Source organism: Lactuca sativa, chromosome 1, assembly GCF_002870075.4.
Source record: "Lactuca sativa cultivar Salinas chromosome 1, Lsat_Salinas_v11, whole genome shotgun sequence".
Lineage (NCBI taxonomy): Eukaryota > Viridiplantae > Streptophyta > Magnoliopsida > Asterales > Asteraceae > Lactuca > Lactuca sativa.
The window spans coordinates 204,945,469-205,233,826 of record NC_056623.2 but is presented as its reverse complement, the minus strand read 5'-3'; the positions used below and the strand labels follow the sequence as shown (position 1 = coordinate 205,233,826).

General features: G+C 37.9%; 1 non-coding gene across 1 annotated transcript; it reads left to right on the top strand.

Annotated features, from left to right (window-relative positions):
- The first annotated feature begins 277,138 nt into the window (after nt 1–277,138).
- On the top strand, nt 277,139–277,246 carry LOC111879944 (small nucleolar RNA R71). Its single transcript, XR_002846275.1, has one exon. It is a non-coding gene; the product is annotated as a small nucleolar RNA R71 (small nucleolar RNA).
- Nucleotides 277,247–288,358: the final 11,112 nt, after the last annotated feature.

The following is a 288,358-nucleotide window of genomic DNA, read 5'->3' as shown; positions in this document are numbered from 1 at the left end:
AACCTACCATCCACAAACCGACGGACAGAGTGAGAGAACCATTCAAACATTGGAAGACATGTTGCGAGCCTGTGTGATTGATTTTGGGAAGGCATGGGATACTCATTTACCCCTTGTCGAATTTTCCTATAATAACAGTTATCACACCAGCATCAAGGCTGCTCCATTCGAAGCTCTCTACGGCCGCAAGTGCAGATCCCCTCCGTGCTGGGCTGAGGTTGGTGATACCCAATTAGCGAGAGGGCAAGCTTCCGACAATACTCTCACTGGTCCAGAAATCATTCGGGAAACGACAGAGAAAATCATTCAAATCCGTGAACGATTGAAAGCCTCTAGAGACCGACAGAAGAGCTACGCCGATAAACGAAGAAAACCTTTGGAATTTCAGGTGGGAGACCGAGTCCTTCTCAAAGTCTCACCCTGGAAAGGCTTGATACGCTTCGGCAAGCGTGGGAAGCTTAATCCGAGGTACATAGGGCCTTTCGAGATTCTTGCCAGAGTCGGCCCCGTAGCTTACAAACTTGATCTACCCGACACACTGCGTAACGTACATTCTACATTCCACGTATCTAACTTGAAAAAGTGTCTATCCGACGAGACTCTCGTAGTCCCACTCGACGAGATCGAGATCAACGAGAGCCTCAACTTCGTGGAAGAACCTGTAGAAATCATGGACCGTGAGGTCAAGCAGACGAAACAAAGCCATATCCCTATCGTGAAGGTTCGCTGGAACGCCAAGCGAGTACCGGAATTCACTTGGGAACGCGAGGATCAGATGAAGTTGAAATACCCTCATCTTTTCGCTTAATTTTTTGTAACTTTTATTTACTTAAATTCTAATTTCGGGACGAAATTCCCTCTAACAAGGGGATGATGTGACAACCTGAAATTTCCAATTCTATAAACCTCATCTATTCAATAGAAGCTAGTTCAGTTTCAGTGATTTTCAAGCTTTTCCGAACAAATTTGTGTACATTAGGGTTTATGTTTTAGATGATATCAGGAGAGTGGATACTCCTGGTTTTGTGAAACTTGGGCATTTCAAGTTTCATAATGTTACAGTCCAACATCAGGAATAAAAATATTTTCTGCCAAAATATTCCAGGAATATAAATAGTTTTCTGAATTAAATTAATTCATTATTCACAATTCCAAATAGAGAAAAGCCATATTCTCTCTGACGGATCTTTGGGTTTTCATCCCATATTGTGAGTTTACTTTTCTAAGCGTGTTTCAATACTTGTTAGATGCTCATTAACACAAATTACATGTCTAGATATCAAGATCCGGGAGTTTACCGCCCAAGAACGTTCTTGGGGAGTAAACTCCAAAATGGAACATAAATGCTTCCTAGTCCCGATTCCATGTTAGAAGACTTGTTTAGGAGATAGGGTATGATCTTTATAGGCCAAGAAACATCCAAGAAACATAAGTTCTAGGAGTTTACGGCCAAGGAACTCCCTTGGGCCGTAAACCCCTTTTCAAGGGCTTAAATGCCCTAAAACTTTCCCCAAATGCTTAAGGACTTTAACTACTAGTACTTGTGCTTGTTTAGAACACCAAAAGCTCATCAAAATCACAAGTTAGTAGGAGTTTACGGCCAAGAACTCCTCTTGGGCCGTAAACCCCTTTTTGTGGGACAAAAATCATTCCAAGCAACCCTTAAGCCTTTAGACAATTTACCTTGAAACCTTGGGACTAGAATGGAGAGTATAACACATAAAAACCACTCCTTGAAAGGAGTTTACGGCCAAGGAACATGTCTTGGGCCGTAAACTCCAAGTGAAGGCACCAAAGTGTGCCTCTTGTCCCCATAAGCCTTAGATAAATTCATGAAAGCAATCCTTGTTGTTTAAGTGCTTCAAATCAATTAAAATCCAAGAGTTTACGGCCGTAAACTCTAGGATGAAGGACTTTAGGCCGTAAACTCCCTTATGGAGTGTTCTAGAGCCTTAAAACTACTTCATGTATTATTCGAACAAAGCTAGGAGTGTTCTAGATGCAAGATAGCACCACAAAACACCCAAAACTACACTTTGAGGAGTTCACGGCCATAAAACTATGAGTTTACGGCCGTAAACTCCAAGGTGTGGGGTTTGTTGGGTGGTGAACTCCTATACAAGGCCCTTTGATGTTTCAAACCCTTTTGCCTTGTCCCGTAGCAACTTACATGCAACCATTTGGACCATAAACACTCATAAAAGTGTTTAAATGTTTCCTATGTGTATTAACTTATTTACTAAGTTATTATTTGTCTAATTAGTTATATATATGCTTATTATATGATAACTAGGCTCGTGCGTGTAAACCAGTCTTCGTTTGTCACCTAGCACGGTAGCCGACACTGCAATTCAAACGACTCACCACAAGTGAGTTCATACCCCTTGAATCAACCTTTGAAATGATTTTAAGTGTTTTAAATACTTTATGGGGGGGGGATACAAGTCAAATACTTATAGTTATTGCTTCAATCACATGTGATTGCATTTAATCACATGTGATTAATAACTAGGAAAACAACGATTTTTACCACTGTTCAAACTGTTTTTCAAACTGCTTTACTATTGAAATGTTTTACAAACTGTTTTACTATCCAAACTTATTTATAGACTGTGATTCAACAAATGCTTCTTATACTTAAACTGTTTTATCAACTTATGCCTTCAAAATGTTTTATAGATCGACATCAAGTCGATCTTCTCTTGAAATTATATTACTGCTTCAAATGTTTTATGAAAACTTATTTATGCTTTTATATATCCAATTGCATGCCCATATATGTATAGATATATAAATAATGTTTAAAGGGCTTAGGAAGGCCATCCGCCCTATTTCCTTTTCCTCGATTTGGATGTGGTCTGGTGGGATTTCGGGTGACCATCCGAAGGTCGTTTCCATATTACTTATATATCATATATACATGTATAGACATAAAAGTACTTCCATATTCATACTCATCGGTACATCATTAGCTGGTTACCATCGGAGTAACACAGGATCATACATATACGGAAATACTAGAAACAATACATATACAGAAATACTAGAAACAATACATATACATATATACTAGAAACAATACATATACAGATATACGAGAAACAATACATATACAGATATACGAGAAACAATACATATACAGATATACGAGAAACAATACATATACAGATATACGAGAAACAATACATATATAGATATACGAGAAACAATACATATACAGATATACTAGAAACAATACATATACAGATATACGAGAAACAATACATATACAGATATACGAGAAACAATACATATACATGAATACTTAACAATTGTGATCCACTATATCGGGCATGCCTTAAATGTCATGGCCCGAGTTGTAGCCAGAATTCTCTTGGAGGGAGAGCGTGAGTTTGCATATAGATCTATACTGGATTGACTATCCTACACCTTGCTGCTAGCTACAGCCGGACCTGCAGGTCTGCGGGTGCCAAACGTCATTTCTTTATTACGACCATTCATTATGTCGTTGATTATCAGTCGATAGCATGGTGCAATTAATCACAATATACCTTAATATAAATCCGGTTTAAGGTAGTAGTATTTAGTACAGCAGTAGTCTTATTATACAAAGCTACAGTACTACAATGATTTACCCATTACATATTTTAGTGATAACCTCACTTAAGCATTATTGTACAAACTATATTTTTAACAAATGATAGTTATATTTGGGTAATCACACACTTTACAACAGACAAGTTTACAAAACCGCCTAGCCTTGGTAGAAGGTTACTTTTATAGAAAATATAGGATTTTCTGGGAGATTCAAACTTTTACATATACTTTCAAACATTTACTTACATTTTTACAACTTATACATTGAGACAGGTTCAAACGTTTTTACAAGAAACATTGACACTAAAATACTTATGAACTCACCAGCTTAATGCTGATAAACTCTTTCAAAATAACTTGTATTCTCAGGTCATCAGTAGACAGGTACCGAGGCCAGCTTTTTAGAAGATGGAGTGCATTCAAGACTCATCTCATATTATTTTGTGTTTCATTATTTTTGGTGTCTATAACTGTACAGAACACTTGTATTAAAATTATATATTTAATTCAATGGATGATGTTGTTTGCTTATTTACATTTGCTGTGTTGTGATACTGTACATGACGTCCTCCGCCCCGGAACGTTTCCGCCGTTCTTGGTTTTGGGGTGTGACAGGCCCCGACGACCTCATACCACTTACCATTTATGCTTAGATTACATAAAATCACGCTGCTAAGGTTAGCTTCACGGCCCCACTTTCTAATATTTTATGGGTAAAGTGAATGCTAAATATTATATATACGTTATTATTATGTCTATATGATAGTATATCATTATCAACGTAGATAGTTATAATAACCGGGATATAGTTATTTCGTATCTGTAAGTATACAACTATTATAAAGTTGTTAGCATGTTATTGTTATTGTAGTATACTAATGTAGATCTTGAGTTATACTTAGGATTCTATATATATGTTGTGTATGATATAGTTCCAGAGTTATACTCAGAAGTTCAATATGTTTATTGATAACTATGTTGTTATTATTGGTTTTATGTCAAGATAAAACCAGGTATGTTATATGTTGTTGTTATTGGTTTTATGTCAAGATAAAACCTAGTTTTAATTCTAATTATAGTTGTTGTACTACCGCAAGGTGTGATCCTTGTACTACCGCAAGGTGTGATCCTTCTAATAATAATTAGAGGTATAAAACTAAGTCATACAGTCGCAACTACAGACTCATGGTAGCATAACTTTAGAAGCATTGTACTTATTCGATATACAAGTATAAATGTTAAGCATAAGTTTTGTAGAGTGTATGTATTGTAAAAGTCGAAGTGGTTGTTTCTTTTGGGTTTCGCATATTAGTTATTTTACTAAGTCACAATTTTATGCGAAGCGTATTGAAATAGATTTAGTATATTTTTTGTACACTCAGGTTTCCTATAAATAGGGACTGAGGTTAGAAGTAGAAAGAACTTTTGAACTCAAGTATTCTTTCTGCTTAATGCATTGTAATCAGTCTTCATCAATATAAGATCTGATTAATATTTACTCGTTGTGTTCTTACTTTTCTATCATTCAATCATAATTGCTTTCATAATCTCGATAACAATTCTCTTCAATTGGTATCAGAGCATGATTCAAACTGCATCGATCTAATTTTTGTGTTAGAATCATTTGCTTTTTGAGTAGTAACTTTACTCAAAATTTTCCGGCATTTTGGTTTTGAAAATCACTTTTGATCTTCAGATTTGAATCGATTCTGCCTTTGAATTGTTCAGTCGAGTGATCGATTAGCAATTTGTGATCATTTCAATTGATCAATTCTCAAATTTATCAAGTTTTTCAAGCTTTCTGAAATTTTCGTGTTCATCAATGGCGAACTTCAACATGAATACAATGACTTATTTCTCTCATTTGCTTGGTTCTTCAACCAAAATTCCGATGTTAATCCCTGAATACTATGATCAATGGGCTGATAGAATGGAAGATTACCTGAATGGAATAGATGAAGAACTTTGGAAATGTATCAATGGAACAGTTCATGTTCCTGCTAATGTTCAATCAATTGGATCATCTACTACTTCTGTTGAAGTTAATGAACAACAAAACCGTCTGAAGAAGAATGAAAAGAGATGCATGAGGGAACTCAGAGGTGCTCTACCTCCTGTGGTTTACAATTTCATCGTAGTTTTAAAACAGCTAAGGAAATCTGGATCACTCTAAAAGAGAAGTATCAAGGTAGCGAAAAGACGAAGATCAACTCTGTGAAGCAATGTCTTGTTGAACAGAAGGAATTCAGACAAAAGGATGTTGAAACTCTTGAAAGTTACTATGATCGTCTAAATGAGCTTGTCTATCGTTGCAATAGGTATGGAGTCACTAGGTCTCTCATGGAGTTCAATTTAACATTCATCATGGGCCTTCGCAAGGAATGGCGAAGTGTGAGTATGATGATTAAGAATCAACAGAGTTTTGATACAACCAGCTTGAATGATCTCTACAATCAGCTGAAAAAACACGAAAGTGAAGTTTCAGAAATGTATGAAGAATCAAAACAAGGTATTGGAGGTCCTTTGGCTCTTGTTTCAATAGTATCAGAAGTTGAAATTAATGAAACATATGATTCATACAATGAAGGTTTCTTAATGAACTCTGATGATGAAGCTGTGGCATTTTACTCAAACAACAGAGTTAAGAAATTTTTCAAAAAGCCTTTTAATCTAAAAGGAAAGGCAAATGATGCGAAGAGTGGAGTCGCAAAAGCTGGAGGAGAGGAGAAGAAGAAAGGGGAAAGGGATTGTGTATGAAAAGTCGAAGGATGAGAAGAAAGCTGAAGCAGAGGCTGAAATGGAAATGCGGAGGCAAGTTCAGAGCATAATGAGGCAAAGGGCAAGTGATCCTCTCACAATGAATAAAGGAGATCCTGCGAAGCTTTATTCTTATGAAACTATAGAATCGAAAGTGGTGGGGAGTGAGATGCACGAGTTTGAGAAAAAGCCAAAAAGAAGTTATGACATAGCCAATTCGGACAAATGCCAGTTGGATTTTTCGATTAATGAAATGCTTTTCATAACGGCTCAGTACAAGATAAGCGAGAAGTTTGATAATGCTGATGACTACATACACATGAAAATCAGATTTCATGTTGTATTGGGAAACAATCCAGATGAAGTATGGTCCTTGATGAAGATTAAAAAGGTGTTGACGATTAACAAAGATTCGATGTTTGAAGACATGCTTCAGAACTTTCGATATTTTGTCATTCGAGCTTATGACAAACAATATGACTTCACAATAGCTGACTTTCCTATGATGAACTGTAATGATCTTATCCAAGTGGCTCTTATTTTGAAACATATGAAGGACCACAAGCTCAAAAGATCTGAAAGTGAAGTGTTTAGAATCGGTTTCGCACATGTTAAGACTTTTATTGATAACTACTATGACTGTTTGGCATTAACCGATGAAGAACTCGCAACGACCTTGAGAAGGGAAGTGAATGTCCCCTGGGAAGATACCTTGACCCAGTCAGCATTATCTAGGTATGCTGATGGTGAAATATGCCTGAAACCTTTTGGCATGGTATTTTCAGGGAGAGATATGAAGGGGAAGCCCAAGATATTTTTGTTCAAGGTCTCGGAAATTGAAAGATATACTTCTTCTCAATATACGAATTTTATTGTTCGTATGAATAACTGCAAGAAGAATAACGAAGGAGACAAGAGGGAGCTTAAGAAGGTGATTACTTGGTATGCTGAAGTGCGAAAGACAATTCACTCAGCTGTTCAGAGACTTATGGACTGAATAGCTTCGACAGTTTACAAAGAGAGAGATTGTAGAGTCTATGTATTGTAAAAGTCGAAGTGGTTGTTTCTTTTGGGTTTCGCATATTAGTTATTTTACTAAGTCACCATTTTATGCGAAGCGTATTGTAATAGACTTATTATATTTTTTTTACACTCAGTTTCCTATAAATAGGGACTGAGGTTAGAAGTAGAAAGAACTTTTGAACTCGAGTATTCTTTCTGCTTAAAGCATTGTAATCATTCTTCATCAATATAAGATCTCATTAATATTTACTCGTTGTGTTCTTACTTTTCTATCATTCAATCATAATTGCTTTCATAATCTCGATAACAATTCTCTTCAAGTTTCCCAAAAACTTATACTCTAAGTATAAGAATCTAGTAGGTATATTACTTGTATATTAATTAGACCACTATACCTATCCTACTTACTCGTATAGAATTGAAATATATTTATATGTAGAGGTTTTACTCATATAGAATTAAAGTAGATTTATACGTAGCAGTTTTACTTATATAGAATTGAAATAAGATTTGTACGTAGAAACTTAGTTTGTATGAAATTACAAACATTTATATTTATAATATATGAGACTTATAGGTATATACTTATTTGGTAAGTAAACCATTATACCTAGGATATATATATATATATATATATATATATATATATATATATATATATATATATATATATATATACACTAAACGTTCGAAAGTGAAAATAATACTTTCAAAACTATATTTTGAACTTGGAAAATGTATTATTTTTATATGGAGTCAAAACCTGTGAACTCACCAACTTTATGTTGACGTATTTTAAAATGCATGTGCTTTCAGGATGTTGATAACTATGATACGAGAAATGACGTTACACCGCCCCGTGTTTCCGCCGACGACCGGGGTGTGACATGTAGTCACCGTTGTATTGCACATAGGCAATGTATGATTTATAGGAAACTCTATTTAACTTGGCAGGTGTAAAAGCTTGGCTTGGTATGAGAACTATTTCGCTATGATATACATGGGAGATACAAGACATGTGCATAATAAGGATCTATGGAGATAGATCAAAGTGATTCATTGGATTAAGCCAAAGTATATGTAATGTTGAGGAAACTCGATATGCAGAACTCAAAAAGGAGTTTAGGCTGGCATGACATTGAGCAATGCTAATGTTCAAGTTCTACTATTGAGCTAAAGGAAATGATTCGTGTCCCACATGCTTTTGCTATGGGATCAATCATACATGTCATGACATGTACCACATCTAATGACTTATATGCTTTGTGAATCACAAGTTGGATTAGTTTAATTTGGCAAGAATCAATGAATCAAGTGTTGGGTTTTGAGCAATCTAACACTTCCTAAGTGTGCATGCAACCCTAATAAACCTTGGATCTATGTTTGTCTAAATACATGCAAAATAATAATTTTCCAAGGTTTATAACCTATCTAACATGGCATGGGGAACATTTCAACATAAAAGAGTTAGAAGAGATTACATACCTTTTGTTGTGTTGGGTTCTTAGGAGTTTGAGGGCCAAGCACCAATAGTGTGAATGCCTCAAATGGAATCACAAACACCACAAACTCTTGGAAAACTTTGAGAGAGTATACACACTCTTGTATTTTCGGCCACACACATGCACACACACACTAGAACACTAGCTTTCTCTTAGGCTATCTTAGGCTCTCTTTCATGCTCCATAAGCATGCTTATATAGTATGCATGGTTAGGGTGAAACCCTAATAACCCATGTCTTTTCCTATTCCAAGGGTCCATGGGTTAAAAGCTCCATGGATCATCCATGGACTTCCACATAAGCCTAGCCCATTAACAAATGAGTATTAGCCCACACTATATAAAACATATAGCCCATAATTTAATTAGTATTCCTTTTAATCTCTAAATTAATCCATAATTAATTTAAGACTAAAACTAATTAAATAACGTAACTTCATATTAATATATTATAACTCATAATATATTAATAAACATATGTGTATAACTCTCATAAAATTATCCATAATAGTTTGGATGAGATGCAACCCAAATGGACCATGCCGGTCGGGTCAAGTATATACCAAATAAGTTATGGACTTAGACACCTTATCCAACAGACTCCCACTTGGATAAGTCTAATAACTATATTTGCCTATAACTTCAGGAACCAACCAACAATCGTAGCTCTCGAAAACTCCCTCGAACAATGAAGACTCTGTCGAACTATGAAGCGCCATTTTTAGATAAGTGATCACATAATCCTCTGTTCTCATGATATCAGCCGGACAAACACATGGAACTATGTCTTGCTTATTGTCTAGCAGTTGTTTCTCGATTATCCGATTTGTTTGACGAAGAACTTCACTGAACACATCGGTTTAGTTCTGACCAGGCCTGGTATATGGGTCAACACAAAATCATCGAGGGGCCCGGATATCGCTTCTATTTCTAGAAGGAACAGATAAACTTCGACTGATATGCTTGTTCTACTATTTATTGAATTGTACACAAAGGCACGTTTTATAACATCAAGTTACTGATGCGTTTACGTGCAATCAATGCACAACCAACTCATAGGTAACAACTCATATCTCTAGGTTTAAAGATTTATATGATGTTATCGACTCACGATCACTCGAGATAAATTCCATGAAGTGATACAAGTGAGCGTGGGTTTATACCAATACTCATAACTTATGAGTACTCATGAATGTTGCAGCAACCATTGCCATGCCTAAACACCTTTAAGGCATCTACAAACCCAATTCATGACAATCTTGATTCATACCTACTTCCGACGTATGATCTATTGTGGAGGTTTGAACAAATTAATTATTCTGGAAGTCAAAACATGCAAAACTGAAACAATAGTAAATAATTGACAATGATAGTAACACTTTACTCATAAATAAATCACAAATTTTATTCATCATCAAACGTCGATTACATTTTACAAGTTTCAGGAAAACTGTCTAATCTGTAAAACTAATATCGTCCCTTAGCCCGATGCATCTCGCATGCTGAAAATGCTTAACCCTCGTCAGTCCCTTAGTAAGGGGATCTGCAGGATTCTCATCTGACGATATCCTCCTTGTCACAAGGAGTCCTTCTTCAATCTTGTGCCTTATGAAGTGATATTTTCTGTCAATGTGTCGGGATCTGCCATGATCTCTTGGTTCCTTGGCTAAGATAACCGCAGCATTGTTGTCACAGAAAATCTCTATAGGTTCCTTAATAGCTGGTACAACTCCAAGGTCTCCGATGAAGTTCTCTAGCCATATCGCCTCCTTCGCTGCTTCACTCGCTGCTATATACTCTGACTCACAAGTCGAATCAGCCACCGTCTCCTGCTTGGAACTCTTCCAAGAAATTGCCCCTCCATTTAAGGTAAAGATCCAGCCCGACTGAGAGCGGAAATTATCCCTATCAGTCTGAAAACCAGCATCACTATACCCTAATATTCTCAAGTCATCACTGCCACCAAGGGTAAGGACCCAATCCTTAGTCCTCCGCAGGTACTTGAGAATGTTCTTTACCGCGGTCCAATGAGCCTTGCCAGGGTTCCCCTGATACCTGCTGACCATGCTCAAAGCAAATGCCACATCGGGACGGGTACAAGTCATAGCATACATGATCGAGCCAACTGCGGAAGCATATGGTAATTGACTCATCTCAGCTATCTCAGCCTCTGTACTCGGACTCTGAGTCTTACTCAGTTTGGTATTGCTTTGGATCGGTAAATCTCCTTTCTTGGAATTCTCCATGTTGAACCTTTTCAACACCTTATCCAAGTAGATACTCTGACTAAGTCCAATTAGTCTTCTACTCCTTTCTCTTAATATCCTTATCCCTAGGATATAGGTAGCCTCCCCTAGATCCTTCATAGCAAAGCACTTCCCAAGCCAGGACTTAACCTCCTGCAAGGTTGGGATGTCATTTCCTATGAGTAGTATGTCATCCACATACAGTACCAAGAAGCTAACTATTCTCCCACTAGCTCTGACATACACGCAAGACTCATCTTCGCTTCTCAAGAAGCCAAACTCTTTTACCTTCTCATCAAAACAAAGATTCCAGCTACGAGATGCTTGTTTTAATCCATAAATGGATTTCTTAAGCTTGCATACTCTATTAGGGTACTCTGCATTGACAAAACCCTCTGGCTGATTCATGTACACATCCTCAGCCAACTTTCCATTAAGGAAAGCGGTTTTGACATCCATTTGCCATATTTCATAATCATGAAATGCTGCAATGGCTAACATAACCCTAATAGACTTAATCTTGGCCACCGGCGAGAAGGTTTCATCATAATCAATACCTTGAGTTTGAGTAAAACCCTTCGCAACCAGTCGAGCCTTATAAGTATGCACTTTTCCTTCCATGTCGGTCTTCTTTTTGAAGATCCATTTGCACCCGACTGTTTTACGGCCTGGTACATTGTCAACCAAGTTCCAAACTTGATTGTCATACATGGACTGTATCTCGCTGTCCATAGCCTCCTTCCATTTAGCAGACTTCGGGCCTGCCATGGCTTCCTTAACACTGCTAGGTTCATCCAAATTTACTAGTGTACTATCACTAATAAACGTATCACCTTCCGTAGTAATATGAAAACCATAATAAAACGAAGGTGTGTTCCTAACCCGTGTGGAACGTCTCGGAGGTACAGACTCGTCAGCTGGATCAACAGGAGTTTCTTCCTCAGGTTGATTGCTAGTGTCTGAGGTTCCTTCACCAATTGATTCTTGAATTTCTTCAAGATCAATCTGCCTCCCACTGTCTCCTTGGCTTATAAATTCTTTCTCGCGAAAGATCCCTCTTCGTGCTACAAAAACCACATTCTCACTGGGTCTGTAGAAAAGGTAACCGAAGGATTTCTGTGGGTAGCCGATGAAAATACACCTTTCACTTCGGGGTTCAAGCTTATCATGAGTTTCACGCCTCACGAAGGCTTCGCAACCCCAAATTTTTATGTGGTCCAAATTGGGAACCTTCCCAGTCCACATCTCATGAGGTGTTTTGGTAACCTTCTTTGTAGGGACTAGATTAAGGATATGGGCGGCAGTCTCTAAGGCATACCCCAAAAGGAGATTGGTAACGAAACTCGACTCATCATAGAGCGAACCATGTCCAACAAGGTACGATTACGCCTCTCAGCTACACCATTCAGCTGTGGTGTCCTGGGAGGAGTCAATTGTGAGACAATCCCACACTCCTTAAGATAGTCAAGGAACTCGGTACTAAGATACTCACCACCTCGATCGGATCGAAGCATCTTAATGTTCCTGCCCAATTGATTTTCTACTTCCTGTTTGAATTCCTTAAACCTTTCAAAGGTTTCGGACTTGTGTTTGATCAAGTAGACATACCCATATCTACTATAATCATCAATAAAAGTCACATAATACCGATTAGCGTCCCTTGTGGCGGTTTTGAATGGCCCACATACATCAGTATGTATTAGGTCCAACAAACCTTCACTCCTCTCACAAGTTCCAGTGAAGGGTGATTTTGTCATTTTTCCAAGTAGACAAGATTCACAACTATCATCTGATTTGAGGTCAAATGATTCCAAGACTCCACTCTTTTGGAGTTGGTCTATGCGTTCCTTGTTTACATGTCCAAGACGACAATGCCACAATGATGCTTTATCTAGGCTAGTAGAAGAATCAATATACAACACATTATTTCCTAAGTTGTCTACAATCGACACAGTTTCATACACGCCATCACAAGGTAATGCTTTAAAATAAAACACATTATTAAAGAAAGCATTAATACCACCACATTCATTATCAAACGAAAAGGTAAAACCTTGTTTGTACAAAGCATGAAAAGAAATAATATTCCTCGCCATTTCAGACGAGTATACACATTTATTCAAATCTAATTTTAACCCATTATTAAGCAACAAAGTATAAACTCCAATCTTGGAAACAGGTGAAGCCTTCCTATTCCCCATGATTAAGTTTATCTTCCCGTGCTCCACATCCTCACTTCTTCTTAGGCCCTGCAAATCAGAACATATGTGAATACCACATCCTGTATCAAGCACCCAAGAGTTAGAATATGTTGAGTAATTAGACAATATAGTGTAAATACCTGCATAGGTGGGTTTCACTTTCCCATCCTTTAGATCCTGCAAGTGCTTAGGGCAGTTTTGCTTCCAGTGTGCCTTTTCATGGCAATAAAAGCATTCAGCATCCTTTGGAATGGCAGAAGGAGTGACAGAACCATTCTTAGTCTTGGATGAGGAGCCTTCAAGAGACTTTCCCTTGGTACCCTTCGAAGGGTGCTTCCTCTTTTTCCCTTTGCCTTGCCCAATAGCTAAAACAGGGGTAGAAGTTGGAGTAGGAGTAGTAGAGGTAACAACCGCTTTGCCCTTAAGACCGGTTTCAGCGGTCTTCAAGAGTCCTTGAAGCTTGCTGAGGGTAACTTCCTCCTTGTTCATATGATATGTCATTCGAAAATGATCATAACAAGAAGGCAAGGAGTGCAAAATGATGTCAATTGCTAACTCCTCGGGGATGTTAACATTCAGCTTCAGCAAACGGTCCACATACCTTTGCATCTTTTGCATGTGGCCCATGACGGATTCACCGTCCTTCATGCGGGTAGTTATTATGGAGGAGATTATTTCATACCGCTCCTGACGAGCACTCTGATGGTACCTTTCCATCAAGTCTTGGTGCATCTCAAAAGGGTAGAAATCTTCATATGACTTTTGGAGCTCGGCTGTCATCGTGGCCATCATGATACATGCCACCTTAGTAGCATCCCTCTCATGAGTCCTGAATTCAGCGATCTCCTCAGGAGTAGCAGTAGACTCATCAAGTTCTTTTAACTCCTTATCGAGGACATATTCCTTGTCCTCGTAACGAGTAACCATCTTGATGTTCCTAATCCAATCCATGAAGTTGGAACCATCAAAGATGACCCTCCCACAAAGATTCATGAGAGAGAAAGAACCAGTTGGGTTAGAGCCTGAAGCATTAGTGTTGGAAGACATCTGAAAGAAGAAAGTAAGTTTAGATTAGATATTTAGGATCCTTAATAAGACACCCAAATGTAATATTAAGGCTAGGATCCAATCACAATATATTACACTTAGAAGAGGGATGCCGTAATCTAAGTAATAATATATTTGAAAGGTAGGCGAATGACGATTCACCAATTTCCACCATGAAAACGAAATGATTAATTAGGTTTAATTGGATTTGAAATTCCTAGATTCTTTTGAGATTCATTGAACTTTTCAATGGCATGTTTCAATCTCGATTGTGCCCTTCAAGTTTTGTGACTGGGATGCCGAGGATCACAAAACAAGGTGTGAATAACCATGCTAACTCACTTGGTACTCCTAATATTATCACCTAATCAATGTGCCGGTTAACCACACACGCTCCATTGATCTATGACAACATTAAGTTACCCTTCGTGATCCTTACTAGTCTAATTAGTGTGCCGGTTAACCACACACGCTCCACTAACGACTTGGTAAGGTACAAAGTGTGAATTCCATGGATTAGCACCATGTTCACATTTTCCTAAAATAACTAAGATTGGGAATTAAAAGAGTTTAGTTATTTTATAATATTCATTATACTTTTAATGAGGATTTAAAGTCGTTGTTCTACCCGTTCGGCTAACGACCCTCCACCGATCAAGCAAGCGGTGGGTGAGAGTATACACCCATTAAGTCGCCATTTTATAGGCAACAACCTTATACCCACCTTATAGACCGGCTTCGTGAATGAGGCCTACTAACGGTAAAACGACTTATTCTTATACATATATATAATAATTAACCATTAATGTTATAAATAGTATAAGGGTTGAATTTTAACTATTAAAACTCTAAGGTTTGGAATCAAAGTTTATTAAAGTGTGTGAAACTTTACAAATTCCAAAACTTGAGGACAAGTTTTGTAACTTTGCAAAACTCTTCATTTCATAACTTATGAATTAAAGGTTCATAAAAATGAAGACTCTTCATTTTCATGTAACTTATGTGTTTTAAGTGTGTGTTAAATGAAAGTGACCTTTGGTAATCCATAACTTGAGGACAAAATTATGGACTCCATTAAAACACATAAATGATTAAGAATTAATTCTAAACAATTCAGCAAATAATTCCTATCATTTTCTAAATTCATAAGAACATGAACATGATCATCAAAAATTCAAGAATTATATGAACACATAAAATCATGGATTTTTGATATATGCTATTGTAAATGGATTAGAACAACCATTACACCAACTAAAATAAGTTTTACAACACCAAAACAATTTAGGGTAATGTTTCCAGTCCATTTCCAGCAGCAAAAGTCGAGATTCTGCATTCTTTCGATCCTACTCGCCGAGTGCACGAACGGACTCGTCGAGTAGGTTGAAGTTTGCCTTGGACTCGGCGAGTCCCCCCAATGGACTCGACGAGTCTAGCATGCAGACAGCAACGATTTCGACTTTTTTCACTATTTTGCATCAAGTATCAAACAAGCAAGCCTAGGCTCTGATACCACTGTTGGGTTTTGAGCAATCTAACACTTCCTAAGTGTGCATGCAACCCTAATAAACCTTGGATCTATGTTTGTCTGAATACATGCAAAATAATAATTTTCCAAGGTTTATAACCTATCTAACATGGCATGGGGAACATTTCAACATAAAAGAGTTAGAAGAGATTACATACCTTTTGTTGTGTTGGGTTCTTAGGAGTTTGAGGGCCAAGCACCAATAGTGTGAATGCCTCAAATGGAATCACAAACACCACAAACTCTTGGAAAACTTTGAGAGAGTATACACACTCTTGTATTTTCGGCCACACACATGCACACACACACTAGAACACTAGCTTTCTCTTAGGCTATCTTAGGCTATCTTTCATGCTCCATAAGCATGCTTATATAGTATGCATGGTTAGGGTGAAACCCTAATAACCCATGTCTTTTCCTATTCCAAGGATCCATGGGTTAAAAGCTCCATGGATCATCCATGGACTTCCACATAAGCCTAGCCCATTAACAAATGAGTATTAGCCCACACTATATAAAACAAATAGCCCATAATTTAATTAGTATTCCTTTTAATCTCTAAATTAATCCATAATTAATTTAAGACTAAAACTAATTAAATAACGTAACTTCATATTAATATATTATAACTCATAATATATTAATAAACATATGTGTATAACTCTCATAAAATTATCCATAATAGTTTGGATGAGATGCAACCCAAATGGACCATGCCGGTCGGGTCAAGTATATACCAAATAAGTTATGGACTTAGACACCTTATCCAACATCAAGATCAAGAACATTCTTAAGTATCCTTGGAGAAAAAAAGAGATGATCTTGATAGTACGGAAGAGATCATTGCAAGAGTTACATTGATGTTAAGTTCCATACTAATAATGACGTTTCCATTTGCATTCGGATTTCGTGCTTCTCTGAATGGTAAAGTTTTATCTTGGAAGAGTACCAAGTATTACACCATAGAGGATTTTGCAAACTTAGAATATGTTGTTGTTGGTTAAATTGCAAAAAAGACAATGTGGCTGAAAGAGATTCGTTAGTGACATCTTTGTTGAAATTCAATCATTGATGGTCCTTATGAATTCTCTTTGTGACTTTAAGGCTCAACTTACCTCGAGTATGGATCCCAGGTCACACAAGCTCACATGACATATACTCAGTATGTACCATCACATATAAGTTTTAATTTGATTTGGCGATTATTAAGTGGTGATCTTAATATATGATGGATTAGTGATTCAAGACAATCATGAGTATTAGTGGATTGTCCATATTGATTGGACATAGCAAAGAGATTGCGCTAACACTCATGAGTGCTTAATAGAGATTTAAGTATTGGACCAACCCACGCTTAGAGATTACTTCATGGATTCAGTCACGAGTAATTCTAAGACGATAATATCTTCTATTCTTCAAACCTAGATACATGTGGGGTTTTGCTATATGATTCTGTTATGCATTGGACTACTCCAACGCTAATCGTAACTGGTAGTCATAAAGGGTATGTCCATGTGTGACATGATGAAATAAACAAAAACTATGTAGTCAAAGTTTATTCGTTCCTTCTGCCTTAATAGGAGAAGCGATATCTATGGGCCCCTCGATGACTTGGTGTTGACATCTAAAGAGCTTGGTCGAGCCCTGACTGGAATTGATGTGTTCAATTTAGTAGTCAGATGCAGTCATCACAAATCTATATCGGAAACATAATCTTGAATTCTTGAGATTGACCTTTATACATGTCTTGAATTCATATAGATATCATAGAATGAAGGGATAGTTGATCACTTATCTAAGGGTTGAATCTTGATTAGATCAAGAGTTCGGTAGTTGCATTGGATGGCTAACCCTCTGTTGATTATTGGAGAAATATTAGTCCTCATATAGTTGATGACTTGTCCAAGTGGGAGACTATTGGAATAGTGTCCAAAGTCATTAACTATTGGTAATATTTCTAATAATAGCAGGGTCCTTTTGGGTTCCACTTAAGACCCAAATTGAGTAGAATAAATAAAGGAGAAATTAGTTTATTAATTATTATGGTTAATAATTAATTAGAAACTAATTGGAAATATATTTTGGGAATTAATTAAGAGTTTAATTAATTAAAGGGTTGAATGTTCATTAATCGATAGTTGGTTAATCAGGAATGTTGCAGAACCTTATGAAATTAGGGTTGGATGAAAATCACTCGATCCCACATGGGAAAGGAGTGAAATTTCGTGGTTATGCTCCCATCCCACATGGGAAGTAGTACTAAACCTAAGGAGGCATCCAAGACTATAAATAGGGCTTTAGGGATTTCATTCCTCCTTGCACCTTGGTTTGAAGTATTTGTCAACCCTTCTTCCTCTCCCTCTTAGGGACGATTTCTATCCCCTTTGGGTTTGTGAAATTGACCATTCTCCTAGTTATTTTTATTCCACTCTTTGATGTCATTAGGTGTGATACCATTAGATGGATTCTGGTTTGGGTCCTTTCATCCAAGCAACTTCATGGAGGTTCAAGATCTCAAGCATGGAGATCAAGGGCATCATAAGAGGTATGTTTTCTTACTTATGTTTTAGTTTTCTAGGGTTGATGTAATTGGCATGAAGCCATAGATCCATAGGATGCATGTATACTTAGGTATATCGTTGTTTTGATTTCTATGCTGCCTAGTTTTAGAGTGTATTTGATGCATAGAAAACTCAACAATTTATTGACAATCTCTTGGTTTATTCCAAGACTCAAGAGCAGCACGAGGAGCACTTGAGGGAGACTGGAGACATTGAGGAGGGAGAGACTTTTCGCAAAGTTCTCTAAGTGCGAGTGCTGGTAGCGTGAGGTGTAGTTTCTGGGGCACCTTGTCAGCCAGAAGGATATTCTAGTCGATCCAGCCAAGGCCGAGGTCATGTTGTTGTAGGAGGTTCTAAGGTCTCCATCTGAGATTCGGAGCTTTCTTCGTTTGGCTGGTTATTATCGAATATTCATTCGGGGTTTCTCCAAGACCATTGTTCTCTTGAACCGATTGACCAATAAGTCGATGACATTTCACTGGGGACCTGATCAGCATGCAACATTTGAGACTCTACGGTAGCGGTTGTGTGAGGCGCTGATTTTGATGATTCCTGAGGGTGTTGATGACTTTGTGGTTTATTGTGATTCTTCGATCTCCGGTATGGAGGCAATATTGATGCAGTGGGGTGATGTGATAGCTTATGCTTCGAGGCATTTGAAGCCTCATGAAGCGAATTATCTGACGCGTGCTTTGGAGTTGGGGGATGTGGTTTTCACCCTCAAGATTTGTCGGCATTACCTCTATGGGGTTCGTTGTACTATTTACATGGATAACAAGAGCTTGAGGTATTTGATGGATCAATTAAATTTGAACATGAGACAGCATCGATGGTTAGATGTGGTGAGGGATTATGATTGTGAGATCCTTTATCACCCGGGGAAGGCTAATGTGGTGGCCGATGCTCTCAGCCGCAAGGCGGTTGCAGCTCCGATCAAAGACATATGTTGGAGCGGATTCTTGAGGCTCAGGCAGAAGCTATGAAAAAAGAGCACCAAAAGAGTGAGCGCATTGTGGGTCAAGTGGCTTCCTTCGGTTCTGATACACGTGGATTGTTGACTCTGCATCGATGGGTGTGGCTTCCTTATTGGGCGGTGTGCACCAATTTCTTATGGAGGAGGTCCACAAGTCAAGGTTCTCCACTCATCCCAGAGCGACGAAGATGTATAGGTATCTTCGTCCTGATTATTGGTGGCCCTGCATGAAGGGGGATGTGGCATGGTATGTTGAGTAACGCCTAACTTGCAGAAAAGTCAAGGCCGAGCATCAACCTCCTCATGACAAGATGCAACCGTTGGAGATTCACATATGGAAATGGGAAGACATCACTATGGATTTTATCATGAAGCTTCCTAGGACAACACACATAGTGGATTCTATATGGGTCATCATGGATCGTTTGACCAAGAGCACGTATTTCATTTCAATCAAAGAGAGTATTTCTACAGAGAAGTTGGTCGAGATTTATGTCAAGGAGGTGGTGACACGTCATAGGGTGCCGGTATCAGTGTTTTCAGACAGGGATGCTCGTTTTACTCCAAATTTTGGAAGCGGTTTCATGATGAGATGGGCACTTGTCTACATTTCAATATAGCATTTCATCCGCCGACTAATGATCAGAGTAAGCGAACTATTCAGACTCTTGAGGATATGTTGCGTGCATGCGTGTTGGATTTTGGTGGGAGTTGGGATACGTAGCTTCCATTAGCGCAATTTACACAACAGTTATCATGCTAGCATTGATCGACCTCCTTTCGAGATGTTCTATAGGAGGAAATGCAGGATCCCGGTTTGTTAGGGTGAGGTCGGTCAGCGAGTCATGGGGAGTACCGAGGAAATACTCAAGACCGCTAAGCTGATTTAGTAGGTTTGGAGCAAGCTCCAGATAGCTCAGATTCGACACTAGAATTATATTGACAGGCACTTATCGGAATTGGAATTTTAGGTGGGGGATATGGTTCTCCTGAAGGTGTCACCTCGGAAAGGTGTCATCTGATTCAGTTGTGGAAGTGTTTAGTGGATCATTCCACAGTTGTACCTTTGGAAGATATTTAGGTAGATGACCTCCTGAATTATATTGAGAGACCAGTGGCAATTTTAGGTCGGAAGACTAGAACCTTAAGGATCGAGGTTAAAGAGCTGGTGAAGGTGTAGTTGCTGCACCCCAAGGGGTCAAAGTGGGCTTAGGAGCCTGGGGAGGACATGAGGGAGCACTATCTAGAGTTTTTCGGGGCAGCGGACTTCGAGGAAGAAATATGATCCAAGTGGGGGAGAATTGTAACACCCGATGGTTCTAAGGTATTACTTATTTAATTGTCTAAATGATGTAAATTGTGTTGGGCTTAGAGTATTGGACCTTTATGAGCGGGCTTAGTCGAGGTTGTACGCTAGGCATAAGCCTGGTGTACGTGGGGTGTTAAGTCATCGTATGGAACGCGGAGGCATGCATGTATGTGCAACGTACAAAGTGGGATTTACAAGTTCTTGAGGCGGTATTTTTATGCCACTATATCAAACTAGTAAAATAAATATTGTTTTAATGTTTTAGTTACATTTTTTACACAAAATATTATATTGATAATGTGACACTCATGGCTTGAGGTAATGATAATTTTCAATTTTTTTTCTAATTAATTGTTGGACTATGAGGTTAAAGTTGGATTATTCAGTTGGGCCTTTAGTGAGTGGCTCGTTATATATTTGGGCTATCTGAAGACGTACATTGGGCATAAGCTTGACATACGCGGGGCGTAGTGGCAGCATTAGATGCGGGGGATGATACCCTAATTTTTAGGGTTTAATCCATATAAATGTTGGGTTTTGAGCATTCTAACACTCCTAAGTGTACATGCAACCCTAAATACCTTGGATCTATGTTTTCTCTATTATACATGAAAATATAAATATTCCAACGTATTACCCTAACTAGCATATAATCTTTGTTTACTTGGGTAATAAAATAGATAAAATACATACCTTATTGATGTAGCTTGACTCCATGAAGCTCGAGAGCCTATGACACCTCAAATGGTTCACACAACATCATAAACACTTGGAATAACCATGAAAAGAATAAACTTCATGCTCAAATCGGCTAGCCCTCATATATGTGTCACTAGTGCCGATTTTTAGAGCTAAAGGGGTCTTTATATAGTGTGGCTATTAGGGTTACACCATCTAGCTCATGACTTTACCCATTCCTTATGCTCCATGGGTTTTAACCTCCATGGAGTATCCATGGGTCACCACATGGGTTAAACCCAACATAAGGAATCTTGGATCATAATCCCACATATATAAGAATGAATGATTTACACAATCAATCCCTATATATTTAATTAGTTTCTTTTGATCATTAAATTAAGTCCAAATTAATTCTTGATCAATACAAATTAAAAAACATGATTTTGTATTAATATATTAGAACTTATAATATATTAATATGTCACAAATGTCCTCTTCTCACAAACGGTCTATCCAAATTTTTCGATGCCATGCAACCCAAATGGACCATGCCGAGTCGGGTCAAGTACATACCAATTATAGTTATCGACTTAGACACTAATCTAACAATCTCCCACTTGGATAAGTCTAAAACTATTATTGTGTATGACTTCAAAAACAAACTGGCAATCGTAGCTCTCAAAAGCCGTTGTCGAACTCTGACCTTGTCGATGAACTCTGACCTTTGTCAATGACTTGTCCATTAGATAAGGGATCATATATTCCTCCATTCTAGATATCATATGGACTAAGACATGGATTATAAATCATTCTCTCTATCCATTTGTTGTTTCCCGATATACGATTTATGACGACTGACTGATTGAACATATCAAATCAGTCCTGGCTTGGCCAAGCACTCACATGTGTCATCATTAAATCATCGAGGGGCCTACAGATATCGATTTTATCCTGAAGGTAAAAGGAATGGATAAACTTCAAGTCATATGGCTTGTTCTACTACTTGTTGAATCATACACAAAGCCACATTTTATAACATCGTGTTATCAATGCGTTTTCGTGCAATTAATGTACAACCAACTCATAGTAACAACTCATATCTCGAGGTTTGAAGAATATAAGGCATTATTGTCTCATGATCAATCGTGATAAAATCCATGAAGTGATTCCAATGAGCGTGCGTTGAATCCAATACTCAGAACTTATGAGCACTCATGAGTGTTGTAGCACCACTTTGTCTAACAACTTACACCTCTAAAAGCCAACCCATGACAGTCTTGATTCATATGTGCTTCAAACATATGACTGACTGTGGACGCTTTGAATAACTTAGTCATTTAGGAAGAACGACGTAGTTATTCTGGAAGTCAAAACATGCAGAGTGAAACACAAGAATAATCGAATCCAATATGGTCTCAGAACTTATGAATATAACTAAAACACCCTTTATTTACCACCATATTGATTACACATTATTCATTGCATAATGTTTCAAATTATTAACTTAATACTTGAATTAAAAAAATAGTTGTCCCATGCTCCAAGCATGTAAACTATATTTTTTTTAAAACACTAGTCATGCCATACACCAAGTATGCACACTATGTTTTTCTAAACATTAGTAAAGCCATACTCCAAGTATGCATATTAAGTTTGTATATGATCTTTACTTTGTGAAATAGACCGATTTCACATAACTCCAATGATTCTCATTTCACAGTCCTGAATCCTTACCGCAAATGCAGGAATTCCAAATTCATGCCATTTATCGAAATATGTTAGATTCTAAACTTATATGCATTGATCCTCTTGTAATGATTATGCACAAAGTCACAAAGACTTGATAACAAACATCACAGAACATTCCAAAGGAGATCAACTCCTTGGAAACATCCTTCTTGCATTAAGATTCCTAATCTTACACAAATTTATTGAACAACTTCCACCTTCCTATATTCCCATTTTGACTATCACTTATGAACAAGAGTTGCCTCTTTTCAGAATATGTCAAAATGCGCCTTCGAAAAATTAACATTCTACTTCCAACTATCCCTGAAAAACCAGTCTTTGGTAAACCTTAGATTGTCCTCGACAATTGCTTAATCATTTTAGTCATATCCAATTCTAGACCTTTTCCCTTCTTAATGCCCCAGGCATTTGGAAAATTTTAGAAAGGATGAATATTATACCACATGCAATCGATCCTATATCAAAAGCATATGGGACACAATTCATGATGTCTCATATAAAGACATGATACTACACCAGTCCTTTGGCTACAATATTTCCATTTACCATGTTCTCATAATTCAAATTATGAAAAGAGATGTCGTAATAATAATCGAATTTTAGAATGCAAATAATAGACGCACTAATAGAATTTCCTTATGTTGAGCCATTCGAACACACAAAATTCATATATATATATATATATATATATATATATATATATATATATATATATATATCCTTGACTAACGATGATTAAAACCTCAATCTAAGCTTTTACAATTGAAATGAAGTATAATTTCCTCTCCCTTAATTATAGCAAAACAACTTTTCAACCCCTGCAACTCAACGAATTGAAACTTTTGTTTTCTATAATTAACATTGCTAACTTGCAATCTTTATCATAATTATCATAATCCCACTAACATGATGATTATTTGCATAACACTTATGCTCCTACTAGCTTTGACATGTACTCATAAATCAGTTGGACTTCTAGAAGTCGATACTTTACTGACTTTGTTACAAAAGTTCAGATTTCTGAGACGAGATTTACTTGATAATACTTTATCAAAATCATACACCTTATCTTAGATAGCTCACATGTGTGTCTAAACAATTTTAGAACTATGAAAACGGATGTCGTATTCATAGTCTCAATTGTTTAGATCTTTGCTATCTGCTTCAAATCTACTTGGTGGAAGTGTTTCCTCACCATCATTTTCATGAATCGGAGAGAAACTTTATGACCCTTAGACTTTATGGTGTATGTGTTCTTACCCATGTAAATTGTAAAAACCATACTCACAAGACAAGGATAATGACAAATCCAAAGTCATATGGACTAAACTCAATCTTAATTTCTTGCCACCTGGCAGCTCAAGGGCCTGCCATTACTTCCAAGTTGATATGCAACCAATTGAGAACTCTCAGAATCATATGAAAAGCCAACTTTAGCTGGAATGGCTATAAAAATAGTAATATGTCAACACAATAGGTTATAAACCTCAAGTCGTGTGCTAGCGATAAACTTACAGGTTTTTATTCTTGATTATCCTATCAGGATCTTTAAGACTCCCACTCTCCTCTTGAGACATAAGACTCACTTGCCAAATGTGACAACCCAGAAATCTTCATTCGTAAAAACTCTAAAGTCAAGAACTTCAATTAAAAGTCAATTACATTTCTACTAATTTTTAGCCGGTTTAAAGACTGTTTGAGTAGTTTTAATAATTATTCATGAATCGAACGGATAAAAGAAAGTGATTTCTAGAATATCGGGATAGCAATGGAACAACCAACACCTTAGGTGTTCACGGCCAAACAAAGGGAGTTTGGGCCGTGAACTCCGGCTTGGCCGTGAACTCATGGCTTAGACATGAGTTTACTCCCCAATTGGTTCATTTCTCACTTTCACCCTCAAGAACACTCCCCATTCACTCTCAACTATCATCCCGTTCTTCACCCGATCTTCCGAAAACGTAAGTATTTGTCGGCTTGATTTGTTGTTATAACCTATCACCTAGTGTTTATACATAATGTTATCCATTCATTATTGTTTTTAACTTAGATCTTGAAAATACCAAGAACACCAAGAACACACACTAGTGTTCTTGGACCTTAATCACCCAATCGAGCTTCTATCTCGTATGTAATTTTGCCCTAGCTTATTGTGTGTTTAATATGAACTTGATAACACTTGAAAATCATCAAGAATCATAAGAACAAAGGAGTTCATGGCCAAGGATGTTCTTGGGCCGTGAACCCCTCTTAAGGTGGTTAAATGGACCTTAGTTCCTTCGTAAGCCTTGGATGCCAACCTTCATCCTTCCTAGATGTGTTTAAGACCTTAAACAACAATCAAAACAAGTCCCCTTGAGAGTTTACGGACATAATCAAATAAGGATATGGCCCTTAGGCCGTGAACTGTACAAGGTAGTGTTAGTGTGCCCCTAATGCTTTCCTAAGGCTTGGAATTGATCATCGGATGCTCAATCACGACTTGTAAGACCTCAAAACAAAATTTGGCATTTTGTACCATGAGTTTACGGCCATAAACTCATGGGGAAATGGCCATGGGCCGTAAACTCCATAATGAGTGGTTCTTGGGCCATAAACTCCAAAGCCATGCCATACAACCCTTAGATGCAACCCGTTGGTACCATTAACACTTGAATCTGAGTGTTTCCATGTCCTAGGGTGTCTTAACATGATTAATTAGTTTTTAATTGACTAATTAGATATATATATATATATATATATATATATATATATATATATATATGTTTATTATATGTTAACTAGGCTCATTGTGTGTACAAGTATTCACTTGTCACCTAGCACCTTGTCCAACACTTCAGTACAATCCACTCACTATAGGTGAGTTTATACCCCTTAATTAACCTTTGAAATGTTATTAAATGTTTTTAAATTCTTTTATGGGGGGAATACAAGTTGAATCATGTTAGTTATTAGATCAATCACATGTGATTAATAACTAGCATACTAATGAATTTTCCATACTTTAAACTGTTTTACCAAACAAATGAATTCAAACTGTTTATCAAACTATTTTGCATCTCAAACTCTTTATCAAATTCACTTTTTTATACTAAACCTTTCTTTTACAGTTTTCAAACTTATATATTGTTAAAACTGTTGGATTAGTGTCTAAATCCATAACTATTTTGGTATGTACTTGACCCGATGGTGCATGGTCCTTTTGGGTTGCCTTCACCAAAGAAACTTGATAGGATGAATAATGGAGAGAAAGGATTAAATATGATTTATTAATATATTTTGAAAATTATATATTAAAGGAGAAATCATATTGTTTAATTAATATTAGTCAAGAATTAGTAAGAATTAAGTTTGTGGCTAAAAGAGATTAATTAAACTTAAGGGACTTGAACTGTCAATTGTATGATAGTTGAATATTGAGCTAATGGACTCCATGTTAAAGGGGTGGACGAATTCTATGGGGAAACCCATTAGAAATCGTCCAAAGGCCTTTAAGGAAGGAGCCCATGGGTTGCTTAGGGCTTAAGCATCCAAATTAGGGTTTCCTTGTTAGATAACCCTAATAGCCTCACAATTTAAGGAACCCTTATGCCCCAAAAACGTGGACAAGACTTCATCTAGGGTTTCCACACGTTTTGGGCAGCCTCCTTCTCTTCTCTTCTTCATCCTCTTGCTCTTGGTGTTTGTGAACCATTAGAGGAGTGACATTTGTGACTCTAAGCTTTCTAAAGTCAATACAAGGAGGATTTAAGATTGTTATTGCTATATAACAATCAAGGTATGATCTAAACCCTAATTTATATGTTATATTGTTTATCATATGCTAGATCTAGGGTTTATAGTCATGGATGAAATTGCATGTACAATAGAGAAACCTAGATCCAAGCATTAGGGTTTCTATGAGCACATAGGATGTTCTTATTGTCACACCCCCGAACCAGACGGCGGAAACGTCCGAGGGCTATTGTGACTCAATTGAATACCATCACAATGAATATACCTGAAACATAACATCATAAATTACCAAGCATTGAAATATTACAGCTGGTAGCGTTTACATTCTACATTGATCCATAATATTACATGCCCAAAAGTAAATTGTTCGATACTAATTAAAACAACAGCAAGACGTTACTGAGTACATTTATCCTTTTTCGATTTACCTGTTACCTGAGAATACAAGTATTTTGAAAAACGTCAACATATGAAATGTTAGTGAGTTCATAAGTAATGTTTGAAATAAAGTGGTTTGTATTTTTTTGAAGATCACCAGAAAATCCGATATTTTCTGAAACGAGCATAGTATAAAAAAAAGGTGAAGATCCGTAAGTATGCTTGTTTGTTTCTATAGATGTAAAAGTACAATTTGTAAAACTCGGTATGTATCTCGTAGGTGTATTAATTGAAAACCCTAGGAAAACCCGATGTTTTCCTAATACTTTGAATCAAATGTTTTATATTTTGTTATTTCGTTGCGACGTGTGTATTCGTTGAGTCCCAATGACATTGGATTAATTATGGATTGCGAATTGTTATAAACACACATTAATGAAAATGACTAGTTTACAACTATACAAACAATCCCTTAGGCATCGTTCGCACTATTCACTTAATCCAATCACCTGGACTCCTCATAGCCCCACAACCGAGGAGGAAAAGAGGGTGCGAAGCCCCCGATATATCCATAAGTCGTTCAAGGCTATCGTGAATGCGAAGGGCCCTTAGCCCGACTCGCATTTGGTGAATTATCGACTTTACTAGCAGTACCAGAGGACCCTTGGGGTCCAACAGCACAAAGCCTGTAAAAGTCCTTTTACACGGAATTAGGTCATATAAGACCCAACTACATGTAAGCGAGTTTCCTTCGGGCCTAAAAATCATGTCATTGGGCTAGCTAGGCCCAACAAGCACGATTTGAAACTTTCGGTCCCAAAGACGGTGTATCGACGTCTGGTGTATTCCCACGTGTGTATTGACTTCCCGAAATTTCCGCGTGTGTATTGAATTCCAGAGATTTTCGCGTGTGTATTGAAGTATCGTCGTGTTATTAATTTCGGATTCGTTATTGATTCGAGACCGAATCAATTCGTTTGATAACGATTTTGGTGTTGGAGGTGTATTACATTTCGCCGATAGTCGAGGTACTAGTATTTCATCATGTCGGATTTATTGTTTAAAACATTAGAATTTTGCTTTTTGCAGCCCCTTTCTTTTGGATAAATTTACACTTTTGACCCTTTGTATAAAAGAATTTCTATTTTAGTCCTTAAACCATTTTTCTTGACACTTTAGTATCAAAACTTGTAGAAAATGTATTTTTCAGCTCAAAGTTATTTGAAAAACAGTTTTAGTCCCTCAAAATGAAATTTTCTTGGCTGAAACCTTTATTTTCGCAATTTTTACACTTTTGGCCCAAAATAGAAAATTTTTGCATCTTTGGTCCCTTTTAAATATGAAAAGCATTTTTAGCCCTTGAAATGGACTTGGAGTACTAGTAGTCCCCTGTTTTACAGAAAAATACAGTTTCCGCCCCTCTAATTTGAAAACCTCGCAATTTGGGATTTATTGGGCCGAAAAGTTCATTTTTGTCCCATTATGCTTAAAATTTCACATTTAATCCTTCAAAAGAGAATATTTTCAGAAAATACATTGTTGAAACTATTTTGACTCATTTTATCCATCAGAATTTGTATTTAGTCATTTTAGGCCCTTTAACCTTATATTTTTAACATTTTGATTCCAAAAATGGAGTTTTTAGCCGAAGGAGTTCATATTAACCAACTTGGTTATTTTTATAGAGTTGATTTGTATGAAATAATATGATTTACAATTATTTCATTCAACATAAGGTAGATCTCGATTTTGAGTTCTTTTGGACTAGATTCAACACCATAATCACATAAGAACATGTAAATAAACATAGAAATCATACAAAGCATACATATACTCATAGATCTACACATTTGGTTGTATTCCCCCCCCCCCACAAAACTTATAAAAACCGAAAAATAGGGGGTATGAAGCTCACCTTGAGTTGTGGTTTCGATTTGAAGAAGAAAAGAGAAGAGTTTGTTGCTATTACGGCCCTAGCAACCTTTTCTTGGAAGATCTCGAATTTAGGGGGTTCTAAGATACAAGATCATGATTTCATATAAGTTAAGAAGAGATTTTTGGATAGAAAAAGGAGTCTAAAGTGTGGATCCAAGCATCAATTTACCTAGATGATGATTTTTGTGAAGAATCCTCCTTACAAGGCCCTTGAATCTCGAAATTTTTGAAAGGAAAGTGAAGGGATTTGTGGTGTGTTCTTGAGAGTGTTTAGGTGAATGATTATGTGTGTGTGTGATACTCTCGGCCGAGAGTAATAGAAGAAGAAGAGAGAGAGAGAAGTGAGAGGACATGCATGGAAACATGTGAGATAAGCTTGGATATCCCATAGGTATTAAGGAGGTGGCTAATCCTCCTTAATTCTCAATTTCTTCTTTTCTTTCCCTTTTTGTTTTTTACTTGGGTCGAGAGATAGAGGGGAGAGATGGAGACTTGGGCCTTTGGTGCTTAAATCAAATTCATGGGCCCATATTGATTGTTTTTCAGCCCATTGGAATCCTAGGGTGCCTCATGGTCCAATTTGGTTGATTATATTTGTTATGGTCTAATAAGGGTATTTTGTTTAATTCTAGGCCCATTATGGCCCAAAATGTTGAAATAAATGAAAGTGGGTCCAATTAGAGCCCATTTAAAGGTTCTAAGCCCATGATAGTCAAATTGGATGCTTATTGGTCCATTGAGTCCAATAAGGAAGTCCTAGTCCAAAATGGACCTAAACAAGAACTTCTAGGGTTTCCAATTGCTTATTGACTATTTGTAGTACTTGTATGGTGTATTGGATTGAAATTTTGTTGTCATAGAGTAAGCATCATACATGCTCTTAAGTTTTTGATTCTACATTTTACTTGAATGTAGTGATTACAAGACACAAAATTTCTAGTTATGACATCATCCCCCCGTTAGAGGGAATTTCGTCCCGAAATTCTGTTTGAAAGCTAGATTTGAGAATGCTAGAATAGGTGAGGCTACTTTTGCTTCATTTGGGCTTCGCGTTCCCACGTGAATTCTGGCCCACGCTTCGCGTTCCACCGTACTTTCACGATCGGGATGCGACTTTGCTTAGTACGCTTCACCTCCCTGTCCATGAATTCAACCGGTTCTTCAACAAGCAGGAGATTCTCGTTGATTTCGATCTCGTCAAGGGGAATGACGAGTGTTTCATCCGATAGACACTTCTTTAGATTAGAGACATGGAACACTGGGTGTACACTGTTTAGCTCTGCGGGTAGTTGCAGTTTATACGTCACTGGACCTATTCGGGCGACGATTTCGAAAGGTCCAATGTATCATGGGTTCAGTTTTCCCCATTTTCTGAAACGAATAACTCATTTCCAGGTTGAGACTTTTAACAGTACTCGATCCCTGACCTGAAATTCTAACGGCTTTCGCCGTTTATCGGCGTAGCTCTATTGTCGGTCGCGCAATGCTTTTAATCGAGCTCTGATTTGAGCGATCTTTTCTGTGGTTTCACGAATGATCTCCGGTCCCGTTAGCGCCTTGTCCGACATATGTGCTTTTGCTAGTTGGGTATCACCCACCTCAGCCCAACATAACGGTGATCTACACTTACGCCCGTATAGTGCTTCGAAAGGAGCGACCTTGATGCTCGAATGGTAACTGTTGTTATACGAGAATTCGACTAAGGGTAAGTGGGTATCCCAAGACTTCCCAAAGTCTATCACACATGCGCGGAGCATGTCTTCGAGCGTTTGAATGGTTCGTTCACTTTGACCATCCGTTTGTGGATGATAAGCGGTGCTCATGTCAAGATGAGTTCCCAGTGCTTTCTGGAGTGATTGCCAAAAACGTGAAGTGAACCTACTGTCCCTATCTGAGATAATAGACACTCGTACTCCGTGGAGTCTCATGATTTCTCGAATGTATAAACGTGTCAATCTCTCCATCTTGTAGGATTCTTTTATTGGCAGGAAATGGGCAGATTTCGTCAGTCGGTCGACTATTACCCATATGGTGTCTAGTCCATCCGACGTCTTGGGTAGTTTGTGATGGGTTTTAGCCATAAGAACTTTCCTATGTGCGCATGCAAAACCCTAATGCTCGGATCTAGGCTTTCTAATTAAACATGCTTTGAATCCAAGACTTCTAATAGCTAATTAGGTTAAATAACAACATTGAAACAGATCTAGAATCATACCTTTGAATTCCTTGTTGACCTTGTTGTCTTGGAGCTTCTAGAGTCACAATTGTCACTCCTCTAATGGCTTACAAACACCAATAGCAAGGAAGATGATTTAGGAGAGAGGAGAGGGGAGGAAATCAGCCAGAGTTCTCTTACTTTAGGTGAGATGTCGATTTCCCTTAGCCATGGGGTCTATTTATACTTCTAGACTCCTTAAGAGTTAAAGTCTAAACCCTAATTGGATAATCTTCTCTTAAGGCTATCCAAATCCTTTCCTTAGATAAGTCATGGACGATTTTGAAGCTATCTTGCTTCTAGAATCTGTCCCTTGCATATCTATAAGGATTTATAGTCTAAAGCTTAACTATCAAACAATTGACAGTTTATTAATCTCTTTAAGTCACCAAATTAATTCCAATTAATTCTATGACTTATATTAATCAAATAATCATATATATTATTCTTTATAATATTTACTATCTCTTAATAAATCATCCTATGAAGTTGCTATGGTGAAGGCAACCCAAAAGGACCATGCAAACCCGGGTCAAATACTTGCCTAATATAGTTGCAGCCTTAGACACTATTCCAACAGTCTCCCACTTGGATAAGTCTAGTAACTATATGCACAAGTACAATTCGGTTTGCAATCGTAGCTCTCAAAGACGCTGTCAAACTCTGATCTAATCAATCTTGTCCATTAGATAAGGGATCGTACAGTCCTCTGTTAGATATCATGCTGGCAATCCTATGGAATGGTTAGTCAAGCATTTAGGTTTCTCGATCTCTGATTTATTCGACATAGAACTTAATCGAACACATCAATTTAGTTCTGACCGGGCCCGGCACATAAGTCAAATCAAATCATCGAGCGGCCGAGATATCGCTTTTACCTTCTTAGATAAAAGTTACAGATAAACTTCGACTTATATGCATTTACTTATTCATTAACCAACTATACACAACAATGCGTTTTATAACACCGAGTTACTGATGCGTTCTCGCATTTTCAATGTACAATCAATTAATAAATAACAAACCATATATCTAGGTTTTAAGACTATATGATATTATCGTCTTGCGATCACTTTTTATATCGTATTCCATAAAGTGATTCCAGCAAGCGCAGGTTTGTTCCAATGCTCAAAACTAGTTCATAAGCACTCATGAACGTTGCAGCAACCCTTTGCTATGTCCAACACTATTTATACAATCTACACACCAATTCATGACAATCTTCATTCATATGCACTTCCAACATATGAAAGATTGTGGACAATTTGAACAATTCGATTATTCCTAATAAACTCAATTATTCTGGAAGTCAAAACATGCAAAGTGAAACAATAGCTAAACAATTAACATACGATAGTAACATTACTCATAAATAAAACTCCTTTATTTAATCATCAAATGTTAATTACATTTATCTATTACACGTTTCTAATACTATCTAATCTATGCTAATATCATCCTGTAGCCCAATACTCCTAGCATGCTGCAAGTGCTTAACCCTACTCAGTCCCTTCGTAAGCGGATCTGTTGGGTTATCTTCTGATGATATCCTCTTAACTACGAGTTGTCCTTCTTCTACACGATGTCTAATGAAATGATATTTTCTATCGATATGTCTTGATCTACCATGATCCCTCGGTTCCATGGTCAAGGCAACCGCTCCTTCGTTATCACAGAAAATCTCCATGGGCTCCTTTATGGCAGGTACAACTCCAAGATCACCGATGAAGTTCTTCAGCCATATTGCCTCCTTCGACGCTTCGCTCGCTGCAATGTACTCAGATTCGCACGTTGAATCAGCTACAGTCTCCTGCTTGGAACTCTTCCATGTCACTGCTCCTCCATTTAGGGTAAAGACCCAGCCCGACTGCGAACGGTAGTTGTCCCTGTCGGTCTGAAAACTGGCGTCACTATACCCTCGCACCTTCAAGTCATCACTCCCTCCGAGGACTAAGAACCATTCCTTCATCCTCCGAAGGTACTTAAGGATGTTCTTCACCGCAATCCAATGTGCTCTGCCAGGGTTCCCTTGATATCTGCTAACCATGCTCAAAGCGAAGGCTACATCAGGGCGAGTACAAGTCATAGCGTACATGATTGAGCCAATTGCGGAAGCGTATGGTACTCAGCTCATTTATGCTATTTCAGCTTCGGTACTCAGACTTTGAGTCTTACTCAACTTGGCATTACTTTGTATCGGTAGTTCTCCCTTCTTTGAGTTTTCCATACTAAAACGTTTTAGAACCTTCTCTAAGTAAGTATTCTGACTAAGTCCAATTAGTCTCTTACTTCTTTCTCTTACTATCCTTATTCCCAAAATGTAAGAAGCCTCTCCGAGGTCCTTCATAGCGAAGCACTTCCCGAGCCAGGACTTAACCTCCTGCAGAGTCAGGATGTCGTTTCCTATGAGTAATATGTCATCGACATATAGAACGAGAAAGCTTACTATACTCCCACTGGCTTTGACATATACACAAGATTCGTCTTCGCTTCGTACAAATCCAAACTCTTTGACTTTCTCATCGAAGCAAAGATTCCATCTGCGAGACGCTTGCTTAAGTCCATAAATGGACTTCTCAAGCTTACACACTCTATTTGGATGCTTCGGATCCACAAAACCCTCTGGCTAAGCCATGTAAACATCCTCAGCCAACTTTTCGTTAAGGAAAGCGGTCTTGACATCCATTTGCCAAATTTCATAATCATGAAATGCAACAATTGCTAGCATCACTTTAATAGATTTAATCTTCGCAACTGGTGAGAAGGTCTCATCATAGTCAACTCCGGGAGTTTGAGTAAAGCCCTTCGCAACCAATCGTGCTTTATATGTGTGTACGTTTCTATCCACGTCGGTCTTCTTCTTGAAGATCCATTTGCACCCAACGGTCTTACGTCCGGGCACATAATCAACCAAATTCCAAACTTGGTTATCATACATGGATTGGATCTCGCTATCCATTGCCTCTTTCCATTTCGCAGACTCCGGGCCTGCCATTGCTTCCTTATATCTATTAGGTTCATCAAGATTTATTAGTGTACCATCACTAATATACGTGTCCCCTTCGGTAGTAATATGAAAACCATAAAACTGGGGATGAACCCTAACTCTCTCGGAATGTCTAAGAGGTAAGGACTCGTCAATCGGTTCAACCGGAGTTTCCTCCTCGGGTTGAGTGCCAGCGGTAGAGGTTCCTTCATCTATCGACTCTTGAATCTCTTCAAGTTCGATTTGCCTCCCACTGTCTCCTTGGCTTATGAGTTCTCGCTCTCGGAAAACTCCTCTCCTCGCAACGAAGACAACATTGTCCTTCGGTCTATAGAAGAGATATCCAAAGGATGTCTACGGGTAGCCGATGAAAATACATCGCTCACTTCGAGGTTCAAGCTTGTCGTGAGTATCTCGTCTTACGAAAGCCTCGCAACCCCAAACCTTGATGTGTGCCAACGAGGGAGCTTTCCCTATCCACATCTCGTGAGGTGTTTTGGCAACCTTCTTAGTAGGGACTCGGTTAGGATATGGGCGGCAGTCTCTAAGGCATACCCCCAAAAAGAGATAGGTAGTGAAGCATGACTCATCATAGAGCGAACCATATCCAATAAGGTTCGATTATGCCTTTTTGCTACACGATTCAACTGCGGTGTCCTAGGAGGCGTCAATTGCGAAACTATTCCACACTCCTTGAGATAATCGTGGAATTCAAGACTTAGGTACTCTCCTCCTCGATGGGATCGAAGGATCTTGATTTTCCTGCCCAATTGATTCTCCACTTCATTCTTGAACTCTTTGAACTTTTCAAAGGTTTCTGACTTTTGCTTGATTAAATAGATATACCCATATCTACTATAATCATCGGTAAAAGTCACATAGAAGCGGTTCCCATCCTTCGTGGTTGATCTAAAGGGTCCACATACATCGGTATGTATTAGGTCCAATAGACCCTCACCCCTTTCACAAGTACTCGTGAAGGGTGACTTAGTCATCTTTCCAAGTAAACAAGACTCACATGTGTCATCTTCCCTAAGGTCGAATGACTCCAACACTTCATCCTTTTAGATTTGGGCTATGCGTTTCTTGTTGACATATCCATGACGACAATGCCACAAGGATGCTTTATCCATACTAGTGGAAGAATCAATATTCAAAACATCATTTCCTAAGTTATCAACAATCATAACAGTTTCATATATTCCATTACATGGTATAGCTTCAAAGTAAAAGACACCATTTAGATAAGCCAAAATAGAACCATTCTCATTATTAAAAGAAAATCTAAATCCTTGTCTATATAAACCATGAAATGAAATGATGTTTCTAGCCATTTCTGGCGAATAGCAACAATTGTTCAAATCTAAAACTAAATTATTCCTAAGCACTAAAGAATACACTCTAATCTTGGTCACAGGCGACGATCTTCTATTCCCCATGGTTAGATTGATCCTTCCTTGCTCCACATCCCTACTTCTTCTTAGTCCCTGCACATTAGAACAAATGTGATAACCACAACCGGTGTCAAGAACCCAACAAATAGCATGATTAGAATCGTTAGATTTAATTGTGTATATGCCTGCGAAAGATGGCTTGATCTTTCCTTCTTTGATTGCTTGTAGGTAATTTGGGCAGCTTCTCTTCCAATGTCCTATCTTGTGGTAGTGGTGGCACTCTGCCTCCTTTGGGTTAGGACAGGGCTTAGCGGGATCAACTTTGGTCCCACTAGAAGAGGCACCATCTCGGGCTTTAACCTTGTGATGGTTGTTGGACGAGGCCTTCCTCTTCTTTCCCTTTCCTTGACCAATTGCCAAGACAGGAGCAGCAGGCGGATTGGGAGTAGGTGCAACAGACTTGACTTGAAGTTGCTCTTAGCGACCCTCAAGAGACCTTGGAGTTTGCTTAGGGTGACCTCCTCTTTGTTCATGTGGTAGGTCATCCTAAATTGGTTGTACATCGGAGGCAAAGAGTGAAGCACCATGTCGATCGCCAAGTCTTCTCCAAAGTCAACATTTAACTTGCGAAGGCGGTCGACATACCTTTGCATCTTTTGCAAGTGCACGGTAAGAGATTCTCCATGACCCATCTTAGCGGAAATCATGTTAGTGAAAATCTCATAACGCTCTTGTCTCGCGTTTTGGTGGTATCTCTCCAATAAGTCTTGGTGCATTTCATACGGATACATGTCCTCGTAGGACTTTTGGAATTCGGAATTCATTGTCGCGATCATGATGCAATGCACTTTCGTTGCATCACGCTCGTGAGTTTCAAAAGCGGTGATTTCGGCGGGAGTAGCGATTTCGGAGTTTGATTTTCTCGAGCTTCTCATCGAGGACATACTTCTTATCCTCATAGCGAGCAATGGTGCGAATGTATCTTATCCATTCGCTAAAGTTCGTTCCATCGAATGTGACCTTTTGGCAAAGGCTCATCAACGTAAAAGAACTAGCAGCAGCGTTGTTAGCGTTTGACATCTACAAATAGAAAGGACAAAGATAGATTAGAATAAGAATCCCTAATTATCACCCAATAAGAAAAATTAGGGCTAGGATCCAACAATAACATTTACATACTAGAAAAGGGATGCCGTAATCTAACATGTAAATAAATTGAAGGTAAGTGAATGACGATTCACTAATTCTCCATCACAAAATGTGACAACCCGATATTTCAACTCTTTGTAACGACCAAAATCGGTCAAGTATTGTAACCACTTCTGAATAATAAAAAGTTACTTTCATAATAAAATGTACAAATAAGTTCTACTTAATTTCCTTCTATGATTAAATGTCTTTGAACCATGATCGTACGTGAAAAGAACGCCCAAATCCGACTTCATATAGCGAAGTTATGATTTTTCCAAGTTCGGCTTAGCAACAGACAGCTAAAAACTCGAATCGGAGATCTAGCGACTTTTGGCCGGAATGACCTAAACGAGAATCGAAGGTCTCGACAATGGTATTCCAACGGTAAAAAGTCTGGCAAAAACCGACATCAGATAAAGAAGTTATGAATTTTCTAAGAAATTCCTTAAACACATTTTTAATAAATAATAATAAAATAATTATTGAATTTGGCGACAGAGTCTAAACGAAAGTTGTAGAGCGTAGTCTCACCTACGCGAGGATATAAAGACCATCGAAAACGGAGTTCGTATGAAGAAGATATGAATTTTTGAAGTTTATTAAATAAATTAATTATTTATTTAAATCAAAATTCGGATATTATCCGAAGGGGACTCAGCGTTCTCGGCCGATGTACGCGCTGCGTACCCCTATACGCCCCGCGTAACCGAGAGGATTGGCCTCTGATCGTCCACGTCGCGCTATCCGAAGAAACCGACCCGTCCGAAGCCCCGACCCGTCCGACCCGACGTCCCATCCGACCCGGCGTCCCATCCGACCCGCGTACCCAGCAACCCGTCCCATCCGACCCGCGTACCCAGCAACCCATCCCATCCGAGCTGAGGCAGTCGAGGCTTCGGTCATGCATGACGTACGCGTACGCGCTGCGTATGGGCGTACGCCCCGCGTACCGAGGCAGACCAGCCTTACTATAAATAGGATGCGAGGGTTTCCAAAGAAAGGGTTCAATTCTCTTCTCTCTCTCTCAACATTTCCTCGTTTTCCGTGTCCGTTCAAACCCGAAGCTCTGGTCTTTTTGGCTCAAGTCCCGAAGGTCGATTTTGCTCCCGAGATTCCCGAGAATCCCGAGGAAAATCCGTTTCCCGAGACGAAACTCTGCCCGGTTTTCCATCTCGCTATCTCCAAAACTTTCAAGTGAGTTTCATACCCCTTAATCAACCTTTTTAATTATTCTAAATACTTTTATATGCTTTCAAGGGGGGGATTGCAAGTAAAACACACGAGTATTATCGTGTGTTACATAAAGAAACTCTTTTATATACTGTTATATATTCACATCACATGCGATTTATAAATATTTAAAGGAACTTTTATATATATATAACATATGTCACAATAGCATTTTACCTTTTAAAATATAATGTTGTTGTAATGCATGTATAAACTAAACTGTTCTTAGATTTTCTTGTCTATCCTAGACTCTACACCAAAAAATCTATACTTTCATAAACAAGTGATTCCTTTTCTCAATATTTCTAAACAAACAAGACACGCTTTTTGGAAACTATAATAGGTATAGTTTTACGAACAGATTTCTAACTCTTATGTACTAGAAAACGCATATTTCAAGAAGTTTACTTTCGTATACAAGAACAAACGTAACATTTTATCAAGTAGATCAGTTTTTATACCACGAATACGTGAGGCACTAACTTCATGTACATTCGAGTACACATTTCAAGTCCTGTATTATATACCAGAATCCCTTGGAGGGGGAGCGTGGTGTTTGTGTATAGATCTATACGGGCTTGACAAACCCGCGCCCTGACTGTTAGCTGCAGTCCACCGTTTGGGGTGACAAACGTCATAACATTTCAACGCCTGGAGAACGTTGTGTATAGGCATTCAGAGTCAATAGTATGGTTATAAAACTCACAAGGGGTATTAAAAATGCATTTATTTACAAGATTTTCAAACTCATTGGTTATTTTACATTTACATACATTTTGGAAACAAACATTGGTCTTGAGTGAAGGCTACTTTTATACTAGTAGAAAATATAGGATTTTCTAAACACAAACGAACAAAGATAAAACATTTCATCTCAGTTAAACATTGTCACTTAAATACTTATGAAATTCACCAGCTTAAATGCTGATCTACTCTTTCAAAATTACTTGTATGTCCCAGGAAATCAGTAATTTCAGGTATTCATTTCGCTTTTGATGAAGAGATGCTGTGGCGCCAGTTTAATCTCGTATTTTGACATCATATTGTAATTGAGTTTTGAACATGTAACTTTTGACAAATGTAAACTTTCAATTATATATATGATGGTTGTATTGCTTTCTTTACTATGTATTCATTTGTTACGCTACCACATGAAGTCATCCGCCCCCGAACGTTTCCGCCGTTCAGGTTTGGGGGTGTGACAGATTGGTATCAGAGCAATGTTTATAGTGAACTAAGTATATCGAACCACATAAGATATACAAACTATAAATGCTTAAGGGACTAATACTCTCTGACAAAACAAATTTTCTTTTTACACTTAAGCAGCATTTCATTCAACTTAAATTGATAATTCATTTAAGTACACTTACATGCATACCACAAATTATTTTCATGTTATATAACTATACAAGTATTTAGACAAGTTGACACTACGATTGAGACTCGATATATGTAATCAGATTTTGGACAAATATAGCGTGATCAACTATATTTGCCCAAGATTGGACCAACGTATATCGAGGAATGATCGTAGTAAGCAACAAGTCAAAACTTACCAAACCAGTACGGGAATCAAACACAAGAACTTAAATACTATAGGAGTATTTGCTATCTAAACTAGTTAAACTTACATGTTTTACATGTTCCGACTTTACTCAATTCTTATAACCTTATTTCTCGTACAGTCAAATGGCTGGATTTCACCACCCTGGCGACCCCTACTTTCCCAACCAAGGCAACGGAGGATGGATCGAAGATGATCCCGAAGAGGACGAGGAACCCATAGAAGTGGGTGATGACTCCGGTACCGACTCAGAGCCGGAAGTTATCGATCCACCACCCATTCAGCCTCCCGTCTTCGTAAGGAACTTTCAAGGACCGACTCCCGTCTGGGGAAGTCACCTCCACCATTGGAGCCAACAGCAAAACCTACGCCCTCCCTACGGCATGTGCCGGGACTTCTATGATGTCCGCGGCGGAGGTTCGGCTGATCGAGCACTCCCGGTAATGGTGGGTAAGTTAGCCAATCAGTCCTATCACTCTGGAGTACAAGCTAGTCGACTCCGGGATATCAACGTGGAAGTGCAGGTTCACACTTCTGACATCCGTAGGCTGGACAAGATGCAAGACAACGCCCAATTCCAAGCCGAAGCGTTCCAAGCGCAAATGATTGCAGTCCTCGCCGAACTAAGGGAACAACAAGCCGCTTTCGATAGGCGTCTAATGGAGTCAAAGCAATCTGATACGGAGTCAAGCTCCAAGCGCAACCTTCGACGCAAGTAGTACTTGTCTAGGACTCAAATTTTGTTATAGCTTAGGACCTCGGCTAAAAGTCTTTAAATTTCTCGAACTTTGTAATCGGAGACCTTTATAGGGGTCAAATTTTCATGATCGTTGTAACAACTTTTATATTAATATAAGTGGGACTATTACTACTATGTTGAGTATTTCGTTCGAACCTTGAATGGTCGTTGTGAACCCAAATACTTGTTTCATACCTTCAGTCTTACAAATAACTTTCATTCTTCTATTTTAAAGACTCATACTATGATCTGTTGTTGAACTATAGCGATTTAGTTCATGAGACACATACATTTTCCATTCTATGAAATTCTTATCCTTGTCTTTTCAATCTATAGTTGAAGGATGCCTCCACGTAGGAATCCAAGGCGAAACAACGGTGAGGAAGCACCTATACCACCTCCACCACCCCAATTTGATGCTGTAATGTTTCAAGCAGCAGTCACCGCAGCGGTGGCAGCTGCCATGTCACAGATCAATAACTCAAGTGCTAATGGCTCGGGATCTGGCACACACCCATCCAACCATGGCGAGAGTCATGGACCACCTCGAGAATGCACCTATAAGGACTTCACTAATGCCAAGCCCCGGATGTTTTATGGTACTGGTGGTGTGATGGCCCTGAGGCAGTGGATTGAAAGGACGGAGGCAGTCTTTGAAATTTGCTCCTGCCCCGAGCACAACAAGGTCAAATTTGCAACTTTCACCCTTCTCGATAAAGCTTTAACTTGGTGGAATGGCCACGTTAAAGTACTTACCCTAATCGTGGCAAACTCCATAAGCTGGGAGAGCTTGAGGGCCATGATGATGAGAGAATACTGCCCACGGGGAGAAATTCAAAAGCTTGAACACGAGCTATGGACTCTCGGAATGGTGGGTACCGACATCGCTACTTATACCAACAGATTCTGCGAACTGGCAATCCTTTGTCCAGATATGATTTCTCCCGAGAGCAAGAAGATAGAAAGGTACATCTGGGGACTGATGCCCCAAATGCGATCAAGCGTGTTAGCTTCTAAACCTGACACCTTTGAAAGTGCTAAGGAACTGGCACAATCTCTGATCGACTACGGAGGTCATCAGAACTCAACCACTTCTGCACCGGCACCACAGAAAGCAAACAACAACTACAACAACAACAACAACAATGGCAGGAAGAGAGCATGGATTAAAGGGAAGGGTGGGTCTTCCCAAGAATCCGCAAAGAAACAACTGGTGTCAGTAAATGCTGCCATTGTACCTACTACAGCCCCTATAAATACCTACCCAACAAAGCCTTATATAGGCAACCTCCTAAAATGCACCAAATGCAATTACCACCACCATGGACCTTGTCGAAATATGCAGTGCGCCAACTGCAGCGCGAAAGGGCACACAGCCCGTTTCTGCAAGGAACCCGCAAAGCCGATCACTCAAGTTCCCGGTGCAGGTGTAGGGCAGGCTTGCTACGGTTGTGGCGAGGTGGGCCACTACCAGAGAAACTGTCCTAAGGCAGCAGGCACTGGAGGTGTGAGACGAGTTTTGACAATAGGCCACGACGAAGCTGTAGCTGACCCAACTATAGTTGCTGGTACGTTTCTTCTCGATAATTCATACGCATGCATATTATTCGATAGTGGAGCGGAGAGAAGCTTCGTGAGTCAAAACTTTATTCATTTACTTAAACCTAAACCTAGCAAGTTAGAAAATTCATTCACTGTAGAGATGGCCAATGGAAAAACCGAGAACACAAATTGCATATACATGGGCTGTACGTTAACATTAGACGGCCATTCTTTCCAAATCAATCTCATGCCGGTTCAAATTAAAAGTTTCGACGTCATAGTCGGCATGGATTGGTTGAGTCTTCTTCGCGCCGACATCATGTGCTTTGAGAAAGCAGTCCGTCTTAACCTCCCAAACAACGAAACATTAGTTATCTACGGCGACAAATCTAGTGCAAACCTTCGCATCATTTCGTGCATCCAAGCCCGAAAGTGCTTGCGGAAGGATTGTCGAGCATTCCTAGCGCACATCGTCGATACAAGTCAAGAACTGAAGGACATCAAGAGCATCTCGGTAGTACGCGACTTTCCCGATATCTTTCCAGAAGAACTGCCAGGATTACCACCGCAACGCCAAGTCGAGTTCAGAATCGACTTAATTCCAGGAGCTACCCCAGTAGCGAAGTCGCCTTATCGTCTTGCACCAGCAGAGATGCAGGAACTTTCCAGTCAACTTAATGAACTCCTTCACAAAGGATTCATAAGACCAAGTTTCTCACCTTGGGGAGCACCGGTCTTGTTTGTAAAGAAGAAAGACGGATCGTTCTGTATGTGCATCGACTACAAAGAGCTGAACAAACTTACTGTCAAGAACCACTATCCTCTACCCCGTATCGACGACCTATTCGATCAACTTCAAGGGGCGAACTACTTCTCCAAAATAGACCTGCGATCCGGATATCACCAATTACGAGTTCTAGAGGGGGACAGTCCAATGACAGCCTTCCGAACTCGTTATGGACACTATGAATTCGTGGTGATGCCGTTCGGATTAACCAATGCACCAGCAGTATTTATGGACCTAATGAATAGGGTATGCCGCCCTTACTTGGATCAGTTCGTCATCGTCTTTATCGATGATATACTTATCTACTCTTGAAGTAAGGAAGAGCATAGTCAACACCTACGAAAAGTCCTAGAAACACTGCGAACGGAGAAACTCTATGCGAAGTTCTCTAAATGCGAATTTTGGATTCGAAGAGTCGAATTTTTAGGTCACGTTGTTAGCGAGGAAGGTATACACGTAGACCCCTCCAAAATTAAGGCTATTGAGAACTGGTCGGCACCAAAGACACCTACAGAAATTCGTCAATTTCTAGGTCTAGCTGGCTACTATCGCAGATTCATAAAGAACTTTTCGAGCATTGCGAAACCTCTTACTTCATTAACCCAGAAAGGTGTGGCCTTTGACTGGGAAGCGAAACAAGAGGAGGCATTCCAGACACTAAAGCAGGCCTTGTGCACCGCACCGATACTATCCCTCCCCGAAGGGATAGAAGACTTCGTAGTGTATTGCGATGCTTCAAACCAAGGACTTGGATGTGTTCTTATGCAGAGAGGGAAGGTTATCGCTTATGCCTCCCGACAACTTAAGACACACGAAGTGAACTATACAATACACGATCTCGAATTAGGAGCAGTGGTATTTGCTCTGAAGATCTGGAGGCACTACTTATACGGAACAAAGAGTACTATTTTCACCGATCACAAGAGCCTTCAACACATTTTCGATCAGAAGGAACTCAACATGCGACAACGACGATGGGTCGAGTTACTGAATGACTACGAATGCGAAATTCGTTATCACCCTGGCAAGGCCAACGTAGTAGCCGACGCCCTCAGTCGAAAGGAATACACTGGTCGGAGGGTCAAATCTCTGACCATGACTATCCATTCCCACTTATCCACACAAATTAAGGAAGCACAAATGGAAGCTTTGCAACCTGAAAATGTGGCGGGTGAATCCCTGCGAGGAATGGAGAAGAATTTAGAAGTCAAGGGTGGCGGAGCCTACTATCTCATGGACCGAATCTGGACCCCAAATCATGGTGGTTTCAGAAACGTAGTCATGACCGAGGCTCACAACTCAAGATATTCCGTTCACCCGGGTTCAGATAAAATGTATCTGGATCTTAAGAAACTGTACTGGTGGCCTAACATGAAAGCAGAAATTGCTACCTTCGTGAGTAAATGCCTTACTTGCGCTAAGGTTAAGGTCGAGTATCAGAAACCGTCAGGACTACTACAACAACCAGAGATACTGGAATGGAAATGGGAGCGGATTACTATGGGTTTCATAACCAAGTTACCCAAGACGACAAGTGGACTCGATACCATATGGGTCATTGTCGACAGACTGACCAAATCCGCGCATTTCCTACCCATCAAGGAGACTGACAAAATGGAGAAGCTTACAAGAACTTACTTAAGGGAAGTAGTGCGACTGCATGGTGTTCCGATATCCATTATCTCTGATCGAGATAGTAGATTCACTTCAAGATTCTGGCAGTCACTACAAAGTTCCCTGGGAACTAGGCTAGACATGAGTACAACCTACCACCCACAGACAGACGGACAAAGTGAGAGAACAATACAAACTTTAGAAGACATGCTGAGAGCCTGCGTGATTGACTTTGGAAAGGCATGGGATATTCACTTACCCCTTGTCGAATTTTCATACAACAATAGTTATCATACAAGCATAAAGGCTGCTCCGTTTGAAGCCCTCTATGGTCGGAAGTGCAGATCCCCTCTGTGCTGGACTGAAGTTGGCGATACCCAGTTAGCTAGAGGAAGAGTTCCCGAAAGCACTCTCACCGGTCCGGAGATCATACGTGAAACAACAGAGAAGATCGTTCAGATTCGTGAACGATTGAAAGCCTCAAGAGACCGACAGAAAAGCTACGCTGACCAAAGGAGGAAACCTTTGGAATTCCAGGTAGGAGACCACGTCTTATTAAAGGTCTCACCGTGGAAGGGTTTAATACGATTTGGAAAGCGTGGGAAACTAAATCCAAGATATATAGGGCCTTTCGAGATTCTTGCCAGAATCGGCCCTGTGGCTTACAAGCTTAACCTACCGCGCGAACTTAGTAACATCCATCCAACCTTCCACGTCTCAAACTTGAAAAAGTGCCTGTCCGACGAGACTCTTGTTATTCCACTCGACGAGATCTAGATCAACGAGAGCCTCAACTTTGTGGAAGAACCAATAGAAATCATGGACCGAGAGGTCAAACAAACAAAACAAAGTCGCATACCCATCGTGAAGGTTCGCTGGAACGCCAAGCGGGGACCCGAATTCACATGGGAACGCGAAGATCAGATGAAACAAAAGTACCCTCATCTCTTTCATATTCACTAGTATCTTTACTACTTTAAATTTCGGGACGAAATTCTCTCTAACGGGGGGATGATGTGACAACCCGATATTTCAACTCTTTGTAACGACCAAAATGGGTCAAGTATTGTAACCACTTCTGAATAATAAAAAGTTACTTTCATAATAAAATGTACAAATAAGTTCTACTTAATTTGCTTCTATGATTAAATGTCTTTGAACCATGATCGTACGTGAAAAGAACGCCCAAATCCGACTTCATATAGCGAAGTTATGATTTTTCCAAGTTCGGCTTAGCAACAGACAGCTAAAAACTCGAATCGGAGATCGAGCGACTTTTGGCCGGAATGACCTAAACGAGAATCGAAGGTCTCGACAATGGTATTCCAACGGTAAAAAGTCTGGCAAAAACCGACATCAGATAAAGAAGTTATGAATTTTCTAAGAAATTCCTTAAACACGATGGATTTTTAATAAATAATAATAAAATAATTATTGAATTTGCCGACGGAGTCTAAACGAAAGTTGTAGAGCGTAGTCTCACCTACGCGAGGATATAAAGACCATCGAAAACGGAGTTCGTATGAAGAAGATATGAATTTTTTAAGTTTATTAAATAAATTAATTATTTATTTAAATCAAAATTCGGATATTATCCGAAGGGGACTCAGCGTTCTCGGCCGATGTACGCGTTGCGTACCCCTATACGCCCCGCGTAACCGAGAGGATTGGCCTCTGATCGTCCACGTCGTGCTATCCGAAGAAACCGACCCGTCCGAAGCCCCGACCCGTCCGACCCGACGTCCCATCCGACCTGGCGTCCCATCCGACCCGCGTACCCAGCAACCCGTCCCATCTGACCCGCGTACCCAGCAACCCGTACCATCCGAGCCGAGGCAGTCGAGGCTTCGGTCATGCATGACGTACGCGTACGCGCTGCATACGGGCGTACGCCCCGCGTACCGAGGCAGACCAGCCTTACTATAAATAGGATGCGAGGGTTTCCAAAGAAAGGGTTCAATTCTCTTCTCTCTCTCTCAACATTTCCTCGTTTTCCGTGTCCGTTCAAACCCGAAGCTCTGGTCTTTTTGGCTCAAGTCCCGAAGGTCGATTTTGCTCCCGAGATTCCCGAGAATCCCGAGGAAAATCCGTTTCCCGAGACGAAACTCTGCCCGGTTTTCCATCTCGCTATCTCCAAAACTTTCACGTGAGTTTCATACCCCTTAATCAACCTTTTTAATTATTCTAAATACTTTTATATGCTTTCAAGGGGGGGATTGCAAGTAAAACACACGAGTATTATCGTGTGTTACATAAAGAAACTCTTTTATATACTGTTATATATTCACATCACATGCGATTTATAAACATTTAAAGGAACTTTTATATATATATAACATATGTCACAATAGCATTTTACCTTTTAAAATATAATGTTGTTGTAATGCATGTATAAACTAAACTGTTCTTAGATTTTCTTGTCTATCCTAGACTCTACACCAAAAAATCTATACTTTCATAAACAAGTGATTCCTTTTCTCAATATTTCTAAACAAACAAGACACGCTTTTTGGAAACTATAATAGGTATAGTTTTATGAACAGATTTCTAACTCTTATGTACTAGAAAACGCATATTTCAAGAAGTTTACTTTCGTATACAAGAACAAACGTAACATTTTATCAAGTAGATCTGTTTTTATACCACGAATATGTGAGGCACTAACTTCATGTACGTTCGAGTACACATTTCAAGTCCTGTATTATATACCAGAATCCCTTGGAGGGGGAGCGTGGTGTTTGTGTATAGATCTATACGGGCTTGACAAACCCGCGCCCTGACTATTAGCTGCAGTCCACCGTTTGGGGTTACAAACGTCATAACATTTCAACGCCTGAAGAACGTTGTGTATAGGCATTCAGAGTAAATAGTATGGTTATAAAACTCACAGGGGGTATTAAAAATGCATTGATTTACAAGATTTTCAAACTCATTGGTTATTTTACATTTACATACATTTTGGAAACAAACATTGGTCTTGAGTGAAGGCTACTTTTATACTAGTAGAAAATATAGGATTTTCTAAACACAAACGAACAAAGATAAAACATTTCATCTCAGTTAAACATTGTCACTTAAATACTTATGAAATTCACCAGCTTAAATGTTGTTCTACTCTTTCAAAATTACTTGTATGTCCCAGGAAATCAGTAATTTCAGGTATTCATTTCGCTTTTGATGAAGAGATGCTGCGGCGCCAGTTTAATCTCGTATTTTGACATCATATTGTAATTGAGTTTTGAACATGTAACTTTTGACAAATGTAAACTTTCAATTATATATATGATGGTTGTATTGCTTTCTTTACTATGTATTCATTTGTTACGCTACCACATGAAGTCATCCGCCCCCGAACGTTTCCGCCGTTCAGGTTTGGGGGTGTGACAGATTGGTATCAGAGCAATGTTTATAGTGAACTAAGTATATCGAACCACATAAGATATACAAACTATAAATGCTTAAGGGACTAATACTCTCTGACAAAACAAATTTTCTTTTTACACTTAAGCAGCATTTCGTTCAACTTAAATTGATAATTCATTTAAGTACACTTACATGCATACCACAAATTATTTTCATGTTATATAACTATACAAGTATTTAGACAAGTTGACACTACAATTGAGACTCGATATATGTAATCAGATTTTGGAAAAATATAGCGTGATCAACTATATTTGCCCAAGATTGGACCAACGTATATCGAGGAATGATCGTAGTAAGCAACAAGTCAAAACTTACCAAACCAGTACGGGAATCAAACACAAGAACTTAAATACTATAGGAGTATTTGCTATCTAAACTAGTTAAACTTACATGTTTTACATGTTCCGACTTTACTCAATTCTTATAACCTTATTTCTCGTACAGTCAAATGGCTGGATTTCACCACCCTGGCGACCCCTACTTTCCCAACCAAGGCAACGGAGGATGGATCGAAGATGATCCCGAAGAGGACGAGGAACCCATAGAAGTGGGTGATGACTCCGGTACCGACTCAGAGCCGGAAGTTATCGATCCACCACCCATTCAGCCTCCCGTCTTCGTAAGGAACTTTCAAGGACCGACTCCCGTCTGGGGAAGTCACCTCCACCATTGGAGCCAACAGCAAAACCTACGCCCTCCCTACGGCATGTGCCGGGACTTCTATGATGTCCGCGGCGGAGGTTCGGCTGATCGAGCACTCCCGGTAATGGTGGGTAAGTTAGCCAATCAGTCCTATCAGTCTGGAGTACAAGCTAGTCGACTCCGGGATATCAACATGGAAGTGCAGGTTCACACTTCTGACATCCGTAGGCTGGACAAGATGCAAGACAACGCCCAATTCCAAGCCGAAGCGTTCCAAGCGCAAATGATTGCAGCCCTCGCCGATCTAAGGGAACAACAAGCCGCTTTCGATAGGCGTCTAATGGAGTCAAAGCAATCTGATACGGAGTCAAGCTCCAAGCGCAACCTTCGACGCAAGTAGTACTTGTCTAGGACTCAAATTTTGTTATAGCTTAGGACCTCGGCTAAAAGTCTTTAAATTTCTCGAACTTTGTAATCGGAGACCTTTATAGGGGTCAAATTTTCATGATCGTTGTAACAACTTTTATATTAATATAAGTGGGACTATTACTACTATGTTGAGTATTTCGTTCGAACCTTGAATGGTCGTTGTGAACCCAAATACTTGTTTCATACCTTCAGTCTTACAAATAACTTTCATTCTTCTATTTTAAAGACTCATACTATGATCTATTGTTGAACTATAGCGATTTAGTTCATGAGACACATACATTTTCCATTCTATGAAATTCTTATCCTTGTCTTTTCAATCTATAGTTGAAGGATGCCTCCGCGTAGGAATCCAAGGCGAAACAACGGTGAGGAAGCACCTATACCACCTCCACCACCCCAATTTGATGTTGTAATGTTTCAAGCAGCAGTCACCGCAGCGGTGGCAGCTGCCATGTCACAGATCAATAACTCAAGTGCTAATGGCTCGGGATCTGGCACACACCCATCCAACCATGGCGAGAGTCATGGACCACCTCGAGAATGCACCTATAAGGACTTCACTAATGCCAAGCCCCGGATGTTTTATGGTACTGGTGGTGTGATGGCCCTGAGGCAGTGGATTGAAAGGACGGTTGCTGTAATAACCCTGAGGGCTTCTGGTACTCCTGTTGGGTTTTGAGCATTCTAACACTCCTATGGTGTACATGCAACCCTATAAACCTTGGATCTATGTTTTCTCTATTATACATGCAAATAAGAACTTTCCAAGGCTTTAATCCTAACTAGCATATTATGAAGCACTTATACTATAAAGTACTAGTTAGATGACATACCTTTTGATGTAGCTTGATGTCTTCAAGCTTTAAGAGCTTAGCCCCAATAGTGTGGAAGCCTCAAATGGAATCAAAAATCACCAAAACACCTTGGAAGACTTTAGAGAATATGGATACTTGGTTCTCTCTAGTGAAATTGGCTAGCCCTTCTTAGTGTACCACACTAGTGCCCATTTCACCAACCAAGGACATCTTTATATAGTGTGGAGGATTAGGGTTAAACCCTAATACCCATGACCTTTCATTTCCTAGGATCCATGGGTTAAACACTCCATGGACTATCCATGAAAGCTTAGCCCAACCTAAATGAACTTGGCCCATTCCATATATATAAGAGTCCATATTTAATTAGTTCCTTTTGATCACTTAAATAATATATTAGAACTTATAATATATTAATATTAATCATAAACATACTATTCTCAAAAGATTATCCATATAAATTGTGTCGGTGAAGTGCAACCCAAATGGACCATGCCGGGTCGAGTCAAGTACATACCAAATATAGTTATGGACTTAGAAATTAATCCAACAGTCTCCCACTTGGATAAGTCTAAAACTATTATTGCGTATGACTTCAAACCTAACTGGCAATCGTAGCTCTTAAAGCTGCTGTCGAACTCTGATCTTGTCAACGAACTTGTCCATTAGATAAGGGATCATATATTCCTCCATTCTAGATATCATATGGACTGAGACATGGATTATAATCATTCTCTCTGTCCATTTGTTGTTTCCCGATTTCCGATTTATGACGAATGACTAATTGAACAAATCAAATCAGTCCTGGCCTGGCCGAGAACTTCCATTTGTCATCATCAAATCATCCAGGGGCCCACAGATATCGCTTTTATCCCGAAGGTAAAAGGAATGGATAAACTTCGACTCATATGGCTTGTTCTACTACTTGTTGAATCATACACAAAGGCACGTTTTATAGCACCGAGTTACCAAATGCGTTTTCGTGCAATCAATGTACAACCAACTCATACTAACAACTCATATCTCTAGGTTTGAAGAATATAAGATATTATCGTCTCATGATCACTCGTGATAAAATCCATGAAGTGATTCCAATGAGCGCGGGTTGAATCCAATACTCAGAACTTATGAGCACTCATGAGTGTTGTAGCCCTTTGTCCAACACCTTAGACCTCTACAAGCCAACCCATGACAATCTTAATTCATATCTACTTCCAACATATGACCGACTGTCGATGGTTTGAATAACTTAGTCATTCCGGAAGAATAACCTAGTTTATTCGGGAAGTCAAAACATGCAAAGTGAAACACAATAATAATTGAATCCAATATGGTCTCAGAACTTATGAATATAAATAAAACACCTTTTATTTATCACCATATGATTACACATTATTCATTGTATATTGTTTCAGCTATCAACTTTATTCTTGAATTTAAAACAATAGTTGTCCCATGCTCCAAGCATGTACACTATGTTTTCTAAACACTAGTCATGCCATACACCAAGTATGCATACTATGTTTGTCTATGATCTTTACTTTGTGAACTAGATCAATTGAACATAACTCCAATGATCCACTTTTCACAGTCCCAAATCCTTACTGCAAATGCAAGAATTCCAAATTCATGCCATTTACGAAAATCTGTTAGATTCTAAACTTATATGCATTGATCTTCTTGTAATGATTATGCACAAATTCACAAAGACTTGGCACTAATCATTACGGAGAATTCCAAAGGAAATCAACTCCTTGGAAACATCCTTCTTGCATTAAGTTTCCTAATCTTACACAGATTAAATAATTTCTAACTTTGAAACATTTCCAGACTCCATTTTGACTATCACTTCTGAACAAGAGTTGCCTCCTTCCAGATTATGTCAATATGGTCCTACCAGAATTATCACTATACTTCCAACTATCCTTGAGCAACCAATCTTTGGTAAACCTTAGATTGTCCTCGACAATTGTTTAATCCTTTTAGTCATATCCAGTTCTAAACCTTTTCCCTTCTTAATGCCCTAGGCATTTGGAAAATTTTAGAAAGGATGAATATAGCACATGTAATCGATCCTATATCCGAAGCATATGGGACACGATTCATGATGTCTCACATAAAGACTAAACCAGCCTTTTGCTATAACATTTCCATTTCAATTTGCCAAGTTCTCATAATTCAGATTATGAAAAGGGATGCCGTAATCATAATCAAATTTTAGAACGCAAATAATGGACCAATATACAAAATTTCCTTATGTTGAGCCATTCCAACATGAAATTCATATATATATATATATATATATATATATATATATATATATATATCCTTGACTAAATGATTAAAGCCTCATGATCTAAGCTTATAGATTTGAGATGAAATATAGTTTCCTCTCCCTTAATTATAGCAAAACAACTTTTCCTAATTGAAACCTTTTGTTTTCTATAATTACCATTTCTAACTTGCAATACTTCTCATAATTATCATGCTCCCACTAACATGATGATTATTAGCATAACACTTATGCTCCCACTAGCTTTGACATGTACTAAGAAATCAGCTGGACTTCTAGAAATCAATACTTCATTGACTTTCTTACCAAAGTTCAGATTTCTGATGCTAGATTGTTTTGATAAAACTTTATCAAAATCATACACCTTCCCTTAGATAGCACACTTGTGTATCTAAAAAATTATGAAGAGGTATGCCGTAATCATAATAGTTAGACCTTTTTGTCAATTCGCACAAGTCCAGGTTAGTGTGCCGGTAAACCACACACGCTCCACTAACGACTTTGAGAATGCAAATATCACAATTGCTATCTAGCTAAAATCTACTTAGTGAAAGTGTTTCCTCACCATCATTTTCATGAATCGGAGAGAAACCTTATGACACTTAGATTTTTATGGTGTATGCGTTCTTATCCATGTGAATTGTCAAAACCATAGTCCCAAGACAAGGATAATGACGAATCCAAACTCATATAGATTGAACTCAATCTTAACTTCTTGCCACCTGACAGCTCAAGGGCCTGTCATTGCTTCCAAGTTGTTGTGCAACAAATTGAGAACTCTAAGAACTCATATGCAAAACCAACTTTAACTGGAATGGGCACAGAATATGTCAACATGATAGGTTATAAACCACAAGTCATGTGCTAGTGAAGAACTTCAGGTTCTATTCTTGATTAGTTCTTGAGACTTTCAAGACCTTTAAGACTCCCACTGTCCTCTTGACCTATAAGACTCCCTTGTCAAACATTCAAGAGATAGAGAAGATTCTAATCAAGACAAACACTTCACATAATTGGCCTAAGTTGGTCTTTGTTTTATCCAAAACATCACAACTTACCAATTTCAGATGTACAAGAGTAGGAAACTTTTACTCTTACATTTAACAAGTGTTTTAAACCTTCTTTAAGACATGTCACTCAAATAACAATCTTGGAGTATGACTCTAAGACTTGTAGTAGAACGAAATATGACTCATCTTCTTGATTTAACCATTTCAACAATTCAAGATCCCTCTTCTTAGTCATAAGAATGCACTAAGATTTCCTTAGAGAACTAATTGTGCTATGGTTTCTAAATCATTAAGATGATCACAAAAAACTGATACTAAAGTACTCTCCCATCTTTTCAGATTTGAGAAACTTTTATCCTTCTGCCTAATTTGATTCTTCTTATTTGCTCTATCATACATTGGAACCTTTTTCCAATGTCTCAGAGTTACACTTAAGCATGTAAGTATAATCATATTTACTGAGCTTTAGTAAACTATGACGAATAGTCTTATCGAACTTTTGTGGTGGACTTAATCAGTGCACAAGAATGTGTACTCAATCCCTCAGTCCTTTACTTGACTCACACATCCATGTGAACAAGTAATTAGTCTTAATTTTCCAAAACTTGAAAGTTCTCATTCATCATGCTATACAACTTGCATGATTCCAAGTTCTGGTCCAATTGAAACTTGGGTGATGAGAATCTTTCCTTATTTGGTAAATTTAGACATTACCACAAATGAAAGAATCAAATTCATACTTCCACTCTTGCTATTAATGGAATCATATAAGTTACAATTTTTTTTCTCAAATGCCATTGTAAGGATATTTTAAAATAAATAAAATCAAAAATTTTTCTTTTATTCTAAAACTATGCGGAAAAACTTATCCTTACAATCCATATGAAAACTTGTTGTTATCTATTCCTAAGCAATATCTCATAACTCCTAAGAAGTAGCTCAAGAATCTGATTTTCAAACTATGCGATATAAATCCATCTACGCCATCAGATTCAGCATATTCTTTCTTTAAGTTTCTTCACTTTTCTTTGATTCTTAAAACATCACCACGTTACCCAGTCACATCATGTATCAAGAATCTCATAATAGAAACTTAGCAGAGTTAGATAGTGGACTTTACCTGAAGTAGAGTCAAACTTATTGACTTTAACATCCTTAGGTAAATTTGGCAGCTTCGCAACCAATGCCCCTTCCTTTGGCAATATAAACATCTGAACCCTTTGATAATGGTACACGGTACTATCATAGACTTAGCTTTTCTCTTTACAATTTGGTCAACCGAGTTGACTATGGCCGATCCCTTTCCACCGGGAAGAGAGAGCTTTACTAGATATCCAATGTCATCATTGTCAATGTCCATAAAGTTTTAGGAAGTTGATCTTAACAAATAGATAAGATCATTAAGGGTCTTGTCATAGTCTGTTTCATAGGTGTTCCAAAAGAACTCACTATGTGACTTAGAAAGTAGTTGAACCACCAACTTTCTCAAGACTTTGACACCCAACTCTCCTAGCCTTTCAATATGTGACTACATCTCCAAGATGTGACCACACCTACACCTTGCCTTGCCAATAGGGCTTGAGTGACCTTGAACTTGTGGGTTAGAGAGAATAATTGGAGGAGGTGAAAGAAGTATGATTTCCATGGGACATCATCTTCATTTAGGAAAGCTTGTTTCAAGAGATTTGGAAAGATCATAAATGTCTAAACCAGACATCTTTTTGGAGATATTCAAGATAGTGGATCTTAAGTCCTTAATATGACACCCAATATGAAATATTAAGGCTAGGAACCAACAAACTATTTTATAACTTAGAAGAGGGATGCCGTAATCCAAGCTATAAAATATTTGAAGGTAGGTGAATGACGATTCACCAATTTCCACCAAGATAAACGAAATGTATTATTAGGTTTTAATTGGATTTGAAACTTCTAGATCTTTTGAGATTCATTGAACTGTTCAATGGCATGTTTCAATCTCGAGTGTGCCCTTCAGGTTTTGTGACTGGGATGCCGAGGATCACAAAACAAGGTGTGAAGTAACCATGCAAATTACTTGGTACCCTTAAGTGTTTACCCCTCAATCGATGTGTCGGTTAACCACACACGCTCCATCGATACTATGATAAACAATAAGTTACCCTTTGCATACCTAGTTAAATACGAGTTAGTGTGCCGGTTAACCACACACGCTCCACTAACCGACTTAAACAAAGTGCAAAGTGTAATTTCATGGATTAGCACCTTATTTACATTTTCCTAAGTAACTAAGATTGGGTATTATTAAGAGTTTAGTTACTTAGTATTTATCATTAATACTTTTAATCAAGGGAGAATTATAGTCCTGTCAAACCCGTTCGGCTAACAACCCTCCACCAGTCAAGCAAGCGGTGGGTGAGAGTGGACACCCATTAAGTTGCCATTTTATAGGCAACAACTTTATACCCACCTTATAGACCGGCTTCGTGAATGAGGCCTACTAACGGTAAGACTGACTTTACTCTTATACATATATATATATATATATATATATATATATATATATATATATATATATATATATATATATATATATATATATATATTACTAACTTATAATATTATAAAGTATAAGGGTTGAATTTTAACTCTTTAAAATTCTAAGGGCTAACTTGGAATTAAAGTATTCCTAAGTGAAAACTTTTCAAATTACAAAACTTGAGGGCAAGTTTTGAAACTATTCAAAATTAATTAGTTCCATAACTTATGTGTTTAAAGTAGTTTTAATTAAAGTATTAAAACTTTTAATGAAGAGACTCTTGGCATCCATAACTTGAGGACAAGTTATGAAGCCATAAAAACTATTTATAAGAAAAGACTCTTCATTTTTTTTTATAACCTAAGGCATTTTTATGAGTTTTTAAGATTCATAAATGTGACTTTTCATATAACTTGAGGACAAGTTACAAAAACACATTTTATGAACAACTTTTAGATTAATTTGGATTGAAAACATCTAACACATATTTTTCATTAATCTAAAAAATAACTCATAAAACAAGGAAACATAAAACTTTTGGTAATCCATAACTTATGGAGTTAAATGTTTGTTTTATGATGAAACTTTTCATGTTCCATAACTTAAGAATAAGATATGGAATTCTTTAAAACATTAACACCAAATTTTGTAACTCCATAAAAACTTTGAATCAATTTTTTTTTTAAAACCTTTTCATATCCATAACTTATGGAGGTTTCAAAAAACTCTTTAGATCAAACTTTTAAAACTAATAAAATAATCATATCATTTTATTCTTTACTAAATTTGACCTAATTCAACTCATATAGCAAATGATTCAAATTTTACAAATAATTAGTTTTTCACAAAAAAAAAAAAAATTTATCTTAAAATATGACAAACGTCATGTTTTTTTTTCCTTTTTTTTCAATTTTGAAAATAAAACATTTGCATCAATATAACAGAAAACAAACCAGGCTCTGATACCACTGTTGGGTTTTGAGCATTCTGACACTCCTATGGTGTACATGCAACCCTATAAACCTTGGATCTATGTTTTCTCTATTATACATGCAAATAAGAACTTTCCAAGGCTTTAATCCTAACTAGCATATTATGAAGCACTTATACTCTAATGTACTAGTTAGATGACATACCTTTTGATGTAGCTTGATGTCTTCAAGCTTTAAGAGCTTAGCCCCAATAGTGTGGAAGCCTCAAATGGAATCACAAATCACCAAAACACCTTGGAAGACTTTAGAGAATATGGATACTTGGTTCTCTCTAGTGAAATTGGATAGCCCTTCTTAGTGTACCACACTAGTGCCCATTTCACCAACCAAGGACATCTTTATATAGTGTGGAGGATTAGGGTTAAACCCTAATACCCATGACCTTTCATTTCCTAGGATCCATGGGTTAAACACTCCATGGACTATCCATGAAAGCTTAGCCCAACCTAAATGAACTTGGCCCATTCCATATATATAAGAGTCCATATTTAATTAGTTCCTTTTGATCACTTAATTAATTAAAAATTAATTCTTGATCAATACTAATTAAATAATATGATTCCATAATAATATATTAGAACTTATAATATATTAATATTAATCATAAACATACTATTCTCAAAAGATTATCCATATAAATTGTGTCGGTGAAGTGCAACCCAAATGGACCATGCCGGGTCGGGTCAAGTACATACCAAATATAGTTATGGACTTAGACATTAATCCAACAGTCTCCCACTTGGATAAGTCTAAAACTATTATTGCGTATGACTTCAAACCTAACTGGCAATCGTAGCTCTTAAAGCTGCTGTCGAACTCTGATCTTGTCAACGAACTTGTCCATTAGATAAGGGATCATATATTCCTCCATTCTAGATATCATATGGACTGAGACATGGATTATAATCATTCTCTCTGTCCATTTGTTGTTTCCCAATTTCCGATTTATGATGACTGACTAATTGGACAAATAGAATCAGTCCTGGCCCGGCCGAGCACTTCCATTTGTCATCATCAAATCATCGAGGGGCCCACATGTATCACTTTTATCCCGAAGGTAAAAGGAATGGATAAACTTCGACTCATATGGCTTGTTCTACTACTTGTTGAATCATACACAAAGGCACGTTTTATAGCACCGAGTTACCAAATGCGTTTTCGTGCAATCAATGTACAACCAACTCATAGTAACAACTCATATCTCTAGGTTTGAAGAATATAAGATATTATCGTCTCATGATCACTCGTGATAAAATCCATGAAGTGATTCCAATGAGCGCGGGTTGAATCCAATACTCAGAACTTATGAGCACTCATGAGTGTTGTAGCCCTTTGTCCAACACCTTAGACCTCTACAAGCCAACCCATGACAGTCTTAATTCATATCTACTTCCAACATATGACCGACTGTCGATGGTTTGAATAACTTAGTCATTCCGGAAGAATAACCTAGTTTATTCGGGAAGTCAAAACATGCAAAGTGAAACACAATAATAATTGAATCCAATATGGTCTCAGAACTTATGAATATAAATAAAACACCTTTTATTTATCACCATATGATTACACATTATTCATTGTATACTGTTTCAGCTATCAACTTTATTCTTGAATTTAAAACAATAGTTGTCCCATGCTCCAAGCATGTACACTATGTTTTCTAAACACTAGTCATGCCATACACCAAGTATGCATACTATGTTTGTCTATGATCTTTACTTTGTGAACTAGATCAATTGAACATAACTCCAATGATCCTCTTTTCACAGTCCCAAATCCTTACTGCAAATGCAAGAATTCCAAGTTCATGCCATTTACTGAAATGTGTTAGATTCTAAACTTATATGCATTGATCTTCTTGTAATGATTATGCACAAATTCACAAAGACTTGGCACTAATCATTACGGAGTATTCCAAAGGAATTCAACTCCTTGGAAACATCCTTCTTGCATTAAGTTTCCTAATCTTACACAGATTAAATAATTTCTAACTTTGAAACATTTCCAGACTCCATTTTGACTATCACTTCTGAACAAGAGTTGCCTCCTTCCAGATTATGTCAATATGGTCCTACCAGAATTATCACTATACTTCCAACTATCCTTGAGCAACCAATCTTTGGTAAACCTTAGATTGTCCTCGACAATTGTTTAATCCTTTTAGTCATATCCAGTTCTAAACCTTTTCCCTTCTTAATGCCCTGGGCATTTGGAAAATTTTAGAAAGGATGAATATAGCACATGTAATCGATCCTATATCTGAAGCATATGGGACACGATTCATGATGTCTCACATAAAGACTAAACCAGTCTTTTGCTATAACATTTCCATTTCAATTTGCCAAGTTCTCATAATTCAGATTATGAAAAGGGATGCCGTAATCATAATCGAATTTTAGAACGCAAATAATGGACCAATATACAGAATTTCCTTATGTTGAGCCATTGTAACATGAAATTCATATATATATCCTTGACTAAATGATTAAAGCCTCATGATCTAAGCTTATAGATTTGAGATGAAGTATAGTTTCCTCTCCCTTAATTATAGCAAAACAACTTTTCCCAATTGAAACCTTTTGTTTTCTATAATTAACATTGCTAACTTGCAATACTTATCATAATTATCATGCTCCCACTAACATGATGATTATTAGCATAACACTTATGCTCCCACTAGCTTTGACATGTACTAAGAAATCAGCTGGACTTCTAGAAATCAATACTTCATTGACTTTCTTACCAATGTTCAGATTTCTGATGCTAGATTGTTTTGATAAAACTTTATCAAAATCATACACCTTCCCTTAGATAGCACACTTGTGTATCTAAACAATTATGAAGAGGTATGCCGTAATCATAATAGTTAGACCTTTTTGTCAATTCTCACAAGTCCAGGTTAGTGTGCCGGTAAACCACACACGCTCCACTAACGACTTTGAGAATGCAAATATCACAATTGCTATCTAGCTAAAATCTACTTAGTGAAAGTGTTTCCTCACCATCATTTTCATGAATCGGAGAGAAACCTTATGACACTTAGATTTTTATGGTGTATGTGTTCTTATCCATGTGAATTGTCAAAACCATAGTCCCAAGACAAGGATAATGACGAATCCAAACTCATATGGATTGAACTCAATCTTAACTTCTTGCCACCTGGCCGCTCAAGGGCCTGTCATTGCTTCCAAGTTGTTGTGCAACAAATTGAGAACTCTAAGAACTCATATGCAAAACCAACTTTAACTAGAATGGGCACAGAATATGTCAACATGATAGGTTATAAACCGGAAGTCGTGAGCTAGTGAAGAACTTTAGGTTCTATTCTTGATTAGTTCTTGAGACTTTCAAGACCTTTAAGACTCCTACTGTCCTCTTGACCTATAAGACTCCCTTGTCAAACATTCAAGAGATAGTGAAGAATCTAATCAAGACAAACACTTCACATAATTGGCCTAAGTTGGTCTTTGTTTTATCCAAAACATCACAACTTACCAATTTCAGATGTACAAGAGTAGGAAACTTTTACTCTTACATTTGACAAGTGTTTTAAACCTTCTTTAAGACATGTCACTCAAATAACAATCTTGGAGTATGACTCTAAGACTTGTATTAGAACGAAATATGACTCATCTTCTTGATTTAACCATTTCAACAATTCAAGATCCCTCTTCTTAGTCATAAGAATGCACTAAGATTTCCTTAGAGAACTAATTGTACTATGGTTTCTAAATCATTAAGATGATCACAAAAATCTGATACTAAAGTACTCTCCCATCTTTTCAGATTTAAGAAACTTTTATCCTTCTGCCTAATTTGATTCTTCTTATTTGCTCTGTCATACATTGGAACCTTTTTCCAATGTCTCAGAGTTACACTTAAGCATGTAAGTATAATCATATTTACTGAGCTTTAGTAAACTATGACGAATAGTCTTATCAAACTTTTGTGGTGGACTTAATCAGTGCACAAGAATGTGTAGTCGATCCCTTAGTCCTTTACTTGACTCACACATCCATGTGAACAAGTAATTAGTCTTAATTTTCCAAAACTTGAAAGTTCTCATTCATCATGCTATACAACTTGCATGATTCCAAGTTCTGGTCCAGTTGAAACTTAGGTGATGAGAATCTTTCCTTATTTGGTAAATTTAGACATTACCACAAATGAAAGAATCAATTTCATACTTCCACTCATGCTATTAATGGAATCATATAAGCAACAATTTTTTTTCTCAGATGCCATTGTAAGGATATTTTAAAATAAATTAAATCAAAAATTTTTCTTTTATTTTAAAACTATGCGGAAAAACTTATCCTTACAATCCATATGAAAACTTGTTGTTATCTATTCCTAAGCAATATCTCATAACTCCTGAGAAGTAGCTCAAGAATCCGATTTTCAAACTATGCGATAGAAATCCATCTATGCCATCAGATTCAGCATATTCTTTCTTTAAGTTTCTTCACTTTTCTTTGATTCTTAAAACATCACCACGTGACACAGTCACATCATGTCTCAAGAATCTCAGAATAGAAATTTAGCTGAGTTAGATAGTGGACTTTACCTGAAGTAGAGTCAAACTTATTGACTTTAACATCCTTAGGTAAATTTGGCAGCTTCGCAACCAATGCCCCTTCCTTTGGCAATATAAACATATGAACCCTTTGATAATGGTACACGGTACTATCATAGACTTAGTTTTTCTCTTTACCATTTGGTCAACCGATTTGACTATGGCCGATCCCTTTCCACCGGGAAGAGAGAGCTTTACTAGATATCCAATGTCATCATTGTCAATGTCCATAAAGTTTTAGGAAGTTGATCTTAACAAATAGATAAGATCATTAAGGGTCTTGTCATAGTCTGTTTCATAGGTGTTCCAAAAGAACTCACTATGTGACTTAGAAAGTAGTTGAACCACCAACTTTCTCAAGACTTTGACACCTAACTCTCCTGGCCTTTCAATATGTGACTACATCTCCAAGATGTGACCACACCTAGACCTTGCCTTGCCAATAGGGCTTGAGTGACCTTGAACTTGTGGGTTAGAGAGAATAATTGGAGGAGGTGAAAGAAGTATGATTTCCATGGGACATCATATTCATTTAGGAAAGCTTGTTTCAAGAGATTTGGAAAGATCATAAATGTCTAAACCAGACATCTTTTGGGAGATATTCAAGATAGTTGATCTTAAGTCCTTAATATGACACCCAATATGAAATATTAAGGCTAGGACCCAACAAACTATTTTATAACTTAGAAGAGGGATGCCGTAATCCAAGCTATAAAATATTTGAAGGTAGGTGAATGACGATTCACCAATTTCCACCAAGATAAACGAAATGTATTATTAGGTTTTAATTTGATTTGAAACTCCTAGATCTTTTGAGATTCATTGAACTGTTCAATGGCATGTTTCAATCTCGAGTGTGCCCTTCAGGTTTTGTGACTGGGATGCCGAGGATCACAAAACAAGGTGTGAAGTAACCATGCAAATTACTTGGTACCCTTAAGTGTTTACCCCTCAATCGATGTGTCGGTTAACCACACACGCTCCATCGATACTATGATAAACAATAAGTTACCCTTTGCATACCTAGTTAAATACGAGTTAGTGTGCCGGTTAACCACACACGCTCCACTAACCGACTTAAACAAAGTGCAAAGTGTAATTTCATGGATTAGCACCTTATTTACATTTTCCTAAGTAACTAAGATTGGGTATTATTAAGAGTTTAGTTACTTAGTATTTATCATTAATACTTTTAATCAAGGGAGAATTATAGTCCTGTCAAACCCGTTCGGCTAACAACCCTCCACCAGTCAAGCAAGCGGTGGGTGAGAGTGAACACCCATTAAGTTGCCATTTTATAGGCAACAACCTTATACCCACCTTATAGACCGGCTTCGTGAATGAGGCCTACTAACGGTAAGACTGACTTTACTCTTATATATATATATATATATATATATATATATATATATATATATATATATATATATATGTATATATATATATATATATATATTATTAACTTATAATATTATAAAGTATAAGGGTTGAATTTTAACTCTTTAAAATTCTAAGGGCTAACTTGGAATTAAAGTATTCATAAGTGAAAACTTTTCAAATTCCAAAACTTGAGGGCAAGTTTTGAAACTATTCAAAACTAATTAGTTCCATAACTTATTTGTTTAAAGTAGTTTTAATTAAAGTATTAAAACTTTTAATGAAGAGACTCTTGACATCCATAACTTAAGGACAAGTTATGAAGCCATAAAAACTATTTATAAGAAAAGACTCTTCATTTTTTTTTTATAACCTAAGGCATTTTTATGAGTTTTTAAGATTCATAAATGTGACTTTTCATATAACTTGAGGACATGTTATAAAAACACATTTTATGAACAACTTTTAGATTAATTTGGATTGAAAACATCTAACACATATTTTTCATTAATCTAAAAAATAACTCATAAAACAAGGAAACATAAAACTTTTGGTAATCCATAACTTATGGAGTTAAATGTTTGTTTTATGATGAAACTTTTCATGTTCCATAACTTAAGAATAAGTTACGGAATTCTTTAAAACATTAACACCAAATTTTGTAACTCTATAAAAACTTTGAATCAATTTTTTTTTTAAAACCTTTTCATATCCATAACTTATGGAGGTTTCAAAAAACTCTTTAGATCAAACTTTTAAAACTAATAAAATAATCATATCATTTTATTCTTTACTAAATTCGACCTAATTCAACTCCTATAGCAAATGATTCAAATTTTACAAATAATTAGTTTTTCACAAAAAAAAAATATCTTAAAATTTGACAAACGTCATGTTTTTTTTTCCTTTTTTTTCAATTTTGAAAATAAAACATTTGCATCAATATAACAGAAAACAAACCAGGCTCTGATACCACTGTTGGGTTTTGAGCATTCTGACACTCCTATGGTGTACATGCAACCCTATAAACCTTGGATCTATGTTTTCTCTATTATACATGCAAATAAGAACTTTCCAAGGCTTTAATCCTAACTAGCATATTATGAAGCACTTATACTCTAAAGTACTAGTTAGATGACATACCTTTTGATGTAGCTTGATGTCTTCAAGCTTTAAGAGCTTAGCCCCAATAGTGTGGAAGCCTCAAATCGAATCACAAATCACCAAAACACCTTGGAAGACTTTAGAGAATATGGATACTTGGTTCTCTCTAGTGAAATTGGCTAGCCCTTCTTAGTGTACTACACTAGTGCCCATTTCACTAACCAAGGACATCTTTATATAGTGTGGAGGATTAGGGTTAAACCCTAATACCCATGACCTTTCATTTCCTAGGATCCATGGGTTAAACACTCCATGGACTATCCATGAAAGCTTAGCCCAACCTAAATGAACTTGGCCCATTCCGTATATATAAGAGTCCATATTTAATTAGTTCCTTTTGATCACTTAATTAATTATAAATTAATTCTTGATCAATACTAATTAAATAATATGATTCCATAATAATATATTAGAACTTATAATATATTAATATTAATCATAAACATACTATTCTCAAAAGATTATCCATATAAATTGTGTCGGTGAAGTGCAACCCAAATGGACCATGCCGGGTCGGGTCAATTACATACCAAATATAGTTATGGACTTAGACATTAATCTAACAACTCCACCTTTACCTTGGCACACGTAAGGCACTTACTATCATAGGTGGCAATTTCCGCCTTCATGTTAGGCCACCAACAGTGTTGTTTAATATCCAAATACATCTTGTCTGAGCCGGGATGAATGGAGTATTGCGTCTTGTGGGCCTCCTTCATAACTACCTCCCTAAATCATCCGAGTTTAGGGACCCAAATACGGTTCATGAAATAGTATACTCCATTCTCCTTTGCCTCTAGGTTCTTCTCCATTCCGCGCAATGCTTCGCTTGCTCTATTTTCCGTCTTCATGGCCTCTGACTGGGCTACTGCAATTTGAGTGGCTAGGTGAGATTGAATGGTTATGGAGAGAGTTTTCGTACGACGATTAGAGTACTCCTTCCGACTTAATGCGTCAGCTACCATGTTGGCCTTGCCTGGGTGGTACTTGATCTCACACTCGTAATCGTTTAATAATTCAACCCATCTTTGTTGCCTCATGTTCAACTCTTTCTGGTTCAAGATGTGCTAGAGGCTCTTGTGGTCCGTGAAGATGGTACACTTCGTACCGTAAAGGTAATGCCTCCAAATTTTCAGGGCAAAGACCACAGCTCCCAAATCTAGGTCATGGGTCGTATAATTCACTTCGTGCGTCTTTAGTTGGCGGGATGCATAAGCTATTACCCTTCCACGCTGCATGAGAACGCAACCTAAGCCATGATTTGACGCGTCATAGTAGACCATGAAATCTTCCGTTCCCTCCAGTAGTGATAGTACCGGGGCACTACAGAGAGCTTGTTTCAGGGTTCGGAATGCGACTTCTTGTTTGTCCGTCCATTTGAATGGTACGCCCTTTTGTGTAAGCGAGGTAAGTGGCTTGGCGATCTTAGAGAAGTTTTGAATGAATCTCCTATAGTAGCCTGCTAGACCCAAGAATTGACGAATTCCGTAGGTGTTGTCGGGACTGCCCATCCTTCAACAGCTTTGACCTTAGAGGGATCCACATGAATTCCATCTTGGCTAACTACATGACCTAGGAAGTTCACACTCCAGAGCTAGAACTCACACTTGGAGAGTTTTGCGTATAGCTTTTCCGATCGCAGAGTTTCTAGGATTTGTCGGAGATGTTGGCCATGCTCTTTTTCGCTTCGGGAATAGATGAGAATGTCGTTGATGAAGACAATGACAAAGTTGTCGTGGAGTGGTCGACAGATCCGGTTCATCAGATCCATAAATGTGGCAGGGGCATTTGTTAGACCGAAGGGCATTACGACAAATTCATAATGTCCATAAATGATGGTATCCGGACCATAGATCTATCTTAGAAAAGTAACTAGCTCCTTGGAGCTGGTCAAATAGATCGTCGATTCGTGGGAGTGGGTAGCGATTTTTGACAGTGAGTTTATTTAACTCTCTGTAATCGATGCACATTCTAAAAGATCTGTCCTTCTTTTTGACAAAGAGGACTGGAGCTCCCCATGGCGAGTAACTAGGGCGGATGAATCCCTTGTCCAAGAGTTCACTGAGTTGGCTGGACAATTCCTGCATTTCAGCAGGAGCTAGCCGATAGGGTGATTTAGCGATAGGAGTTCCTCTTGGAACGAGGTCAATTCGGAACTCCACTTGTCTCTCTGGGGGTACTCCAGGAAGATCTTCAGGAAACACGTCTGGGAACTCACATGCTATGGGAATGTCTCGAACGTTAACCTCTTCCTTGGTTTTATCCACTATGTGAGCCAGGAACGCCAAATTGTTCTTTCGTAGATGTTTTCGTGCCTGCATGCACGAGATGAGGCGAAGATTCATGCTAGGTTTGTCTCCGTAAATTACTAGGGTTTCGTGATTGGGAAGGTGAAGGGGAACGGCCTTCTCGTGACACATAATTTCAGCATGGTGGGGGCTTAACCAGTCCATTCCAATAATCACGTCGAAACTCCTAATAGACACAGGCATTAAGTCTATTCGAAAGACGTGTTGGTTTAGGGTTAGGGTACATTCGATGTAGATTTCCCCGGTGGATTCAGTTTTCCAGTTGGCCATTTCCACCGTAAAGGTTTCATTGAGCTTCTGGGGTTGTTGTTTTAATAAATGCTTAAATCTATTGCTCACGAAACTTCTCTCTGCTCCGATGTCAAATAGGATGCATGCATAAGTGTAGTTTAGGAGAAACGTACCGGTAACAACAACGGGGTCCTGAATCGCCTCTCCCTGACCCATGGTCAGCATCCTTCCTGTTCCTCCATTTTCGGGATTGTTGTTGTTAGGGCAATCTCGGCGGAAATGCCCAGTCCTCCCACACCCATAGCAGGTGTGGCTTGGCCATGCATTGTTGCCGCCGGTGGTGATGTTGTTGTTGCTGTTTCCTTGTTGTTGGTTCTGGGGAGGGTAGGTCCTTCAGTACCTCGCCGTGTGTCCCCTTCGATTACGACTGGTGCACTTCAACTCCTTGCATTCTCCATTGTGATGGAAACCGCACTTGTTGCACTTGGGAAGATTACCGGAATAAGGTCTGGGAGCATTTGAAGTAGCTGAGGCTGGAGCATGTGGTGTGGCTGGAACCGGTGCGGTGGCAGCATTCACTGCCAGTGTCTGCTGCTTCTTAGAGGTCTCGGGGCCCTGACACCCCTTCCACTTGTTGTTCCTCCCTTTCTTGCCATCACCTTCCTTCTTGCCCTCGGTCTCCGCTGGCTTCTCACCCTCTTTGTTGTTATGGTCATACAACTTCTTCGCCAATCTTTTTGCACTGTCAAATGTTTCGGGGTTTGCAGCTATCACATTTCCTTGGATTGGTGATGTTAGTCCCCAGATGAATCGCTCAATCTTCTTTCCTTCCGATGTGATCATACCCGGGCATAACAGAGATAGCTCACTAAATCTCGATATGTAGGCATCGATATTCGCATTCTGCACAGTGAGGTTCCACAGCTCTTGCTCCATTTTCTGAATCTCACCTCGTGGGCAGTATTCAGCCATCAACATTTCTTTCATTTCCGACCACGGCATGGAGTTGGCTACAGGGAGTGTCATGGATTCCACGTGTCCGTTCCACCAAGTGAGCGCTTGATCAACAAAAGTGCAGGCTGTGAACTTCACTTTCATCTCCTCAGGACAATCGCATATCTCTAATACCGATTCCACCTTCTCGATCCATCGCTTTAGAGTGATCACTCCTCCAGTGCCGTTAAAAGTTCATGGTTTGGTGTTTGTGAAGTCCTTGTAGGTACATGTTTTGGTGGGTCCTTGATTCATCCTGTTGTTCGAACTCCCAGCCCCTTACCCGTTGCCTCCTTCGTTGTTCCCTTGGTGAATTTGTGCCATAGCTGCGGTGACCGCAGCAGACACGGCCGCCTGGAATGCAGTGGAGTCAACTTCGGGTGGGGTTGGTCCAGGGTTTCCGCGAGTAGGTCGGCGAGGCATCTTTCTGTCATGAAACGGAAATATGTTGAGTGTTTGGGATTTCTGGGAGGTTGTGATCCTACTGACTAGGTGCTTGGTGCGAACTTAAACACTCCTACCATTTAGCATACAATCATAGGTTCGCAACACATAGCAATTTGTAATATCATAACAAAGCATGTAAAAGTTTACTAATATTATCCGCATTTGATACATGAAAATTTTTCTCGTAAGAGCATATATGAGTGACACTAGTTCGACAGCATAACGGCTCTATGAGTAGTGTAGTCACTTAAACATAGAGTCGGGGTACATAACATAGTTCCTAATGACCTACTAGGATAAGTCTATCCCTAACCGCGATGAGTTGCGTCCGGAGGTGGTGCCGAGGATGTGGATGCTCCCTGAAGATGAGCCACCAGTCATTCTGCGTCCTGGAGTCGAGACTCCCACCTTACCTACCTCATGTGGAACTCCCGAAGGACGTCACGTGTCTCCTGTTCCGCACGCTCGACCCTAGTCCACAACTGGCGTACCTAATCAGCAGTGCCCTGAGCAAGATCGCGAGTGTTCCGTAATCGTCTCACCATGACCGGTAGGGCTCGGTCGGCCAGTCCTCCATCCCTCAGGTCAAAGAACTCGCGCGACATGCCGAACGGGGGTCGCTGTCCCTGCTGTCTGCTCCATCTCCAAAGATCAATACCCCAGGGAGGGGTAGGACCAGTGGGGCCCACACGGTAAGCAGGCACCCTGATCGGGTAAGGGGGGTTGATGACTTCGGACTCCGCGTCCGAATCACCCCCTTCACTGTCATCGGGTTCCTCCTCGAAGCTCCCTTCGTCTTCTTTTGGTTCGGCAGGCTCGCCTTCGACTCCTGCCTCCGGTTCCCCGTCAAATTCCTCTTCGGGGTCTTCCTCAGGCTCTTCCTCTAACCATCCGTTATTCCCCTGATTAGGGAAATAAGGATCTCCGGGGTGATGAAAACCAGCCATGCTGTCTGCGTGAGTATGTAAATATGCTAACATTATTCCTAGGATGCTACAACTATTGTACAGACTAAGCAGGCGTTCTCTTTTTGGTGATAAAGGGGTATAGTTTTAGGTTCCTTAGCTATCACGATCTCATCAGAACGTGTGTTAGTTATACTTTGGAGAGAATGTAGTTGATCAGGCTACATCCACTCCTTGGTACCACTTTGGAGAGAATGTAGTTGATCGGGCCCTTAGCCCGACTCGCATTTGATGAATTCTCGACTTTACTAGCAGTACCAAAGGACCCTTGGGGTCCAACAGCACAAAGCCTGTAAAAGTCCTTTTACACGGAATTAGGTCATATAAGACCCAACTACATGTAAGCGAGTTTCCTTTGGGCCTAAAGATCATGTCATTGGGCTAGCTAGGCCCAACAAGCACGATTTGAAACTTTCGGTCCCAAAGACGGTGTATCGACGTCTGGTGCATTCCCACGTGTGTATTGACTTCCCAAAATTTCCGCGTGTGTATTGAATTCCCGAGATTTCCGTGTGTGTATTGAAGAATTGTCGTGTTATTAATTTCGGATTCGTTATTGATTCGAGACCGAATCAATTCGTTTGATAACGATTTTGGTGTTGGAGGTGTATTACATTTCGTCGATAGTCAAGGTACTAGTATTTCATCATGTCGGATTTATTGTTTAAAACATTAGAATTTTACTTTTTGCAGCCCCTTTCTTTTGGATAAATTTACACTTTTGACCCTTTGTATAAAAGAATTTCTATTTTAGTCCTTAAACCATTTTTCTTGACACTTTAGCATCAAAACTTGTAGAAAAGGTTTTTTTCAGCTCAAAGTTATTTGAAAAACAGTTTTAGTCCCTCAAAATGAAATTTTCTCGGCTGAAACCTTTATTTTCGCAGTTTTAACACTTTTGGCCCAAAATAGAAAATTTTTGCATCTTTGGTCCCTTTTAAATATGAAAAGCATTTTTAACCCTTGAAATGGACTTGGAGTACTAGTAGTCCCCTTTTTTACTGAAAAATACAGTTTCAGCCCCTCTAATTTGAAAACCTCGCAATTTGGGATTTATTGGGCCGAAAAGTTCATTTTTGGCCCATTATGCTTAAAATTTCACATTTAATCCTTCAAAAGAGAATATTTTCAGAAAATACATTGTTGAAACTGTTTTGACTCATTTCATCCATCAGAATTTGTATTTTGTCATTTTAGGCCCTTTAACCTTATATTTTTAACATTTTGAGTCCAAAAATGGAGTTTTTAGCCCAAGGAGTTCATATTAACCAACTTGGTTATTTTTCTAGAGTTGATTTGTATGAAATAATATGATTTACACTTATTTCATTCAACATAAGGTAGATCTCGGTTTTGAGTTCTTTTGGACTAGATTCAACACCATAATCACATAAGAACATGTAAATAAACATAGAAATCATACAAAGCATACATATACTCATAGATCTACACATTTGCTTGTATTCCCCCCCCCCCCCACAAAACTTATAAAAACCGAAAAATAGGGGGTATGAAGCTCACCTTGAGTTGTGGTTTCGATTTGAAGAAGAAAAGAGAACAGTTTGTTGCTATTACGACCCTAGCAACCTTTTCTTGGAAGATCTCGAATTTAGGGGGTTCTAAGATACAAGATCATGATTTCATATAAGTTAAGAAGAGATTTTTGGATAGAAGAAGGAGTCTAAAGTGTGGATCCAAGCATCAACTTACCTAGATCATGATTTTTGTGAAGAATCCTCCTTGCAAGGACCTTGAATCTCGAAATTTTTGAAAGGAAAGTGGAGGGATTTGTGGTGTGTTCTTGAGAGTGTTTAGGTGAATGATTATGTGTGTGTGTGTGATACTCTTGGCCGAGAGTAATAGAAGAAGCAGAAGAGAGAGAAGTGAGAGGACATGCATGGAAACATGTGAGATAAGCTTGGATATCCCATAGGTACTAAGGAGGTGGCTAATCCTCCTTAATTCTCGATTTCTTCTTTTCTTTCCCTTTTTTTTTACTTGGGCCGAGAGATAGAGGGGAGAGATGGAGACTTGGTCCTTTGGTGCTTAAATCCAATTCATGGGCCCATATTGATTGTTTTTCGGCCCATTGTAATCCTAGGGTGCCTCATGGACCAATTTGGTTGATTATATTTGTTATGGTCCAATAAGGGTATTTTGTTTAATTCTAGGCCCATTATGGCCCAAAATGTTGAAATAAGTCCAATTAAAGCCCATTTAAAGGTTCTAAGCCCATGATAGTCAAATTGGAAGCCTATTGGTCCATTAAGTCCAATAAGGAAGTCCTAGTCCAAAATGGACCTAAACAAGAACTTCTAGGGTTTCCAATTGCTTGTTGACTATTTGTAGTACTTGTATGGTGTATTGGATTGAAATTTTGTTGTCATATGGTAAGCATCATACATGCTCTTAAGTTTTTGATTCTACATTTTACTTGAGTGTAGTGATTACAAGATATAAAATTTCTAGTTGTGACACTTATTACCAAAACCCATCAGTGGTATCAGAGCCTTGGTTGGTTTCTATTGTATTGATGCATATTCGATCGAAATCAGCAATGAAAATCGAAGTTTTTGGCTTCTGAGTGTTTGACTCGCCGAGTCACTTGGTGACCTCACCGAGTCAGCTGTACTCGACGACTCCAGGTCCAGACTCGACGAGTCAAAGGGTCTGCCAGCTCAGATTCGCGATTTTCTTCCTATTTTGGCTTTGGATAATTACCATAAACATGTTTTTGTTATAAAATCCGAATTTTATCAATATTTGGTTATTATCCTTACCTAAATAGAAGATAATTGTCAAAATTTAGATAATCACTTGTTTTATTAGATAAAATTTGATTATTTGTAATTTAGATTTGAATTATCTTATGAAGAGTTTCAATTTTTCCCTTTAGGTTTTATAGTTTAAATTTGAACTCAAAAGTTTTTGTTTTGAAATTTAAATAGTTGAAACCCTAATGTTTTGAAAAGGTTTCAAAACTTGCCCTCATTTTTGGAATTTAAATTTTGATTAAAAGTTTAATTTTGATGTATATTTAAATTCTAAACCCTAATGTTTTGAAATGTTTCAAAACTTGCCCTCAAGTTTTGGAATTTAAAAGTTGATTAAAAGGTTTAATTTAGGAATGTTAAATTCTAAAACCCTAGTGATGTTTTGAAAAGTTCATATCACACCCTTATGGTTTTATTAATTAATTAAGGTGTATATTTAAAAGTGGTTTAATAAATCCATAAAACTTTTGGTTTATGAATTAATTGAATTAGAAGTATAATTGTTAAATTTGACCACTTAGTATTTTAAAAGTGTAAAATACACCCTATACTATATATAACATTAAAAGTCTAACATTATATATATATATATATATATATATATATATATATATATATATATATATGTATGAGTAAAAGCCAGTCCTACCGTTTAAGGAAATTGCCTATAAAATGGCCTATAAAATGGCGATTGAATGGGTATCCACTCTTACCCACCGCACTCTTGACAAGTGCATGGTCGTTAGCCGAACGGGTAGGATAGGACAGAATTTTCCATTATAAGTATAATGAAGTACAAAAGGTAACTAAATGTTTTACAAATTCCCAATCTTAGTTACTTTAGGCCAAAGTGAATTGATGCAATTCCATGAAATTACACTTTGTGCCCTTGCGAAGACGTTAGCGGAGCATGTGTGGTTTACCGGCACACTAAATGGTTCTAAGCAAAGGTAGCAAAGGGTGACACAATGTTTGTCATAGTTCGGTGGAGCGTGTTGTGTTTACCGGCACATCGAATGGGTGACTGTAACATGTGGGGGCACCATGTAAGTTTATGGTTATTCACACCCGCTTTGTGATCCTCGGCATCCCAGTCACAAACTAGAGGGGCATATCGAGATTTAAACATGCCGTTGAAATGTTCAATGAATCTCAAAGGATCTAGGAGTTTTCAGAGATTTAAAACTTAAATTTCTTTTTCGTTTTTCATGGTGGAAATTAGTGAATCGTCAGTCACTTACCTTCAAATATTCTGCAACTAGATTATGGCATCCCTTTTCTAGGTTGTAGCGTATTGTGTTGGGTCCTAGCCTTAATATCTCATTGGGTGATTTATTAAGGACTCAATCAATCAACTAACTTGAATTTATTTTTCTCCCGTTTTGTAAATGTCAAAGTTCGACAACTATGGTCTTCCTAAATCCCGTGGAACAAGCATTCCACACGAAGATGATATTCCATGATTCGATTGAGGAACAAGAGATCATGCTTCACTTCCTCCTCTTCCTCCATTTATTCTCCCTAACCCACAAGATCGAAGAATTGAAAGGTTCAATGTCACTAAAGCCCTATTGGAAATGAAACATGAAGATGGTAAACCTGTGTGTGCCCACGTTCTAGGAATGAAATCACACATCGATAGGTTGATTATGTTGGGTGCATCATTCCCTGATGAGTTGGCTATAGGCTGGGTTCTGCAGTCACTCCCTGAATCATATAATGAGTTCAAAAGAAAGTATTATATGATGGATCATGATGCAAATCTCATTGACCTAACTTACATGCTCATTGCTGCTGAATTAGAAATGATTTGGCAAAGCAATGGAGCATATTTGTTGGGAAAGTCAACCAACCATGATTCCGAGGACGTTCTAGGAGAACCGACCTACGTTTGTTGCCAAGAGAAAGAGCGTTGGATACAAGTCTGCCCTAAGAGCCTGAAGAGTCCAGAAGATGGGAGAGTCAAAAAGTATGGTTGTGCTTCACGTAAAATCCACTATCTAACTCCATTAAGTTCCTATTCGTTGATTCTTAATACATGATGTGATAAGATTGCACTTGAATGTTTTGCAGGATCAGTGAAAAGAGAGGAAGCTTGATGGAAAAGCAAGATGAATCTAATCACGAAGAAATGGATCTCGATCGCATGGATTTGAAGATTAGATTTTGAGCTTAGAAAGTTATGATAGAGTTGTTAGGAATTTTTCTACATAGTTTTTCAGTTGATTTTGCATTGTAAGGACAAATGTTTTCCGCTGCTTTTATGAATAAAATAAATTTTGGTTTAACTCATTTATGAAGTTGTTATGAAAAATTGATGTTTGCATATTTCTACAACGAATGGATAAGATTCTTAATTATGTTAATAGTGGAAATGTCAAGAATTTACCAAATAGGGAGAGTTTCTCATCGCCCAAGTTTTAATTGGACAGAAACTTGGAATCATGCAACTTGGTTGCACGATGAATGATAAATTTCATATTTGGAAATTAGACTAATTCGTTGACAAAGTGTCAAGTGAAGGACTAGGAGATCGAGTACACAAAGTTGTGTGTTGATCAAGTCCACCACAAGGGTAACAAAGATATTCGTCATGAATTACTAAAGGATTAGTAAATATGATTATACTTATAAGATTAAGTGTAATTCTGAATTGATTGAAAAAGATTTAAATCAATAGCAGAACGAATAAAAGAATCAATTAGGCAGAAAGATAAAAGTTTCTCTATTCTAAGAAGAAGGGAGAGTACCTTTTATACTTTATGATATGTCTTAATGATTAAGAACCATATTTCAATTGATCCTCTGAAAAGTCATAGTACAAGTGTATGTATAAGAAGAGGAATCAAGAATTGAAGAAATGGTTAAATCAAGAAGTCAATCATACTTCATTCCAAATCAAGTCTTAGAGTTAAGATTGTAATATTGAGTGACAAGTCTTAAGAAGGTTTATAACATTCATCAAATGTATAATTTGGAAAAGGGCTTTCCTATTCTTGCACATTTGAAATTGGTAAGTTGTGATGACTTGAATAAGACAAAGACCAACTAGGACCAATTTATAAAATGTTTTGATAAAGGCTACACTAACTCTTGAATAGATGATTGTTGAGAAATGTTTATTGACACGAGAATCTTATATGTCAAGGAGTCAGTGGGAGTCTTAATGGTCTTGAAAAGTTTCAAGAACTAATCAAGAATAAACCTTATCAATCATCACTAGCACACAAGTTGAGGTCTACTACCTATCGTGTTGACATTACCTTGTTTCTGTGTCGTTCCAATTGAGTTAATTATGCATGTGAGCCCTATGAGTTCTCATTTGAATGCATAAAAGGCAAGGACCTTGATCAATAAAAAGTACATTGATAGGAAGGGGTGAACTGCTTAACTACTTGGAAGACATGGTGGGCAGCCGTGTTACCATAAGGCAAGAAATCAAGACTAAGAAAGTTCGGTCCATATGAGTTTGAATTTATCATAAACATTGGTTTTGACAAATTCACATTGATAGGAACACATACACCATTAAAATCTAAGTGTCATAAGATTCCCTCCTTCATGAAAATGACTATGAGGAAATGCTTTCACTAAGAAAGATTTTTAAGAAGATAGTAATTGTGAAAATTGTATTCTCGAATTCAATTATGGGTACGTATCCCTTTCCATGATTCGAAATATGAGATTTGGCAATTAGTCTGAATTGTTTAAGACACACATATGAGCTATCTAAGGCAAAGGTGTATAAGTTTAAGAAGCATTGATAAAAGATTATCAAAGCATTGGGTATTAGAAATATGAACTTAAAGAAATTCAATAGGCATTGTTTTTCTGAAAGTTAAGTTGTTTCTGAATACATGTCAAAGCTAGTAGGAGCATAAGTGTTATGTTTATAGTAATCATCGTGATAGTGGGAGCATAAATGTTATGATTGTATGATTATTAAGACAAGTATTGCAAGTTATCAATATTAATTATAGAAAACAAGAGTCATACTTTCCAAAGTTGTAGGGGTTGAATAGTTGTTTTGCTATACTTAAGGGAGAGAATATTATGCTTCATTTGAAATCTAAAGGCTTAGGATATGGAATGTTAATAAATTTTGTCAATGAAACATAGTGCGTTCTTAAATTTCGATTATGATTACAGAATTCCTCTTCATATTTCGAACTCAGAGAACGTAGCACATAAAATATTATGGCAAAAGATTGATAAAGTATCGAATCTTTATGTAAGATATTTTGCATCGTTTCACATACGCTTCAGGTATAGGATCGATGGAAAATGCTATAATATTTGACCATTCTAAAATTTTCCAAATGTCTAGCGGATTTAGAGGGAAAAGGACTAGAATCGGTTTTGACTAAGATAATTAGACAACTATCAAAGGACAATCCAAAGCTCGCCGAGGATTGGTCGCTTGTGAGTAGTTGGATGCATGATATTGGATGGACCATATCGACATTATTATGAATAGATAAGATTCTATTGAGAATGAGTTGTCATATGACAAGTATGGAAAGGTTTCCATATTGGGAGTTGGATATTAAGAATCAATGTCTAAATTAGAAACTTTTATGCAAAAGGATGTTCAAAGGAATGTACTTTGAGTGAGAGACATCATATCTAAGGAATTGTCTTGTAACAATCTCCGATAGAGGAATTTGTAATTTCATTGGAAATAGTCATTGTGACTTTAGTGTAGTGACATTACAAAAGGATCATTGCATAAAATGTTAGAATCTAACATATTCCATAAGTGGCAAGAATTTGATATTCTTTCACTTATGAAAATAGATTAGGAGTTGTGAAATGAGTATGATTGGGAATGTGTTCATTTGATCTATTTCACAAAGTAAGAACCGTAGGTAAACATTGTGTGCATGCTAAGAGCATGGGACAAGTGTTGTAATTCAAGTAAGAAGTTGATTACCCGAAACAACAAATAATGAGTAATCGATATGGTGATAAATAAAAGGTGTTTTATTTATACTCAAAGGTTTGAGGCCATATGGGATTAGTATTATTCTTGTGTTTCACTTTGCATGTTTTGACTTCCTGAATAATTTAATTGGTTGAGAACAGTCAGATTATTCAAACGGGCCACAGTCGTTCATATGTTGGAAGTAGATATGAATGAAGACTGTCGTGAATTGGTGTGTGGGTTGTCTAAATAGCATTAGACATAAGCAAATGTTTGCTACAACTTTCATGAGTGCTTATGAATATGATTTGAGCATTGGATTAAACCCACGCTCACTTGGATCACTTCATGGATAGTATCATGAGTGATTAGTGAGACGATAACATCTTATATTCTTGAAACCGAGATGTGTGAGTTGTATCTTCCGAATCGGTTGCACATTGATAATATGTAAACGCACCAGTAACTTGGTGTTATAAAACATATTGTTGTGTGTGATTTGGTGAGTGAGTGCAAGCGAGCATTGATTCAAAGTTTATCCATTCCTTTTATCCAAAGTAGGATAAAAGCGATATGTATGGGCCCCTCGATGATTTAGTGACGGCACCTAAGTGCTTGGCCAAGCCGGGACTAATTTGATGTGTTTAATTTGTAGTCTGTTTTCAATCGTCATAATCTGAATTCGGGAAACAACACATAGACAGAGAGTATGATTTAGATCCATGTGTCAGTCTATACGATATCTACAATGGAGGAATATATGATCCCTTATCTAAAGGACATGCGTATCTAATAAGATCATAGTTGATAGCGGCTTTGGAAAGCTACAATTGCAGATCAGGATCTGAAGTCATACACAAAATAGTTATTAGACTTATCCAAGTGGGAGACTATTGGATTAGTGTCTAAGTCCATAACTACTTTGGTATCTACTTGACCCGATGGTGCATGGTCCTTTTGGGTTGCCTTCACCAAAGCAAGTTGATAGGATGAATAATGGAGAGAAAGGATTAAATAGGATTTATTTATATATTATGAGAATTATATATTAAAGGAGAAATCATATTGTTTAATTAATATTAGTCAAGAATTAATAAAAATTAAGTTTGTGGCTAAAAGAGATTAATTAAACTTAAGGGACTTGAACTGTCAATTGTATGATAGTTGAATATTGAGCTAATGGACTCCATATTAAAGGGGTGGACGAATTCTATGGGGAAACCCATTAGAAATCGTCCAAAGCCTTTAAGGAAGGAGCCCATGGGTTGCTTAGGGCTTAAGCATCCAAATTAGGGTTTCCTTGTTAGATAACCCTAATAGCCTCACTATTTAAGGAGTCCTTATGCCCCAAAAACGTGGACAAGACTTCTTCTAGGGTTTCCACACGTTTTGGGCAGTCTCCTTCTCTTCTCTTCTTCATCCTCTTGTTCTTGGTGTTTGTGAACAATTAGAGGAGTGACATTTGTGACTCTAAGCTTTCTAAAGTCAATACAAGGAGGATTTAAGATTGTTATTGCTATATAACAATCAAGGTATGATCTAAACCCTAATTTATATGTTATATTGTTTATCATATGCTATATATAGGGTTTGTATGAGCACATAGGATGTTCTTATTGCCAAAACCCATCAAAAACCATGTCTACTACATATATAGTTATATAAATAAGGTTTGAAGGACTTAGAACTGATAACCCACTTTACTTCCTGTCCTTGTTTGGTTGCGGTCTTAAAGTAACCGGTTGTTTGTCCGAGTGTCGTTGAATCCTTAGTTATATATTATGTATATATGTATAAATATAAAGATTTTTATCTCATTCAATACATTTAGTCATACAAACAAGTCTACTAATAAACTATAATAGATATAGTTTAGGGTTAAACTACTTACTACTTCTAGTTCAATGAAGCATACAAGAGTCAGCTCATTCATGAGTCATTACTTAATACTACGAGAACTTATACAACCATACTATGATAAGAACATATACAATTATACTATGACAAGAACTTATACACCTATACTAGGATGAGAACATATACAATGCTACTATGATGAGAAACAATACATTCATTACACAAGTACATACATTACATATACAAGTATACATTAACATAAATGTGATCCACTGTATCGGAGCATGCCTTCATCGTCATGGCCCGAGTTGTAACCAGAATCTCTTGGAGGGAGAGCGTGAGTTTGCGTATAGATCTATACTCTATCCTACACCTTACTGCTAGCTACAGTTGGACCGGTAGGTCTTCGGGTGACAAATGTCATACCTTTTGACGACTTACATTGTCGTCTTTCATAGTCGATAGTATGGTACAATTTATCACATAATACCTTGATATAAATCCGGTTTAAGGTAGTTAGTACAACAGTAGTTCCTATATTACAACACTACATCACTACATTAATTTACCCTTTACATTTATTTGGTGATTAATTCACTTAAACATTAATGTACAAACTATATTTTGATAATGATAGTTACACTTGGGAAAATTACACACTTTTACAAAAAAAAAAAAAAAAAAAAACATACAAAATAGTCGTTCCTTGGTAGAAGGCTACTTTTAGTAGAGAATATAGGATTTTTTAGGAGTTACAAACTTTTACAAACACTTACAAACATTCACATAGTTTTACTACAAACGTAAACAAAACTCGTACTTCAAACACTGCTTCAATCATTTTGATACAAACACAGACACTAAATACTTATGAACTCACCAACTTTAATGCTGATAAACTCTTTCAAAATAACTTGTATTCTCAGGTCATCAGTAGACAGGTACCGATGCTAGCTTTTGAGAAGATGGAGCGCATACAAGACTCATCTTATATTTTGATTCATATTTTGGTGTCTTATATACTACAGAACACACTTGTATTAAAATTATATATTTAATGCAATGGATGATGTTGTTTACTTGCTTACTATTATACTCTGTTGTGATACTGTACATGACGTCCTCCGCCCCAGAAAGTTTCCGTCGTTCTTGGTGTTAGGGTGTGACAGATTGGTATTAGAGCATTGTTTATAGTGAATTGAGTATATCAACCCATAAAAGATATACTAACTATAAACACAATAGGATTTAAAACTCTGACCAAGAGGCTATACTTTTAAATAATAAAATATTTAACTAAGTATACAAGCCTGCATTCATACTAAAATCAGTGTCACAATGACAAATACAAAAGTATTACAATTGTTGAATATCACAAGTAAGCTCGGGGATGTATGGTTAGTCTTGGTAATGGCATAGCCTGATCAACTATGCTGGTCCGAGGAGTGATTAGCATATGCCCTAGAATGATTCTGATATGGCAACAAGTCTATAAACTTACCAACTCTAGTACAATGAAAACACTAGAAAGAACATAAGTCTAAAATACTATGGGAGTATTTTGTGTTACTATAATTACATATCTGAGAACTAAAAAGGTCTCTATCAAGTAGGTAAACAGTTGTTAAGTGGATACTCCAAGGTTATATGAAATTTAGGTGTTATAGACTCAGTATATGTGACCTTTGCTTTACTTCTTGTCCTTGTTTCGTTGTGGATTTGGAGTTAGGGCCACTTATTCGAAGGTCTATCCTGCTTTGACTTCATATAACTGGTATACACTACACAAGTATTGACATGACTGATAAAGATCATTTTATAATTACACTTAAACTTGTAAGTGTAACCATATTTATTAAACTTTAGTAAATCATGACGAATAGTCTTATAGATCTTTTGTGGTGGACTTGATCAGTGCACAAGAATGTATACTCGATCCCTTAGCCCTTCGCTTGAGTCACATATACATGTGAACAAGGAATTAGTCTTAATTTTCCAAAGTTGAAAGTTCTCATTCATCATACTGTACAACTCGTATGATTCCAAGTTTCTATCCAACTGAAAACTTGGATGATGACAAGCTTTCCTTATTTGGTAAATTTAGACACTACAACAAATGAAAGAGTCAAATTCATATTTTCAATATTGCTAGAAACATACAAACATCAACTTTTCATAAATTCCATTGCAAAGAGATATAAAATAAAGTAAAACAAACTTTTATTTATTTATAAAATGTGGAAAACACTTTTCCTTACAATGCAATTTTAAATGAAAACTATGCTATTACATGTTTCCTAACAATCTATCATAACTCCTAAGAGTAGCTCAAGAATCTGATCTTCAATCAAGCGATAGAAATCCATCTTCGTGATCAGGTTCAACATACTCTTTCTTTAAGTTTCCTTCACTTTTCCTTTGATTCTTAAAACATCAACATGTGACCTAGTCACATCATGTAATAAGAAGCTCAGAATAGAAACTTAATCGACTTAGATAGTGGACTTTACTTGAAGTAGAGTTAAACTTATTAACTTTACTAGCCTTATGATCTATCAGGTAAATTTGGCAGCTTCCCAACCAATGCCCTTTCCTTTTCGAAATAGAACCATAAGGACCCTTTGGGAATGGTACATGGGACAATCGTAGACTTGCCTTTCTCTTTACCATTTGGTCAACCAAGTTGACTATGGTCAATCCCTTTCCTTGGGAAGAGAAGGCTTTTCCAGATATCCAATGTTTCCATTGTTAATGCCCATTGAAGTCTGGGAAGTTGATCTTATTAATCAAATTTGCTCTACCAGTGCTTCAAATCATTGCTGATTCAGCAGCACCAAGCAAATAGATAAGATCATTAAGGGTCATTTCATAGTCTTCTACATAGTAGTGTTGGATTAGGTGTCTAAGCCCATAACTATAATTGGTATGTACTTGAATTGATAGCAGCACAGTCCTTTTGGGTTGCCCTCAAACCTAGCAACCGGACAAGGAAATTATGAAAGGAGAGATATTAATTTATTATACGATTAATAAATTAATATAAATGAATTTATTAATATGTTAAAAGATTAATATATTAATAAGAAATCATTTTATTTAATTAATTGTTAGCCAGAAATTAATTAGAATTAATTTTGGGGTTAAAAGAATTAATTATAAAGTGTAGGGACTAGTTTGAAATTATCTAATAGTTCAGTGGAAGGCTCCAGAACCTCCTTGGAAGGAGGTGGACGAAATCTATAGGGGAAACCCTAAGGATTTCGTCCAAGGGGGCTTGGATAAGGCCTTTGGCTTTGCTTAGGCCCTAAGCAAGGAGCATTAGGGTTTTTCCTAAACCCTAGACCCCTCAACTATATAAGGAGCCTCCTGGTTCACATTTTGGTCAGTCTTTCTTTGGAATAAACCATTAGGGCCGAAAATTGCATACTCCCTCTCTCTCCTTCTACTTTCCTTCTTGCTAGTTTGGGTGTGGTTCCATTAGAGGCATTACACTTGTGGTGCTAAGCTTCCAAGAAGATCAAGATCAAGATCAAGGGAATTATCAATTGTTTACTATAACAATTGAAAGGTATGTAATTACTAAACCCTAGTTTGTTAATTTTGAAATTAGACTCTTTCCTCTAGGGTTCTTATTTTGCAATTCAAAGTTGTATGTTCAATAGCTAAAACATAGATCCAAAGTAGGTTGCATGTGAACTTAGGAATTGTATTCTAGGTTATTTGTTTTACCTAAAACCCATCAGTGGTATCAGAGCCATTGTTATTTTAAACTGAATTGCTATAATAGTTGAATTGCAAATGAGGGTTTATATCCATTAAACCCTAAAGGCCAAAATTTTCGATTTTAGGGTTTTGGTGCAAAGGGTTTTCGAAAACCCTAGCCTCCATGAACCCTAGTCGAAATTAGGGTTAGGGTTTCCAAAACCCTAGCCTCCTCCCCTTGTAATTTCGAAATATGCTCCCCCTTTTAAGGTTTCTTTGTTTTGGATAATAGTTGCCTTATTGGATTATTGAGATAAATAAGGAAATTATCCTATCCCCATATTTTCGAAATCTAGAAGGGATATGGATTAGGATTAAATTAAGTGTTTAATTTAATTAGATAATCCTTACTAGATTTAATTAATTAATTAAAAGTTAATTAATAGACAAATATTAAATCTAGTTATTTGGTTGAGAAAATTAAGGAAATTATCCTATCCCCATATTTTTGAAATCTATAAGGGATATGCATTAGGATTAAGTTAATTGTTTAATTTAATTAGATAATCCTTAAAAGGTTTAATAAATTAATTAAAAGTTAATTAATAGATAAATATTAAATCTAATTAATTGGTTAACTTAAATTTAAAATTTAATAGTTTAAATTTCGAAAAATTTATATAAACCCTTGGAGTTTTAAAATGTTTTAAAACACACCTTATATATATTATAATTAAAAGTTAAATATTATATATGTATAAGAATATGGTCAGTCAAATCGCTAGTATGCCTCATTCACGAAGCTAATCTATAAGGGGGGTATAAGGAAAATGCCTATAAAACGGTAGTTGAATGGGTGTCCACTCTCACCCACTGCTTCCTTGATTAGTGGAGGGTCGTTAGCAGAACGGATTTGATAGGACAACTACATCTCATTAAAAGTATAATGTTATTAAAGAAAGTACTAGAACATTATTTTACAAAATCCCAACTCTAGTTACTTTAGGAAAAATGTGAAAAGTATGCTAATCCATGAAATTGCACATAATGCTTTATTGGTCGTTAGTGGAGCGTGTGTGGTTAACCGGCACACTAAAAGGCACTAATAAAGAGTAGTAATGGGTATCTCATAATTGTCATTTTGATGGAGCGTGTGTGGTTTACCGGCACATCAATAGTTAATGATAAAGACAATGAGGTTACCAAGCACATTTGCATGGTTATTCACATCTTGTTTGTGATCCTCGGCATCCCAGTCACAAATAGAAGAGCATAATCCGAGATTAAAACATGCCATTGAATAGTTTCAATGTATCTCAAAGAATCTAGGAGTTTCCAATACATTTAAAACTTAACCTTCTTTTTCGTTTTTCATGGTGGAAATTGGTAAATCGTCATTTACCTACCTTCAAATATTTTGTAAATTGGATTACGGCATCCCTCTTCCAAATTGTGGAATGTTGTGTTGGATCCTAGCCTTGATGTTTCTTTTGGGTGTTACATCAAGGATTCTTATTAACTAACTTGAATTTTCTCCCATTTTTGTCGATGTCTGAATCTAACCATGGTCTTCCCGAATCTAAAGGAAAAACTATTCCTGCTCAAAGTCTGTTCCACTATGATGGTGAAAGATAAATCCCTACCATGTGGACTAACTTGATTCCACTTCCTCCACCTCCTCCCGTTGTTCTCCCAAACCCACAAGTTCGAAGGCTTGAAAAGTTCAAGCTCACTCAAGCCCTTTTGGCAAGTAAACACGAAGATGGGAAACCTGTGTGTGCACACGTCTTAGAGATGAAGTCACACATTGATAGGTTAAGCATGTTTGGTATCGAGATTTCAAGTGAGCTGGCTGTTGACTGGGTTCTTCAGTCACTTCCTGAATCATATAGTGAGTTCGTTAGAGAGTACTATATGATGGATCACGACGTGACCCTCATTGATCTCACCTATTTGCTTATAGCTGTTGAATCAGCAATGATTTGGTGTGCTGATCAAGCAAATTTGTCTGATGAATCAAACTCCCAAACTTCAAGGGACATTGAAAATGATGACATTGGAGATCTAGAAAAGGTAAACTTTGAGATTGTTCCTTGTGTCATTCCAAAAGAGTTCATTTGCTTTTATTACCAAGAGAAGGGGCATTGGAGACGAAGCTGCCCTATCTACCTGAGAGATTTAAGAGATGGGAGAGTCTAGTGTTATGACTCATCCTTGGGTATAAAATCCACTATCTAACTCCATCAAGTTCCTATTCATTGATTCTTAATACATAATGTGATAAGATTACATTTGAATGTTTTGCAGGATCAGAGAAAAGAGAGGAAGCTTGATGGAAAAGCAAGATGAGTCTGATCACGAAAAAATGGATCACCGTCACATGGATTCGAAGATCAGATTTTGAGCTTAGAAAGTTATGATAGAATTGTTAGGAATAAATACATAGTTTTCAGTTGATTTTGCATTGTAAGGACAAGTTTTCTGCTGCTTTTATGAATAAAATAAAATTTTTTGGTTTGAATAATTTTATATATCCTTGCAATGAAGTCGTTATGAAAAATTGATGTTTGTGTATTGTTATCAATAATGGATTTGATTCTTATTTATGTTATTTGTGGAAATGTCGAGAATTTGCCAAATGAGGAAAGATTCTCATCGCCCAAGCTTCAATTGGAGAGAAACTTGGAGTCATGCAACTTGATTGCGTGATGAATGAGAAACTTCATATTTGGAAATTAGACTAATTCTTTGACAAAGTGTCAAGAGAAGGACTAGGAGATCAAGTACACTAGGTTGTACATTGATCAAGTCCACCACGAGAGTGATAAAGATATTCGTCATGATTTACTAAAGTTTAGTGAATATGGTTATGCTCATAAGATTAAATATAATTCTGAGTTGATTGAAAGAGTTTCAATCAATGGCAGAACGAATAAGAAGAATCAAGTAGGCAGAAAGATAACTTTTATTGTGTTTTATGATAAGTCTTAATGATTAGGAACCATATCTCAATTGATCCTCTAAGTAAGTCTTAGTACATGTGCATGTCTAAGAAGAGGAATCGAGAATTGTGGAAATGGTTAAAATCAAGAAGTCAATCATACTTCGTTCCAACATCAAGTCTTAGAGTTATACTCCAAGATTGTGAATTGAGTGACAAGTCTCAAGAAGGTTTATAACACTCATCAAATGTGGAATTTGAAAAAGTTTTCTTATTCTTGCACATTTAAAATTTGTAAGTTGTGATGTATTGGATAAGACAAATACCAACTAGGACAAATTTTGTGAAGTGTTTTGTCTTGATAAGAACCACACTAACTCTTGAATATTTGTTTTGTCGAGGAAAGTTCCTGACAAGAGAATCATATATGTCAAGAGGTCAGTGGGAGTTTTAATGATCTTGAAAAAGGTTTCAAGAACAAATCAAGAATAAACCTTATCGATAATCACTAGCACACGACTTGAGGTTTATAGCCTATCGTGGATGACATACTCCTTTTCTATGCCATTCCAATTGAATTAATTATGCAAGTGAGTTCTATGAGTTCTCATGTGAATGCATAAAGACATAGCACCTTGATCAATGGAAAGTACATTGATAAGTAAGGATGAGTTGATAAACCACTTGGAAGACATGGTGGGCACTCGTGTTACCATGAGGCAAGAAATCGAGATTGAGAAAGTTCAGCCCATATGAGTTTGGCTTTCTCACAAACTTTGGTTTTTACAAATTCACATGGATAGGAACTTATACACCACAAAATCTAAGTGTCATAAGATTACCTCCTTCATGAAAATGACTGTGAGGAAATGCTTTCACTAGAGAGATTTTAAGAAGATAGCAATTGTGGAAATTGTATTCTCAAATTCGATTATGGTTACGGCATCCCTTTCCATAGTTCGAATTGTGAGATTTGGCAATTAGTCTGAACATTTGGGACTTAGTGACATAAGTTCTGAATTTGTCTAGACACACATATGAGCTTTCTAAGGCAAAAGGTGTATGATTTTTAGAAGCTTTGATAAAGGCTTATCAAAGCATTAGGTATTAGAAATATGAACTTAAGGAATTCAATAAGCATTGTTCTCTAGAAGTTTAATTGTTTTCTGAATACATGTCAAAGCTAGTGGGAGCATAAGTGTTATGCTGGTAATAAAATAATCATCATGTTAGTGGGAGCATGATCATTATGGTAAAGTATTGCGAGTTAACAATATTAATTATAGAAAACAAAGATTCACTTTGCAAAGTTGCAATGGTTGAAACGTTTTTTGGCTATAACTAAGGGAGAGAATATTATACTTTATTTCAAAATTCTAAAGCTTAGATCGAGAAATGTTAATAAATTTAGTCAAGGATATATATAGTACATTCTCAAATTCGATTATGATCACGGCATCCCTCTTCATAGATCGAATTGTGGGAACAGGACACATAAAATATTATGGTAGAAGGATGATAAAGTATCACGTCTTTATGTGAGACATTATGCATTGTGTCCAATAAGCTTCGGGTATAGGATCGATTGCATATGCTGTAATATTTGACCATTTTCCAAATGCCTAGGGTATTAAGAGGGAAAAAGGATCTAGAATCGGTTCTGACTAAAATAATTAAACAACTATCAAAGGAAAATCTGGGGTTCACTGAGGATTTGTCACAAAGTATGGACCATAGGAAACCAAAGTGTGCATGCTTGGAGCATGGGACAATTGTGGTTATAATTCAAGTAATAAGTTGATTTTCTGAAACTGTAAGCAATGAATAATGAGTAATCAATATGGTGTTTAAATAAAAGTGTTTTTATTTACGCTCAAAAGCTTTGGGGCCATATAGGATTAATAATATTATTGCGTTTCACTTTGCATGTTTTGACTTCCCGAATAATAAGATTATTCAAACTCCACAGTCGCTCGTACTTTTGGAAGTAAGTAGTGAATCGAGATTGTCATGAACTGGATTGTAGATTGTCTAAGGATAGACATGGCAATAGATTTGCTGCAACGTTCATGAGTACTCAGAAAATTGAGATTTGAGTATTGGATAAACCCACGCTCAGAGTATTACTTCATGGAATTCATCACGAGTAATACTGAGATGATAATATCTATGATATTGAAACAGAGATATATGAGTTGTAATTTGCAAGTCGGCTATACATTGGTGATACGAAAACGCATCAGTAACTTGGTGTTATAAAACGTATTGTCATGTATGGTTTGATGAGTAAAAGATACAAGCATATGATTTAATTTTTATTCGTTCCTTTTGCCCTAACGGGAAAAGCGATATCTGTGGGCCCCTCGATGATTTGGTGTTGACTTATGTACCCAGCCAGGACTAATTGATGTTTTCGATTAGAAGTCCTATATCATCACAAATCAGAAATCGGGAAACATAGATTCTGGACAAAGAGATTGATTGTATTCCATGTCTTGTGTCTAGAGATATCTAGTAGAACGAAGGGTCATGTGATCTCTTATCTTAGGACTCGTAACTGACTGGGTCAGAGTTCGGCAGCAGCTTTTTGGAAGCTACAATTTGCTGGTCAAATTTAGAAGGCATACTAGCAATTATAGTTACAGACTTATCCAAGTGGGAGACTGTTGGATTAGGTGTCTAAGCCCATAACTATAATTGGTATGTACTTGATTTGATAGCAGCACAGTCCTTTTGGGTTGCCCTCAAACCTAGCAACCGGACAAGGAAATTATGAAAGGAGAGATATTAATTTATTATAAGATTAATAAATTAATATAAATGAATTTATTAATATGTTAAAAGATTAATATATTAATAAGAAATCATTTTGTTTAATTAATTGTTAGCCAAAAATTAATTAGAATTAATTTTGGGGTTAAAAGAATTAATTATAAAGTGCTGGGACTAGTTTGCAATTATCTAATAGTTGAGTGGAAGGCTCCAGAACCTCCTTGGAAGGAGGTGGACGAAATCTATAGGGGAAACCCTAAGGATTTCGTCCAAGGGGGCTTGGATAAGGCCTTTGGCTTTGCTTAGGCCCTAAGCAAGGAGCATTAGGGTTTTTCCTAAACCCTAGAACCCTCAACTATATAAGGAGCCTCCTGGTTCACATTTTGGTCACTCTTTCTTTGGAATAAACCATTAGGGCCGAAAATTGCATACTCCCTCTCTCTCCTTCTACTTTCCTTCTTGCTAGTTTGGGTGTGGTTCCATTAGAGGCATTACACTTGTGGTGCTAAGCTTACAAGAATATCAAGATCAAGATCAAGGGAATTATCAATTGTTTACTATAACAATTGAAAGGTATGTAATTACTAAACCCTAGTTTGTTAATTTTGAAATTAGCCTCTCTCCTCTAGGGTTCTTATTTTGCAATTCAAAGTTGTATGTTCAATAGCTAAAACATAGATCCAAAGTAGGTTGCATGTGAACTTAGGAATTGTATTCTAGGTTATTTGTTTTACCTAAAACCCATCAAGTAGTCCCAGAGGTAACACACTATGTGACATAGAAAGTGATTGAACAACCAACTTTCTTAAGACTTTGACACCCAACTCTCCCGGCTTGTCAATAACTGACTTCATCTCCAAGATGTGATCACACATAGACCTTGCTTGCCAATAGGGCATGAGTGACCTTGAACTTGTATGTTAAGGAGGATAATTGGAGGAGGTGGAGGAAGTGAAGTTCCAAGAGATTTGGGAAGATCATAGATATCCTGAACTAGACATCTTTTGGGAGATATTAAAGATAGTTGATTTAAAGTCCTTAATATTACACCCAATATGAAATATTAAGGCTAGGACCCAACGCAATACTTTATAACTTTGAAGGTAGGTGAATGACTATTCACCAATTTCCACCATGAAAAACGAAATAATTTATTAGGTTTTAATTGGATTTGAAACTCCTAGATCTTTTGAGATTCATTGAACTATTTAATGGCATGTTTCAATTTCGAGTGTGCCCTTCAGGTTTTGTGACTGGGATGCCGAGGATCACAAAACAAGGTGTGAAGTAACCATGCAAATTAGTTGGTACCCTTAATATTGACTCCTTAATCGATGTGTCGGTTAACCATACGCGTTCCACTAATACTATGATAAATATTAAGTTACCCTTTGCCTACCTTGTTAAATAAAGCTAGTGTGCCGGTTAACCACACACGCTCCACTAATCGACATAAGCAAAGTGCATAGTGTAATTTCATGTACTAGCACCTTATTCACATTTTCCTAAAGTAACTATGATTTGGAATTATAAAAAAAACATTTTGTTACTTTATATTTATCATTAATACTTTTAATGAATGGAGAATTATAGTCCTTGTCCTACCTGTTTGGCTAATGACCCTCCACCAGTCAAGGAAGCGGTGGGTGAGAGTGGACACCCATTAAACTGCCATTTTATAGGCAACAACCTTATACCCCCTTATAGACCAGCTTCGTGATGAGTCCTACTAATGGTAAGATGACTTGCTCTTATACATATATAAATATTATTAAATTATAATATTATAAAGTGTAAGTGTTGAATTTGAACTTTTAAAATTCTAAGGGCTTAACTTGGAATTAAAGTATTCATAAGGGAAAACTTTTCAAATTCCAAAACTCGAGGGAAAGTTTTGAAACTATTCAACACTATTCAATTTCTATAACTTATGTGTGTGAAGTAGTTTTCATCCAAAAACTCTTCAAGTTCCATAACTTGAGGACAAGTTATGGAAGACTTTAAACTATTAAAAGAATGTGACTCTTCCTTATTCGTAACTTATGGAAATATTTATGTGTTTTATGAATCTTAAATGTGACTTTTCGTATAAGTTGAGGACAAGTTACAAAAACACATTTTAGAATCAACTCTTAGATTAATTTGGATTGAAAACAACAATTTCACATAACTTTTGTATTAATCTAAGCAACTCATAAGAACAAGATAAGTCAAATCAAAATTTTTCATGTAATTAGCCAAAACCTTAAACTAATATAAAAAACGAATCTATTGACAATTATCTTTGACATTGGATTAGCGTGAACATCACCACATCAAAAACAGGTTTATAAGTTGAAAAACAACTTAGGGTAATGTTCCTAGTGCATTTCCAGCCAAAACAGTCGAAGATAAGCTATCTGGGGGTCCAACTCCTCGAGTGCATGAACCAACTCGGCGAGTTGGATTGTTTTGAAGACTTTTAAGGCATGGACTCGTCAAGTCACCTGATGGACTCGCCGATTCCGTTGTACAGACAGCAAAAAAAACTACGATTTTTAAGCAGATTTCGCAAGTATAACAAAAAAACAAGCCTAGGCTCTGATACCATTGTTGGGTATTGAGCATTATAACACTCCTAAGTGTACATGCAACCCTAATTACCTTGGATCTATGTTTTCTCTATTAACCATGCAAATATGAGTATTCCAAGGTATTACCCTAAATAGCATACAATCTTTGTTTTCTTGTAGCTTGACTCCATGAAGCTCGAGAGCCTAGTGCCCGAAGTGTGACACCTCAAATTGTTCACACAACATCATCAACACTTGGAATAACCATGAAAAGAAGATTCTTCATGCTCAAATCAGCTAGCCCTCATATATGTATCACTAGTGCCGATTTCTTGAGCTAAAGGGGTCTTGATATAGTGTGGTTATTAGGGTTACACCATCTAGCTCATGACTTTACCCATTCCTTATGCTCCATGGGTTTTAATCTCCATGGAGTATCCATGGGTCACCACATGGGTTAAACCCAACATAAGGAATCTTGGATCATAATCTCACATATATAAGAATGAATGATTTACACAATCAATCCCCATATATTTAATTAGTCTCTTTTGATCACTAAATTAAGGCCAAATTAATTCTTGATCAATACTAATTAAATAACATGATTTCATATTAATATATTAGAACTTATAATATACTAATATGTCACAGATGTCCTCTTCTCACAAACGGTCTATTTAAATGTTCCGATGCCATGCAACCCAAATAGACCATGCCGAGTCGGGTCAAGTACATACCAATTATAGTTATGGAGTTAGACACTAATCAAAAAATAAATACCTCATTATGTCCCAAACCCTAGCCTCCTTACCAGTCAGCTTGACTCAGAAACCTTGGAAACCTAACCTTCTTCATCTTTGTGTAATTTTGCTCTTGTAAAGTCCATTTTGGTGGCTTGAAGCTTGGAAGGAGAAAGAGGAAGTCGGTGAAGAAGAACTTGTGTAACTTGAGCTTAAAGATCTGAGACATCATCATCATTTAGCACTCATTTAAGCTAAAAAGCTCAAAACTTGCCTCATATATGCTTAGATCACTTGTAATGGGGTTTTGGACCTTTTTGGTCCCAAGTATGGATTTTTATGGTTCCAAATTCGTTTTCAGACTTAGGGTTGCCACCCTTAGTGATATTTAAGTCCCAAAGACATAAACGTTACCATCATGAAGGTCTTAATGTGGCCTTGCATGAGTATTAGTCATTTCTTGCATGTGTCTGTGTTATATGTTTCCGGATTACGGTCCGATGTCGGGCAATGACTGATGAATGTTTGTATGCTTCCGGATTTCGGTTCGATGTCGGGAGGGGCCCGAGCAATGTTTATATTCTTATGTTATGTTATTATTCTTTGTGTATATGTTAATATATTTATACGTATATCGTGCTTTTCTCGATTCCAAGCAGAGTCTGATGTTGGACATTGTCCGATGCTTGGCGGGGCCGATGTCGAACACTGTCTGATGTTGGGTGGGGCCTACGATATGTTTATATGTAATTATGTGATTATGTGTATGGTATATGGTAGTTTGGAGAGACTCACTAAGCTTCGTGTATACAGTTTTCAGTTTTGGTTTCTGGTACTTTCGGTAGCAAAGGGAAGAGCCCGGGATGACCGCATTGCACACACCATGATGTTTTAGCCTGGGATGTTACTATGATATTTTTGACAGATGTTTTAATATGGAATATTACTATTTATGTTTTGATGATATGATTTTTGATAACTATGGTTTTATTTAATAATTAAAAATCAAATTTTTGGTTGTGGTTTTTTGGATGTTATAGATAAGTTAGCTTCGTGGAGTTTTCAGTTTGGGTTTCAAGTACTTCTAGTAGCAAAAAGGAAGAGCTCAGCATGACTGCATTGCACACACCATGATGTTTTAGCCTAGGATGTTACTCTGATATTTTTGCTAGATGTTTTGATATGGAATATTACTATTCATGTTTTGATGAGATTATTTTGATAACTGTGGTTTTATTTAATAATTTAAAATGAAATTTTTGGTCGTGGTTTTTGGGATGTTACAGATAAATTAGTTCTGATTTTTTTAAATTTTTTAAAGGGAATATCAAATAATAATAAAAACAAGATAATAAATGGAAACACAGTATCATTGCATCAATTCAAACTTGTGTAATAACAATATTCTCAATACATTTAAAATACAAATTTATGAAAAAAAAATACAAACTTTGCCCTAAATTAACCCATTTGTGTTTCATTTATAAGTCGTACTCAAGATTCTTACTGGCTTTTCAACTGATGTTCCCAACTTGATGCTGTAAAAAAAATTAACAAAATTTTAACATGTGATATTAATAATCAAATTTTTTAACAACAAAGCATATATATATATATATATATATATATATATATATATATATATATATATTAATAAAAGAATAAGTCTTACTGGTGTTGATCAAAAATAGAATACAATAACAGACAATAACAAAGTCTAAAGAAGAGATGTCCTAACAATAAAAATGCATAATCTGAAAGCAACGAGCAAAGTCAAACTACTGGAAGGGCTCCACGGGGAAAACATAAACCAAAAAATGGGTAAAATGGTCCAGAACACACCAAATCCCAACAAAATTTTGAATCACTTTCAACTACTAGCAATTAACAATCAAATATGAAACATCAAAGGCACCTCACTTTTAACCGACGAAATACTTTTAGGATATCCTTGTATACTGCTAAATTATTTAAAGTTCTATTTTCTATCAGTTATAACAATATGTTTTATATATTACATATGGGAAAATAATATATAAAAAAATTTAACATTTGTTTTGCTGCATTTTTCCTAATTTAAAACTCGATATCTTCCTTCTTTATTTCATGTATGCTATTGACATAGAAGAATTAATATTACCTCATGTATTGTCCACGCAGTTTCATCAAAATTATCCACCCAGATAAAAGAAATGCACAAAAATCCTAATTAGTTCCTCCACATATCTTCCACCAACACAAAGTTGAGAAATTGAATGCAAATCTCTTTAGATAGTAAACCGGTAGATCTTTCCAAAGTCAGACACCATACCCATCTGATTAACCTCATTCTCAATTTCATCAAACCCCTCATTCACAGTTACATCTAGTCGAATTAATCAACTAATCAATAATATGACTAAATCTAATCATACCTTCGAATTGGTAGTTGAGGAAGAATTCACAACAAATGTTAAGCTAACCCCATATGAGATAACAAAACCAATAACTTTGTAACAGGTGGTCACTGGCGTATCCTAGATCTTGTTGTGGCTTCATCCAAGGTGGTCACTGACATTTGAAATGAAAGCCAAGAATAGGGCTCGACAGTGAGTGGATGACGATAATGAGGGAGACGGCCATGGGTGAGCGACTTGGTAGAAACGAGGGTAAGGGACGAAGTAAGAGCGATTATGTATTAGGTTTGCCTAATAAAATTATGCCCTAATTATTTTGTTTTATTTAAAAAACTTCACTGAGAGATTATCAAATTTTCGAGAGGCGCATGATTTTGTCTTTTAAAAAATTTAGTCGTAAAAGCGGGGAAAAGTAGAGGGAAACAAAAATTTTGTAGTGCCTCAAAAACTATGTGCCACTAAAGCACATACTATAGCGGCACAAAATCATTTTGCCACTAAAAACTTATGCCACCAAATGTAATTTTATTTATAGTGTATAAGAATGGCAACACAATTAGGTAGAGATTGTTAGTTTCAATTTCGTCGTAAGGAATATGAACCAAGTAGATAGAAGTTTTCATTTAGGTTTAGGGTAAAGAAAGAAGGAAGTCTCCTGCTAAGATTATCCATAGGCTATGAGCGACTTCCTTCTCAAAAAAATGTTTTTTCTTTCCTCCCAAACATCATATAAGATTTAGGAAATTACTAAATTCCCGGATACGAATAAGACAACCAAGAGGACCACAAAGGTTCATAGGATGTAGGATTTATCCTCGCAGAAAAGGATCGGTACATAAGAAACTTAGTAGGTCGCATAGATCACTGTGAACAATGTTAAGTACTTAAGACATAGACAAGACTTAGAAATTAATTCAAACCATAGTACGGATTTAATAAACCTGTTAGTGAAATTTGAGGTTGCTATGATGCCTGAACTAGGGAGATAAGTTGCCTACAATATAGGATCATAATTGTTTTAAAGGTACGTCATAGAAATATGTCATAAGACACAAAGTCAAAACAGTACAGTGTATGTATTTTCTTGAAAAAGAATTTTGTTAAGTTGTCATAGAAAAAATTCTCTACTTACTCGCGTTAAAACAAGCCAACATCCTTCCTAATCAAAAGAAGAAATGAACGTTTCATGTCTGAAGGTCACCGTTCATCATAAAATATTTATTCAGAGTGTCCCAACCGACAAGTTCCCGGTTTTGGAAGGCTTCACGAGGAGCCCAGAAGTACGTCTAAGGTAGAAAATGAAGTTCTACTAGATGTGTAGATACAACAACACCCCATTTTTTACCGTTCGTAGGATTCAATATAAACCACTATTTATAAAATTCAAAGTAGAAGTATGTTACTCATTAGCCCAAGTAATTAATTTAAACATATAGAAAATGTCAATACGAATTTCTTAGATATATGGAACGTTTAGATACAACTTCACATGAAGAAGTTATGCATCTTCGAAGTTTCGTGATTAAACCGCCGTGACTCTACGTATCGTATAAAGTGAATTTTTGATAAATAAATTTTTAAGCTAAGTGATCTAAACGAAACTCATAGTATTCGTTAAACCGAGAGCGTACATATAAATAATGCCCAAATCTGACTCCGTAAGGAATAAATATAATTTCTCGAAGTTTCTGTGGAACCCATTATAGCAATGCTTGACACATAAATCTAATTTCAAAACGTTAGATTATTAGGAAAAACATTCTAAACGAGATTTGAGGATCTCATCAATAGGAGTCCTTTGATATAAAGAACATCGATACTGGAGTTTGTATATAGGAGTTATGCTTTCTGAAATGATATCTAACAGTCTAGGCATATCAAAAAAAATTATAGATTGAGAATTAGTTATCGGGATCTAACGGAAAGTTTTACATCTCGTCGAGATATTTCAAAAAATAAAAATAATGTTTAAAATGCAACTCGTATGAAGAAGTTACACCATTTTGAAAATTTGGAAAAATACACGCGTGATGGCATGGCGTCGTACAGAGACGACACGTAGCGTGGTTGGGCATCTAAATCTCTTGGGACACAAGGCCACATAGCCTCACAAGATCTTGACATGTTTCAATAAAAATTGGACATGTTGAAAGCTTCTATAAGCTATGACATGGAAGAACCAGGAAGCGACACGTGGCAGAAGGAGGCTACAACCACCATGAACCATATACGCGGCGTGCCTAATACCATGCGCGACGTGCATTTCAAAAGTAATCTTTGAGTAGGAGTTCCCGAGTAAACATTTTGCTCACTTTGTTCCAGTTTATCATCTAGGATACTTTGTAAGTAAACTACACTTACTCTGCTTCCCTGTAATTTATGATTATAATTGTAGTCATTATTAGGAACCTTTAAATATTATATCTGTCATTAATTCCAAGTTCTAATACTAAGTGATACACTTACGGGATATGTGTCTTGAATGGTCATGTTGGCTTGGTTGTTAAATTTTACAAAGGCTATATGTCGAAATGGTTCTGCCTCCCAACTACCCGGCCTGGCTGATTCTTATTTAATAGAACTCTTGGTATTCATTGGGATTAGTGATAGATGTAGCCTACCATACAAGATTCCCTTAGGATATAATAAGTAATAGTATTAGATGTTAATACTCGTTAGGCTTGTTGCTCGTCAGTGGAATCATAAGAATAGTTGTTAAACTTCGAAGTAACTGTCTAGGTGAGTTCATATCATTGTATTATACACTCTAGTATATATCATGTATATTAGGATATAGGAGCCAATAGAGTAGAACCCATAATGTAGTTTCTATGTGCCCGTAAAGATGAATGTGTAGTATCTATGTGCATAGTTGTTAGTATGCTTAAAAGTAACTGAGGATTGATAGTGAAACAAAAAGAATATGGGAGCCTATAGACCCATGTATGTGTAGTTATGGTTGATGGCAGAGTGAAATAAGTATGGGAGCCGATAGAACCAAATAGATTTTATTGCTGAATTATTAAAGTATGGGAGCCATTATTAGTATGCATGTATAAGTATTATTGTATATGTTGTACTAAGGGAACTCACTAAGCCCAACTCTTAACCAATTGTTTATAAAAGTTTTCCTGGAGCTTCATTGGTTCATAAGAAGGGCAAGGTTCGACTGTAGATACGCACATTTGCAATCAAGTTTTATCTTAATGTAATAAATACTAAGTCTTGAACCGTAGCAATTGGTTTCGCAGCTAACGATGAAGGTCCCCCTAGAAAGTTGATGGTTCCCCTCTATTAATGGTTCCCCTTGGACTGATGTGAGGGTGATCCTAGGAACATCAACCCATGTTTTTATTTCCTTAATGTTTTCTTCATTATAATCTTTATAGTCTTCAGAGACATGCGATTGATTGTTAACATTTGTAACAACTTCTTCTAGGACCGAAACATTGATGGTTGTCTCAATTGTTAGATTAGAAGGCATGCTACCAACCAAAGAGCCTTTATCCTAGCGGTAAGGAGTGACACTCTCAAATGAGAGGTCATCGGTTCCAGTCTCGTTAGGAAACATAGGTGGTTTTAGGAGTAGGTTAGTTTGCCGGTTCAACAAAAATAAGGCATGCTATCCCCCTCAACCAGTGAGGTGGAAGTCACATGTGAGGAGTCGTTTGTAATGTAGGAGGTTCCAGATTCTTCGGTGTATTGAAGTTGAGCAGTAGGTGCAACTAAAATTTATGATAGTCTCGTAGTCTCTAGAGGATTAAAGAGAGTCATGTACTTAACCTCAACAATATTGAGGGGTCTAGATTGAATTGGAATATCGTTCTCCATGACGAACTTCATTTCTTTGACTGGAGCTACTTTCTAGGCATAGATATCATCAAAGTTCATATTAATGCTTTCTTTTATTGTTCTTGTTCATTGAATGAGAACTTTGTAGGCAACTTTGTTTGTAGAATATCCCAAAAAGATTCCTTCATCTAACTTGGGTTCGAACTTTTTGAGCTGATCTTTGTTGTTTATAAAAAAACACATGCAATCAAAGATATAAAAGAAACTAATATTTGGTTTAAAATTATTCAAACCTTCATGTGGAGTTTTGTTGAGGCGTTTGGTGATGGTACTTTTGTTTTGAACACTTTTTCAACTGCTTCAACCCAAAAATAAAGCAACAAGTCTGTGAAGTTGAACATTGATCTAGCATCCACTACTAGAATTATGTATTGTCTTTCTAACACACCATTCAGTTGCATTGTGTAAGGTGCTGAGAAGTTGTGATTGGTTCTCTTGGACACTAGGAAGTCATTTAGAAGTCAATTTGTGAATTTCGTTTTGTTGTCTCTTTGTATTTTTCTGATGGGAAGCTTAATATGTTGTTCAGTTTCCTTGAAGAAGTTTATCAAAGTCGGTGGTGTCACTTATTTCAATCTCAAAAATAAAACCCAGGTGAAATGGATTTAGCCATCAACTATGACTAGGATGTACTTTTTTAATGATGACCTTCTATAGTTGATGAACTGTAGAGATCAATATGAAGTCATTCTAATGGTTAAGCAATTAAAGAATCTACAATTAACATATGACTTCCTTTTGTTTCTATCTACACTTACAAGTTGGGCATAATGTATCATTGTTAAATTTAATAAGAGGCAATCCTCGCACAATTTCTCTAGTTACCAAGTTATTGATATAACGAAAGTTGAGGAAAGATAGTTTTTGGTGCCATATATACCCAACTGAGCTCAAAGATTTCTTTTGATAGAAAACATAGTTGTAGTTTACTAATGACGAGTGAAATATCGAATAGGAACATTTTTCCAGCAACCTTGAATTTGATCATACATTTTGTTCTATCATCCGTCATGATGTAGCTATATTCATCATCAAATTCAACACGATGACTAGCTTTGCAGATTTCCCAACACATATCAAATTGTGTTTTAAACCTTCAACATAGGCAACCTTCTGAATTGAAAAATTATCATTTGTCAAAATATTGTATCCTCTTATGGTTCCATTTGAGTCATTACCAAAAGTTATCTGACCACCATTTGTAACTACCGTAAAGTCACAACGCTATTCCAAAGTTATTGTCATATGTATGGAACATGTGGTATCAATTAACCATTCTATTTCATGATCTTACTCACACATTTCCTACTTAATCATTCAGTTAATTTGGGCACCCAAATATACTTGGGGCCCACAACAACATAATATGACTTCTTAACAAATTTATGAAAAGATGATGTAGTTTTGGGTATTTTGTATCCTGTGTTTTCCTAACTTTTCATGATTAGCTATTATTGACAATTTTCTATATCAAAATCCTTTTTGAAACGAGATCTACATTGGTATACTGAGACCTAGATTCATTTCTCTTAATGGGTGGACACGAACTGAAAGTTTGTTTCTTTTCATTTATCCAAATGGTCTGCCTAGGTTTGGATTTTGGAACATAATCAACATGTTTCACAATATTTTTCTTCATTCGGGAGTTTTCAATAGTCTTGTTCTTTTGACTGACAATTACGGTGTTGTCAAGATAGTCTTGAATTTTTTATGGCATTTCTGCTAAGTTTTGTCTTGATGAATAACAACTATGATATTGCTTTTAACTATTTTGGGACTTTTAGGTATTGAAGGATTTTGTTATCTATTTGGACTTTTGAACCATTTTCCTTTTTCAAGATTTTTTCGAGAATTGATTTATACAGGTTTATTTCGAAAAGAGTTATTGTACTCGGACTTGTTTTGAAAATATTTTTCTTGCACATACTTGTTTTGAAAATATTTTCCTTGTATAGGGTTGTTTTGAAAAGATTTTCCTTCCATAGACTTTTGAAAAGGCTTTTCTTTGAAAATTTTGATCTTTTAGTTTTTGTAACCCTCAGAATTGACTCGACATTCCTTTTCTCGATGCGCCTATTTTGCATCATCCTTCAGTGACAAAACATTAGATTTGTTTAATTTTGATATGTTGCTTTCGTAAAGTTTGGACTTTGGTATTGATCTAGGAGACGAGTCATCATAACTATAACATTCATGACGTTTCGAACTGTTGGGTTTTGAGCAATCTAACACTTCCTAAGTGTGCATGCAACCCTAATAAACCTTGGATCTATGTTTGTCTAAATACATGCAAAATAATAATTTTCCAAGGTTTATAACCTATCTAACATGGCATGGGGAACATTTCAACATAAAAGAGTTAGAAGAGATTACATACCTTTTGTTGTGTTGGGTTCTTAGGAGTTTGAGGGCCAAGCACCAATAGTGTGAATGCCTCAAATGGAATCACAAACACCACAAACTCTTGGAAAACTTTGAGAGAGTATACACACTCTTGTATTTTCGGCCACACACATGCACACACACACTAGAACACTAGCTTTCTCTTAGGCTATCTTAGGCTATCTTTTATGCTCCATAAGCATGCTTATATAGTATGCATGGTTAGGGTGAAACCCTAATAACCCATGTCTTTTCCTATTCCAAGGATCCATGGGTTAAAAGCTCCATGGACCATCCATGGACTTCCACATAAGCCTAGCCCATTAACAAATGAGTATTAGCCCACACTATATAAAGCAAATAGCCCATAATTTAATTAGTATTCCTTTTAATCTCTAAATTAATCCATAATTAATTTAAGACTAAAACTAATTAAATAACGTAACTTCATATTAATATATTATAACTCATAATATATCAATAAACATATGTGTATAACTCTCATAAAATTATCCATAATAGTTTGGATGAGATGCAACCCAAATGGACCATGCCGGTCGGGTCAAGTATATACCAAATAAGTTATGGACTTAGACACCTTATCCAACAGACTCCCACTTGGATAAGTCTAATAACTATATTTGCCTATAACTTCAGGAACCAACCAACAATCGTAGCTCTCGAAAACTCCCTCGAACAATGAAGACTCTGTCGAACTATGAAGCGCCATTTTAGATAAGTGATCACATAATCCTCTGTTCTCATGATATCAGCCGGACAAACACATGGAACTATGTCTTGCTTATTGTCTAGCAGTTGTTTCTCGATTATCCGATTTGTTTGACGAAGAACTTCACTGAACACATCGGTTTAGTTCTGACCAGGCCTGGTATATGGGTCAACACAAAATCATCGAGGGGCCCGGATATCGCTTCTATTTCTAGAAGGAACAGATAAACTTCGACTGATATGCTTGTTCTACTACTTATTGAATTGTACACAAAGGCACGTTTTATAACATCAAGTTACTGATGCGTTTACGTGCAATCAATGCACAACCAACTCATAGGTAACAACTCATATCTCTAGGTTTAAAGATTTATATGATGTTATCGTCTCACGATCACTCGAGATAAATTCCATGAAGTGATACAAGTGAGCGTGGGTTTATACCAATACTCATAACTTATGAGTACTCATGAATGTTGCAGCAACCATTTCCATGCCTAAACACCTTTAAGGCATCTACAAACCCAATTCATGACAATCTTGATTCATACCTACTTCCGACGTATGATCGATTGTGGAGGTTTGAACAAATTAATTATTCTGGAAGTCAAAACATGCAAAACTGAAACAATAGTAAATAATTGACAATGATAGTAACACTTTACTCATAAATAAATCACAAATTTTATTCATCATCAAACGTCGATTACATTTTACAAGTTTCAGGAAAACTATCTAATCTGTAAAACTAATATCGTCCCTCAGCCCGATGCGTCTCGCATGCTGAAAATGCTTAACCCTCGTCAGTCCCTTCGTAAGGGGATCTGCAGGATTCTCATCTGACGATATCCTCCTTGTCACAAGGAGTCCTTCTTCAATCTTGTGCCTTATGAAGTGATATTTTCTGTCAATGTGCCGGGATCTGCCATGATCTCTTGGTTCCTTGGCTAAGATAACCGCAGCATTGTTGTCACAGAAAATCTCTATAGGTTCCTTAATAGCTGTTACAACTCCAAGGTCTCCGATGAAGTTCTTTAGCCATATCGCCTCCTTCGCTGCTTCACTCGCTGCTATATACTCTGATTCACAAGTCGAATCAGCCACCGTCTCCTGCTTGGAACTCTTCCAAGAAATTGCCCCTCCATTTAAGGTAAAGATCCAGCCCGACTGAGAGCGGAAATTATCCCTATCAGTCTGAAAACCAGCATCACTATACCCTAATATTCTCAAGTCATCACTGCCACCAAGGGTAAGGACCCAATCCTTAGTCCTCCGCAGGTACTTGAGAATGTTCTTTACCGCGGTCCAATGAGCCTTGCCAGGGTTCCCCTGATACCTGCTAACCATGCTCAAAGCAAATGCCACATCAGGACGGGTACAAGTCATAGCATACATGATCGAGCCAACTGCGGAAGCATATGGTAATTGGCTCATCTCAGCTATCTCAGCCTCTGTACTCGGACTCTGAGTCTTACTCAGTTTGGTATTGCTTTGGATCGGTAAATCTCCTTTCTTGGAATTCTCCATGTTGAACCTTTTCAACACCTTATCCAAGTAGATACTCTGACTAAGTCCAATTAGTCTTCTACTCCTTTCTCTTAATATCCTTATCCCTAGGATATAGGCAGCCTCCCCTAGGTCCTTCATAGCAAAGCACTTCCCAAGCCAGGACTTAACTTCCTGCAAGGTTGGGATGTCATTTCCTATGAGTAGTATGTCATCCACATACAGTACCAAGAAGCTAACTATGCTCCCACTAGCTCTGACATACACGCAAGACTCATCTTCGCTTCTCAAGAAGCCAAACTCTTTTACCTTCTCATCAAAACAAAGATTCCAGCTACGAGATGCTTGTTTTAATCCATAAATGGATTTCTTAAGCTTGCATACTCTATTAGGGTATTCTGCACTGACAAAACCCTCTGGCTGATTCATGTACACATCCTCAGCCAACTTTCCATTAAGAAAAGCGGTTTTGACATCCATTTGCCATATTTCATAATCATGAAATGCTGCAATGGCTAACATAATCCTAATAGACTTAATCTTGGCCACCGGCGAGAAGGTTTCATCATAATCAATACCTTGAGTTTGAGTAAAACCCTTCGCAACCAGTCGAGCCTTATAAGTATGCACTTTTCCTTCCATGTCAGTCTTCTTTTTGAAGATCCATTTGCACCCGACTGTTTTACGGCCTGGTACATTGTCAACCAAGTTCCAAACTTGATTGTCATACATGGACTGTATCTCGCTGTCCATAGCCTCCTTCCATTTAGCAGACTCCGGGCCTGCCATGGCTTCCTTAACACTGCTAGGTTCATCCAAATTTACTAGTGTACTATCACTAATAAACGTATCACCTTCCGTAGTAATATGAAAACCATAATAAAACGAAGGTGTGTTCCTAACCCGTGTGGAACGTCTCGGAGGTACAGACTCGTCAGCTGGATCAACAGGAGTTTCTTCCTCAGGTTGATTGCTAGTGTCTGAGGTTCCTTCACCAATTGATTCTTGAATTTCTTCAAGATCAATCTGCCTCCCACTGTCTCCTTGGCTTATGAATTCTTTCTCGCGAAAGATCCCTCTTCGTGCTACAAAGACCACATTCTCACTGGGTCTGTAGAAAAGGTAACCGAAGGATTTCTGTGGGTAGCCGATGAAAATACACCTTTCACTTCGGGGTTCAAGCTTATCATGAGTTTCACGCCTCACGAAAGCTTCGCAACCCCAAATTTTGATGTGGTCCAAATTGGGAACCTTCCCAGTCCACATCTCATGAGGTGTTTTGGTAACCTTCTTTGTAGGGACTAGATTAAGGATATGGGCGGCAGTCTCTAAGGCATACCCCCAAAAAGAGATTGGTAACGAAAATCGACTCATCATAGAGCGAACCATGTCCAACAAGGTACGATTACGCCTCTCAGCTACACCATTCAGCTGTGGTGTCCTGAGAGGAGTCAATTGTGAGACAATCCCACACTCCTTAAGATAGTCAAGGAACTCGGTACTAAGATACTCACCACCTCGATCGGATCGAAGCATCTTAATGTTCCTGCCTAATTGATTTTCTACTTCCTGTTTGAATTCCTTAAACCTTTCAAAGGTTTCGGACTTGTGTTTGATCAAGTAGACATACCCATATCTACTATAATCGTCAATAAAAGTCACATAATACCGATTAGCGTCCCTTGTGGCGGTTTTGAATGGCCCACATACATCAGTATGTATTAGGTCCAACAAACCTTCACCCCTCTCACAAGTTCCAGTGAAGGGTGATTTTGTCATTTTTCCAAGTAGACAAGATTCACAACTATCATCTGATTTGAGGTCAAATGATTCCAAGACTCCACTCTTTTGGAGTTGGTCTATGCGTTTCTTGTTTACATGTCCAAGACGACAATGCCACAATGATGCTTTATCTAGGCTAGTAGAAGAATCAATATACAACACATTATTTCCTAAGTTGTCTACAATCGACACAGTTTCATACACGCCATCACAAGGTAATGCTTTAAAATAAAACACATTATTAAAGAAAGCATTAATACCACCACATTCATTATCAAACGAAAAGGTAAAACCTTGTTTGTACAAAGCATGAAAAGAAATAATATTCCTCGCCATTTCAGACGAGTATACACATTTATTCAAATCTAATTTTAACCCATTATTAAGCAACAAAGTATAAACTCCAATCTTGGAAACAGGTGAAGCCTTCCTATTCCCCATGATTAAGTTTATCTTCCCGTGCTCCACATCCTCACTTCTTCTTAGGCCCTGCAAATCAGAACATATGTGAATACCACATCCTGTATCAAGCACCCAAGAGTTAGAATATGTTGAGTAATTAGACAATATAGTGTAAATACCTGCATAGGTGGGTTTCACTTTCCCATCCTTTAGATCCTGCAAGTACTTAGGGCAGTTTCGCTTCCAGTGTGCCTTTTCATGGCAATAAAAGCATTCAGCATCCTTTGGAATGGCAGAAGGAGTGACAGAACCGTTCTTAGTCTTGGATGAGGAGCCTTCAAGAGACTTTCCCTTGGTACCCTTCGAAGGGTGCTTCCTCTTTTTCCCTTTGCCTTGCCCAATAGCTAAAACAGGGGTAGAAGTTGGAGTAGGAGTAGTAGAGGTAACAACCGCTTTACCCTTAAGACCGGTTTCAGCGGTCTTCAAGAGTCCTTGAAGCTTGCTGAGGGTAACTTCCTCCTTGTTCATATGATATGTCATTCGAAAATGATCATAACAAGAAGGCAAGGAGTGCAAAATGATGTCAATTGCTAACTCCTCGGGGATGTTAACATTCAGCTTCAGCAAACGGTCCACATACCTTTGCATCTTTTGCATGTGGCCCGTGACGGATTCACCGTCCTTCATGCGGGTAGTTATTATGGAGGAGATTATTTCATACCGCTCCTGACGAGCACTCTGATGGTACCTTTCCATCAAGTCTTGGTGCATCTCAAAAGGGTAGAAATCTTCATATGACTTTTGGAGCTCGGCTGTCATCGTGGCCATCATGATACATGCCACCTTAGTAGCATCTCTCTCATGAGTCCTGAATTCAGCGATCTCCTCAGGAGTAGCAGTAGACTCATCAAGTTCTTTTAACTCCTTATCGAGGACATATTCCTTGTCCTCGTAACGAGTAACCATCCTGATGTTCCTAATCCAATCCATGAAGTTGGAACCATCAAAGATGACCCTCCCACAAAGATTCATGAGAGAGAAAGAACCAGTTGGGTTAGAGCCTGAAGCATTAGTGTTGGAAGACATCTGAAAGAAGAAAGTAAGTTTAGATTAGATATTTAGGATCCTTAATAAGACACCCAAATGTAATATTAAGGCTAGGATCCAATCACAATATATTACACTTAGAAGAGGGATGCCGTAATCTAAGTAATAATATATTTGAAAGGTAGGCGAATGACGATTCACCAATTTCCACCATGAAAACGAAATGATTAATTAGGTTTAATTGGATTTGAAATTCCTAGATTCTTTTGAGATTCATTCAACTTTTCAATGGCATGTTTCAATCTCGATTGTGCCCTTCAAGTTTTGTGACTGGGATGCCGAGGATCACAAAACAAGGTGTGAATAACCATGCTAACTCACTTGGTACTCCTAATATTATCACCTAATCAATGTGCCGGTTAACCACACACGCTCCATTGATCTATGACAACATTAAGTTACCCTTCGTGATCCTTACTAGTCTAATTAGTGTGCCGGTTAACCACACACGCTCCACTAACGACTTGGTAAGGTACAAAGTGTGAATTCCATGGATTAGCACCATGTTCACATTTTCCTAAAATAACTAAGATTGGGAATTAAAAGAGTTTAGTTATTTTATAATATTCATTATACTTTTAATGAGGATTTAAAGTCGTTGTTCTACCCGTTCGGCTAACGACCCTCCACCGATCAAGCAAGCGGTGGGTGAGTGTATACACCCATTAAGTCGCCATTTTATAGGCAACAACCTTATACCCACCTTATAGACCGGCTTCGTGAATGAGGCCTACTAACGGTAAAACGACTTATTCTTATACATATATATAATAATTAACCATTAATGTTATAAATAGTATAAGGGTTGAATTTTAACTATTAAAACTCTAAGGTTTGGAATTAAAGTTTATTAAAGTGTGTGAAACTTTACAAATTCCAAAACTTGAGGACAAGTTTTGTAACTTTGCAAAACTCTTCATTTCATAACTTATGAATTAAAGGTTCATAAAAATGAAGACTCTTCATTTTCATGTAACTTATGTGTTTTAAGTGTGTGTTAAATGAAAGTGACCTTTGGTAATCCATAACTTGAGGACAAATTATGGACTCCATTAAAACACATAAATGATTAAGAATTAATTCTAAACAATTCAGCAAATAATTCCTATCATTTTCTAAATTCATAAGAACATGAACATGATCATCAAAAATTCAAGAATTATATGAACACATAAAATCATGGATTTTTGATATATGCTATTGTAAATGGATTAGAACAACCATTACACCAACTAAAATAAGTTTTACAACACCAAAACAATTTAGGGTAATGTTTCCAGTCCATTTCCAGCAGCAAAAGTCGAGATTCTGCATTCTTTCGATCCTACTCGCCGAGTGCACGAACGGACTCGTCGAGTAGGTTGAAGTTTGCCTTGGACTCGGCGAGTCTAGCATGCAGACAGCAACGATTTCGACTTTTTTCACTATTTTGCATCAAGTATCAAACAAGCAAGCCTAGGCTCTGATACCACTGTTGGGTTTTGAACAATCTAACACTTCCTAAGTGTGCATGCAACCCTAATAAACCTTGGATCTATGTTTGTCTAAATACATGCAAAATAATAATTTTCCAAGGTTTATAACCTATCTAACATGGCATGGGGAACATTTCAACATAAAAGAGTTAGAAGAGATTACATACCTTTTGTTGTGTTGGGTTCTTAGGAGTTTGAGGGCCAAGCACCAATAGTGTGAATGCCTCAAATGGAATCACAAACACCACAAACTCTTGGAAAACTTTGAGAGAGTATACACACTCTTGTATTTTCGGCCACACACATGCACACACACACTAGAACACTAGCTTTCTCTTAGGCTATCTTAGGCTATCTTTTATGCTCCATAAGCATGCTTATATAGTATGCATGGTTAGGGTGAAACCCTAATAACCCATGTCTTTTCCTATTCCAAGGATCCATGGGTTAAAAGCTCCATGGACCATCCATGGACTTCCACATAAGCCTAGCCCATTAACAAATGAGTATTAGCCCACACTATATAAAGCAAATAGCCCATAATTTAATTAGTATTCCTTTTAATCTCTAAATTAATCCATAATTAATTTAAGACTAAAACTAATTAAATAACGTAACTTCATATTAATATATTATAACTCATAATATATCAATAAACATATGTGTATAACTCTCATAAAATTATCCATAATAGTTTGGATGAGATGCAACCCAAATGGACCATGCCGGTCGGGTCAAGTATATACCAAATAAGTTATGGACTTAGACACCTTATCCAACACGAACATTGTCCAAATTCAAATTTTTCCAACCTTACTTCTTGTGGAAGAGCTTGAATACTTCTTTTTTACGTGTCACTTTATCTTTAACAAGTATATCATTGGAAACCTCTGTTTTGGATGAAGAATATGACACTGTAATGGGTTTAGTCGTTGCATGTTTCATAGTTGGGATAGAATTTTGAGACAAGTTAGGTCCTTCTAGAATGATTTCTTCACCAACTTCAGGTCCTGAGCCATACCAAATTGTTATAATGATAGGTATTGATAGATAATTTTTAGAGATTCCCGCAATTTTTAGGGAGGATCTGTTCGATCATGTAGTTGTTTCTCGAGTCATGAAGTTTTGGAAAGTGACATTGAATATCATATGTGTAACTCTTTTTATTTACTAGAAAATTTAAACATCTATCAGTTGGGACATAGGGATGTCTGACATCAAACCTCGGTTGAGATTTCTCTCGGGTAGAGTAGCCATTTGACCAGCCCCAATTATAGGTATTGTCATTGGATATATTGTTCATCACATTATTGATTGGTTTACTGTCAGTGAAAAGATTTTCTATTTATTAATTCAAACGTACAATTCGAGTCGGGCTACATCACTTTGATTAAAAGCTTCATCTGACTTAGTTTCATTAAGTAGCCTAACATATTTTTCTAACAAGAAATCCCTCTGAAGCATTGTGACCTTAAGTTTCTTGTGTTCTGGTCGACCCATTGAATGATAAAGTTCTTGGCTTGCTATGTTGTTTTTTGTCTAAGGCTTTGTTATAATATGAAAGGACGTCAGCACACATCTGAGTAGGTTTTTCTCAGTGAGGTTCACAATCCTTCATGTATAAATGATTAGAGAATATCATAAATTTTACCTGTTCAACGATGCTGATGTTTTCTTCTTTTTCCATGAAGCAGTAGTTCTTTTTCATCGTTGTTGATCCATCTTTAGTATTGTCTCCTGTTTCCCTCGCTTCCTTTTGTTTTCGGTCTCCTCGATTTCATCTCCTGATGACCAAACTTGATGAACCCTTGGCACATGAGCCACAAACGCTTTTTCCTTCTGTTTCTCCTCCACTTTATGTGCCATTATCAGATAGTATGTTTTGTCTTTCACCACGCTGACTTTAAAATCTCTTGCAAAGTGATTTTCCTTAGGATACTTGCGACATATGAGAACTCCGTCTTTATTTTCTTTAGTGACAACCGAATTTTCAGAAGGTTTTTCTTCATATGGAACTTTGGTGGAGTTGTTAAGCATCAGATGTGTGGTGTGAGATTGTGGTTAACATGATGCATGTCTTTGATATCTAGGTGGTTGAGTTGTTAAGCATCAAACATGTAGTAGTGAGATGGGTTGTTAAGTGGGTTGTAGTTGTGATTAAAGGGAGGTCTAGTAAACTGTTGATTTATTTCGAAATTTTGGTGGCGAAAGTCTGTTAAACTGTTGGCTTAGTAGGGCTAGGGCATTTTGAAAGGATTCTTCATCATCAATGTCCATCTCTAATTCATATTTCTGCGGTGAGCTATTGATGGGTTTTGGCCATAAGAACATCCTATGTGCTCATGCAACCCTAAGGCTTGGATCTATGTTTCTCTATTGTACATGCAATTCATCCAACACTTTAAACCCTAGTTCTAGCATACAATTAATCATATTAACATGTGAAAGCATTTTTAGATCTTACCTTGATTGTTATGTAGCAATAACAATCTCAAATCCTTCTTGTAATGACTTTAGAAAGCTTAGAGTCACAAGTGTCACTCCTCTAATGGTTCACAAACACCAAAAGAAAGAGGATGAAGAATGAGGAGAGAGGAGGCTACCCAAGAACGTCCAAAACCCTAGAGGAACTCTTAGCCACGTTTTTGGGGCTTAAGGGTACTATATATACATGTAGGTTATTAGGGTTTTCAACTAGTAAACCCTAATTTGACTGCTTAAGCCCTAAGCAGCCCATGGACCCTTTTAGAATATCCCTTGGACGATTTCTATTGGGGTTCCCTATAGAATTCGTCCAACCTATTATTCCAAGGTAATCCATAGCCCAAATGCAATTATATTATAATTACAGTTCCAGTCCCTTAAGTTTAATTAATCTCTTTTACTCACAAAATTAATTATCAATTAATTCTTGACTAATATTAATTAAACAATATGATTTCTCCTTTAATATATTATTCTGATAATATATTGATAAAACATAGTTAATCCTTTCTCTCCATAATTCATCCTATCAAGTTGCTTTGGTGAAGGCAACCCAAAAGGACCATGCACCATCGGGTCAAGTACATACCAAAATAGTTTTGGACTTAGACAATAATCCAATAGTCTCCCACTTGGATAAGTCTAATAACTATTCTGCGTACGACTTCAGATCCTGATCTGCAATCATAGCTTTCAAAAGCCGTTGTCAACTCTGATCTTATCAGATACACGCCCTTTAGATAAGGGATAAAATATTCCTCCATTGTAGATATCATATAGACTGAGACATGGATTTAAATCATTCTCTCTGTCTATGTGTTGTTTCTCGATTTCCGATTTATGATGACTGACAACAGACTACATTTGAACACATCAAATTAGTCTCGGCTTGGCCAAGCGCTTAGGTTCCATCACTAAATCATCGAGGGCCCAAAGATATCTCTTTCACCCTACTTTGGATAAAAGGAACTGTTAGGGTGCAAAGTCATGCTTGGATGTAATGTGTTAGGCTTTCCTCTTTGTATGTGTAAATGGGTTGAGTCTTTTCCTATAAATAGGAAGTGAGTGACTCCCATTATGTAAGAGTCCATTTTGGAGTGTTAGACTAGAGAGAGAATTTGTATACAAGACCCATTTGTATAATCTTTCTAGATCTAATAAGAGCTTACAAAGATTTATTTACTGCTTGTGTTCTTGAATTTTATATGATGAATCACTAGATCATTCTAATTCCGCACATGCCATCATAATCAACAACACTACAATTGGTATCAGAGCGGGTGTTCTTGATTTCATCAAGAATTGATCCTTGATGGCTATTTTGATTTAGAGATTCAATTTTTGATCAAGGATCTTCGTGATTAGAGAGTGTTTTGTGTTTTAGAAGTCGAATTTTTCCTTGATTTGATCCATAATTCGACTTTCTCTCTCTAGAATACTTGTTTGTGTTACTTTCTCTCTCTAGAAAACCCATTCAAAATCACTTTCTCTCTCTATAATTATTCAAGTTTTTGTGATCATGGTGAATTTGCATTACAATTCCTGGATTATGATCATTGAAGGTATCAAATACAAAGTCAATAAAGATCAATATTATGGGTTTGTGTTAAACAAGAAGATATATTGGGGAACTATGGTTTCTTATGGAGGATTGAAGGCTGATCATGGAAGCTTGATATTTCAACCGCTTTGTGAGATCAAATGGTTGGCTGATATTACATGTTCCATAATATCACGTAGTAGTGATAAGAAAGGAGAAGCAAAATATTTGTTCGATAAGAAATATGTTTCTCTTATTGAAGACCCAAATGATCTTCGTGCTCTTAAGGTAGTTGAAGTTCTTGACAATGGAGTTCAATGTGATGTTCTTGATGTTCAAGAAAAAGGAGTTCAAGTTGATTCTCAAGATGAAAAAGTTTTTTGTTCGATTGGAGTTCAAACCGATGATATTTTGTGTTCTTGTGATTCGTTTGAAGGAATGATTCCTTATCAGAAGCCGGTGATCCAAGAAATTCACAAGTATCAAACTCCAAAAGATTTGATTCAAACTCAAAATGTTCATGTTGTTGAAAGTGTGTTTGTTCATGAAGTCAAGTCTTCAAGATGCAAAAAGATGAGAATGAAAAAGAAGAAGAAGATGAATCGGAAGAACAAGCGGGTTTACTCACAAAAATCGTCATATGTTGTGAAGCCAAAATCCGTGAAGCAAATTTGGGTTCCAAAGCAACAATCTCCAAGTGTTGAATTGACTATGAAGTCAAAACCCAAAAGTGTTGGCGGTTCTTTTGAAGATGTTCTTAGTTTGATGAAGAACACGAAGAACACGAAGAACGAGTTGTACATCTCGCATGGTGGATGGTACAATGTTCGATTTGGAGATTTTCTCATTCCGATAAAAGAACCAAGATCTTCCAAATTTGATTCGTTTGTTGAAAACGGAACTCGATTCGTCAAAAAGGTAACTCAAATTCTCAAGTGGATTCCAAAACATCCATGATTTTGATTCGTGCTTTGCGTTTTTCATTTTTGATCGATTTGCTTCGTTGGATCTAATTTGTTTCAACCCCATTGTTGATCCAATTAATTTTTGTTTAGATCAAAATTCCAAACATTAAAAACAATTCTCAAATTCAATTTACTGTTGGTAAAATCAAAATGAGAATACAATTCAATGTTCTTTACTCGATTTGAAGCCCAAAGTCTTTAGCCCAATCTAATATAACGAAAACTATTCATTGAATTCAAGCCCAAATTCGTTAACAATGAATGATTCATTGAATTTGTCACTGATTTTCTCATTCGCTTCAACTGGTTGTACCTAGAACTCATACGATCTGTTTTCTTTTTCTCGTAATCGACTGCGTTTGAAGATTCATCTCAAATTCTCGATAAATTTTTCCTTCTTTCTTTGGATCGATATTGTTCAATGATTTGTTTTGATTGTTGAATTCAACTTGTGAATCGATTTTCTCGAACTCCCGAAATCGATAATGATCAAGTTAGAGTGAAGAATTTCGAGATTGAGTTTTTGATTTGAAGAATTTGATCAAGAACTTTGAAACCGATGAAGAACAAGTATCGATTTTCATTTCTTATGATTCTTCTTGATATTTGTTCAAGAACAGATGAAGAATGTTTGACTAGAAGTTCTTTTAGTCAAAATCGATTATTTTAACTAAAATAAAATCACAGAATCGAACGATTAAAGTCAAAATTGAGTTCGATTATTGAAAAATCGATTGAGAAAGAAGAATGCGAAATCAGTTTGGGATATTTGATAGTCGATAGTCTCCATGGTCTTGGATTTGTATCGATAATGTATATTTGATTCGACTGAAATTATGTTGGAGTTGATTTGATGAACAGTTGGAGTTTGAATGAAAGGCGAAGGATAGACAATCGATTGAAGAGTTAGTTTGTTTTGATTCAGATGGTCGATTGTTTGATGAGTAATATCGACTGGAATGCAAAGCCATGGATTTTGAGAGCCAACCAGGGTATTTGTTTTTCGGGATTAACTGTGAAGAAAACGCGAAGAACTCAATAATTTGTATTTGGCTAATTGGATTACCATGTATGGATTGGATTCGCATTTGGTGGGACAAGTGTGTGGTTGATGATTTTTTTTTGTTTGTTCGCATTTGAAATCAGTGGGTTTCACATCTGGGTTTCTCAGACAACTGATATGCAAATGACTCAAAGACAGACGGATGGATACAAGATGCGAAAGAGGTGTGAATGAAAATGCGAAGGCTTTTACAGTAAAATGCGAATTGAGGAAATAAAAATGGAGTTCGCATCTGGGTTTCAAAAGGATGTTCGCATACGTGGTCAAAATGGTTCGCATATAAGATAGTGATGTTTTTCATTCGCATTTGTTGAAGTTGATGTGCAAAAGATTATTCGCATTTGTTGAAGAACTGTATAAACGTTAAACATGCGAAGCATTGATTGGAACATGCGAAGTATTTCATTAGTTCATGAATTGGGGAAGAAAACACACATGTTTCGCAATTAGTCCCTGAAATTTCAAAAACATAGCAAAATTAACCCAACTTCGCAAAATGGCAATAAAAGCTGAAAAAATGCAGAATTTTCAGTTTTGGTCCTTACAGTTTGTGCGAATTTACGCTTTATGCCCGATTTCGCAAATGGGCTAGAGTTTCGCATAGTTGGCTGTTTTTGGCGCAACGGGTACCTGCAAGTTTCAGAAAGTGACAATTTCTACCCGGATTTTGAAAAATCTTGCAACTTTCACCCAAAAAGTCAAATTTTTTCATAAATTGGAAATTTTTTTGTGGCTTTTTTGTGATTGTTTTTCCGTGCAAGATTTTTGGTGATTCATTTTTGGTACACATCAAGGGGGAGTATCGTGAAGCTTATTCCTTGGGCGCTTCTCATCCTTAGTGGGTTTTATAATCATTTTTTGATTATAAAAAGGGGGAGAATGATGGGTATTCGAATCTTCTCGGGTTTTTCAAATATTCATTTGCAGATTTGAAGACCTGTGTTACTTCGAGGGGGAGTTTGGTCTTGATCGTGCTAGCTCGTTGGAGATTAAAGTCGGACATCCAATCCTAACTTTGAGGGGGAGAATGTTAGGGTGCAAAGTCATGCTTGGATGTAATGTGTTAGGCTTTCCTCTTTGTATGTGTAAATGGGTTGAGTCTTTTCTTATAAATAGGAAGTGAGTGACTCCCATTATGTAAGAGTCCATTTTGGAGTGTTAGACTAGAGAGAGAATTTGTATACAGGACCCATTTGTATAATCTTTCTAGATCTAATAAGAGCTTACAAAGATTTATTTACTCCTTGTGTTCTTGAATTTTATATGATGAATCACTAGATCATTCTAATTCTGCACATGCCATCATAATCAACAACACTACAGGAACGGATAAACTTTGATTCAATGCTTGCTTGCACTCACTTACCGAATCACACACAACAATATGTTTTATAACACCAAGTTACTGGTGCATTTACATATTATCAATGTGTAACCGATTCGCAAGATACAACTCGCACATCTCGGTTTCAAGAATATAAGATGTTATCATCTCACCAATCAGTCGTGATAAAATCATTGAAGTGATCCAAGTGAGCATGGGTTTAATCCAATGCTCAAACTCATATTCATAAACACTCATGAACGTTGCAGCAAACATTTGCTTATGTCTAATACACTTTAGACAATCCACACACCAATTTACGACAGTCTTCATTCATACCTACTTCCAACATATGAACGATTGTGGTCTGTTCGAATAATTTGATTGTTCTGAATCAATTTATTATTCAGGAAGTCAAAACATGCAAAGTGAAACACAAGAATAATACTAATCCCATATGGCCCCAAACTCTAGGTATAAATAAAACATTATATTCAATCACCATATTGATTACTCATTATTTGTTGTTTCGGGTAATCAACTTCTTACTTGAATTATAACAACAATGGTCCCATGCTCCTAGCATGCACACAATGTTTACCTATGGTCCTTACTTGGTGAAATAGATCAAATGAACACATTTCCAATCATACTCATTTCATAACTCCCAATCCTTAACATAAGTATAAGAATATCAAATTCTTGTCACTTATAGAATATGCTTGATTCTAACATTTTATGCAATGATCCTTTCATAAATTCATAGCTCAAAATCATCAAGATTTGGCTAATCTCTATCAGAAACAATTCTATAGATATGATGTCTCTCACTCAAAGTACATTCCTTTGAACATCCTTCTTGCATAATTGTTTCTAATCTAGATATAGATTCTCAATATCCAACTCCCAATATGGAAACATTTCCATATTTTCCATATGACAATTCATTCTTAATAGAATCTTTTCTATTCATAATAATGTCGATATGGTCCATCCAATACCATACTTCCAACTACTCACAAGCGACCAATCCTCAGCGAGCTTTGGATTGTCCTTTGATAGTCGTTTAATTATTTTAGTCAAAACCGATTCTTATCCTTTTTCCCTCTTAATGTGCTAGACATTTGGAAAATTTTAGAATGTTCAAATATTATAGCATTTGCAACCGATCCTATACCCGAAGCGTGTGGGACACGATGCATAATGTCTTACATAAAGATTTGATACTTTATCAATCTTTTGCCATAATATTTTATGTGTCACGTTTTCACCATTCGAACTATGCCATAATCATAATCTAAATTTGAGAACACACTATGTATCCTTGACTAAATTTATTAACATTCCACAACCTAAGCCTTTAGATTTGAAATGAAGCATAATATTCTCTCCCTTAATTATAGCAAAACAACTATTCAATCCTTACGACTTTGCAAAGTATAACTCTTGTTTTCTATAATTAATATTGCTAACTTGTAATAATTGCCTTAATAATCATATAAGCACAACATTTAGGCTCCCACTATCATGATGATTATTATCAAATAAGCATAACACTTATGCTCCCTCTAGCTTTGACATGATAATCCTTTATCTAAGCTTCTTAAACTTATACACCTTTGCCTTAGATAGCTCATATGTGTGTCTAAACAATTCAGACTAATTGCCAAATCTCACAATTCGAATTATGGAAAGGGATAACGTAACCATAATCGAATTTGAGAATACAATTTTCACAATCACTATCTTCTTAAAATCTCTCTTAGTGAAAGTATTTCCTCACAGTCATTTTCATGAAGGAGGGAATCTTATGACACTTAGATTTTAATGGTGTATGTGTTCCTATCCATGCGAATTTTTCCAAAACCAAAATTTGCGACAAATCCAAACTCTTATGGACTGAATTTTCTTAATCTTGATTTCTTGCCTTATGGTAACACGAGTACCCACCATGTCTTCCAAGTAGTTAAGCAACTCATCCTTTCTTATCAATGTACTTTTCATTGATCAATGTCCTTGCCTTTTATGCATTCAAATGAGAACTCATAGAACTCACATGCATAATTAACTCAATTGGAACGACACAGAAACAAGATAGTGTCACCATGATAGGTTGTAAACCTCAAGTCATGTGCTAGTGATGATTGATAAGGTTTATTCTTGATTAGTTCTTGAAACCTTTCAAGACCATTAAGACTCCCACTGACTCCTTGACATATAAGATTCTCTTGTCAATAACCATTTCTTGACAAACAAATATTCAAGAGTTAGTGTAGCTTTTATAAAGACAAAAACACTTCACAAAATTGGTTCTAGTTGGTCTTTGTCTTATCCAAGACATCACAACTTTTCAATTTCAAATGTACAAGAATAAGAAAACTTTTTCAAATTCCAGATTTGATGAATGTTATAAACCTTCTTTAGACTTGTCACTCAACTCACAATCTTAGCTCTAAGACTTGTTTTTAGAACGAAGTATGATTGACTTCTTGATTTAACCATTTCTTCAATTCTTGATTCCTCTTTTCAGTCATACAATTGCACTAAGACTCTCTAAGAGGATCAATTGAGATATGTTTCTTAATCATTAAGACCTATCATAAAACATTATAAAGGTACTCTCCCTTCTTCTTAGAATAGAGAAACTTTTATCTTTCTGCCTACTTGATTCTTCTTATTCGTTCTGCTATTGATTTAAACTATTTCAATCAACTCGGAATTACACTTAATCTTATAACTATAATCATATCCACTAAACCTTTAGTAAATCATGATGAATATCTTTGTCACTCTTGTGGTGGACTTGATCAACACACAACCTTGTGTACTTGATCTCCTAGTCCTTCACTTGACACTTTGTCAACGAATTAGTCTAATTTCCAAATATGAAACTTCTCATTCATCATGCAATACTTGTTGTATGATTCCAAGTTTCTATCCAATTGAAACTTGGGAGATGAGAAACTTTCCATATTTGGTAAATTCTTGACATTTCCACAAATAACATAATTAAGAATCAAATCCACTATTGCTAATAATAGAAACTTTCAAACATCAATTTTTCATAACCGCCATTGCAAGGATAAATAAATAATATAAAAAATCAAAATTTATTTTATTGCGGAAAAAATTTGTCCTTACAATGCAATTCAATTGAAAAACTTTGTTAATACATATTTCTTGGCAATCTTATTCTAACTCCAAGTAGTAGCTCAAGATTCTAATCTTCAAGTAATGCGATCGAAATCCATTTCTTCATGATTAGATTCCACTCACTTCTTCCCTTAAGCTTCCTCTCTTTTCATCGATCCTATAAGAAATCGAAATATCATCTTATCACATAATGTATTAAGAATCTAGAATAGGAACTTAAGAGAGTTAGTTAATGGATTTTACCTAAAGCAGAGCCATACGTTTTGACTCTCCCATCTCTTAGATTTCTTAGGTAAATAGGGCAGCTTCGTCTCCAATGCCCCTTCTCTTGGCAATAAAAGCAAATTGACTCTTTTGGAACAGCAAACGGAACTACTTCTGACTTTTCCTTTCTCTTATGATCAAACTTTTCGATCATGGCATGCCTTTCATTGCCATTGCCTATATCCATAGAGGTCCGGAAGGCAGATCCACCAATCAACTTTGCTTTTCTAGTTTGCCAAATCATTGCTGATTCAGCAGAAATAAGCATATAGGTGAGATCAATGAGGGTTATGTCGTGGTTCATCATATAGTAATCTCTTACGAACTCACTATATTATTTAGGAAGTGACTGAAGAACCCAGTCAACAGCCAGCTCCTCACAGACAACAGATCCCAACATTCTTAATCTATCAATGTGTGACTTCATCTCTAGGGTGTGTGCACACACTGACTTTCCTTCTTCATGTTTACCAGCCAAAAGGGCTTGGGTGAGTTTGAACTTTTCAATCTTTTGAACGTATGGGTAAGGGAGAATAATAGGAGGAGGTGGAGGATGTGAAGCATGATCTCGTGTTCCTCGATCGAATCATGGAATATCATCTTCATGTGAAAGGCTTGTTCCATGGGATTTGGGAAGACCACATATGTCATACTTTGACATCTACAAAAAAAAAAAAAACGGGAGAAAAATTAAATTCAAGTTAGTTGATTGATTGAGTCCTTAATAAATCACCCAAATGAGACATTAAGGCTAGGACCCAACACAATACTCTACAGCCTAGAAAAGGGATGTCGTAATCTAGTTGCAGAATATTTGAAGGTAGAGATCAATATGAAGTCATTCTAATGGTTAAGCAATTAAAGAATCTACAATTAACATATGACTTCCTTTTGTTTCTATCTACACTTACAAGTTGGGCATAATGTATCATTGTTAAATTTAATAAGAGGCAATCCTCGCACCATTTCTCTAGTTACCAAGTTATTGATATAACGAAAGTTGAGGAACGATAGTTTTTGGTGCCATATATACCCAACTGAGCTCAAAGATTTCTTTTGATAGAAAACATAGTTGTAGTTTACTAATGACGAGTGAAATATCGAATAGGAACATTTTTCCAGCAACCTTGAATTTGATCATACATTTTGTTCTATCATCCGTCATGATGTAGCTATATTCATCATCAAATTCAACACGATGACTAGCTTTGCAGATTTCCCAACACATATCAAATTGTGTTTTAAACCTTCAACATAGGCAACCTTCTGAATTGAAAAATTATCATTTGTCAAAATATTGTATCCTCTTATGGTTCCATTTGAGTCATTACCAAAAGTTATCTGACCACCATTTGTAACTACCGTAAAGTCACAACGCTATTCCAAAGTTATTGTCATATGTATGGAACATGTGGTATCAATTAACCATTCTATTTCATGATCTTACTCACACATTTCCTACTTAATCATTCAGTTAATTTGGGCACCCAAATATACTTGGGGCCCACAACAACATAAAATGACTTCTTAACAAATTTATGAAAAGATGATGTAGTTTTGGGTATTTTGTATCCTGTGTTTTCCTAACTTTTCATGATTAGCTATTATTGACAATTTTCTATATCAAAATCCTTTTTGAAACGAGATCTACATTGGTATACTGAGACCTAGATTCATTTCTCTTAATGGGTGGACACGAACTGAAAGTTTGTTTCTTTTCATTTATCCAAATGGTCTGCCTAGGTTTGTATTTTGGAACATAATCAACATGTTTCACAATATTTTTCTTCATTCGGGAGTTTTCAATAGTCTTGTTCTTTTGACTGACAATTACGGTGTTGTCAAGATAGTCTTGAATTTTTTATGGCATTTCTGCTAAGTTTTGTCTTGATGAATAACAACTATGATATTGCTTTTAACTATTTTGGGACTTTTAGGTATTGAAGGATTTTGTTATCTATTTGGACTTTTGAACCATTTTCCTTTTTCAAGATTTTTTCGAGAATTGATTTATACAGGTTTATTTCGAAAAGAGTTATTGTACTCGGACTTGTTTTGAAAATATTTTTCTTGCACATACTTGTTTTGAAAATATTTTCCTTGTATAGGGTTGTTTTGAAAAGATTTTCCTTCCATAGACTTTTGAAAAGGCTTTTCTTTGAAAATTTTGATCTTTTAGTTTTTGTAACCCTCAGAATTGACTCGACATTCCTTTTCTCGATGCGCCTATTTTGCATCATCCTTCAGTGACAAAACATTAGATTTGTTTAATTTTGATATGTTGCTTTCGTAAAGTTTGGACTTTGGTATTGATCTAGGAGACGAGTCATCATAACTATAACATTCATGACGTTTCGAACATTGTCCAAATTCAAATTTTTCCAACCTTACTTCTTGTGGAAGAGCTTGAATACTTCTTTTTTACGTGTCACTTTATCTTTAACAAGTATATCATTGGAAACCTCTGTTTTGGATGAAGAATATGACACTGTAATGGGTTTAGTCGTTGCATGTTTCATAGTTGGGATAGAATTTTGAGACAAGTTAGGTCCTTCTAGAATGATTTCTTCACCAACTTCAGGTCCTGAGCCATACCAAATTGTTATAATGATAGGTATTGATAGATAATTTTTAGAGATTCCCGCAATTTTTAGGGAGGATCTGTTCGATCATGTAGTTGTTTCTCGAGTCATGAAGTTTTGGAAAGTGACATTGAATATCATATGTGTAACTCTTTTTATTTACTAGAAAATTTAAACATCTATCAGTTGGGACATAGGGATGTCTGACATCAAACCTCGGTTGAGATTTCTCTCGGGTAGAGTAGCCATTTGACCAGCCCCAATTATAGGTATTGTCATTGGATCTATTGTTCATCACATTATTGATTGGTGTACTGTCAGTGAAAAGATTTTCTATTTATTAATTCAAACGTACAATTCGAGTCGGGCTACATCACTTTGATTAAAAGCTTCATCTGACTTAGTTTCATTAAGTAGCCTAACATATTTTTCTAACAAGAAATCCCTCTGAAGCATTGTGACCTTAAGTTTCTTGTGTTCTGGTCGACCCATTGAATGATAAAGTTCTTGGCTTGCTATGTTGTTTTTTGTCTAAGGCTTTGTTATAATATGAAAGGACGTCAGCACACATCTGAGTAGGTTTTTCTCAGTGAGGTTCACAATCCTTCATGTATAAATGATTAGAGAATATCATAAATTTTACCTGTTCAACGATGCTGATGTTTTCTTCTTTTTCCATGAAGCAGTAGTTCTTTTTCATCGTTGTTGATCCATCTTTAGTATTGTCTCCTGTTTCCCTCGCTTCCTTTTGTTTTCGGTCTCCTCGATTTCATCTCCTGATGACCAAACTTGATGAACCCTTGGCACATGAGCCACAAACGCTTTTTCCTTCTGTTTCTCCTCCACTTTATGTGCCATTATCAGATAGTATGTTTTGTCTTTCACCACGCTGACTTTAAAATCTCTTGCAAAGTGATTTTCCTTAGGATACTTGCGACATATGAGAACTCCGTCTTTATTTTCTTTAGTGACAACCGAATTTTCAGAAGGTTTTTCTTCATATGGAACTTTGGTGGAGTTGTTAAGCATCAGATGTGTGGTGTGAGATTGTGGTTAACATGATGCATGTCTTTGATATCTAGGTGGTTGAGTTGTTAAGCATCAAACATGTAGTAGTGAGATGGGTTGTTAAGTGGGTTGTAGTTGTGATTAAAGGGAGGTCTAGTAAACTGTTGATTTATTTCGAAATTTTGGTGGCGAAAGTCTGTTAAACTGTTGGCTTAGTAGGGCTAGGGCATTTTGAAAGGATTCTTCATCATCAATGTCCATCTCTAATTCATATTTCTGCGGTGAGCTATTGATGGGTTTTGGCCATAAGAACATCCTATGTGCTCATGCAACCCTAAGGCTTGGATCTATGTTTCTCTATTGTACATGCAATTCATCCAACACTTTAAACCCTAGTTCTAGCATACAATTAATCATATTAACATGTGAAAGCATTTTTAGATCTTACCTTGATTGTTATGTAGCAATAACAATCTCAAATCCTTCTTGTAATGACTTTAGAAAGCTTAGAGTCACAAGTGTCACTCCTCTAATGGTTCACAAACACCAAAAGAAAGAGGATGAAGAATGAGGAGAGAGGAGGCTACCCAAGAACGTCCAAAACCCTAGAGGAACTCTTAGCCACGTTTTTGGGGCTTAAGGGTACTATATATACATGTAGGTTATTAGGGTTTTCAACTAGTAAACCCTAATTTGACTGCTTAAGCCCTAAGCAGCCCATGGACCCTTTTAGAATATCCCTTGGACGATTTCTATTGGGGTTCCCTATAGAATTCGTCCAACCTATTATTCCAAGGTAATCCATAGCCCAAATGCAATTATATTATAATTACAGTTCCAGTCCCTTAAGTTTAATTAATCTCTTTTACTCACAAAATTAATTATCAATTAATTCTTGACTAATATTAATTAAACAATATGATTTCTCCTTTAATATATTATTCTGATAATATATTGATAAAACATAGTTAATCCTTTCTCTCCATAATTCATCCTATCAAGTTGCTTTGGTGAAGGCAACCCAAAAGGACCATGCACCATCGGGTCAAGTACATACCAAAATAGTTTTGGACTTAGACAATAATCCAATAGTCTCCCACTTGGATAAGTCTAATAACTATTCTGCGTACGACTTCAGATCCTGATCTGCAATCATAGCTTTCAAAAGCCGTTGTCAACTCTGATCTTATCAGATACACGCCCTTTAGATAAGGGATAAAATATTCCTCCATTGTAGATATCATATAGACTGAGACATGGATTTAAATCATTCTCTCTGTCTATGTGTTGTTTCTCGATTTCCGATTTATGATGACTGACAACAGACTACATTTGAACACATCAAATTAGTCTCGGCTTGGCCAAGCGCTTAGGTTCCATCACTAAATCATCGAGGGCCCAAAGATATCTCTTTCACCCTACTTTGGATAAAAGGAACTGTTAGGGTGCAAAGTCATGCTTGGATGTAATGTGTTAGGCTTTCCTCTTTGTATGTGTAAATGGGTTGAGTCTTTTCCTATAAATAGGAAGTGAGTGACTCCCATTATGTAAGAGTCCATTTTGGAGTGTTAGACTAGAGAGAGAATTTGTATACAAGACCCATTTGTATAATCTTTCTAGATCTAATAAGAGCTTACAAAGATTTATTTACTGCTTGTGTTCTTGAATTTTATATGATGAATCACTAGATCATTCTAATTCCGCACATGCCATCATAATCAACAACACTACAATTGGTATCAGAGCGGGTGTTCTTGATTTCATCAAGAATTGATCCTTGATGGCTATTTTGATTTAGAGATTCAATTTTTGATCAAGGATCTTCGTGATTAGAGAGTGTTTTGTGTTTTAGAAGTCGAATTTTTCCTTGATTTGATCCATAATTCGAGTTTCTCTCTCTAGAATACTTGTTTGTGTTACTTTCTCTCTCTAGAAAACCCATTCAAAATCACTTTCTCTCTCTAGAATTATTCAAGTTTATGTGATCATGGTGAATTTGCATTACAATTCCTGGATTATGATCATTGAAGGTATCAAATACAAAGTCAATAAAGATTAATATTATGGGTTTGTGTTAAACAAGAAGATATATTGGGGAACTATGGTTTCTTATGGAGGATTGAAGGCTGATCATGGAAGCTTGATATTTCAACCGCTTTGTGAGATCAAATGGTTGGCTGATATTACATGTTCCATAATATCACGTAGTAGTGATAAGAAAGGAGAAGCAAAATATTTGTTCGATAAGAAATATGTTTCTCTTATTGAAGACCCAAATGATCTTCGTGCTCTTAAGGTAGTTGAAGTTCTTGACAATGGAGTTCAATGTGATGTTCTTGATGTTCAAGAAAAAGGAGTTCAAGTTGATTCTCAAGATGAAAAAGTTTTTTGTTCGATTGGAGTTCAAACCGATGATATTTTGTGTTCTTGTGATTCGTTTGAAGGAATGATTCCTTATCAGAAGCCGGTGATCCAAGAAATTCACAAGTATCAAACTCCAAAAGATTTGATTCAAACTCAAAATGTTCATGTTGTTGAAAGTGTGTTTGTTCATGAAGTCAAGTCTTCAAGATGCAAAAAGATGAGAATGAAAAAGAAGAAGAAGATGAATCGGAAGAACAAGCGGGTTTACTCACAAAAATCGTCATATGTTGTGAAGCCAAAATCCGTGAAGCAAATTTGGGTTCCAAAGCAACAATCTCCAAGTGTTGAATTGACTATGAAGTCAAAACCCAAAAGTGTTGGCGGTTCTTTTGAAGATGTTCTTAGTTTGATGAAGAACACGAAGAACACGAAGAACGAGTTGTACATCTCGCATGGTGGATGGTACAATGTTCGATTTGGAGATTTTCTCATTCCGATAAAAGAACCAAGATCTTCCAAATTTGATTCGTTTGTTGAAAACGGAACTCGATTCGTCAAAAAGGTAACTCAAATTCTCAAATGGATTCCAAAACATCCATGATTTTGATTCGTGCTTTGCGTTTTTCATTTTTGATCGATTTGCTTCGTTGGATCTAATTTGTTTCAACCCCATTGTTGATCCAATTAATTTTTGTTTAGATCAAAATTCCAAACATTAAAAACAATTCTCAAATTCAATTTACTGTTGGTAAAATCAAAATGAGAATACAATTCAATGTTCTTTACTCGATTTGAAGCCCAAAGTCTTTAGCCCAATCTAATATAACGAAAACTATTCATTGAATTCAAGCCCAAATTCGTTAACAATGAATGATTCATTGAATTTGTCACTGATTTTCTCATTCGCTTCAACTGGTTGTACCTAGAACTCATACGATCTGTTTTCTTTTTCTCGTAATCGACTGCGTTTGAAGATTCATCTCAAATTCTCGATAAATTTTTCCTTCTTTCTTTGGATCGATATTGTTCAATGATTTGTTTTGATTGTTGAATTCAACTTGTGAATCGATTTTCTCGAACTCCCGAAATCGATAATGATCAAGTTAGAGTGAAGAATTTCGAGATTGAGTTTTTGATTTGAAGAATTTGATCAAGAACTTTGAAACCGATGAAGAACAAGTATCGATTTTCATTTCTTATGATTCTTCTTGATATTTGTTCAAGAACAGATGAAGAATGTTTGACTAGAAGTTCTTTTAGTCAAAATCGATTATTTTAACTAAAATAAAATCACAGAATCGAACGATTAAAGTCAAAATTGAGTTCGATTATTGAAAAATCGATTGAGAAAGAAGAATGCGAAATCAGTTTGGGATATTTGATAGTCGATAGTCTCCATGGTCTTGGATTTGTATTGATAATGTATATTTGATTCGACTGAAATTATGTTGGAGTTGATTTGATGAACAGTTGGAGTTTGAATGAAAGGCGAAGGATAGACAATCGATTGAAGAGTTAGTTTGTTTTGATTCAGATGGTCGATTGTTTGATGAGTAATATCGACTGGAATGCGAAGCCATGGATTTTGAGAGCCAACCAGGGTATTTGTTTTTCGGGATTAACTGTGAAGAAAACGCGAAGAACTCAATAATTTGTATTTGGCTAATTGGATTACCATGTATGGATTGGATTCGCATTTGGTGGGACAAGTGTGTGGTTGATGATTTTTTTTTGTTTGTTCGCATTTGAAATCAGTGGGTTTCACATCTGGGTTTCTCAGACAACTGATATGCAAATGACTCAAAGACAGACGGATGGATACAAGATGCGAAAGAGGTGTGAATGAAAATGCGAAGGCTTTTACAGTAAAATGCGAATTGAGGAAATAAAAATGGAGTTCGCATCTGGGTTTCAAAAGGATGTTCGCATACGTGGTCAAAATGGTTCGCATATAAGATAGTGATGTTTTTCATTCGCATTTGTTGAAGTTGATGTGCAAAAGATTATTCGCATTTGTTGAAGAACTGTATAAACGTTAAACATGCGAAGCATTGATTGGAACATGCGAAGTATTTCATTAGTTCATGAATTGGGGAAGAAAACACACATGTTTCGCAATTAGTCCCTGAAATTTCAAAAACATAGCAAAATTAACCCAACTTCGCAAAATGGCAATAAAAGCTGAAAAAATGCAGAATTTTCAGTTTTGGTCCTTACAGTTTGTGCGAATTTACGCTTTATGCCCGATTTCGCAAATGGGCTAGAGTTTCGCATAGTTGGCTGTTTTTGGCGCAACGGGTACCTGCAAGTTTCAGAAAGTGACAATTTCTACCCGGATTTTGAAAAATCTTGCAACTTTCACCCAAAAAGTCAAATTTTTTCATAAATTGGAAATTTTTTTGTGGCTTTTTTGTGATTGTTTTTCCGTGCAAGATTTTTGGTGATTCATTTTTGGTACACATCAAGGGGGAGTATCGTGAAGCTTATTCCTTGGGCGCTTCTCATCCTTAGTGGGTTTTATAATCATTTTTTGATTATAAAAAGGGGGAGAATGATGGGTATTCGAATCTTCTCGGGTTTTTCGAATATTCATTTGCAGATTTGAAGACCTGTGTTACTTCGAGGGGGAGTTTGGTCTTGATCGTGCTAGCTCGTTGGAGATTAAAGTCGGACATCCAATCCTAAATTTGAGGGGGAGAATGTTAGGGTGCAAAGTCATGCTTGGATGTAATGTGTTAGGCTTTCCTCTTTGTATGTGTAAATGGGTTGAGTCTTTTCCTATAAATAGGAAGTGAGTGACTCCCATTATGTAAGAGTCCATTTTGGAGTGTTAGACTAGAGAGAGAATTTGTATACAGGACCCATTTGTATAATCTTTCTAGATCTAATAAGAGCTTACAAAGATTTATTTACTCCTTGTGTTCTTGAATTTTATATGATGAATCACTAGATCATTCTAATTCTGCACATGCCATCATAATCAACAACACTACAGGAACGGATAAACTTTGATTTAATGCTTGCTTGCACTCACTTACCGAATCACACACAACAATATGTTTTATAACACCAAGTTACTGGTGCATTTACATATTATCAATGTGTAACCGATTCGCAAGATACAACTCGCACATCTCGGTTTCAAGAATATAAGATGTTATCATCTCACCAATCAGTCGTGATAAAATCATTGAAGTGATCCAAGTGAGCATGGGTTTAATCCAATGCTCAAACTCATATTCATAAACACTCATGAACGTTGCAGCAAACATTTGCTTATGTCTAATACACTTTAGACAATCCACACACCAATTTACGACAGTCTTCATTCATACCTACTTCCAACATATGAACGATTGTGGTCTGTTCGAATAATTTGATTGTTCTGAATCAATTTATTATTCAGGAAGTCAAAACATGCAAAGTGAAACACAAGAATAATACTAATCCCATATGGCCCCAAACTCTAGGTATAAATAAAACATTATGTTTAATCACCATATTGATTACTCATTATTTGTTGTTTCGGGTAATCAACTTCTTACTTGAATTATAACAACAATGGTCCCATGCTCCTAGCATGCACACAATGTTTACCTATGGTCCTTACTTGGTGAAATAGATCAAATGAACACATTTCCAATCATACTCATTTCATAACTCCCAATCCTTAACATAAGTATAAGAATATCAAATTCTTGTCACTTATAGAATATGCTTGATTCTAACATTTTATGCAATGATCCTTTCATAAATTCATAGCTCAAAATCATCAAGATTTGGCTAATCTCTATCAGAAACAATTCTATAGATATGATGTCTCTCACTCAAAGTACATTCCTTTGAACATCCTTCTTGCATAATTGTTTCTAATCTAGATATAGATTCTCAATATCCAACTCCCAATATGGAAACATTTCCATATTTTCCATATGACAATTCATTCTTAATAGAATCTTTTCTATTCATAATAATGTCGATATGGTCCATCCAATACCATACTTCCAACTACTCACAAGCGACCAATCCTCAGCGAGCTTTGGATTGTCCTTTGATAGTCGTTTAATTATTTTAGTCAAAACCGATTCTTATCCTTTTTCCCTCTTAATGTGCTAGACATTTGGAAAATTTTAGAATGTTCAAATATTATAGCATTTGCAACCGATCCTATACCCGAAGCGTGTGGGACACGATGCATAATGTCTTACATAAAGATTTGATACTTTATCAATCTTTTGCCATAATATTTTATGTGTCACGTTTTCACCATTCGAACTATGCCATAATCATAATCTAAATTTGAGAACACACTATGTATCCTTGACTAAATTTATTAACATTCCACAACCTAAGCCTTTAGATTTGAAATGAAGCATAATATTCTCTCCCTTAATTATAGCAAAACAACTATTCAATCCTTACGACTTTGCAAAGTATAACTCTTGTTTTCTATAATTAATATTGCTAACTTGCAATAATTGCCTTAATAATCATATAAGCACAACATTTAGGCTCCCACTATCATGATGGTTATTATCAAATAAGCATAACACTTATGCTCCCTCTAGCTTTGACATGATAATCCTTTATCTAAGCTTCTTAAACTTATACACCTTTGCCTTAGATAGCTCATATGTGTGTCTAAACAATTCAGACTAATTGCCAAATCTCACAATTCGAATTATGGAAAGGGATAACGTAACCATAATCGAATTTGAGAATACAATTTTCACAATCACTATCTTCTTAAAATCTCTCTTAGTGAAAGTATTTCCTCACAGTCATTTTCATGAAGGAGGGAATCTTATGACACTTAGATTTTAATGGTGTATGTGTTCCTATCCATGCGAATTTTTCCAAAACCAAAATTTGCGACAAATCCAAACTCTTATGGACTGAATTTTCTTAATCTTGATTTCTTGCCTTATGGTAACACGAGTACCCACCATGTCTTCCAAGTAGTTAAGCAACTCATCCTTTCTTATCAATGTACTTTTCATTGATCAATGTCCTTGCCTTTTATGCATTCAAATGAGAACTCATAGAACTCACATGCATAATTAACTCAATTGGAACGACACAGAAACAAGATAGTGTCACCATGATAGGTTGTAAACCTCAAGTCATGTGCTAGTGATGATTGATAAGGTTTATTCTTGATTAGTTCTTGAAACCTTTCAAGACCATTAAGACTCCCACTGACTCCTTGACATATAAGATTCTCTTGTCAATAACCATTTCTTGACAAACAAATATTCAAGAGTTAGTGTAGCTTTTATAAAGACAAAAACACTTCACAAAATTGGTTCTAGTTGGTCTTTGTCTTATCCAAGACATCACAACTTTTCAATTTCAAATGTACAAGAATAAGAAAACTTTTTCAAATTCCAGATTTGATGAATGTTATAAACCTTCTTTAGACTTGTCACTCAACTCACAATCTTAGCTCTAAGACTTGTTTTTAGAACGAAGTATGATTGACTTCTTGATTTAACCATTTCTTCAATTCTTGATTCCTCTTTTCAGTCATACAATTGCACTAAGACTCTCTAAGAGGATCAATTGAGATATGTTTCTTAATCATTAAGACCTATCATAAAACATTATAAAGGTACTCTCCCTTCTTCTTAGAATAGAGAAACTTTTATCTTTCTGCCTACTTGATTCTTCTTATTCGTTCTGCTATTGATTTAAACTATTTCAATCAACTCGGAATTACACTTAATCTTATAACTATAATCATATCCACTAAACCTTTAGTAAATCATGATGAATATCTTTGTCACTCTTGTGGTGGACTTGATCAACACACAACCTTGTGTACTTGATCTCCTAGTCCTTCACTTGACACTTTGTCAACGAATTAGTCTAATTTCCAAATATGAAACTTCTCATTCATCATGCAATACTTGTTGTATGATTCCAAGTTTCTATCCAATTGAAACTTGGGAGATGAGAAACTTTCCATATTTGGTAAATTCTTGACATTTCCACAAATAACATAATTAAGAATCAAATCCACTATTGCTAATAATAGAAACTTTCAAACATCAATTTTTCATAACCGCCATTGCAAGGATAAATAAATAATATAAAAAATCAAAATTTATTTTATTGCGGAAAAAATTTGTCCTTACAATGCAATTCAATTGAAAAACTTTGTTAATACATATTTCTTGGCAATCTTATTCTAACTCCAAGTAGTAGCTCAAGATTCTAATCTTCAAGTAATGCGATCGAAATCCATTTCTTCATGATTAGATTCCACTCACTTCTTCCCTTAAGCTTCCTCTCTTTTCATCGATCCTATAAGAAATCGAAATATCATCTTATCACATAATGTATTAAGAATCTAGAATAGGAACTTAAGAGAGTTAGTTAATGGATTTTACCTAAAGCAGAGCCATACGTTTTGACTCTCCCATCTCTTAGATTTCTTAGGTAAATAGGGCAGCTTCGTCTCCAATGCCCCTTCTCTTGGCAATAAAAGCAAATTGACTCTTTTGGAACAGCAAACGGAACTACTTCTGACTTTTCCTTTCTCTTATGATCAAACTTTTCGATCATGGCATGCCTTTCATTGCCATTGCCTATATCCATAGAGGTCCGGAAGGCAGATCCACCAATCAACTTTGCTTTTCTAGTTTGCCAAATCATTGCTGATTCAGCAGAAATAAGCATATAGGTGAGATCAATGAGGGTTATGTCGTGGTTCATCATATAGTAATCTCTTACGAACTCACTATATTATTTAGGAAGTGACTGAAGAACCCAGTCAACAGCCATCTCCTCACAGACAACAGATCCCAACATTCTTAATCTATCAATGTGTGACTTCATCTCTAGGGTGTGTGCACACACTGACTTTCCTTCTTCATGTTTACCAGCCAAAAGGGCTTGGGTGAGTTTGAACTTTTCAATCTTTTGAACGTATGGGTAAGGGAGAATAATAGGAGGAGGTGGAGGATGTGAAGCATGATCTCGTGTTCCTCGATCGAATCGTGGAATATCATCTTCATGTGAAAGGCTTGTTCCATGGGATTTGGGAAGACCACATATGTCATACTTTGACATCTACAAAAAAAAAACGGGAGAAAAATTAAATTCAAGTTAGTTGATTGATTGAGTCCTTAATAAATCACCCAAATGAGACATTAAGGCTAGGACCCAACACAATACTCTACAGCCTAGAAAAGGGATGTCGTAATCTAGTTGCAGAATATTTGAAGGTAAGTGAATGACGATTCACTAATTTCCACCATGAAAAACGAAAAACAAATTTAAGTTTTAAATCTATTGAAAATTCCTAGATCTTCTGAGATTCATTGAACTTTTCAATGACATGTTTAAATCTCGATATGCCCCTCTAGTTTGTGACTGGGATACTAAGGATCACAAAGCGGGTGTGAATAACCATGCAAACTTACATGGTGCACCCACATGTTACAATCATCTATTCGATGTGCCGATTAACCACACACGCTCCACCAAACTATGACAAACATTGAGTCACCCTTTGCTACCTTTGCTTAGAACCATTTAGTGTGCCGGTTAACCACACACGCTCCACTAACGTCTTTGCAAGGGCATAAAGTGTAATTTCATGGAATTGCATCAATTCACTTTTGCCTAATGTAACTAAGATTGGGAATTGTAAAAGCATTTAGTTACTTTTGTACTTCATTATACTTATAATGGAATGTTTCTATCCTATCCTACCCGTTCGGCTAACGACCCTCCACTAGTCAAGAGTGCGGTGGGTAAGAGTGGATACCCATTCAATCGCCATTTTATAGGCAATTTCCTTAAACACCCCTTATAGACCAGCTTCGTGAATGAGGCCTACTAACGGTAAGACTGACTATTTACTCATACATATATAATACTAGACTTTTAATGTTATATATAGTATAGGGTGTATTTTACACTTTTAAAATACTAGGTGTTCTAATTTAATAAATTATACTTTTAATTTAATTAAATGTAAACCAAAAATTTTATGGGTTTATTAAATCTCTTTTAATTATACACCTTAATTAATTAATAAAACCATAAGGGTGTGATTTGAACTTTTTCAAAACAATACTAGGGTTTTAGAATTTAACATTTCTAAATTAAACTTTTAATCAACTTTTAAATTCCAAAAATTGAGGGCAAGTTTTGAAACATTTCAAAACATTAGGATTTAACTTATTTAAATTTCAAAACCAAAACTTTTAAGTTCTAATTTAAACTATAAAACCTAAAGGGATTAATTTGAAACTTTTCCAAACTTTGTCAAGAATATTCTAGATCACATAATTCAAATAAGGCAATTAACTATTAATTGGTGGTTATCTAATTAGATCTAGTTCAAATTCTTGCAAGATAATGCTCAAATAATTCATATAATTTAACATTCATCAAATAAGGTAACAATTATCTAATTAGATGACCAAAATCTTTTATTTTGACAAAGATAATCATAAGGAATCAATAAAATTCGAATTTTATTAATTTTAAACAATTATGGCAATTATCCCAAGTCAAAATAGGTAAAAATCCCAAAAATCCGCCTGTCTGACAGCTAAACACGCCGAGTCCCCTTATGGACTCGCCGAGTTCACCCTACTCGATGAGTCCACATTGGAACTCGACGAGTTTGTCAGGAAAATGGCCAAAAACTCGATCTTGAAACATGAATGAATGTACTAGGCATCAATACAATAGAAACCAATCAATTCTTTGATACCACTAATGGGTTTTTGCCATAAGAACATCCTATGTGCTCCTTCAACCCTAATGCTTGGATCTAGGTTTCTCAATTGTACATGCAATTCATCCAAGACTTTAAACCCTAGTTCTAGCATACAATTAATCATATTAACATGTGAAAGGGTTTTTAGATCTTACCTTGATTTTTATGTAGCAATAACAATCTCAAATCTTCCTTGTAATGACTTTAGAAAGCTTAGAGTCACAAGTGTCACTCCTCTAATGGTTAACAAACACCAAGAGCAAGAGGATGAAGAATGAGGAGAGAGGAGGCTACCTAAGAACGTCCAAAACCCTAGAGGAACTCTTAGCCATGTTTTTGGGGCTTAAGGGTACTATATATACATGTAGGCTATTAGGGTTTTCAACTAGTAAACCCTAATTTGACTGCATAAACCCTAAGAAGCCCATGGACCCTTTTAGAATATCCCTTGGACGATTTCTAACGGGTTTCCCTATAAAATTCATCCAACCTATTATTCCAAGGTAATCCATAGCTCAAATGCAATTATCTTATAATTATAGTTCCAGTCCCTTAAGTTTAATTAATCTCTTTTAGTCATAAAATTAATTATCAATTAATTCTTGACTAATATTAATTAAACAATATGATTTCTCCTTTAATATATTATTCTCATAATGTATTAATAAATCATAATTAATCTTATCTCTCCATAATTCATCCTATCAAGTTGCTTTGGTGAAGGCAACCCAAAAGGACCATGCACCATTGGGTCAAGTACATACCAAAATAGTTATGGACTTGGACGCTAATCCAACAGCTATCACATGAGGTTTGATATGAAATTTCTCCGATATGAGAATATTGCGGTATTCTATTAGCAAGCTACGGTAAGTAGGCAACCAAGGCAAGCAATCCACTAAGATCAATGCAATCCTTCATCACTATATAATCTTTAGCTTGGAGTTTACTTCAGAGTTTTTATAGTGATAATGTCTTGATCTTGTTGTCTCCTTGAACTATCATTTTTGCCATTGTCCACTGTTTTCCTATCCCATTCAAGAACCGCAGATTTGTTTCATGATCACTTCATATGGTACATGAATTGAGTGTTTTGTGACGATGAAGTCGAAACTTTTGAAATAATCATCAATAATTTCTCCTACAAGAGCTTTGAAGATGCTAAGTCATTGAGGGTAGTTGTAAGCTTCTTATCTTGAGCTTGTTCAGTTCCTTCATAGAGATTTTTTAGGACATCCTGAATTTCTTTTTCTGATTTACAGTTGATGATGAGATCAAAAATGCTAGGAGAATCACCACAATAAATTTCATAAAAAGAGATTTCATCTTTCTCCATCTTGTATATGTCACTATTGGTGGATCTGATCATGGCAACTTGATTGCCACTAAGTCTGGTTTAAGTTACATTAGTGATAATGGATGTGAGGACAGGTACATGTGGTCCTTCTTCTACATATCTCCAAACGTCTTTACCAGATATCCTTAAATAACTTTCCATTCATTGAGACCAATGATGATACTCATTTGCAACTAGTATTGGAGCTCGATTTGAACCTCCAACACTATTAGATATATTTAAAGAGTAAAGTTGTGCCATGTTCCGTTAGTTTTCTTTTGAAAAAGATGAGATAATGGGTGTAGAAGGCCTTTTAAAATCAAAGTTTCTATAAAAAGATGAAGCAAATTTTTAGAAATATTAAAAAGCAAGCACTATGGCTCTGATACCAATTGTAGAGAAAAGAACTTAAATTTGACATTATGGTGCAGATATTAAAGTTAATCTCTTGATTCTTTTGGTTAGCTCAACAATAAGTAAGTGCGGAATACGAAGAACAATTTATAACAGAAAAAAAGCAACAATAATACTAAACAAACATAAGCAAGATAAATAATACTTGTTGAATCGTAATAAGGTTTTCATTCACACACATATTAGTAAATAAAGAACAACAAAATAAGAATGGAGAAGGAGACTTTCATTTCAATAAAAAAAATTACAATGAAGATCAAGATCTGAGACACATTGGTTCAATAACCCATACAACCTATTTATAGCTAAACATCCTTCTAGAAAATGATCGAATAGTACAAAAGGTATAGAGAACAGGCAGCCATGCTTGCCATGCCTGTCCTAACGAAAGATTACCAAATACCCAATGTTAGTGTAACATCGTAAATTTGAAAACAATTTTTCGCATTTTATAAAAGCATAATTCATTTAGTATTCATAAACATCATTGTTTGAAACTCAAATCCATAACATGTAAAAATCCCAAGATCTCATAACATAAAAATCCCGTGTGTGTACTGATCAGGCCGGCGCCTTCCCGCGATCCTCACTAGTACCTGAAACAAATAACACCAAACACTGTAAGCACAAAGCTTAGTGAGTTCCCCAAAATACCATATATATAACACATATTAACCACTCATGGCTATAACTCTTTGGGTTCGTGCACCCAATTCTACGAACCCTCAGGCTCTATCTCTGTGAACCTTCCGGTTCTAACTCTGTAACATGCACAACATGAATCACATAGAATAATGCAGTGCAACACATAACACATATATAGCATACAACACTGTATCACATAACTCTAATTACCTACTTAAGGTAAACTATAGTGAGAAGACTCACCTCGCGTATCTCGGTAACTCATAAATCCCTGAAATCACCAGTGCTCGATCACCCGAGCTATAGTCCTCCTATATCACAAATACATCCCTAATTAACACTTTCCAAACTAGGGTTGACTAACTCTATCAAGTCAACATCGGTCAACCCCGGCCAATGGTTAACGGTCAACCCAACTCGCCGAGTCTGGCGTGGACTCGCCGAGTCTCTACGGGGACCTGATTCCTCTAAGTCCCTTCCGACTCACCGATCACTCACCCGACTTGGTTACTCAACCCCTGGTTCGAAATCACTGAACAACCCACACCAACTCGTCGAGTCTGCCAATGGACTCGACGAGTGCATCCCATGCACAACCCCAAACGACCTTTTGAGGTCAGATCTGTTCCACTAACTCATAGATCCAGTCCTTCCAAGCTTATTTATCACATAAAGTTCATGTCTTGGTCCTCATATCACACCTAATGACTCATAAATGGTGTTTTAACCTCAAGCACAAAGATCCCAAACCAAAACCTCCATGGATTCATAAAAAGCTTGGACAAAGGGACACTCTGGACCTCCAAGGGTCCAGATCCAGAACCTAACTCGCTTAAGGGACCAAGGGAGCACTAGATCTAGCCACAAAAGGGCTCAATAAGCCCTAAATCAACATGAACATCACCTCAACAGAAAAGGGTTCGAAAATAGTACCTCAAACGTGATGTTCTAGACCTCAGATCTTCAGGAAGTTGATCCTCTTGCTTCCCCTTGGGTATAGCTTCCTTTTCCTTGCTAGACAACACCTCCAAGGTCAACAATGGCTCCTTCTCTCACTCCAAACGCTCAAGCTCACTAGGGTTTCGCTCTGGGGACTGGTGAGCACAAATGACGGCCATAAGGCCCTTTAAATAGGCCCCAAACCCGAGAAATTAGGGTTTCATTAAACAGCACAGACTCGCCGAGTCCACCAATGCGACTCGTCGAGTCCGGTCATTAATCCGGGTGAGAAATCACGTCTCTACTCGGCGAGTCTACGCACCAAGTCGCCGAGTTCTTCCACAAAACTCAAAATAAAATGAATAAATATAATACCTGAAATTTCGGATGTTACAATTCTCCCCCACTTGAATCTGACTTCACCCTCGAAGTCTCATTCCTAAAATAGCTCCGGATGCTGCTCCCGCATCTCACGCTCTGGCTCCCAGGTCAACTCGGATCCCTTCCGATGTTGCCACTGAACCTGTACCAGAGGCACCTCCTTGTTCCTCAGAACCTTGATCTTCCAATCCACAATCGCAACTGGTCTCTCCGCGTAGTTCACGCTCGCATCCACCTGAATGTCCTCTAACGACACTACCACCGACTCGTCGGCTATACACTTCCTCAACTGAGATACGTGGAAGGTATTATGAATCCGCTCTAATTCTGCAGGTAGCTCCAAGTGATACGCTACCCTGCCCACCCTCACGATCACTCTGAATGGCCCAATATACCGAGGCCCTAGCTTGCCCCTCTTCCTAAATCGGATCACTCCTTTCCAAGGAGATACCTTCAGGAGAACATAATCACCGACCTAGAACTCGAGCTCGGATCGACGTGTATCTGCATAACTCTTCTGGCGGCTCTAAGCGGTCAACAATCTCTGCCTGACCCGTTGTATCTGCTCTGTCGTCTGAAGCACAATCTTTGTGCTACACATCACTCGTTGCCCCACCTCTCCCCAACAAATAGGAGTTTGACACCTCCTCCTATACAACAGCTCAAAGGGTGGCATACCAATGCTCGAATGATGGTTGTTGTTGTAGGAAAACTCTGCCAAGGGCAAATAAGTGTCCCAACTCCCCCCGAAGTCCAACACACATGCCCGGAGCATGTCCTCGAGCGTCTAAATCGTCCGCTCACTCTGTCCTTCAGTCTGGGGGTGATATGCGGTATTAAAATGCAGCCTAGTACCCAACTCCTCGTGAAACTTCTTCCAAAATCTGGAAGTGAAACGCACATCTCGGTCTGAAACAATCGAGATCGGAACTCCATGTCGTGATACCACTTCCTTCACGTACATCTCTGCTAATTTCTCTGCGGAAGAACTCTCACTGATAGCAAGGAAGTGTGCGCTCTTTGTCAACCTGTCCACAATCACCCAAATTGCATCGACTCCCCTAGCAGTCCTTGGCAATTTGGTGATAAAATCCATGGTAATCTGTTCCCACTTCCATTCGGGAACCTCCAACGGCTACAACTTACAATGCGGTCTCTGGTGCTCGGCCTTAACCTTACGACAGCTTAAGCACCTCTCAACAAACCACGCAACATCCCTCTTCATACAGGGCCACCGATACTCTCTCCTCAGGTCTAAATACATCTTAGTGGCCCCAGGATGGATCGAGAATTTCGACCGATGAGCCTCTTCCATCAAAATGGTACGCGTCCCTCCCACAAACGCTACACATATATTCCCCTGAAATGTCATAAGCCCCCGACCATCGGTAACACACTCCGATACCAACCCAACAACTCGCTCTCTCTTCTGGTTCTCAGATCTCATGGCCTCAGCCTGTGCTCCACGAATGGTGTCCAACACCGGAGCCATCACGGTCAATTGCAAACACACATCTCGCAATGGGGCGCTCTCCGCCCTGCGAATCAGGGCGTCGGCTACCACATTAGCCTTGCCCAGATGGTACAGGATCTCACAATCATAATCCTTGACCACATCCAACCACCTCCTCTGCCGCATATTTAGGTTAGGCTGATCCATCAAATACTTTAGGCTCTTATGGTTCGTGTATATCGTACACCGAACCCCATACAGATAGTGATGCCAAATTTTGAGGCCGAACACCACTGCCCCCAACTCTAGATCATGGGTGGGATACCTCGTCTCATGAGGCTTCAGCTGCCTCGATGTGTATGCTATCACATGCCCTCTTTGCATCAGCACCGCTCCAAACCCCAAGATCGATGCATCACAGTATACCACAAAGTCCTCCATCCTCTCTGGGAGGGCTAACACCGGGGCTTGGCATAACCTTTGGCGAAGCGTCTCAAAGGAGGCCGGCTGCTCGGGGCCCCATGAAAAAGCGACACCCTTCCGGGTCAACCTGGTGAGTGCCACTGCAATCTTAGAGAAGTACCTAATAAATCTCCGATAATAACCTGCCAACCCTAAGAAACTCCTGCTCCAGGAGGGTGACCTTGGCACCTCCCAACTCATCACTGCCTCAACTTTGGCCGGGTCGACCAATATCCCTTTCTGTTTAACGAGATGCCCTAGGAACTAGACCTCTCGCAACCAGAAATCACACTTGGAGAATTTGGCATAAAGCCTCTCCGATCTCAGAACTCCGAGGATCTCCCTCAAATTCTCCTCATGCTACTCTCTAGATCTTGAATATACCAAAATGTCGTCGATGAATACAATCACCGACTGATCCAACATCGGCCTGCACACTCGGTTCATGAGATCCATAAACACTGCCGAGGCATTGGTGAGCCCGAAAAGCATCACCACAAACTCGTAATGCCTATAACGCGTCCGAAACACTGTCTTCTGGATGTCCTCATCTTGCACCCTCACCTGATGATATCCAGACCTCAAATCGATCTTGGAGAACCAAGATGCTCCCTGTAACTGATCGAACAAATCGTCGATCCTCGACAACGGGTAACGGTTCTTGACTGTCAGCTTGTTCAACTCCCGGTAATCAATGCACATCTACTATGAACCATCCTTCTTCTTGACAAAAAGGATAGGCACTCCCCACGGCGAGCTGCTCGGCCGAATAAATCCGTTTCCCAACAGCTCCTGAATCTGCGAGGATAACTCTTACATCTCTGGAGGTGCAAGCCGATAAGGCACCTTGGCGATAGGGGCGGCCCCCGGAACCAAATCGATACTGAACTCCACTTGCCTCACGGGAGGCACATCCGACAACTCCTCTGGAAATACATCCGGGAACTCACGCACTATCGGAACCTCCTCAACTGACCTCGGCCTCTCTGAATCAACCCGCGTATCCACACATATGCCGCAAAGCCCTTACAGCCCTGTTGTAGACACTGCCTCACCCTAGCGGCCGAACAAAATGCTGACCCAGAACGTATACCCTCGCCGTACACCGTAAGAACTCCCCCACTAGGGTCTCATATGGTCACCAGCTGCCGGTCGCAGTCGATAACCGCACCGAATCTGCTCAACCAATCCACGCCCACAATGACACAGACATCACCCATCGCAATAGGAACCAAATCAATCAGGAACTCAACACCGAAAATCTCGAATACGCACCCACGGATCACCTCCGTGGCATATATCACCCTCTCGTCAACTATGGAAACTCTTAGAGTCCGACTCAACGCCTCACGACTAACACTGATATGCTGACTAAAAGCCAAAGATACAAAAGACCGACTCGCACCCGAGTAAAATAACACCAGGGCAGATACAAAATTCACAAGAAAAGTAACTACGCATAACATAATATAAGCATAATATCTCAACATAAAAATAAATACACGAAAGAATACATACCAGCCACGACATTAGGCGCTATGCAGACCTCCTCCGCGGTCAACTGAAAGGCTCTCCCTCGTGCCCTCGGCGCCTCGGCCTTCACTGGCCGACTCTCGGTAGCTCTGATGGCGGCTGGGGCAGATCCTTGAGGTGCTCCCTGAGCTGATCCCCGCAACTGCGAACACTCTGCCTTCTGGTGTCCGCTCTGGTTGCAGTGAAAACACACTGCAAACCCCTTGGGGCAGTCCTTGGCCATATGCCCCTCCTTACCACACTTGTGTCAAGATCCAGCTCTACAAACTCCATCATGACCCTTGCCGCACTTTCCACAAGTGCGGCCCTTATGGCTCCCTGATTTGGGATCAGCGGGCTTGGCCCGCTTGGCTGTCGGATGGGACTGTGCCGGTCGCCAATCCCTCCCCTGATACTCCGCCTCCTCCCTAGCCTGAGTCTCTAGCTCGATCTCCCTCTTCCGGGCATTTTCCTGAAGCTCGGAAAATGTCCGATACGAGCAGTTCGCCACGAACTCCCGAATATCTCTCCTCAAAATACTCAAATATCGGCTCATACGTGCCTGCTCAGTAGACACGTGCTTAGGGCAGAACATCGCCCTCTCGTGAAACATCCTGGTGATAACCGTAACGGACTCTGTACCCTGCTTGAGGGTCAAAAACTCCTGTGCCAACCGATCCCGTTCCACCGGTGGAACGTACTCATCACGAAACATGGTGGTGAACCTCTCCCAGGTCACCGCAGCAAGCTCTACTAGAGAATAGTGTGCTGTCGTGAACTTCCACCAATCCTTCGCCCCCAGGCGAGGCTGGTTCAGCACAAACCGAACCCTCAAGTGCTCCGGGAACGATCATGTGTAGAAGCAATCCTCAATGTCAGATACCCATCTCATCGCTGCAATCGGGTCCTACGTCCCGTCAAACTCTCGTGGCTTCGTGTTGCTGGACTCCCTGAACAACAACGAGTCACCCCCTTGCGGCCTAGCAGCAGCAATGGCTGCGGTGGCCGCTGCAACATCCGCCTCAGAAAGAGCGGCATAACGCTCGTCAAAAGTCTCTATCAACGTGGTCTTAATAGACCCGAACATCTCTGGTATCTCTACCCTGATGGCTGCAGCCACCTCCTCATGGATGATCCGGCGGATCTCCTCATCACTAGCCCCGCTGCTCTCTGGCATAAGACGTGTCCTCACAAAAGAGACTTTCTTTGAATTAGCTAAAACAACAACATCTTCACATAGCCATAATAAACAAAAACTTTTCACACTCCATAAAAACCTTTAGCTGCCGACGATTACTTCATACTTCAGCACAAGCACTTTTTTGTTGAGCTCCCCTTAACCAACTTCTCATATTAAACTTGATACATTTTTACATACAAGAGACCAAACTACTTCACATGACGTTTCCTTTCTTTTAATCTCTTTTTTCCTTTGTGCACAAGTAAGATATAATAAGACTTGTACATGCTTCGATTTTTGTTGCTTCTAGTGTGGTTCGGTGTAGCTTATTCATTCTAGTTTACCTCTAAATATCTATAACTTACATTGTGTATACAAATCAAATTCCCGATTGTATTCACTAAAACCATTGGCAGCTTTCTTTTAATCTGAAAATAGGTATCTCATTTTAATGTAAACACTAAATTCATTTCATCCTATCATAGCATTATACTTAAAAAACTCCCTTCTTGTTTTTCAAATACAATGCAAATATGATTGCTACAGAGGTAGATGAAAGTAGGATGTTATACTAAACAAGTAAATGAAAGTACATTAATATATCTTGTATTTTGTGATGATTAATTATGTTATACAACTACTGCATTACAATAGTTGTATCCCCGATTAGAAAAGACAATACAGAGAGCAAAAAACATGTCTCAAACGAAAACACAAGTGCCATAACACGCCATGTCACACCATATCACGTCTTGCCACACATCACATATAACAACAACGTTATATGCTTTTCGTAATGGCGAAATCACACCTCACGCCATGGCATGCCTTGGCGCGTGCCATGGCCCGCCTTTTAGAGCACCGGTTAGATGTGACTAAAACTAAACAATTTGTACAATAAAAGATCGTACTTGTGACTATAAGTGTATTATTGTCATGATTTAATTTATTATTTGTGAATAAATGTAAACAATAGTCAAAGTTTATATTTTTTTTTGATCAAACGTAATCGATTGTCATGATAAAAGATAAAACATGTGTAACTAAAAGTTACCACTAGTAATGAAAAATGAAAAATGTATGACTAAAAGTCGGCATTAGTCATGAAAATACATAATTACTTGAAAAACAATAATATTAAAAAATTTGATACGACAATTATTCTAACAAAATTACTGAAAAATGATAATATTAAACTATTTAATACGACAATATTAGACATGAATATAGATAATTACTTGAATTTTTTTTGTAAGAATAACAAATACAATGTAACACCGTAAAATTTAAGACATTTTTTTTGTATTTTAAACACATTTCCAAACACATTCATTCACAAAATCTCATTGTATCATATCATTGTTCACAAAACATTTCCCAAGATCAAATTATAATAAACTTCGTGGATGTGTGTATAAATCACGCCGGTGCATAGCGCATAACACTATAAGCATAAAGCTTAGTGAGTTCCCCAAAATACCACACATAATACATACTAGCCACTCGAGGCTATAACTCTGTAGGCCCTTGGGCCCCGAACTCTGTGGAGCCTCTGGTCCTAGCTCTGTGAACCTTCCGATTCTAACTCTAATATACTCTCATACACACATGGCATAAATCAGATCGAAATAATGCAGTGCAACACATCATATAAATAACATACAATAACTCTATAACATAACTCTAATTACCACTCAATGTAAAGAATAGTGAGTAGACTCACCTCAGATGTCTCGGTAAATCCCTGGCTCGGTAGCAGTATAGTCTAGCCTCCGCCTAATTACATAAAGTAAGATATGCTCATAAATATAACTCTCGAGACTAGACCCCACCCTCTCTTAGCATCCTCAGATGGGTAAAAGACCATTTTGCCCCTCTCTTGACTCAAAGACCCCATTGTTGACCAATCCCTATAAGTCAACAAAGTCAACGGTCAAACTTTGACCTGACTTGTCGAGTGCACTTGGGCGACTCGGCGAGTCTACACGTGAACTCTACTCCTCTGATTCTCTTTTGACTCACAGAGTCACTCACTTAACTCGACGGGTCATTCTCTAGATTCACAGTCTCGGGACAAGTCGACTCGACTCATCGAGTCTGTTCATGGACTCGATGAGTCCAAACCATGCTGACTTCCAATGGCTTCATGAGGTAAGATCTGATGCTCTACTCAATATATCTATCCTTTCTAGTCCCAAGGTTCTATTTGAAGAAATGACCTCTAATATGGCATCCTAAGATCATATTCACCATCAATCCACATAAAGCTCAAAGGAGTAACGTCTCTGACCTCTATGGATCCAGATCCAGACGATAATACGAAAAGGAACCATATACTCAATCAAAGCCATCTACAAAAGGGTCTAGAAAACCCTAACTCTATACACAATCACCAAAACAGAAGATGGATCGAGATTATACCTCAAATAAGCACTCTTGAGCTCAGAATTCCTCCAAATAGCACCTCCTTCAACCTCCTCTTGATCTTGATCACATTCTTCTTGCTAAACCAATGATAGAAAGTCAAATATGGCCTCTCCTCCTCACAAACGAATTAGCTCACTTAGGGTTTCTCTCAAGGGACTGGTAGCCACAATGGGAGGCTATGACTGCCCTTAAATAAGCTCCAAAACCCGGGAACTAGGGTTTCAATTGCCAACACAGACTCGACGAGTCATAAGCCCGACTCGTCGAGTCTGGTCACGAAGATTCTCAGAGACTTCCTCACCTACTCGACGAGTCATGGCACCAACTCATCGAGTCCCTCCGTTTGCTTGAATAAATAAATGCAATTAAATCATACCTGAAACTCTGGATGTTACAATTCTCCTCCACTAGAATCAGACTTCGCCCTCAAAGTCTTGCGCTGCAAACAGCTCGGGGTACTACTCAATCATTTCCGACTCCACTTCCCACGTCAGGTCGGATCCTTTTCTGTGTTGCCACTGGACCTGAACCAGAGTCACTTCCTTGTTCCTTAGAACCCTTACCCTCCGATCTCGAATCACAATTGGCTTCTCAATATAATTCAAACCCGTATCCACCTGGATATCCTCTAATGGAACCACTGCCGACTCATCAGCAATACACTTCCTCAACTGGGACACGTGGAAGGTATCGTGAATCTGACTTAACTCTGTAGGCAGCTCTAAGCGGTAGGCTACCCTGCCTACTCTCGCGATCAACCTGAAAGGTCCAATATACCGAGGCCCCAACTTGTCCCTCTTCCAGAATCGGATCACTCCTTTCCAAGGAGAGACCTTCAAGAGCACGAAGTCGCCGACCTGAAATTCGAGTTCGGATCGGCGCCTGTCCGCATAACTCTTCTGGCGACTTTGAACGGTCCACAACCTCTGTCTGACCTGTTGTATTTGCTCTGTCGTCTGAAGCACGATCTCCGTACTACCCATCACACGTTTCCTCACCTCTCCCTAGCAAATGGGGGTCCAACACCTCCTCCCGTACAACAGGTCAAAGGGTGGCATGCCAATGCTCGAGTGATGGATGTTGTTGTAGGAAAACTCTGCCAAGGGTGAATACATGTCCCAACTCCCGCTGAAATCCAACACACATGCTCGGAGCATGTCCTCGAGTCAGTCTGTGGGTGATATGCGGTACTAAGATGCAACCTCATACCCAATTCCTCATGAGATTTCTTCAAGAATCTGGAAGTGAAACGCACATCTCGATCTGAGAAAATCGAGATCGGCACTCCATGTCGCGATACCACCCCCCTCACGTACATCTCTGCCAACCTCTCTGCGGAAGAGCTCTCACTGATAGCAAGGAAATGAGCGCTCTTCGTCAACCTGTCTACAATCACCCAAATTGCATCCACGCCCATCGCAGTTCTCGACAATTTGGTGATAAAATCCATGGTAATATGTTCCCACTTCCACTCGGGAATCTATAATGGCTGCAGCTTACCATGTGGACGTTGGTGCTCGACCTTAACCCTGCGACAGGTCAAGCATCTTTCTACAAACCACACGACATCCCTCTTTATACAGGGCCACCAATATTCTCTCTTCAGGTCCAAATACATCTTAGTGTCCCCAAGATGGATCGAGAACCTCGATCGATGCGCCTCCTCCATCAAAATGCTACACGTTCTACCCACAAACGTTACCCAAATCAGACCCTGAAATGTCATAAGCCCCCGGCTGTCGGTAACGAACTCCGATACTTGCCCGATAACCCTTTCTCTCTTACGGTTCTCTGGTCTCACGGGCTCAGCCTGGGCCCCTCGAATGACGTCAAATATTGGGTCATCATTGTCAGCCTCATATAAACATCCTGTATCGGGGCACCCTCCGCCCTATGACTCAGGGCATCGGCTACAACGTTAGCCTTGCCCGGGTGGTATAGGATCTCACAATCGTAATCCTTCACCACATCCAACCATCTCCTCTGTCGCATGTTCAGATTGGGCTGATCCATTGAATACTTCAGGCTCTTGTGGTCTGTGTATATGGTACACCGAACCCCATACAGATAGTGACACCAGATCTTAAGGGCGAATACCACTGCCCCCAACTCCAGATCGCGGGTGGGATACCTCATCTCATGAGGCTTCACCTGCCTCAATGCGTATGCTATCACATGCCCCCTATGAATCAGCACCGCTCCCAGCCCAGATATCGACGCGTCACAATACACTACGAAGTCCTCCATCCCCTCCGGAAGGGCTAACACCGGGGCTTCGCATAGTCTCTAGCGAAGTGTCTCGAACGAGGCCTGCTGCTCTGGGCCCCATGAAAAAGCAACACCCTTCCGGGTCAACTTGGTGAGTGGCACGGCGATCTTGGAGAAATCCCTGATAAATCTCTGATAATAACCAGCCAACCCTAGGAAACTCCTGATCTCGGTAGGTGACCTCAGCACCTCCCAACTCATTACTGCCTCAATCTTGTCCGGATCGACCAATATCCCTTTCTGGTTAACGAGGTGCCCTAGGAATTGGACCTCTCGTAACCAGAAATCACACTTGGAGAATTTGGCATAAAGCCTCTCCGATCTCAAAACTCCGAGGTTCTCTCTCAAATGTTCCTCATGCTGATCTCTGGATCTCGAATACACCAATATGTCGTCAATGAACACGATCACTGAGCGATAAAACATCGGCCTGCACACTCTGTTCATGAGATCCATGAACACCGTCGGTGCATTGGTGAGCCCGAAAGGCATCACCACGAAATTATAATGCTCATAACGAGTCCTGAACGTTGTCTTCTGGATGTCCTCATCTCGCACTCTCACCTGATGATATCCAGACCTCAAATCAATCTTGGAGAACCAAGATGCTCCCTGTAACTGATCGAACAAATCGTCGATCCTCGGCAACGGGTAACGGTTCTTGACCGTTAACTTGTTCACCTCCCGGTAATCAATGCACATCCGGTGTGAACCATCCTTTTTCTTGAAAAAACGAATAGGCGCTCCCCACGGTGAGTTGCTCGTCCGAATAAACCCCTTCCACAGCAGCTCCTGAAGCTGCGAGGATAACTCCTTTATCTCTGGAGGCGCAAGGCGGTAGGGTGCCTTGGCGATAGGCACAACCTCCGGAACCAAATCGATGTTGAACTCAACCTGCCTCTCGGAAGGCACACCAGGTAACTCCTCCGGAAATACATCCGGGAACTCATGCACTATCGGAACCTCATCAACAGACCTCGGTCTCTCTGAATCAACCCTCGTATCCATCACATATGCTACAAATCCCTTACAGCCTTGCTGTAGACTCTGCCTCGCTCTAGCGGCTGAACAAAATGCCGACCCAGAACGTGTACCCTCGCCATACATCGTAAAAACTCCCCTACTTGGGTCTCTTATGGTCACCAGCTGTCGCTCGCTGTCGATGACCACTCCAAATCTGCTCAACCAGTCCATGCCCACAATGACACAAACATCTCCCATCGCGATAGGGACTAAGTCAATCGGAAACACCACTCCGAAAATATCTAGTACACAACCTCGAATCACCTCTGTGGCATACACGACTCTCTCGTCAGCTATGGAAATTCTCAGAGGCTGACTCAGCGCCTCTCGACTAATACTGGTGTGCTGACTAAAAGCCAAAGATACAAAAGACCGACTCGCACCCGAGTCAAATAACACCATGGCAGGTACAAAACTCACAAGAAAAGTACCTATGCATATAATAATATAAGCACAATATCTCAACATAAAAGTAAATACATGAAAGAATACATAGCAGCCACGACATCAGGCGTTGCGCGGACCTCTTTCGCAGTCAACTGGAAAGGCTCTCCCTCGTGCCTTCGGTGCCTCGGCTTTTACGGGCCGACTGTCCGTAGCTCTCATTGCAGCAGGGGAAGATCCCTAAGAAGCTCCCTGAACCATCCCTCGTAACTGTGGACACTCTGCCTTCCGGTGTCCAGTCTGGTTGAAGTGAAAACATACTGCAAATCCCTTGGGGCAATCCTTGGCCATATGCCCCTCCTTGCCACATTTGTAGCAAGACCCTGCTCTGCACACTCCATCGTGGCTCTTTCCGCACTTGCCACAAGTGCATCCCTTCTGACTCCCAGATCTCGAATCAGCGGGCTTGGCCCGCTTGGCTGCCCGCTGAGACTGCGCCGGTCGTCGATGTTGGGTTTTGAGCATTCTAACACTCCTATGGTGTACATGCAACCCTATAAACCTTGGATCTATGTTTTCACTATTATACATGCAAATAAGAACTTTCCAAGGCTTTAATCCTAACTAGCATATTATGAAGCACTTATACTATAAAGTACTAGTTAGATGACATACCTTTTGATGTAGCTTGATGTCTTCAAGCTTTAAGAGCTTAGCCCCAATAGTGTGGAAGCCTCAAATGGAATCACAAATCACCAAAATACCTTAGAAGACTTTAGAGAATATGGATACTTGGTTCTCTCTAGTGAAATTGGCTAGCCCTTCTTAGTGTACCACACTAGTGCCAATTTCACCAACCAAAGACATCTTTATATAGTGTGGAGGATTAGGGTTAAACCCTAATACCCATGAGCTTTCATTTCCTAGGATCCATGGGTTAAACACTCCATGGACTATCCATGAAAGCTTAGCCCAACCTAAATGAACTTGGCCCATTCCATATATATAAGAGTCCATATTTAATTAGTTCCTTTTGATCACTTAATTAATTATAAATTAATTCTTGATCAATACTAATTAAATAATATGATTCCATAATAATATATTAGAACTTATAATATATTAATATTAATCATAAACATACTATTCTCAAAAGATTATCCATATAAATTGTGTCAGTGAAGTGCAACCCAAATGGACCATGTCGGGTCGGGTCAAGTACATACCAAATATAGTTATGGACTTAGACATTAATCCAACAGTCTCCCACTTGGATAAGCTGCTGTCGAACTCTGATCTTGTCAACGAACTTGTCCATTAGATAAGGGATCATATATTCCTCCATTCTAGATATCATATGGACTGAGACATGGATTATAATCATTCTCTCTGTCCATTTGTTGTTTCCCGATTTCCGATTTATGACGACTGACTAATTGAACAAATCAAATCAGTCCTGGCCCGGCCGAGCACTTCCATTTGTCATCATCAAATCATCGAGGGGCCCACAGATATCGCTTTTATCCCGAAGGTAAAAGGAATGGATAAACTTCGACTCATATGGCTTGTTCTACTACTTGTTAAATCATACACAAAGGCATGTTTTATAGCACCGAGTTACCAAATGCGTTTTCGTGCAATCAATGTACAACCAACTCATAGTAACAACTCATATCTCTAGGTTTGAAGAATATAAGATATTATCGTCTCATGATCACTAGTGATAAAATCCATGAAGTGATTCCAATGAGCGCGGGTTGAATCCAATACTCAGAACTTATGAGCACTCATGAGTGTTGTAGCCCTTTGTCCAACACCTTAGACCTCTACAAGCCAACCCATGACAGTCTTAATTCATATCTACTTCCAACATATGACCGACTGTGTATGGTTTGAATAACTTAGTCATTCCGGAAGAATAACCTAGTTTATTCGGGAAGTCAAAACATGCAAAGTGAAACACAATAATAATTGAATCCAATATGGTCTCAGAACTTATGAATATAAATAAAACACCTTTTATTTATCACCATATGATTACACATTATTCATTGTATATTGTTTCGGCTATCAACTTTATTCTTGAATTTAAAACAATAGTTGTCCCATGCTCTAAGCATGTACACCAAGTATGCATACTATGTTTGTCTATGGTCTTTACTTTGTGAACTAGATCAATTGAACATAACTTCAATGATTCTCTTTTCACACTCCCAAATCCTTACTGCAAATGCAAGAATTCCAAATTCATACCATTTACTGAAATCTGCTAGATTCTAAACTTATATGCATTGATCCTCTTGTAATGATTATGCACAAAATCATAAAGACTGAACAACAAACATTATAGAGCATTCCAAAGGAGATCAACTCCTTGGAAACATCCTTCTTGCATTAAGTTCCCTTAATCTTACACAAATTGAAAATTCTAACTTTGAAACATTTCCAGATTCCATTTTAACTATCACTTCTGAACAAGAGTTGCCTCGTTACAGATTATGTCAATATGGTCCTTCCAGAATTATCACTATACTTCCAACTGTCCTTGAGCACCCAATCTTTGGTAAACCTTAGATTGTCCTAGACAATTGTTTAATCCTTTTAGTCATATCCAGTTCTAAACCTTTTCCCTTCTTAATGCCCCAGGCATTTGGAAAATTTTAGAAAGGATGAATATAGCACATGTAATCGATCCTATATCCGACACATATGGGACACGATTCATGATGTCTCACATAAAGACTAAACCAGTCTTTTGCTATAAAATTTCCATTTCAATTTGCCAAGTTCTCATAATTCAGATTATGAAAAGGGATGCCGTAATCATAATCGAATTTTAGAACGCAAATAATGGACCAATATACAGAATTTCCTTATGTTGAGCCATTCCAACATGAAATTCATATATATATCCTTGACTAAATGATTAAAGCCTCATGATCTAAGCTTATAGATTTGAAATGAAGTATAGTTTCCTCTCCCTTAATTATAGCAAAACAACTTTTCCCAATTGAAACCTTTTGTTTTCTATAATTAACATTGCTAACTTGCAATACTTATCATAATCATCATGCTCCCACTAACATGATGATTATTAGCATAACACTTATGCTCCCACTAGCTTTGACATGTACTCAGAAATCAGCTGGACTTCTAGAAATCAATACTTCATTGACTTTCTTACCAAAGTTCAGATTTCTGATGCTAGATTATTTTGATAAAACTTTATCAAAATCATACACCTTCCCTTAGATAGCACACTTGTGTATCTAAACAATTATGAAGAGGTATGCCGTAATCATAATAGTTAGACCTTTTTGCCAATTCTCACAAGTCCAGGTTAGTGTGTCGGTAAACCACACACGCTCCACTAACGACTTTGAGAATACAAATATCACAATTGCTATCTAGCTAAAATCTACTTAGTGAAAGTGTTTCCTCACCATCATTTTCATGAATCGGAGAGAAACCTTATGACACTTAGATTTTTATGGTGTATGTGTTCTTATCCATGTGAATTGTCAAAACCATAGTCCCAAGACAAGGATAATGACGAATCCAAACTCATATGGATTGAACTCAATCATAACTTCTTGCCACCTGGCAGCTCAAGGGCCTATCATTGCTTCCAAGTTGTTGTGCAACAAATTGAGAACTCTAAGAACTCATATGCATAGCCAACTTTAACTGGAATGGGCACACAATATGTCAACACGATAGGTTATAAATCTCAAGTCATGTGTTAGAGAAGAACTTCAGGTTCTATTCTTGATTAGTTCTTGAGACTTTCAAGACCTTTAAGACTCCTACTGTCCTCTTGACCTATAAGACTCCCTTGTCAAATATCCAAGAGATAGTGTGGATTCTAATCAAGACAAACACTTCACACAATTGGCCTAAGTTGGTCTTTGTTTTATCCAAAACATCACAACTTACCAATTTCAAATGTACAAGAGTAGAAAACTTTTACTCTTACATTTGACAAGTGTTTTAAACCTTCCTTAAGACATGTCACTCAAGTTACAATCTTGGAGTACGACTCTAAGACTTGTATTAGAATGAAGTATGACTCATCTTCTTGATTTAACCATTTCAACAATTCAAGATCCCTCTTCTTAGTCATAAGAATGCACGAAGATTTCCTTTAGAGAACTAATTGTGCTGTGGTTTCTAAATCATTAAGATGATCACAAAACTGATACTAAAGTACTCTCCCATCTTTTCATATTTGAGAAACTTTTATCCTTCTGCCTAGATTGATTCTTCTTATTCGCTCTACCTTACATTGGAACCTTTTTCCAATGTCTCAGAGTTACACTTAAGCATATAAGTATAATCATATTTACTGAGCTTTAGTAAACTATAACGAATAGTCTTATCAAACTTTTGTGGTGGACTTAATCAGTGCACAAGAATGTGTACTCGATCCCTTAGTCCTTTACTTGACTCACACATCCATGTGAACAAGTAATTAGTCTTAATTTTCCAAAACTTGAAAGTTCTCATTCATCATGCTATACAACTTGCATGATTCCAAGTTCTGGTCCAATTGAAACTTGGGTGATGAGAATCTTTCCTTATTTGGTAAATTTAGACATTACCACAAATGAAAGAATCAATTTCATACTTCCACTCTTGCTATTAATGGAATCATATAAGCAACAATTTTTTTTTCTCAGATACCATTGTAAGGATATTTTAAAATAAATAAAATCAAAAAATTTTCTTTTATTTTAAAACTATGCGGAAAAACTTATCCTTACAATCCATATGAAAACTTGTTGTTATCTATTCCTATGCAATATCTCATAACTCCTAAGAAGTAGCTCAAGAATCCGATTTTCAAACTATGCGATAGAAATCCATCTACGCCATCAGATTCAACATATTCTTTCTTTAAGTTTCTTCACTTTTCTTTGATTCTTAAAACATCACCACGTGACCCAGTCACATCATGTATCAAGAATCTCAGAATAGAAACTTAGCAGAGTTAGATAGTGGACTTTACCTGAAGTAGAGTCAAACTTATTGACTTTAACATCCTTAGGTAAATTTGGCAACTTCGCAACCAATGCCCCTTCCTTTGGCAATATAAACATATGAACCCTTTGATAATGGTACACGGTACTATCACAGACTTAGCTTTTCTCTTTACCATTTGGTCAACCGAGTTGACTATGGCCGATCCCTTTCCACCGGGAAGAGAGAGCTTTACTAGATATCCAATGTCATCATTGTCAATGTCCATAAAGTTTTAGGAAGTTGATCTTAACAAATAGATAAGATCATTAAGGGTCTTGTCATAGTTTGTTTCATAGGTGTTCCAAAAGAACTCACTATGTGACTTAGAAAGTAGTTGAACCACCAACTTTCTCAAGACTTTGACACCCAACTCTCATGGCCTGTCAATATGTGACTACATCTCCAAGATGTGACCACACCTAGACCTTGCCTTGCCAATAGGGCTTGAGTGACCTTGAACTTATGGGTTAGAGAGAATAATTGGAGGAGGTGAAAGAAGTATGATTTCCATGGGACATCATCTTCATTTAGGAAAGCTTGTTTCAAGAGATTTGGGAAGATAATAAATGTCTAAACCAGACATCTTTTGGGAAATATTCAAGATAGTTGATCTTAAGTCCTTAATATGACACCCAATATGAAATATTAAGGCTAGGACCCAACAAACTATTTTATAACTTAGAAGAGGGATGTCGTAATCCAAGTTATAAAATATTTGAAGGTAGGTGAATGACGAATCACCAATTTCCACCAAGATAAACGAAATGTATTATTAGATTTTAATTGGGTTTGAAACTCCTAGATCTTTTGAGATTCATTGAACTGTTCAATGGCATGTTTCAATCTCGAGTGTGCCCTTCAGGTTTTGTGACTGGGATGCCGAGGATCACAAAACAAGGTGTGAAGTAACCCTGCAAATTACTTGGTACCCTTAAGTGTTTACCCCTCAATCGATGTGCCGGTTAACCACACACGCTCCATCGATACTATGATAAACATTAAGTTACCCTTTGCCTACCTAGTTAAATACGAGTTAGTGTGCCGGTTAACCACACACGCTCCACTAACCGACTTAAACAAAGTGCAAAGTGTAATTTCATGGATTAGCACCTTATTCACATTTTCCTAAGTAACTAAGATTGGGTATTATTAAGAGTTTAGTTACTTAGTATTTATCATTAATACTTTCAATGAAGGGAGAATTATAGTTCTGTCAAACCCGTTCGGCTAACGACCCTCCACCAGTCAAGCAAGCGGTGGGTGAGAGTGGACACCCATTAAGTTGCCATTTTATAGGCAACAACCTTATACCCACCTTATAGACCGGCTTCGTGAATGAGGCCTACTAACGGTAAGACTGACTTTACTCTTATACATATATATATATATATATATATATATATATATATATATATATATATATATATATATATATATTATTAACTTATAATATTATAAAGTATAAGGGTTGAATTTTAACTCTTTAAAATTCTAAGGGCTAACATGGAATTAAAGTATTCATAAGTGAAAACTTTTCAAATTCCAAAACTTGAGGGCAAGTTTTGAAACTATTCAAAATTAATTAGTTCCATAACTTATGTGTTTAAAGTAGTTTTAATTAAAGTATTAAAACTTTTAATGCAGAGACTCTTGGCATCCATAACTTGAGGACAAGTTATGAAGCCATAAAAACTATTTATAAGAAAAGACTCTTCATTTTTTTTTTATAACCTAAGGCATTTTTATGAGTTTTTAAGATTCATAAATGTGACTTTTCATATAACTTGAGGACAAGTTACAAAAACACATTTTATGAACAACTTTTAGATTAATTTGGATTGAAAACATCTAACACATATTTTTCATTAATCTAAAAAATAACTCATAAAACAAGGAAACATAAAACTTTTGGTAATCCATAACTTATGGAGTTAAATGTTTGTTTTATTATGAAACTTTTCATGTTCCATAACTTAAGAATAAGTTATGGAATTCTTTAAAACATTAACACCAAATTTTGTAACTCCATAAAAACTTTGAATAATCAATTTTTTTTAAACCTCTTCATATCCATAACTTATGGAGGTTTCAAAAAACTCTTTAGATCAAACTTTTAAAACTAATAAAATAATCATATCATTTTATTCTTTACTAAATTTGACCTAATTCAGCTCATATAGCAAATGATTCAAATTTTACAAATAATTAGTTTTTCACAAAAAAAATAATTATCTTAAAATTTGACAAACGTCATGTTTTTTTTTCCTTTTTTTTCAATTTTGAAAATAAAACATTTGCATCAATATAATAGAAAACAAACCAGGCTCTGATACCACTGTTGGGTTTTGAGCATTCTAACACTCCTATGGTGTACATGCAACCCTATAAACCTTGGATCTATGTTTTCACTATTATACATGCAAATAAGAACTTTCTAAGGCTTTAATCCTAACTAGCATATTATGAAGCACTTATACTATAAAGTACTAGTTAGATGACATACCTTTTGATGTAGCTTGATGTCTTCAAGCTTTAAGAGCTTAGCCCCAATAGTGTGGAAGCCTCAAATGGAATCACAAATCACCAAAACACCTTGGAAGACTTTAGAGAATATGGATACTTGGTTCTCTCTAGTGAAATTGGCTAGCCCTTCTTAGTGTACCACACTAGTGCCAATTTCACCAACCAAAGACATCTTTATATAGTGTGGAGGATTAGGGTTAAACCCTAATACCCATGACCTTTCATTTCCTAGGATCCATGGGTTAAACACTCCATGGACTATCCATGAAAGCTTAGCCCAACCTAAATGAACTTGGCCCATTCCATATATATAAGAGTCCATATTTAATTAGTTTCTTTTGATCACTTAATTAATTATAAATTAATTCTTGATCAATACTAATTAAATAATATGATTCCATAATAATATATTAGAACTTATAATATATTAATATTAATCATAAACATACTATTCTTAAAAGATTATCCATATAAATTGTGTCGGTGAAGTGCAACCCAAATGGACCATGCCGGGTCGGGTCAAGTACATACTAAATATAGTTATGGACTTAGACATTAATCCAACAGTCGATCCCTCCCCTGAGACTCAGCCTCTTCCCTAGCCTGGGTCTCTAGCTCGATCTCCCTCTTCCGGGCATTTGCCTGAAGCTCAGAAAATGTTCGGTACGTCGAGTTCGCCACGAACTCCTGAATATCCCTCCTCAAAATGCCCAGATATCGGCTCATACGTGCCTGCTCGGAGGACAAGTGCTTTGGGCAAAACATCACCCGCTCATGGAATGTCCTCGTAATCACCATGACAGACTCAGTACCCTGCTTGAGGGTCAAAAACTCCTGGGCCAAACGCTCCCTCTCCACCTGGGGAAGGTACTCATCTCGAAACATAGTAGTAAACCTCTCCCAAGTTACTGCAGCAAGCTCAGTAGGCAAATAATGCACCGACACAAACTTCCACCAGTCCTTCACTCCCAAGCGAAGCTGGTTCAACGCGAACCGGACTCTCAAATGCTCTGGAGATGAGCAGGTGAAGAAGCACCCCTCGGTGTCTGAAATCCACCTCATCGCTGTAATCGGGTCTTGGGTCCCATCAAACTTCGGTGGTTTTGTGTTGCTGAACTCCCAGAACAGCAACACATCACCCCCCTACAGTCTAGCCACAGCTACAGCTGCAGTGGCTGCAACAACAGCAGCATCAGAAAGAGCAGCGTATCTCTCATCAAATGTCTTTATCACGATGGTCTTGATAGACCTGAACATCTCTGGAATCTCAGCACGGATGGCAGCAACCACCTCATCATGAATCATCTTGCGGAGCTCCTCGTCGCTCACACCCCGTCCACTAGTCCCTGGACTGTGGCGCGTCCCTACCATAATGCCTCTCTGAAATACAACACAAGATATCAGAAACTCACTCGGGTGTACACACACTCGATATCCCCATTCTACTTGATCTCTGGTACCCTAAGGATTCTTACTTGGGCTGCGCACTGACCCGGTGCCTTCGGTAGTACGGACCCAATACTACCGACCACACCGCGCCAGCATTCATCCCAAGTCCTCCTCCTAGAGTCCCAAATTCCAAGAACTCTACTCTCTTAAATCACATGCTACTCACTAGTTGATCTCTCATAAGCTCCTCGCTGCTATCTAAACACTCCCAAGCATCCCTAGCAGCAAAGCTCCTAAACTAAGGCATCATATATCAGGCCACTCTAGTCCTAATAAGGATACCCAGTCTACTCTAGCATGCATAATATAGCTCATCATATAACATAACATAATATATATATATATATATATATATATATATATATATATATATATATATATATATCGTAACACTTATTATAAGGGTATTTTGGGAAATCACCGTTCTGGCGCTGGCTGATCGTACACACGGCTCTGCTCTGTTTTTCTTAAAACTCTTTTTAAAATTGTTTTGTTAAAGAAATTTTTTTCCCAAATCCTCAGTTTGAGTTCAGATACGCCCGAAGATGCATCCGAATCCCTCAAACCAAGGCTCTGATACCAACTTGTAACACCGTAAAATTTAAGACAAATTTTTTTTGTATTTTAAACATATTTCCAAACACATCCATTAACAAAATCTCATTATATCATATCATTGTTCACAAAACATTTCCCAAGATCAAATTATAATAAACTCTGCGGATGTGTGTACAGATCATGACGACGCCTTCCCGCGATCATCGATGGTACCTAAAACACATAACACATAACAATGTAAGCATAAAGCTTAGTGAGTTCCCCAAAATACCACGCATAACACATACTAGCCACTCGAGGCTATAACTCTGTGGGCCCTTGGGCCCCGAACACTGTGGACCCTCTGGTCCTAGCTCTGTGAACCTTCCGGTTCTAACTCTAATATACTCTCATATACACATGGCATAAATCACATAGAAATAATGCATTGCAACACATCACATAAATAGCTACAATAACTCTGTCACATAACTCTAATTACAACTCAAGGTAAAGAATAGTGAGAAGACTGTAACAGCCCGGAATCTCAGGTATTATTAAATTATGTTTTTGGGGTGATTTAAGAGGGGACTCGGCGAGTTGGAGCCTAGACTCGCCGAGTAGGATCGCAGACTTGGTCGCGGGTTCGCGACTAGACTCGACGAGTCCATATATGGACTCGGCGAGTCTACGCTGTTTAGCGAAAACCCTAACCGTTCAGTTTTGGGACGTATAAAAAGGACTCATTGGCCGTCATTGTTCATTTTAGCCTTCTGAGAAGAACCCTAGATCGATTGTGTGCATCTGGAGCAAGGATTATAGGCCATTGTTGATTATAGAAGAATTGTTGTGCAAGGAAGAGAAGGGATTGGCTAAGGGAACAGCAAGGGAGTCACATTCTGAGGATTGGCGACATAGAGAATACATCATCCAGGTAAGAATTCGAGTATACTCTGCTATTTTGATGTGATTATGGAATTAGGGTTTATGGAACCATTTTTGTGAATAGATTGAATGTTACCCTAGTCCCCTAAACGATTGTAACCCTGTATTGGGACCTATGGAGGTCCAGAATGTCCCATGTCTGTGCATTTCGGGAAATTGATGAAGGTTTTGGATTGGAATCCTTATGCCTTAGGCCAAAATGCAAATTATGAATCATGTGGTGTATCATGAGCACTGAAATGAGGACTTTACGTGATGGATCAGCCTAGGAAGGCCAGACCTAGGAATGGTCGAAGCAGTTCTGACCTTAGGATGCAGTTTGAGCGGTTGCATGGCATGGACTCGCCGAGTTCGATGAACAGACTCGGCGAGTAGCTTGAAGATTAACTGGGACTCGTCGAGTTGTTCTTCAGACTCGGCTAGTTGAGTCGGGGTGGCCCCGCGATTCTTCCAGGAGTAACTTGTCGGGTCAAGGAGGATACTCGACGAGTAGAAAGGGAATCTCAGAGAGTTGGAGGGTGTCTAGACTCGCCGAGTCGCCATGGCACTCGCCGAGTCCGGTCGAGTTGACCGTTGACCGTTGACCGTTGACCGTTGACCAGAGTTGACCTAAGTCTGACTTCTTAAGGATAGTCACACTTAGAAGATATAAGTGTTAATGATAGATATGTGATGTTATAGGGAGGTTGTAGCTCATCGGATTGTGCACGAGTGATTTCAGGAGTTGCTAGCTTTCAGCATTCACGAGGTGAGTCTTCTCACTATACTGTACCCGGAAGGGTTTGACTGTATGACCGGAAGGTCAGATATGATATGTGATATGTATGCTATATGTGGTAAGTTATTTGTTATTTGTGCTATGTATGTCATGGGCCGGAAGGCGATTATATTATGGGCCGGAAGGCAATATGTTATGGGCCGGAAGGCGATATGTTATGGGCCGGAAGGCAATATGTTGTGTGATGGACCGGAAGGTCGGCGTGGGTAGGACATGGGAGGGGTTTACTGCTATGTTCAGGGACGAGTACGTTCCCCCGGTGGAGAGGGAACGATTGGTTCAGGAGTTCTTAACCCTCAATCAGGGTACTGATTCTGTTGCGGTGATCACGCGGAAGTTTCATGAGAGGGCGATGTTCTGCCCCGAGCTGGTGTCCACTGATCAGGCTCGGATGAGCCGGTACTTGGGAGTGTTGAGGAGGGATATCCAGGAGTTTGTGTCAAACTCCACCTACCAAACTTTTGCTGAGCTCCAGGCGAATGCCAGGAAGCGCGAGATCGAGTTGGAGACCCAGGCCAGGGAGGAGGCCGAGTCTCAGCGGGTGGACCGGCGACCGGCTCAGTCCCAGCCGGCAGCCAAGCGGATAAAGTCCGCCGATTCGAGGACAGGAGGTTCGAAGGGCCGCACTTGCGGGAAGTGCGGCAAGAGTCATGATGGGGTATGTCGATCTGGTGCTTGCTACAAGTGTGGCAAGGAGGGGCACATTGCTAGGGAGTGCCCCAAGGGGTTTACGGTTTGCTTTCATTGCAACCAGATAGGCCATAGGAAGGCCGAGTGCCCTCAGCTTCTTCAGGGATCTGCACCTGCTGCGAGAGCTACTGCGACTCGACCGGTGAAGGCCGAGGCCCCGAGGGCTCGGGGGAGAGCCTTTCAGCTGACTGCGGAGGAGGTCCGCGCTGCGCCCGATGTTGTGGCAGGTATGCTGTAATTCATGTATTTATTTTAAAATTGAGATGTTATGCTTATGTTATTATATACGTAGGTACTTTCCTTGTGAACTCTGTGCCTGCCTTAGTGTTATTTGACTCGGGTGCGAGTAGGTCCTTTGTATCTTTAGCCTTTAGTCAGCATATCAACGTTAGTCGTGAGTCGTTGAGTCGGCCTCTGAGAGTTTCTATAGCTGACGAGAGAGTGATTTGTGCTACGGAGGTTCTCTGGGGATGCGTGTTAGAGATTTTCGGGGTCGAATTCCCGATTGACCTGATTCCTATTGCGATGGGTGATGTCTGTGTCATCGTGGGCATGGACTGGTTGAGTCGATTCGGCACTGTCATCGACTGTGAGCGTCATCTAGTGACTATACGAGACCATAGTGGGGGAGTTCTTTCGGTGTACGGCGAGGGTACCTGTTCGGGATCAGCTTTTTGTTCGGCTGCTAGGGCGAGGCAGTGTCTACAGCAGGGCTGTAAGGGTTTTGTGGCGTATGTGATGGATGCGCGGGAGGTTTCCGAGAGACCAAAGTCGGTTGAGGAGGTCCCTGTGGTGCGTGAGTTTCCAGATGTTTTCCCCGAGGAGCTGCCGGGAGTACCTCCTGTGAGGCAAGTAGAGTTTGGTATCGATCTGGTTCCAGGGGCCACGCCTATTGCTAAGGTGCCTTATCGTCTTGCACCTCCAGAGATGCAAGAGTTGTCCTCGCAGCTCTAGGAGTTGCTGGGGAAGGGATTCATTCGGCCGAGCAGCTCGCCGTGGGGAGCACCTATTCTGTTCGTCAAGAAGAAGGATGGTTCACACCGGATGTGCATTGATTACCGGGAGTTGAACAAGTTGACGGTCAAGAACCGTTACCCGTTACCGAGGATCGATGACTTATTCGATCAGTTGCAGGGAGCATCTTGGTTTTCCAAAATCGATCTGAGGTCAGGGTACCATCAGGTGAGAGTGCGGGACGAGGACGTCCAGAAGACAGCGTTTAGGACGCGATATGGGCATTATGAGTTTGTGGTGATGCCTTTCGGGCTCACCAATGCCCCGGCTGTGTTCATGGATCTCATGAACAGGGTATGCAGGCCGATGTTGGATCGGTCAGTGATTGTATTTATCGACGACATTCTAGTGTATTCGAGATCTAGAGAGCAGCTTGAGGAGCATTTGAGGGAGGTCCTTGAGGTATTGAGGTCGGAGAAGCTTTATGCAAAGTTCTCCAAATGTGACTTCTGGTTGCGGGAGGTCCAATTTCTAGGACAAGTTGTTAATCAGGAAGGGATATTGGTCGATCCGGCCAAGGTTGAGGCGGTGATGAGTTGGGAGGTGCCGAAGTCACCCTCTGAGATTTATTAAGGATTTCTCCAAGATCGCAGTGCCGCTCACCAGATTGACCCGCAAGGGTGTTGCATTCTCATGGGGACCCGAGCAGCAGACTTCCTTTGAGACACTTCGCAAGAGGTTGTGCGAAGCCCCGGTATTAGCTCTCCCGGAAGGGATGGAAGATTTTGTGGTATATTGCGACGCATGGATTTCGGGACTGGGTGCAGTCTTGATGCAGAGGGGTCATGTGATAGCGTATGCGTCGAGGCAGCTGAAGCCTCATGAGGCGAGATATCCCACACATGATTTAGAGTTGGGGGCAGTAGTGTTCGCTCTCAAGATTTGGCGTCACTATCTGTATGGGGTTCGATGTACGATATACACGGACCATAAGAGCTTGAAGTATTTGATGGATCAGCCCAACCTAAATATGCGTCAGAGGAGGTGGTTGGATGTGGTCAAGGATTATGATTGTGAGATCCTGTACAACCAAGGCAAGGCTAATGTGGTAGCCGATGCATTGAGCCGCAGGGCGGAGAGCACTCCATTGCGAGAAGTATGTTTGAGATTGACTGTGATGACTCCAGTATTGGATGCTATTCGTGGGGCACAGGCCGAGGCTGTACGACCAGAGGTGCAGAAGAAAGAGCGGGTTGTTGGGTTAATTTCAGAGTTCGTTAAGGATGGACGAGGGCTTATGACGTTTCAAGGTCGGATTTGGGTACCGTTCGTGGGCGGTACGTGTATTACTTTGATGGAAGAGGCTCATAGATCGAAATTCTCGATCCATCCCGGTGCTACGAAGATGTATTTGGATTTGAGAAAAGAGTATTGGTGGCCCTGTATGAAGAGGGACGTCGCATGGTTCGTTGAGAGGTGCTTGACCTGCCGTAGGGTTAAGGCCGAGCACCAGAGACCGCATGGCAAGTTACAGCCATTGGAGATTCCTGAGTGGAAGTGGGAACAGATCACTATGGATTTCATCACCAAAATGCCAAGGACTGCCAGGGGAGTCGATGCAATTTGGGTGATTGTGGATAGGTTGACAAAGAGTGCACACTTCCTTGCCATCAGCGAGAGTTCTTCAGCGGAGAAGTTGGCGGAGATATATGTGAGAGAAGTAGTATCTCGGCATGGAGTGCCGATCTCGATTGTTTCAGACCGTGATGTGCGCTTCACTTCCAGGTTCTGGAAGAAATTTCATGAGGAGCTGGGTACTAAATTGCATTTTAGTACCGCATATCATCCCCAGACAGACGGCCAGAGCGAGCGGACGATTCAGACGCTGGAGGACATGCTTCGAGCGTATGTGTTGGACTTCGGGGGTAGCTGGGATGCATATTTACCCTTAGCTGAGTTTTCCTACAACAACAGCCATCATTCGAGCATTGGTATGCCACCTTTTGAGCTGTTGTATGGTAGGAGGTGTCGGACCCCCATTTGCTGGGGAGAGGTGGGACAGAGGGTGATGGGCAGCACATAGATCGTGCTTCAGACGACAGAGCAGATTGAGCAAGTTAGACAGAGGTTGTTGACCGCCCAGAGCCGACAGAAGAATTATGCAGACAGGCGCCGATCCGATCTTGAGTTTCAAGTCGGCGACTTCGTTCTCCTGAAGGTCTCTCCTTGGAAAGGAGTGATTCGATTCAGGAAGAGAGGCAAGTTGGGGCCCCGGTATATTGGGCCATTTCGGGTGATTGCAAGGATATGCCGGGTAGCCTATCGGTTGGAGTTGCCAGCGGAGTTGGGATAGATCCACGACACCTTTCATGTGTCGCAATTGAGGAAGTGCATAGCCGATGAGTCGGCAGTGGTTACATTAGAGGATATTCAGGTGGATGCGAGCTAGAATTATGCTGAGAGACCAGTGGCCATCAGGGATCGGAAGATCAAGGTTCTGAGGAACAAGGAGGTACCTCTGGTGTTGGTTCAGTGGCAACACCATAAGGGATCGGAAATGACATGGGAGCCGAAACGTGAGATACGGGAGCAGCATCCGGAACTATTTTCAGAATGAGACTTCGAGGGCGAAGTCTAATCCTAGTGGGGGAGAGTTGTAACAGCCTGGAATCTCAGGTATTATTAAATTATGTTTTTGGGGTGATTTAAGAGGGGACTCGGCGAGTTGGAGCCTAGACTCACCGAGTAGGATCGCAGACTTGGTCGCGGGTTCGCGACTGGACTCGACGAGTCCAGATATGGACTCGGCGAGTCTACGCTGTTTAGCGAAAACCCTAACCGTTCAGTTTTGGGACGTATAAAAAGGACTCATTGGCCGTCATTGTTCATTTTAGCCTTCTGAGAAGAACCCTAGATCGATTGTGTGCATCTGGAGCAAGGATTATAGGCCATTGTTGATTATAGAAGAATTGTTGTGCAAGGAAGAGAAGGGATTGGCTAAGGGAACAGCAAGGGAGTCACATTCTGAGGATTGGGGACACAGAGAATACATCATCCAGGTAAGAATTCGAGTATACTCTGCTATTTTGATGTGATTATGGAATTAGGGTTTATGGAACCCTTTTTGTGAATAGATTGAATGTTACCCTAGTCCCCTAAACGATTGTAACCCTGTATTGGGACCTATGGAGGTCCAGAATGTCCCATGTCTGTGCATTTCGGGAATTGATGAAGGTTTTGGATTGGAATCCTTATGCCTTAGGCCAAAATGCAAATTATGAATCATGTGGTGTATCATGAGCACTGAAATGAGGACTTTACGTGATGGATCAGCCTAGGAAGGCCAGACCTAGGAATGGTCGAAGCAGTTCTGACCTTAGGATGCAGTTTGAGCGGTTGCATGGCATGGACTCGCCGAGTTCGATGAACAGACTCGGCGAGTAGCTTGAAGATTAACTGGGACTCGTCGAGTTGTTCTTCAGACTCGGCGAGTTGAGTCGGGGTGGCCCCGCGATTCTTCCAGGAGTAACTTGTCGGGTCAAGGAGGATACTCGACGAGTAGAAAGGGAATCTCAGAGAGTTGGAGGGTGTCTAGACTCGCCGAGTCGCCATGGCACTCGCCGAGTCCGTTCGAGTTGACCGTTGACCAGAGTTGACCTAAGTCTGACTTCTTAAGGATAGTCACACTTAGAAGATATAAGTGTTAATGAGAGATATGTGATGTTATAGGGAGGTTGTAGCTCGTCGGATTGTGCACGAGTGATTTCAGGAGTTGCTAGCTTTCAGCATTCACGAGGTGAGTCTTCTCACTATACTGTACCCGGAAGGGTTTGACTGTGTGACCGGAAGGTCAGATATGATATGTGATATGTATGCTATAAGTGGTAAGTTATTTGTTATTTGTGCTATGTATGTCATGGGCCGGAAGGCGATTATATTATGGGCCGGAAGGCAATATGTTATGGGCCGGAAGGCGATATGTTATGGGCCGAAAAGCAATATGTTGTGTGATGGACCGGAAGGTCGGCGTGGGTAGGACCGGAAGGTTTACCCAGCAGGGACGGAAGTCCCCTGAGACACATGGACCGAAAGGTCAGGGCCTAGAAAGGCGTATGTGCGTAAGTTGTATATTGGGGAACTCACTACGCATTTATGCTTACAGTTGTTATGTATGTGTTTCAGGTACTAGCGAGGACCATGGGAAGGCGCCGGCGTGATCGATACACACTGAAGGATGTTTTTATGATCTTGGGATTTAGACAATTTGTATTTGACATGACACCTAAATTATTAATGCCTTGTTTTGAATGGAAATACTTTATTTTTAAAATGAAAAATTTATTTGAAAACTTGAGCTGTTACAAAGACTCACCTCAGATGCCTCGGTAAATCCCCGACTCAGTAGCAGTATAGTCGAGCCTCCGTCTAATCACATAAAGTAAGATACGCTCATAAATATAACTCTCAAGACTAGACCCCACCCTCTCTTAGCATCCTCAGATGGGTAAAAGACTATTTTACCCCTCTCTTGACTCAAAGACCCCATTGTTGACCAATCCCTAAAAGTCAACAAAGTCAACGGTCAAACTTTGACCTGACTTGTCGAGTGCACTTGGGCGACTCGGCGAGTCTACACGTGAACTCTACTCCTCTGATTCTCTTTTGACTCACTGAGTCACTCACTTAACTCGACGGGTCACTCTCTAGATTCACAGTCTCGGGACAAGTCGACTCGACTCATCGAGTCTGTTCATGGACTCGATGAGTCCAAACCATGCTGACTTCCAATGGCTTCATGAGGTAAGATCTGATGCTCTACTCAATATATCTATCCTTTCTAGTCCCAAGGTTCTATTTGAAGAAATGACCTCTAATATGGCATCCTAAGATCATATTCACCATCAATCCACATAAAGCTCAAAGGAGTAACGTCTCTGACCTCTATGGATCCAGATCCAGACGATAATACGAAAAGGAACCATATACTCAATCAAAGCCATCTACAAAAGGGTCTAGAAAACCCTAACTCTATAAACAATCACCAAAACAGAAGATGGATCGAGATTATACCTCAAATAAGCACTCCTGAGCTCAGAATTCCTCCAAATAGCACCTCCTTCAACCTCCTCTTGATCTTGATCACCTTCTTCTTGCTAAACCAATGATAGAAAGATCAAATATGGCCTCTCCTCCTCACAAACGAATTAGCTCACTTAGGGTTTCTCTCAAGGGACTGGTAGCCGCAATGGGAGGCTATGAGTGCCCTTAAATAAGCTCCAAAACCAGGGAACTAGGGTTTCAATTGCCAGCATAGACTCGACGAGTCATAAGCCCGACTCGTCGAGTCTGGTCGCGAAGATTCTCAGAGACTTCCTCACCTACTCGACGAGTCGTGGCACCAACTCATCGAGTCCCTCCTTTTGCTTGAATAAATAAATGCAATTAAATCATAACCGAAACTCTGGATGATACATACAAATTATATATTTTTAGTCAATGTCAAATAACCCAAAATAACCGATTTAATATAAAATAATCATCTTTCCAAAATACAAAAATCAATCGTTTTCATAATGGATAGTAGTTAACATTCATTTATGTTTTCTAAGGGTACTTTTAAAACTTATGGAAAAAATATAATAAACTTATCAAAAAGTATATGAAATATAAAAGAAAATAATAATTTATAAAGTATTCAAATAGTATCATTAAATACTTATATCCTCCTTTATAAATAAATGTTTTTTTTACAACATGTCAATTTTTCATGATTTTTGACACTTGTAATTTTGTGGTATTTTTGAAATAAATATTATCCACTTGTCAATTTTTGGGTTCTTTCAATTTTTAAAATTAAAGTCATATAGTTATAAATGTAAAATATTAAATATATATATCTATATATATATATATATATATATATATATATATATATATATATATATATATATATATATATATATATATATTAAATCAATTCGTGTAATATACATATAATATACGGGTCTCACAACTAATATTATAATAAACTAAAAAATAAACTACCTTAAAACACAACTAAAAGATAGGAGAATACCCACCCACCCACCCATTACACCCTTTAAGGATCCCATGCACTCAACCGCTACATAAAAAAATAACGTCGAAACACATGATATAATATGCAATCATTAATCAATTACAATCAAATCTGGTAAAGATATAAAGGTAAGGGTTTAAAAAATATATTCTCTGTCAAATTTCTTTCATGTGCTTTGTATCTTTTGCATATACTTTTCATCTTTTGTGTCATATATATATATATATATATATATATATATATATATATATATATATATATATATATATATATATATATATATATATATATATATATATGGGTGTGCCTCACGCTGATTGGAAACATAAACATACAATACAACAGTAATATCCACATGTTTTCACAATTTAAATAAAAAATAGATTTCCACATATAATAAAAATAGTGGTCAAATGCCAACAAAGCTTTGATTGGAAATATATGATTTCAAGCCATATGCAAACATGTTTCCTTAAATCTACTTACCAGGAAATGACATCAATGGATTAAAATATATTGGAAAATAGAGTAATGTATATCATGTGAAATGATTGTACTTTCTAATGTATTTAAGTTCCCACTCCTAACTAAACAAATATATAGACAGAATTATTATCTTTAAAATATATGTCAAAATAGTACCAACCTTAAAATACTTCCTACTTCCCACAAAGGAGTTTTTTTTAACAAATGCTAGTTTGAAAAGCAGTAGGAGAGCTCTATGGGGCGGTGTGTGAGGGTATTATAATGTCGCAAAATAATTGGTTTATACATAAAAAAGAAACAAACTATTTGTAAACATGATCTAAAAATCTATGTTATTATACCTCAAACTAAAGGGATTATACTGTGTTTTTAATAGCTGGGTGGGATATGATAACTACATAAAATTTATCTTTTCGGTTGCTACCTCAATTGTAGATATAATAAGTTGGAGAATATCAAGGATGATCAAGTTTTAAACCTGTTTGTCACCTTTATTTAAAAGGATGTATTTTATAAGTTTTTCATGACGATATCATTGATCAATTTCAACGCATGATGACTAAAAGGATTCAATTGCAACTTCTTTTTTTTTTTTTTATATATATTTACGACTTTAAATATTAATAAACATTTTGCAATTATTTTTTTTAATCTTGATAATATTTATGCCCCATATCAAATTTTTTGAATCCACCGTAGAAAAGTATACACCACTACTAATGTAACCTGACTGGTTTTTCGGTCCGTAAGATGATACCATTCTAAATGATAGACCAAGAAGAAAATTAAAACTAAACTGCCTTTACTGGTACGTTCCTTTTCTTTTTCTTTCATAATCTCCATTTTTACTATAGTAAAAGAAATCTAATATCCATTGCATTGCCAAAAATATTTTATAAACATATTTTTTTTGAATTTGTTTTCAATAATTATTAAAGTATCGTGGTTCATGATTTTCTACTTTTAAGGAAAATTTAACACGGACTTAGTAATTTTTTTAAATAATGCATCCTGCTATTTGATAATTTTATTTTACTTTCTAAAAAACTATTTAAGAAAATAAAAATATATTGTATGAAGAATTTTACTTTCAAACACCTCAAACCTGCACCTAAAAAAATAACATATCCAATGGGTTCAAATGAAGAATCTCCCTATTCTAATAAAAGAATAGGTTTAATTTCATATTGATAAGTGCGATACAATTAAAACACCTCATTAATTTTATATATCCATTATCATGCCACTTGTCAACCTATTAATTATTAATTTCAAATTTTAAATTTTAAAATTTTCCACTCTAATTACATTAAATTAATAATTGATTCTTTTATTTAAATTTCAAATTTTAAATTTTCCCACTCTAATTATATTAGATTAATAACACTAGATTGAAAAATAAAATAAATTTAATACATATTATAAGATGATATAACTTCATGTATTTATTTAAATCAATAATTATAATTTTATATAACTAAAAAACTTTCTCTTAAACAATAATTTATTTAAAATAATTAATTAATAATTTTGACTTTTTATATGAAAGTTTAATTAATTTTATAACTGTGATTCTCACAGATTATAAACTAGTTTAATAGGATAAAGAGACAAGATGATGACGTGGTTAAAAATTTAATGAATAGTGATAATGGTGATGTGATTTAGAGAGTAACAGTCATTATATGATTAAATGAATTATTAAATGATAAAATAAATATATAATAAACAAACCAAATTATATTCTTTTTATTTTAGATTTAATTATTGAATTTATTTTATGCTTAATAACATAATTTATTAAACTTAGTATACGAATTTTCTATTATTGTTTATTTTTTAATTATCTAAAATAATTAAAAAAAACTATTTACAACCTTTTTATCTTGTAATTTTTAACTTTTAATTTCTATTTAAATTTCTATTTTTAGGTTTTTTTTAAAATTATATATATATATATATATATATATATATATATATATATATATATATATATATAATAAGTTAATATTAAGTTAAATTTTAAAATTTTTTAAAGTGTAAAACTTAATCGGGTAAAATAAAATAATAAGTGAAATGATGATCTCACAATCGATTAAATTTTATAAGTTTAATGCATTAGGGATGATCATATTCATTTGAAAGGAAATGAATAATGAAACTCCATTTCTGGAGGGACCAAATCCACAAATAAATATACTGAAAATGATCATTTCTTTCTAAATCTCAAAAGGTTTGACTAATTCGCTTAAAAATTGAAAACGATAGTAATCATTTTTGCAGTTTTGTCTTTTTTTTTTCTTTCTAAATCTTACAAGGTTTGAACTACTTCCTTTAAAAATTGAAAACCACAATGACCATTTTTGTAGTTTAATATTTTTATGGTACGAATCAATTTACAATTTACAACTTAATTATTGAAATGATCATCAACAATCTAATTGTCAAAAATCAATGGGTAATATAAGTAACACCCATAGTCTCACATCCTACATGTATGCATATAAGGATGTTCCAAAAGATTTCTAAAAACTATGCATAAGTTTTTTTAAAACAATATATATATATATATATATATATATATATATATATATATATATATATATATATATATATATATATATATATATATATATATTTGTCATATCCTAAAATTCATCCATAAGGAAAATTGAAATTTAAGTGCAAATTTTATCGAAATGTTTCATTCATATTCATTAATAAACCCTAAAGACATCTTTAGATGTCACGTCAACATAATCATAGAAAATGAAGAAATTAAGTTTTGTGTTGAAAAGTATAACACAACATTGGTTGGATAAATTAAAGCTTTGTGATAAATCACAACACTCGCCCATTGTATAAATCATATTCTTTTTCACATCATACACATAAACATTAAGTAATTGTCTGTCACACCCCCAAAACCGATGAACAGCGGAAACATTCTGGGTTGGAGGACGTCATGTATAGTATCATAACAATGCAAAGTAGTAAACAAGCAACAACATCATCCATTACATTAATAATATAATTTCATACAAGTGTATTCTTTCAAGTTATATAGACACCAAATGTAATATACATCAAAATAAAAGAGGAGTCATGAACTAGCTCTTTCTTCTCAAAACCTGGCACATGTACCTGTCTACGGGTGACCTGAAAATACAAGTTATTTTGAAAGAGACTATCAACTTTAAAGCTGGTGAGATCATAAGTATATTAGTGTCTGCGTTTGTATGAAAGCATTTGTAAGATGTTTGTAAGATTTTCGTATAAGTTTTGTAAAGTTTGTATTTGTTTGAACTCTCCTAGAAAATCCTATGTTTTCTACTAAAAGTAGCCTTCTACCAAGGCATCTAGTATCTATGTGTGTGTCTCATGTAAGAGTGTGTATTTTCCCAAATCCAACTATCATTAACCAAGTATATAGTTTTTACATTACCGTGCATCGTGTGCATGTTCACGAAGTGAATGTAATGGGAAAATATTATAGTATTGTAGTGTTGTGTTAAGTAACTACTGCTGTACTAACTACCTTAAGCAATTGTAATTTTTAAGGTAACATGTGACCGGCCTGTATCTTGCTACCGACTCAATAGTAAGACGACAATGTTAGATGCCGTAAAAATGACGTTTGGCACCCGTAGACTTGCAAGTCCCATTGTAGCGAGCAGCAAGGTGTAGGATAGTCAATCCAGTATAGATCTATACACAAACTCATACGCTCCCCAATTAAGGAGATTCTGATACAAAAACAGTCATGGCAAGTAGTTCCATGCCCTGTTTAATGGCTCACATAACTGTGTTAATGTATATGTAATGTATATGTGTGCTAGCTGTATTGTGAGTTCTTTCTCTATCTAGCCTGTATGTTTTTTTCTCGTCATAATGTCTATCGTTTGTTTCTCATCGTAGTATTAACATGTTTGTATACCCTTGCCACCCAAGGGCATTGTATCCTTTGACTCATGTATGAACTGACTCATTGTAGGTTTCATTGTTCTAGTTAATAGTATTAGTATCTTCCTAAACTACTCCTATAGTAGTTTACTAGCAATGTATGACCATGTTTGTGTACCCTTGCTACCCAAAGGTATAGAGCTGATTGAAGGAACTTTTATGAATAAGTATGTATACATGATATACAACTAATATTTAAACGACCTTTGGATGGATAACCAATGCCCTAAAGCCACATCCAAACAAGGAAAAGCAATTAAAGCGAGCAGGCCTTCCTAAGTCTTTTAAACATTGCTTATATAACTATACATACATAGACATGCATTTGACAATATATAAGTATGAAAGAGTTTAAGTAAAAGTATTTGATAAGTAAAAGAGTTCGTAAAAACAGTTTGAAGTATAGTAGTTTGGTAAACAGTTTGAACAGTAAGAAAACCACTGGTTTTGTAGTTATTAATCACATGTGATTGATGTAATAACAATAAGTATTTAACTTGTATCCCCCCCATAAAAGCATTTAAAATATTTAAACCATTGATTAAGGGATATGAACTCACATGTAGTGAGTGGTTTGGATGAACAGATTGTATAGGATGATAGGTGTCAAGTGAAGGCTTCAACACACACGCAGATCCGATTTAACATATAATGGTACATATATGAATATAATTAGTGTTTAAAGCAACTAATTATTGAATTGGGACCACCTTAGGGACTAGAAAACACTTATATTGAAGTGTTACACCCATATATGATTGTATGAAGGGGTATATGGCTATATAAAGGAGTGTATGGTCAAAATACACACTATATGTGTGTGTGCGGCCATACATGGTGTGTGCGGTTGGGTGTGTGGCCATACATGGTGTGTGCGGCCGTACACCTAGTGTTATTGGTGTTCTTGGCTAAAGATGTTACCTTGTATGAAGATCTTCAAGGAGATTTGGATGATACTTGAGAGGATTTTCGGGTCCTAGCTTTGTGGAAGTGTAGAAAGTGTTCCAAATGGCTAAGTGTTCTATATATAGGGAGAGTGTGCGGTTGGGATGGGTGTGTGGCTGCACACTCTTGTGTGCGGCCGCACACACCTTGTGTTGGTGTGATTGGCTCAAATGAAAGGTGATACACCCACAATACTTATCCCACGACTCCTACCCTGCTTATACTAAGCTTTAAACACTCTATTTGACTCTAAACAGTGCTAGAAGATAGCAAAAATGAGTTTAACTTTGATAAGAAATGAAGAATGTAAGATAGAAATTTTCAGGTTGCCACATAGTCATATATCACTTTTCATTCAATCACATAATATATGAATCTTTCTAAAACAAATTGCCGGTACCGACTCTACACGAGCAGGTTTGTTCCCCTTAAGGGTCTATCTTAGACACTGCCAAATCGGAACTGATATCTTTCTTGGAAGGGTCTATCATGACCATCTAACACATAATCCTAGTCAACTAGATTCCCCTTCTGATAGGCTTTTCTCTAGTTGACCTAACATTTGAGAACATCCCTTTCTGTTGTCTGGTAAAGCATATCCACACACAAAGCTAAGTGGTACAAAAGCTTCTACAATCCTCTACACAAAATGTACATACATATCCTTAATTCAATAATTAAAGTACAACACTTACGTTTCCTTTCTAACATAGTCTTAGTTACTTACGCACCCTCTATTGGGAAAAAGACTAACTACCCACCTAAAATTCAACCAAGACCTAAAAGTTACCGCAACCTAGATGTTGCCCACATCACGGACATGCCACGACAAAATAATCACGGACACTCTAGGCCACCACGTCGTATCCATCCCTAGCTAAGTCATGTCGCGGACCCTCTATCAAAAACTAAATTCATTAAGCACTTAATCCATACATATAAAGGCTTGTATCTGATGGGTTTTATACAAACAATCCTATGTGTGCATGTAACCCTAGAGTTAGATCTATGTTATCACTATTAGTTATACAACATTATGAACACATAAAAAATCCTAGGATGCTTCTAGTAATTTCAAAAATCTCAAAGAAGGATGAAATACATACCTCTTGTTGTTATATTGTAATAACAACTTAAATCTTGAATCTTCTTCTCTTTGAAAGTAAGTACCACAAGTGTAGTACCTCTAATGGTTCACAAACACCAAGAGCAAATAGAGAGGCAAGAGAGATAGAGGGGAGGTATGAAATTCGGCCCTTGAAACCCTAGATCAAGGCATGGATGAATTTCATATGCTAAGGGGTGTTTATATAGGTATAGGGATTAGGGTTTCAGTCCTTATCCTTATCTAGTTGCTTGCCCACCAAGCAGCCCAAAGGATAACCCTAGAAAACTTATCATGGATGAATTCTAATGCCTTGTCCCCTTGAATTCGTCCACCCTATCCCATAGGGCATCCATCGACCTATTTTGCAACAATCACATAATTACAGTTAAGCGCCCTAGTTTAGTTAACTTCTTTTAATCACAAAATTAATTCTTAATTAATTCTTGCCCAATGTTAACTAAATAATATATTAATAAACCATAATAACCTCTTTCTCTATTATTTCTCCAGTCAAGTTGCTTTGGTGAAGGCAACCCAAAAGGACCATGCACAACCGGGTCAAGTACTTACCAAATATGGTTACAGGCTTAGACACTAATCCAACAGTCTCCCACTTGGATAAGTCTAGTAACCATAAATGCAAGTACAATCCGATTAGCAATTGTAGCTCTCAAAGACGCTGTAGAACTTTGATTTTATCAGTAACCTGTCCTTTAGATAAAGGATCATATATTCCTCCATTCTAGATATCGTATAGACGTAAGACATGGATTGAAATCATTCTCTTAGTCTATGTGTTGTTTCCCGATTATCCCTAGCCCGGCCGAGCATTTACGTTTGTCATCACCAAATCATCGAGGGGCCCAAAGATATCGCTTTTATCCCACTTTGGGTAAAAGGAACGGATAAACTTTGACTCAATGCTCTCTTGCACTCACTCACCAAATCACACACAACAATATGTTTTATAACACCAAGTTACTGGTGCATTTACATATTATCAATGTGCAACTGACTCACAAGATACAACTCACACAACTCTATTTCAAGAATATAAGATATTATCGTCTCACCAATCGCTCGTGATAAAATCCATGAAGCAATCCCAGTGAGCATGGGTTTAATCCAACGCTCAAATCATATTCTTACGCACTCATGAACGTTGCAGCAAACCTTTGCCATGTTTAATACACTTTAAATAATCTACACACCAATTCACGACAATCTTCTTTCACACCTACTCCTAAAGTATGAGTGATTGTGGAACATTCGAATAATTTGATTATTCTGAAATAATTTAATTATTTAGGAAGTCAAAACATGCAAATTGAAACACGAGAATAATACTGTCACACCCTAAAACCAAGAACGGCGGAAACGTTTAGGGGTGGAGGACGTCGTGTGAAGTATCATAACAGTGCAAAGTAGTACACAAGCAACAATATCATCCATTGCATTAAAAATAAGTTTTAATACATGTGTGTTCTTTCATAGTTATAAGACACCAAAATATGTAATCAAAATAAAAGACGAGTCTTGTCTGTGCTTTGTCTTCTCAAAACCTGGTCATCGTACCAGACTACTGGTGACCTGAGAATACAAGTTATTTTGAAAGTGTAGATCAGCATAAAGCTAGTGAATTCATAAGTATTTTAGTGTCGTTCGTTTGGAAATTTGTTATGAAAGACATGTAATTGTTGATGAAACATTAGATATAAGTGTGAAAACCCTAGAAAATCCCATATTTCCTACTAGTATAAAAGGTAGTCTTCTACCAAGACCATAATGTTTTGAAGCTTGCATTTCTTTGTAAATGAATGTTTTTCTCATGTGTGACTATTATTATGAATATATAGTCTACCTCATCGTTTATGTGAATGTGTCACAAAATAAAAGTAAAAGGGAAATCATATAAGTATTAGTCTACCTCGTCGATTATGTGAATGTATCACAAAATGAAGGTAATGACCTAATTATACAAGTATTAGTCTACCTCGTCGATTATGTGAATGTATCACAAAATGAAGGTAATGACCTAATAACTTAAGTATTATCCTTCGGTGCTAGGATAAACAAGGCATAGAAATTACCGAATAGTATAAGCATAGACATCGGTAGATGTGCATTTTCCTCCATTGCTAACAGCTGGGTGTAGGAATGGTTAGTCTCGTAAAATATATATAATAGTATCTACACATACATCATATAGTATCTATGTAACAGTATCCATGTAAAGGTATTCATGTAAGGGTATCCATGTAAAAGTATCTCTTCATATAGCATTTTGTATAGACTCATGAATGAACTGACTCTGGTGTAATTCCTTGAAATAGGAATAATGTTTTGTATCCTCTAAACTATTCCTATAATAGTTTACTAGAATGTAAGTTGGGAGTTCAAGTAGGTTTATACACCCTTGCTACCCAAGAGTGTTGTAACTGAATGGAGAATGTAAGCTCTCATATTAATACATATATTTAAGAATGATATGTGTATAAATATGGTTTTTAACAATGAGTTGAAAGAGGTTTTGTAAATATTTAAGAGTTTTGAACAATAAGCAATAATGACTTGATGTCATTTCTTAAAACATTTCAGAAGTAAATCATTTGATAACAAAGTATAACAGTCAAAACCATTGTTTTTATCACATTTTGAATTATGTGAAATCAGTTGATTGAAAACACAGTTATAAATCACATGTGATTGATTCTATAACATGTAACATGTTGTTTTCTACTTGTATTCCCCCCCCCCCCCCCCCAATAAAGCATTTAAAAGGTTTGAATGAATGGATGATGTAGGATGCTAAGTGTCAAGTGAAGACTTGTACACACACAATGATCCTAGTTAACATATAGTAACACATATATGTATCTAATTAGTCATGAAACAACTAATTAACAAAGTTAAGACATCCTAGGACATGTAAAACACCCTAATTAGGTGGAACAAGTCATTAGGATTGCATCTAAGGGTTGTAGGACATTGCTATTGAGTTTAGGGTGCAAGGGGACCCTTCTTTGGAGTTTACGGTTTTAAGACCTTAACTCATTGAGTTTACGGTCGCAAACTGTAACAACCCGAAGTTGTTTATCGCCGAAACCCACTTCGTACGTAAAAACGGTTCTTAGCGATTCATTCCGATTTTGTTTTTGGACTAAGTTATTCAAACTTATATGATTATTATAATCTAATGAGTGTTCAAATCCCTTAGAAACTCATGAAAATGGTCCAAAATCATTAATGTGAAAATTTTTAAATTCAATCCCGCCGGAGTATGATAACTTAATCGGGTGTGACCAAAAGCCCCGTTTAATGTCGGTATCGGGTAGAATTCCTCCGTGTCCAAAACCTAGAACATATTTAAAGGGGATTAAGCTTCTATTTGAAGCTTTTGCTCCCTCTCACTACTCTCTCTCTAACCTCTCTCCTCAAATCAAGTTAAGGGTCCAAAATCACAAAATTTAGGCTTCAAATCATCAAGGTATCTTCCCTAACTCCTTGTATATCATCTTTGGCCTTCAAATTCGTGATTTATCTATGATTTAGGACCTTGTTTATATGTTTACAGCCCTGGAACACGCTTGGGCCGTAAACACTCATAAAGGGGTCTTTTATGCCTTAAAACCCCTCTAAACCAATTTTGGGACTTAGATATGACTTTGTGGCTAACCAATTCGGACTTAGAACACCCTAATCATCATTTATGAGGAGTAAACATGAGTTTACTGCCCAAGAACATGCTTGGGCCGTAAACTCATCCTCATGGAGAGTAAACTCAAAATCAAGTGTTTAAAAGCCAGTTAAACACACCAATAGCCTTGGAATAAATTCTAGAATCAACCACAACCAGTTTGGAGGCCTTAAACATGATGAAATCACCTCATTTGAGTTTTCACGGCCATACACTCCCTAATAATGAGTTCCTGGGCCGTGAACTCACTTACATAAGTCATATGATGCTTAAATCTCATTCAAGGGCTTGTAAAAATTGTTAGAATCACATGTGATTAGTCTAAGGCCATTAAATAAACAATTTAAGGGGGGTATGGGAGCTTACGCCCGTAAACTCCTTATCTAGGGTCCTAAACTCCCCTTTGATGGTGTTTTTGGTGATTTAATTCCTTCCATGCCTTAGATAAATTCGTACCAACCCTCCTTAAGTGTTATCTTGCCATTTAGCACAATAAAACCCTCAACCATGAGTTCACGTCCATGAACTCATGTGGTTAAAGTATTTACGGCTGAAAACTCCATAAGGAGTTTACTCTTGAAGAGTAAACACTTTATCCAAGTCCCACACGTCCGTAGATGTCACCCGGGTCCTTCCAAACACTTAATTTGAAGTGTTTTCGCGTCTTGGAGTGTATTATCAAATCTAAGCAGACACATTCCTCGTCCGGTGAGTTCATACCCCTACCCTTTTTCAATGGGTTTTCAATGTTTTCAGGGGGGGGGGGGGGGGAATACAAGCAAAATAGAAATGTTTTCAAAACTTAAATTGATGTATAAATATCTTTACCCCTTATGTATTATGCTGAGTATAAGGGATGTTTTATCAATTATAACTATATGAATTTCAGTAAAGGAAACAATAAAACCAATCAAATTATTATGGGAATAATTTGGGATCTTTAGTTCTTGTTTAACGCGTACTGATATATGTAAAGTTAATAGATAAACTATGTCTGATTCAGTTTATCTCTGTTTCATTTAGAACTTATTGCCAGATAATTTCATTGTATATAACTGTATTCACTGTATTATGTTTCATAACGTTTAGTATGTTTGATATCGTATGAAAACACTGTGAATAATGTAATACTAGCTTGTGAGATTCGTCATTTCCCTTTTGGGTCATTAGTAAATCCTCCCCTGAAGTCTAACCAGAGTCTCTTGCAAGGAGAGCATGGAATTTGTGAATAGATCTATTCGGGACTGACAATCCTACACCTTAACTGCTAGCTACAGTTAGGCGGGCACGCCTGGGGTGACAAATTATGGATATCGTCCGACGTCTAACAAGCGTCAAGGAGGTCTCGTTGTTATATCAGCATGGTTACCCGGCTCACAATACGTATTAATATAAGTTTATTCACGGTTTTGATTTTGAATCTATATTCACTACGGGATGATAGTCCTATGGTTTTCAATCTATATTTACATATAGTTTTGTGTATATCAAACTATCTTATAACTTGTACGGGATAGTAATCCCATGATTTTCAGTAAATAGTTTTATGTGTAAAACTATACAATGTGGTCTTGAAATAAAACTTTACTTTTAGTAAAATATAGGATTTTCCTGGGATAACAATTATACATAACCAGAAAGCGTGTAAGAAAACAGTTAACTAAACACTGCTTTTAAGAAAATATGGGATTTTCTTGGATTCGTAACTTTTTCGGAAAACAAAAGGGAACTTAAACATTTTAAGAAAAACAAAACTCTTATGAACTCACCAGCTTTATGCTGATTTTCAAAATGCTTGTATTCTCAGGTCCACATTAGACAGGTACCTGATGATCCCTTTTGGCGAAGACGGAGTGCGTAGAAGACACGTCTTACTTTTTTTTATATATACTATGTATCAAACTTGTACAATTTACTTTTGAATAAATGTAAACTTTTATATGTAATGTAATGGTTGTTTACTTTGCTTACTATGTGCACTGGATTTGATACTCAACGTGGAGTCAACCCCAGAAATGTTTCCGCCTTCGGTTTTCGGGGTGTGACAGATTGGTATCAGAGCCCTTGTTTATAGTGAACTAAGTATACCAAACCTTACATGGTATAAGACTAAAAACACTAAGGGTCCGAAGTGCTCTGAACTAAAAGTATACCTCAAAATATAAGTATTTTCAAAAGTATACAAGTATATTGAACCGTCGTGATCTGTAACTACAAGTAGAACAAAACATAAGTAAATGGGTGTTGTACGCTGCGGTTAAACGTAGGCAGTTATGTAGTCGTGTCTATGATCAATATAGCCTGGCCAACTATATTCATTCGAGACATGGCCAATATGTGCTTGGGAGTGACTGTGGTATGCGGCATGCCTAAAACTTACCCAAATACCACAAACATCGAATCAGTGTCTTAGCGAACCATGAAATACTATGGGAGTATTTCTTGAGTCAATCCTTTGTAGAAATCCTCAATCAAGCATTGTTCCTTGATCATTCCTCTAGCGATAAATTATCTGCTTTGATAACTCTTTCCTGCTTTATCGCTTAATAGAATCCTATATCTGATCTACTGAGATATCCCCTGTTCCATATCTCATGATTCAATCTAGAGGACTTATAATCCTCTCTTTCCCTTATATTTTTGATCAAGATGCCTCCAAGAAAGAGACCCAACACAAAGACCAATAACCCTCCACCACCACCTCCTCCTCAAATTGATCTTGCAACGCTTCAGGCAACTGTTACTGCCGCAGTGACAACCGCCATGTCTCAATGAAACCCCGGTAGTTCGGGAGGTGGTCCCCAGCCCCAAAACCCAGAAGATTACCAGGGACACCGAAAAGAGGGTTCCTATAAAGATTTCATGAACGTGAAACCCACACCCTTTGATGTCACTGGAGGTGTCATTTCCTTCACCCGATGGTTCGAGAAAATCGAATCAATCTTTGAAATATGTGCCTGTTTGGAATCTGACAAAGTAAAGTTTGCCGCCTGCACCTTCCTTGACAAAGCCCTAACTTGGTGGAACGGCCGAGTTAAATCCTTAACTCTACCTGTAGCAAATGCTATGGGTTGGGGAGTTATGAAGGAGCTTCTGCTTGCAGAGTATTGCTCTCGGGGCGAAATGCAGAAGCTAGAACACGAACTCTGGAACCTGAAGATGAAGGGTTCTGACATAGTCGCTTATACTTCAAGATTTGATGACTTGGCGCTACTCTGCCCGGGAATGGTTACCCCGGAGAGTAAGAAGATAGAGAGATTTATCTGGGGACTGACCCAGCCAATAAAAGAAAACGTCTTAGCTGCGAGGCCGGATACATATGACAGTGCTAAATACCTGGCGCAAACTCTGATTGATCACGAAGACAACCTCGATGAGGAGGCTACCACTCCTGAGACAGTCACAAGTGGAGGTGGAAGTAAAAAGAAATTTTGGAACAAGCGGAAGGCCCAAAGTACGTAAGGATCCTCTAAGAAACAACAAACGGTAGCAGTCCATGCTGCTACTGCCCCTGTTGTTGTTGCTGTTGTCGGATCCACGGCCCAGACTCCTACTGTAGGGTTTCAAAGCACTCCATGGATGATGGCAATGGGCCCCTTTGATGAATTCTAGGTTAAAAGCCCAAGATTTGTCTTTTCCCTATAAATAGTCATGTATTATTCACAATTAGGATTAAGAGTGAGACAAAATGTAGCCGCCACGTGAGGTTTCTTATATAGTGTTAGATTCTTTAGTGTATGCTGAAAGTGTAATTTATTCCTCATATTTGAATAAATCGAGTGATCATTCGACATAATCTTCATATTTGTGTTTGTTCTTATTTTCCGCATCTTGTACATCAAATCTCAATTAGGGTTTTAATCCCAACAAGTGGTATCAGAGCGGGTCTTTGAAGATCTATTGATTTTTAAAGTATCAGTTCTTGATTTGGTGATTTTCTACACAAGTTGTTGAAGATTATTGGTGTTTTGGGGGTTTGGAATCAAAGTTTTTTTTTTCCTACTGTTCATGGAGATGCTTCCACTATTCATCGGTATTCTTTTTAATATGAATTCGTTTTTCTTTTCATCGTATGCTTAATCCCGAATCAATTGATTTTATTTCTTTAAGCCAATTGGATCTGTCTCGAATTCATGTTTGTTTGATTTTATTTCTTTGTTTTAAGCCAATTGGATCTGTCTCAGATTCACGTTTGTTTTGGCCCAATTATTCCGGCACTGTTCATTTTTTTTTGCCCTAATATTATACTCGAGTTATTGTGGGCGTCAATTACTTTGCGTATCGATTACGTTCTCTCAATGTCAATCAAAATTTATAATCGCTGCTTATATCACTATCAGCTAAGGATATTGATATGTCTTCATCAATATTGATGAATCGATTTGAGTTTGTTTTAATCCAAGACTATACTTTTCATCAAATTTCTTTTTCATATTCTTAAAGTCGATTTGAATAATTCGTATTGAACATGAAATTTTCGATGATATTGTTGTGATCAATCTTTGGAAGTAGCGATTGTATGTTTGTTGAATGAAAATCTTTGAAGTCATGCGATAAACTGTTAACGAATGGATGAACATTGGTCAAACAGAAAAGTCAAAATTGGAATCTGAGAACGATGCTCTCATCTATGAATGTTATCGAAAGGCTATCAGGTTTGTTCAAATAAATGACAAACGACGTTGAGGCTTAAATTGGCTTCTAGGAGTTTCAATTGAATAGTCTCGCAATTTGGTGCTTCACATACTCTTGGTTCACAGTGTAATGGGTTTTGCAATAGGGGCTTAAATAAATCGGAACCAATAAAATTGGATTCACAATCAGAAGTGTAATGATCGGAATGAATAAATTTGAAATTGAAACTTAATCGGGATGGACGCACTGTTGGTCAAAGTATGTAAAGTCAAAATTGACTAAGATTCGGGGTGAACACGGGACGAACGACCAAACTGGTATTTGAGCTTTGATCGGAGTTATTGTGTTGATTGGATTCGCAGTTCACGTGTTTTAATTTGCCGTTCTTTTAAACAGACGCTATATTGGGAAGAAGATAGTAAAGTTTCATTTTTGACCCCTGCAACTTCAGCGAATTCATACTTTTAGTCCATATTGTTTTCATGCCTTGGCAATTTTGGACCATTTCCAGATTTTGTTACAAATAAAGGGGTATATTGATGCTGAATTACCATTCCAGCCCCTATCTTTCAGCAAGTGACAGTTTCTGCCCAATATTTAGTAAAGTTTACAAATTTGAGGGCCGGTGAACGGTTTTGGATTTTTTTTACACACATATTTTTTCGTGAACAGCAAAATAAAGATTCCATCAAGTCCTGGCGGTTCGAAAAGTCGTTTTTCGTGATAACGTCAAATTTTCACGACTTTTTTGGATTTTATACTTCATTGTATATATCATTTTGTCACGGGGGAGCACAGTAAGATTTTATCCATTCAAGATCATTCTCATGACCATTTGAAGGCTTTATAATCACGTTTTCGATTATAAATCGGGGGAGAATTTGGTATGGCCATTCGAAATTGGATTTGTCACTTTCCAAATTTGAAGATTTTTTATAAAGCTTGTGGTAGAATTATGAAGGTAGCTTTTACAGTGGAAGTTCTTCATCGAGCTCTGCTAAAGCTTTTACAGAGAAGTATCCTTTACAATAGAAGTTCTTCATCGAGCTCGGCTAAGGACTTGTTATATCTCCGACTTCTAGTATTTTCTCGATCAAGTGGCGTTACGAATCTTAAAGTTTCGTTTGTTACATGATATTTTTTTGATGGCTTATATGATTAGCTTATTTGAAGATTATTGTGACTTGGAGGGGGAGCTCTTCAAAGACAAGAAGTGATTCAGTTGCTTTGTTCTGAAATGGGTTTTTATGGCGGGTTTGGTTTTCATGAAGATTCTTTGGGATTACATTCGAAAATGAAGTTTAAAGACATTACTATAGTGCTTGATTTATATATCCTAGAGCCCGTGTTTGAAGACTATTGAAGAATCAAGATTTGTTGATTGCTTCATATATTCCTCGTTGCAGATCTTTTTATTTGCTAGATGCTTGTTTTGGAAGTTAAAACATTGTCATCCATTCCATACTTTGAGGGGGAGATTGTAGGGTTTCAAAGCACTCCATGGATGATGGCAATGGGCCCTTTTGATGAATTCTAGGTTAAAAGCCCAAGATTTGTCTTTTCCCTTTAAATAGTCATGTATTATTCACAATTAGGCTTAAGAGTGAGACAAAATGTAGCCGCCACGTGAGGTTTCTTATGTAGTGTTAGATTCTTTAGTCTATGCTGAAAGTGTAATTTATTCCTCATATTTGAATAAATCGAGTGATCATTCGACATAATCTTCATATTTGTGTTTGTTCTTATTTTCCGCATCTTGTTCATCAAATCTCAATTAGGGTTTTAATCCCAACACCTACCATTGGATACACTGGTACCCTTCCTTGGTGCAGTAAGTGCAACTACCATCACCATACTCCTGGTCCATGTCGTGAAAGATTCTGTGATAACTGTGGCAAGAAGGGCCACCTTGCTTGAACCTGCAGAAAACCAAACAAATCAACAAATCAATCTTCCGGAGCGGGCGTCGGTTAGGCATGTTGTAATTGCGGTGAAGTTGGACACTTCAAGAGGAACTGCCCCAAGACAGCAACAACTGGAAACACCAGAAAAGTTCTAGCAATAGGACGAGAGGAGAAAGCCGCTGATCCCACTATCGCCGCAGGTATATTCCTCTTTGACAACTCTTATGCCTACAATTCCTATTAACTACCCATTCAAACATCTTTCTAAACTCAATCCTCCGTTAGTAATTGAAAATGTGTACTGTCAAGATGGCTAACCAATGAGAAGGAGAATGCTAACGTCATACCCATAGATTATATCCTCAATCCGGACGACTATTCTATTCCATTCGATTTAATGGCAAACTTTTCATGAAATGCTTTGATGCTATTATTGACATGTAATGACCGAGTCTCATTCATGTTGTTATTCTTGGTTTCGAAAGGGTCACCCGTCTAAATCTTTTCCCCGACCCAACTCTCGTGATCGTCGGCATCAAACCTAAATCCAACCTTCGCATCATTTCGTGCATCAAGACCTAAAAAGTTTTCCCGATAGGAGTGCCATGCATTCCTTGTTCGTGTGATCATCGGGAAACGGGAAGTCTGCAGCTCTTTCTCTAATGTCTTTCCCGAAGAATTCCCGAGAATTCCTTCTGAATGTCTAGTTAAGTCTCGCACCGGCCTAATCCCTAGAACTACCTCGTAACCAAACCTCAGTAGGATGACATGTCCAAGACAGTGTCCAAGGCTTGATATGATCACTACGAGTTAGTAGTGGTGCCCTTCGGTCAAACCATTTTCCCTGGTCATGTAGATAAGCAAAGCAGTCATACCCGTGGACCTTTCCAAAAACTAAGGCGATAGGGAATTAGTCGGCACCGGAGATACTTATAGAAACCCGTCAATTCTTGGGTTCCGCTGACTATTATTGCAGAACCACCTAGAAATTTCCTTTAGAATCATTTGACCCTTAGCTACTCTGCCACATGAAGATGTGCCTTCTTATTGGAGCTAGTGTCCTGTTGAAGGCCGTATCCCAGAATCAGAACCGTGAACTACAAACTTCGATTATCTCAAGGACTTAGTAGTATCCATCTTGTCTTTCACGCCTCGGATCCTTTGAAATGCCTACTCAATGAAACCCTAGTAATTATTTTGGTGAGACCGAAGTCAACGGCAGTTTGAGCCTTCATGGAAGAACAAATTGAGATCATGGATTGAGAGCTCGAATGTGCGAAACATGGCTGATGAGATTAAAACTTAATCTTGAAGATCGATTAGATCTCAAACAGGTAAAATAAAGAATAAACAGCAAGAACACGAAAACAATAAACAACTCAAGAATGAATCAAACGTGTCGAATGATTATGAAACAACCCTCAGAAGAGCTCGATAAAGAACATCAACTATAGAGGGTTAAAAGGTTTACAGGAACGATGAAGAAAATCATAGCTATCGTAATTCTCTAACTTGTATTCTAGATCGTTATCCTAATATGCATGCAAGCATATTGTTATATAGTAAACCTAACAGGCTCACGGTTGGAAAGGCCCAAACCGTAGTACAAAATAATTGAACAATTAACCGAGCCCAATGACGCAATATTAAACAAATCTGCAACCCAACAATCTCCCCCTTGCGTCAATTGGAGCGAGATCTTCACTTCTTACTTGGGCCAGCAGCAGCAGCCGGTACCTTCTTCTTTACAATCTGAAACAGACGAGAAATAAGAGCAAGTATCGTTTGTCTGAATCTGATGTACCATTGAATCATATCGTTGAAGTATTTGATATCATCCACTGCATTCTCTTTACACCGATGGATGATCCCCAGCACATGCTCAAGAAAAGCAGTGGTATAAAGATGTTTATCCGCTAAGGCAAAGAGACATTTCTGTCCTTCAGCCCTAGTGAACATGACCGAATTACGCTTTGGGTCAATCTTGCCCATCTTCATCTGGTTCAGATCACTGGCTGAGCCAACAGGAGATATCTTCGGTTTCTTCTTGAAGACAGTGGCTACCTCCTGATCCATCAGTGCTACCTCCATGATATAGCATACTAACATCCTTTTGAGATGGTCTATAATCAGACCATATTCAGCTTCATTCGTCAAGAGGATGTTGTGCAAAACAATCCAGTCATGGGGGTTGAGGTTCGGTAGATCTGCTAAAGATATGAGATGTTCGGTTCTTACAGACCCCCGGATCACCCTGAACCGAACGTTGATGAATCTCCCCTCAGAATAAGGCTTCAAAACCCGAACATTAACGATCTTCTTAGCGCTCCATGTTTGGTACTGTGGTTGAGCAGCCTTCAGATAGAAATCGATTAACTCACGATCAACCTCAGGATTAGGATGAGGGACTTCAAAAATGCTGGAGAAGGCGTGGAAGATAAACGCCTTTCGGGTTAAGGGCATGTCGAACTGCGAGTCGACAAAGTTGTAGCAGTCGAAGGAGATCACCGGTTCGAGCCATAGGATGCTCGGAGTATCGATAGCCTCCTTAATCATTCTCTCTCGAGTCCAAGCAGGGAAAAGAGTCTTCCTGCTCTCGAGGATATCGTGGGCTTCTTTCTTCTTGCATTCGGCTTCTTCAGCTTCTCGCGCCACACGAATGTTGTCATTATCAACATTGCGACTATTTTTGCGTTTCAGCAAGTCAGCAATGGTTTCTTTATCATCTTCATCTTCTTCCTCAGCTATCTTCTTTCCTTTATCCTTCACACCCGAACCCGAAGTTTGACCAGTAGGAGGAGGTTCGGTTGTGTTAGCAGCTTTTGAGGAAGGAGGTGGTTTCGATCCGAACTTCACTTCTCCCCCTTGTTTCGGAGAGGACACGAAACTAGGTAGCCCTTCTAATTTACTGAGCAGGTCCAGGGCAGGAGCAAGTTTTTCTGCCAGGGTTCGCCTCACAGAGTGGTTGAGAATCGGATCGTGTGCTTCCAGGATGTTGGATATGGCAGAGTGTACATCCGAAACACATGTCTTGATGACCTCCCGTTCGGATCGAAGAGCGTCAAGTTGTTGCTGAGAGTTGGAAAGCTGAGCGCTCTTGACCTTGAGGGAGGTGGTTTTGCTTGCCAGGGCGTCCATCAACGAGTTTTCTGCAGCGAGATCCTCTTGGAGTTTAGATAGGTGCTCGTCAATGGAGGCACGAAGGGCTGAGTTGTCGTCACTAATTGATTGGCGAAGGGTAGCGAACGACTTCAACTCCGTTGAGACGAACGTGGCCAATTGTTGAACAATCGGTTCCAGCGTTGTCTTGGTTGCAACAGCACTCTCCTGTAGGGATTGTAATAAGGCAGAGGCGTCGGAGAATAGTTTATCGACTTTTTTGGTCGCCGCCTCACAAGCTTTTGTCGAAGCGTCAATTGCTGCAGTTGCAGAAGCAACAGAATCATGTTGAGCCCTGGAAAAGGCATCAACGATCTTCTGAAGAGCGGCTTCAGAGAGAGAGGATTGTGAGTTAGAGGATGAAGCAATAAGCAGATCAACCTTCTCATGCAGCTCCTTAAGATGTTTCTTTGTTACTGGAGCTTCCTCATCGTCGTCGCTTTGGACCTGAAACGGACTGTAGTAGACTGAATCGAAGGTCATATTTTCCCCTCCAAGGAAAGGGTTATCTCCGTCAGAGGCATGACTGGGAGATGGAGGTGGTGGTGAAGCTGGTGGTGTAGTGGTGTGAGTGGGTTCAGGTTGAGTTTGAGGAGGGGTAGGTTCGGTTGGTGTTTGAGTTTTGGTTGTGTGTATGGGTTCGGTTATTGGTGGTGGTTCGGTTGCATCGGTATGAACCCCCGTATCAGATACGTTGGTTGTAACCTTTGCAGTAGCAGTTGTAGCATCGGTGAAAATGGGTGGTAGTATAGGGAAAGAGGTTTTAGGAATGTTGGTAGTGGGGATTATGGTGGGAATGGGAGTGGGAATTGTTTGAGTAGGAGAGGGGATTGGTGAGTTATGGATTTCCATGTCAGGAGTAGGTGATCTGGGTGGGGTGTTGCCTCTTGGAGGGGTGTTGCCTCTTTGAGAGCCGTCCGAATCCGAACTCTCACCCTCCGACTCGTCGGAAGAGGAAGCGATAATGAGCTTTCGCTTTGGTTTTGTCTTTCGCCTCTTCTGCTGCGGGGACTGAGCAGGTTTAGTAGCCTTCCTCTTTTTGGGAGAAGGGCCTTTAGCCCCTTTCGCCACTTGCTTTCCTTTTTCTGCCTTTTTGCCTATTGAAACAGGCTTATCGGCATCATGGATGGACTTGAGCATATCCTGTGTGAGTTCCCTTGGTCCTGACTGTTTGAACTCCTTAATAGTCCAGATGATCCGGCTGTCAGATGGAACACCGCCGTACATGGTCTCCAGAATAGAGCCAATGAATGAGAACTTTGATGCATCTAAGATGATAATCTTCGTGGTATGAAAAGTACCGATCGAAGACATCGATGCACCGGCAACAGTGGGGACATCAAATTTATCCATCGCCCATTTTGTGATGAGAGCCCAAAACCTTGCATACGACACCTCAGAATGTCGTGAAGAAGAAAGAGGCTTCGGATGAGTTGTTGCCAGAGAACCAACCCATAATCGACGTTGATCCCGTTGTAGACACCGTACATGATCGACAAGAAGAGTCGACTAGAGCCATCGGATCCTGAGCTCCGTTCAGATAAACCTTTAAAAAGAACAGTGAACAGACCGTTCCACTGTGGCGGCAAGCAAGACTTTTTAAATTTTGCGACGGAGGTGAGCACCTCCGTGTACCCCATGTTGTAAAACATACACTAGATATGGCCAATCGGAATCGTCTCCAGATTAACCCTGGAAGGGTCAGCAGCAAACCCTAGCAATGCGCCAAATCGTTGCTTTGAAATTGAGGTCTTGTGATCAGAAACCTCGAAGAAAACCCTATCGACTGCTTTATCGTAATGTGCAGTCGCATACACCTGCGAGAGGAGCTCTATAGGCACAGATTCAACCTTAGAAAGTGCAGGAGCGATCGGCGAGTACTTCAGGCACTCAATAATCGGGAACATGTAGGAATCGTACGCCTGAGGGGTTAAATCGATCACCAAACACTGTTGAGGACGAATGGGAAGGATGTGGGAAGTAGCGTGAACTGACGATGATTCTGCCATTCTTGAAGATGGAAAGAAGAAGATGAACATTAAGGGTTTAAGAGAATTGTTGCTCTCTTGGGAATTCGGATGCAGTAAAGAGGTAAATGGGAGAGGAGACTGCTTTTTATAGTGGGTGTAAGGAGAGAGAAAAATCTGTTCAAATGTTCTATCGAAATACGAAAGGTTTTTCCGGAATGACAGATGCGTGACAGTTAAGGAATGCGATGATCACCATGAGAGAGAATGTCAGATTCCTTGCCGTTTCTGAAGAAACCATTTCAAATCCACACGCGCCTTTATCTGCCAGAGAGGAACCGCTTCATCTTCGCACACGCGTCCATAACGTCAATTAAAGAATGGGCCTTTCAAATTTGCATGCGTCCCTTTTTACCGTCGTTTGAAATTCAATCCGTTTAACTCCCGCCTGAGTCAGCAACCCTTCATCTTATCTTTTGAATGGCATCTTTTGAATAAATCTCCCACGTGGATTATTTTTGACCATAACTTGTAAATAACCTCCAATTCAGTAAAACAGCCTGTAATTATTAGTACCAGAATTTTGGAAAATCAAAGATTTTCGTGCTAAGAGTGTAAAAAGAAAAGAAATAAAGCAACTCTTTTTAGGAATAAATGTGATGTCAATAATGACACGAAACAAATGATCCCGGGTACGAATCTCTTCCTTCAAGGTCAAGAGAGACCTTAGAGTGTTGATATGGTTTCCCGTTGAATGACGATCAAACACTTATTAAGAAATGTTGAAAGGCTTCTTTTAATTAAGCTACTTAAGGGTGGCTTTCGCTTTGTTGCAACAATTCTAATCTTGAAATAAGAAAGAAAGTGAACAAAGTACTTGTGAGACCGGTGTAGTCTATTGAACAAGTAGGTAGGAATAAATTTTAAAGTGGCTTGGAAAATATGAAATCTCAACACAAAAAAAATAAAACTAGATTCCAAGGGAAGAAATGTTATGGGGTTTAACAATTTCATAGGAATTACACAAAATAAATTTTGAGATTTCATCAAGGTACATCTGCCAATTCTTTGGTGAAAACTTGAGCAAATTAATTGTTCACCGTCAATTCAGATTTGGTGTTGAATTTTGGGTTTCACTCAGCTCGTAGTGGCACGAACCTAAGATCATAAACACAGTTGTTGTGTAACCATAAACCTCAGTGGTAATTTCTGAGAGTTTCAAGGGTTACATTGATGAAACGAATGTAATGGAGAAATCTAATGGAGATGGTGTAAGAAAGTAAAGTACCTCAGCTGCAAAAAAAATAAGGACCAAGCAGAAAACTCTTATCTCATATGAGAAGAGAGTGAGGTAGCTCACGATTAGAATAAATGTGGTAGCCCAATTGGGAAGACAAGGTTTGTTTATACCAGGTCATTAAGGCTATTATTCAAAATCTTATGAGGCTTGGGACACATACAGCAGCATGCTTCTAGGGACACTTAACTAATCCAGCAATTTTTATCCCCATAGACGAACGAACACACAAGCAAAATAAAAAAAAATATTTTTGGAGTTTTTGATATATAAAAAAAAATTAAATTAAAAGTAAAAACAAGCAAGAAGAAAAAATAAGATTTAGAAAGATTAAAAAAAACTTTGGAAAATTTGGTAACCGAACCCGAACGTTCGGTTGGTGTCGGTTGAGAAGAATTCTAAAAAACCGAACCCGAGCGTTTGGTTGGTTTCGGTTTTGAAAAATTTTGAAAAACCGAACCCGAGCGTTTGGTTGGTTTCGGTTTTGAACAATTTTGGAAAATCGAACCCGAGTTTTCGGTTGGTTTCGGTTTTGAAAAATTTTGGAAAACCGAACCCGAGCGTTCGGTTGGTTTCGGTTTTGAAAAATTTTGGAAAACTGAACCCGAGCATTCGGTTGGTTTCGGTTTTGAAAAATTTTGGAAAACCGAACCCGAACCTTCGGTAGGTTTCGGTTTTGAAAATTTTTTTAGAAACCAAGGAATTTTAACATTCAAGTAGGTAATACTTTAGACGAATAGATAAACAACTTTGTACAAGAAATTTACAACCAAGAAAACTACCTTTGAAATGATGAGCGAGTGCAGATGATGCAACTGAACCTGAACGTTCGGTCAATTTCGCTTCTTACGATTGAGGTTGAGAGGTAGTTTGGGGTACTGACTCTGATTTCATCATACCTAGCCCTTGTAATATTCTGTTGAATGAGGCTTCGGGAAGAGCTTTGGTAAAGACATCAGCCAGTTGATCAGTGGTTCTAACAAAGTGAACTTCAACATTTCCATCTTCCACATGATCTTTGATGAAGTGATACCTCAGTGCTATGTGTTTGGTTTTGGAGTGTTGCACTGGGTTATGACAGATCCTAATTGCACTTTCAGAGTTGCAATATAGTGGGATCTTTTTCATATTGAGTCCATAGTCTCTGAGTTGACTCTGGATCCAAATCACTTGAGAGGTGCAGGATGCAACTGCTATGTATTCAACTTCGGCAGTAGACAAAGACACGCATGTTTGTTTCTTTGATTGCTAGCTAACCAACTTCCTGTCAAGGAATTGGCAGCCACCAGTGGTGCTTTTCCTATCAAGTCCACAACCTCCAAGGTCTGCATCTGAGTAGGCTTGAACGAAGAAGCCTGAGTTGGAAGAATACCATAGACCTAGAGAGGTGGTTCGCTTGAGATAGCGTAGAATGTTCTTCACTGCAAGCATGTGAGGTTCACGTGGGTTTGCCAGAAATCGAGCATAGTAACACACAGAAAACATAATGTCAGGCCTGCTAGCAGTGAGATACATCAGTGAGCCTATCATTTGTCGATAGAGCGTGATATCAACAGTCGGTTTGTCCAGCGATGGGGTGAGCTTGGTACCGAATGCCATTGGGACTTTGACTTTGGAGTCTCCCATCATACCAAACTTTGCTAGCAGAGTCTTCGTGTAAGCTTCCTGATTGATAAAGATGCCTTCGGGTCCCTGTCTAATATTTAAGCCAAGGAAAAAGTTAATAGGACCCATTGAGCTCATTTCAAATTTAGTCTCCATCAGCTTTCTGAATTCAGCTGTTAGGCTGGGATTCGTTGAGCCAAAGATGATATCATCGACATAAATTTGAACGATCATAAGGTGGTTACCTTCCTTTTTGCGAAAGAAGGTTGGGTCAACCGAACCTTGTTTGAATTTAGACAGCTTTAAGAATTTAGTTAGCGTTTCATACCAGGCTCTCGGAGCTTGTTTCAATCCGTATACAGCTTTATCCAGAATGTAGCAATGATTTGGATATTTTTCGTTCACGAACCCAGGAGGTTGCTCCACATACACTGTTTCTTCGAGTTCTCCATTAAGAAATGCACACTTTACGTCCATTTGGAAAACTTCAAAGTTTGTGTGGGCAACATACGCAAGGAATATTCTAACGGATTCAAGCCTAGCTACAGGAGCGAAAGTTTCTTCATAATCAGTCCCTTCCTCTTGACAATATCCTTTGACTACTAGACGAGCTTTGTTCCTTATGATGTTTCCTTCCTTGTCCATTTTGTTCCTTAAGACCCATTTGAGACCAACAACCGAGGCTCCTGGAGGAGTTGGAATGAGGCGCCAGACTTTGTTCCTTTCAAATTCGTTCAGTTCGTCTTGCATTGGTTGAACCCAATCGGAGTGATCAAGAGCAGTGTTAACTGTCTTTGGTTCAACTTTTGATACGAATGAGTTAAACATGCAAAATTCAACTTTGGAAAATAAGGATGTTTGTTTTGCCTTGAGTTGTGATCGGGTCAGAACTTTTTCAGATACATCACCAACAACTTGAGAAATAGGATGATCCCTGGTCCATTTGGTGAGAGGAGGGTAGTTTGGATCAAAGGTTGGATCTAATTCAGCGTTTATCATTTCTTCTGGTTCGGACTGGCTTTCATAGTTGTAAGACATGTCAGCATGCTCCCCCTCGATAGATGAGCTTTCAGGAAAGTTTTGAGCTTCAGAGGTTTCTTGAGGTGTGGAGCTTTCAGGCGTTGATGCACCTTCGGATACTGTGGCACTTTCGGTTGGTGAAGTGCTTAGCTCCCCCTCAACTGAAGTATTATGTGATGGAGGTTCGTCAGAGCTTGATTCTCCTTCATTCATTCTTCTTGCAGCGTCTTCAACAACTTGCTTCATGTGATCTACCTTGTTGTCTGCTGCGCCTGCTTCTGATAGAGTGGCTTTCTCTGGTTCATCAAAGAGCTCCATGAACTTCTCGAATAGATTAGCGATCGAGACTGTGACTTGGCCAGTTTGAGGAAAGATTTCCCCAGTTGTGTCTTCATTGGCCTTTAGCTTTTTGATATAGCTATCATCAAAAGTCACGTAGTAAGTTTCTTCGATTTTCCTCGAACGCTTGTTTAATACCCTGTACGCCTTAGAAGTGAGAGAATATCCCAGAAATATCCCTTCGTCGGCTTTGACATCGAACTTGTTTCGGTGTTCTTTGGAATTGAAAATGAAACACCTAGAACCGAACACATGGAAAAACTTCACATTGGGCTTCCTGTTGTTGAGAATCTCATAAGGAGTGAGCGAGAATCGCTTGTTGAGATATGACATGTTCTGTGTAAAACAAACAGCAGAAATAGCATCAGCCCAAAAATAAAGAGGTAAGGAAGCGAAACTTAGCATGGTTCGTGCAGCTTCACACAAAGATCGGTTTCGTCTTTCAACAATTCCGTTCTGTTGAGGTGTGTAGGGAGCTGAGAAGTTATGACTTATTCCCTTTTCTGTCAGGAATTCTTCAAATTCTCTATTTTTGAATTCCAGACCATTGTCGCTCCTGATGTTGCGAACAACCTTCTTCAGCTGCACTTCAATCTGCTTGATAAACACCTTTAGCTTGTGAGTCGCTTCAGATTTAAGCTTTAGAAAGAACACCCATGTAAAACGCGAAAAGTCATCAATAATAACAAGAATATACTTGCTACCACCGATGCTTTCGATAGATGAAGGACCACACAAATCAATATGAAGTAATTCAATTGGTTCAACAACTTTAGTGTTTATTATAGATGGGTGACTTTGACGACTCTGCTTCCCCATTTCACATGCAGCACACAGATGGTCTCTATCGAACTTGAGCAGTGGAAGACCTCGAACGTGACCTCCAGTGACAAGTTTGTTGATGTCCTTAAAGTTAAGATGAGAGAGTCTTCGGTGCCACAACCAACTTTCGTCAGATTGCACTTTTGATAACAAGCAGATAGTTGGGTTTCCTTTGATGGGTTTGAGGTTTAGAGGAAACATTTCACCTTTGCGTTCAGATTTGAGAATAACTCTTTTCGTCTTCTTCTCAATTATTTCAGAACCCTCATCATCGAACGAGACTTTGAGACCGGTACCTCCAACAAGCTGAGATACACTGATGAGGTTGTGTTGTAACCTTCCACGTATGCAACCTTCCTTATCGTGAAATCACTGTTAGTAATCATTCCATATCCTTTTATGGTGTCGAAGGAGTTGTTCCCGAACTTGACGTTTCCACCATTTGAAAGAGACCTATATTCCCTTAGTTCTTCTTTCCTCCATGTCATGTGACGCGAGCAGCCACTATCAATGTACCATTCTTCGTCAAACTGCTCGTCACTAATAACCTGCAAAATTAAGCAGATTTAGGAACCCAAAGTTTCTTGGGTCCTCGTGAGCCTTTCACAGGAACAGGAATAGTAAGAGAGATGTCAACAAGATATGTTCATTTTATTAGTGTTGTTTCATCTTTCTTTTTGATGGTAAAAACTTTGATTTTATTAGGATTAGGTGCGTTCGGTTTAGACTAAGATTTAGACACCGAAACCTTCTGTTTCCTTTTTGTTCAGCTGAAGATTGAGATTTTCGAGAAGGAACAGAATGGAATTCAGAAAGAGGTGGAGAATAATTGGAAGAATTAGAAGAAGTAGATGAGTGAGATTGAGAGGGCTTAGATTGAGATGACTTCTTGGCTGGAGACTCTAGGTGACCCTTTTGCTTTTGATCATTTGTGGGACTGACCTTAGAGTTTTGATCTCATTTGATTTCAGAACCGAACCTTTGCTTTCGGTTGGAGTTATTCTCATAACCGAACCTTTGCTTTCGGTTGGTTTCCTTCTCTGAACCGAACCTTTGCTTTCCGTTGGAGTTATTCTCAGAACCGAACCTTTGCTTTCGGTTGTTGTGGCTCTCGTTCATTTCAACAGGATTTTTCTCATACTTCAGGTTCTTGGCTTGATGAGAGAAATAAGCATTCTGGGATTGCCAGAACTGTTTCCTTTCAGAGAGATTCTTCCTGTATCTCTGATTCCTTTGACGTTTCTGATTTCTCATCTGCTTCGGTTGATGATGGATATTAGCTTTCGGTTTCGGTTTTTCTATGGCTGGTTCACTCTGAACTGAGGAAGTTTCACTTGAAGTAGTGACTTCTTTTGCTGGAATTCCTTTTTCTTGAGGAATGTCTTTCGTACCGCTTGTGCTTGGCACATCGAAGTTATCAGGTTTATTCAAGGGTTCTGGTACGTATCTCCCTTTGCTTTTCCATGAGGTTCTTTCAGACAAACCTACTGTTTCATCAGCATTATCGATTGGTGCTGACCAGAAGAACTCATTGCAGCCATCAACATTGTCTTCGTTTACAATAGCTGTGAGTTCAGCAGTCTGATGTTCGGTTACGCCTGTGACCTTGTATACCTGATTTGGAGTGGTTCTAACCTTTTGATATACAACGGCTTTTTCTGCTAAGATCGGGGACTTTTGTTGGGACAATCGAGCGAACTCCACTGAATTTTCTGAAATTAGATTCTTGTGGTTTTCAGGTTCGCTTTTCACAAATTCTGAGCAGTCAACCGTGTCCTCTACAGAAATTTCACTCATATTGTCATCCTCATTCTCAGATGCATTTTCAACATCAATTTTGTTTTCTGAGCTCAAGTTGGAGTTTAAAGAGTCAAATTTTTGTATGGTTTCGGTTCTCAGTTTATGTCTATCATTTTCATCCAAAAGGTTCTTAAGCATGTCCTTATGGTCCTTGGATTTAATGAAAGATTCTATTTTGTCCAGTCCATACATATAGGTCGGATTGACGTCATCAGATGATATCACACTCTCACAATTGTAAGCTTCAGCATCAATTTCATCCTCCTTAAACTCAAGGAAGGGCAAAATCATACGATGAATCTTTTGTCCTATTTCACAATCCAAGTGAAGCTGAGTAATATTAGTGTAAAGACGTTTAGCAATCAAACAGAAAACATTTCGCTGTTTCAAAAGCTTTAAATTGTCTCTTTGCATATAAATGTTTTCATCTTTTATTTTGACTAATTCTGACTCCTTCAATTCGATCCACATGCGCCGTTCCTCACTCTTCGAAGACACCCTGCTTAATTGATCAGTTAGGTTAGAATTGGTGACTCGAGTTTGAGTTAAACTACTATCTAAATGAGAAATTCTTGAATTAACGCTTTTTAGTTCTTTTTCATATGAGCATTGTGGGACTTTATATGAAACAAACACCGATTGTACCTTCTTGATGAGTTCATCGAGCTCGTTGAACTGCAAGCTGAGCGGTTTGGCTGTAAAGCACATATCCTGCTGCTCCTTTGGTTCATTGCTTCCACCATCAGTTTTGTATCCCCTCATCTGAGCTACGTCAGACACCATCAAGCATCTTCCTCCATTGTTTTCCTCTTTTTCCACACAACCCTTTCCATGAGAAGGCTTCCTCACTTCATCGTCTTCAGAATCGGTTGACCAAACCTCCACGCCACCGAACTCGTCATCAACAACCGAACCCTGCACAATTAGAGCATTCATAGAAGGGTTAGCGGTAGATTTCTTTTTCCTTATCTCATCAAGCTTTTTCTGCAACAAAGCTTCTTCATCCTTTTCCTCATCCTTTTCAGCCATCTTTTTGAGGACACAATCCTTTGCATAGTGGTTCTTTCCCCCACAATAGTAGCAGCTTACTCCAGAATCACCTTCTGCCTTCGGTTCCTTCTTAGACTCTTCAACCTTCGGTTTGTCTTTAACCTTTTCTGAGCTATAACTCCCCTGCTAGTTTCGGTTTTTGTTGTTGGGGAATCTCTTCTTGATGAACCTCTTGGGGTTAGATACCATCATAGCATAATCTTCAGACGTGAGATCATAATCTTCCAAGTTGAGGTCTTCGTCCTCCATTACAGCTTTACTTTTGGACAAGAGGGCTAACGAACCTGGGCTTGAAACCATATTCTTTTCCTGCAACACAATCTTCTCCTGAGATTTGAGAATGCCCACCAGTTTCGCCAAGGAATATGATTTAAATTGCTCGTGGGCTTTAACTGTGGACACGACTGCCCTCCACTCTGATCTTAGACCATTTAAGAATATAACCTTTTGCTCAATAAGCTTTCTTTCGATGTCATGTTTGATCATCTTGCTAAGAAGATGATTGAAGCGATCGAACGTTTGGGTCACGGTTTCTTCAGTTCCTTGCCTAAATTCACCAAACTCAGACAAGAGTAATGTTTGAATGGAGTGTTCTAGATCTTCATCTATAGAGTACAGTTCATGTAACCTGTCCCATATTTCTTTTGCCGTCGTGCATGAACTTACCAGTCTGAAAGTGTCGGACTGAAGGGCGAATCTGATCAATCTTAACGCCTTGATATTGCACTGAAATTTATCCTTTTCATCTTGCGCAATATCTTTAACATCTTTCAGAAGATCATTATACTCCTTTTGAGTTTTAATAATCCTTGAAGTTGCAGAATGAGAAAACGGTCCATTAATGATTGCTTCCCAGATGAGGTATCCATTATCCTCAGATCCTATAACATAATCTTCAAAGTGATGCGCCCAGACTTCATAATCATGGGTGTACAGGATGGGAATTTTCGTGGTAGATCCAATGTTGTTCGAAATATTGATGGGATTCGATTGCGACTCGTCCATAATGATCGAATAACCTGTTTAAAGATCAGACTTGTAATAAACCAGATTAGGGCAAAACAATAAATATCAAGATACGTCAATAATGAGATGACGGCTCAATAAATATCAGTAATTGCGGAAAACCCTAATTGAAACCTTTTTCACAGAAAAGAAGTGTATCGATTACACAGCCTCCTGCTCTGATACCAATTGATGAGATTAAAACTTAATCTTGAAGATCGATTAGATCTCAAACAGGTAAAATAAAGATTAAACAGCAAGAACACGAAAACAATAAACAACTCAAGAATGAATCAAACGTGTCGAATGATTATAAAACAACCCTCAGAAGAGCTCGATAAAGAACGTCAACTGTAGAGGGTTAAAAGGTTTACAGGAACGATGAAGAAAATCAAAGTTATCGTAATTCTCTAACTTGTATTCTAGATCGTTATCCTAATATGCATGCAAGCATATTGTTATATAGTAAACCTAACAGGCTCACGGTTGGACAGGCCCAAACCGTAGTACAAAATAATTGAACAATTAACCGAGCCTAATGACGCAATATTAAACAAATCTGCAACCCAACAATGGCCGCATCCCGATAGTGAGCGTTCGCTGGAACGTCAAGCGGAGACCTGATTCCACTTAGGAGCGTGAGGACCCGAAGCAGTAGGTTCATCCTCATCTCCCTTTTCATTTCATGACTTGTGTCTTAATCTTTGAATTTTGGGACGAAATTCCCTCTAACGGGGGGATAATGTAACAACCCGAAGTTGTCCATCGCCGAAACCCACTTCGTACGTAAAAACCGTTCTTAGCGATTCATTCCGATTTCATTTTTGGGCTAAGTTATTCAAAATTATATGATTATTATAATCTAATGAGTGTTCAAATCCCTTAGAAACTCATGAAAATGGCCCAAAATCAGTAATGTGAAAATTTTTAAATTCAATCCCGCCGGAGTACGATAACTTAATCGGGTGCGACCAAAAGCCCCGTTTAATGTCGGTATCGCGTAGAATTCCTCCGTATCCAAAACTTAGAACATATTTAAAGGGGATTAAGCTTCCATTTGAAGCTTTTTCTCCCTCTCACTAATCTGTCTCTAACCCCTCCTCAAATCAAGTTAAGGGTCCAAAATCACAAAATTTAGGCTTCAAATCATCAAGGTATCTTCCCTAACTCCTTGTATGTAATCTTTGGTCTTCAAATTCGTGATTTATCTATGATTTAGGACCACGTTTATGTGTTTATGGCCCTGGAACATGCTTGGGCCATAAACACACATAAAGGGGTCTTTTATGCCTTAAAACCCATCCAAACCAATTTTGGGACATAGATATGACTTTGTGGCTAACCAATTCGGACTTAGAACACCCTAATCATCATTTTTGAGGTGTAAACATGATTTTACTGCCCAAGAACATGCTTGGGCTGTAAACTAATCCTCATGGAGAGTAAACTCAAAATCAAGTGTTTAAAAGACATTTAAACACACCAATAGCCATGGAATAAATTCTAGAATCAACCACAACCAGTTTGGAGGCCTTAAACATGATGAAATCCCCTCATTTGAGTGTTCACGGCCGTAAACTCCCCAATAATGAGTTCCTGGGCCGCGAACTCACTTACACAAGTCATATGATGCTTAAATCTCATTCAAGGGCTTGTAAAAATTGTTAGAATCACATGTGATTAGTCTAAGGCCATTAAATCAACAATTTAAGGTGGGTATGGGAGCTTATGGCCATAAACTCCTTGCTTAGGGCCGTAAACTCCCCTTTGATGGTGTTTTTGGTGATTTAATTCCTTCCATGCCTTAGATAAATTCGTACCAACCCTCCTCAAGTGTTATCTTGCCATTTAGCACCATAAAACCCTCAACCATGAGTTCACGGCTGTGAACTCATGTGGTTAAAGTATTTAGGGCCGAAAACTCCATAAGGAGTTTACTCTTGAAGTGTAAACATTTTATCCAAGTCCCACACGTTTGTAGATGTCACCCCGGGTCCTTCCAAACACTTAATTTGAAGTGTTTTTGCGTCTTGGAGTGTATTATCAAATCTAATTAGTGATTTAAAATCTAATTAGATATATTTGTATATAATTTCATATTACATAGGAACCTCGTGTGTTTGCAAACCTAGATCTGACGTTTAGGATACAAGCAGACACATTCCTCGTCCGGTGAGTTCATACCCCTACCCTTTTTCAATGGTTTTTCAATGTTTTAAGCGGGGGGGGGGGGGGGGATACAAGCAAAATAGAAACGTTTTCAAAACCTTAAATTGATGTATTTAAATAAATATCTGGCAAACTTATAAATATCTTTACCCCTTATGTATTATGCTGAGTATAAGGGATGTTTTATCAATTATAACTATATGAATTTCAGTAAAGGAAACAATCAAACCAATCAAATTATTATGGGAATAATTTGGGATCTTTAGTTCTTGTTTAACGCGTACTGATATATGTAAAGTTAATAGATAAACTATGTCTGATTCAGTTTATCTCTGTTTCATTTAGAATTTATTGCCAGATAATTTCATTGTATATAACTGTATTCACTGTATTATGTTTCATAACGTTTAGTATGTTTGATATCGTATGAAAACACTGTGAATAATGTAATACTAGCTTGTGAGATTCGTCATTTCCCTTTTGGGTCATTAGTAAATCCTCCCCTGGGGTGACAAATTATGGATATCGTCCGACGTCTGACAAGCGTCAAGGAGGTCTCGTTGTTGTATCAGCATGGTTACACGGCTCACAATACGTATTAATATAAGTTTATTCATGGTTTTGGTTTTGAATCTATATTCACTACGGGATGATAGTCCTATGGTTTTCAATCTATATTTAACTATAGTTTTGTGTATATCAAACTATCTTATAACTAGTACGGGATAGTAATCCCATGATTTTCAGTAAATAGTTTTATGTGTAAAACTATACAATGTGGTCTTGAACTAAAAATTTACTTTTAGGAAAATATAGGATTTTCCTGGGATAACAATTATACATAAGCAGAAATCGTGTAAGAAAACAATTAACTAAACACTACTTTTAAGAAAATATGGGATTTTCTTGGATTCGTAACTTTTTCGGAAACCAAAAGGGAACTTAAACATTTTTAGAAAAACAAAAATCTTATGAACTCACCAGCTTTATGCTGATTTTCGAACTGCTTGTATTCTCAGGTCCACATTAGACAGGTATCCGATGATCCCTTTTGGCGAAGACGGAGTGCGTAGAAGACACGTCTTACTTTTTTTTATATATACTATGTATCACACTTGTACAATTTACTTTTGAACAAATGTAAACTTTTATATGTAATGTAATGGTTGTTTACTTTCCTTACTATGTGCACTGGATTTGATACTCAACGTGGAGTCAACCCCAGAAATGTTTACGCCTTTGTTTTTCGGGGTGTGACATAAACCCATGAGTTTATGGCCGTAAACACATGTTTCTTTGACCATCTTGTGTTTTGAAGCCTTATAAGTCCTTATAAGTATTTCCACTTGAAGTATAAGCCTATAGAAGTGATTAGGGCACCATTTCACTCCTAAATGGAGTTTACGGTCCTTAGACAATTTCCTTTTGGGTTTACGGTCGTAAAACCCTATGGTTTTGGTCTTTTGATTGTTTTGAGTGCTAAGCACAAAGAGGAAAGGTTCCATGCAAGTTTCCAAGACTTAGAAAGGACTAGGGCACACTTTGGCACCCCAATTAGGGTTAACGGTCCAAGAACACCTTGGACTGTAAACACCTTGTGCTTGTGTTTCTTGGTTGATTTCTTGATGTCTAGAAGTGTAACAAGCCTTATACTACTCTAGGATAGAAGTACTTACTAGTTAGAAGCTTGAAAAGGTGCTAAAAGTCCAAGAACACTAGTGTGTGTTCTTGGTGTTCTTAGTGAAACTTGAAAATCTAACCTTTTGGAATGATTTCATAGATGGAAGTGTGTTATATCACTATATTAAGGTAGATATCAACTTAAAAGGGTTAGAAACACTTACAAGTTGAAGATCTAGAAGAAATGGTGGATGGTACTTGAGAGAGAATTGGATTTTGAATCTTGAATTTGAGAAAAGTGTAAATAATGACTAAGTGTCATATTTATACTCCCCTTGAGGGTTTACGGCTGTAAACACCTTCGTTTAGGCCGTAAAATCCAAATTCTTGGAGTTTTGGAATTTTATTGTTGCACAATAAACCCTAGGGCATTGTCTCTCCTGATATCTCCTAAAGTGTTAATCCAGAAATACTCAAACTTAATCCAAAAAGCTTGAAAATTAGCAGAAATAGTTCTGACTTCTATTTAATTGAAATGTTGTACAAAATAGAAATTTTGGGTTGTCACATCATCCCCCCGTTAGAAGGAATTTCGTCCCGAAATTAGAATTTAAGCAAATAATTAGTTAAAAATAACTAAGCAAAAAGATGAGGATATTTCAGTCTCATCTGATCCTCTCGCTCCCAAGTGAATTCAGGTCCTCGCTTGGCGTTCCAGCGAACCTTCACTATCGGGACACGGCTTTGTTTTGTTTGCTTGACCTCTCGGTCCATGATCTCTACGGGTTCTTCCATGAAGTTAAGGCTCTCATTGATCTCGATCTCGTCGAGTGGGATTACAAGAGTCTCGTCAGACAGACACTTTTTCAAGTTCGAGACGTGGAAAATAGAGTGTACGTTACTGAGTTCGTGCGGTCAATTGATTTTGTAAGCTACAGGGCCGATTCAGGTAAGAATATCGAAAGGCCCTATGTATCTTGGATTTAGCTTTCCACGCTTTCCAAAGCGTATCAAGCGTTTCCAGGGTGAGACCTTCAACAAAACACGGTCGCCCACCTGGAATTCTAACGGTTTCCTTCGCTTGTCAGCGTAGAATTTCTGTCGGTCAATTGAGTTTGTAAGCTACAGGGCCGATTCGGGTAAGAATATCGAAAGGCCCTATGTATCTTGGATTTAGCTTTCCACGCTTTCCAAAGCGTATCAAGCCTTTCCAGGGTGAGACCTTCAACAGAACACGGTCGCCCACCTGGAATTCTAACGGTTTCCTTCGCTTGTCAGCGTAGAATTTCTGTCGGTCTCTAGAGGCTTTCAACCGTTCACGAATCTGAACGATCTTCTCTGTCATTTCCCGGATGATCTCCGGACCTGTGAGAGTGCTTTCAGGAACTCGTCCTTTAGCTAACTACGTATCACCCACCTCAGCCCAACATAGAGGGGATCTGCACTTTCGGCCATAGAGGGCTTCGAACGGAGCTACCTTTATGCTCGTGTGATAACTGTTGTAGTAGGAAAATTTGACAAGGGGTAAATGAGTATCCCAAGCTTTCCCAAAGTCAATCACACAGGCTCGCAACATATCTTCTAAGGTTTGGATAGCTCTCTCACTTTGTCTGTCGGTCTGTGGATGGTAGGTTGTACTCATGTCCAACCTAGTTCCTAGGGAACTTTGTAGCAACTTCCAGAACCTCGAAGTGAATCTACTATCTCTGTCCGAGATGATGGATATGGGAACACCGTGCAGTCGTACAATCTCCCTAATGTAGGTTCTGATAAGTTTCTCCATTTTGTCGGTTTCTTTGATAGGCAGGAAGTGTGCGGACTTGGTTAATCTGTCGATGATGACCCATATGGTATAAGGTCCACCCGTTGTATTGAGAAACTTGGTTATGAAGTCCATAGTGATCCGCTCCCACTTCCATTTCGGTATCTCCGGTTGTTATAAAAGACCAGAGGATTTCTGGTATTCGACCTTTACCTTGGCGCAAGTAAGGCATTTACTTACGAAGGTAGCAATATCTGCTTTCATGTTTGGCCACCAGTATAGCTTTTTAAGATCCAGATACATCTTATCTGAACCTTGGTGAACGGAATAACGAGTGTTGTGTGCCTCGTTAATGACCAAGTCTCTGAAACCCCCGTGTTTCGGTGTCCAGATCTGATCCATGAGGTATAAGGCTCCGCCACCCTTGACTTCCAAGTTTTTATCCATCCCTCTCAGGGCTTCACTCACCACATTTTCAGGTTTCAAAGCGTCGAGCTAAGCCTCCTTAATTTGCGTGGAAAAGTGTGAAAGGATCGTTAGAGTCAAAGATTTGACTCTACGACCAGCATATTCTTTCCGACTTAGGGCATCAACTACTACGTTGGATTTACCCGGATGATAACGAATTTCGCATTCGTAATCACTGAGTAGCTCGACCCATCGTCGTTGTCCCATGTTGAGTGCTTTCTAGTCGAATATATGTTGTAGACTTTTGTGGTCTGTAAAGATCGTGCTTTTTGTACAATACAGATAATGTCTCCAGATTTTCAGAGCAAACACAACTGCTCCTATTTCTAGGTCGTGAGTGGTGTAGTTAACCTCATGTGCCTTCAGCTGTCTCAAGGCGTAGGCGATGACCTTACCTTGTTGCATCAGAATACAACCGAGCCCCTGATTTGAAGCATCGCAATAGACAACGAAGTCTTCTATCCCTTCGTGGAGGGATAGTAGTGGTGCGGTGCACAAGGCTCATTTGAGTGTTTGGAACGCTCTATCCTGTTTCTCTTCCCAGTAAAAGGCCACGCCTTTCTGGGTCAGTGTTGTAAGAGGTTTCGCTATGTGGGAGAAGTCCTAAATGAACCTACGATAGTAGCCAGCAAAACCTAGAAATTGACGAATTTCTGTAGGTGTCTTCGATGCTGACCAGTTCTCAATGGCCTTGATTTTGGAAGGGTCCACGTGTATTCCCTCTTCACTAACTACGTGGCCCAAGAATTCGACATTTCGAATCCAAAATTTGCACTTAGAGAACTTCACATAGAGCTTCTCTGATTGTAATGTTTCTAAGACTCTACAGAGATGTTGACTATGTTCCTCCTTACTTCGAGAGTAGATGACTATGTCATCGATGAATACAATGACGAACTGATCTAAGTAAGGATGACACACCCTATTCATTAAGTCCATGAATACCGCGGGCAAGTTAGTTAATCCGAACGACATCACTACAAACTCGTAGTGTCCATAACGAGTTCAAAAGGCTGTCTTTGGAACATCCTCCTCTAACACTCGTAGTTGGTGATATACGGATCGTAGATCTATCTTCGAGAAGTAGTTGGCTCCTTGAAGTTGATAAAATAAATTGTCAATGCAGGGTAAGGGATAACGATTTTTAATGGTGAGCTTGTTGAGTACCCTGTATTCGATGCACATACGAAACGATCTGTCTTTCTTCTTGACGAACAAGATCGGTGCTTCCCATGGTGAGAAGCTTGGCCTAATGAATCCCTTCTTGAGAATTGCGTTAAGCTGACTGGAAAGTTCCTGCATCTTTTCCGGTGCCAGACGGTAAGGAGATTTGGCTACGGGAGTAGCCCCTGGCACTAAGTCGATTCTGAACTCGACTTAACGTTGTGGTGGTAATCCTGGGAGTTCTTCTGGAAAGATGTCGGGAAAGTCTCGTACCTCTGGGATGTTCTGAATGTCTTTTAATTCTTGACTTGTATCAACGATGTGTGCGAGGAATGCATGATATTCCTTTCGTAAGCACTTCTGGGCTTGGATGCATGAAATGATGCGAAGGCTCGCACTAGGTTTTTCGCCATAGATAACTAAGGTTTCGTTGTTAGGGAGGTTAAGACGAACTTCTTTTTCAAAGCACGTGATGTCGGCACGAAGAAGACTCAACCAATCCATGTCGATAATGACGCTGAAACCTTTAATTGGGACTGGCATGAGGTCTATCTTGAAAGTATGGCCATCTAAAGTTAGAGTACAACCTACGTATATGCAGTTAGTACTTTCCGTTTTCCCGTTTATCATTTGTATCTTGAATGATTTATCTAATGCACGCGGTTTTTGTTTAAGTAGGTGTGCAAATTTATGGCTTATGAAACTTTCTCTGCTCCACTGTCGAAAAGTATGCAAACATAAGAGTTATCGAGGAGAAACATACCAATAACTATCGTAGGATCAGCTAGGGATTCCTCATGGCCTATGGCCAGAATTCTTCCTACTCCGCCAGCTATCCTCACCTTAGGGCAGTTCCTCTTGTAGTGGCCCACCTCGCCACACCCGTAGCAAGCTTGGCGCACACCGACATTAGGAACTTGAGCGGTCGGCCTTGCTGGAGTCTTATAGAAACGGGTAGTATGCCCCTTCCTGTTGCAGTTAGAGCACTACATTTCCCGGCAAGGTCCGTTGTGATGAAAGGCACATTTTTTGCACCTTGGGAGATTACCGGCATAGCTTTTGCTGGTAAGGGATTGGCAGGGACAACAGGGGTTACCGTGGCAGCGTTGATTGCCACTAGTTGTTGTCTCTTTGAGGATTCTTGCGAAGCCCCGCTTTTCCTCTTGTTCCACCTCTTTTTCTTGTTGTCGTGGTTATTTCCCTTTAATGGCTGGGGTGTAGGGTTTGTTGTGTTCTGGTTGTTCCCGTGATCTATAAGAGATTGTGCCAACTCTTTGGTGCTGTCAAAAGTAACAGGCTTGGATTCTAACACACTGGACTGGATCTGGGGCGACAGTCTCCAAATATATCTCTCTATTTTCTTGCTCTCGATAGTAACCATATCAGGGCATAGAATTTCCAGATCAGAGAATCTATTCGTATAGGTTGATATGTCGGAACCAACCATTTCCAGACCCCAGAGTTCCTGCTCGAGTTTTTGAATTTCCCCTCGAGGACAGTACTCTCTCATCAGCATGGCTTTCAAGTTTTCACAGCTGATCGAATTTGCCACTATAATAGTTAGAGACTTCACATGGCCATTCCACCAAGTTAAAGCCCTATCAGAAAAGTTACAAGTAGCAAACTTGACCTTATTTCCCTCCGGGCAGGCGCATATTTCAAAGACTGCTTCTGTCTTTTCAATCCACTACCTTAAGACCATAACTCCACCAGTTTCGTTGAAGTTCCGGGGTTTGGCATTCGTAAAATCCTTGTATGTACATTCCCGAAGATGCCCCTGGCTCTCGCCATGGTTGTAAGGAGGTGCATCGGTACCCGATCCGCTAGGGACGGGAGTATTGATGTGTAACATGGCAGCCACTACGGCCGCCATGAAAGCGGCTTCGAACATGGCAACGTCGAACTGAGGAGGTGGTTGAGGTGGTGGTAGTGGTGTTTCATTATTTGGGTTACGCCTCAGATTTCTGTGAGGCGGCATCTTTTAACTATAAGTTTACAAAGATGATAATATGGATTAGAATAGAGAAATTGATGAGAGTGGCTCATGGACTAACTCTCCATAGTCCAATAGCGCAATTGAATAACACGTTTCAATGAAGATCTAATACTGAAAGATGATAGCATTTAGATAATAATTTCCATATGATTAGATATTTGTCAATAATACTGGAATTACATATGTAATAAGTCTGGGAAAATGGCCTAGAAGTAGGGCCTACATCAACCATGATGGGAAATTTTTGACAGAACTATGATCGTATCAAGACCTAGTAGGTCTAAGATTTACAAAGATAGGAAATTAGACTAGAGTTTTTACATAAACTAGGTTGTATCCAAAAGAGAAGTCGATGAGATTCTATCGGCGGCGAAAACTACTAGCATGAGTTCTTGATTCCGACAGCAGGCGTTCTATGTCCCTCATACGCCTGTCCGATCTTACTTGCTGAGCTCGATGTTCCCTGACTTCAGCTTGGGTTCCAACAATTTCTCTCTGAAGAGTTGCATTGTGGACCATAGTCCTTTCATGAGCAGACTCTAGCTGGCGAATGCGGACTGTGTTTACGCTAGAGTTGGTGTCAATCTACATGACTCGGTTGATAGCTGATCGACCTGGTACGTCATTCCGAGAAATACTACGAACAATGATGGGTAGGACCCTATCAGCTGAACCTCCCTCAGTGAGGTTGTAGAAGCTCCTGTCTCCGTTGTAGGTGATGGGTAGGCCCTGTTCCTGGCTCCATCTATTCAATTTTGTGGCCCACAAAGGTGTGGGTCGTTGAAATACTGGGCGAGGGTTTGGGTTTTGAGCTGCTGGGGGTAGCTTGTTGAGTTCAGGCTCCGAGTCAGAACTATCAGAAAAGCCTTCAGCATGGTGGTCATCCAAAGGGATTGGGTGATCATCCTCTGGTTCTTCCTCTAGCCATCCAGCATTGCCTTGGTTTGGGAAGTACGGGTCGCCGTGGGGATGAAATCCAACCATAAAATCTACGCGAGAAAAGGGATGTAAGAAGTAATTAATAGACTAACTAACTAAGATAATTATAATACGATATGTATCAGTTGCTTCAATACTTGTTTAGTGCATACCCGTTATATGTATTTAGGATAGGATAGAACTTCGAATAAGTGATCCTAACCCTAAGCCCCCAACCCAACGAGGACAGGACGTAAAGCAAAGATTCACATATTCTAAGTCTATGACATCCTAGTACACATAACATTTGTGTATCCACTAAACAGCTATTGACATACTAATAAAAATCTATTTAGTTCTCAGATAAGTAATTACAGTAACACTAAATACCCCTATGGTATTTCATTGTGGTCGTGTTGGTAAGTTTTTAGACTTGTTGCCACATCACAACCATTCTTGGGCATATGCTAATCACTCCTCGGACTAGCATAGTTGATCAGGCGATGCCACTCCCAAGACTGACCATACATCCCCATGCTTAATTGTGATATTCAACAATCGTAATACTTTTGTTCTTGTCATTGTGACACTGATTTTAGTATGAATGCAGGCACGTATACTTTATTAAATATTTTATTTAAAAGTATTAACTCTTGGTTAGAGTATTTTATCCCAATGTATTTATACTTAGTATATCTTTTATGGGTTGATATACTTAATTCACTATAAACAAAGCTCTGATAACAATCTGTCACACCCCAAAACCAAGAACGGCAGAAACGTTCATAGGTGGAGGACGTCATGTGAAGTATCATAACAATGCAAAGTAGTAAACAAGCAACAACATCATCCATTGCATTAAAAGTAAAGTTTTAATACATGTGTGTTCTTTCTGTTGGATTAATGTCTAAGTCCATAACTATATTTGGTATGTACTTGACCCGACCCGACATGGTCCATTTGGGTTGCACTTCACCGACACAATTTATATGGATAGTCTTTTGAGAATAGTATATTTATGATTTATATTAATATATTATAAGTTCTAATATATTAATATGGAATCATATTATTTAATTAGTATTGATCAAGACTTAATTTAGAATTAATTAAGTGATCAAAATGAACTAATTAAATATGGACTCTTATATATATATGGAATGGGCCAAGTTCATTTAGGTTGGGCTAAGCTTTCATGGATAGTCCATGGAGTGTTTAACCCATGGATCATATGAAATGAAAGGTCATGGGTTTAACCCTAGTCTCCATACTATATAAAGATGTCCTTGGTTGGTGAAATGGGCACTAGTATGGTACACTAAGAAGGGCTAGCTGATTTCACTAGAGAGAACCAAGTATCTGTATTCTCTAAAGTCTTCCAAGGTGTTATGGTGATTTGTGATTCCATTTGAGGCTTCCACACTATTGGGGCTAAGCTCTTAAAGCTTGAAGATATCAAGCTACATCAAAAGGTATGTCATCTAACTAGTACCTTCTAGTATAAGAACTTCATAATATGCTAGTTAGGATTAAAGCCTTGGAAAGTTCTTATTTGTATGTATAATAGAGAAAACATAGATCTAAGGTTTATAGGGTTGCATGTACACCATAGGAGTGTTAGAATGCTCAAAACCCAATAGTGGTATCAGAGCCATGGGTTGTTTTCTGTTATATTAATGCAAATGTTTTATATTAAAAGTTGAAAAAAAGGAAAAAAAAACATGACGTTTGTAAAATTTTAAGATAATTACTTGTTTTTGTGAAAAACTAATTATTTGTAAAATTTGAATCATCTTCTATATGAGTTGGATTAGGTCAAATTTAGTAAAAGATAAAATTATATGATTATTATATTAGTTTTAAAAGTTTGATCTAAAGAGTTTTTTGAAACCTTCATAAGTTATGGATATGAAACGGTTTTAAAAAAAATTGATTCAAAGTTTTTTATGGAGTTACAAAACTTGGTCTTAATGTTTTAAAGAATTCCATAACTTGTTCTTAACTTATGGAACATGAAAAGTTTCATCATAAAAGAAACATTAAACTCCATAAGTTATGGAATCCAAAAGTTTTTTTGTGTTACCTTGTTTTATGAGTTGTTTTTTAGATTAATGAACAATATGTGTTAATAGTTTTCAATCCAAATTAATCTAAAAGTTGTTCATAAAATGTGTTTTTGTAACTTGTCCTCAAGTTATATGAAAAGTCACATTTATGAATCTTAAAAACTCATAAAAAATGCCTTAGGTTACAAAAAAAAATGAAGAGTCTTTCCTTATTAAATGGATTTATGACTCCATAACTTGTCCTCAAGTTATGGAGAACCAAGAGTCTCTTCATTAAATAATAAATAAAAAAAAGTGTAACCTTAATTAATTCCATAAGTTATAAAATAAAGAAAAGTTAATTCTTTTATTAGTTTAAAGTCTTCCATAACTTGTCCTCAAGTTATGAAACTTGAACAGTTTTTGGATTAAAACTACTTTAAACACATAAGTTATGGAATTAATTAGTTTTGAATAGTTTCAAAACTTGCCCTCAAGTTTTGGAATTTGAAAAGTTTTCACTTATGAATACTTTAATTCCAAGTTAGCCCTGAGAATTTTAAAAGTTAAAATTCAACCCTTATACTTTATAATATTATAAGTTAATAATATATCTATATATATATATATATATATATATATATATATATATATATATATATATATATATATATATATATGTATAAGAGTAAAGTCAGTCTTACTGTTAGTAGGCCTCATTCACGAAGCCGGTCTATAAGGTGGGTATAAGGTTGTTGCCTATAAAATGGCAGTTTAATGGGTGTCCACTCTCACCCACCGCTTCCTTGACTGGTGGAGGGTCGTTAGCCGAACGGGTTTGACAGGACTATAATTCTCCCTTCATTAAAAGTATTAATGATAAATACTAAGTAACTAAACTCTTAATAATACCCAATCTTAGTTACTTAGGAAAATGTGAATAAGGTGCAAATCCATGAAATTACACTTTGCACTTTGTTTAGGTCGGTTAGTGGAGTGTGTGTGGTTAACCGGCACACTAACTCGTATTTAACAAGGTAGGCAAAGGGTAACTTAATGTTTATCATAGTATCGATGGAGCGTGTGTGGTTAACCGACACATCGTTGAGGGGTAAACACTTAAGGGTACCAAGTAATTTGCATGGTTACTTCACACCTTGTTTTGTGATCCTCAGCATCCCAGTCACAAAACCTAAAGGGCACACTCGAGATTGAAACATGCCATTGAACAGTTCAATGAATCTCAAAGATCTAGGAATTTCAAATCCAATTAAAACCTAATTAAATATTTTGTTTTTCATGGTGGAAATTTGTTAATCGTCATTCACCTACCTTCAAATATTCTATAGCTTGGATTACGGCATCCCTCTTCCAAGTTATAAAATAGTTTGTTGGGTCCTAGCCTTAATATTTCATATTGGGTGTTATATTAAGGACTTTAAATCAACTATCTTGAATATCTCCCAAAAGATGTCAAGTTCAGACATCTATGATCTTCCCAAATATCTTGGAACTTCACTTCCTCCACCTTCTACAATTTTTCTCCCTAACCCACAAGTTCAAGGTCACTCAAGCCCTATTGGCAAGGCAAGGTCTAGGTGTGATCACATCTTGGAGATGAAGTCACATGCTGACAAGCCAGGAGAGTTGGGTGTCAAAGTCTTAAGAAAGTTAGTGGTTCAATCACTTTCTAAGTCACATATTGAGTTTCTTTGGAACTCCTATGAAACAGACTATGACAAGACCCTTAATGATCTTATCTATTTGCTAAGATCATCTTCCTAAAACTTTATGGACATTGACAATGATGACATTGGATATCCAGTAAAGCTCTCTCTTCCTAGTGGAAAGGGATCGGCCATAGTCAACTGGGTTGACCAAATGGTAAAGAGAAAAGCTAAGTCTATGATAGTCCCGTGTACCATTACCAAAGGGTCCATATGGTTATATTGCCAAAGGAAGGGGCATGGTTGCGAATCTGCCAATTTACTTAAGGGTGTTAAAGTCAAAAAGTTTGACTCTACTTCAGGTAAAGTCCACTATCTAACTTTGCTGAGTTTCTATTCTGAAATTCTTGATACATGATGTCACTGGGTCACATGGTGATGTTTTAAGAATCAAAGAAAAGTAAAGAAACTTAAAGAAAGAATATGCTGAATCTGATCGCGTAGATGGATTTCTATCGCATAATTTGAAGATTGGATTCTTGAGCTACTTCTTAGGAGTTATGAGATATTGCTTAGGAATAGATAACAACAAGTTTTCATATGGATTGTAAGGATAGTTTTTCCGCAAAGTTTTTAAAATAAAAGGAAAAATGATGATTTTATTTATTTTAAAAATATCCTTACAATGGCATTTGAGGAAATATTTGTTGCTTATCTGATTCCATTAATAGCAAGAGTGGAAATATGAAATTGGTTCTTTCATTTATGGTAATGTCTAAATTTACCAAATAAGGAAAGATTCTCATCACCCAAGTTTCAATTGGACCGGAACTTGGAATCATGAAAGTTGTATAGCATGATGAATGAGAACTTTCAAGTATTGGAAAATTTAGACTAATTACTTGTTCACATGGATGTGTGAGTCAAGTGAAGGACTAAGGGATCGAGTACACATTCTGGTGCACTGGTCAAGTCCACCACAAAAGATCGATAAGATTATTCGTCATAATTTACTAAAGCTCAGTAAATATGGTTATACTTACAAGATTAAGTGTAATTCTGAGACATTGGAAAAGGTTCCAATATAAGGCAGAGCGAATAAGAAGAATCAAATTAGGCAGAAGGATAAAAGTTTCTCAAATCTAAAAAGATGGGAGAGTACTTTAGTATCAGTTTTTATGATCATCTTACTGATTTAGAGACCTTATCACAATTCATCCTCTAAGTGCCTTCTTATAGCTAAGAAGAGGAGCTATGAAATGTTGAAGTGGTTAAATCAAGAAGATGATTCGTACTTCGTTCCAAAAAATGATTCTTATAGTCATACTCCAAGATTGTAACTTGAGTGACATGTCTTAAAGAAGGTTTAAAACACTTGTCAAATGTAAGAGTAAAAGTTTTCTACTCTTGTACATTTGAAATTGGTAAGTTGTGATGTTTTGGATAAAACAAAGACCAACTAAGGCAAATTGTGTGAAGTGTTTGTCTTGATTAGAATCCACACTATCTCTTGAATATTTGAAAAGAAAGTCTTATAGGTCAAGGAGACAGTGGGAGTCTAAAAGATCTTGAAAGGGTTTCAAGAAGTAATCAAGAACAAAAAATACATGTATTTCATCACTAGCACACAACTAGAGGTTTATAACCTATCGTGTTGACATTTCTGTGCCCATTCCAGTTAAAGTTGGCTTTGCATATGAGTTCTTAGAGTTCTCAATTGGTTTCAAAACAACTTGGAAGCAATGGCAGGCCCTTGAGCTGCCAGGTGGCAAGAAGTTAAGATTGCACAAGTTCAATCCATATGAGTTAGGATTTGTCACCAACCTAGTCCTGTGATTATGGTTTTGACAAATTCACATGGATAGGAACACTTACACCATAAAATCTAAGTGTCATAAGGTTTCTCTTCGATTCATGAAAATGATGGTAAGGAAACTCTTTCACTAAGTAGATTTTAAGTAGATAGCAATTGTGATATTTGCAGTTCTCAAAGTCGTTAGTGGAGCGTGCGTGGTTAACCGACACACTAACATTGACTTATGAGAAATAGCAAAAGGTCTAAACAATTTAGACTATGATTACGACATCCCTTTTCATAGTTTTGAAATTGTTTAGACACACTTGTGAGCTATCAAAGAGAGGTGTATGATTTTGATAAAGTCTTATCAAGGCAATCTAGTATCAGAAATCTGAACTTTGGTAAGAAAGTCAATAAAGTATTGATTTCTAGAAGTCCAGTAGATTTATGGGTACATGTCAAAGCTAGTGGGGGCATAAGTGTTATGCTATTAATCATCATGTTAGTGGGAGCATGATAATTATGATAAATATTGGAAGTTAGCAATGTTAATTATAGAAAACAAACTGTTTCAAATGGGAAAAAGTTGTTTTGCTATAATTAAGGGAGATGAAATTATACTTCATCTCAAATCTATAAGGCTTAGATCGTGAGGTTTTAATCATTTAGTCGAGGATATATATATATATATATATATATATGAATTTCATGTTGGAATGGCTCAACATAAGGAAATTCTCTATATGGGTCCATTAATCGTGTCCCATATGCTTCGGATATAGGATCGATTACATGTGCTATATTCATACTTTCTAAAATTTTCCAAATGCCTGGGGCATTAAGAAGGGGAAAGGTCTAGAATTGGATATGACTAAAATGATTAAGCAATTGTCGAGGACAATCTAAGGTTTACCAAAGATTGGTTTCTCAAGGACAGCTGGAAGTATAGTGTTAATTCTGGAAGGACCATATTGACATAATCTGTAAGGAGGCAACTCCTATTCATAATTGATAGTCAAAATGGAATATGGAAATGTTTCAAAGTTAGAAAGTATTCAATTTGTAAGATTAGGAAACTTAATGCAAGAAGGATGTTTCCAAGGAGTTGATCTCCTTTGGAATACTCTGTAATGATTTTTGCCAAGTCATTGTGAATTTGTGCATAATCATTACAAGAGGATCAATGCATATAAGTTTAGAATCTAATAGATTTCAGCAAATGGCATGAAGTTGGAATTCTTGCATTTGTAGTAAGGAATTGGGATTGTGAAATGAGAATCATTGGAGTTATGTTCAATTGATCGAGTTCACAAAGTAAGGATCATAGACAAACATAGAGTGCATACTTGGTGTATGGCAAAGCTATTGTTTAAGAAAAACATAGTGTACATGCTTGAAGCATGGGACAACTAGTGTTTTTAATTCAAGTATAAAGTTGATAAAACCGAAACAATGAATAAAGAGTAATCAGTATGGTGATAAATAAAAGTGTTTATTTATATTCATAGGGTTTGATACCATATTAGATTCAATTATTCTTGTGTTTCATTTTTCATGTTTTGACTTCCAGAATAAACTAGGTTATTCTTCTGGAATGACTAAGTTATTCAAACCATCCACAGTCGGTCATATGTTGGAAGTAGATATGAATTAAAACTGTCATGGGTTGGCTTGTAGAGGTCTAAGATGTTGGACAAAGGGCTACAACACTCATGAATGCTCATAAGTTCTGAGTATTGATTCAACCCGCGCTCATTGGAATCACTTCATGGATTTTATCACGAGTGATCATGAGACGATAATATCTTATATTCTTCAAACCTAGAGATATGAGTTCTTACTATGAGTTGGTTGTACATTGATTGCACGAAAACGCATTCGGTAACTCGGTGTTTTAAAACGTGCCTTTGTGTATGATTCAACAAGTAGCAGAACAAGCCATATAAGTCGAAGTTTATCCATTAATTTTACCTTCGGGATAAAAGCGATATCTGTGCGCCCCTCGATGATTTAATGATGACAAATGTGAGTGCTTGGCCAAGCCAGGACTGATTTGATTTGTTCAATCAGTCAGTCGTCATGAATCGGAAATTAGGAAACAACAAATGGACAGAGAGAATGATTATAATCCATGTCTCAGTCCATATGATATCTAAATGGAGGAATATATGATCCCTTATCTAATGGACAAGTTCGTTGACAAGATCAGAGTTCGACAGCGGCTTTAAGAGCTACGATTGCCAGTTAGGTTTTGAAGTCATACTCAATAATAGTTTTAGACTTATCCAAGTGGGAGACTGTTGGATTAATGTCTAAGTCCATAACTATATTTGGTATGTACTTGACCCGACCCGGCATGGTCCATTTGGGTTGCCCTTCACCGACACAATTTATATGGATAGTCTTTTGAGAATAGTATATTTATGATTTATATTAATATATTATAAGTTCTAATATATTAATATGGAATCATATTATTTAATTATTATTGATCAAGACTTAATTTAGAATTAATTAAGTGATCAAAATGAACTAATTAAATATGGACTCTTATATATATATGGAATGGGCCAAGTTCATTTAGGTTGGGCTAAGCTTTCATGGATAGTCCATGGAGTGTTTAACCCATGGTTCATATGAAATGAAAGATCATGGGTTTAACCCTAGTCTCCATACTATATAAAGATGTCCTTGGTTGGTGAAATGGGCACTAGTGTGGTACACTAAGAAGGGCTAGCTGATTTCACTAGAGAGAACCAAATATCCATATCCTCTATAGTCTTCCAAGGTGTTATGGTGATTTGTGATTCCATTTGAGGCTTCCACACGATTGGGGCTAAGCTCTTAAAGCTTGAAGATATCAAGCTACATCAAAAGGTATGTCATCTAACTAATACTTTGTAGTACAAGAACTTCATAATATGCTAGTTAGGATTAAGGCCTTCAAAAGTTCTTATTTGCATGTATAATAGAGAAAACATAGATCCAAGGTTTATAGGGTTGCATACACACCATAGGAGTGTTAGAATGCTCAAAACCCAACACTTTCATAGTTATAAGACACCAAAATATGTAATCAAAATAAAAGACGAGTCTTCTCTGTGCTCCGTCTTCTCAAAACCAGGTCATCGTACCAGTCTACTGGTGACCTGAGAATACAAGCTATTTTGAAAGTGTAGATCAGCATAAAGCTGGTGAATTCATAAGTATTTTAGTGTCGTTCTTTTGGAAAGCTATTATGAAACACATGCAATTGTTGATGAAACATTAGATATAAGTGCGAAAACCCTAGAAAATCCCATATTTCCTACTAGTATAAAAGGTAGTCTTCTACCAAGACCATAATGTTTTGAAGCTTGCATTTCTGTGTAAATGAATGTTTTTCCCATGTGTGAGTATTATTATAAATATATAGTCTAACTCATCGTTTATGTGAATGTGTCACAAAATAAAAGTAATGACCTAATAACTAAAGTATTATCCTTTGGTGCTAAGATAAAGACAGCATAGAAATTACTGAATAGTATAACCTTAGACATCCGTAGATGTGCATTTTCCTCTGTTGCTAACAGCTGGGTGTAGGAATGGTTAGTCCCGTAAAATATATATAATAGTATCTATACATATAATATGTAATAGTATCTCATCATATAGTATCTATGTAACAGTATCCATGTAAAGGTATTCATGTAAGGGTATCCATGTAAAAGTATCTCTCCATATATCATTTAGTATAGACTCGTGAATGAACTGACTCTGGTGTAATTCGTTGAAATAGGAATAATGTTTTGTATCGTCTAAACTATTCCTATAATAGTTTACTGGAATGTAAGTTGGGTGTTCAAGTAGGTTTATACACCCTCGCTACCCAAGAGTATTGTAACTGAATGGAGAATGTAAGCTCTCACATTAATACATATATTTAAGAAAGATATGTGTATAAATATGGTTTTTAACAATGAGTTGAAAGAGGTTTTGTAAACATTTAAGAGTTTTGAACAATAAGCAATAATGACTTGATGTCATTTCTTAAAACATTTCAGAAGTAAATCATTTGATAACAAAGTATAACAGTCAAAACCATTGTTTTTATCACATTTTGAATTATGTGAAATCAGTTGATTGAAAACACAGTTATAAATCACATGTGATTGATTCTATAACATGCTATTTTCTACTTGTATTCCCCGCCGCAATAAAGCATTTAAAAACATTTAAAAGGTTAATTAAGGGGTATGAACTCACCTGTAGTTGGTGGTTTGAATGAACGGATGATATAGGATGCTAAGTGTCAAGTGAAGACTTGTACACACACAATGATCCAAGTTAACATATAGTAACACATATATGTATCTAATTAGTCATGAAACAACTAATTAACAAAGTTAAGACATCCTAGGACATGTAAAACACCCTAATTAGCTGCAACAAGTCATAAGGATTGCATCTAAGGGTTGTAGGACATTGCTATTGAGTTTAGGGTGCAAGGGGACCCTTCTTTGGAGTTTACAGTTTTAAGACCTTAACTCATTGAGTTTACGGTCGTAAACGCATGAGTTTATGGCCGTAGACACATGTTTCTTTGACCATCTTGTGTTTTGAAGCCTTATAAGTCCTTATAAGTATTTCCACTTGAAGTATAAGCCTATGGAAGTGATTAGGGCACCATTTCACTCCTATATGGAGTTTACGGTCCTTAGACCATTTCCTTTTGGGTTTACGGTCGTAAAACCCTATGGTTTTGGTCTTTTGATTGTTTTGAGTTCTAAGCACAAAGAGGAAAGGTTCCATGCAAGTTTCCAAGGCTTAGAAGGGACTATGGCACACTTTGGCACCCTAAATAGGGTTTATGGTCCAAGAACACCTTGGACCGTAAACACCTTGTTCTTGTGTTTCTTGGTTGATTTCTTGATGTCTAGAAGTGTAACAAGCCTTACACTACTCTAGGATAGAAGTACTTACTAGTTAGAAGCTTGAAAAGGTGCTAAAAGTCCAAGAACACTAGTGTGTGTTCTTCGTGTTCTTGGTGAAACTTGAAGATCTAACCTTTTGGAATGATTTCACGAATGGAAGTGTGTTAGATCACTAGATTAAGGTAGATATCAACTTAAAAGGGTTACAAACACTTACAAGTTGAATATCTAGAAGAAATGGTGGATGATACTTGAGAGAGAATTGGATTTTGGATCTTGAATTTGAGAAAAAGTGTAAATAATGACTTAGTGTCATATTTATACTCCGCTCGAGGGTTTACGGCCGCAAAAACCTTTGTTTAGGCTGTAAACTCCAAAGTCTTGGAGTATTGTAATGATATTGTTGCACAATAAACCCTACGATAACCTATCTTCTGATATCTCCTAAAGTGTTAATCCAGAAATACTCAAACTTATTCCAAAAAGCTTGAAAATTAGCAGAAATAGTTCTGACTTATATTGAATTGAAATGGTGTACAGAATAGAAATTTCAGGTTGTCGCAAATACTAATCCTATATGTCCCCAAACTTTTGATTATAGAAAAAACACCTTTTATTTATCACCATATTGGTTTCTCATTATTTGTTGTTTCGGGTAATCAACTTATTACTTGAATTATAACTACAGTTGTCCCATTCTCTTAGCATGCACACTATGTTTTCCTATGGTCCTAACTTTGTGAAATAGATTAATTGAACACATTTTCAAACATAATCATTTCATAACTCCCAATCCTTACCAAAAGTGTAAGAATACCAAATTCTTGCTACTTATAGAATATGCTAGATTCTAACATTTTATGCAACGATCCTTTCGTAATGTCATAGCGCCAAGGTCACAAAGACTTTGCGAATGAAATTACAAAGTCCTCTATTGGAAATTATTTCAAGACAATTCCATAGATACAAAGTCTCATATTCAAAGTACATTCCTTTGAACATCCTTTTTGCATAAAAGTTTCATATCTAAACATATAGATTCTTAACGTCCAACTCCCAATATGGAAACATTTCTATATTTTCCATATGACAACTCATTATTAATAGAATCTTATCTAATAATAATGTCAATATTATCCATCCAATATTATACTTCCAACTACTCACAAGAAACCAATCCTTGGTGAACCTTAGATCTTCCTTTGATAGTTGTTTAATAAACTTAGTCATGTCCGGTTCTAGTCCTTTTTCCCTCTTAATGCCCTAGGCATTTAGAAAATTTTATAACGGTCAATTATTACAGCATATGCGATCGATCCTATACTCAAAGCGTATGGAATACGAAGCATAATGTCTTACATAAAGATGTAATACTTTATCAGTCTTCTGCCATAATATTTCTATTTGCCATGTTCTCAAAACTCAAATTAAGAAAAGGGATGCCGTAATCATAATCGAATTTTGAGAACACAATTCATATATTTGACTAAATTCGATTAAAATTTATCGATCTAAGCTCTTAGACCTCGAAACGAAGTGTAATATTCTCTCCCCTAATCATAGCAAAACTATCTCTCAACCCTTGCAACTTGGCGAAGTAAACTTTTGTTTTCTATGATTAATATTGCTAACTTGCAACTTACCATAATTATCATGCTCCCACTAACATGATGATACTAGGATAACACTTATGCTCCCACAAGCTTTGACATGTATTCTGTGACAACCATCAATTTCCAGTCAAGTCAAAGTCAACTAAAGTCAACAAGTCAAACCGGTCAACTCATCTAACCCTTGTATATTAGGGTTTTCATTATGTTTCTTATTGAACAACTCGCTCTCTTAATACAAAGTATCACTTAGAGTTTTCAAGTGTTCGGAAACTCTAAACCCTAATCAGAGCATGTGATGAAACTACTGGATAAAACATTACTCCTTAACCCTCGGGGGCATATGACAATCATAACAAGACTTAACGAGGTTTACAAACCTTGAATTACAGATCCAAACACTCAAAAAGGTTACAAAAGAAATCTCTCTCAATCTCTTTCACTCTAACTCTCCCAAATCTCTCTCTATATGAGAAATCTCTCCAAGAATATGAAATCCCTCCCAAATCTCTCTAATAATATGAAATCTCTCCAAAATCTCTCTTTGTATGAGAAATCTCTCCAAGAATGTGAAATCTCTCCCAAATCTCTCCAAGAATGTGAAATCTCTCTTTGTATGAGAAATCTCTCCAAGAACGCAAAATCTCTCCCAAATCTCTCCAAGAACATGAAATCTCTCTCAAATCTCTCTCTGTATGAAAAATCTCTCCAAGAATGTGAAATCTCTCCTAAATCTCTCCAAGAATGTGAAATCTCTCCCAAATCTCTCTTTGTATGAGAAATCTCTCCAAGTATGTCAAATCTCTCCCAAATCTCTTTGTATGAGAAATCTCTCCAAGTATATCAAATCTCTCTCAAAACCGCTTTTAATTTTTCGTAATCATTTAGGGCGACCCGACACTTGACTTGGTGAAAAATCATTCGAAACTAGGGCTGGCAATTCTCGACACGACACGTGATACGACCCGCGACACAACACGAAATAACTGGGTTTAGGTTGAGTTTTTCAGTCCGCTAGCTCGCTAACCCGCCACCCGTTTATTAAACGGGTCATATATGAGTTTCTCAAAAAATAAACGGGTTGACCCGCCAACCCGTTTATATTCTTAATAAAAAAATTATTTTATTTTTAAATGTATTTATGTATCAAGTATTAATACTTAATAGGTATTATATAATATATACCATTGATTCATAGACCATTTGACTGTTTTGACATTTTGACTCGTGATGGATGGTCTAAGGTCGTAAGTCGTGACCTATAAGCTAAGTCTGTAAAATGTTTCTATGAATGTTTTTAATTTTCATTTTGATATTTAAGACTTAAATGTCTAAAATTCGGACCTACGAACCAAAATCTGACCCACGAACTCGTCAACCTGTAAACCCGTATAAATAAATGGGTTGGCGGGTCATATATGGGTTTATGTTCCTAACCCGCCAACCCGTGACCTATATATTTAAATGGGTCGTGTTTGGGTTGGCATATTTTGACCCGCCAACCCGCCAACTCGCGACACGCCAACCCGAACACAACATGATTGCCAGGCGTATTCGAAACATGATGATACCTTAGAAAATAGCCTTTTAGGACCGAAGTCCCTCTATAGGGACCAAACCCTCCTTGAGCCGAAGTCCCAAGAAGCAAGACCGGAGTCACCCTTGAGTAGCTGCAGCCGCCGAACCGCAGCCATCGGACCAGCCCGGATTTGCTAAGGACCGAGGTCGATGAAGACCCACAGCACCGAACCGAACTCGGACCTGGAGCACCACATCCGAACTTCACCTACGTTCCCTCCTGACGAACCCGCCTGCGGTCCCTGCTCGGACTACAGTCCTTTCCCCTTCGGATCCACTTCAACGACCAATCCTTACCTCCTGTTCTAAGACTGCTGAGACCGGACCCTCGCCCTGACTTCGGATTTTCCCATTTTTCACCCGGTTTTCGACCACGCCTTCGTTTTAAGCCCGTTTTTAATTCTTTTAACGAGGGATTTTCACCCAAACTTATATTTTGACATATGAGACCATATATATTCATAAATTAAGCATATTTTTAGGGAAATCCTTATTTAAGAGTAAAAATCTATTAAGTAAGATCTTGTGGTGGAGTGTTGACTTTGCCTTAGTGTATGACACAAGCAAACACCCCATGCCCACTCCATGACCAACCATTGTCCTTCCACCATACCTGGTCATTCAAGAGTACTTTCCCCACCATTTTACCAGCCACACTCTTGGTCAAAGGCTGAAAACTCATATCTCTCATCACATTCCTCTCATTTCCACAAAAGATCAAACACATCTTTTCTCTCAAATTCTCTCTCACAATTTCGAGATTTCCAAGGCATTTTTCAAGCTTTCCTTCTACATTTGGTAAGTATCATCACCCTTCATATGGTTATTACACTTCCTTTTACTCAAATCATAGATTCCTTACACAAACTCCATCATATTTGTGTTAGATTCTCGAATCTTCAAGCAATCCTCCAAGTGTTCTTGAGTTGAACACTTCTCTCCTTCAACATCCACCCACTGAAATCACATAAGGTGAGTTCATACCGCTATCTTTTCATGTTTTTCTTAAATTTTAAGTGGGGGAGTATAAGTTAAAACACTAAGAACATAACTAAACTCATTTAACAGCCTTCATCAGAAAAGTTTAACTCCATTCACGGACTGTTTTGGTCAACTTAAACATTTTAGTTTGAAAAACTGTATTAGTTGCAAATATTTTAGGTTCACACCTTTAAAATGACTACTTGCACATCTCCATACGATTTTTCTATGATTTATGGTGATTTTTACGAAACAACCTATCATTTCAGAAACGAATTCGGACCAGTCTGTGAATGTGAACATTTTAACACGTGTTAAATACTTCCAAAAATCATAATAAAAATTATGAATAAACTAGACACATTTTATGAACTCTTAGAATTTACGAATTCAGTTTTCGACTTCGTATGATTTTTCTAACACAGTGCAGAAAGGTAAAAAACTAGTTAACAACTTATAACTTTCATAACACTTTGTATTATGTTGAGCAAAGTTGATAACAATAAGTTCTAAATATTGATTGTGCTTTCTTGTTAGTTTATCATCATAAACTGAAATTTAGTCATTCATGTTAAGATTCTTTATTCATTTAGAACACATATAATAAGCTATAATAAGCATAGTTTATGGATTCATAGCACTAATGTATTTTCATAAAAGAATTCTTTTACATTAAAAACTTTTTGGATAAACTATAATAGGTATAGTTTATGTGTCATTCACATTTAAAACTTATTTGCCAAAGGTTTTCAGTTCAGTTCATGTAAATCTATTAATGAATAAATTCGTGAGACATTCCCTTCGTGTTGCCTTCATGGTAACAAAGTCAAAAGTCCTGTAAATTGTAACCAATGTCTCTTGTAGGGAGATCATGATAGTTGTGTATAGATCTATATTAGGTCTGACAAGCCTGCACCTGAGCTGCTTGCAACAACTAGACCAGCAGGTCTGAGGTGACAAGTGTCATTTAACTTGCGACGCCTGAAGAACATCGTATTACGAGGCCGTCTGAGTCATAATATGGTTATAATAACTCACATGTGGTATTAACAAAACATAAGATTTACGGGTTCTACTTTTAAATTAGCGAGTTATTTCGATTTAACTCACAGGAATTACTTTAAGTATGGAAAAAAAATACTTGTACACTTTCATATCAACAACGGTTTTATGCCGATTTAAAATCACTTTTATATCTTTAAGTATGAAAAAATACTTGTTTATTTTCGGTCCTGGGATTTAGGACTAGCTAACTTTTATTAGGAAAATATTGGATTTTCTTTGGAGCATATTCCTATTAACACTACATAAATCTAGAATTGTTAGACTTCAGCTATAATCGCTAAGTGTATATGCTAGGGTTATATATAAATCTAGTCACAATCAACTTAGAATTTGTGGGCCCGCCTCATATCCTGTTCCTTGTTTGGTTGTGGACCTAGGGCAGATGCATTATATTCAACAGTTTACTTTACTTGAATTTTATATAATTTATATACGCTAGACGATTATAGAAGGAATATATGGGACTTTCTTGGGTTCATTATCGCATAACATAGAAGCATTCATTCCACACTTAATAAAGAAAAAATTGGGTTTTCTGGAAACATACTGTGTCGCTTTTACAAGGAAAATGTGTTCTTTCTCAAACAAAACTCTTATGAACTCACCAACTTAATTTTTGACACTTTTTCAAAACTACTTGTATTCTCAGGAAATCAGTGAAACAGGAAAACAACAGCAATTTGAGGATAGGACGTTAAATCGTCAAACAGTTCATTTTGTCATCATAATTAATTTATTTTGAAACATGTAAACTTACTATGATATAGCTTTTTCAATTATATTTATGATGGTTATATTTACTTTGAGCACTATTATACTCATTGTTGTGATAATATACATGAAGTCCTCCACCCCCGGACGTTTTCACCATCCTTGGTTTGGGGGTGTGACAAATTGGTATCAGAGCATTGTTTATAGTGAACTAAGTATATCAAATCACATAAGATATACAAACTATAAATACATTGGGACTAAAGTCTCTGATTAAACATTTCCAAACAACTATACTTTTAGAAATAAATAGTTTCTTGTTAAAAGTATACATGCATACATACTAAGGTCAACATCATACTAGAACAAAACAAAACTAGTGATTGTTGAATGGCACATGTAGGCTTGGGGATGTATAGTCAGGTCTGGGAATGACATAGCCTGATCAACTACGTCTAACCGAGAAGTGATTAGCATATGCCTAGGAATGGTTGTGGTGTTGCAACAAGTCTAAAAAGCTACCAAGAAACATTCAGAACATAAGTCAAACATTTAAAATACTATAGGAGTATTTTGTGGTACTATAACTAACTTACGTGAAAACTAAAGACCCCTATTAGTAGGTCAATGTCACACCCCCGAACCAGACGGCAGAAACGTCCGAGGGCTATTGTGACTGAATTGAAAACCATCACAATGATTATACAGGAATCATAACATCATTCATCACCATGCATTGAAATATTACAACCGATATTGTTTACATTCAGTACATTGTTTTAAAACATTACATTTCCAAAACATAAACCGTTCGATACTATTTAAACAAAACATCATGACATCACTGGATACATTTTCTTCGATTTACCTGTTACCTGAGAATACAAGTATTTTCGAAAAACGTCAACATATGAAATGTTGGTGAGTTCATGAGTAATGTTTGAAAAGAAATGATTTGTATAACTTTGAAAACCACCAGAAATCTGATATTTTCTGAAAAGAGTATTGTATATAAGAAAAAGTGTGAAGATCCGTAAGTATGCTTGTTGATTTTTGTAAACATGAACAATTATTAGACTTTGTATACATCACATAGGTGAAAGCGTTGAACTTCCCCAGCAAAACCCGATGTTTTCCTAATACATCAAATTACGTGTCTTATTTATTGTTATATAGATACGACGTTTGTTTTCGATAATTCCAGGTGACATTGGATTAATTATGGGTTGTGAGTCGTTATAATCACGCATTAATGAAAATGACTAGCTTACAACTACCAAATACAAACGATCCCTTAAGCGTCGTCCGTACTACTCACTTAATCCAACCACCGTGACTTCTCATAGCCCCACAACCGAGGAGAAAGGAGGGTACGAAGCCCCCGTTATTTCCCTAAGTTGTTCAAGGCTATCGTGAATGCGAAAGACACTTGGCCCGACTCGCATTTGACTTCTCGACTTTGCTAGCAGTACCAGTGGTCCCTTGGGGCCCAACAGCACAATAAAGCTGTTGAAATTCCTTTTACACGGAATTAGGTCATAGAAGACCCAATAACATGTAAGCACGTTCCCTTCGGGCCTAAAGATCATGTCATTGGGCTAGCTAGGCCCAACAATCACGATTTGAAAATTTCAAGCCCAAAGATTGAATATTGACTTCTCGTAAATTTTCGCATGTGTATTGAAGTACTATTGTTTATTGATTTTTGATTCGTTATTGATTCGAGACCGAATGAATTCGTTTGGTAACGATATTGGTGTTGAAAGTGTATTTGTTTTTACGTTTCGCCGGTAGCCGTGGTACTCGTATTTTATCTTAAGGGATTTATTGTTTTACACATTAGAGTTTACCTTTTTATGCCCCTTCTTGGATAAAATTTACACTTTTAACCCTTTATATAAAAGAATTTCCAATTTAGTCCTTAAACCATTTTTCTTGACACTTTAGTATCAAAACTTGTTGAAAAGACATTTTCAGCCCAAATTTACTTGATAAACAGCTTAAGTCCTTCAAAAATGAAATTTTCTCGGTTGAAACCCCCATTTTTGCAACTCTTACAATTTAGGCCCAAAATGGAAATTTTTTGCATTTTTGGTCCCTTTTTAATTTGAAAAGCATTTTTGGACTTTGAAATGGTTTTAGTATACTTGTAATCCCCTATTTTACAGAAATGTGCATTTTCAGCCCCTCAATTTCAAAAATCTCGCAAATTGGGGCTTTATTGGGCCGAAAAGCCCATTTTAGCCCATTATGTTCAAAATTTACATTGTTAGCCCTTCAAAAGTGTTGATATTTAGAAAATATATATTAGAAACTGTTTAGGCTCATTTCAACCTTCAGAGATTATTATTTGTTGTTTTGGGCCCCTTAGTTTTGTATTTTGACATTTTGAGCCCTAAAATGGGTTTTAAGTCCAAAAATATTCATTCTAACCAACTAAACTATTTTTCTAGACTTGATTAGTGTGAAATGGTATAAGCTATATTTGTTTCATTCCTCATAGTGTAGTCTCGGTTTTTGGGTTCTTTTGGCTATCATATTCATCACAAATCACATAAGATCATACATATAAGCATAAAAATCACACAAGGCATACATTTACTCATAGATCTACACATTTGCTTTTATTCTCCCCCACAAAAACTTATAAAAACTGAAAAAGAGGGGGTATGAAGCTCACCTTGGGTGTGGTTTCGGTTTTGGAAGAAAAATGAGAAGAAATTCGGCCTTAGCAACCCTCCTTGGAAGATCTCGAACTTAGATGCTTCTAAGGTGCTAAATCATAAGTTTGAATGGATTAAGAGGTGATTCTTGAATGGAATGAAATAACCAGCTTATGGATCTGACATCAACTTACCTTAGATGATGATTTTTTTGTAAGAATCCCCTTGAATACTTCTTAGATCTCAAAAATATGGAGGAGATATGAGAGAGTATTTCTTGAGAGAATGGAGAGTGAAATGTAGGTGTGTGTGTTCTTGGATTCGGCCGAGAGAAGAAAGAGAAGGGAGAAGAGAGAGAATTGATAAGATGGTTGCATGGAAGTATGAGTGTTGCATGGAGATCCTTGATGTAAAAGTGAGGTGGCACCCAACAAAGTCAACTCTTCCTCTTTGTGGGCTTGGGCCGAGAATGGAGAGGGGAAAGAGGAGATTTTTGGGCTTTTTGCCCCTAAGCCCATATTATAGTTAAGTTAGATGATGTTTGACTCAATTAAATCAAAGTATAATTTTTATGACCTATTAGGGCTAAATTAGGTTAATTATGGCCCAAAATGGTTCATATAATTAATTAATTTCATTCTAGGCCCGATATGGCCCAAAATATTGAAATAATTGGAATTGGGTCCAATTAGAGCCCATTTAAGAGTTCTAAGTCCAAGATAGTCAAATTGGAAGCTTATTGGTCAATTGGGCCCAATAAGGAAGTCCTAGTCCAAAATGGACTTAAACAAGAACTTCTAGGGTTTCCAATTGCTTAATGACTACATGAAATGCTTGCATGGGGTGTTTGATTGAAATTTTGTTGTCATAGAGTATGCATCATACATGCTCTTATGTCTTTGATTCATAATTTCGTTTAAGTGTTGGTTACAAGGCACAAAAATTTCTATTTGTGACATCATCCCCCCGTTAGAGGGAATTTCGTCCCGAAATTCTTTTGACAGCTAGATTTGAGAATGATAGAATAGGTGAGGGTACTTTTGCTTCATTTGGTCTTCGCGTTACCACGTGAATTCTGGCCCACGCTTGGCGTTCCATCGTACTTTCACGATCGGGATGTGACTTTGCTTAGTACGCTTCACTTCCCTGTCCATGATTTCAACCGGTTCTTCAACGAACAGGAGATTCTCGTTGATTTCAATCTCGTCAAGGGGAATGACGAGTGGTTCATCTGATAGGCACTTCATTATATTGGAGACATGGAACACGGGGTGTACACTGTTTAGATCCGCAGGTAGCTGCAGTTTGCACGCCATTAGACCTATTCGGGCAACGATCTCGAAGGGTCCAATGTATCGTGGGTTCAGCTTTCCCCGTTTTCCGAAACGAATGACCCCTTTCCAAGGTGAAACTTTTAACAGCACTTGATCCCCGACCTGAAACTCTAAGGGCTTTCGCCGTTTATCAGCGTAGCTCTTTTGTCGGTTGCGCGATGCTTGTAATCGAGCTCTGATTTGAACTATCTTTGCCATGTTTTCATGAATGATCTCCGGTCCCGTTAACGCCTTGTCCGATGCTAGTTCCTTTGCTAGCTGGGTGTCACCCACCTCAGCCCAACACAACGGTAATATAGTGCTTCAAAAGGAGCGACTTTGATGCTCGAATGGTAACTGTTGCTATACGAGAATTCAACTAACGGTAAGTGGGTTTCCCAAGACTTCCCAAAGTCTATCACATATGCGCATAGCATGTATTCGAGCGTCTGAATGGTTCGTGCGCTTTGACCGTCCGTTTGTGGGTGATAAGCGGTGCTCATGTCGAGATGGGTTCCAAGTGCTTTCTGAAGTGATTGCCAAAAATGTGAAGTGAATCTACTGTCTCTATCCGAGATAATAGACACTGGTACTCCATGAAGTCTCACGATTTCTCGAATGTATAATCGTGTCATTCTCTCCATCTTGTAGGATTCTTTTATTGGCAGGATATGAGCGGATTTCGTCAGTTGGTCAACTATTACCCATATGGTGTCTAATCCATCCGATGTCTTGGGTAGCTTGGTCACAAAATCCATAGAAATCCCTTCCCATTTCCACTTAGGGATCACCGGTTGTGTAATAACCCCGAGGGCTTATGGTACTCCACCTTTACTTTGGCACAAGTAAGGCATTTACTGACATAGGTGGCAATTGCTGCCTTCATGTTAGGCCACCAATAATGTTGTTTAATATCCAAATACATCTTGTCTGAACTGGGATGGATGGAGTATCGCGTCTTGTGAGCTTCATTCATGACTACCTCCCTAAATCCTCCGAGTTTAGGGACCCAAATGCGGTTCATGAAATAGTATACTCCGTCCTCTCTTACCTCTAGATTCCTCTCCATTCCGCGTAATGCTTCGCTTGCTCTATTTTCCGTCTTCATGGCATCTGACTGGGCTACCCCGATCTGAGTGGTTAGGTGAGATTGGATGGTTATTGAGAGAGTTTTTGCACGAAGATTAGAGTACTCCTTCCGGCTCAATGCATCAGCTACCACATTGGACTTCCCCAGGTGATACTTGATTTCACACTCGTAATCATTTAATAATTCAACCCATCTTTGTTGCCTCATAAACATCTCTTTCTGATTCAAGATGTGCTGGAGACTCTTGTGGTCTGTGAAGATGGTGCACTTTGTACCATAAAGGTAATGCCTCCAAATTTTCAGAGCAAAGACCATGGATCCCGATTCTAGGTCATGGGTCGTATAATTCACTTCGTGTGTCTTTAGTTGGCGGGATGCGTAAGCTTTCACTCTTCCACGCTGCATGAGAACGCAACCTAAACCCTGATTTGACGCAACATAGTAGACCACGAAATCTTCCGTTCCCTCTGGTAGAGATAGTATCGGGGCACTGCAGAGCATTTGCTTTAGGGTTCGGAATGCAACTTCTTCTTTGTCCATCCATTTGAATGGTACGCCCTTTTGTGTAAGCGAGGTAAGTGGCTTGGCGATCTTAGTGAAGTTTTGCATGAACCTCCTATAGTAGCCTGCTAGGCCTAATAATTGACGAATTTATGTGGGTGTTGTCGGGACTGCCCTTCAACGGCTTTGACCTTAGAAGGATCCACATGAATTCCTTCTTGAGTAACAACATGACCTAGGAAGTTCACGCTACGGAGCCAGAACTCACACTTGGAGAGTTTTGCGTATAGCTTTTCCGTTCGCAGGGTTTCTAGGATTTGTCAAAGATGTTGGCCATGCTCTTCCTCGCTTCGAGAATAGACGACAATGTCGTCAATGAAAGATGATGACAAAGCTGTTGAGGAATGGTCGACAGGTTCGGTTCATCAGGTCCATAAATGCGGCAGAGGCATTTGTTAGACCGAAGGGCATTAAGACAAATTCATAATGTCCGTAACGAGTTCGGAAAGCGGTTTTAGGAATATCCTCTTCCCGGACCTTGAGTTGATGGTACCCGGATCGTAGATCTATCTTAGAGAAGTAACTAGCTCCTTGGAGCTGGTCAAATAGATCGTCGATTCGTGGGAGTGGATAGCGATTTTTGACGGTGAGTTTATTTAACTCCCTGTAATCGATGCACATTCTAAAAGATCCGTCCTTCTTTTTTACAAAGAGGACTGGAGCTCCCCATGGCGAGTAGCTGGACGCACGAGATGAGACGAAGGTTCGTGCTAGGTTTGTCTCTGTAAATAACTAGGGTTTCATGATTGGGAAGGTGAAGGCGAACGGCCTTCTCATGACACATAATTTCAGCATGGTGGGGGCTTAACCAGTCCATGCCAATAATCACATCGAAACTCCTAATGGAAATAGGCATTAAGTCTCTTCGAAGACGTGTTGATTTAAGGTTAGGGTACATCCGGTGTAGATTTCCCCAGTGGATTCGATTTTCCCATTGGCCATTTCCACCGTAAAGGTTTCATTGAGCTTCTAGGTTGTTGTCTTAAAAATTGTTTAAACTTATTGCTGACAAAACTTTTCTCTGCTCCGGTGTCAAATAGGATGCATGCATAAGTGTGGTTTAGGGGAAACCTACCGGTAACAACAGCGGGATCCTGAATCGCCTCCCCCTGACCCGTGGTCAGTACCCTTCCTGTTCCTCCATTTCCAGGATTGTTATTGTTAGGGCAATCTTGACGGAAATGCCCAGTCCTTCCACACCCATAGCAGGTGTGGCTAGGTCCTGCATTGTTGCTGCCGGTGTTGATGTTGTTGTTGTTGCAGTTGTTGTTGTTGTTGCTTCCCTGTTGTTGATTCTGGGGAGGGTAAGTCATGCAATACCTTGCCGTGTGCCCCTTCCGATTGCAACTGGTGCACTGCAGCTCCTTGCATTCTCCATTGTGATGGAAACCACACTTGTTGCACTTTGGAAGATTACCGGAATAAGGTCTAGTAGCATTTGGAGCAACTGAGGCTGGAGCATGTGGTGTGGCCGAAACCTGTGCAGTGGCAACATTAACTGCCACTGTCTGCTGCTTCTTGGAAGTCTTGGAGCCTTGACGCCCCTTTCTCTTGTTGTTCTTCCCCTTCTTTCCACCATATTCCTTATTGGCTTCCGCCTCCGCTGGCTTCTCACCCTTCTTGTTGTTGTGGTCATACAACTTCTTGGCCAGTCTCTTGGCGCTGTTGAAAGTTTCGGGATTTGCAGCTATCACGTTTCCTTGGATCAAAGAGGTTAGTCCCTAGATGAATCTCTCGATCGTCTTTCCTTCTGAGGTGATCATTCCAGGACATAACAGAGATAGTTCGCTAAACCTTGATATGTAGGCATCTATATAAGCATTCCGGACAGTGAGGTTCCACAGCTCTTGCTCCATTTTCTGAATTTCACCACGAGGGCATTATTCGGCCATCAACATTTCTTTCATTTCTATCCATGTAATGGAATTGGCTACGGGAAGTGTCATGGCTTCCACGTGTCCGTTCCACCAAGTGAGTGCTGGGTCAAAAAAAGTGCCTACAGCAAACTTCACCTTCATCTCTTCAGGGCAATCGCATATCTCGAACACCGATTCCACCTTTTTGATCCATCGTTTCAGGGTGATCACTCCTCCAGTGCCGTTAAAGGTTCGTGGTTTGGCGTTTGTGAAGTCCTTGTAGGTACATGTCTTGGTGGGTCCTTGATTCATTCCATTGTTCGAACTCCCAACCCCTTGTCCGGTTCCTCCTCCATTGTTCCCTTGGTGAATTTGTGCCATTGCTACGGTGACCGCAGCAGATATGGCTGCCTGGAATGCAGTGGAATCAACTTCGGGTGGGGTTGGTCCACGGTTTCCGTGAGTAGGTCGGCGAGGCATCTTTTAGTCATGAAACGGAAAGATGTTGAGTGTATGTGGTTTCTGTGAGGTTGTGATCCTACCGACTAGGTGCATGGTACGAACTTAAGTACTTCTACAAATTAGCATACAATCATGGATTCGCAACACATAGCAGATTATAATGTCATAATAAAACACATAAAAGTTCACCAATATTATCCGCATTTGATACAGGAAATTTTTTCTCGAAAAGAGCATACATGAGTGATATTAGTTCGACAGCATAACGACTCTATGAGTAGTGTAGTCACTTAAACATAGAGTCAGGGTACATAGCATAGATCCTAATGTCCTAGTAAGATAAGTCTATCTCTAGTCGCGATGAGCTGTGCCCGGGGGTGGTGCTGAGGAAGTGGATGCTCCCTGAAGACGAGCCACCTGTCGTTCTGCGTCCTGGAGTCGAGACTCCCACCTCACCTGCCTCATATGTAACTCTCGAAGAACGTCCCGTGTCTCCTGCTCTGCACGCTCGACCCTAGTCCAAAGCTGGCGTACCTGGTCGGCGGTGCTTTGAGCGAGGTCGTCGGTGTTCTGTAACCGTCTCACCATGACCGGAAGGGCTCGATCGGCCGGTCCTCCATTCCTCATGTCAAAGAACTCGCGTGACATGCCGAACAGGGGTCGCTATCCCTGCTGTCTGCTCCATCTCCAAAGATCAATAACCTAGGGGGGGTGTAGGACCAGTGGGGCCCACCCGGTAAGCAGGCACCCTAATCGGGTAAGGGGGGTTGATGACTTCGGACTCCGCGTCCGAATCACCCCCTTCACTGTCTTCGGGTTCCTCCTCAAAGTTTCCTTCATCTTCTTCCTCCTCCTGTTCTTCTTCTGGTTCGGCAGGCTCGCCCTCGACTCCTGCCTCCGGTTCCCCGTCAGATTCCTCCTCAGGGTTTTCCTCAGGCTCTTCTTTAGGCTCTTCTTCAGGCTCTTCGTCGATCCATCCGTTATTTCCCTAGTTAGGGAAGTAAGGATCTCTGGGGTGATGGAAACCAGCCATGCTGTCTGCGAGAGTGTGTAAATATGCTAACATTATTCCTAGGATGCTACAACTATTGTACAGACTAAATAGACGTTCTCTTTTTGGTGATAAAGGGTTATGCTTTTAGGTTCCCTAGCTATCACAATCTCCTCAGGATGTGTGATAGTGATACCTTGGAGGGAATGTAGTTGATCAGGCTACATCCGCTCCTTGATACAACTAAGAAGAGTCTTGGATTAACCGAGATACTAGCATTATTTTGTTTGGTTCGGTGTTAGGTTCTTGTTCCTAATACAAGCAAGGGTGTTTTATTGTTATGTTTTACTTGTTTTGTTCATAGTTGTGTTAGTCCCTCTTTTGGTTTATAGTTGCATATCAATGGGTGGTTAGATATGCTAGTTCACTATAAACAGAGCTCTGATACCAACCTGTCACACTCCCGAACCAGACGGCGGAAACGTCCGAGGGCTATTGTGACTTAATTGAATACCATCACAATGATTATACATGAATCATAACATCATTCATCACCATGCATTGAAATATTACAACCGATATTGTTTACATTCAGTACATTGTTTTAAAACATTACATTTCCAAAACATAAACCGTTCGATACTATTTAAACAAAACATCATGACATCACTGGATACATTTTCTTCGATTTACCTGTTACCTGAGAATACAAGTATTTTCGAAAAACGTCAACATATGAAATGTTGGTGAGTTCATAAGTAATGTTTGAAAAGAAATGATTTGTATAACTTTGAAAACCACCAGAAAATCCGATATTTTCTGAAAAGAGTATTGTATATAAGAAAAAGTGTGAAGATCCGGAAGTATGCTTGTTGATTTTTGTAAACGTGAATAATTGTTAGACTTTGTATATATCACATAGGTGAAAGTGTTGAATTTCCCCAGCAAAACCCGATGTTTTCCTAATACATCAAATTACATGTCTTATTTATTGTTATACCGATACGACGTTTGTTCTCGATAATTCCAGGTGACATTGGATTAATTATGGGTTGTGAGTCGTTATAATCATGCATTAATGAAAATGACTAGCTTACAACTACCAAATACAAACGATCCCTTAAGCGTCGTCTGTACTACTCACTTAATCTAACCACCCTGACTTCTCATAGCCCCACAACTGAGGAGAAAGGAGGGTACGAAGCCCCCGTTATTTCCCTAAGTCGTTCAAGGCTATCATGAATGCGAAAGGCACTTGGCCCGAATCGCATTTGACTTCTCGACTTTGCTAGCAGTACCAGTGGTCCCTTGGGGCCCAACAGCATAATAAAGCTATTGAATGTCCTTTTACATGGAATTAGGTCATAGAAGACCCAATAACATGTAAGCGCGTTCCCTTCGGGCCTAAAGATCATGTCATTGGGCTAGCTAGGCCCAACAAGCACGATTTGAAACTTTCATGCCCAAAGATTGAATATTGACTTCTCGTAAATTTTCGCATGTGTATTGAAGTACTATTGTTTATTGATATTTGATTCGTTATTGATTCGAGACCGAATCAATTCGTTTGGTAACGATATTGGTGTTGAAAGTGTATTTGCTTTTACGTTTCGTCGGTAGCCGTGGTACTCGTATTTTATCTTAAGGGATTTATTGTTTTACACATTAGAGTTTACCTTTTTATGCCCCTTCTTGGATAAAGTTTACACTTTTAACCCTTTATATAAAAGAATTTCCATTTTAGTCCTTAAACCATTTTTCTTGACACTTTAGTATCAAAACTTGTTGAAAAGACATTTCCAGTGCAAATTTACTTGATAAACAGCTTAAGTCCTTCAAAAATGAAATTTTCTCAGTTGAAACCCCCATTTTTGCAACTCTTACAATTTTGGCCCAAAATGGAAATTTTTTGCATTTTTTGTCCCTTTTTAATTTGAAAAGCATTTTTGTCCTTTGAAATGGTTTTATTATACTTGTAATCCCCTGTTTTACAGAAATGTGCATTTTCAGCCCCTCAATTTCAAAAATCTCGCAAATTGGGGCTTTATTGGGCCGAAAAGCCTATTTTAACCTATTATGTTCAAAATTTACATTGTTAGCCCTTCAAAAGTGTTGATATTCAGAAAATATATATTAGAAACTGTTTAGACTCATTTCAACCTTTAGAGATTATCATTTGTCATTTAGGGCCCCTTAGTTTTGTATTTTTGACATTTTGAGCCCAAAAATGGGTTTTAAGTCCAAAAATGTTCATTCTAACCAACTAAACTATTTTTCTAGAGTTGATTAGTGTGAAATGGTATAAGTTATATTTGTTTCATTCCTCATAGTGTAGATCTTGGTTTTTGGGTTCTTTTGGCTAACATATTCATCACAAATCACATAAGATCATACATATAAGCATAAAAATCACACAAGGCGTACATTTACTCATAGATCTACACATTTGCTTTTATTCTCCCCCACAAAAACTTAGAAAAACCGAAAAAGAGGTGGTATAAAGCTCACCTTGGGTGTAGTTTCGGTTTTGGAAGAAAAATGAGAAGAAAATTCGGCCTTAGCAACCCTCCTTGGAAGATCTCGAACTTAGATGCTTCTAAGGTGTTAAATCATAAGTTTGAATGGATTAAGAGGTGATTCTTGAATGGAATGAAATAACTAGCTTATGGATCTAACATCAACTTACCTTAGATGATGATTTTTGTGTAAGAATCCCCTCGAATACTTCTTAGATCTCGAAAATATGGAGGAGATATGAGAGAGTTTTTCTTGAGAGAATGGAGAGTGAAATGTGGGTGTGTGTGTGTGCTTGGATTCGGCCGAGAGAAGAAAGAGAAGGGAGAAGAGAGAGAATTGATAAGATGGTTGCATGGAAGTATGAGTGTTGCATGGAGATCCTTGATGTAAAAGTGAGGTGGCACCCAACAAAGTCAACTCTTCCTCTTTGTGGGCTTGGGCCGAGAATGGAGAGGGGAAAGAGGAGATTTTTGGGCTTTTTGCCCCTAAGCCCATATTATAGTTAAGTTAGATGATGTTTGACTCAATTAAATCAAAGTATAATTTTTATGACCTATTAGGGCTAAATTAGGTTAATTATAGCCCAAAATGGTTCATATAATTAATTTATTTCATTCTAGGCCCGATATGGCCCAAAATATTGAAATAATTGGAAGTGGGTCCAATTAGAGCGCATTTAAGAGTTCTAAGCCCAAGATAGTCAAATTGGAACTTATTGGTCCATTGGGTCCAATAAGGAAGTCCTAGTCCAAAATGGACTTAAACAAGAACTTCTAGGGTTTCCAATTGCTTAATGACTACTTGAAATGCTTGCATGGGGTGTTTGATTGAAATTTTGTTGTCATAGAGTATGCATCATACATGCTCTTATGTCTTTGATTCATAATTTGGTTTAAGTGTTGGCTACAAGGCACAAAAACTTCTAGTTGTGACAGTCTATAATGACTAAGTGCATACGCTAAGGTTATACATAATTAAAGATATTTAAGACTCATAATCTATGACTATTGCTCTACTTCCTGTTCCTTGTTTGGTTGTGGACTTAGAGTAGAGTCATTTATTCAAAGGTCTATTCTATCTCAGATTATGTATAATTGGTATGCACTATGTGATTATAGACGTAACTGATGAGGATAACCCCCTTTAAGTAATTATAGGATTAGACGTCTATTAAATATCTCTTCTACCCCTATTCTCGCACAAACAACATGATGGGAGCTCAACTACCAAAGAGACCCTATTCTTCGTAACCAAGAAAATGGTGGGTGGATCAGAGAGAAATTTGAAGAGGATCCTGAAAAATTAATAGAGGAAGACCCTGAAGAAAATTCGGAAGAGGAGCGAGAGGAAGAGAAACTGAAGGAAAACAAAGGAAATGAAGAAATAGGAGAGGACCCCGACGAGACTTCCATGGTCCGACACCTCGATGAGTCGTAAATTTACAGAGATAGAGTTAGGAACAAGGTCAACACCCTCCGTATGGCATGGATGGGGCTTCTACGACCTCAATAGAGGAGGATTTGTAGACAAGGTTCTCCTTGTCATGGTACGCCGCATCACTCACTAGAGGGTGCAAATGCGAGCATCAGTCAGCCAAATCGTGGAGGTTGGAGCTACCACCAAGATCATTGCAATTCGCCTCGGTCGCTTGGATGGAGGCCATGAACATATCAGAAACCGCATGAAAACCTTTAGAAGGAAGTGACCGCAATTCGACCTGAGATTAGAGAGTACCCAGAACGTCAAACAGCGTTAGAGAAAGAGCATGATCACAGCAAAACATCAAATGACAGAAGCCAGGGCAGGAGTTAGGTCGATGCAGACTGTCATGCCTTCATTTTATGACCCACAAAACCCCACCCCCCGCGAGTAGTGGGTACACTACTGAAATACCATTACAGACTCAAACTCCCGGCGTGCGTTTGAATGCTTCCCCATCATATTCGTAAATTCGATCTTTCAAATTTAGACAGTATGCCGTTCAAGGGGTCGCGTCACTGCCGAATTTTTTTTCATACCATAATGTAATGTGGACCTTCTATAAGGTCAAACTTTCCAGAACCTTATGTGCTAAACTATATAAATGAAATTAGCATACATTTTTATTTCATTGGGAGTTTACCAAATATGTCATAACCTGGTATTACAGACGATTCACTTATGGTGCCTCTAAGATTGCCTAATGTATACCCCTAGGTTAGGTGTAATTAAGAGACGATCGACTTAGAAATGGTGAGTATGCCCTGGGTCATGTTCGTTGTTTGGTTGTGGGCCTAGGGCAGACTCATTAAGTTCAACGACCTATTGGACCTTAATTATACACAACTGGTATATGCCAAGTGATATTGGGAGCGGATTAGGAATGGAACAAGATTACAAGATTTCATTCGAGTCATTACTACCAAATTTATAAGTTTATTTACATAGACCTATACTATGAATTGATTGCCACTTTCGAACAACAGGGAAATGCTATACTTAAAAACTAATAACATAGTTTTACGACGCCCGACTAATTACCATTACTAAAAGACTTATACTTAATTCGGCTTTGAAATTCTATAACAGAAAGATGCCGCCTCGTAGGTCAGCTAGACAAACTGGCGGAACACAAACAAACCCGCCATCGCCACCTCCCCAATATGATGCTGTCATGTTCCAAGCTGCGGTGGCAGCTGCTATGTCCCAAATCAGCACTGACGGTACCAGAAGGACAGGGAGTGGTATCAGGAACTCTACTCAAGGAGAAAGCGAAGGGCGCTCGATAGAGTGTTCCTTTAAGGACTTCACAAATGGCAAACCCGATTCTTTCAATGGAAGCGGAGGAGTCATCACACTGATGCAATGGTTCGAGAAGACCAAATCGGTCTTCGAAATTTGTGCATGCCCCGAAGCAAGCAAGGTAAAATTTGTAGCTTGCACTTTCTCTGGCCGAGCCTTTACTTGGTGGAACAACCACGTTAAGTCAATGACGCTTGTAGTGGCTAACTCGTCATGCTGGGAAGACTTAAAGACAATGATACTGAAAGAGTACAGCCCAAGGGGTGAAGTGCAAAAACTAGAGAAAGAACTAAGGAATCTCAAAATGACAGGCTTTGACCTTGCAACTTACACCGACGGATTCTATGATCTAGCACTCCTTTGTCCCGCGATGGTCACTCCTGAGGAAAAGAAGGTGGAACAATACCTCTAGGGATTGTCTCCCCAAATTCAAAACATCGTGTTGGCCTTAAGTCCAGCTACCGTTGACAGTGCCAAGGAGTTGGCACAACAACTCATCAACCATAGGGCCAGCCATGACACTGTAACAACCACTCCTGAGCAAAACGGAGGGAGAAGCAACAAAAGGAAGTTCTGGAACAACAAGAAGGACCAACCAGCCCAGGACTCCACCAAGAAGCAACAGACTGTTGTTGTTCATGCTGCCACAACTCCTGCCACTTCAGCACCCATAAATCGATACGCTGTAACCCTTCCGAAATGCAACAAGTGTAACTTCCATCATATTGGGGTTTGCCGGGAGATGCATTGCAAGAATTACAAAAGGAAGGGGCATACTATCTGTTTCTTTAGAGCACTGGCACAACCCATCAACTAGGTCCCTCGCATTGGAGCCAACCCAACTTGTTACGAGTGCGGTGAAGCAGGACACTTTAAGAGAGACTGTCCAAGGACAAGGAATGCTGGTGACAGTGGAAGGGATCTTATGATCACCGTAGGAGAAACTCCCCCAGAACCACCCGTGAATAATGGTATGTGCTTCGAACCGCCAAATGTAGGTTTCAAATCCTTGCTAAGACTAGTGTCAACATAGGGTTTATCGACCATAGATCTAGAGAACATGACAAATCCGAGTAAGTCTTATCATGCATAAAAACACAGGGTTTTTACTAGCGAATCTATGATGGCTAGTGTAAACACTATGGTCATATATCATTAAAATTCTAAGGACTTAGAATGTATAATTCCACCTAATTTCCTGTTCCTTGTTTCGTTGTGGGCTTAAGGCGGAGTCACTCATTCGACTGCCCTTGCAACCTTAATGATATACGATTAGTTTACACCAAGCGATTATAAAAGAACTGGTAGGGCTTATACTGTCATTAATTGTCGAAACACTTTTAGTGCTAATACTCACTAGCTACAACCTGAAATATTCATAGCGGTAATAGCGAGAATAAAACGAAGAGTATAAAGGCATGTGTAGAATACACTGTCATTCCAAAACAATAACTCCTTTAAATCGACTTAGCTCAAGTTACAATAAGAAATTCGAAGGTCGTCATTTAACATCAGGCGGATTGGTCCCCGCCATACTAATTTCTTGTACATCGAAAAGTACCCATATCTCTTCCCGAAGTCTTGAATTCCCAGTCAAAATGCGAATTTCGGGACGAAATTCCCTCTAACGGGGGGATGATGTGACAACCGTCAATTTCCATTCAAGTGAAAGTGAACTAAAGTCAACAAGTCAAACCGATCAACTCATCTAACCCTTGTATATTAGGATTTTCATTATGTTTCTTATTGAACAAATCGCAATCTTAATACAAAGTATCACTTAGAGTTTTCACGTGTTCGGAAACTTTAAACCCTAATCAGGGAAAGCGATGAAACTACTCGATAAAACATTATTCCTTAACCCTCGGTGTCATATGACAATCATAACAAGACTTAACGAGGTTTACGAACCTTGAATTACAGAGCCAAACACTCAAAAAGGTCACAAAAGAAGTCTCTCTCAATCTTTCACTCTAACTCTCCCAAATCTCTCTCTATATGAGAAATCTCTCCAAGAATGTGAAATCTCTCCCAAATCTCTCTCTGTATGAGAAATCTCTCCAAGAATGTGAAATCACTCCCAAATCTCTCGAAGAATGTGAAATCTCTCAAAAATCTCTCCCTGTATGAGAAATCTCTCCAAGAATGTGAAATCTCTCCCAAATCGCTCCAAGAACATGAAATCTCTCCCAAATCTCTCTCTGTATGAGAAATCTCTCCAAGAATGTGAAATCTCTCCAAGAATGTGAAACTCTCCCAAATCTCCCTTTGAATGAGAAATCTCTCCAAGTATGTCAAATCTCTCCCAAATCTCTTTGTATGAGAAATCTCTCCAAGTATGTCAAATCTCTCCCAAATCTCTCTCAAAACCTCTTTTAATTTTTCGTAATTATTTGTGGCGACCCGACACTTGACTTGGTGAAAAACCATTCGAAACGGGACCATACCTTAGAAAATAGCCTTTTAGGACCGAAGTCCCTCTATAGGGACCAAACCCTCCTTGAGCCGAAGTCCCAATAAGCAAGACCAGAGTCACCCTTGAGTAGCCTTAACCACCAAACCGCAGCCATCAGACCGGACCGGATCTGCTGAGGACCAAGGCTGATGAAGACCCGCAACGCCAAACTGAACTCGGACTTCGAGCACCACATCCGAACTTTGCCTACGTTCCGTCCTGACGAACCCGCCTGCGGTACCTTCTTGGACTGCAGTCCTTTCCCCTTTAGATCCACTTCAGTGACCAAGCCTTCCCTCCGGTTGTAAGGCTGCTGAGACCGGACCCTCTCCCTGACTTCGGATTTTCCCATTTTTCACCCGGTTTTCGACCACGACTCCGTTTTAAGCCCATTTTTAATTATTTTAACGAGGGATTTTCACCCAAACTTATATTTTGACATATAAGACCACATATATATATATATATATTCATAAATTAAGCATATTTTTAGGGAAATCCTTATTTAAGAGTAAAAACCTATTAAGTAAGATCTTGTGGTGGAGTGTTGACTTTGACTTAGTGTATGACACAAGCAACCACCCCATGCCCACTCCATGACCAGCCATTGTACTTCCACCATATCTGGTCATTCAAGAGTACTTTCCCCACCATTTTACCAGCCACACTCTTGGTCAAAGGCTGAAAACTACTATCTCTCCTCACTTTCCTTTCATTTCTCTCATTTCCACCAAAGATCAAACACACCTTTTCTCTCAAAATTTTGAGATTTCCAAGGCATTTTTCAAGCTTTCCTTCTACATCTGATAAGTATGATCACCCTTCATATGGTTATTACACTTCCTTTTACTCAAATCATAGATTCCTTATACAAACTACATCATATTTGTCTTAGATTCTCGAATCTTCAAGCATTCCTCCAAGTGTTCTTGAGTTGAACACTTCTCTCCTTCAACATCCACCCACTGAAATCACATAAGGTGAGTTCATACCCCTATCTTTTCATGTTTTTCTTAAGTTTTAAGGGGGGGGGGGGGGGGGGGGGGGGAACACAAGTTAAAACACTAAGAACATAACTAAACTAATTTAACAGCCTTCATCAGAAAAGTTTAAGTCCATTCACGGATTGTTTTGGTCAAATTAAACATTTTAGTTTTGAAAACTGTATTAGGTGCAAATAGTTTAGGTTCATATCTTTAAAATGACTACTTGCACATCTTCATACGATTTTTCTACGATTTACGGTGATTTTTACACAACAGCCTATCATTTCAGAAACGAATTCGGACCGAAGATGGACATTTTAACACAAGTTAAAGACTTCCAAAAATCATAATAAAAATTATAAATAAACTAGACACATTTTATGAACTTTTATAATTTACGGATTCAGTTTTTGACTTTGTATGATTTTTCTATGATTTTTCTAAAACAGTGCAGAAAGGTTAAAAACTAGCTAATAGCTTATAACTTTCATAACACTTTGTATTATGTTGAGCAAAGTGTATAACAATAAGTTCTCAGTATTGATTGTGTTTTCTTGTTAGTTTATCATCATAAACTGAAATTTAGTCATTTATGATAAGATTCTTTCTTCATTTACAACACATATAATAAGCTATAATAAGCATAGTTTATGGATTCATAGCACTAATGTATTTTCATAAAAGAGTTCTTTTACATTACAAACATTTTGGATAAACTATAATAGGTATAGTTTATGTATCCTTTACATTTCAAACTTATTTACCAAAGGTTTTCAGTTTAGTTCACGTAAATCTGTTGATTAACTCATGGGTCAATCCGCTCCGCAGGCTACTTGATGAAGATTACACTCCACACCTCACATATGATGAACCTCCTTCTGATGGATATTGGGATATTCCAATCTCTCCCAATGCCAAATATTTTACAGTATTTGAATCATTTGACTGCAACCTCCCTGATCACAAACGACAGCCAACGGAATTTGAAAGACTTAATCGTTTTGATGCTAAGCATGGATCCTCTGTTGAAAACATATGGTCTAATGATAGACCATCCACAGTCAAGCACTACAAGATGCGGAAGTTCATGAAGGCTGACTTCGTTCAGTATACCCTCACTAGAAGAGAGCATGACTACATCCGCACTCAGGCAGACTTCCCAAGCATGAATCCGGAAGAAATATTCCTTATTGACAGGGTGTTCCAAAACAAGGCATAAAAGTACCCTAAGATGCAACTAGCGCTTGACAAAGCCAAATCCTTTCTGAGGGATACAGTTTGTGACTTCGCCAAGATTGATGCGGATATCCACCCCACCATCATCAAGAAGTTTGATCTCCCTCCACTTAAACCTATGCCAATGCCTACAGAAGGATTCAAAGAAAGATCACTAGGTGCAACAAAGTTTCCTGAACTTGGTATCATATTCAAACGGAAGACCGACAACGTCAAATACTTCATTCCGATGAATGCCATGCACCGCCTGCCCAAGAAACAACTTGACATCTGCAAGACTGTAGTTGAAAGATCGAAGCATACTACTACAGAAGTCAAATTTGAAATTTCAAGAAGAATCATATGGCTTGAAAATGTTACGAAGTTCTGGTGGATTCTGATCAAGTTCCTTAAACTTGATAGCTGAACCGAAGTTAAAGAGGTCACTTAGGGGGAAATTGTTGAAACATAAAAGTGACACTCTTGAACTCAACTACCGCAACCATCTCTCCACCGCAACGGTTCAGCATCCACAATCAATTCAGCACACGGAGACAACTCTTCATCAGTAACCACAATCAATTCGTAGTCTACTTAATTACTTTTCTTATCTTTATGTAATACTCTATTATCCAGCATGCCTTGCACGGCTGCTCATAGAGTTGTAATTTAGTTCTGAGACTCTATAAATAGAGACTCGCTCTGCTGTATTAGAGTTAACTCTTTACTCTTGCAAAAAAAACACTTCTATATCATCACTGATGACTTGTGAATTATTCTGAATATATTTCTCCAAGTTATCTTCTTCATTTCTCTATCTTTCTATTCTTCTTACTCTAAATTGTTACTAAAACATACCAAACTATAACCTCTCTCCGGAGCAAGTCTTTAAGACTTAATCACTAAGCTTGATCTTCCTTATTGACTCGAAATGAATGCATTCCTTGTTACGAATCAGCTTAAGTGTATTCTTGATATAACAATTGCTGTCATTTATATTTCTTTACTCTCCGCAACTAACTATCTAACTATCTAACTATATTATTCTTGAGCTTTAAGATCCTTTGAGATTAACTATTCCGCAATATACTTGTTCTAACGTTTGTTCAAGTGTGTCACCAAAGTTTTTCTAATACAACAATTGTCTCTAATAGCAATTGATTTTTGATTTTTGAAGACTTCTGAAGACGATTATTTATTTAGTGATGCGATGTGGCACTTATTTTTGGTCTTCACAGATCAAATATTTGGCATTACACGATGTTTTCCGATTCAGATTATTTATTAGCCGAACTCTACCACAAGATGATTTTGTGTTCGCATCTACTTCAGATTTTATGGTTTCACGAGTTTGGATTTGTGATCTGTTGAAGACGAAGATTATTTTGGCGATGTGACGTGGCACTTATTTTTGATCCTTGGATCAAAATTTTGGCATCGCTAGACCATGTTTTTGGACTCACATTATTTTTATCCGGACTACATTTTATGGATGCTTCACATGTTTAGCAGGTTATTCTTTGAAGAATTTCGGTGTATTATGATTCGAGAACTCAAGATGTTTTCAGATTTTAAAGACGAAGTGTTTCTTTTATTGGATCTTCTACTTACTCATGGTGACCTCCTTCTTCGGGTGATTATGATTGGTTTGAAGATTTGGATCTTATCTTTTCTGCTTCATTGGTTGTGATTTGAAGTCGAGGACCTTCATTTCAGAGATTCATGGCCAGTTTCAGACTTCACAGACACTTTAGAGTTTCAGAGACATTTCATAACTTGAGTTCATTTTATTACCACACTTGCTAGTCGAATTACTGAATTATAGCCTTATATCACTTATTGTATCTCTCATCATTTGTAAGCATTTAGGGAGAAAATGTTGGGGCATGTAAATGCTCCACAAATAATGAGTGATTATTAGGTTGTAATTTTCCCTTTATTTCTATTGTTAGTGTAAATACTCTCCCTCCTATATAAAGGGAGAGTTGGTCATTTTTAAAGGAAGCTAGCCATTCTTACTTTTCTTAGTTAGAGTTACAATTCTCAAATGTAATTCTACAGAGAGAATGTGGTGGGTTCTCCCCACCTAGGAAGAGTTTCTCTCCCGCCATGTTCTTCATGCAATATTATGATTATTCTCTCTTGTTCTTACATCTTTTTTATGAACTCATATTATGTTCTTCGTGTTCATACTTCCAAAAACACGACTAATCTCGAGATATCTTTCTTCCGCATTCACCATTCGTTATTAAAATTGGTCTCTACAGGAGCACTCTTCAGGACTTGATTGAAGGTTCGGAAAATATGAAAGACAAGCGCCTCACCTCAGTTGTCAACGACTTCGATACCTTCACTAGCACTCCTGTTGAATCAGTGGCCTCAGCCTCCAACCGTTACCGAATCATGGTCAACAACATGACATCTCATGGGATTGTCCGAACTCCTTTGGAGTACAATCTCAAATTCATAAACAGTCTCAGCAAATGATGGGGAAATGTGAAATCTTGTCTCGAAAGCAATGGTTCCTTGAAAAGTTGAATCTCTATCAACTTTTTGACGAACTTCAAGGACACGAGTCTAATGTTGCTCAAACCATAAGCGAACTCTTCGGAGGTCCTCTTGCCCTTGTTAGCTCCGTCGAACAAACCATTCTGAACTTGTCTACTTCGGATCCTTTTAAACCCATTGTTCCATCAGTTCAATCATCCGCACCCATCTTACCTACAAAAATCTATCCTATTGATGATTCCGAAGCCATGGAATCTGGAATCCTTTTCCAATATGAGTTTGCCTTACTCTAAATGAAATACAGATGTCCTTTCAATCCCTCTTACAAACCATATCAAAACCGATTCCATGCTCCTCACCACAACAATCCTCAACCATACTCAGCTCTGGGACCTAAACCATCATCGGAAAATCCTCCTGCGTAGAAACCAAACCTTTCTAAGCCAAACTCTACTCCGGAACTGATGCTCCGCAGAAACCAAACTCTACTCGGACAAACCAAAAATTGTGTGTCATAAGTTTGGAAATGCAAATCATTTTGCTAAAGATTCCCTAACTGATGCTCCGCAGAAACCAAAAGTCAAGGACTCTGCTTACTATGTCCGAAAAGACCAAGAGATGGTTGAAAGCGAAAAAGCCTTTGTAACAATAATTTTGAGAGATGTTGAAGGATATTGGTCATCCGGGGATGATGATGACATGGTAACCAGAAGGAACATGTGATTGATGGAAAGAGAAATTGTTGAATGTAATGAAAGGAATTGGTCATCTGGGTCAGAAGATGAAGATGATGTTGTTGAACCTCACTATTGCTACATGGCCACCAACGATCCACCTGGTCGAAGCATCGTTTAGCAGGTAAATTCTATGACCTCTGATAATAATTTTCACTTGTCTCTCTGTGAACTTTATCTAAACCAGATTCAAACAGATATGAACACCATCTATAAAGTTTATGAGTATGCCATAGACGCGAGTGAGAAGAAGGAGTGTGAATTAAATCATCTTAGGTTACGTTTCGAGGATAAAAAGTTGAAAATCGAGTCTTTAGAGCGTGAACTTGTAATCCCAAACGATGAATGTATCATTTTAAAATACAAATGTGAAATCACATATTTTGAACAAAATGTTTTGATTTCTGATAAAAAATGTCTCAATGCTAAGATAGATGCTTTTCATAATTCCATAGACACACTTGAAGAGAACATTTGGATGACTCATAATTTTCGTCATCCATGGTCTTAAGCACCTAGTCTCGGAAGCGAGTTTCCAAAACCAATCACTAGTCCCTTGAAGGAATTGCAAAATTTGACATTCAAGGGAGAGATTCCAAACATGAAACATTCGGACACCACTGTCTCTCCCTTGTCACCACTTCCTGAGACCACAGACCATTTTGAGTCCCTAATTCCTGAGTTCCAACCAATTCTTGTCAAGTGACCTGATTCCACGCCTCTTCCACCTCTAATAAACGTGGACCTGAATCGGACCACGAAATTTCATCACAGTCTTTCAAATTGCGTAGATTTTGTTTCTAGGAGTAATCATTCCGGTGACAACTAAAACTGATACCTTTGATGACAAAGTTGAAAAATGAAGTTGTGTCTCCTCTGATTCTTGCGAATCTGATTCCTTAATAGTCTCAAAAACGAAATTGGTTCCCATTACTCCTGAGTTTAATAATCCATACATAGGAAAAACTTCAAAATCCTCATCTCAACCTAAGAGAAAACCAATGTTGAATAGGAAGGATATTGTAGATCCTAAAGTAGAAGCTCAAAATGCATATAAGAAGGAATTTAAGACTAGACAAAATTCCAGGTTCAATGAAATCTCCAAACCGAGTGTATCCTGGAATTCTCGTGAATCACCCCATAGTCAAAACTCCTTTGCTGCCACTAAGATCCTGAAAAGACCTTCTGAATCTATCAGTCATGTAGAACCCAAGAATGTAGTCAGTTCTACTCAGCCTAAGTATCGTGTGAATGTCATAACTGTCCAAAAACACTTCTCCTCGGACTGTTTCATCTGTTTTATTGCTAAATCTGATGGCACAATTTTTAAACCCAATCTTTCAAAAGCCAATGTATCATCAAACAAATCCACAATTGGAAAGAAAACGAATTTTTCAAAATCTTCAAAGAAAAATCTTGTGTGGAAAGTCAAATCTCATATTGCTGAAACAATAACTCCGGAGGATACAACTATTTCCAATACTCCGGAAGTCAAAGGTCTGAAGAAGACTGTTCGGAACCCCGAAGTCATTGAATATGACTACTAGATAGATTAAAAGGCATTAGCTTTCTGTCTGTTTCCAAAGAATTCGAAAAATACCAACTAGAAACACAAAGTTGTTCCTAAGTCACAATCAATGTACAAAGACCATCCTTACGTCCCAATGTCTAATTCGGAGCCTAAAAACTCCATTACTCACTAGATTTGCAGGAACTTTGTGCTTTGGAGCAACAAAAACAATATGGTATATTGATAGTGCTTGCTCCATGCACATGACGGGGCAGAAAGACTTTCTGCGAGATCTAAAGCTTTCTATAAATGTTGGTTACGTGACATATGGCAACAACTCCAACTCCCAAATTCGTGGTTATGGAATTCTCACGAATGGAACCTTCTCTATCTCAAATGCAGCTTATGTAGCTGATCTGAAACATAATTTGATAAGTGTTGCTCAGCTCACTGATTCAAATCGATGTGTGGAATTCTACAAAAAGTACAGCTATGTAATGACTAAAGATCAGAAAGAGTCTTAATCAAGTCGCTTCGCAACAAGAACATGTACCCACTCGACATCAACATGATTATTGGCAAACCGCAACTCTGCCTTCTCACCAAAGCTATCCCTAATGTCAGTTGGTTATGGCTCCGAAGGCTCCCTCATCTAAACTTTCGGTACATGAATGATCTTGTATCCGGCGAAATGGTGAGAGGCTTACCACTTCTCAAATTCGAAAATGATCATTTTTTTGCTGCTTGTGAGTGTGGTAAGCAATCAAAGAAGGGTCATCTTGTTATCATCGAAAAATCCATTTCAGAACCATTGGAACTTCTACACATTGAAATTTGTGTACCATCCACTGTAGAAAGTCTTCATCATAAGAAATACATTCTTGTGATTGTTGATGATTTTACAAGGTTCACTTAGGTCTTCCTCCTAAGGCTAAAATCCGAAACATCCTCAGAGCTCATTAGTTTTATCAAAGGAATAGAAGTTCTTATCAAACTCCAAGTTAGGAGAATCCGAAGTGACAATGGATCGGAATTCACTAACTCCACCATTGAGATATTTCTCACTGAGAAAGGAATCGACCACAACTTCTCAGCTCCTTACTCCACAACAAAAGGGTGTAGTCGAAAGACGCAATAGAACTCTCGTCGAAGCTGCCCAATCCATGTTAAACTTCGCAAATCTACCACTCTACCTTTGGGCTGAAGTCGTATCTACTGCCTACTTCACTCAAAATCGGAGTATCATCAATCGACGCCTCAATCTCGTTTTTACATGTTTTCGGATGCAGATGCTTCATCAAGAACAACCGTGATCAGCTTACCAATTTGCAACCTAAAGCTGATGAAGCTATATTCGTTGAGTACTCCTCAAAATCAAAAGCTTACACAGTTCTTAACCGGAGAACTCGTGTTCTGGAAGAAAGCTTTTACGTTACTTTGATGACAACTTTGTTTGGAATTCTGGCCCAACCCATATTACAACTCACATTATGGAGTCCGATGTTCCTCCTCCAGGATTTCTGAACCCCTAAACAATTCTTGAAGTTAACTTTGAAACTCTCTTTGGTCCTTCTGAAACTGCCCTTCATTCGGAATCTCAAACAAGGCCAACTCCCAATTCAATCTTTCCTTTGGAAACCCGTATCTTGCATAACGTATCCGGTCGAATCCCATGCCTCCCTCCATTTGATTCCGAACCATTTCAACCTTCTCAGGTTGAGGGGGAGAATGATCATCCCTCTCTTGAATCAAATGTGGATGGATTCTGTTGGGGCATGTAAATGTTCCACAAATAATGAGTGATTATTAAGTTGTAATTTTCCCTTTATTTGTATTGTTAGTGTAAATACTCTCCCTCCTATATAAAGGGAGAGTTGGTCATTTTTAAAGGAAGATATCCATTCTTACTTTTCTTACAATGTAATTCTAGAGAGAGAAAGTGGTGGGTTCTCCCCACCTAGGGAGAGTTTCTCTCCCACCATGTTCTTCATGCAATATTATGATTATTCTCTATTGTTCTTACTTCCTTTCTTATGAACTCATAATATGTTCTTCGTGTTCATACTTCCAAAGACACGATTAATCTCGAGATATCCTTCTTCCGCACTCACCGTTCGTTATAAAAATGGGTCTCTACAATTGGTATCAGAGCCGTACCTTGAAGATCTCACGATTAATTCAAGGGAACGACTCCCGTTCGGTGATTATCTTGTGATTTTTCTGTGTTTCTGCAAGAAAAATTTTCGGATTTCAAACCGGAATTTTTTTTATGAAGTTCTTTCTTAGTTCTATCTTTTGGGTGATTCTATCTTAGCAAAAATAAAAGTTGTAGCTGCTGATCGTTCTATTATTGCTGGAAAAAATGATGTTCTTCATGATCTTATTGTTTGAAGAAATGAAGAAAAATGGGAAGAGAAATTAATTTTGTGATCTCTTAAAAGTGTTGAAGATATTCTCCAGGAAGTTCTTTTACTTGGAAGTGAAGACACAAAAATTATGGGCTTATTTTCTTGAAGAAGTTGAGAAAAGCATCTCTTTGTGGAAGATTTTTTCTTACCAGCAACTTTTATTCTTAAAGGTATAGACTTCTTGTTCTTCATCATTTTATTGCTGTGAATCTTTCAATTGAAGAATTGTTGGACGTAATATGTGTTTGCATAAAGCACTTTGTCCTTGTTACTCTTTTGGGTAAAGAGTACTCCACTCACTTCTGCCTTCCCAAGCAAAAACCATGTGACTATGACAAATCCCATCACCTTTTGTCCCTAAAACCCCCCTGCATACTCCTCTTTTTGCCTTCCCAAGACCGACTTGTTGACTTAAATGCTTTATAAAAAGATTCCATTATTAAAATATGAATAAATGGCCTTTGCGGTACCATTTTTCATGAAAAAAAAGCATTTTTCATCACATGTTCAGCCCCTTCCGGACCCCCGAACCGCAGCCAAAAACTGTCTACCGGAGTCCCCTTAGAAGCCTCCCCGCAGCCCCTCTTATGCTTTGATCCGAGGTCCTCTCAGGCCTCTATCCGCAGCCAAGGTCAGCAGCCAAAATGTCACACCCCAAAACCACGAACGGCGGAAACGTTTAGGGGTGGAGGACGTCATGTATAGTATCACAACAGTGTAATATAATAAACAAGCAACACCATCATCCATTGCATTATAAGTAGAGTTGTAATACATGTGTGTTCTTTAATAATGTATAAGAATAAAATGAATAATCAAAATAAGGCGAGTCTTGACTGTGCTCCGTCTTCTCAAGGTCTGGACATCGTACCTGTCTAACTGATGACCTGAGAATACAAGTTATTTTGAAAGCGAGTATTAGCTTTAAAGCTGGTGAATTCATAAGTATTTATGTGTTATTGTCCTGTTTTGGAATGTTGTTAAGAATGTCGTATAAATCCTTAAATAGAACAGTTGATATAAGTATGAAATGTGGTCTTCTACCAAGACCCGAATGTTTTGTTATGACCAGTAAAATGATAGGTTTTCCTTTCTATTGACTAGTACTAAGAGTACTTAGTCTAAGTCATCGTTTATGTGAATATATCACAAAATAAAGTAACATAGGAAAATGATATGAAAGTCTTCTACCAAGACCTAAACGTTTTGAAAGTAAAATGATAGTTTTTCCTTTCTATCGACTAGTACATAGAGTACTTAGTCTAACTCATCGTTTATGTGAATATATCACAAAATAAAGTAAAATAGGAAAATGATATGATAGTCTTCTACCAAGACCCTAATGTTTTGTTATGACTAAGTAGTCTTCTACCAAGACCCGAATGTTCTGTTATGACTAGGTAGTCTTCTACCAAGACCCGAATGTTCTGTTATGACTAGGTAGTCTTCTACCAAGACCCGAATGTTCTGTTATGACTAAGTAGTCTTCTACCAAGACCCGAATGTTTTGTAAGTAATATGATAGCTTTTCCTTTCTATTGACTAGTACTAGAGTACTTAGTCTAACTCCTCGTTTATGTGAGAGTATCACAAAATAAAGTAAACAGGAAAAATATAATCATGTAAGTGTTATTGTCTTGGGTTACCAGGACAAACACGACATCGCCAAAGCGAAAGATAGACCCTATGGACATCCGAAGAGTGTCCCCTCATCCTCTGTAGCGGCAGCAGGGTGGAGGGAGGGTTAGTCCCGATATCGATCTCTTAAGACAGATCGCTAACCTAATGATCCTCCGAAGATTCACATCTCATCCATTGTTGCAACAGTGGACAAAGGGATGGTTATTCGCATCACTGACTACTAAATAAGTGACAACCTTAGACATCCGTAGACGTTTATCGACCACTGGTGCTAATCAGTGGGGTTCGGAATGGTGAGTCCCGCCGAGATATCCCATTGAACCGGGATAGGAAAGACAATTTACACAGTAAGTGCTACTAAATCATCCTTGTAGTTCTAAGTATAGGTATCCCGGTAAGTAAATACAGGATAATGCACCTATGTAGAAGTGTTCCTGTATGGTATTCATGTAAGTGTGTTCATGTAACAGGTAAGTATATGTAAACATATTCATGTATCATGTATTCCTAAGTATGTGTACTCATGTATCATGTAAGGTACTGTATATAGACTCATGAATGAACTGAATCTTGTGTGATTCCTTGTAATAGGAATAATGTTTTGTTTCTTCTAACTATCCCTATGATAATTAACTGGAAAGTAAGTGGTTGTTCAAGTAGATTTATGCACCCTCGATACACCAGGGTGTAGGAAACTGAACGAAGGATGAAAACTATAATCTCTAACATATAAATGAACATATGCGCATAAGTATAGTTTGATTCAAGAAGGTAAAATAATGGTTTTGCAAGATATCTAGGAGTTTTGAACAATAATTAAGAATGACTTGATGTCATTTTAATAAACATTTCAAAACTAATACTTTTGTTATCAAGGTATTTTAAGATAGAAAACCATTTCATGTGACACCTTTTGAAATATGTGAAATCTACTGAGTGAAAACATAGTTATAAAATACATAAGATTGATTTAATAACATACTGTTTTCTACTTGTATTCCCCCCCCCCCCCCATTAAAACATTTAAAATCATTTAAAACATTGATTAAGGGGTATGAACTCACCTGAACGGTATAGGATTGCTAGGTGTCAAGTGAGGACTTGTACACACACTACGATCCTAATGAACATATAATCACACATATATGCACTCAATTAGTCTTAAGTTGCTAATTGATAATGCTAAGACATCCTAGACATAATAAACACTTTATATAAGTGTTTTAAGCCCTAAGGATTGCATCTAAGCTATTGTGGGACAAGGCACTTGTGTTTAGGGTTCCAAAGGACCCCATATATGAGTTTACTCTCCATATACCATCACACATGGAGTTTACGGTTGTAAACTCTTGAGTTTACGGCCGTAAACTCCCAACCATGGGGTATTTGTGTGTTTTGAAGTCCCAAATGATTCCTAGAATTATTCCAACTTGGTGGCTAAGTCCTTGGAAGGGTTTAAGGCCTAGAAACACTCCATTTAGGAGTTTATGGCCCCAAGGCCATTTCCTTTGGAGTTCACGGTCGTAAACTCCCTTGGAATGGTGTTCTTGTTGTTTTCAAGTCTCTTGCACATGTGGTATTGGTTCTAGACTTTTATTCCAAGCATATGAAGACCATTGACACACTTTGGTGCCCCTTTAATGAGTTTACAGCCCATGAACCATGTCATGGCCGTAAACTCACTTTGAAATGTGATTCTTATGTGCTTAAGGCCTTAGATTAAATGGGAACAAGTCTAGTTTAGAAGTCTAAGGCTTTAGGTGCCTTAAAAGCACCATTTTGATTTTGAAATTGGAGTTCACGGCCTAAGATATTCTTGGGCCGTAAACTCCCAAACGTGGGTGATCTTTGCTTGATTTCATGTCGCTAACACACTTATAAATGAGTCTAAGGCAGTAGCATAACACAAGGGTCCGTCTCGGCTTTGTTTCGGGAGTTTACCGCCCAAGAACACCTTGGGGAGTAAACTCGTAAATCTAGTGATTTAGCCTTCTAAATCATGTTATAACTACATATAAGGCTTTCTAACACTACTAGAGAGAGGTACTCACGATTTGGGATAAAAACCCGAAGATCCGTGAGAGAGAAAATGGCTTTTCTCTAGTTGGAAATGTGAATAATGAACGAATTTGGTTCAGAATTCTATTTATAGTCCTGAGATATTTTTGGCAGAAAATATTTTTATTCCTGAAATGACCTCTAATATAATAGAGTGATGGAATAATAGAGTTGCACTAAACCCTAGTGCATCCACTCTCCTGATATCTCCTGAAGTGTAAACCCTGAATTACTCAAACTTACATGAAAAAGTCTGAAAATTAACTGTGACTGCTATAACTTCTATTGAAGTGATATAGTTTGTACAGAATGGAAATTTCGGATTGTCAAACAAAACAAACCGCAGCCTAAACCTATCTTTTCCTGCTGACCGAAGTCACCCAAGACCGTAATCTCGGATCCTGCTCCTTCCCTCGGACCGCAGGCGCACTTACCCTTCTCTGCACAGCGCAGCCTAGACTCGCTCCATCCGCGACCAGCACCATCCGCACCCATCTCGCCCGCACCCACCTCCTCTCATCCGCAAACAACCTCCGACCTGTAACCAACCTCTTCCCACCGCAACCACCTCCCACCTTGTCCTCCCTCCGCCTGACTTCGGATTCCATCAGCTTCCCCCTCCTCCAGCGCTCCCCCCCTTTTTTTAGCCTTGTTATTTTTTTAAGCCTTTTTTTTATTTATTCAGTTTTTTTTTTGTTTTTTTCAGTTAATATTTTTTTAACACCAATTATTTTTTTTATTATTCAGTTAATTTTTTTTAACACCAATTTTTTTTAGCCATTTTTTTTTATATATAACCAATTTTTATTACAACCAAATTTTTTATTTAACATCAATTTTTGCCACAACCTACCCATGGATTGTCACATTAGTTACTTCCTGCCGGTTATTATTATTAGAAGAATATTCCTATCGCAGTCGGTTATTATTATTAGAAGAACATTGGTTATCTTTGTGACGCTTGCACCGCAACGGCGATTGTTCACCAAAGTTGTTTCACATTCTTCACTTTATGGGATTTTATGACTTGTTGCTTATGATTTTTGGTTGACAAATCATGTATCTTGAGCATGTGGACTTTATTCTCTATTGAAGACCACTTCAAGTGTTCCGGCACCGCAATTTGGATATTTGGATATATTTTTGGCACAACAGATTTTCTCAGCACAACTTCAGCAACTGTCACCCGCTTTCTCTGACCGCAAGAGTATTTATCTTACTCATTCTCGTTTCTTATTGAGGCCCTTCATACATCTAGGGAGAGCTTCTCTTAGCTCTTGGTATCCGACACTCTCCATCCGATGATTTGTTGATTTTTGATAATCCGGTCATTCGTTATCAAAAATAGGGAGAGAATATCATCCGGATTTGGTTATTATTGTTTGAGTTTGGATTTTTGAAGACTTCTGAAGACGATTATTTATTTAGTGATGCAATGTGGCACTTATTTTTTGTCTTCACGGATCAAATTTTTGGCATTACTCAATGTTTTCTGATTCAGATTATTTATTAGTCGGACTCTACCACAGGATGATTTTGTGTTCGCATCTAGTTCAGATTTTATGGTTTCATGAGTTTGGATTTTTGATATGTTGAAGACGAAGATTATTTTGGCGATGTGACGTGGCACTTATTTTTTATCCTTGGATCAAATTTTTGGCATCGCTTGACCATGCTTTTGGACTCACATTATTTTTATCCGGACTACATTTTATGGATGCTTCACATGTTTAGCAGGTTATTCTTTGAAGAATTTCGGTGTATTATGATTCGAGAACTCGAGATGTTTTTCAAACTTTTGAAGACGAAGTGTTTCTTTTATTGGATCTTCTACTTACTCATGGTGACCTCCTTCTTCGGGTGATAATGATTGGTTTGAAGATTTGGATCTTATCTTTTCTGCTTCATTGGTTGTGCTTTGAAGCCAAAGACCTTAATTTTAGAGATTCATGGCTAGTTTTTGACTTCACAGACACTTCAGAGTTTCAGATACATTTTAGCACTTGAGTTCATTTTATTACCACACTTGCTAGTCGAATTACTATATTATAGCCTTGTATCACTTATTGTATCTCTCATCATTTGTAAGCATTTAGGGAGAGAATGTTGGGGCATGTAAATGCTCCACAAATAATGAGTGATTATTAGGTTGTAATTTTCCCTTTATTTATATTGTTGGTGTAAATACTCTCCCTCCTATATAAAGGGAGAGTTGGTCATTTTTAAAGGAAGATATCCATTCTTACTTTTCTTACAATGTAATTCTAGAGAGAGAAAGTGGTGGGTTCTCCCCACCTAGGGAGAGTTTCTCTCCCACCATGTTCTTCATGCAATATTATGATTATTCTCTCTTGTTCTTACTTCCTTTCTTATGAACTCATAATATGTTCTTCATGTTCATACTTCCAAAAACACGATTAATCTCGAGATATCCTTCTTCCGCACTCACCGTTCGTTATAAAAATGGGTCTCTACATATTCAAAGATGCAACTGCTAATTTCGATGACTCTAATCCTCTCAAAATTGATGAAAATGAAATTTTATTTGAGTTCCCTTCTGATGATGATGTCAATCTCTCTGGTTTAGAAGTTCAGTGGGAGCATCATCCTCATATTCAAACAATTTAGGGGGACCAAATCAATTTCACTATTGATATCGGATCAACGGTTGCACAAGAACTCCCAAGGTTACACGTCTGGACAGAGGATCATCCTCCGAACCAAGTAATCTGATACCCCAATGTTGGTGTACAGACTCGTTCTGCTACAGGTATCCAAAATGAATGTCATTTCTCAGCATTCATATCCATGGTTGAACCAAAATCCATCAAGGAAGCATTAGAGCATGCTGACTGGATTACAACCATGTAAGAAGAGCTAGCAGAATCTGACTGAAATGAAGTTTGGACTCTCGTGCCTCCTCTTTCGAATCATCCCATTGTTGGTACGAAATGGGTATTTCGCGAAAACCTAGATGATGTAGGAGTTATTATTTGAAATAAAGCAAGATTGGTGGCAAAAAGATTTACATAGATTGAAGGACTCGACTACGATAAGACCTTTGCTCCTGTTGCACGTATTTATGCCATCAGAATCTTTCTTGCTTATGCTGCTTACAAAGGCTTTTCTTAATGGTGAACTTGACACTGAAGTATACCTTCAACAGCCCGCCGGTTTTGTTAATCTCTCCTTTCCGAACTATTGTTACAAACTCGGAAAGGTAGTCTACGGACTCAAGCAGGCTCCTCGGGCAAGGTACGAGACCCTCACTAATTTTCTGAAGCACTCCGGTTTCAAAAGAGGAATTCTACATCCTACCCTGTTCCGAAGATCAAATGGAAAGCATCTCATGCTGGTATAAATTTATGTGAACGCCATCATTTTTGGATCTACGGATTCATCTATGGTTGCGGACTTTGCTAAACTGATGATCAATCGATTCCAAACGAGCATGAATCGGGAGTTAAGCTTCTTTCTTGGCCTCCAAGTCAAACAGACTAACAGAGGAATCTTCATTCACCAAGAGAAGTACATTTCAGAACTCCTCATGAAATACTCAATGGAAACTTGTGCCTCAACCAAGGTACTAATGGGCTTCGAACACAAGATCTTTGCCGACCCTTCAGGTGTTTCATTTGATGAAAAGAAGTATCGCGGAATGATTGGATGCCTGCTCTATCTCACAGCAAGTTGTCCAGATATCATGTTTTCCTCATGTTTATGTGCCAGATTTCAAGTCAACCTAAAGATGTCACATCTCTTGGCTGTGAAACAAATTTTCTGATACCTTAAAGGTACAAAGAGTCTCAGAATCTGGTACCCAGCAAATGAGAGCTTCCTGCTTCAAGCCTATTCAGATTCAAATTATGGTGGTCTTCAACTTGATAGAAAAAGCACTTCAGGTGGCTGTCAATTCTTAGGTAGTCATTTGGTCAGTTGGTCATCCAAGAAACAGAACTACATTGCAGTCTCTACAGCCGAAGCCGAATACAACGATGCTGCCAGCTGTACATCTCAGGTTCTGTGGATGAAATCTCAACTATTGAATTATGGTTATCGCTTTCAACGCATTCCTATCTATTGTGATTCTCAAAGTGCCATTGCGATTTCCCACAATCTAATTCAACACTCAATGACTAAGCACATTGATATAAGGTACCATTTCATAAAAGATCATGTACTAAATGGTAACATTGAACTCAGTTTTGTTCCATCTGATGAATAGAGTGCTGATATCTTTACTAAGGCATTAGACGAAACCAAATTCAATGGTTTTTTGAACAAGATGGGAATGATGATACCAGATCCTCAGTTCTTTTAAGAGTCTTGTTCTCTTTGATAGACGTATTCGAAAGAAAATTAGTTCCGATCTGAATTTTTTATCTCGAAACTACTTTCTCTCGGAATGCATAGGATCATTTTACTTGTCTTTATTTCTTACCATCATTTGAGTTTTTTAAGCTGTACAGCTCATTAGGATTATTTGTTATTCAAAGTCCACATTGTCATAGTGCTCGAATTTTTATCTGGAAAGGCATTGCGTTCTACACTTCGGAATTTCAAAACTCACTCCGGAAGTTTTCTTAAAATTCACTCTGAAAGTTTTGTTGGATTATTTATTCTTTTATATCAGCTCAGATACCGATTGTTGGAAATTTAAAAATCTGATCACCACAACAACAGGCTCGGTTACCAGTTACAGTGTGATAGATATATAAGTTAAAGATATAAGATATATATATATATATATATATATATATATATATATATATAAGAATAATAAATGCGGAATAAATATAAATATGAAAGCTATAAATGACTGAAAGCTATAATAATATAAATGACTATATTTAAATGACGTCAAACTATAAATAATACAAATGACTATATTTAAATGATGTAAAACTATAAATAATATAAATGATTATATTTAAATGACATAAAGCTATAATAAAGTATATAAGTATATAAATATATATCAAGTAGGTTCGTCAATAAATTGACTGAACTGGACTGATGGAACGACTGGTCCATATTTGAACTCTTGGAATGAGTGGTCGATATTGGGACTTTGGAGCGACTGGTCTATAACGGGACTCTTTAAATGGCTAATCGATATTGAAACTCTTGGAATGACTGGTCTATATTTGTTCAAAGATCAATCCGGTATTTGATAAGTAACAAAAAGTTCATTCAAAGCTCGGTTTTATGTAAAACAAGTTGTTTACAGAAATTGTACAAAATACATGAGTTTATGTATTTGTATTTGAGGTACTTTTGTGTAAAACATGCACACGGGTGGTGTAAGATAAGGCACAAGTGACACAGGTCGTGTAGGAAGGTTTAGGAGAGTTTTGGAGGGTTTTCTTGATGATCATGCTGAACACGAGGCGTGTTGATTTTAGGCTTGTTTTTAACACGGGGCGTGTTGATGTATAGATGCAAACAGACGGGTACATGGGCTGTGTCTGATTTAAGGCATGCTGAACACGGGTCGTGTTCACGCAGCTGTCAATTTCGGGATTTTTGTGGTTTGAAGGTAAGTTTTGTTTGTGATGTTTTGGCTAAGGTAATGGTGTTATGGTGTTTTAAGGATGTTTTCAAGGTTGTTTAGAGGTTGTAAGGAGGTTGATATAAGGTGGTGATGGTGGTGAAATTTCTATGAAGATGATGATGAATAGCGATGGGTTTTGTGGTTGATCTTGATGCAGAAGGTTTTGGGGTGTTTCATGGTTGTGTTTTGGTGTTTTGATGTAAGGAAAGTGTTTGGTGGTGTATGGTGTGATGAACAAAGGTAGTGAAGATGAAGAAACTTGAGTTTCAATGAAGAAGATGAAGATCGTTGATGGTGTTATTCATTTCATTGTTGATGATCTTGATGTTCTTCACTTCATTGTTGTTTGATCTTCATGTTCTTCATTTTCTCCAGGGATTTGTCTTTGTTCTTGAAGAAGATGAAGATTGGTGATGTTCTTGGGAGTAATTGGTGTTTGTAAGAAGTGTTACAAGATTACAAATGAACACACTCTATCATACATACAAACTCACGTATACATATATGAATGAACAAATATCTTCATGCACTTGAGTTTAAGTGAAAGAGTGGCTGCAAGTTGTGGTAGAGTAGGAGGCAAAAACGTGGGTGTGGGTTTTGCTTCACATTTCCATTGCTTTGTTGACTATTCCTTGTTGATTACTTCCTCATTTGTCACACCCCAAAACCGAGAACGGCGATAGCGTTCTGGGGCGGAGGACGTCATGTAATCTATCACAATAAGGTAAAGTAGTAAACATGCAACAACATCATCCATTGCATTAATCGTATAGTTTTGCTTACAAGTGTGTTCTTTCATATTAAAAAACAACATAATGAATACTCAAAAATAAAAGATGAGTCTTGACTGCTCCGTCTTCTCTAAACCTTGCATCAGTACATGTCTATTTGTGACCTGAGAATACAAATTATTTTGAAAGCGAGTAAGCAATAAAGCTGGTGAATTCATAAGTATTTTAGTGTCATTACATTGATAAGTTGTTATGAAAGACTGGTGAATGTTTAATTTATCATTTAGTATAAGTGTGAAAACCCTAGAAAATCTCATATTTCCTACTAGTATAAAAGGTAGTCTTCTACCAAGACCCGAATGTTTTGAAAGTAATCATCACCGTAAATGTGACGGTTTTTCCCTGTTTAACTATTACTATAAAACTGTAGTATACCTCATCGATTATGTAAGTGTGTCAAAAATAAAGGAAATAATATAATAACTTATGTTGTGTCCTTTGGTACTAGTATATTCTAGTATAATCTACCACGTCGATTATGTGAATATGACACAAAATAAAGATAACAATATAAGTATATAAGTATTAGTCTACCTCTTCGTTTATGTGAATGTATCACAAAATAAAGGTAATGAGCTAATAACTTAAGTATTATCCTTTGGTACTAGGATAAACACGGCGTGGAAACTCGTCGAAAAGTATTAACCGTAGAAATCCGTAGATGTGCATTTACCTCTGTTGCGAACAGCTGGGTGTAGGAATAGTTAATCCCATAAAGTATACCTATAATGGTACCAACCGTAGACATCCGTAGATGGGCATTTACCACTGTTGCTAACAGCTAGGTGTAGGAATGGTTACTCCCTTACAGTATCCTTTGGTACTAGGATAGACAGATCCAATCTACCTAATCGTTTATGTGAATGTGTCACAAAGTAAAGGTAGTAATATACTAATATGTACACATATAATATGTAATAGTATCTTATCATATAGTATCTATGTAAAAGTATCTCTTTATATTGATGTACCTATGTAAAAGTATCTCTTCATATTGATGTATCTATGTAAAAGTATCTCTTCATATTGATGTAGTATAGACTCATGAATGAACTGACTATGGTGTGATTCCTTGTGATAGGAATAATGTTTTGTATCTCCTAAACTATACCTATAATATTTTACTAGAATTTGAGTTGAGTGTTCAAGTAGGTTTACACACCCTTGCTACCCAAGAGTGTTGGAACTGAACTAACTGATGTAACTTTTATGTCTATATAGGTGTACATAATATATAACTAATATAAAAGAATAAAAGAAGTTTTGTAAAACCTTTTGAAAAGTTTAATAAATAAGAATTTATGACTTGATATCAGTTTATAAAACGCCTTGAGAACAGTTTGACAAGATAAGTGTAAGAAAAACCTTTGTTTGAAACACAACTGTAACAGATTTTGAAAGGAAACGTACAATTTGTAAGACAGTTTCTTAAAGAGTTCCAACAAGTAAAAACATTTGAGAAAAACCCTTTAAAGTAATCTGTTTGGTAAAACAATTATAAGTGTAGTAAATCAATTTGTATGCTGGTCATTAATCACATGTGATTGATATGATAACTAGCATGATTCAACTTGTATTCCCCCCCCCCCCACATAAAAGCATTTAATAACATTTAAAAGATTGATTAAGGGGTATGAACTCACATGTAGTTGGTGGTTTGGATGAACGGATGGTGTAGGATGCTAAACGTCAAGTGAAGACTTGTATACACACTATGATCCTAGTTAACATATAATCACACATATATGTATCCAATTAGTCTTTAAATAACTAATTAACAAAGTTCAAGACATCCTAAGACAAGTAAAACACCTTACTTAGGTGTTATAAGTCATAAGGATTGCATCTAAGTGTTGTAGGACATTGCTATTGAGTTTAGGGTTTAAGGGAAACCCTTATATGAGTTTACGGTTTTGTGACCATAACTCATTGACTTTACGGTCATAAACACATGGGTTTACGGCCGTAAACTCATGTTTCTTTGACCATTTGTGGTTTTGAAGCTCTACAAGTCCTTAGACGTATTTCCAGTTTGAAGTGTAAGCCTATGGAAGTGATTTGGGCACCATTTCACTCCTAAATGGAGTTTATGGTCCTTGGACCATTTCCTTTTGGGTTTACGGTCATAAACCCCCTAAGGTTTTGGTCTTTTGATTGTTTTGAGTCCTAATCACAATAGGGAAGGGGTCTAGACTAGTCTCCAAGGCTTGTGAAAGGACTAGGGACATTTTGTCACCCTTTATAGGGTTTACAATCCAAGAACATCTTGGACCGTAAACACCTTTGATCATGACTTTCTTGGGTGTTTTCTTGATGTATAGAAATGTAATAAGACTTATGATACTCTAGGATAGAAGTACTTACTATTTAGAAGCTTCAAAAGGTGCTAAAAGTTCAAGAACACTAGTGTGTGTTCTTGGTGAAACTTCAAGATCTAACCTTTTGGAATGATTCCATGGATGGAAGTGTGTTAGATCACTTGATTAAGCAATATATCAACTTATTAGGGCTAGAAACACTTACAAGTCGATGATCTAGAATATTTGGTGGATGATACTTGAGAGAGAATTGAGATTTGGATCTTGATTTTGTGAAAAGTGGTAAATAATGACTAAGTGTCGTATATATACCCCCTATTAGGGTTTACAGCCGTAAACACCTTTGTTTAGGCTGTAAACTCCAAACTCTTGGAGTTCTGGAACATTATTGTTGCACAATAAACCCTAGGGCATCCTCTCTCCTAATATCTCCGAGAATACTAACCATAACTTACTCAAACATATTCCAAAAAGCTTGAAAGTTAGCAAAAACTGTTTTGATTTCTATTGAATTGGATGGTTGTACAGAATAGAAATTTCAGGTTGTCACAACATTGTTGACTTTTCAACATACGACATACATATATACATATATACACATAGTACATATATATGTACATATATGTGTCTGTATGTATGTGTGTGTGTGTGTGTGTATATATATATATATATATTGTTGAAACTATTGAGTCGCATATATATATATATATATTGTTGAAACTGTTGAGTCGCACAGCTAAAATTTTTCGTTTATGTGTTTTCCGTCTTTCGCAGGTTTTTGTATTTTCCGTTTTCATCACGCATTCATGCAACCTAAAATAACTGATAATATTTGTTAGATAATAGAAAAACAGTTCTTTCAGTGATGGTCACATACAAGGTCACATACAAAAACATTTTTCAACAAGTTTTCTCAAATTTCACTTCGGAAGTTTTCTCAACTCTCACTCCAAAATGCTTTCCAAAATCATGTTCCGGAAACTTTTTCAAAACCAGTCCGTAAATTCTTGAAATTCATTATTCTAGAATTTTTTCTTCGGAATCAGAACCCTTTATCGAAATCGCACTGAGCTTTTGACTCCGGAATCGAAACTATCTCCGAATTATTTCTCATTCCATACCATTTTTCACAACAACCATGTTCCAGAGCTCAACTCTTTATCCTCCTGATCATACTCTGTCCGGAATCGCTCATCCGGAATTCCAAAGGTTAATAAGGCGAAACACTTTTGCAACGATTACTTTTTAAGAAGATCCTTATCCTATCTTCCTCGAATTTCATGCCACGATTGCACGCCTCCATAAAGCAACCATCAAATCGCCGTTTAGGTTTTTCCATTTCAAGCTACAAAAAACCCAACCTTTCCCCTCCCAGGTCAACTCAACCCCCAAAAGTAGTTATTCATTTAATGTAACTCGTTTCGAACTCGGATCCTCACCATTACCACCACTGACTCAACCCACTTCCCTTACCTATAAATACCAATTAGAACACCCCTTTTACCTCTTTACGTGCCCAATACTTCCAAAACCCTTAAATTCTTTCTGAGTTCTTCATGTTCATCAAGCATTCATAACTTTGCAATAATGGCCTCCCATTCTTCACCACTAAAAACTGCTCCAACCGCCTCAACTACCAAGAAGTCCATTGCCAAGAGGAAACGATCAAAAGGTTCTTCATCATCAACATCCCCGAACCGTTTTTAAGGGACACGACGCAACTATTTTCCCTAAATCCTGAAGATTATGATGAATATGTTTGTGTTATGATCGAGTTTATCATGAATCATCCAATCTCTGTTCCTCTCACTAAAGTTCCCGAACCACCTCTTCCACTTCATCATGTCCATAGAGCATTCACAAGCATCAAACTTGATGAAGGAGTGTTGCAGATGTAGGTCATCGGTGATAGGATTGTGCCTATTTTCAAGTCTACTTTTCTCAAGGCAATCGACGTGAAAGAAAAACCCCAGCGTTTCAGAGTTCAAGAGCCTACCACTGAAGAGTTTCAGACCTTTCTGAATCATATTGGCTATAATCAAGATTACAGGGCCAAAGACTTCAAGAAATCAGCCATCTTTGGACTATGGACGGTGCAAATGCACTTCATCATTCAAGGGTTGTCCGGCAAGCACGGTGGTACGGAAACTGTCAGCATGGACTGGCTACATGTAGTCTATAGCATCTTCTCCGGACACGGTAATGCAGTTGATCTTCCGGTGGTCCAATGGCAAGACTTCTGCAACTTTTCCATCAATACGAAGGATAACGAAATTTCTAGCCCTAAGTTATGGGCACTAACGATTCAACAACTCTTCAAGGAGGTTTCCGAAGCACTTCCAGTTTTCGTGATTCCTCCAGAGGTATGTGTCTCATTTAAAGTTGTCAAGGCTTATAGAATTCAGGACCAATCCTCATTTGTTCCGGTTAGATGACTTCCGAACCATATGTTGGTGTTGACGATAGTTCCTTGTAGCCCACTGGAACACACCCACGAGTCTCATTTGACATCCCTCTTGTTTCTCACACAAGCACACACTTCGGAACCCCTGTTTCGGACATTAAGCATTCCGGAGGTGGAGCAGTCTCTCCGACTCCGGATGCCTCAACTAGTCTGATACCCGGAAGGTGTACAGGACGACCAGGTGCTAACGATCCCAAATGGGAAGATTGTGTAAACAGGGTTGTTTCCAGACGTTTGGATCTGACAAGAGCTCAAGTGGAGGCCACTCTCACTTCAATGTACAACAGAGCTCTTCAAAGAAATCTTTCGTATGTTTCTCCTACAGATGATTGTGATGATAGAGAACTGGCTTCGGAACAACCACCAATCACCACTCATACCAACATCTTCAAAACTGATCCGGATGAAGAACTCTCCAAAGAAAAACTGTGCACTGATGAAGGCAAATCTGTTCCGAACCCCTAATTCATGTCATCTATCGACTTTCAATCCAAGCCATCAACCTCCACGTCCGCTTTTGACTTCGGATCAGCTTCTTCAACCACTCCGGATGGTGGATCCAACTCCAAGCTACATGAAGATGATGCCGATACTAAGCCTGGTCCATCTACAAGTACTTCATCACGTCAAGCAAAGCCGCAACACTCAGATTCTAACTCTGAATCCTCTGCTGGTGATTACATTGATCCTTTTGCCCTCCTCGAAATTCAAAGTAATGTGTAGGACACTATGAAGAAGGTCTCCTCCATTGAAACATCCATAACAGAGCTCAACTCAAAGGTGGATCAAAAGATTTCCAGACTTGATTCTAAACTGGATGCCATCCTTCAGTTTCTTTCACAACAGTCTGGACCTTCAGTTGCGGAACGAGAAGCCTAACTTGATTAACTAATCTCTATTTGGATCAAGCATTTACTGGAAGAAGTTGAAGCTAAATAAATACGATACTTCGGTTAAACATTATCTTGACACCATCACCTCTATGCTCAAAGTCCATGACGACTTGGTGTCTGCTACCAACGATCTCATTAAGTAGACCCATGTGCGTCATGAGAAACAAATCCAAAGAATGGAGAAGGAGATAAAGAAGAAGGACGAGATGAATCTCATCATTTAACAAGTCCTCATCAAACTGATTCGATCCACTTGGAACATCGTCGATGTTCCGAATCGAAAGTTTGATGAGATGTTAGCCATCCTGGGGCATCTGTTCGATCACCTTGCTGTTCAAGCACCTACTTTCGAGGCTTATGATGCTCTCTCCAAAGAACTCAACACTGATCTCCAAACAGTGTTTGAAAAGTTCGATGGAATGCAAGAGTCACTGATGCTTGCACCAGTCCTAAGGTTTCGCGATGCAAGAGGGGGATAACGTCCAAGCCGACCATGGAAACCTGCCTCAGAGTTGACACTCTGAGATGAAGACTTGAATTCCGACGATGAAGTCCTAGTTGTGTCCGGACTTCTAAGAAATTCCTCAGATGATTAAGAAGACAGTGAATAAGAAAAATATGTCACCAAAGGAGTTCTAGGTCTCGGGGCTCCGAGGAAGGTATTCCCAAGGGCATTGACTGAGGAAGAGAAGAGGATCTAGTCCGCAACCTCTTGGCCATCTTCTTTACCAGACGCACTTAAAAGGGATATTCAAATGTCCAAAGCCAAATCCTTCCTCACAGCTCAAGCCTTCCGAGCCACTCCTTCTATGCTCCCATCAATTTCAGGTCCAAAAATTGTTGCAATAAACTAGGGCTCTCCACTCCGGATCCCAGATGACATTCTGGAAGATCCTCTTCCGAACCCCACTCCGGAATTTGTAGTGGATGAAAACATTCAGGTCATCATGGATGCACTGAAAAGAGACAAAGGCAAAATGCCAATCACTGCTGAACAACAAGGATGGTCTCAGGAGGAAATCAACAAGGCACTAGAGGACAGCATCCAAATCCAAGCTCTTAAGGATAATCCTGATCCGATGCGTGGGATATCTCCTCTTTGCTGTGAAGGAATACTCTGTGATCAAGAAAATTTTCCATATATGTACTACAATGTTCCCACCAACGATTCCAAACAGCTCGATCTTCCTCTCTCTCCATACAACAAGTACTACATCAAATTTGCCCACTATTTCGATTTCACATCCGGACGGAACGAGAAAGCCTTGAAACATTCTACTGCAAGAATCCATGGATTTGCAAGAAAAATCCTAGTGAAATTCAAACTCAACTGCCCACTATTTCGATTTCACATCCTCTAGAACAAGCCTACCTACCGAACCATTACTGATGTGGACTTCCCTTCCTTGAATCCGAACGACATTTTGACTTTGGCTGCTCACTTTCGAGGAATGCAAAACAACGATATCGGCATGGGTGCTTTCATGCTGCACTAAGCTTCCTCAAATATTACATTGCGGAATTTTGCAGATGCGACTATGAGATGGCTCATCTCTATAGAACTAACGACTTTGATGTGAAGATCACCTAGTTCTTCCGAAAGCTGAACTGCTTGAACATGGCCCAATTGATGACCCGGTTCTAGGGTTTGTCTACACTACCAAGAACATAAACAAGAAGGACTTTTTTCGTGTCCTTAACAAACACCTAGTCCTAACCAAAGCACTTCGGAAGTTCATCTCTCGCGCATCAAAGTCTAAAGCTCTGGAAAAGGTTAAAGCAAAGTTTGTAAGTCAATTGACCTGGTACATTGAAGTCAGAGAATGGTTGTTCCGAGCTTAAACCTTCATCAAGGAAGAAGTAGTATAATTGAATGGATTGCTAAGTTAACTTAAGGGGAGATTGTTGGACCCTGAAAGTGAACATCTTTCAATCCTAAGTATGAATTCTGAAGTACTTGTGTTCCGAAATAAATTGTCCGGAGTCAATTGTGAATAGTGGTCCGGAATCTGTCCGGACCAGAAGATAAGAAGATGAGAAGCCGAACGCAATTCGGAATGACTCTTATGTTCGGAATGAATGTTGATCCGGAGTCACAATATTCTGTCTTTGTGCATTTATTAAGTTTGTCTTTGTATTGATGTAACGTTTCATAGGACTTAGTCTTTTGTAATATTAGACAATCAGAATGTCAGAAACATTTCTATTATCTAGTCCTATGTAAGTTTTATAGTTAATTCACTATAACCTTCACTCTTATTTAGGAGCTTTCAATGCAAAGTCAAATATGGATCATTCATTCAACTTTTGGCATTTACTAAGTTATTTCAAACTTCTTTCAAACATTCTTCTTCCTCTTCATTTATTAGCTTTACCTTGATCATTTATTCTCATACTTCATTTATGACTTGATCATTTGTTGAATACATTATCTAAGACTTGACTAGTCCTTCCAGGCTTGACTTGAACATTTATTAGCAAGCAGACATTGATCTTAAGCATTCACTCAAGGTTTGAGTTCTCAAACTTTGTTGTTGCGCATCAGATCTATTTTTTTCTCCTAGGTTAATGGTAGTGATGCCGATTTGGGAAATAAGGATGACGTACACTTTGAAGAATAATTAAAAGGGTCTCAATTAGAAAAAGAAATAGTTTCAACTATACTAGGCCATGTTTTGGTTTGTCATAATATATATATATATATATATATATATATATATATATATATATATATATATATATATACTTTTATGTTGGAATGTAGTGATTTCTGCACTCGAGAAAAGACGACAATATATATATATATATATATATATATATATATATATATATATATATATATATATATATATATACTTTTATGTTGGAATGTAGTGATTTCTGCACTCGAGAAAAGACGACTAACAATGTTACATGTTACGCACATGCGGAAAGTTAACCACAATGAGACTATTACATGTAATGCATAAGGATAACTCGTTAGACCAATAATAGAGGTCAAGGATGTAGTAGAAAAAATATCTTGTTTTTTTGGTACATATCTTATAGTGGGAGCTATCCACCATTCACATGTACTTCATAACACATAGTTCCAGATAAAGATAAGGTATGGTGGTGTTTCTCTGTATGTTCTTAAGAATCTTTAATCCTTTCACACACACTGTAACATCCCCAGACGAGGCGACAGAATATGTCGGGTTGTGCGACTTAGTTCATGCATCACAAGCAAATTGAATATACATCACAAGTTACAACAATAACAACACAACATTTACATTCCACTTTAAGGATTGAATACATGGTTCATCCAAATAATAATAATAAGTTCATGAATTTGGCTTAACAGGTAGGATGATATAACAAAAACTAGATAAAACTAGGTTTCCTATAATCCATGAACAATCCTTCTGCAAAAAGTTGGTTCAATGATCTCCTGAAAATATTTGTAGTTTCAGAGTCAACACAATGGTTTGTGAGAGTTACAAGTTTTCTGCAAACCATAGTAATAATACTTTTAGAAAATCTGTCTGGTGTACTACAACAACTAGCAATCCCAAAATAGATGTACAAATACATAGCTGTAGTCTTCATAACAAATTTGCCATAGACATCAATTGATTTTGACACCATTTGGGTAGTTGTTGACTATCTGACCAAGACTACCCATTTCTTCGCCATCAAAGGAACCATTAAGATAGAGAAACTTACCAATATCTCAGAGAGATAGTCAGACTACACGGTGTGCCAATATCTATCATCTCGAATTGAGATAGTAAATTTACATCCATATTTTGGCTGTCACTACAAAGGTCCCTAGGAACCAAACCTAATATGAGTACAACATAACATCCTCAAACGGATGGCTAGAGCGAAAGAACAATAAAAACCTTGAAATATGTACTCTACACTTGTGGGATAGACTTCGCTAATGGCTGGTACACTCACTTTCCGTTAGTTGAATTCTCATAAAAGAATAGTTATCAAACTAGCATAAAGGCGGCTCCATTCGAGGCCTTGTACGGGTACAAATGTCGTTCTATGATATGTTGGGTAGAAGTTGGGGATACTCAATTAGCTAAAAAGCATGTTGGAGACACTCTACTCACCGGTCCTGAGATCATTCGTGAAACAACGGAGAAGATCTTTCAAATAAAGGAACGATTAAAAGCAACACATAGTCGACAGAAGAGTTATGCTGACATTAGATGCAAACCATTGGAATTCAAAGTAGGAACCATGTGCTGCTAAAGGTTGCTCCATGGAAGGGTGTCATCAGATTTGGAAAAAGAGTTAAACTAAACCATGTTACATCGTACCTTCCAAAAATCCTAGCAAGGGTTGGTCTTGTGGCTTACAAACTCAAATGACCTCAAGAACTCAGCAAAGTTCACGACACATTCCATGTGTGCAATTGTTCATCGGTGCTCCCCCACTTGTAGAACGACACAATGATAGCACGAATTAGCCTAGAACTTAATAATTTCGGGATGAAATTCCCTAACAGGGAGGTAATGTGACATCCCATAATTTAGGTCATAGATTGTAAACGGTTAAATTATGGTAAACCTGTTTGTAATTTGACTCAATGAGTTTTATTGCTTCTAATGTAAAATAAACAGGTTCATTTCAGATGTTATAAGATACCAGATCATATCTCACTTACAAATGTGTAAACTATCAAATGAATCAAACAACTCAAACATTAGTTAATGCGTCTGACAAAATGAAAATGTGTATTAAGAAGTTATGATTGAAGAAAACATTACGACTTTATATTACATGTTCGTCTGCTTCCGAAAATATAAAGAACATCTAAAATGGAGTTTTTATGCAAAAGATACTACAGTTTAAAAAAAACAGTAAAACATTGACTTTCTTTAACCGCATAAAATTGAAACAATCCGTTGAGGCAGTTGCACACCTCCGATGGAAATTCCAAAATAATTTTTGGACTAAAGCTATGGTCTAATATTTAATTTCATACTCAAAATATTTTTAGCGAAAATATTTGCAAAAATCGAAAATCAAGCTCTACGGGCCATTTAGACGCGAAACTTTAAACACGATTTCCCAGAGTTCCGTAAGTCAAAAAATTAATCTGTTTAGGGTTTTGGAATCCTTAAACCCGGATCTATCTAAAGATACTTTCAGTAAAATTTCTCAACATTGGGATTTGATACACCAAAATTTGATGGTTTTTGTAATTAAGGAGGGTGTTACCTCATTGTGGGGCCCACATGTGATACACGAAGAAAAAAGTCAGATTTTGGCCTTCAGTCTTGCCTTGCCAACGTGGAATAGGAACCCCCTTACCTCTCTTACTTGCACACTTACCTAAAAGAGTACCAAGCATGGCTGTTGAGGTATGGCTCACGAGTGTCTATGTTTGTATGTGTGTGCATTCACTAGATATAAATAGAATGCATAGGATACCGTCATTGCTCACAAAACCCAACAATCCTCTCTCTCTCTCTCTCTCTCTCTCTCTCTCTTTCTTAAGTTCTTACTATCACCACTACACCACACCATAGGACCACATTTTAACTCCTTCCTTTGTTCAAAAATCACCACCTCAGCCCTTTCCCCACCCTCCCCTCTCATCCCCTTACCGTTTTTTGCCAGGAAAAACGAAGAAAAATGTGGCAGCCATCTTGTTGCCACCCTATTACCACCACTCGCCACTTTACTGCCAGCATCCCCTTGACCACCTCTTGTCGAAGCTACCGTTGTGTTGTTATCTTGGAATGCTTACCCACCACCTGCTCACACTCCTTTGTGATCTACCATCGGAGAAAGGTAACAAATAACAACAATATGATATCATAACTCCTCCTGCCAGCGCCAAACCATTCCACTGCCACCTTTTGCCACTAAGTGAATCAACGGCCACCACCAACCTATGCTTCTGTTGTTGCTCGTAAGTTCATCCTCACCACCTTAGGTACTCTTTTTCATTTTGGAATACATTGTAAAAATCCAAAACCCATTCATATATTTTTTTTTTTGTTATCGACGTGCATGCTAAGCAACAGAGGAGGAAGATGACCTCCTCCACTGTTCAAACTCCATTTAGAAATGAATTTTGCTTACCTAACTTCGAAATTTATTACTAAAATAATCCAAAACTTCCAACTTCTTTTCATAATATTCAGAATCTACCCCACTCGAAAATACTTACAAAATAATTTTAAATCAATTAAACACTCATTTTATTTAAATAATTTAAACTCCAACATGAGATTTATTTGCAAAATAGGTCCAAGCCCTAAACTTATAATTTAAATAAATCATTTTACTCCATTATTTGGAAATTATTAACTAATTTAGTCCCATCTAATTAATTTTAATTAATAAATGGGCCCTATGATTTGGTTAAATTACCAAATAACCCTCCACATATTAATTTATATTAAAATGTCCTAGGAAACTCAATTAATCTCGAAGGTTCATGTTCAACGCAACACATCTTGGTTTTTCACATCCAATACTCAAAACGACTCGACAACCACACTTTAAGATGAGTGTTACAACCCCTCTTTTATATTTTTACACTTTTTGAGGGAGAATACATGTGCAATATAATATAATTCATACATAATACGTAAAATATTAATAATTTATGCAAATACTATCCTAGTTATGAAACGATCATTTGATATTTATATGTCATGATTACATAAACTAGTTTCCAACATCAATATGTTCATATGTTATATTGTTAGAATAATACAAGGATTAAAATAACATATTCCATGTTACTACAAAGTTTATACAAGAAATATATTCAGTTATAAAATTTAGTGCCTTATACTATACATGCATACGAATTGTGCTTTCCTTTTATAAAGTCAATACAAATTCATTATACCTATCAACTTACCCACTTATAAGTTAGGGCTAAGAACTTTTCACCTACCTTAATGAAGGGCTTTTTAGTGAGACTATATTCATTAGCTAAGTCTAAACACTTACCATACCCACACTACAATAACCAGTAATCTACGGAGTGAGATACATATGTATAGGTCTATATGGGGTCGACAACCCCACCTGTGGTTGCTAGCTACAACCTCGAACGATCAATCGAAGGGGGTGATGTGACATCCCCAAAATCACGGCCAGAAAAGACCGATTTTCATTTATGCTTTTAAAATAATTTCAGAGTAAATTCTTTTGATTTGAAAGAGTTGCGGAATTTGTTCCCAAAACAAAACATGATAAAACAATATTTACCAAAGCATTTCATCAAGAGATGCATTTTCATTATATAATCAAAACTCGGGATGTCATGTTCTGATACAGACCATAAAGCATAAACGATAAACATTACAAGTCATTCAACAAATATATACATATACAGACTTGTAAACAAAACAACAAGATGATCCATCCATCTTACGCTCTTGCGCCACTTCCTGTAATACAAATAAAATTGAGTGGATCAGGCTTGGGAGCCTGGTGAGCATATAGGGTTTTCAACCCACAATAAATAAGTTATATTTAATTTCACCAACCAATCACTATCCCGATTACCCATTCCCGTTATCCTCACTTTACGTCCCTAAAGCAACATCTATCTCAACGGACCTAATCTAGGATTTTCATCGGGACGGACATCACTGCTAAGGGGTTTCCTCAGCAATAGATATCCTAAAGGCAACCATGAGGGGGATAGAGTACACCGGTGAACACATCGTTCACAACACCTACAGGTTATGAGCCTGCTAGCGTTCCACAAGACTGTCTAGAAAGAGTCCGTGGTCGTTATCCATACTCCGCTGAATAACTAGATCAACAACAACAACAACATCGAGGCCTCTCATCTGTTTATTACACACCAACTATCTACCCATGTTCTACCCAACATATTAGTAGATAAAAATATATATTTTCATACATAGTTTAAAACCTGTATAGCATTCTCATTCAATATATATTCCACATAACAGATGAGGCATAGGCATACCCACATAACACGTATTTCATAGAAACAAATCAGATCTATGAGATAGGATAAAGTGAATATACATTCACTCATATAACAACAAAATATACACATAACAAGTATATCGTATAAAATACTTCATAGTTATGCTTTAGAAGAAAGTAACTACACACTCACACATATAAACCACAATTTACTTAATACACTCAAACCATACTTGTATTATTATCGTGTTTATGAAAAGTAGTATACACTCACTTGATCAGAAGATGATCGGACAACACTACGACTTGTAGAAGTAGTAATCCTCAGCAGATCTGGAAGATCTCCACAAAAATCGAACTTCTCGCAGGCAGAGCTTCGACTCGGGAACTGCACTTCTCGGGATCTTCGGGATCTCGGGACTTGCCTCGGGGCTCGAGAATAATACCAGGGCTTCGGGGTATTTCTGGCACGCAAAACGATGCAAAACGGGAGAGAGAAGAGAGAAAATTGGCAATTGGGTCGGCTGCCCTTGCATCCTATTTATAGGAGGCTGGAGCCTCGGAGTACGCGGGGCGTACAGGCCTCCGAAATCGTCACTGCATGCGTCATCCGAAGTGTCGACACTCTTCGGAGTACGCGGGGCGTACTTCGGATCGGACTGCTGACTCCCCTTCGGATAATGTCGGATTTAAAGATCTAATTTAAATACAAAATAATTAATAAATTTCGGAAATTCATATCTTCTTCATAAGAACTCCGTTTTCGACGTTCCTTATATCCACGCGTAGGTGAGACTACGCTCTACAACTTTTGTTTAGACTCCGTCGGCTAATTTTGACTTTATTTTTATTATTTATTTTTAATAGGCCGCGACAGAAAAAACTTCGTTATAAATTCATAACTTCTTCGTTTGACATCCGTTCTCGCCTAACTTTTTTATCGCTTCGATACCAACAACGAGACCTTCGATCCTCGTTTAGATTGTTTCGGCTAAAAATCGCTCGATCTCAAATCGAGTATTTCAGCTTGCATACCGCTAAGTCGAAACTTCGATAAATCATAACTTCCTCATACGAAGTCAGATTTGGGCGTTCTATATATATTCGGAAACCTCGTTTCAACTACTACAACATTATTCAAAGATATCAAGTTTATCTTACACTTGAATTTTGACGCTTATTTTTATTTTTAATTAATCAAACCACATAATTAAGCAATTAAGCACAAAACACATAATACTCCAATAATACACTTCTATTATTTCAAAACGGGTTACAAAGGTTAACCTAGACTATTACATTGCTAAAAATGGCAAGCCCGGAAACACAGGCGTTACAGGTGATAAGTGTCTACTATCGTTACTACGATGTATAACGAAGCGACGTAGAGGGCTACATAAGGTCACATAGCTCGGTTATAGGACTCGCTATAAACATTAACTAAAAACTCTCTCTTACTACAAACCATGGGCTTGGTTGTTTTCAAGTCTATTTTAAGTATGGATTTACTTATGCGAAGATACATTTTCGTATTCATAGCTTATTTACAAACACTGATTTGAGTATGATTATAATTACAAAGAAAATATGTTTTAGACTTTTTAAAAGTACCATACTGTTGTTAGCAGAAAACCTGTGACCCTCACTAACATTTTTTCTCATGATTTCACTACGACATGGAAGCCATAAATATACTAGAACATATGCTAGCTCAAATAAACATTTAAGCTCAGATCAGATCATCCCACAGAGCAATAGCAACCTAGGTCTCAAAACAATAACACAAATTTTTTTTTTATCTAGATTGTATTTTACACCATTATTTTAAGTCTATATAAAATAATTTTATTAACTTATTCATTTTCTTAATTAATTTTTTTCAATATGCTTGAATTCGTATATTCAACCCTTACCCACACTTAATGGATGCAATATCCTCATTGCATACTTAAACAATTAAAGAGCCTAAAAGTAAAAAATGAGAAATTAGAACATACTCAACTAGGATAGCAGTGGCGAGATCGAATTTGAAACTTGTATGGTTGACATCTAATATATTAGCTACAAAAAAAAACTTGTGGACCCTCTTCTCATGAACGAAAATGTACCGGAATAGAATAAACCAAAAACCCATGTTCAAAAAGTGTATTGAATAGGGCCAAGGCGTGGAAGAATTTGCCACATCATGGTGATTCTGGCTATCAAAGTCTGGTGGCGAGAAAAACAACCAGCAGAACATGGAAGTGTTAGCCACGTAGTGGAGACTTCTCAGAATATCTTTTTGAGCCCAATTTTTAATGCATTTTCATTTATTAATGTGTTATGACCATTCCTAACTTCTTCTTTTTGTAAAAAATTTCAAACTCCTCCCGTCATCAGGTAGTCACCACACACTTACTCAAAAATATGTTCTTCAATTGTAATCTTCCAAAATCTCATGACATTTTCAAATTAAGCTCCTCTCTGCTTTCCCCTCTTTTAATACTACAAAATAGTAAGATCAAGAAGTAAAGAAACACATCCTCATTTGCTTAAGAAAAATAAAAATAAGAACTAAAACAAAAACTAAAATGAACTCATAATGAAAAGAAAATGAAAACTCTTAAAACTTTGGAATGCCACCCGATAAGCGCTTTTTTTTTAGGAGTCTTGAGTTGGACTCTTTATCGCCCTATGTTGTTGTAGTTAGGAGTGAGATCTCCTTTTTTCCTTTTTCTCCTTACATTTATTCTTGTACGCTTGAACTCGCCATATGTATTCCTTTTTTGAGTCTTTTTTTTATTATCACTTTTCTCTTGCTTGCATTTTACCCATTTACCTTTTTCAGCTAGTTGCGTCTTCCTATCTTCTTATTTTTCTTCTACTTTTATCTTATCAATGATTGGCTCATTATTCTCTTGTTCAGTCTCCTTCTCACTCATCTCCTCTTCATCATCTGAAACAAAATTTTCTTATTTACTTTCTTCATCAACTTGAACCTGGGGTGTAGTGAACGTGAATACTTCAAAAGTCATAGGAATTGAAGCTTTTAGCTTGGAACACTTTAGTTCTTCCACTTGAGGCTTCTCCTATGCTCTCAACTCTTCCTCTATTAGCTTGTCTTTTTCGTCTCACTAGTTGAACTTTTCTTCTTCCAAATCATTCACCCATAACACCTCATCTATTGTCTTGTCATAACTCACTCTTTGGTTCATTTCAAAAGTTATATATTTGTCTTCTACCCGTTGACTAATCTAAGAATCATGGACCTCAATGAGGGCTCTTGCAGTGCTAAACAATGGTTTTACTAAGATTATGGGAAGGTCTTCATCTTCTTTCATTTTAGAACCACAAAGTCAACTAGCAAAATAAATTTGCTAAATGTCACCAACAAATATTCAACAATCTCACATGGATGAGTGATTGAGTGATCCACCATTCGAATTGTCATTCTCGTGTTTTGCAGCCTTAGTAGAACGAGCTTCTCATAAAAAGAATATGGCATGAGATTGATGCTAGCCTCCGAATCGGCTAGATCATTTATTTAAATGGAATTTCCAAATTCACAAGGGAAAGTCAATCGGCCCGGATCTACGATTTTAATCGGCAATCCATCAATAATTCTAGCTAAACACATTCCATTAAGCACGTTGGCGGATGCTTTTTAATGTCCTTTCATTTTTTCATTATATCATTAGGAAATTTAGAAAGCTTAACCATGGATATGAGGAATGGAGCATTGATAGAAAAGGATAACACTTGTTCCATGAATTTCTTCTGTTTCGGCTCTGAAGGATTCTTGAGGGCTCGAGATGGATATGGCAGAGGAGGCTGGTGTGGCTTTAAAAATGAAGAATTTTTATTCTCCAGTGGCCACATTATGGCCTGGTTGCCATGCCATGGGCACTAGGCAGATGGTTTTCCTTTTTATTCTTCATGTTCTAATTCTTTTGGTTGTGTATCGTATGGTTTGGTATATGTATCATACATCCCAAATGGTTCAAAATCTTCCTCTTTTTTAGTGTATATAGCCATAACATGAGGTTGTGGTTTTGGATCTAGATTTTTAGGAGGTAGCCTTTCGTTTACAGGTTTCGTCAGTTAACCCAATTAAGTTTCACTATTGGATATTGTCACTTTTTGGTTTGTTATCATAGCTTCAGTTGCATCATACGTCTTTTCAAAAACGGATGCAAAGAGTGCAAGCATTCACTTGAAATCAGACTTGTTTTCGACTAGTGGTTCTTTTTGATCAAAACCTCGGGCGGTTTGCCTATCATTCTCATCTTTTTGCTTATTGTACTCATTTTAAGGCAACCAATCCCTTTTTGATTTTCCTCCAATCGACATTGTATTTGTCCCCACATGAGTAACACACTTAGGATTTCCACTTCCCATTCTCATCTAGATGAAAATGTTAGGTGAAGTGGGGCCCATTGCAATTGTCACATCCAACTCATATGGTATGTATGGACTAATCCGTTTTTGTCATTAGTGGATCAATATTCTCTAGTTTATCTATTATTGCATCCAAGTTTTTGTTTCCTAGATTGCCTTTTCTTCTTATAGCATCTTCTTGCAGGTTATGATATTCTCTTGAGTGCTTCGCGAACTCTTGGATTAATTCCTTGATCATGGCCAGATTCTTCTTCGTTAGCAGCTATTGAGACTAAAGAAGTTGCCTTGTTTTCACAGTCACACCCATCATAGAAAATATAAACCTCTTGTTGCATGTTCAAGTCGTGTTGAGGACAATTTCTTTGAATACCTTTATACCATTCCTAAGCTTTGTATAAGGACTCCACCATTTGTTGTTTGAAATTTGCTATATTTTTCTTCGATTTTGCAACCTTAGGTGGTGTACTAAATTTTGGGTGAACTCTTCACGAAGTTGAGTCCATGTAGTGATAGCACCGGGTGGAAGTGCCTTGAGCCAATCTTTTTCCACTCCTCTAAAAGTCACCGGAAGCATCCGCAACAACACCATTTCACGTGGTATATTAGGAATATTGAAATAGTTAGCACTTTGTTCACTTCTTCATTATGCTTGAAGGCGCCTTCATGATCTTTCACATAGAATTGGATATCTTTTAGCATGTTTAAAATGTGCCCCTTCAATTTGAAATTCGTGTTGTTTGGAATTTCAGGTTGGAAAGACCCGACCCGTTATCATGCATCCTTTTCTTATACTTTTCAATCGTCATATCCTTAATGTTCGCCATTTTTTCTACCTCTATCTTGATATCATACTCTAAATTGCTTTTTGTTCCAGCCTCACATCCTATTTCTTTCTTGCTTAGAGACTTCTTAAAGTGCTTGACTTTTTTGGATTCAAAATTATTGCTTGACTCACTTATCTTCTTTTGAAATGCTGATTCTGGATGTTAAAGTGGTGGAACTATTTGAGTATTAGATCCTCTGCCATAAATCATTGAAAAAAAACACGTAAAACGAATAAAAATAAATTAACAAAAAAACTGTCTGTTAGTGACCATGACGTGGCCAGTTGTAACACCCGGAATCTGGAAGGATAATTATGGAAAATAAAACCTCATTTTTAAAGGTCAAGTCATCAAGTTTAAGGCATAAACTCGATGTGTAGGAATTATGAGTCACGTGCATTTTCGAAGATCAACTCAATGAGTTGGAGGGGACCAACTCGAAGAGTTGGTCGCGGTTTGAGAAACCCTAATTTGGGATTTTGCACCCTATTTAATCAACTTAAGCTCTAGGGTTTGGCCTCATTTACAACCTCCATCGTCCTAAACCCTAACCTCGAGACCCTAAGGAAATTTTTGAGTGTTGTGAGTTTATAAAGAGTTTTCGTTGGTGATTCTTGAAGGAGACTTGAAAATGGAAGCACCTAGCTTGGAGGATTGACTATAGATCTAGAATCCCTTCGTCAAGAGCTGCATCTTTGAGGTATAAAGTCGTCACATTGAAATATAGCTTACTAGATCACTTTTCTTGAAGTTTTAGCTTGAGTTTTGGGGCTTTGATAAAATGGTCCGAAGAGAAGTGGTTTCCAGGGGTTAATAGGATAGATTTGACCCCTATATGACCTATTTAGGCTTAAAGTTGCAAACTTTAATGGCATCAAAGTCCCATTCATGCAATATGTCCATTGTGTAGCCAAAAATGGACATTTGAGGGTGTTTCTTGAATGCATGAACATAAAGTTGGAAACTTTACGTGATTTGTCAACCTTGGGACATCAGATATGTATCTTGGTGTGTTGTAGTAGAAGTTTAGGGGATTAATATATTGAGACCACCTTTAAAGAAACTAGGTTTTGAGTTTTAAGCTTAGTAGATGATTCTTGAGGGTAAAGTTGGAAATTTTACCCTTCTAGACCTTAAAATGGAAAGGACCTGAGGTTTGGAGCTGTTGGATTCCAAAGAAATTGCTTAATGCATTAAGAATGGTTAACAAACTGAAGAACTTGACGATTTCACAAAGGAGCTCGGCGAGTTGATGTGAGTATGTCCCGATTCTGTTGAAAAGGAAAGAACTCGACGAGTAGATTCATAGTATCACGATTTTTCGGTTTATGGGAACTCTTCGAGTTAAAGGGCAACTCGACGAGTTGAGTCAAATCGGAGCGTTTACTTTGACTTTGACTTGGATGTTGACTTTGACCTTAACTTAACTTTCACTAAAATTGACCCTTGGAGGATTATGAAGTACGTAATGGATTTTAAAGGGTAGTCCATGTAAGGGTTTGGGCCAGATTTTGAAAATTGGGCCATTAATGGGCTTTCATGGATTTTATAGTATGGACCTTGATGGGTCGGTGGTGAAATGGTCATTTCACCCCAAGTAAGGAATAAGGATCATGGTTTGACACCCAATTGCTAATTGGGTTATAGCTCAGGGAGTTGTCAGGGCAGCAACTAAGGCTTTTTACAGTGGGCTTCAATATTCGAGGTAAGTTACCTTCCCGGTAGAAGTGGGTCAAAGACACGAATGCCGGTCCACTAGAACTTCTTTATAGGTAGATGATGATTCTCTTTTTGATAATTTTATTATATGATACTATTTGTTATGCTTTATGTGATAGTATGCTATGATGATAGGTGATATGTGGTAGTGGTAGGGGTGAAATAGTACCCGTAACTGATTGAATGAAACCGAATGGGTAGGCCAGCACCTAGATATGCTAGGCGGTTACCTTTTGAAAGACATCGAAGGGGTAGGCCAGCACCCAGATACTCTTGGCAGTATATGATTATGCGTTTATAGGATAGGATGTTATGTAGTAGTGGTAATGGATGAAGTAGTCCTCGTAACCGTTTGAAAAAGACCAAAGGGGTAGATCAGCATCCAAATATGATTGGCAGTTACTGGTTGAAAGAGACTGAAGGGGTAGGCCGGCACCCGGATATGCTTGGAAATATGTTATTATATGGTATGTGGTATGATGGGGGAACTTACTAAGCTTTGTGCTTACAGTTTTCAGTTTTGGCTTCAGGTACTTCTTCTTCGAAAGGAAAAGAGCCAGCATGATTGCAATGCATCACACCAGGATTTTCGCACATGATATCTTTGGGAGTTATACTCTAATGTTGTTTTATCATGACACATTTTTCCTATTGATATATTGGTTTTGATATATATCAATACTATGTATGTTTTTAGACAAATGGTTTTATAATTATTAAATTAGAAATGCATTTTTTCTTCTTGAATGTTGGGATGTTACAAGTTGGTATTTGTCACACCCCAAAACCGATAACGGCGGAATACGTTTCGGGTTGGAGGACGTCATATACAGTATCATCACAATTGTATAATAGTAAAAGCAAGAAGCATCCAACCATTTCATTACATGGTGAGTTTAATTACAAGTGTGTTCTGTAATGTTTCAATAGACACCAAAAGTATAACAAAAATAAGAGATGGATCTTGTGTGCTCCATCTTCTCCAAAAGCTGCACCTGTACCTGTCTATCTTTGACCTGAGGATACAAGTTATTTTGAAAACGAATATCAGCATAAAGCTAGTGAGTTCATAAGAATTTAGTGTGAATTTTGTATAAAATGTATTAGAACATATAGTGTGAAAAACTGCAATTTACATTTATAAGTAGTAGAAAACTCTAGAAAATCCTATATTTTCCAGAAAATATATCGTAAGTGAAAGACTCTAAGTTGCATGTAAGTTTTATCATTGAAAACTGTTTGTTGTAAAAGTGGGGTACTAAATCTCCAGTATGTAGTGTGGGTAATAGAAAAGTTATGCTTGTTGACAGTGATAGTGGTGTGAATTTCCATTAGTAATAGATACTTATTTTACTTCGGGATTTTAATTCAGACTTTAGTCTTAGTATTTTAGTGTGGATATAGTGTATTCCTTTTTATGTGACCAATAGTGTGAGTAATAGAGGATCCCATGACCTTCCCGGTCATGCACAATGTAGTGAAGTAGTGCCATCCCTAGGCCTGCTCGGCTCGGACTGAAGTTAACAGTCGGGATCTAATAGTGTCTGCTCCGTATAGATCTATACATGTAGTGTCGCCTTCCTTCCGGAAAGCTCTGATCACAATATGTAGCGCGTAGAGTATCTTGTAGAGAGTTAGTGTGTTATCTTCTGGGTTAGTGTTTTCTCTTGTAATATAGTGTAGTAGTCTTTTATGTAATTCATAGTGTGTTCTCTTATTCATGTATCGTTTTGTAATAGTATGAATTATAGTATGTATGGTACTAGCGGTAACGAGTAGTAATGGCCTTAGCTATACCTATTATAGTTAACTTAGTGTGTATAGTTCTTGGCAATTTAGTAATATAGGCATCGAATGAAATGAAAATGCTCGTATCTAACACCAATATATATGATATATAACTAAGAAATCAACGACAGTCGGACGGATAACAAATACCCTAAGCCCACATCAAACAAGAACAGGAAATAAGGCGAGCTATCGGTCCTAAGTCCTTCAAGTCTTACTTATATAAATATATTAATGTAGATACATTTTATAAGAAAAGTAATTTAATAAAAATCTTGACAAAAGAAAGCATTTAGAAAATAGTTTATTTTTCAAAAGTAGTTTTGAAAGCGTAAAGTGCTTTTATAAAGCATAGTGATAAATCACATGTGATTTAAACTACGGATAGTAAATCACATGTGATTGATTTCCATAAAAACGTATATTTGACTTGTATCCCCCCCCCCTAAAACATATGAAAACATTAGAAAGGTTCATTAAGGGGTATGAACTCCCCTGAAATCGAGTAAATCAGATAAATCGGGTGAAAGTGTCGGTTAAGCGTTTGGTGTCAATTAAGGACTTGTACACCTTTTAAGACCCTATTAACATATGAGATATATGTTTTACAAGAAATTAGTCCCTTATACTTTTTATTAAAACATTCACATCTCCTAAAATTGATTCGAGGTCTTATGGATTAGAAGTGGTTTTCGGGGATTGTACAAGACCAAAAGGGGGTACTAAGGGGTCCAAGAGTTTACTCCCTTGGAGTTTACGGCCCAAAGGCCACTCCTTAGGAGTATACGGCCGTAAGACCCATGGCTTGGCCGTGAACTCTTGTTTACTCCCCAATATTTGATGTTAAGGTCCTTATTCCATTCCCATTAATTTCTAGTGAAGGTATAGGGGCATTTAGGGGCTTAAACCCTCATTTTGGCAAGGTTTGGGGGAGTTTACGGTCTAAGCATATGCTTGGGCCATAAACTCTAGTTTACCCCTCAAGCATGATGTTTTACTTGTCCTAAACTCGAATTGGAAGCTCCTTAGGTCTTATCTCAAGCCTAAAATGATTTGGAAGTGTGTTTGGGGCCTTTTCGCATGGAAAAAGGGTGTTTACGGCCTATGCATGTGCTTGGGCCGTAAACCATCTTTAATGCCCTAAAAGTTATGGTTTTGATGACTAAACACCCCTAGGTAAATCCCTTAACTAGTATATAAGCTTAATAGAAGAAAATTCGGGACTATTGGCAACTTTTGGGTGTTTACGGCCTAAGGAGATTCTTAGGCCATAAACTCCTTGTTCATGCCCCAATCATATGATTTTTGAGCTATAAAAACAATAATGCATGTTTAGAACAAGTTAGGGTGGAAGATCTTACGTTTAGGAGCCAAAAATTGCGGTTTTGGAGCCGAAAACGAGTTAGAGAGAGAAAGTAGAGAGAGAGAGAGAGTGGAGCTTTAAGTGGTAAAAAAAGAGTTCAAGGAAGTGTTCCACCTTCCTTATATATGCCTCGGGTATTGCACCCGGTACACGGCTACCCGATGCTAAAGTTTAACGGGGTTTAAACTTTTTACCTGGGTTAGGTGGTTGAAAAATAATATAACTTTATTTCGTTAAATGGAACTAACATTAACGAGTTATATTTATTTTTACTAAAATAATAATCACATGAAATATAAATAAATAAATAAATATTTATTTATTTAACGACTCCAAATTACGGAACTTTTATAAAGCGATATATTCCGTTAGCGAAAACGGAATTATATAACGGAATAACGTTGGGTTGTCACAGTATCAGAGCCTTGGTTTGAGGGATTCAGGCACACTCTCAGGTGTTTCTGAACTCAAACTGAGGACTTGGTAAGAAAATTTTCAAAGGAAAACCATTTTGATAAAAAAAATGGATTTTAAAAAGAGAACAAGGAGCGTCATGCGTGCAATCGGCCGAGCTCAATTAACTTTTCCTCAAGATACCCATACATGTTATATTATGATATGAAGTGAGAATATGTGAACTGAATGCTTGGTTAGAGCTAAGGGTCTAGGAAGGATGCAATGTATGCCTACTGTATATGCTAATTGAACTGCATGCTAGTACTGATTAGTCAGTGGTAGGATGGCATGTTTAGGTTATGCCTAATTGTATGAGCTTTAGAATTTCATGCTAGTACAAATTCCTGATAAGAGACAGAATGGCTTGATGGTGTGTATTGGTTTGATTTTCCCATTGTCTGAATGCTACTTGTTTTGTGCTTTTTGGGAGTCCTAGCAATGTGAGTTAACTAATAAGTGAATATGCTAAGTCACATGTGGCACAGGCGGGATAATCTCAGAGTGATGGACATGGCCCTATTGAGCAGCTTTCGTTTGAGTCCAACCATTGATTGAGTCTTTTACTCAAAGGATTATCTGATCTCTGTTGCATGTGGCTATATTAATTAGGTAGCTAGTTGAAATTAATGGGAATCCTTCAACAACTGAGGACTGGGTGGGTTTGGGAACCTAAGGAAGCCTGGGATATGCATCAGTTTGAAAAAGTGACTTAGAGGATTCGGTAGGATTGCTGAGGAATGTATGGATAGGTGTGGAAGGTAATATTAGGCCCATACTACTGAAAGCACATGATCCATATTCGAATCGACAAGAGTCCTGGATAATCTAGGAAGCTTAGGGGAGGAAAAATCCTTGAATATGTTTTGATCAGTGGTTTGTAGTTTTTCAGTTTAGAGATGAGCGCACTAGGAGGTGATTCTGGTTCAGGACTTGGTCTTGGCTCAAGTGGTGAGTCAGTCAATGGAAGGACCGTCAGGATTTTCAGTTTATGTTGAATTGAGGAGATGAAAGGTGTTTTCCGCACTAGTCCCTACCCCATCGGAGACAAGGTATTGTTCTCCTTGGATCTCCTGTATCAAGTGGCAAGGAGTTGTTAGGAATTGATTGTGCGATCTACAACATTTTCTGATTTGGAGACTATCTCTTGGGAGGAGTTTATGACCCGTTTTAGGAAACACGTTGTTCCAGTTATTGCAGTTCAGCCATTGGCGACTGAGCTGGTGAGCGTGTCAGGGTGTCAAACCCTGAAGGATATGACTTCCAGAGTCCGAGGACGGGAGATCGATTTGGAGCACCTTAGAGAGAGGGTCATGCCAACCACATATAGTGGAGGGTCCTAGGAAGATACTCAAGGTTTCAGACCATCGATTGAGGGACTGGGAAGGCCAGGATAAGTGCAGTACGTGTGGGAAACGACACTATGGATTTTGTCGTTCCAAGGGTTTGGGCTGGTACGAGTGTGGCATGATTAGTCACGTCAGCAGGGATTGCCCCCATAAGGCAAGCCCATTATGTTTTCGTTGCTATCAGGTGGGCCACAAGAAGGCCGACTGTCCAACGGGGAAAAGAGGAGCAGTGGGTGCGCCTGCTCCGGCTATTTTCCAAATCTCCGATGGTCAAGAGGATAAGGTAGGAGCCCCAATAGAGAGGAGTCGGATTTTTCAGTGTCAGGCAGGGGATATTAGGACACCAGCAGACAATGTTGCAGGTATGTATCCTTACTTTCTTTTCACTTTAATCTGCATTTTGTTATTGGAATCTTTCATCGGTTTGGGTAGCTGTATCTTTGGATTGTTCCTTTGCTTGTGTTTGGGGTTGCATTTTCAAGAGAGGTTATATGCCAATCACATACCGTGAATTATTAATGGTTAGTGAAAGTTTTCTTTCCTTTTTGTGGGCTTGGAACGTCCAACATTATATTGGGTTGTGATCGAGGACAGGTTCAGGAATATTATGGGGATGGTATGCGGTCAGGGTTCAGCGGGGTGGTTAATCAACACCGTCAGGGTTCGGTGAGTTCAGTCCTTGTACTTGGGTTTGCTTTTGGTAGTGCCAAGGGAAGTGATCTATTGCCGAGGTTGTGGGTCGGAGTGTCGGTTATTTAAAATTTTTATTGAGTTTGAAAGAGTTAGATCTCTGGTTGGTTCTCTACTATTGTCAGAGTTATCAAGGATTGTCATATGCCAGTCTACATGCGAGGAGTCTTTGATGAGTCTTCAGATGGATGTATCTCGCAGAGTGGGTACCACGTGTACAATTATTGTTCCAGGTCCTTGTTGGAATCCGTTCAGGAATATTGCTTGGAGGATCTTTGGTCAGGACTTAGCATGGAAGTTCTTCAATGAAGCCAAAGCTCAGTAGTTCTATCATTTGTTTGAGTACGAGGTACATTTTCCTAAGGAAGAGCCTTGGAGTTCAAGGAACTGTCATTGCTAAGAAAGGAATGGTAGCATGAAGATGGTGGTTCCAGTTGGTTGAGTTGTTTGATCAATGGATGTGTCTAGGGAATTGTGTAGGAACCCATTTTTATAACGAATGGTGAATGTGGAAGAAAGATATCTCGAGATTAATCGTGTTTTTGGAAGTATGAACACGAAGAACATATTATGAGTTCATAAAAAAGACTAAGAACAAAGAGAGATAAAATATATTGCATGAAGAACATGGTGTGAGAGAAACTCTCCCTGGGTGGGAGAACCCACCGGCTTTCTCTCTATCTAGAGATTACATTTTGAGAAGTGTAACTCTTATAAGAAAACGAAAAGTGGCTAGCTAAAGAAATAAATGACCAACTCTCCCTTTATATAGGAGGGAGAGTATTTACACCACAAAATACAATAAAGGGAAAATACAACCTAATAAACACTCATTATTTGTGGAGCATTTACATGCACCAACATTTTCTCCCTAAATGCTTACAAATGATGAGTGATCCAATAAGTGATACAAGGCTATAATACACTAATCCGACCAGCAAGTGTGGTAATAAAATGAAATCAAGTGCTGAAATGTCTCTGAAACTCTGAAGTGTCTGCGAAGTCTGAAACTGGCTATGAATCTCTAATAATGAAGGTCATCGGCTTCAAAGCACAACCAATGAAGCAGAAAAAAAATAAGATCCAAATCATCAAACCAATCATAATCACCCGAAGAAGGAGGTCACCATGAGCAAGTAGAAGATCAAATAGAAGAAACACTTCGGCTTCAAATAGTCTTAAAAACATCTCAAGTTCTCGAATCATAATACACCAAGAATTCTTCAAAGAATAACCTGCTAAAAATGTGAAGCATCCATAAAATGTAGTCCGGATAAAGATAATGTGAGTCCAAAAACATGGTCCAGCGACGCCAAAATTTTGATCCAAGGATCAAAATAAGTGTCACGTCACATCGCCAAAATAATCTTCGACTTCAACATATCATAAATCCAAACTCGTGAAACCATAAGAACTGAACCAGATGCGAACACAAAATCATCATGTGGTAGATTTTGAATAATAAATAATCTGAATCGGAAAACATCGAGTAATGCCAAAAATTTGATCCGTGAAGACCAAAAATAAGTGCCATATCGCATCACTAAATAAATAATCGTCTTCAGAAGTCTTCAAAAATCCAAACTCAAACAATAATAACTAAATCCGGATGATATTCTATCCCTATTTTTGATAACCAATGACCGGATATCAAAAATCAACAAATCATCGGATGGAGAGTGTCGGATACCAAGACCTAAGAGAAGATCTCCCTAGATGTATGAAGGATCTCGATAAGAAACGAGAAAGAGTAAAATAAATAATCTCACAGTCATGAGGAGACGGGTGAGATAGTTGCTGACGCTGTGCTGAGAAAATCTGTTGTGCCAAAAATATATCCAAATATCCCAACTGCGGTGTCGGAACACTTGAAGTGGCTTCAATGAAAATAAGGTCCACCTGCTTAAAATAAGCAACCAAGTCATAAAAAATCACATAATGTGAAGAAAGTGAAACAACTTTGTTGATCAATCGCCGTTGCGGTGCAACCATCACAAAAAAAAGATAATATGAAGTCCGACTGCGGTAGGAGTATTCTTCCAATAATAATAACCGACATGAAGTAAATAACCAATGTGACAATCCATGGGTAGGTTGTGGCAAAAATTGGTGTTAAAAAATTGGTTTTAATAAAAAAAATTGGCTATAATAAAAAAATGGCTAAATAAAAAAAATCGGTGTTAAAAATAAATAAATAAATAAAAATAATTGGCTAAAAAAATAATTGTCTTAAAAAAAAATAATTTAAAAAATAATGAAGTTTTTTTTTAAAAAAAGTATGGGTTTAAAAAAAAAAAAGGAAAGGAAAAAGGAGTGGAGGGGAGGAAAAAGGTAAGGGAGGGTGGGGGAGGAGGAAGAAGGAATTAGGGTTTAAAAAAATAATAATAATAAAATAAAATAAAATAAAAAATTGGCTAAAAAAATTGGCTTAAAAAAAATTAATTAAAAAAAATAATGTAGAAAAAAATCTGAATAAAAAAAAAATAAAGTCCAAAAAAAATGTTTTAAAAAAAATAAGAAGGCTAAAAGGAAAGGGAGGTGGCTGATGAGAGGGGAGAAAAAAATGATGCGAGGAAGGGGGAGGAATAAGGAGGGAAGGGAAGGCTGAAGGAGGAGAGGGGGCAAAGCTGAGGGGATCCGAGGTATGCTGGGTGTTGCGGGTCAAGGAAGTGATTGCGGGTGGGTGGGTTCGGATGAGAGGTTGGTTGTGGATGGCGAGAGGGTGTGGTGGGGTGGTTAGGTGCGGATGGGCTGGGCTGACTGCAGTAGCTGTGATGCGGTGCAAAGGAGGTCAGTTGTTCGAGACTGCTGACCGAGGCTGCGGTCTGAGCAAGAGGGATCCGAACCGAGGGCAACAGAGGGTTTTTGGCTGTAGGTCTAGGGCTGCTGACCGAGGCTGCGGATGGGATCTGAGAGGACCTCGAATCAAGGCTAAGAAGGGGTTGCGTGTAGGCTTCTAAGGGGACTATGGTAGGCAGTTTTTGGCTGCGGTCCGGAGGGCTGAGAAGGGCTGAACAGATGACGAAAAATGCTCTTTTTTCATGAAAAATGGTACCGCAAAGGCCATTTATTCATATTTCAATGAGGGAATCTTTTTACAAAGCATTCTAAGTCAAAGGTGGGTCTTGGGAAGGCAAAAAGAAGAGTGTGCAGGGGGTTTTTAGGGATAAAATGTGATGGGATTGGACAATGTCAGATGGTTTTTGTCTTTTTGAGTGAGTAAATAGTGGAGTACTCTTTACCCAAAAGAGTAACAAGGACAATATGCTTTTTTCAAACAATACATTATGTCCAAACAATTCAATTTGAAGATCTACAACAACTAAAATATGAGAATCAAGAGTTTCATACCTCATAATGATAAGAGTTGCTG